Source organism: Ochotona curzoniae, unplaced genomic scaffold (assembly GCF_017591425.1).
Source record: "Ochotona curzoniae isolate NIBS_2020 unplaced genomic scaffold, NIBS_Ocur_1.0 scaffold_1037, whole genome shotgun sequence".
Lineage (NCBI taxonomy): Eukaryota > Metazoa > Chordata > Mammalia > Lagomorpha > Ochotonidae > Ochotona > Ochotona curzoniae.
This window is the reverse complement of record NW_024467083.1, coordinates 19,865,931-20,154,288: the sequence shown is the minus strand read 5'-3', so window position 1 is coordinate 20,154,288 and position 288,358 is coordinate 19,865,931. Positions and strand designations below refer to the sequence as shown.

The 288,358-nt window shown below is 48.6% G+C and overlaps 1 protein-coding gene across 2 annotated transcripts; it reads left to right on the top strand.

The window, feature by feature from the left end:
- Positions 1–75,524: 75,524 nt before the first annotated feature.
- KCND3 (potassium voltage-gated channel subfamily D member 3) lies at positions 75,525–279,890 on the top strand. 2 transcript variants are annotated; one of them, XM_040998493.1, is made up of 8 exons: positions 75,525–75,681; positions 82,115–83,307; positions 267,590–267,752; positions 274,326–274,427; positions 274,774–274,863; positions 276,400–276,456; positions 277,591–277,838; positions 278,683–279,890. In XM_040998493.1, the coding sequence occupies exons 2-8, from the start codon at positions 82,202–82,204 to the stop codon at positions 278,882–278,884; spliced, it is 1,968 nt and encodes a 655-aa protein (XP_040854427.1). In that variant the 5' UTR covers positions 75,525–75,681; positions 82,115–82,201; the 3' UTR covers positions 278,885–279,890. The 2 variants fall into 2 exon arrangements, with proteins under 2 accessions (XP_040854427.1, XP_040854428.1); XM_040998494.1 differs by lacking the exon at positions 276,400–276,456.
- The last annotated feature ends 8,468 nt before the right edge of the window (positions 279,891–288,358 follow it).

The window sequence follows — 288,358 nt, the reverse complement described above, 5'->3', positions numbered from 1 at the left end:
TTTACATATGTCCACCCTGCTGCGTACAGGGAACGGCTGCGTTAAGCCGTAACGACGGCACTCCATGCCACCAGGCAACAAATGGATGTCGGTTCAGCTTTAATTTCTAAGGAATGGCCAAGCCCACGCCACATCCATCAGCAGGAGGCGATTCTGCCGCCTGAACAGCCTTGTTTAATGGCTGCCTCTCTGCTTATCACACCTCGGCCTGATTAAATTGTTATATAAAGAGAAATGTTTTTGCAATAAATATCTGTCGGGAATTTCAATCGGGTTCCAGGGCCACCATTGCTGAGTCACAGTTCTTTTCTTTGCAATTAATGAAGCTTTCATAGGCGCTGGCAGGGGTGGACCTTGGGGAGAGCAGCAGATCGGTTTCAGAAACACAGAGAGGAGGGAAGAATAGAAGAGCCAGGGACGGTGATGCAGCAGGAGTTTACCAGGATGCCTGGGAAGCTGCAGACCAGTCAGAGGTCCCAGAAGTCCTCCAGGTCTTGGCGAGAGGCTGCCACTATGTAGAAAGGGAAAGACAGATCCGAATTGTGTTGGGGGCCCCATTTGGTTCATTCTGTGTCCTGTCCAGCCTTGTCACTACAGCCGCCAAGTCAGACTTTGGACGTACAAGGAGGAGAGGCGCAGTGTCACATGCTTAATGGAGTTCAGTATCCCTCTGGGAGTGTGTCAGTGTTTAGTCCCTGCCAGGACTTCTCCTAGGCACTTTCTGTGCCTCAGCCAATGGCATCCACACAACGGACCAATGAGGGTGGCTGGACAATCTCCCTTGTACATACAAGAGAGATCAGGAAGAAGTGGAACCAGCTGACCAAGTTCACACAGCTGAGAAGGGGGCAAAGTCAGGAACTGCTCCAGGGAACCCTCCTGTGCCTTCAGATGAAACAGTCCCAGCTAGGGCAGTGGTGTACTCCTCAGGGCCCCCCCTGCTCAGCTATGTGCTGGATATGCCATGCAGGACTGGGTGCACAGACATTTGGCTGTGGGTATTTCCTCACAGATGTTTGTGATGCAGTTGAGGCAGGAAGAACATGCATGCAAAAAGGCGGAAGATAAACTTGAAATTTGTGGGGTTTTTAAAAATTAGTTTTTCAGGAATTTATTAATACATTAAATTCACAGGGTCATAGCAAATGCATGATAATTACTACAGCCCAATTCTTATGTTAATATAATATTAATACAAAGAGAACAGATTCAATGTAGTTTATAAAGGCAGTTCTAAGAATATAATACTTACGTCCGTTTCTCTCCACTGTTTCTTCTCCCTCCCTCCCTCCTTCTCTCCCTGCCTTTCTTCCTTTTTTATAATATGTGTTTTCTTTTTTTTTTTTTAAAGTTTTATTTATTTTTTCATTGGAAAGGCGGATATACAGAGAGGAGAGACAGAGAGGAAGATCTTCCGTCCGATGATTCACTCCCCAAGTGAGCCGCAACGGGCCGATACTATGCCAATCCGAAGCCAGGAGTCTCTTCCGGGTCTCCCACACGGGCGCAGGGTCCCAAAGCTTTGGGCCGTCCTCGACTGCTTTCCCAGGCCACAGGCAGGGAGCTGGAAGGGAAGCGGGGCTGCCGGGATTAGAACCGGCACCCATATGGGATCCCGGGCGTGCAAGGCGAGGCCTTAACCACTTGCGCCACCGCGCCGGGCCCTGATAATATGTGTTTTCTATGAACCTTTTGAAGACCCTTAACACAAGCACCTCTGAGATCCAGAAGCAACAAGGTATCATTCTCTCTACCCTAGGCCCTTAATTATTAGCTAAGAAAAGCCTGTGTTCAAATGGAGGCAAGGAAAGATGCTTTGCACCACCTTTTTGATCAGATGGTATGTGTAACCCAGGAGGGGCTTTCAGGGTGTGGTGTGATTAGTCAAGTCCTGAAAACAATAATGGATTTGGATGGGGCATTTAAAAACAGGCAAGAAGCCTGCCGCAGGATCCATGGGGAAGCATCTATGTCTTAGGTCTTCTGGGATGTGATGGCCCTTGCTGGGTGGAGGCGGGTGGCCATCACAGAAGGCTGTGATAGGCCGTCAAGTTGGTACACGTCGTGTTCTGAACATGTGGAATCAAGGCTGAGCATTTTGGCTCAGTACAAATTGCTCTATGGATTCAGAATGGGGAGAGGGAGAAATGAATAAACTTTCCAAGAAACTAATTAGCCCATAGACAGTTCATACTGCTGTTCTCGCCCAGACAGAGAGCGATAATGGACACCTCGTTCTGAAACAGGGCACAAAGTATACCAGTTTAATCATCTTTCTCTGCCTGATAATGAAGCTGTTTCATTTTATTTTTGTTTGTATCATGTCGGACTCCCTAGGCCTAACGAGTAAAGGGATGGCATCTTGCCAGAGACAGATTGAGGGAGGGAGGGATGGAGAGGACAGACAACACCAGTCTCTGACAGCCAGGAGACTTCTCATCGCAACAGTTGCACCTTCATCTTGGCACAGAGTCTGTGGAAAGATGGAGATTGCAGGAAAGCGAGTAAGAAATGAATGTGCACAACCTTCCAAACACGAAGAGCTCAGAGAGGAGAGTACCCTACATAAAATGAGTATGCAAGGAGATGCCTTGTTTTGTCACTGCGTCATGCACTGGGCACTCTGTGCCCTAGGGTGCCCTGACTCAACACCTAAAGCCCTTGTGGATTTGGGGAGGTTACAGTCTGTACTGAAGGACCCTGAGATCCAAAGCTGGAGGTTTGTCCCGCTGTCCTGTCCCATCTTCCCTGCTTCCCTGGCCCTGGAGCCACCATAGCAATGTGTGTTTGCTTAGTGTTGACGTTTTACAGAGCTCATCTCCACGCTCTTCCACTTGTGCTCATCCTTCCAGGCCAGCTGCCTTCCCAGCCTGCCCCTGAAGCTCCCAGGCTTGCAACTTTAGCTTCCTTATAGAGAAAAACCCTTCTCAAAGATTGTTGGGAGGCATTTTATAAGATAAAATTAAGTGTCCAACACACTTTACAGGGATCTATGGTGCATGCTCAAGAGTGACTGGATATGGAGGTAATGACTATCATTATTGCCAAGTACATCTACCTCTCAACCGAATTTCAACTCTTCCTACAGGCTGCCCAGACTGACTTCCCAAACCACTACTGTGGTTGTTAATGCTTCAGTGGTCACAGTCCCTACTGAGCACTTATAAAGTGCAAAGTTACAAACCTGGCATTCAAAATCTTCCTCCCAGGGACAGGTGTTGTGGCACAGCGGATTAAGACATCACAGGGGACACCCACATCCCATACTGGAGTGCTTGAGTCGAGTCCTGCCTCTGATTTCAATGTAGTTTCCTGCTGATGCACCCAAGAGGTAACAGATGGTGGCTCAAATGTTTGGGCCCTTACCATCCATGTAGGAGATCTGGATAGATTTCTGGGTTCCTGGCTTTGACACAGCCTTGTCTCAGATGTGGGCATGTAGGAAGTGAATGAGCAAATGGAAGATCTTTCTCCCTCTTTCTCTATTTGTTTCTCTCTCTCTCTTTGTCACCATCTTTCAGATAGCCAAATTAAAAAACTAATAAATAAATAAACAAATTTGGGGGTGGAGAGTTCTTTTTCCATAGTTTCCAACTTTTCTCACAGACTCATTCTTCACAATACAGGGAGAGGTTATTGTCCATATCATCCTAGTGTTGTACTGTTCTCTTATGCAAGCCTGCCTTTGCATTTACAAGAAAGCAGTAATGTGGTAGATGTCCAATTTATATTGGAAACATTGATAAGAACAATAAAAAAATAATGCTTTTAACTTCACATCTAGTGAGCAATACATTCATACTTCTAAAACATGCTACACCTAATTGGAAGGATCAAGCCTGCAATGGTTGGGCGTTTACCAAGTACCAGTCTCTGCACTAGGACAGACTATGAATCAGAACCTGAAGGACATCAGGCCTCATGGCAGGACTATAAGGAAGTTGATCTGGGGTCAGTGCTTCTTTCTGGTATCTCACATCATTTCCCATGCAGGAAACCAGCTATTAGTCCCAGGGGTTGGCTAGTCCTGTTTGTTCACACAAAACACAGCTGCCAAGACACACACGGCTGCACATGGAAGCTCAAGTGTGCACAGTTAATGTAGCATAAATTACTCCATAGAGACATGTGGATTCCACATGGCCTGCTCTAGCAGGCAGGAGTCCAGCTCCTTGAAGTTTGGAATCTATTCCCCTTCACAGGCCACTGGACAGCATGCAATGAAACACATGGTTACCCTTTGTTTGTCTTGATTCCTTGACCCTCATCCTCACTGCGGCCATTCAGTGAGGGAGTTGCACTCAGCTCTGACCCCTCCCTTTGTCCTCCTTTCTAGTCTCCTGGGCCTGGGTTCTCTCACTCTGTCGTCACCAGTGGTTAGAGCTAAGAGGGATCCTGGTCTCGCTAGTACGCCAGATTCCACCCTGCAGCTCTAGCTCTAGCTCATGCTGGGTTGCTCTTGGGCTCAGAGGACTTGTCCATAATCCACAGGAAAGCTTGACTTTTGACAGAAGGGTCAAGAATGGACAGCAGTAGGTTGGCCCCTACTGCACAGTTCTCTACCCGCTGAGTGATGGCTAGAGGGAGGGCAGAGGGACAGACTGCACCTGGAAATTGTAGGGTTCTGTGGAGTCCTCCCATGCTAGATATTGACCACCATGAAGTAAAGGTGTGATGCTGTTGCCCCAAAAGGCATGGAACCGCAGTTTGGGATGATCTTGGCCTTGACTTATCACCTCTCAGAATTTCTGTTGCTAAAACACTGATGTCACAAGACAGTCGTGAGAAAATATGTTTGAAAACCAAAGTTTGGTACATGGATCTCCTACCCCCAACACTTTTCAATACAGGTAGGCCTTTAACCCACTTGTTACAGTGTCAGTGAGCATGCCTGCATTGAACATCAGAGGGCCTGGGTTCACGACCCAGCTCTGCCTCTGACTTCAACTTCCTGCTAACATGCACCGTGGATAGCAACCCAACACATGAGGTTGGGTCCTTACCACTCATATTGGAGGTCTGCATTGAGGTGCAGTCTCCTTGACTTCAACTTGGCTTGCCCTGGCTTTGTGGGCATTGAAAAATGAGTCAGAAGGTAGGAGTACTCTGTTTCTACCTCTGGGATGACTACTTTACACTACCAATGTGGTCTATAGCATGAATCAGCCACAGCTCATGGAACTAGAGTTGGAGTAACTCAGAACCCACACAACATGATTTTCAGAGGCAGAAAGCTCCTTGTGATCCCTGTGTCACAAGTTGGAAATGGAGGAATAGCATTGTAGCATAGCAGCTTAAACTGTTACCTGCAGTACCAGCATCCCACAGGAGTGCTGGCTCAAGTCCTGGCTGCTCCACTTCAAATCCAGCTCCCAGCCAATGCACATGGGAAGGCAGTAGTGCCTGGTTCTCCCCTGACTATTGCACCCATCTGGGGAGTAAATGAGTAAATGGGAGATAGCTCTCTTTCTCCGTAACCCTATGTTTCAAATAATTAAACAAATACATCTTTAAAACAACAACAAGTAGGAATTAAGAGTAGGGTTTCCTCTGGCCTGAGGATTGCTCTTTAGCTCTTTCTTTTGCAGCTGTATAGGTCTTTGGTAGGGATCACTGAGAACCCCAATCATCCTGAGCTGCATCTCATAACAGGATGCTTGGAACTAGGAAAAGAGCATCTGAGATGCTTGCCACTCACCTTCTGGAGTGAGGATTGAGCCCTCTGAGTCTGCCAAGTGGGCTAGGTAGGACTATTCCAGCAGGATGGCCCAAGTTCCAGCCCTTGCTCTTCAGGAGCCACTGTGGGTAGGACTGGTACTGCCAACTGTCTGCAGGGCCAACTGCAGTCCCTTTTTCCTTTCCAACTTTTGACTGTGGTAGGGAGCAGATATTTCTCTGCTGTGAGGGAACAGCCTGGTGAGTACGGTAAGAAATGGCAACTGACATGCAAGGTCAGAGGGGTAATGGGGGACAATGGAGGCTGGGGTGGCCTGGACAGTGCACTCCACTTGTGGGGGTGAGGTAGCTGTTGCCCAGCTCCCACTCAGGGCTGCTGCCAGGGCTCCAGCACTGGGACATTGTCCATTTTTATAGAACGCGTTGTAAACCCATATTCTCTCTCAAATCTCTGCATTTTAAAATATTGGGTCCATTAGAGCAGACAAACATATTTGGGCCAAAGAAGGCAGATCTGAAACATCTAAGAGATGTATTTGCACTTTTAAGCCTCTGGCTCCCCAGAAACAAAAGCAGAAGAGGAGAAGGCAGGCTATTCAAGCCAAAGGCTCATGGGGGGTAGTTTGGGAATCATGTGTACGCTACGTCTCTTCAGCATGATTGACGTTTAGGGATTAGACAATTTCCTGTTGTGGGGGGGTGGGTGTCCTGCATGATGTAGGATGATTGACAGCATCCCTGGCCTCTGACCACTACTGCCAATTGCATGTCTTCAGATGTGGCCTGAGGTTTGGTGAGGGGTGTAGAGGCCCCAGTGAACCACTCTGAAGAGAGAGAGAGGAGACCAACACCAAGATGCAAACCTACCCAAGATGCTTCTGCAACGATTAGTGGGCGAACGCTTTTAAATGAACAAATTTTAATTTAGACCTAAATCTCTGTTATTGCCTGAGGCACAAGGAAAATTGGTGGCCATTTAAAACTATTAATTGGAACCTGCTGCAAATCAGCGAAGGGTGAAAAGCAGAAAACAGCCAATAATGAACTGGGCTAAAACTAGCAGGGCAGAGGGGCATGGAAGGTGGGGCCACAGCTCATAGCTGGCAGGGCCCAGGGAGCCCAGCCAGGGCACCCAACGGCCATGCTGAGGGAAGAGCTTGGCAGCAGAGGCAGCAACAGCACAGGAGCCCAATGGGAGATGACCGTCCAGGGCTGTGGAGGAAATCCAGTGGCCTGAAGAAGTCCCTGAGAAGCTTGAAGTGGCTCCCAAGGCCAGTGGGTATTCTCTTAACAGAGTGAATGTCCTTGGTGCTATGCTTTATCAAAGCCATTGGAGAGAGTGACTCCACTCTTTCTTCGCTTTAGACCCAGAAAACTAGATGGCTCTTCAGGTTGATGGTTAAGGGTCTCGATTTCTTTAGGGTTAAGCTCTGGCCAAAACATCTGAAGCCTGAGAAACGTGCATGGAAAGCTGAAGATGGAGGTTCTGGGGGAGGTGGTGGGGGCAGAGGCAGGTCTCTGGAGAGCACAGAAAGGAGCAGCAGTGATGACGGGTGGGGCACTGGGGCATCCTGCAGGGTGGTGCAGGAGTTAGAGGCAGACATACGACCAGGGGGAACTTGACCTTAAGTGACTCTTGATAAACCTGGGTTTCTCTTTTAAAACTTGTGTTTATTGTCACCTTATTTTAAAGATAAAGAGACAGAGAAGAGACAGAAGGAGAGAGAGTGCTGCTTCATCCCTCAAATACCACAACAACCAGAGCTGGGCCAAGCTAAAGCCAGGAGTCCAGAACTCACTCTGAATCTTCCATGTGAGTGATAGGAACCCTACGACCTGAGCCATCACCCGCTGCCTCCCAGGGTATGCGTTAGGAGGAAGTTAGAATGGAGAGAAGAGATGGGACTTGAACCTGGGCATTCTACGATAGGGGATGCAGCTGGAGCTAGTCGCTTCTTAACTACTCTCACATACTGGCGCCACAATTCTCTGAGTTTCTTACAGGGCCAGTTGAGGTAGAAAGGATACAAATTAGTTTTCCAGACTGTAAATATTCCTGAAACTGCTGGACACCAAGGGTCTTCCAGGCAGGGGGAAGTATGAGATGGTTTGGTCCCTGGTTGCATTCTGGGGTATCAGTTGCCTACAGTAGAAAAAAGTCATCTTCCGGTTCCCAGGGCAGTCACCAATGGTCCCATTTTATAGATTTAAAAAAATGAGGCAGGGAAAAAGTAGTGATTTGATAAGGCTACCCCACCAGGAAGCTGCAGGCACAGTCTGTGTTGCTTGTCTTAGAGAGCATTGCTATATGCAGAGACACATGAGGCAGTTCAGGATTATCTGGGGGCACAGCGTGGGCTGCACTGAGGTCCCACAGTTGGCTGGGGACACACCAGCAAGAGGACACACACTCTGACTTACCCAGTTCCTGCACTCACCCTAGCCTCTTCAACACACAGCCTGACCTTATTTCCCTCTTGCAAGACGGGCGTGGTCTTCAATAATGCAGGCCCCCACCTAACACAGAAGAGGCCTGTCACCCAAAAATAACTTGAAAAGCAGACAGGGAGGCAGATAAGCATTCAAAATCATTTATTTATAGCTCAGAATACAAAACCATCAAAGAGACTATAGGGAAGCGACAGTCACAGCACCGTTTTGCAGGGGCAGCTGGGGGCTTTGCTCACCCTACAGAGCAGCCTACAAAGTGTGCCTTCTGGATGCAGCCCCTGGCCTGGATGTGTCTGCAGAGAAAGAGAAAGAGGAAGGCAGAATGTGTGAAGAGGGAAAAGAAGGGACAAAAACCAAACCTCCAGCTTGCAGGAAAAATTAAAGAGTTTAGAAAGGGTTCTGTGGGAGACCCCAAGATCCTCATTGTTGGAGGGGTTGACATAGAGGCTGAGACACCCCCCCCCCATTGCTATGTTGATCAAATTCCTACTTGGGCCAGAAGAGTTGGGTGAATCAGTATTTTCTAGCTAGCTGAGTGAGACTAACTGTTGCTGGCTCATGCCCTTTCCTTTGGGGCAAGAGGCACTTGTGGCTCAAGCCCTCTTTCTATCCACTCTTTCCTTCTTACCTGCACCCCTAGAGTCTGGAAGAAAAGTCATCCTACAATCTAGTTCCCACAGTGTGTACTAGACACCTGCTGAGAGTCTACAAGTTTAGAATGTTCCATCCCTGCTCTGCAGTCTTTATAAAAGAGACATCAAAAAAAAAAAAGTGTTGCATAAACAATTATTTCTGAGGAATAAAAAGATGGGAACCTAGAGAATTTCAGACTTGTATAATAGAGCCAGTTCTGCAGAAATTTCAATAATGAAGGTGCTCTTATAGCTTTTACTGTGTATTTTGCTACCAAAAGCAGAAAATAATACACTAGCTGCTGAAAAATGACAATACCAAGCTTAAATGTCACTGAACAGCATATACAGCCAGACCCAAAACAACAAGAGTGTATCCAGACTGTTATAGGTAGTGGTACTGTGGTTTCCAGCCACAGATGATCTGTCCTAAGAGATTTGCAAGACCAGGGGGCCAGCCAGCTGCTGAAATGGAACAGCTGTGCCACTACACACCTCTCACCACCCAACTCTCCCCTCATAAGAAATGATTGTTCAATCCATGTGAACCCAACAGCCGTGTGTAAAGGCACCTGGTAGTCCCTAACCATGTGACATCCAATTCAATTCACGTACAGCTGGAAACTGGGGGGCTCTGAGTTCTAGAAGGGGGAGTAGGTGCATTTTGGCATAGTTCTATGTCACGGACTCCCTGTGCATCTGGTGCTGCTCCAGGAAAACAGCAGGAATAAAAAGAAAGTGACTTTTTCTCAAGGAACTGAAATTTCCTCTGGGAGGAGACATGATTAGTTACTTTTACTCACCTGCAAAGAGAAAATCATTGTTTCAAAATAATTTTAAATACTGAGAAGTTGTAAGTGAAGTATAAGGAACTCTGTATCAGACTCCTGCACCCAGATTCCCTCATTATCACAACTTGACAAATTTGCCTCTACCTCTGCTGATTGTATGCTTATGTGTATCTGAATCCATTGAAACATTCTTTTCTTGAATCGTTTGAAATAGCCACAGACACAATGTCCCATCTCTCCCAAATATCCCACTGTGTAGCGTGTTTGACACAGTGATTAAGCATCACTTGAGACACCTACATTCTGAATGAAATGTCTGTGCTTGAGTCCCAGCCAAACATCTGGCTCCAGCTTCCTACAAAGATGCATCTTGGGAAGATGCTAGTGATGGCCTAAGCACTTGGATCTCTGTGACCCATGTTGGCGACCCAGATTGAATTCCAGGAGTATGACTTTGGATTGGTCAAACCATTGTCAATATAAATATTTAGAAAGTGAACTAACAGGTAAAAGATCTCTTTTCCTTTGTGTTTCTACCTTCCAAATGAAAAATGCAAACAAATGAAAAATCCCAATATGTTTCCTCTAGACAAGGGCCTTCTCCTTGTAATCACAATATAACTCAGAAATCAGTCAACATTGCCACCATCCAATCTATGAGCCTCATTCACCAAAGACTCTTTTGAAGCCTTCAGGTGCAGAATGCCAACAAGGAACAAGCCTTCTCCAGCATGCTCCTGAGCTTAAGTTGTCTGATAGCTCTTCCTAGCAGTCAGGTCATGTTTTCCCAGCAGGAATAGGTAGAAGTCTCATTGTGTTTCTCTCTGCATCACATTGCCTGACTCTCTGGAGTTGTTGTCAAGTTCTCTACCTTAAAATAAGCCTCTCCCTTTGTAACTCATTAAGTCTTACACATAGTGTCAATGTCGTGTCCTCACCTAACTTCTGCCTAGCAGCCTCAGCCTCCCTTGATGACTCCTGTCTAAATAAAACCTGTGATGGTTGTCCAAGGGTGATTTTCTGTTTTCATGATTCTGTCCTTATTTATTTGGCATTGCACTTTAGAAACAGCTTTCTCTTCTCTTTTGTTTATTGCTTTGTTTCTATCATTTTGGACTTAACAGCGTCTACTTTGTTCATTGGGTGGTAACTGTTAGGATCATTATTTGTTTTGATATTCAAATTATCTCAGAGTTAGCTAGTTGAGAGACTCCCTTCAAGGTTGCAGCTGTGTCCTTTTAAAAAAATACATATTTATCTTGGTTGATCTCATAGGGGTTGAGAGAAAAAGGAAGGAGAGATAGAGCAATCTCATCCACTGGTTCCCTCCTCAGATGGCCATAACAACCAGGGCTGGACCAGGCTGAAGCTAGGAACTGGGAACTCAGTTCTTGCTTGGGTAATGCAGGAACCCAGCTATTTGAGCCATCACTGTTGCCTTCCAGGGTATGCATTAGCAGGAAGCTGGAACCAGGAGAACGTGGATTCAAACCCAGGTACTCTGATACGGGAAGAGAGTGCCCCTGGTGGGCAAATGACAACATACCCTATGTCCTTTCGCTGTACCTCCATTATTCTTTGAACATCTCTTTACTTTCTAGCAAAAAAGATGCACCAGGATCACTTAGTACTTTCCCTATCCCAGCCTGAATCTATCATTTCTCTAAGGAATACTAGATCCTTTAACAATGGGTGGTCTTTAGACATCAAGGTTTCAGCACATTGGTACTTGTAGTTTCAATGGTGGTGTTGTTTGACACAGCTGGGAAACGGCCGCGCACATGCGTAAGTAAAAGCACACATGCACACCTATTCACACTATTTAGAAACTATACATTTATGGTGGCTTCTCCAATTTTAATCCAATTCTAACTTTTTTTTCTCTTCTCTTTCCTCTTCATACTCGTTAGTGTATTTACAAAAGAGATGAACTTGATTCTCATTATCCTTATGGATGTCCTAATTATCTCAGTGTATTTCCTCCTTGGCTAAATGTAACACATCTCCCAAACATGCTAGCCCCCTCTTCTACCTGCTATCCATTCCCATCTTGCATCTTTGGGTGCCAGAAGGGTGTTCTCCCAATTTCAACAGGGCTCTCTCTCTCTCTCTCTCCTTTTCTTTTCTCTCCACTCTTACCCCCAGTTACTTGCACCACTGTGAGTTGGGTTTGTTGCCAAATGTTCTACACTGAGGAAAGAGGCACAGGGGGCAGAAGGGAAGAGGAAGTGACTGGCTATGCTTCTAAACTTGCTTAGGACTTGAGCTTGCAGTGCTTTGCAACCATTATTGTTTATAATGTTCTCTTGCCTACATTATGTCACCTAATCACAGTTCATAAATGAGCAAGTGGGAAAATCATATCAAAGATTAAGTGACTTACACAATGTCACACAAATTGGAGACGGCTGAACTCAGATTAAAACTAAGACTAGGATTCATTCCACCATCTCACAGACGAGACTGTTAAACACAGAATGCTTACATTCAAGCCCTGGGGCAGGTGATACTGCTTTATATTTATTTCTTCTTCCACAGTACAGACTGCCTGTGCCATTTATTTGGCTTTTTTTCTCCTCAGTATCATACATCGGCATTTGTGGGTTCTGTGGAATACTGAGCACAGATAATGGGAACAAGCATAAAACATTATGAAAAGGAGGAAGGAAAGCCATTGTGGCAGGAACATTCCAAGAAGACCCTCCTCCATTAGTCACATATTCACCTAATTTCCTCCCCTGGTAAAGGTGACAGGATGTCACTCTCACAACCACATCATTTTGTTGTATAAGACTATGAATTAGCAGACTGGAAGGAGAGCTTCTCCTGTCTCACCTTGAAAGGAAGGAAGGAAGCTACCATGTTTGGAAGCTGTGAGGAGCCATGTGGCGGGAACAGCAGGCTACCTCCAGAGGCTGTGAGCTACAGGGACAGTAGCCAGCAAGAGAATGGGGCTGTAAGACTCAGATCTCGAAGGAACCGAACCTTCTTTGAGGAGTCTGACCTCCAAGAGTAATGCCTCATGAGACTGCGATCCATCGAATCAGTGCCCAGACTTCACACCCTTGGAGACTGAGCTAATCAATACCTGTTTGAGGTGGACTGGTCTATATTCATTTATAATGCAGTAACAGAAAACACACTCATATTTCTTACTGGATGTTAACATGATACAATTATGCCTTTGCTATTTTAATTTATTTATTCCAGAAGCACAGACAGAGAAGGAGAGAACTCCCACGCACTGGCTTATTCGCCAAACGGATGTAACAGTCAGTGTCAGACCAGGAGAAGGCTGCGAGTCAGGAATCAGAAACCCAATTACTTGAGTCATCACCACTTCCTGCAAAGGTCTGCAACAGAGAGACAATGGAATCAAGTGTCAGTGTCAGGCATTGAACCAAGGCACTGTCACGTGGGATGTGGCTATCTGAATCATTAGATCAATTGTTCACTCCCCAATCAAATAATTTATAGTGTCAGTGAAAGGACTACTTGGGCTTCTGTGTGCATTGGTGTGTAACAGTGTTCCCCGTGTATTTGCTAGAAGAGCAACTTACTTAACTAGACGTGTGTCAGTTTCATCAGAGTCGGGGAATCCACCTATTTCACAATGTAATCACTTCATAGAGCTAATTGGTTTCAATCTAAATGTCAGAGAGATAATACAATGTAATAGCAAAGCACAGACTGTAGAACCAGATAAGCTGTGCTCAAATCCTAGCTCAGTCACTTTTATGATTGTGTCCTGGTTTTATACTTTACAGAAAACTACCCTAAAACTTAACACCTTCAAATAACCAACTAATTTACCAATTTATTTGCCTACAACTCTATGGATCAGAATGTGGGTAGGTCCAACTAGGTGATCATTTTACTCTAGAATTAATCACCTGCTATCTAGGCATCTCAGCAATCGTCCACATCACCTCCACCTGCATGTGATGAGATTTGCTTTCTGAAAGAGTGGTGGCCTCCGATGGTTGGAAATCTGTCATGGCGGCTTCCAGCAAGGGATGAGGCAAGAGGTCCAAAGTCAAAGCCACAGGACTCACAAAGCCTGGCCGGAGGGCGATTACACAGCACTTGTACATCTCACCGTATTGATCAGAGCCAGACACAGGATGAGGGTGGGTGTTTATCACCCGTCCTTGGTAAACAATTTGCAGCCATCTTTGATCCACCATGGTTCAGTTGAGTAAGTCATTTTTCCCTTTTCAAGGCACAGCAATGGTATAGTAGTGGTAGCTGCCTCATAAGGCTGGGACAGTTAGATGACTTCATCATTTATTGCTTATTTTGGTGCCTGGAAATGATAGTGAATGTCTAAGTACTTGTTATTGGTTCTAATTTTAAGTAAAAATGTTATTTCCCATGCTGGACAATCAGTTTCTGGAAAGTAGGTACTGTGCTTACTAGATATTTATCCTTGAAATTCATTGCTTGACATAAACTTCAAATGTGTTAGCATAAACCATATGAAATTGACCAGTATGTGGCCATTTTTAACATACACTGATTATCACATGGCTCAATCTCATGGTATTGTTCAATGACTGCTTATTGAGTGAATGGTGAGACTTGATATTGATTTGAAAAATTTTCATAATCAGTCATGTCAACCGTCTCCAGCTTGAATCTCTCTATTGAAAATCAGCATTATACATCCAACTGAAGCCTCTAGGTTTCCCTCTGATGCTTATTAGCACATCAGGATCAATGCCTAAAATGGAACTCTTTTCCAGTGCCCATCCCAGTCTTCCATGTCCCAGCAAGCAGCATTGTTATTAAGGTGAAACTACTGCACAACTGAGCTTTGATTTTTCTCTTTTTTCACATTCAATTCACATTGAAATTTTGCCGATTTCTTTCGGGAGATACCTCAAATCTGTCTGCACCAGTTCCACCCAGGCCCAACGGTTCCACTGGCTCTCATTTCATCTCCCCTTTGATATGTCCTAATTCCATGCTTGTCCCCAGCCTTCTGCACACTGGTCTACACTCAGTGAGCATTCTGAGATTGGCCTAATGATTCAGATATCCACATCCCATGCGAGTCTCCTGCCTTTGGCCTGACTATCCCTGGCTATAACAGGTGTTTGAAAAGTGAGCCAACAGATGAAAGATACCTGCCCAACCCTCAGCCCCAACAGTCATTCTTTTCTCTCTCTCTGTTTTTCAAACAAATATTAAAACTATTAACTAAGTAAATAAACAAAGCTAAAAAAAGGCAAAGACAGACATCTTCTATGCACTAATTTATTCCTCATATGCCCAGAATAGCCAGGATAGGCTAAGGCCTATGTCATGAGCTGGAAACAGCCCTAAACACACACACACACATACACACACAAGAGAACCTCACAAGGATAGTGGAAAAGTAAAATTAAAGTGTGAGTTTGTTTCAGTATGAAGGTAATTTTGAGACCCATGTGCATCTTTTTCATAATATACCCAGAGAATTCAAAAGAAGCTCTTAGTTTCATTTTCCATGGATTTGTTGAAGTACCCATATGTATTCACTTATACACTCACACTTTTTACATTATATTTCTTTTTTAAACGATTTATTTATTATTTTTACTGGAAAGACAGAATTAGAAGGAGAGACAGAGAGAAAACATTCCACTCTCTGGTTGACTCCCAAATGATCACAATGGCTGAAGCTGGGCTGATCCAAAATCAGGAATCTTGAGCTTCATCTGGGTCTCCATGTGGGTGCAGGGACCCAGGGACTTGGGCCATTTTTCTCTGCTTTTCCAGGTGCATTAACAAGAAGCTGAATTAGAAATGGAGCAGCAGGAACTCAACTTGCTGTCTATATGGGCTGCTGGCACTGCAGGCAGATGTTTAACTTACTACACTGTGGTGTCAACCCCTATATATTACCTCAGTCTGGTCATATAATCTGATTTTTGTTCTAAAGCAATTACTATACTGCAGGTAGACGTTGAGGGGAGGGGCAGTGAAAGTACAGCAGTTAGTTCAAAGAAGAGGCTAATGCAATGACCAGAGATTATAGAAGTCTAGACTATGGGGAGGGCACTGCATGAAAAGTCAGCAGAGTTCTGGTTAACCAACTCTCTGGAAAAATGTTTAAGTAAACACAAAAACTCTAATTTGCAACATTTGCCGGTGTCTGGAGAGTAAATAGTCCTGCTAGGGCTGGCTGGCTTCAAATAGTTATGGTTTAACACATAGCATAAATTCCCATGAATAGGAAACAGTCAGCATTTGGCACATTGCTGTGGGAAGTGGTTGAGTGACAGCATACCCTGGATGGCAGAGACAGATTGCTGGCCAATTCAGTGCACGTCATAAAGAAAGAAAAAGGGATCCAGGCTGCCTGTGGGGTCTGGGGCCTGCACCAGCAGAAGAGAACTGCCTTTATTGAGGTAGTGAGGAAGTCAATGAGGCTGGCTTTAGGGATATGCTGTGTTGGAGACGTTGATTGGGCAGACTTCAGGGACAACACTCTTGGGGATGCGGGTGCCTTCCTCCTCTAGGAAGGGCTGCCTGTGCCTGGTCTGTGCACACACACAGCAAAGGCCATGGCGTGACTGGACTACTGGCAGTTTTCAGCTGTGGTTTCTGTCCTCGAACCACCCAGAAGGAGATAGCCAACACTTTGGATCAGTGAGTGCCCAGCATGGGACTAGATGTTATGCAGATACACTCAGGCCCTGCCCTCAAGAAGCCAGCACATGCTTGAGGGCATAAAAGAACAGCAAGAGACAGTCTACAGAAAGGTCTGGGTTTGACAGACGCACCCCTCAAATCTTTTGCACTAGTTGGGAGCAAGGAAAGAGAGAAAGGCTAATACAATCCCTGGAACTCCAATGGAAGCCCCCAGCAGGGAAAGCCTTTGCATGAGAAACGAGGGGAGGGAAGAATCCCAGGCAATGAGGTCCCATCAGAGTAAGGAGCCCAGGACTCATGCTCAGGCTAAGGAAGATGATAATGACAACATTGACTGGACTTCTAAAATTTCCTTGAGTGGTGAATGTCCATGAGTTTCACACATTGAAAGCCATAAATGGCTTCATAAGAACTCTAAGAGGTAGGTCTCCTCACCCCATCTTACAGATGAGAAAACTGAGGTGCCATGGTGCCACAGCAGGTAAGTAATGAAGAGAGGATTCTAAGCTGAAGAGCTTGATTTCATCGCTTTCACTCCAGGGCCTGGGTGGGACCCCAAGTTCAGCTGTGTTGGAACAGCAAAGGTGTTGGGGTGTAGGGAACAGAGGGGCTGGGAGTTAAAGTCTTCCTGACTCTTGTTAAGAACACAAAGTGGCTGTGTCCACCTAGAGGGGAGAAGGCTTCCCAGGCCAATGATGCTAGATCCCTTCTAGAACTATGAGGCTCAGAAGTCAGCCACATTTAAGAAGAAATGGATTTGTTCAGTTTGATTTCCTTGGTTTTGGATAACATATTGAAGGCACTTGGTGCTTAGTATTAACATTGTACATCAACGTCCATCCTATTCTAAACGGTGTGCGCTGTTGTTCAGCTGGTTGCAGACTCTGCATGTGAGACAAGCCGGGTCCTTCCAGAGCCACAGGGAGAGGGGAAACTCGGGGAGAAGGCTTTCCTATATAGCTCTGCATGTCCATGCAGGACAGAGCCCAGGGCCATCTCTCTGTAGGGACACCAAAGAACCTGCTCCCACCTCTGTCATCTAGTGTGGCCATTAGCATTAGCGCTCAAGCCTGTCTTAGATTGATATAATGCATTTGTCTATTTTTGCCTTTATTGCCAAGGCTTCTGAGTCTTATCCAAGAAGTTTTTGCCTATGCCAATGTCTTTTAATGTTTTTCTCCAGTGGTTTGATGATTACAGGTGTTGGGTTCAGATTCATTGTGAGTTGACTTTTGGATAGGTTCAGGTAGGGGTCTTGTTTGATACTCTGTATACAGAGATCAAACTTTCTCGACACCATTTGTTGATTCTCCAGAGAGTAATTCTAACTCATTTGCCATGAATTAATTGGTTGTAGATGTGTGAATTAATTTTTAGAGTTCTATTCTGTCCCATTGGTCTACATGTCCATTCTTGTGCTGGTACCAGGCTGTCCTGATTATAATTGCCCCCTAGAAATATGGCATTGTGATGCTTTCAACTTTATTTTTATTGTTTATTGTCTTATTGTTTTAACTATTTGCAATCTCTTGTGATTCCACACAAATTTTAGGATTATTTTCCAAATCTGAGATCTTTGTTATTTTAATTGGGATCACATTGAATCTCTAAATTACTCTGGTTAGTGTGAATATTTTGATTATATTAATTCTTCCAATCCATGGACATAAAAGATTCTTCCATTTTTGTGTGCCTTCTTCTGTTTTTTTTTCTGTAATATTTTAAAACGCTTATTGTAGAGATACTTCATGCTTAATTAAATTTATCTCAAAGTATTTCAGTGTTTTGTAGCTATTATGAATGGGACTGATCTTACAAATTATTTTTCATCTGTGGCATTCTTGGTGTATATATACAGTGGCTACTGATTTTTCTCTGTGTTGATTTATCCCCTGCAAGTTTGGCAAGCTCTCTTAGGCTTGTTTTAACGTCCTGGTGGAGTCTGTTGGTTCCTGGGCGCACAGGATCATGTTATCTATGAAGAGGGATCACTTGGTTTTCTCTGTTTCCGTTTTGTTCCTTTGTTTTATTTTTCTTGTCAAATAGCTCTGACTAACCCTTCCAGAACCATGCTGAAGAGCAGTGATATTTTTGTCTGGTTCCAGAGCTATATAGAAATGTATTCAGATGTCCCCATTCAATATGATGCTGGCTGTGGATTTTTCAAATATTTCCATGGCTGTGTCACAAAATGTTCCTTGTATCCCCAATTTGTTTAAGTTTTTTTATCATGAGAGGATATTTTATCTTATCAAATGTATTCTCTGCATTTTTTAAAGATTTATTATTCATTTTTATTGGAAAGGCGGATATACAGAGAGGAGGAGAGACAGAGAGGAAGATCTTCCGTCCGATGATTCACTCCCCAAGCAGCTACAATGGCTGGAACTGAGCCAATCCAAAGTTAGGAGCTAGGAGCTTTCTCTGGGTCTCCCACATGGGTGCAGGGTCTTAAAGCTTTGGGCCATCCTCAATTGCTTTCCTGGGCCACAGTCAGGGAGCTGGATGGGAAGTAGGATTGCCGGGATCAGAACTGGCACCCATATGGGATCCTGGCGCATCCAAGGCTAGAACCCTAACCACTATGCTATTGCACCAGGCCCTATTCTCTGCATTTTAAATGTTTTTTAACATGATGTTTCACACTTACTGATTTGTGTATGTTAAGCATTCCCTACATGGCTGGAATAAATCCCACTTGGTCTGGGTGAATGATCTTTCTGATGTGTTGCTGGATTTGATTAGCTAATGTTTTGTTGAGGATTTGTGTTGAGGACCCTGCACCCACATGGGAGACCAGGAAGCAGCTGCTGGCTCCTGGCTCCTGGCTTTGGATCCACTCAGCTCGGGCTGTTACAACCATTTGGGGAGTGAACCAGTTGGGGAGTGGGTGGAAGATCTTTTTCTCTGTCTTCCCTTCTCTGTAAATCTGCCTTTTCAATAATAATAAATTGGGAAAAAAAAACCTTTCTCTGGTTTTGAAATTAAGGTGATGTGCACCTTGCAGAAGTTTTGGATTATTTCCTCCCTTTTAATTGTTTTTGAATGATTTGAGAAGAATTGTGATTAGTTCTTTAAAAGTTGGTGGTGGTTCTCACTCTCTACTCCTTACTCTTTTTCCCTCTCTTTATTGTTCTTTCTTTATTGCCCTTGTGCTTTCCCTCTCAGGCCCACTTCTCTTGTCTGTTTAACTTCCCCCTTGTGGCCACACAAGACTTCCTGATCTTCCCCACGCTATTCTCTCTCGCACAATTTCTGGTTCTGCTTTCCGTGGGCCTGAAACATTTATTATCATTTCTGTTATTCTTTTTCCTGAGTTGCAATTTTGTAGAAAGTACACAAATTCTTAGTGGATTGCTTGGTGCATTATAATACCAGTGTATAACCACAATAACCACCACCTGATCAAAAGGAAAGGTCCTTCAGGCTAGTGGTTGGGGCACCTGCATCCCTTAGTGGAACACTGGGTTCAATTCCCAGTTCATGCTCCTGACTCCACCATCCCACCAATGCAGACCATAGGAGACAGAGGTGATGGCTCAAGGACTTGATTCCCTGCCACACATTTTGGAAGTCCTGGATTAAGTTGCTGTTCTTGGCTGCAGCCTTGGCCCACTCTGTTTGTTGCGGATGGAAGATCTTTGATTCTAAAAAAATGCAGATATAAAAAAATTTTTTTTTCCAATGCTCCCAGAAGACTTCTTTAGTGGAATGAGTAGTCACTGATTGGATTTCTCTATTTTCTTGAATTTCATCTCAAGGGATTCATGCAAGATGCCACCGCTGGCTCACAACCATGGTTTGATGACAGAAGGACCCTTTGGGAAGGAAGGCCAGGGAGAGTCTTATATGTTCTTCCTGGTCCCCTTCTCTGGAAACCCTCAGTGCAGAGAGATTTTGTGTCTGAAATGTTCCTGAGTTCCACATGATATCCCTGGCAAGGTGAGTGCATTTTTGAGCCTCCAGGCATTTGGGTCTGGGTCCTGTTGCGTCAATGCTACATCCCTAAAAAGCCCCACTGCGTTGGGATTCCTGCCCTTGGCAGAGAGCCTCAGCCTCCCTTGGATGTTGGTATGGGAACCACCAAAGAGACCTTCCTATCTTACATCTTTAAAAAGATTTTGCTTTTTCACTTGAAAGGCAGATTTATAGGGAGAAGAAAAAACAGACACACAGAGAAAGATCTTCCATCTGTTGATTTACTCCTCAAGTGGTCGCAATAATCAGAGATGATCTGATTCAAAGCCAGGAACTTCTTCTGGATCTCCCACATGGGAATTGGGGCCCAAGGGCTTGAGCCATCCTCCATGGCTTTCCCAGGCCATAACCAGGGAGCTGGGTCAGAAGCAGAGCAACCATCACTCAAACCAGCACCCATTTGAGATGCTGATGTTTGCAGGTAAAGGATTGGCCTCTGGCTAGCCTTTAGCCCCCTATAGCTCTACCCTGTGCTCCTTTTGCTGCTAGGTTCTATCTCTGTGGCTTTGTTATTACTGTTGCAGGTAGGTCTGTGGAAGCCCAGCTCTCCTGGGCCTTGTCTATTAGCTTCCCACCAGGGCCCACATGGTTATTGTGTAGGTAGGGTACAGGAATACTAGCAATGTTTTATCAGAAATTTCCTGCTTTTCCAGCCTTATAGCCTGGAATTCCTCTCTTCAGGCACATAGGCTGGCTTTCTTGACCCTATGGTATGAGAGTGCTCAGGGCAGGCACCTCGGTGATGGGATATCTCTACACAATTTGCAAAGGATGCTCTTTGATTCCTCTTTCTCCCCTACATCCCGAAACCACAGAAACATCATTAGTGATTGACACCAAATATTTTCTCGTGAGCTGAAGATCCAAGGGCTGCAGAGTGAGAGGTCCTAAGAAAATGGAAAGGAGAGATGGTGTCAGACATGGCGCTGTGCCCAGACTGACAGCCATTCCAGATGCCTTGGTTCTGCTAGGTGGGCTCTCTTCCTTATCTTCCTGCAGACCCTGTGGGGGTGTGACTGTCCTAGAGCACACAGCAGAAGACCACCATGCAGTGGGGAGCTGAGGAAGACACACCACCTGGGGGTTGGTCTATATCAGTGCCTCCTATGTGTCCTCTCCTCTGCCATCTCCCAGTCCAATGAGGGAGGATGATAACACCACCAAAGAGATCCTCCCCTCCGAGAGGGGAGTGCCTGCAGGCCACATGGATGTAAAGGTGTGGTGTGTAGAAAACACAGCACAGGCCAGAGCCTGTGCAGGTGCTCAAGCCCATCAGCTCACATGTGCTGAAGCATGTGCAGAAGCATCTAATAGGAAAGGCCTGAAGGTGAGATTTCATCCTGCCCTCATTGGCATTCAAATCAGCAGCCAGGCTGGCACACCCTAGCATAATCCAGCTATCTCCATCTCCCAGACAGAGCCATCAGGGAAAGCCCCATAGCTAGTAAGCTAGTATCAGAGTTGGCTGCATCAACAGAGTGTGACCCCCTCCTCTGCTCTCTCCAATGACCGCAGATCCCATCGCTCCCCACTGTCAACACCTCGCCCTTCCTGCCTTGCAGAGTCTTTGAGTGTCTCCCAACTTACAGGGCAAGTTGTTGCTCACTCCCACTAGTTCCCAGGACAAACTTATGGGAATGTAAGTTTAGATATCCCAGCACCTTTTGTTACCCTATGGGCAAAAAAATGGTAGACCTAAACCTCCAATCTCCACATCCAAGTCCAGCAATCATTTGTAGGAAGAGGCATCAGAGGTCTTAGTGAACAATCAGAAGTGGGCACCACTCTGAACCCTGACCCCTTAAATGCCAGGGCTCTGCCTCCCCAGGGGCAGGATGAGGATGAGCTCTCAAGACCATGTACCAGGCCAGGGGAACTGCTCTCTGGATACTCCCTTTGACTTCACTGAATGGGATGTGCTAGGTGATTTTCAGAGATTTGTGCAGATCTGTGTGGCTGGGGTTAGGGGCTGAGAAGAAAAGTTTCTCAAGGAAAGTGACCATGATCAAGAGGATGAAGTACTGGCTGTAGGAAGTTGAGAGGGAGTAATGAGAAGAGTGGAAAAGGTGGCGCCAGGGAGGTTTGGGCATTTGATGTGCAATCTCCCCCATGTCTCCCACCCAAACTTCTGGAATTTTACTGGGGAGAGGGGGACATGTAAGGTAAGGCCTAGTGAAAGCAGCTTAGTGTGGGAGCTATGCAGGGATAACAGGTTGGCCCAAAGAAGTCCAGGATGGTGAACATCAGCACATGAGTCTTGACACCAAGTGTGATCCCTGCTGAGGGCCTGTTCCAGCCTCTGCTCTCCGTCCGCTCAGCTCTTAGAAAAGCCACCTGCCTGTGATCTCTCTTAGCATTCAGCAGCATCTGCCACCCTTCTCTGAAGGTTCCAAAATGTCATAAGGCCTGCAGAAGACCCCGGTGGAGGCTCAGAAGTCTTGGTGAGGCACACGAAAAGAGAGGGGCCTAGGATGCCACAGAGTAGAGAGAGGAGGAGGAGGAGGACAGCCCAGAGCTCCTGCTCCAAGCTTGGCTGATTTCTCATCAGCTTTGAAGGAGGGAAGAAGAAAAGAGGATTTTCTCCTCCATCCTTTTTCCAATAAGCGCTAGAACCACTCAGGGCTTGAGTATAATCCTTATTGACTCCATCTGCTGGGGAAAGAGAGGGAGAGAAAGGGGAATTTCATGGAGCCAGGTCCTTAAACCTCCAGTTGCATCAGAGCTGTTGGCCCAAGTCTTCACTCTCCTTTCCCAACTCACCTGAGCTGCAGAAGCTCTATGTTAGGGTCAGGAGCTGAGTAGGCTTCAGGATGAGGCCTGAGAGGGCACTGATTTGGAGAGAAGCCCAGCCCTATGAGTCTTTTCCGTGACTTGGTGGGAGGCCAGTCGTGGGGCTAGTGGAGATGGAAGACTTGAAATAAAGCCCTGGAGCCAAAATAGTCAAACATTCACTGAAAAAGGAAGGCAAAGCTTTGATTATCCCTTCAATCAGGGGCTCTCAATCTACTCTTATGTCTATTCTTAACTCCAGAAGCTTTTGTTTCTGTTTTGTTTCAAAGTCTTGGACAGAATCCAAGAAGTAAACAAGTCTCTGAAGAATACAGATGGGTCTCCAAACTTGCTCAAAGTCACTCACTTATTAGTGTTTCCTTCCACCCCACTACCACACCCACCCCGGTCCAGGGAAGCATGGAGATGGGGTGAAGAGCCCAGCCCTTTTAGCCCAAAGTAGGATATTTTATCTCCTAAGTTTCCGGGGGAATCAACCAAGGCTGTCATCAATGTTGCATCAAACATTGACTTCTCTCCCTGCCTGCTAATGTTCCCTCCCATCTATGTGGACTTTGAGGATCCTCTTCAATACACACCTGCAAGCAATACCACACCTGCATTTGTCCCCTAGCGAGCCCGACTGAAGTTGCAGTAAGTGCAAGGAAGGAAATGAACAAGGCCATATGACAGACAAATACTGCAGAGGGAACAGAGTAGTGATCAGTCTGCCCTAGGAAGGGCAGCTGTGACTTTTGGGTTGACTTCAGAGAAGGAAATGGCCCCATAAATGGCTAGAACAATGCTTTATCCAGATAGAGGAAGCAGCTAAAACTCTGAGGTATTAAAGGGCCCCACACACCTGGTGCTCCTACTTGTGAGAATATAGAAGGAGATATAATGACAAATCTGTGACTTCCCAGGATTAAGCAGGGGCAGAGGAAGGATATCCCAAGTCAAGAAGGCAACACAGAAAAACCCTTGGAGGTTATAATAAGATGAATCCATGGTGGTTGGAAGTTAGGTTCATCTGTTGGGTTGTAAAAACATGAGAGTGGACAGATAGGTTGGGGCTAGAATTCACACCTGCTAATATATGTGCATGTGTGTATTCAGTGTTCCAAGAAGAAAGCAGAAAGTGGAGATGGGATGCAAGTGAATGAGAGGACTTGATAGGAACTAATGAAACAATACAAGGAAAACAAAATGGGCTATAGGAAAGCAATCAATTGGAAAATATTTTTGTAAAACTCAAATGAAGGAGGCCATTGGGACCAAGGGGAGGAGCAAAAATTGAGCACTGTTTTTTTCTGACTGGGTGACTGGTTGTCTGATAGTGGAAAGCAAGAAATGGGAAAGAGCTGAGTTTTTCTCATGAGTACCTAGCCATGTGGGGAATGTTAGAGATTGGTTCTCAATAGAGGAGGAGGCAGGAGAAGCAGATCTTGTGTCCATTCATTCATCGGTGACACATGAGGCTACCAAAACGGGGTGCCGTTCCTGAGTTACTGCAGTGCAAGGTGGGAAGAGTGGAGACTTCATAGCTCCAGTGAAGGAAGACTGATGAATGGTGGCCAAGAGTTACATGGCAAAGCCAGGGGAGGAGAGCCAGAAGAGGGAATCAGGAAGGCTCAACTGAGGCTGCTGTTGAGAGGCAAGTAAAGGACTGGAGCCAGCAAGTAATATGCAATTGGTGACCTTAGCTTGTGTAATTACAAAGCAGTGTGCAGGGAAGAGGGATGGCAGAGACAGACTGCCAATGATTGAGGGTGGAAGGGAAGATAGGGGAAGCAATGGGTATAGTGCTCTTCTGATTTAACATTTACTGATCACCTTCCATATGTTAGGCCCTTTTGGCTCCCAGAAGTGGGCCCATTTACTCCTCACAACAAGTCTGCAAAGGGGGTGGGATTTCATCATCATCATTTTTCCCAGCTGAGGAAACAAGTTCAGAGAGGTTAGAAGACGTGTCAAATATCATTCAGCTCTAATGACATTGGTGGAACTAGACCCAAAACCTATTTCCCAACTCTCAATATTGTGCTATTTTCATTTTATGCTTTTCTACTTAAAAGGAAAGAAAGGAGATAAGTTGGTAGTGTGGGAAGAAAGCAAGGTCCAAGCATAGCATTCTGAATTTTGCATTAATGTGATTATAGGTTCTGGGGGAAATGCCAAAACAGTGGGACTAGAGAGACAGGACTTGTCACTGTTGGGTCTAGAGGTAAATGGAATGCAATCAAATGTGCAGGAACATGCATGGAAAAATTAAGGTCATTGCTTCCATGACTGGAGGATATAGATCAGGAAGGAGGGAGAAAATGGGCAAGCTCATACTCCAAAAGACTGAGGTAAGGGCAAGTTTGGGTTTTATGGTCTTAGCCTTGTTAGTGAGGCAGGAGATGAAGTCACTTGTTGAGCCTTAGTCACAGACAGAAACCTATTCAGAATAATTTAAGTACAAGTGGTAACTCTCATTTCTACTTTTCTTTGTGCCCCAATTTCTTTAGTTTTCTTTGCTTTTCTGCAACTGTTTAGTGCTAAGGCCCAACAGGGATGAATGGGGCTTTCTGGGACCCAATTCCTTGTTTTCAAGATGTATGATCTAATTGGTTCTCAGCTTGTGATAAGGCATCAACACTGGTCTGGTCTGATACAGTCAAGTTCAGGATCTCCTAAACCCAAGAAAAATACTGGGCTCACCAAATCCTTCCTCGTGGGGTCCAATGTCATCGGAACAACAGCCAGGAAGCCCTGAGAGGTCTGCAGAAACAGGAGAACAGTAAATTCCCTTCAGGAATAGGGAGAGGAGCTTTCTCTGGTCCTTACTTAGTTCCAACTTTGGATCCCCACCCTCTCCTGCAATGACCATCAGGGTTGCCCCGGAGGGGCCCCCCCCCCCAAATAAAACAACAACAACAACAACAAATTAGAATAGATAGAGAACAACAAGGAAAGCTTAGAACCAGACAGGAAGCGGTCAGCAGGGACTCACATATACCTTACTAGGTAGGACACGAAAATAAGTTACTCCTCAATGGGGTATTGAAGATTTCTCTTCACACCCCTCCTAAAACTGTTCTGTGCCTCAACTGTTGACATATGCCTTGTTAAAGTTATAAGCCAGTTCGGACTATCCTAAAATCTGCCAAGTTCAGTAAAAAATTACACTTCAATGCAATAAACTGCTAAATACAAAAATAAAAATAGACACGAGACAGCTGAATAGTATCCTATAGCTATTTTAAGGCGGATAGAAGCCAGTTGTATATAAACTAAAGTTGAAATGTCAATAAAGTAGTCACAGGATGTGGTTAAGAACTTGCATTTTCTAACATATCAGTCACTCAATACCATGTCAATTATCTCCATAATGTTGTAAACTGTTGTTGATGTTATGTTATGGTTTTTAATTGGTCGGAATGATATTCTGCCAGCTCTGCTTTTAGACCAGAAATGGTCTCCCCAAGAAACTGTTGAATTGATCTGGACAATAAGATGCTGGATTCTATGCAAGGTACATGATTGCAATGAAAGAAGCATGACTGGATTTGAACTGCAATACTGCAATAAGGTGGAGTAATCCACCATCGGGGGAAGGTACAGGGAGGGGTTGAGGGGACCTCAGAGCCTATGAAATGATGTCATAAAATGAAATGCAATAAAAAAAAGAATTTAATGAAAAAGTGTTTTGAAGAGATGAAATTAACAAAAAAATCAAAATAAAAAATGCTTTGGATTCTAAAAAAAAAAAGATGCTGGGCTCAAGGTAGTAGAGGATGACATGGGAACAAAAACAACAATACAAGGTTAAAAGGACAAAGAATAGGGAAGATGTAAAATTGTCACTGTAGTGTACTCCATGCAAAAGTGTGCTCAGAGCCAGCTGGAGTTGGAAAACAAATTCATAATAGAGTTCAATAATACAAATGTAAAAACTGTTTTTTTATAAGAACTTTCAAAAACCTAGAGTGGAAGTAGAAAAATCTTCACCATTTCACTGCTTCATGGTTAGAAAGGATTCTCCAGGTGATGAGTGGGAAGACCAGATGAGAGCAAAATTAGTGTTAGTGACAGGGTCAGATAGGGAAAGCCTGGACGTGAGCAGACTGGGACATAAAGTACATTTCAGGTCTAATGTGAGGAGAGTATAGAGCCAGTGGGGAGAACAGAAACACAAGGAAAATGGTCCAGTGGATTTCATTTACCCTCTGGATCCCTAAAAAATGCTTACCTGATCTTCAATCTTTCTGGTGACTGTCTAGGCATGAGACCAGTTTGCTGGACTTTCCTCCCATCTTGAGAAGCATAGTTGACACAGGACTTGCAATGAAGGCTTACTTTGGGTCCTGATTATGGTGAGATACAAGAACAGAGAAATAACATCCTTGTTAATATGGGTGACACAGAAATTAACCCTGAGTGGAAGTTCTCCAGCTCATGAGATAGATCCATTAAATGAGAAGGAGAGATTTCCATACTTGGGAAGGCCAAGCCTATACCCTTAATCAGCAGGAAGCACTACAGAAGATATAATGAGTTTGCCCCATCAACAAACCTTAGAATAAGGATTAAAAATCTCTGAAGGGGAAAAAAATGGGACAGCTAGGTAACTAGCTTAAGGTCACAAGTTGGAAGCCACACACACACACCCAACTCTATGTTACTCCCACTTGCCAGTCTATCAATCAAGAGACCCCTCCCCCATGATGTACTTCCTCTCACCAGGGACCTGAGGACAGTGCTACTCCATTTTCCAGTCCCATAAGAGATCCAGCAATGTGGAAGGACTCTCTGTATCTCTCTCTTTCCATGGGCACAAGATGGAGTGTAGAGACATTTTTTTTTTCTCTCATCTTTCCCCTTGTAGCCTTCCCCATCCCTGAACATGGCCCTTGTGTGTCTATGGTATCACTCTGTAGATAAACTTTATAAATTAATAATTAAAAATAAATACCTTCCTTGTTGCTTCACAATGATGCAACACTCTCAGAAGTACAGAGACAATCCATCATCCAAACAACATCTCCCTGTCCTCACCTCAGGAAAGATTGACACTTCATATCCAAAGTCCCTACTGCCTTGGACAAGATTGTCTTCTCCATGAGACCAATGCTGACTTTTCAAGCTGGTCCTTCCAGTGTGTGGGGCTGTTGAGTACAACATGTTGCCTGCTGAGGCTCAGAGAAGAGCAACGCATGGGTTGGGCTTCTCTATCCCACTCTATCCTCCTTTCAGAAACTGGCCTGCCTTGCCACAGGAAGCCTGTGAAACTGGCAGCTCTGGAACCTCATCGCCCAGAGGTTTCAGAGACAGATGTGGATCTTGGTTATCTTGAAATAGACTCACAGATCCCTGAGGGCAGAGGTTGTGTCTGGTAGACTCACCTCTCTACACTTAGCAGCTGTGCAGTGTCCACCTAGAGCTGAAACTGAGGCTGCTAATTTTTCTTCCATTTACTTAGGAAGCAGAGCTGGGCAAGTAACATCCAACGGCTCATTCCCCAGATGCCCACTATAATTGGGACTGGGACAGCCCAAAGTCAGTAGCTTGGAACTCTATCCAGCTCTCTCACATGGATGAAAGGGACCCAGTCACCTTAGCTATCATCACTGCCTTCACAGGGTATGCATTAGCTAGGATCAGGAGCTGAAACTGGTTACTGAATACCCAGGTACAGCAATGAACATCTCAAATGTTATCTAAGTGCCAAGCTAGCTTCTCACCCCTTAATGCTACTTTTGAGCAGATGAATGAAACACAGAATACTGAGTTATGATGCAGTCCGTGGCATGTGTTTCTGGAAGCAGATGAATAGGCTGAGAGACCTTCTGAGGCCTCTACTCAACCCTGTTTTCAAGCTGAGGGATTCTGACCTAGCCTAGAGGTATGTCCCAGAGAGGAGGAACACGTTTATGTCCCCCAAGGACAAACTCCTTGCCACTCATCCAGAGTTATTTTTTCCACCCCAACCCAGAGGATATCTTCCTTAAAGGGATAATTTGCTAGGAAACTCTCTTCTTATGGTTAGGCAAGGGCAATGATCTGCATGAATTGGGGCAAACTGGTCTTGCTTTGGAAACTTTGACCCCTATTAAATCCTAACACTGGCTTTCTCGATTCAGCAATTTTCATGAGCACCTACTAGGCAATAAACACCATTCAGAGTATCAGGAAAACAACTCAAAATTAATAAAGAAGGATCTCTCTTCTCATAGAGTTGTTAGTGAGGTTTTGAAAGTTGACAAGATGAAAAATCACAATGGAACACCAGATACAATAATATATGGGGATTTGTTGGAGTGGTACAGCCATAATTCATTTCAGATGAGGACAGGAAGTATTTAGTTGTAACTAAGCCCCAGGAAAAATTGAGTGTTAGAGGTTCAGAGTCCAATGTTGTTCTTGGGCTTGGATGGGGGCTGCTTCCTTTCCATCTGCAGGCTGGCTCCATTGCCTGCATATTCAATTCCAGCCTTGGTCTCACAAGATCTTCTAATTGTAGAGCCCAACACAGACTGTTTCCGTCCTGGTATCTGACCTTTGGAGTCAAATGCCTACCCCTGCTCACATCGGCCACAGTAAAAGGAGACAAGAACCTATAGATCTAAGGGGCAGTTGGAGGGATAGGCAGCAGATAAAGAGGCAGGGAGGAAAGATTGGCATTTTGCATACATCTTTTCCACTTGATCTTGAATTCAATCTTTAAGAGTGGTGGGACATCCTTTGCTGACATCTGTCCTTTCTTCTGGCCCTGAAAAAATGGACTCTTTTCCCCACCTTTTGGCCTAGGGAATTGCTTCATAACTAAGGGAAGAAATGATGAATACACAAAAGGGGATGACCCCATACTTCATCCTCATTGTCATTCCAATTAACTGCTGAACACATTGTGTTTTATTATAACTTCATAATAATTGTAGTTCTTATTGAATCCATGCATGCAGAAAAGACAAAAATTTCATCACTCTATTAATTTGTGAGGGTTTTCAATGGGATTTATTGAGCAGCAAGTAAATTCCAACCACTTGGCATCAAACGGTGGTTTTTTGCCAACACAGGACTCTGATAAGCATTGGGAAATACAAAACCTGGTATCAAATTTGTTCTCCCTCCTTTTTTTCTCTTCCTGGAAATCTGCCCTGATTTCTTGAGAGGACTGTGTTGCTAACCTCCCTCTTCTCAGAAATGAACTTACAGCCACACTCTCCAAGCATTTACTTATGTACAAGGCCACAAATGGCAGTGTGAATGTTGAGATAGAACTTTTCCATTTACTCAATGTCTTACAGTTTTCCAATATGATTACCAACATGCTCTATCTGCTTGGAAGGTCCAACAAAAAACCCCTGAAAATTGAGATCTATGAGCATCAGGACCTTTGGTGTGTGTACATGTACAAGTGTGTATGTGTGCGTGTATGTTTGTGGGGGAAGATGGCAGTTCACGTGAAGCAAAAACCCAGGCCATGTGGAAGAGATGACTAAACACTCATGGCAATGCCCACAGGAAGTCAAAGCCATAGGTGGCTGCTGCTCAACACTCTGAAAGGGAGGGACAAGGCAAGGGCAGAGGCAAAGGGAGCATCAAACACTTGGCTCAAAGGAAAGCAGATTCAGGAGCTTCAAACCTAACCATTAATCATCCAGAGGGCTAGTGCACAGAGGCAGAAATGAGCTTCCCTTGGCCTGGGAGACAGAGGCAGTCTCAAGAGGTGATATCAGTGACGGATTCAAAGTATCCCAATGCACAATTTTCACATGTGTTGGGAAGACCAGTCCAGCTGCCAAGAGGGCAGCACTGGTGATGTTGACTAGATCATTGGTTTGTTCAGCTGGCACTGAACCCATAGTACTTGTCATATACAGGCAGTGCACAAGTAAGCAACAGTAAATAAATGTACTGTTACTGATTGTGAAACAAATATAAAGGGCAAAAGGGAGACTGTAAGAGAGAGAAGAGACAAAGGAAAGGAGGAGACACGAGAAAGGGGGATGTTTCTACTGAGTGCTGTTGATGCTAGATAGGTTCTGATATTTCATCTGTCAGTGTTTGGAAACCAGCATCTAGTGAGACTCAATGGGCCATCCAGAGTCACTAGGCTAGCATAGGCTTTGGGCAGCTGCTTCGTAAGGGTACCCGCTAGGCATGGAATCCCAGCTGGAGGGAAAAAACAAGAAGAGAGAGTGCAGGAGGACTGTGCAGGCCAGAGCTTTACTGGGTGGAGTTCAGGCCACGTGGACATGGAAGCTCCATGCAGCATGAAGGGCTGCATACGCACATCTAATCTATGTATGTATCTGAGTCAGCACAATAACTAAGACATGACAGTCCAGTAGGGAGAGAATGCTCAGGTACAGAAGGTCATTCACTTCCAAAGGGCAGATTCCCTTGGCAGCATCTGCATGGGACAGTCCTGTGGTCTTTGTGCAAGACTCTTTAGCCACAGCTCACAGCATCTGTGGACTTGCAGCTCTCATGGTACGTCCTTGCTTACATCAGACCTGATGCTGGCTCTGCTTAGAACGCACCTGCAAGTCGGGGTACTGTTCCACATGTGTCGCTCTTTCCATAGGCTTCTAAAGAGTGGTCTGACACTGTTGCTATAATCTGGGGTCGAAGAAGTATCTTTCTGGTTCATTATCTTGCAATTCAAAGATAGAAAAAAAGAAGAAACTCATGCACCTTATAGTAGGTTGGCACCTACTATTATGATGAAAGGGAGAACAGAACTGTCTTCTCTCTTTTAAGTCTGTAAACCAGTCACTCCCAGCCCCAGGTCTCTGCCACAAAGATGACTGGTTCTCCCACAAAGGCTCTCCACATTGTGACCATGTTCACTGTAACTACTGAGATTCTGATGGAAATATTCTGGAAAGATCCAGGGCCATTCATAGATCTGATGGAAACTTGATGACCCTGCTGTAAAGCCAATATGTCACTTATGCAGCAGCCATCAGTCAGATGTGATAACACCAGGTCATCGTTTCTGTCTTGGAAGTCTTTGGACCACTCCCCCAGAACCCTGGGAAACAACCAGAGTGCTACTCCTGGAGCAGAGTCATAATCCATCTGTCTGAAGCACCTTGATCCAAGGCCACCAACTCTGGTGGAAGGAGACTGGTCATTGTCATAGCAACCTGTTGCTCAGGTGTCACTTTGACTAGGCCATGGAGTGTGCACAGTCTTGATGATGCATTATTCTGGTTGTGTCTTGGAGGGTATGTCTGGATGAGAATAGCATCCAAATAGGCAGACTGAGGAAAGCTGGCTACCTCCCCAGTTTGGATGTTTCACAACCAGTAATGGTGCATTTGGTTGCTGCTTACTACAAAAATTCATGAGAAAAACAAAATTGAAAGATAAGTTATTTTGTACAAAATTTGTTTAAAATTTATTTCACAAATTTTTAATATTCACTTTCTGTGAACTTTTTGAAGATCCTTCATATATTATTTCAATAAGCTTTTTTGGAAAAGGTTGCTTCAAATAATCCTCCTGAACATTTTCTGGGAAGGTGCTGCTCTCATTTTGCAAAGCATGACACTGGGGCCTGGAAAGGCTGGGGGCCTTTTTGAAGTCACTCAGCTAGGAATGGCAAAGCCAAATCTGCCATTAAGAACTCTTAGCCTTCAAAACCACATCCCCACACTGCCCTCCTCCCCACCCCAGACAGTGCACAGGAAGGATGATTCCCAACTTCTACTTCCCCTGTATCACCCTCAGACACACAGGTGCACCCAAAGCCAATCCTAGGCCAGAGGAGGAGGTCCAGGGTGATAAGAGTAGGGGAATGGCTTGGTACTCACAAAAAGCAAAAACACAACCCTGTCTCTACAGACACTTCCAGTCTGATGGGGAGGCACACCCACCACAGGAACACAGAACTGTGTATTCAGGGAATAGACACGATGCCAAGCACCAGTCAGACATGGAAGCTGTCAGCCTCGCAGTCCTGGCTGCTCTGGGCTGAGCTATCTGCACAGCCCTCTGGTAAAGAGAGGCCAGACCTGGGGATAGGAATACTTTAACTGCTCTCTGCTTAGAGTGGCTGCAGGTAGCCAATAGGCTCTGCATCTCTCCCATCCAAGTACTAACAAGGCCTGACCCTGCTTAGCTTCTGGGATCAGATGAGATCGGGCGCGTTCAGGGTGGTATGGCCGTAGACAGGCTCTGCATCTCTAACAGCACCTTTGAGTAGACTGACTAGATTCATTGGGCTTTATTAATAAGTGAGCACTTCATGGATCGTAATTAAGCACATGTGCATCTGGTGGCTGTAACAGCTAAAGGTGGGAGGATATGGTTTTGAGAGTCTTGGAAGCATCATTAGGCATGATGACTTTGGTGCTGGGTCCAGCAAGAATCTAATCTCAGGGCCTTTACCAACCAGCCTGCCAAATGCCTGAGCGTCTGAGACCACATCTATTCAGCAGCTGTATCTCAGATCTACTACATGTCCTGCTGTCTCCATGAAGCAGAGTGGGGGTCTCAGGAAGAGAGGAGGAGGTCAGTGATGAAGACAGGAGGGTAAGGCTGACAACTGTGACATTAGTATCCAACTTGCTACTTGAGTCCCAGTTGCTCTGCTTTCCATCCAACTTCCTGCTAATATGTCTGTGGAAGCAGCAAGTGACAGCACAAGTACCTAAATCACTTGTTGTCCATGTGGGAGACCTGGACCAGGTTATTAGACTTGATCTAGCCCACTTCATAGCTGTTGTGAACATTTGGAAAATGAACCACTGGATGGAAAATTATTTTTCTCTGCCTTTCAAATAATGTAAGTAGGAATATTATGAGATTTCTGTAGCATTAGGGACAGAAGCTTGTAGCAATCCCATAAAAGTTCTGCTTCTTAGAAGTTGGCCTTTGGTGCAGCAATTGAGTTACTGCTTGGGACACCCACATCCCATATTGGAGTTCCTTGTTCAAATCCCAGCTCGTGTGCTTCCAATTTAGCTTTCTGCTCATGCTCACCCTGAGATGCAGCAGCCAATGGCTCAAGATCTCAGATCTGTGCCATCCACCTTGTAGATCTGGCTGAAATTCCAGGCTCCTGGTTTTGGCCTAGCCCAGCCCTTGGTGTTGTGGATGTTTGGAAATAATCAAGCAGATAGAATATCTCTGTCTCTCTTTCTCTGTCTGCTTTTCAAATAAAATAAAAATAAATGACCAAATTTCAAAAACTGTAAACCTTTCTCAGTAAAGGCTGACTTTTAAATCAGTGAGTTTCTCCCTGTCTTACCTCCTGCCCATGTCTTACCCACTTTATTTGTCTGTCTCTCTCCACTCTGCTTGGCATTTGGATACCCCAGAGCCAGGGCAGCCTGACCTCCAGAGATGAAAAACCCTGAGTAAGGCAAGAGGTCTCTCTGTAGTAAGGGGCTTCAAGGGCCACACTGGCAGGCGGCCATGGGAGGCAGGAACAGACACGGTTTGGAAGCCAGCCAAAACCCCACACAGGGCACAGCCTGGAGATGGAGAAGACAGGTTGCTCGGCAGAGAGAGGAGCCTGGAACCAAGTGTTTAGACAGGAGGAGGCATATTTAGCTTATGGAAAAACAGAGTGCAGAATGATAAAGTGGATGATGGAAAAAGGGGTCTGAGCAGTGAAATCCTCCCGTGTCGCTCGCAGCCCTGACAGCATGACCGATGCAGAAGATAAACTTTCATCTGGCATTTGCTCAACCCGTCCTGATTTTCCATTTGGTCTCAGAGAAATATCCCAGAATCACTTTATGCCCTTTGGAATTGTAGAATGTTTGACGTGTACCCTCCCCCCTTCTGCCTTACAAACACATTTTCCTCTGTACTCTGCCATGCAGCCTGCCAAATGAGACTAACTTTGGAATAGTCCATTCGTTTGCCATCCCGGGCCTTGTTCGTGCTGCCTCGTCCTCCTGACATGCTCTGCAAAAATCAGTTCGTAGTAACCTCCTTGCAGAAGATGTCAGTGGACTTGACAGTCCCACGTACCAATAGGCAGTGGATTCTGCTTTCCTGGACTGCAATGGGAAGGACCAGCATTGAAGGCCTCATAGATACAAGTCCCAGATCTGGTCTCAGCCTTGGTTTTCTGCTCTGCAAAATGGGAACAATTGATAGCACCTTCCCCATAGAGTGGCGAAGACAGAATGAGATAAGATTTGTGAGAAAGCCTGATCAATCAAGTAGCTCATCTAAGAATCAAGTTAGCACTACGTGTTGTTGAAGACTTGCCTGTGTCTTCCATTGAATGTGAAGTCTCATCTTTTTTCTCTGTGTCTCCCCAGCCCCCAGTACACCAACACGTGCTCATTGTTCTTTAGTTGCATGAAGGAGTAAATGAGTGAGGCAGAAGAAAACTGCATCCTGTTAGCTGGTTATGCCTGTGGTTTCTTTCTGCAGGGTCTCAGGGGCCTGTGCCTGGGCCAGGCAGTTACCCCTGGCAGAGAGAGAAAGTGAGATGAAATGTTTGGGGTGGCACGGAAGTGTATGCCAACCTCAAAGACACATGTGTTTTAATTAGTGTAATTAATGATGGCACCAACTGGCTCATTACCTGATGGAATTAATGGGGCTCATTTGTCTCCCTAAAGCAGCCATTTGGCATGGTGGAAGCTGCCGGGAGACAGAGAGATTTGCCCGATCTCTGCCTTGGGGATGGACTCCCGAGCCTCAGCTGGGATCTGCCTGCGCCCAGACCTCGCTCCTGGATGTCTCCTCTCAGCATTTCCATTCTCAGGGCTTCTGCCTCATTCCCTGCATCAGATGAAGTGATTGCTGCCTAAACATGGACAGAGATTTACAAGAGAGTCGCTGCAAGACCACCATATTTCCCCTAAATCTTCCCTCTTCACCACTCTAGCCTATGACGGAGGCCATGTGAGCCCCGCCATCAGCTTGGGCCTGTTGGAGCTGCATAGCCCTCTGGGAACTCTCAAGGACCTGTCTAAAGAACAGTTAGTCCCCTGGCACTGAGGCATATGTAGGGTTAAGTTGGAAGCCAGACAACTGAGCTCAGTGATGCCAGACTTCACTTGGAGACATATGGGCTGTCTCTTTGCCTCTAAAGTCTCATGTCTCAGTTCCAAGCCCTTCTCCCCTCTGGTTGTAAAGAATTACCTTCTGCAGCCAGCATTTGGATTCTACTTTCCTTATCTTGGAACAGCATCAGAATGCTTGGGCCCATCTCCTTTCAGAGAAGCCCAGAACACACATTCTGGGCGAAAGAAAATATCTTCTGCCTGTGAGCCCTCGGCCCCTGGAGCACGCAGCTGCGTGCAGCCGTTCGTAAGATCCTGAAACTGCTGACCTCCAAGGCAATGTGATGGGCAGATAGGAGCTGAGGCCGCTGTGGGGAGTCAGGCAGAGTCCCATAAATCACCATCCCAGAGCACTCAACAGGGCTCTGCATGTTTGTAGCAGAAAAGGTCGGCCACCCAGAAAGGAATGCCTGCTCCAGATCCAGCTCCACAAGCAATGACGATAAAATAATGGGGTAAGCTTGTTAGCCTGTTCCAGGCCACATTTGCAGCCCCGAATTGTTGTGCTTGTGGCTGGGTCCCTGTGGCTACCATTCTGAATGTGCTCATTGGTTTAGCCTACAAATGTTTGCTTTGTGACACCAGTGTGTGCTTGTTGGGTTGTGCATGTCCCCATTTGAGTCCAGCAGCAGGTCTCTGCTCAGGGTGGATTGTCTCTGAGAAGGTACCTGTGCCCCTGTGCCCTGCATTTTCTATGTTGGAAGCTACTCTTTTCATGTAGTTTTCAGTCTGCATCTTTATATGTGAATGATGAAAATAGTGAGAGCAAAACATCCAAGGGGCCAAGCATCAACCCTCCACTTTCCTCTAGCCAGATCTTAGGACTCAGAACATTGAACATAACTGATTCACACACTCACACTGCCCAGGAGTGTGCCCACACTGTCAAAAGTGGTGGGTGCCAGGAGTGGCATTGTGATATGATGGCAGAAGTAATGGAAGGAAGACTTTTGTGCGTAAGGTGTGTGTGTGTGTGTGTGCATGTGTGTTTACCATGGGCTTGGCAAGGGGATGCTGTGGTACTTACAGCAGAAGTTGTCCTGGTGGACCAGTTAATGCGTGAATACCACCAGCAGCAGAGAGCCTGAAGCCTGGAAGGACCAGAGCAGCACTGGGAGAGGGTATATGTGTGTAAGATCAGGGCTACCACATTGCCTGACTCTACAGCCACCAATTGTTGTGTCTTCTCTGAATCTCCAGAAGGCACCATGCACCCTGAATCCAGCATGAATGATGCCCCTACAATTGTACCACACACAGAGGCTCTGTGTAGGAGGGTACATGCCACGTTTCTTCTCTCCGTGCTGCTGTTGCCAATCCTTGCAACTCAACTAAACCGAAAACCCACCTCCAGCCAGGGATGCCAGCCCATTCCCATTCTGGCTAAAGCTCAGGGACCTGAGGTTCATGCAGAGGAAACAGAAACCCATCCTTAATGGCCTGGCTGCTCAGAGTGTAGGGGCACAGCTCACAGGCAAGGCCTGCTTGCCTGCAAGGCTGCAGTGACTGATAAGAAAAGGGCTCTTGCTGCTTCATGGGTGGGGAAGGGGCGGGAAGAAATCCGATAGAATGGAGGGGTAAGGAAACAAAACAAATAGTAGGAACCTGATTCCTCCCTGCTTCCTTACCAGTACAGTTAGGGTTGGTCCTCAGTAGTCTTCCCCCATGAAACTGTGTTGGGCCAGGGTGGAGGCCTCTCAAGGGCACCATGCCTGCCACCAGCACAGAACTCCTGGGGGAGGGCTGCTGGCTGAGGCCCAGGAGGCCAGGCTGCCCCTGCCAGACCTCTTGCTTTTTCACAGGCAGCAACAGCCCACTCCTGGTTCTCAAGGAAAGCTGTTCTTGCTTGTCATTGTGACTTTAACAGTAGCCTTGGCCTCTGTGCACACGCACCCTCCTGAGTCTTCCAAGGCTCAGACCGCTGCAGAGTTAGGTAAAAGTGACCCAGGGTACTCCCTCCCCTAGAAGACTGGATCTCCAGAAGGAGAATCAGCCTCTTCCCATTATTTAGTGGAGACACTTGCAAATGGTATTATTTTTCCCTAAGTGGTAGAAGTTGAGAGAAGGAAAAGTTGGGAAGCGGCCAGAGGGAAACAGTGAACTTCATTCCAGGAACCTGAGCACATTGTTGGCCTCCTCACAGGTCAGCTGGTAAACCTTGCACCCCCAACGGGTGCTCAACATTGACATCTTTAGCCAGTCCTAGCCCTGAGGCACAGCTCAGAAAGAGTCCACAAGGTTCGGGGGCGTGAGGGACAGGCAAGGGAGACAGTGACGCTTTCAAAGAATGGAAGGCGCTGTTAACATGTCAGTCCAATTATGGTAATGTGCTGGGGTAATTGGCCCTCCAAGGGCGCAGGGGATGCACAAGAGTACAGTAATTGCAGGTTCACTTTGCTCTGCATTCTTTATCCTGCTCTGGTGACTAATTATTAGTATTTAGCAAGTAGATATTGTCATCTTCAAAGCAGGTGCAGCTGTGGCTCAGGCACTGGAGCTGGGGCCAGCAAAAGGTCAGCTTCTGCTTGGGGATAATTAATTTGTCTTTCATGGATCTGAGATGTGTTGTAAGCTTGTCTCTACTTTTTTGTTTCCCAACAAACAAACTGAAGGGAAGGGTGATATATCTTGCAGTTTATTTCTATGCCCTTTTTATTAATCAACAAAGAGGGATACATGACTGAAAGAGGTCATCTGTGAACCCCCCGCCTCTCCAGGGAAACACTCAGACCTTCATCTTTCGCCTCCAAACCACATAAGTAGGGAGACCAAATGCTCTTGGCTTCACTATCAACAGGTGAGCAGCCTCTAGAAGCTCTTGGTAGCCTGTTTGTTTGTTTGTTGCTATTTCGTATCAGACACAAGGACATTATTATTCTAGAATGAATTGGTGCCTTAGAATTCAGGCAGAAATGGGCACAACAGCAGGAGATAGCTGTTGAGTAACCACTGCGTGCCGGATGCCAATTCCATGCCCATAAAGTGCTTACTTTTTCATCTTCTCAACAGCTCTAGGAAGCAACTACTTTTGTAATGTACCCATTTTATTTCTTTTTATAGTAGGCAAACTGAGGCTCAGAGATTTTAAATATGTTGTTTAAAGCTGGGGGAAGAGAATGGATACTCATTCCCCAGGCTGCCAAATAATTAAGAAAGTCCATATACTTGGTATAGTACTGGATTTAGTTCCCTGGCTTGCTGGACCAGCCCCTCACCAACTGCTTCATGGACAATCAAGAGCACAGAAATTCATTTTGTACCAGCAGAGCCTTTTAGTAGACCTCAGGAAGCCTCAAAGGCTTTTATTCAGCAGAACTGGGTTTTATTCGACAGAACAGGGTATGCTATTCGACAGAATTGTAGCGAAGACAAAATTAGAAATCAGAGTAGATGGAGAAAGTAGGAGAGGAACTGATCCCAACCAAAGTCTTGCCTTTTTGTACAGTCTCTTGAACAACCCTGACCCATGAAGCCCTTGCCCTTCCTCTCTCAGCTTCTGGTGCCCTGCTAGAATATTGGCTCAATTAGAGCTCTTACCTGATCTCACGAATAGTAATGGCATACTCCTCTGATCATTTTATGAACAGGTGTCTCTGCATCAGGGACCCAGATGCAGTCAGCGGCAGGACATTGGCCGCAGGTAGCTTTCCTGGTTTTGATTTTGGTGTTTCCTCTAGGATGTAGAAAGGGAATCCTTAACATACTTGAAGTGGAGACTCCTTCTCTCATCATTGGCTTGGCAAAGGACTCCCTGTTTTCATGTCATCTGGGCAAGAGGAGGACGATTTGGGAGAGAAATGTGTGCCAGAAGAGTGTATCAGAGATGCTGGGCAGTTTCTTAGGATCCACCTGAACTCCAACATGAAATTCTGAGCTCATGGTATCATTCAAAGGAGTAATTGGCAAGCTAAGAGGGATGTGAAGGAGAACCTTGCAGGGGATGCCAGAGCAACGGCATCCCTTCTGTGGTTTTGCTGCAGCCTATATATTGATGCAGACAAATGAATTCTCCTCTTTGCAACCTGACCTCCTTCTTATTGTGAAATGATCTCATTTCAAGGCTAACCACAAGAGGTTTGGCTGGGCACCCGGTATGCAGTGTGTCTGACATTTGCAAATCTTCATGCAAAGTGCAAAGTTTTTTAAGACAGTAAATAATCCTGTCCAGCGAAATCTTGAGAAGGTCTGGCCCTAGCCACGGGGTAAAAAGAAAACCAATCACTCTCCCCACCCTCACAGCCATTGTCTGCCGCTCTTTTTGAATACGGAGGCTTAAGTCGCTTTTAATTTTAGATCAGGAACAATCTGATTTGGGGCCAAGGTCTTTTTTCACTGTCCTTCAAAATGTATTAAGCTGTGGTGTTTTTCCACCTCCAGCCTGTTCTGTTTCAGGTTTTTTTTTTTTTTTGAGTGCCAAAAGCGTGAAGCTTCACCAAGAATTCCACCTGCAGCTGGGATGCATGGAGATAGCACTCTGCAGAGAGCATCCCCTCCCACCTCCAGGAAGAAGCCCAATAACCAGGGAGATGGGGCTGTCACCTGTCCAGGGTTGAGAGTACTCATCACCTCCTTGGCCAACCAAGCTCATAGTAAACATTGCTGCCCAGGCACATAAGAGACTAGGTGGTGGACAAAGTTCCCAGAATCTCATGCCATTATTGACCACTTTTTGGACACCTAACCCCTCTGGACCTCTTTTCCTAAACCATTACTATTAAAAAAAAAAGAAGAAGGACAGAAAGGAAGAAAGGAAGGAAGGAAGGAAGGAAGGAAGGAAGGAAGGAAGGAAGAAAGAAAGAAAGAAAGAAAGAAAGAAAGAAAGAAAGAAAGAAAGAAAGAAAGAAAGAAAGAAAGAAAGAAAGAAAGAAAGAACCTGAGGATTAGAGTTGTGGCATAGTGGGTAAAGTCACTACTTGTTGTGATACCAGCATCCCATATGGGTACTGATTTGAGTCCCTGCTGCTCCACTTCTAATTCAGATCCCTTCAAATGGCTTTAGAAACCAGAAGATGGCCAAGGTGTTCAGGACGCTGCACCCATGTGGGAGATCCAGGTGAAACTCCTGGCTCCCGGCTTCAGCCTGGCTTAGTCTTGGCTTTTGAAGTCTTTGGGGAATGAATCAATAGATGAAAGATCTCTCTCTCTCTCTCTCTCTGTCTCTAACTCTTTCAGATAAGTAAATCTTAAATTTAAACAAAGAAGCAAAGGAGTTGGCCTTTTGTAAACCAGGCTGTTGGCAGACCAGGGCTGTCTCCCTCCCAAGATCCTATACCATCAGTGGACGGTGAGTCATGAAGAGATGCCAGGCATGGGGGAAATGCTGATTTAGACTTTGCCTTCAGTTGTGGACAGTACCCTGCTTCTCTCTCAGCCTGCTCTATGAAAGATTAGCTCTGTATTTTGTGGTGTTGGGCTTCTAGCCTGGAACTCTTTCCAGTGTAAACCACACTGGGGCTGAGGCCCAGAGCCTGGCTTTCCCTCAGCTGAGTCCACCTGAGTGTGAACCCTGACATCCAATCAGCGTGGTGGACAGCACGCCTCTGCTTCTGCTCCTTTGGGGCGCCTCTTTATGTGGAGAGTGGATCCACATAGACTCTGGCTCGCTTGCAGTCACCCCCAGTCGCAGTTATTAAGCCAGACTTCCAAGGCACGATCTTGGAGGAGCCCCTGCTCCTCACAGCCTGGACATTGCCTTGGCCTCTCAAGTCATCAGAGTCTTCCAGGAAGCAGAACTGAGTCTGGGACGAGATGCCTAAAGCTTGAGGACATGTGCCGATGCTTTGGCTGGAAGCTGGGGGCTCACCACTAGCACTTTATTTCCCCAGCCTCTCACAGGAGGAAACTGTTGCAGTGAGCAAAGAGAGAGGGAGGAGCTAATAAGGAAGAAAGAAGCAGGAAGAGGGTCATGTCTAACATTATCAGGCCCCCTTGAAAGTTCAGGTTCTGAAGAGCCCAAAGAAAGTAGCAAACTGTGTATGTTTTCCCATAGCCACAGCATTTCTTGGGAATATCTGACAAGGTTGTAATTAAGCAGGCACACCCAGGATGCAGCTAGTGGGGCTGCCAGGGAGCTGGGAAGGACAGCAGCAGCAGCTCCTGAGATGGCCTCTGCCTGCCCATAAAACACAGCCCTGCCTATACCCTTGCCTGGTGCCACAATGCCCATGCTAAGTACACCGGACTCTGCAAGGACAGGAAGGTCTCTTAGGCGCACTAAGGAAACACCCTGAACCCAGCTCAGCTGCTGCATGGGTAGGGGTGGGGTGAGAGTGGGAGTGAGATATGCCCAGGCAGGAGACCTCCTTCCCTAAAGTTCGGCTGGATTGGTTTTGAGCCCATGGAACTGGGTCTTTGGTGGGACCTCGGATCCCTCAGTCTCAGAAAGCTTTTCTCCCATCCCCAGTACATGCCCCATGCCCTGCCCAGGCCTGGCTCTACAGGGACAATGTTGGGAGTGAAGCAAGGTGAAAGTCCTCTGACCAGAAGATCTTCATCGGAGCTGACATGTCATCCCACATGTGGCCCTTCCTCTCTCCCCTTATCAAATTTCGTTAGACTCAACACAGAGCAGCAGAAAGGGCACTAGGACAGAAAAAAAGCAAGGATGGGGATCATTGTTTCCACACTTCCCCCAGTCTGCTGGCTATGATCAAGCAGCTTTTCACAGTGCTGGATCTCTGCTCGTGTTTCTCGGTTCTGCCCTGTCTTCCAAGATCTGATCCCAGATCTTGGTGCTCGACTCACCTCTCATCCATAATCTAGGAGGCGCTTCAAAAAGCTGGTGAGAAGATGAGATACAAAAATAACACTCTTTCTCCCACAAACTGTTTGGGAAATTGATGTATTTTTCAAAAATTGTGCCAGTGGCATGCATTTGTTCTTTCAGAGCTGTGATAGCTCCTCTTTCAGGGTTCAAGCCTGCTCTCACGCTCTCATTGCAGGCTCTGGGAAGAAAGAACCATAGCTGTGCAAGGAAGATCTCCCCTCATGGTGAAGAGAAGCCTTTCCCAGAAAACAAGTCAAACCATGAAAGCATGTGCAATGCCTCTAGTCAGTTGCAATGCCTTTTACTTCCACTAACGTACTGCTGGCCAACACATCACAGAGGCAAACCAATAGAGAGTGAGATAGGAAAGAATCCTCTACTCACTGTTAAACCAGGAAGTGCAGGAACAAAAGGTAAGAATTGTGAACAAATAATGTAATACAATATAAAAATTTCTACTTGGACATCACAGGAGATAGATATTAAGTATGCAAGCAAGTAAATTTGCTCATATAGTAAACTGGAATGAGTACACTGAAGATAATAACGTGAAGACTGAATGAGCAGTCAGAAAAGGTCTCTATGAGATGCTGCTGTTTAAGCTGAACTTGGAAGGTTGAAAAGAAGTGACATACACAGACAATGGCAAAGGGCCTTCCCACAGGTAACAGCAACACATTCAAAGATCCTGAGAAAGCAACAGACCAGCCCCTTTACTAGAGTGTAATAGAGGAGGATAAGACAGTATGAGCTAAGGTTGATGAAGCCTACAGGGGCCAGAGCATGCAAAATCCAACTTGTTCCTGCTTTTCTTCAAATATACCAACTATTGCTCTTCCATTTATTCATTGCTGCTTAACACACACACACCTGAGAAGGATCTTGAAATTGATCAATGCGTTGAAGTCATCTTATATTTCACTAAACAAAAATAAATCAAAATACCCATCAATCTGTGTGGTACAGGAGCTTATGTTGGGCCAGGATTCAAATAGTCTGGAGTATTGATTTAGAGGCTCCTGTCTCAACAAATGATGATGGGAGGAGTCTCCTGGCAAGGAGTCTGTCCCAACACCTTTTGGAGGGATGAAAATGCTGTGCATCTTGATTAGGGGAATATTAAATACAGCAATGCACTTGTCAAGACTCATCATAACGCTAAAGAGTTAAATTGGATATGTTTTACTATATGCAAATTGTACTTAAAGTTAACTTTTAAGGTAACAAATGAAACTAAAGAATAAAGCAAATCCAAAAGAAAACAAAGTAAAAATTTGACACTGGCCTGTCTATGTTTTAATGCTGAAATGGCAGCAAATTAATAAAGAAAGAAGAAAGTAAATCTCCTTATGTAGTCTGGCTACTAAACCACAATTTCCTGTGATCTGGGACCCTCTTAACAGAAACACACCTGGAGGAAGCAGGTGCTCTGTGCCCTGTTCCCTCGGGCCCAGGGCACTCGGCTGTTTGAAGACTCAAGGGTGCTGGTGGTACTTGGGTGGGAGGGTCCAGTGCACTGCAGAGGGCTTGGTGGTTGGGTTTGGTAGAAGTCCAAGGGTACAGATAGCCTGGGAAAAAGTGACAATGGTACCCAGCATTTGGAAATGCATACCAGCAAAGGACACTGACCCAGTAGAGTCTAGGAGAGACAGCAGCTGGGAGTGCTGTCCCAGAGAAGTGCAATGCTATTCACACATGTGCATCACAGATGTTAACTATAAATTTTCTAGTAGCCATGTGCACATGTACAAATTGAAATGAATTCAACTCACTTTCCAAAATACTATCATGTCAGTGTCTAACCAATACAGAAAAGATAGTACCTCCTTTGTCCTGCATCTTTGAAATTCAGCAAGTGTTTTACACTCTGGTGTGTCTCAGTTTGGATTAGCTGCATTGTCAATGCCCAATACCCACACGTGAGCTACTGGCTATCCTCCCAAACAATACTCGACTGTGAGGACAGCTGCACGCAGGTGGCTAAACACATCACATACATACAAGAGTTCTCCCCACCCCACCCCACTCAAGAAAAAGCCAACAACCGGAGGATTTTCAGCCACAGCCAGGAGTGAGGAATGTACAGGGAACTGAGCTGTAGGAAGGCAGGTGCAGGGGACAGCCTGAGAAACAGGAGCCATATCATGAGTGAGAATGGCTGGATAGGCCAAGCAGCTCAGATTACATGTGCATGTTTAAAATTCAAGTGTAATTTTAAATATCCTATTAATTCAGAGTATCATAGGAAAAAAATCAGTTGTATCTTGTTAACATCTTGCCCTTTTGCTCTATTTACCTGTGGTGTGAATGTTAGTTACATTTTGGGACCTCGTTTTCATTCCAGCCACTAAAATTCTCTCTTATTCCATCTTGGATTTTTTTCCCATCCCAACCAAACTAGTGATGCAGAATGTTTTAAAACTCTAAATCTGTTATTTGTATTGTAAATGCAATCAGTATATCAAACAAATGTTCCAAACTACATGCACCCTCCCATTCTAGCCATTCTCCTGCTTATGTGGTGCTGGTGTTAAGTTTCATCTGATTGAGAACCATCAGCAAAATCAGAAAGTAGAATTTCACCACTTCTAAGAAATAGTGAAGCAGTCACAGCCTAGCACTTATCCTCAGCTAACAGAGTGCATGCCATCTCCAAAGCTGGGAAACATGCCAGATATAGAGGATGTGCTCACAAAAGTGTTAGGTCCTAGCCTATGAATGACCTTAGTCATTGAACCATTGAGTTCTACAGGTATGTTTCCTGATTGGCTGCTACAATAGGTAGGTGTTTGGCATGGCATCAAAAACTCCATTCCTATTCCTCAGGGCACTGCCATCCTACCTGGGAAGATAGGTAGGGAACGCCAAACACAAAGAGATGGATTTTGTAGAATGTTAGACGATAGGCAAGGAGCCATGGTTTAGCAGATCAGCTTAAAGGGACAGAGTTCAGAGTAGGGAGTAGGAGGTATAGTCTACACGATGTCCGAGACATTCAGTGGTCAGTAGGAACACATGATTCCAGAGAAGGCTTGAAGGAGGCAAGGGGTGTTATGACACAGAATGGCTGACACAGGCCCTGCAGCTGGGGAGTAGGTCTGAAAGACCCTTTGCATCCTAGTCTACTCAGGCTGCTGGAGCAAAATGCCATATGCTGTGCAGCTGCTAGACAACAGAAATGTGGAACTGACACCCTGGCCTGCAACACAGGCATCCCACATGGGTGACAGTTTGAGTCCCAGTCGTTCTACTTCCAATCCAGCTCTCTGCTAATGTGCCTAGTAATGTAGCAAAAGATGGTCAAAGGCCTTAGGCCCCTTCACCCACGAGGGAGACCAGGCATGAGCTACAGCTTCCCAGTTTCAGCCTCGGCTTCCCCATTGTAGCCATTTGGGGAATGAACTAGGTGAACTAGCGGAAGAGATCGATCTTTCTCTCTAGCACTCCTTCTCTCTCTCTAAAAATATATATATTCTCTATGTGAAAAAAACACATATATATGTATATATGAAAGCAGAAATGTGTTTTGTGTTTCTTACTCCTGGAGGTTGAGAAGTTCAAGATTGAGGTTCCAAAAGTCTCTGGTGAGGGCCTACATCCATCTTCTCACTGTCCCACTGCTGAGGCTCTCTGCTGCCTCTTTGCTAAGCACAGGACCCCATTTATGAGTGCAATACTTCCCCAAATCACACCTGCAATATCATGATACTGGAGATTAGGATTCCACATAGGAATTCTGGGTAGGAAGCAAACATTCCCTCTATGGCAAGAAACAAAGAGAGCACCGAGGGGGAGGATTTGCGGGATGGTGAACAGAAATGAACACTGGAGAATGAGCAAAACCAGAGGAGTGCGATTCAGGCTGGTGTAGATAAATCAGCTCCTCTGGAGCAGGTGTTGCAGCACACTGAGTTAAGCCACTGCTTGAGATGCTCACATCTTATGCCAGAGTGCCCGGGGCTGAGTCTCTCCTCCTGCATACATTTCCCATCCAGCTTCTTGCTAATGCACACCTTGCATGGGCCCCTGTCACCTGCATTTTAGAGTTTTTGGCTTCTGGATTCAACCTGGCGCAGCACAGGTCATTGTGGACATTTAAGGAATGAATCAGTGCTTGGAAAATCTCTCTCTCTTTCTCTCTCTCTCTCCCTCCCTCCCTCTCTTTCTCTCTCTCTCTCTCTCCCTCTCTCTCTCTCTCTCTCCCTTTCTCTCTCTCTCCCTTTCTCCCCCATTTCTCCCTTTCTCCCTCTCTCCTTCTTTCTCTTTTTCCCCTCTCTCCCTCTCCCTCCTGTATTACTTCTAATTTTAAAGACTCGAAGAAACGGCTGTTCCAGAGGCTTAGGACTGAGAAGCAACAAATTCTAATTGCCGTTGTAAACGGAAGCTGTGAACTGTTGTATGGAGAATATGATGGGGTAGGAGAACCAAGACACCAACAGCGATGAGGCTAGTGCAGTAATTCTGTAGGAGCTATGTTGACTTTGCCCACAGAGGTGAGGAGCGGTGTCCCCATCACTTATCCGGTAATCAACTCTCTGCTACTGTATGTTCCTCATGAGACTGACAATCAGGCAGTGATGTCTCCTATTTCTGTAAGAGACCTCCTCAGTGACAAGCATCCACCCATGGGTATCTAATCCAAGCCTGAGCTGCAGCTCTAAGGAAGTGTCATTGAGAACACAATTGGCTGAGCTTACATGGCAAGCAAATATTAAGCAACGTGACCCATAGCTATCATAGAAGTATTCCTGAAGTAGGTGGAAACCTGGGGGAAGAGAGACATAAGAGGTTCCTAGCAGAACAGGAACATGGGAGCAAAGGACACAGTAGTTAGCTATGTGCCATCCCAGCCCAGCAGAAAGATGCTCTCTCCATGTCAGCAAGGAGCCAGGAGCTCAATTGGGAAGCTGAGCAAAAACGGGAAACTTAGGCTCATTTCAAGATCACAAATCTTAAAAAATAGGAATATGGATGAGCTGAAAGAAATCTTTTACTAAAGGTTGAGGGAAAATAATGAAACTTATTTAAAATCCATAGGGTTAATAAAGATTGCATTAGATGACATTTTCAAGTATATGTATGCATTTGTATCTATGCAGAGAGAGTATGATCTTCCATCTGCTGATTCACTCCCCAAATGGTAGCAACAGCCACAGTTGGATAAAGGAGCCAGGATCCAGGAGCTGGGCTCTCCTCTCCTGCTTTCCTAGGCCACAAGCAGGGAAGTTTCTCAAAAACAGAGCTACTGAGATTCAAACTGGTGCTCACAAGGGTTGCTGACATCACAAGCTGCTGTACCGTCATGCTGGATCCTCAGATTTATATTTTAATGTACCCTGTTTTAATTCTTAATGTTATTTTGAGCTTTTTCTTTAAAAAAATGTTAGTTCAGGAAAATAAGAAAAGCGTGTTTATGGTATAGTGAGAAGAGCAGATGTTGATGGCAGGGTCTGGGGCTGTTTGCTTTAACCTGTCATTGATCATTTGTGTGACCCTCAGCAAGTCATTGCCACACTCTGAAAAAGCTTTCTTCTGGCTTTGAAATTGTGTAGGAGTTTAACTGAGTAGTAAATGCCTTCATTAATATCCCCAATGGACTGCTTGGCAGTGAAACTCAAGGTCAAGGGTGAAGGCTAAGTTCTACTTACTCATCAGTACACCTCGATCGCAGGCAGGCAGAGGTCCCTCAAGAGCTGGGTTTGCACACTGGACCCATATTGCAATGAGTGGCTGACTCAGAAAGGCAGGGGTCCAAACATACATCTAGGCTGCCTCTCAGAACCTGAGGCTAGCCTGGCCACGGCCCCTCCTTGGAACAGTGTCCATTCCTCATTTCTCTGTTTGACTATTGTTTGTGGGCATTTCTCATTTCAACTACTGTTTGTGGACATTCCTCATTTCTCTATTCAACTACTGTTGTGTGACACTATGATGAGGTCTCATCATGCTTTTTAAGCTTTAATGGGACACTTAAATTCCATGTTCTCTCAATTGTCAACTGTTCCTCACCCAGCATGTTTATGTGCCAAGCCATGTGCTGTGTGCCAGGGACCCAGCTATGAAGAAAGCCGAAGGCAATCCCTGCCTGGTGACATTCTCAGTCTAATGGGGAAAGTAGGCATCAGACAATCGCAATGAATGATTTATGATAGAATTATGAGCATGCAAAGTGCTGCAAAAAAAAAAAAATAAAAAAGGAGTACCCAGAACTATAGAAGCATTTAACAGAAGAACCTAATTTAGTCCCCTTACTGCGGGAGTGCTATTTAAATGACCCCTCAAATAGGAGCAGCTAGATGAAGAGAGAGGTATTCTGGGTCAAGTGAATGGCTGTGAAAGAGAGGACAGAACTTTTCTCTGGACTTTCCTTCCATCAGACCACCACACTTACCTGAGGCTCCAGGCAGCAGTTGAGACTTGGAGGGATCAGGGGACCCTCCCAATTGTCCACTCATTCATGGTCAGCATGTTCCAATTGTTTGCTGGGATATGACAGCAAGCAAGCAGACCCTGCCTCCCAGATACTGCACAGTGAAAATTTCTGTTCTGGTGGAGAAAGCAGACAAACGTATAAATGAAATGTGATTGCAGTAATTACAGAAGGGAGCAGGGAGCCAGTATAGGGAGTATTACTTCTAGGTGTTGAAGTAGTCCTTTGAGGTGGTCGGTGAGGGACTTAATGAAAGAAACTAAGACTCCTAATAGAACTTAGGGGTCAATTTTGCCTTACTCAGAGAAAGTATGTCCTGTAGTGGGAGCAGCAATTCCATAGACCCTGAGGCAGGACTGTGCCTAGAAAACTGGGGGAAAAGCAAGATCAGTGTATCTAGAACAAGAAATGTAAGGGTGAATGAGAAAATAAAAAAGCAACTGGGGCAGGTTTGGTGTGACCTTGTAGGTAGCTGAAGGCCACAGGTTTTTCTTTGAATGAGGAGTATAAACAGGGTCATGACACAATCACATGTGCATTTTTTAAAATTAATTTTATTTTTATTGCAAAGTCAGATATACAGAGAGGAGACAGAGGGGAAGATCTTCCATCTGATGAGTCACTCCCCAAGTGACCACAACAACTGGTGCTGTGCCGATCTGAAGCCAGGAGGCAGGAATTTCCTCCAGGTCTCCCATCAGGGTGCAGGGTCCCAAGGCTTTAGGCTATCCTTGACTGCTTTCCCAGGCCACAAGCAGGGAGCTGAATAGAAAGTGGAGCTGCCGGGACTAGAACTTGTGCCCATATGAGATCCCGGCGCGTTCAAAGCAAGGACTTTGGCCATTAAGCCACCGTGCTGGGCCCTCACCTATGCATTTTTGAAGGAGGAATCTGACTGGCCATTGAGAATCAGCTGTAGGATTTGGGGAAAGAGTGGATAAGGAAGACCAAGTAAGGGAGTGAGAATGTTGGATGCTTGCCTGTTCTGAAGGAGGAGCCAATATTTGCTGTTGGGGTAGGTTTGGGGTATGAAACAAAGATGATGCCAAATGAGTATCTGGCAAAATGGAAATTCCACTTGCTGAGATGAGAAAGAATGTAAGAGGAGAAGGGACTGGTTTGGGGACATGTTTATCTGGAGATCTCCCACTGGACATCCAATAGAGATGAGAGAGAGAGAAAGTGAGGGTTAGAGGTCTGGAAGGAAGTATAGAAGTCAGGTATTTGGAGCCAGAGGATGAGATGGAATCATCTCCCAGCACTGGGAGGAGCCTGCAGGGATCACTTTTTGTTTTTATAAGCCAAGGGCAAAGCTCCCTTGAGTGAGCCAACCTTTGTCCTGCCCTGCCTTCCTCTCCATGCCAACCTCCTCTTCACCCCCTGCACACAAACATACCTTCATGCTCACTCAATGCAATTTCTGGTCACCTTTAGCCTCTGACAATGGCTAGAAGTGTGTGGAGCATCTTCCCCAGCTGTGCCATAGGAGGGGAAGACTTGGACAGGGTCAGGAAAGATGTCTCCTCAAAGATCAGCACCCTGTGTTGTTATTTTCATTACCCTTTTCTATTGTTGATTCTGTTGATCACAGATAGCACTGCTATGTCCATAGAAGAATTACACGGAAAGAGATTTCCTATATAATTGCATTATGATGTGAGCTTGAAAAAATATTATTTGGTCTTGAATGTCATCAAACTTAAAGAATCTTCATTCCACAAGGATGAGATATCTCATTCATCTCCTGACCTTTGAGGACACCCAGGCCTGTCTCAGGTCTGTTCTATTTCTTGGATTTCAAGGTGCGGATAGATACGAGAGTCCTGGTGACCCTGACCACTTGCCACATAATAGCTCTTGGCTACAGCCATAGCCACCTGCACTCTCACATCATTTTTCCTTTCAACCAAGGTTATCTTGTTATGGATTAAAGGCCAAATGTTCTTGCCTGTTTAGTGATGACTGGCTATGCCACAACCCTTTGATCTATCAGAGCCGACCATCCGTGATGGAGCACCATCCTGGACATCACCTCCTGGCTTGTGTATCAGTACACTCAGGGCCCAGCAGCACACAATGTGAGTATGAGAGGGCCTCCAGCCATTTTGTCCTCAACAATCTTTTCTTTATAAATAGAGCAGTACTCTCAGTGATCAGTAAGACTGACAATAGGAAAGTGACGTGAAAATGGTCTGATTTGCTGACAACTTGAAGATGGCTCAGCAATTAGAGCCAAAGGTGTTGTTCCTAGGGGAAAGCTGGAGAAGGACTGGCAGGCAGCCTGGACCTCCCCTCTGCTTGGAGAAGCTACAAACATCTGCAGTCCAAATGAATCCCCAAGAGATGAAGGGCCCCAACTCAGACAATCAAGTCAGACAGAGTGAAAATGAGCAGCCGAGGAACTCAGATGTTCATGCCAAAGTTCCATTGAAACCCCCATTTTGTATCACCACTATATGATTATAAAGCAAGGGATTTGGGAAGCAAGGAACAGCTGACAGAGGTGTCAATAAGCCAATTTGTGGCTTGTTAGAGTGCTACACTTGTTTATCGGCAGTTAACAAGACAAGACATTGATGTTAACACAGAGGGAGGGGAGTTGCCTGGACCAATAGTATCCCTTTGCTGAAAATTAATTTCAGCCATCTTTTCTTTGTGCCAGGAGTGGTAGAGCTAATTCATTACCAAAGTGTTGAAATGCCACTGAAAATGAGTTAGGGTAATAGGGAAGAGTCATCAGCCGCTGAACAAAATCCCAATTTAGCTTTCTTTTGGTAACCTCTAGTAAATGAGACATCGTGAAATAATATGCTTTATGGAAGGGAACAAAGCAGCAAAGGTTTGTTTAATTTGGAAGATGGGGAGGGGTGCCAGGGGAATGAAAAGCTTTATGCACAGATTTTCAAAAAGCTGTGAAAGCTGCTGTCACCACAAGCAAACTTGCAGTCACTCTGTGCTGATGGAAGCTCCACAGACTGCATTCAGGACCTGTGGGCTGGAAGAACCCAGGGTCTTTGATCCAAATTCTGTGAAATCTCTGGCTTGTTTACAAGGTCTCAGCTCCCTGTAGGGTTTCTGGTTGAGATTGGGTACCGCATTGCTCAGCTCTCTAGCTCACATTCACATTCAGTGGCAATGTGGCCCTATGATGTCAGCATGGTGTGCTTCTTGTTTCTTGCTCCTTGTTGTGGGTTCCTCCAGCTACTTAATTTGTTCAGGGAAATTTCAGATGCAAAAGCTACATCAAGACCTAACCACTAGTGAGGTCAAAATCATTCCTTGGCTCTGAATAAACCCTTTGTCTTCCCTTTCTTCGTAAGCACACAGGGTAACCAGCACAGAGAGATGGGTAGGGATCCCAAGGCCAAGGGGCTGAGGCACTTCCTTCAGAGCATTTCCTATCCTCTCAATCACTCCAGGCTGAGAGGGTTGAGGGAGGAAAATGAAGAGCACCCTCCAAGGGATTGAATGGGATGCTGACATCTTTGGCAATTATGAAGGCTTATGGAATTAGCCCAAGGCCTTCATCCCTCTGCATTCATGCCCTTTGCTTTTGACTTTACAGCTTCTCCCATAATGGCATGGAGTATCTTCGCTCACTCCTTGGCTCTGTCTTCAGCTGTGGGACAGTGGGACAGTTCTGAGGCTGGGTTTCAAGAGGCATTGCATAGTTCTACTGATCCTTAGGTACTGAGTCCATCCCCACTGGTCCCAGAAAAAGGTGAGAAATACAAGCCAAGACCAGCTGACTGACTGCAGGTGTCACACAGACCTGAGCACTAAAAAAATTCTGGTCATTGTTCACTTCTGAGCTCTGGGGGGATCAGTTACAGAGAAATAGCAAATGACAGCCTCATTAAAGCCAGGGAAGATTATTCTCCTTCTTTAGAGAGAAAGAGAAAAAAAGATGGGAACACAAAAACGCCTTTAACAGCTAGGGCTGGGACAGTCAGAAGCTGGAAGATGGAAACTCAATCTGGGTCTCTTGTATGAGTGGCAGAAACCCAGTGACTTTAACCATCACCAACACCTTCCAGAATCTACATTAGTAGAAAGAGTAAGTGAGGAGCAAAGCCAGGAATCAACCCTAGGTACTCCCATATGTGATGCAGGCATCTTAACTGCGAGGTCAGATGCCAGCCTCAGAAAGGACAAGACTGACCTCTACCTGGGGAATTCTTTGTAATTGGGAAGTTAAGGTTTCTCAGTGTGAGCCGCCCTTCCTGGAGTGGACTGACCCTCTGCAGAATTGCGCAGGCCTCCCCTCTCTTCTGCCACTGAGATATCCCTTGGAAGATTTGGCTTCACACACTCTCAAGCCCTACAAGAACCTTCTCCCTTCTCCCTCTGTGGTCTTTGCACCTGAATTCCCCATCTTACCACCACAGGAGACACAAACAGTCAACGCTGTATCTGCTAGGGACTCATCCCAAACAATGATCTGGGAACTTTTCCTAGACTGAGAAAATGGGTCTCTGGGACTACTACTTCCAGAATCTAAGGACAAGAGACGTGAGTTCAAGCCAGCATGTCCATTGGCCCTAGAAGGGTGGTGCATTTTGTCAAAGCCCTCACAATATCCCAAGGTTTTGTATGTGAGTGTTTAGGGATAAATCCCTCAATTATTCACTTTTCTGTTTACGAAAGGCCAGCAGTTCCTAGGTCTCCACTAAGCATGGCTGGCATACAGCACAGAGCTTTTCCTTTTTCCTGCAGTTTATATAAATGCACTCACCCTGGCCAGGCTTCCCGCTGCAAATGTGTGATTAAAGGATTACAAAGGTGATGGAAATAGTAACCACATCTGATTTCAGAACTTTCCCTCAAGGGACCCCAAATGGCTCTGTTATTATTCATGTCTGCAAGGGAAGGCAACCTAGGGGGCACTTAACAAAAATGGGACCCAGGAGGGTCCCCAAAAGGATGCCCCAGGCCACCCAGATCGTCAGCTTCCAGCTTTGATGGAAGGCAGCAAGAGGAAGCTGTCCAAACAGGATTCTGCACACAAGCAGATCAGCCAGACCACCCAGATCAGCCTGGAATTGGTACATTAGCTATTGAGTGTAGGAGTGGGGGCAAGCAACTCTGAGGCAAACCTGGCAGTCATAGGAGGCAGGTTGACAAAACCAGCATGAGAACATGTCATGGGAGCTAAGGTGTTGTCCTAGTTGGGGTGAGGCAGACAGCACCAGGGACCCAGTAGTTGAATAGTACTTAGAAGCAGGCAATTAATGATTCAAGCTGGAGGTTCAAAATGGCCTTAGAGTAGGACCCTGGAGCAAGGCTGGATTCCCAGAGAGGAAGAATCTGGATGAGCAAAGTAGGGTCCAGCCTCTGAGGAGAATCAAGAGGGGGTAAGTGGTCAGAACCTCGAGGTTCCAACCTGATCACAACTTGGCCAAAGGCCAAAGCAGGTCCAGCAGGACTGATTGGCACTAAGTCACTAAAATCACTAGGTAGACTCCCTCGGTGGCCACAGGGGATCTGGCTCCAGCACTAGGGAAAGGGATGCTGTACTTCTGAGATGACAGTGAGGGAGATGGGGGCAGCAGCACAGGGTCATCTCAAATGCAGGCTTCTAGATGTCAACTTGATGCTAGATGGTTCCCACCCAGAGTTCTCCCTTTTATATAAGTCATAGAGTGATGCAGGAATTGGAGCAAGTCCTGGCTCCAGTTCAGACTGTTTCACTGCCTCGTTGAGGCATTCAGGCTGAGTAGCCCACTTTGGCTGTGCCTCAGTTTCCCTGTCTCTCCATCACACCCCTCTTCACATTATTGTTGAGGAATGCATAATTTAGCATGTGAAATCCTATTGGGAAACATGTGACATATAGCATTTATGTGACGTGAATAAAATCTCTCAAAATCAGAAAGGTCTAGTTCTCCTGCTCCTTCCCTTAATTCCCCTCCTGGACAATTCCTTTCCCTCATCTGCAGCTAAGGCTTCAGTGATCGCACAAAGAGGGCTGTGACATGTGGGAACCGGGAGGGAGCATGAATCACTTGGTCAACCATTTTTTAGTAGTAGGCACCACCATACCCCCTGAGCTGTTACCTACACAATGTCACACTGTTAGAGATTGGTTATCCATAAAGCACAGCAGCACTGGGGCAACGGGGAGTTCCATATATGGCAGCCTTTATTGTTGTTGTTCCAATTACACCATGCTTTCAGTGAGCAGTAACTCTGTTACTAAGAATTTTGATAAAAGATTTGGATCGGAAAACAGTTAAGGGTGAAAAGTTAATTCATAATGAATGTTACAAAGCAAAATTTTTAAAAGCTTTATTTATTTGAAGTCAGAATTACAGAGAGACAAGGAGAGAGAAAGAGGAGAGCTTCCATTACACTGGTTCACTCCCCAGATTGCTGTCATGGCAAGGGCTGAGCCAGGAGCTATGTCTCAGTCTCCCATGTGAGTGACAGGGACCTAAACAATTGAATCATCTTCTGCTGCTTCTTTCTAGTCCATCAGCAGGAGCTGAATCAGAAGTAGAGCAGCAATGATAAGTATCAGTGTGCATATACAATGCCGGTGTCAGACAGCAGTTTTGCCTGACACACTACAACACAAGACCCACAAAGCACATTTTGAGATGAGGTAAGGGCACCTTAAATGCTTTCTCTTTCAGAAAAGTAAAGCTGACTGTGGTGTCATTGTATCTGCTTGTGTTTTGTCCTCGCTGGAGTCTTTCCCTTTCTAGGCTACAGGTTTTTGAGAGTAGTGACTGACTTGTCTAGGGTTGAATCAATTATACTTGCTGTTTAATACGTGAAGCTATGGAAGTCTGATAGCTCAGCATATGTATGATGTTTCTTTGATACTCTGGATTTCTTTGGGCCATAGGCCCAATCAATTTTGGACCAAGATTTTAGTTTCCAGTTGTTTTATCTGCAGTCTATGCATCTTTAATCAAGTCATTTACCCTCATTAAGTTCGTTTTGTTATCCTTGCAAAGTGAAAGACGGAGAGAAAGAGAGAGTGTTATCTTTGGAAGGTAATTTTTTGATAACTATCAAATGTCAAAGCAGACAAAGCCTTGGACCCAATGATTCCTCATATTTACTTTTACACACACACACACATCTTATGGGTCTTACCCATGGAACATACATCACAGCTGTATTTGTAAACACTATTGGAAATCATTTTCTTTTAGAAACTAGTGAAATTACCAAATAAATAAATTCCTATAACACTTTTACAAATACCAAAAATGTTGATGTAAGCCTATGTACTAATATAGAATAAGCTCCAAAATAGATTATTGGGAGAAAAATACAAGGTGAACAACAGTGTACAAAGCAACTCCATTTGTGTAAAGAGAGAAGAGAGAGAGTGTGTTTATATTTTGCTTAAAATATCTCAGGACATTTATTGAGGAAACTGGTTGAACCATGTGAAAATGAGAACGTATTTTCAAAGATGTTGAAAAAAGAGAGCGAAGGAAGGAAGGAAGGAAGGAAGGAAAACAGGAGCAAAGGGGAAGGGAAGGGAGAGAAAGGGAGGGGAGAAGAGGAAAGAGGAGGGGAGGGAAAGGGAATGAAAAGAAAGGAAAGTGTCCCACAGTATTGGTCATGAGCACAAAGGATGACATCAATCATGAGATTACATTGCCAGCAGCAGGGCATAGTACTGGTCAAGGACTTGTAGCCCTGAGCCTTAGCTCACTAAGATTCACTTTAAACTTGAATAACATTTTTTTTCCAGTCAAGAGTCTCTTCTGATCACCCACAGCAGCTTCACAGCAGAATCATCCAGTCCCCTTCTGATACAGTGTTTCCATCCTCCACTCCCAGGAATCTCTGCTGAGGAAAAGTCACAGCTCTCTCCAGGGGAGTCCAAAGCCTGGGTCTAGACAGAGCTTCCTATGATAGACTCTGAGGTCAGCTGCCTGTTTCTCTCTGCCCTGTCACACAGTGATGAGCTGACGTGGCTGCACAGCTCTAACACAAATGCAGATTGTAGGGACTGGGACCCCAGGAAGGACCCCAGAAATATTGGCCCTATAGCCATCCTTTGTCACCTTCATCTTCCGGATGTCCCTCTTCCTAAAGTTTTATTGCTTTTTGAGTTACGAGGGAGATCCCAACCTTGGAAGCATGCCTATGAGCTACTGATCAGAACATCAAGTCCAGGTGTGTTTCCAGGAAGCAACCATCAGATCCAACACAAAGGACACTGATTCTACCTCGCTCTCTCATAGATGCCTAAACCACTCCATTAGTATTTATGTGCAAATGTTATCAACATTATGTGCAAATGTTGTCAACTTTCTCTTTAGAGAGACCTTCGCTTTAGCATTTTCTTTGGAAGAAAGTACTTGAAAGCACATTCATTCCCTCAGTAACTGAGGATTTATTCATACCACATTGTCTACCAAATAAGCTGACATACAAGCAAATAAGATTATTGACTTCAAAAAAGTATTCATTTATTTGAGAGATGGTTCCCATCTGCTGCCTCACTCCCTAATTGCCTACAATGGCCAACACTGAGTTGGGGCCAAAGCTGGGGGCTGAGACTCACTCCAGGTCTTCCTGGTGGGTAGTCAGAACCCAGTCATTTGAGGTATCATTGCTACCTCTTAAGTTCGGCCGACCAGGAAGCTGGAGCCAGGAATTGAACACAAGCATGCCTATGGGGAATGTACGAGTTTTAACCAGAGTCTTAATGGCTTGCCTAACTGCCTGCCCCAGCTATCTTCAGTAATACATGTCATAGCAATAGCAATGGTGGCAGGGATGGCTAACAAGTTCTGAGTCTTTGCTGTGTTGATCTTGGCATACATATAAAGTGAATGTTTATAGGAAATCTAAAGCAGATGATGCTATCTTCATTTGTAAAAGGGAAGTGAGGCATGGGAAAGTTAAATACCTAGACCAAGTAGGATGCTAAGCTGGTATGAAAGCTTTTTATCTAGCAGATGGTTTCCAGGAAGAATAATGCCCAGGAATGATGGGCTGGTGTGCTGTCTCCCTGTGGAGTGGAGGGAGGGGAGGTGGTCTGGGATGACATCGCAACTGATCCTCAGGCCCAGGCCCTGTCCTGGAAATGCTGGGAAGAGCTCACGGCTGTGTGAGGATTTGAAGACACAAGAGGAACTAATAAAGCAAAGGGGAGATTATATGAAAACCAGCCAAGGTAACTGGAGTGCCCGGTGAACAGGAAAGCCTGCCTTTGGAAAGGACTTGAGCAAGGCCCCCTGGAATGTGAAGAAAGCAGCTTTTACCAAAATCAACAGGAATCTCAGGGTCTAGGCATCCCAGGGTCCAAATGCTCTGAGAGAAGTGACAACCAGTGACAAGTGAGCAAAGTAGGACATGGTGACCAGAAGATCTGGCTCTAGGAGGACTTAGCCAAACAGGGAGTGAGGCAGGAACTACTTCTGGATCCCGAGTACCATTTCTAAGCTAAGCTCAGCCACTTGGAAAGCACCAAGAACATGTGGCTTGTGGCCTGGCTGAGTATCCCCAAGCCGACAGTCCTGAGTGGTTTAGAGCCAGAATGGAGTGACTTACAGACCAGAGACTCAGTCTAACCCATGGAGCTCAAGCTGGCCAAGGAACACTTCTCTGGCCTCATTCCCTGCTCATGAAATGCAGGATATGCTACCAAGAGGGGAGATGCTGACTTCCTGAAGTGCTCTCTTGGACGTGTTCTTGAGCCCTGGATAATAACTTCATTCACTTTCCAGGTTCCCTGCCAGTTCTCCTTGGCTGAAGCAGAAGCTATGTGCTTGCAAGACACAGTCAACCTCCATCCCTATAAGCCTGATCTTCTAGGAACAGGGCAGCCCAAACAACGGAAGTGTGGAGGGGCTGGGAGTAGGCCAAAGCAGGCCCACCTGCCTGCACCTTGATGCTCAGAACTGAGCTTGTGGCATGCATTAGAGTGGGGTGGGAGGCAAGGAAGAGGAGATGAGCTTTAGCCTATTCTAGAAGAAGATAAAGCCTGGTGTTTTTTTTTAAAATTTTTTCCTTCTCCCTGATTAGCATTTTTATTGCGTCCCCCCTATTTGCTCTGCCTGCTCATAATTAAATACTGCCCATGGTGTCTCGTCTATCTTGGTAATGTTCTCTTGGACACCGATGAATTGGATTTTCTTTATGGACTCGCTCCACCACTAGAAAATAAGGCTCAAGCTCCAGGCATTCCCTGGCAGGCTGGTAAGCCTCAGGAGAGTGGCTAAGGTTGAAGTCAGTAGCCTTCACCCAGCAACATCAGTGTTTTGGCTGAGGTCTTGGCATGAAAACAAAGAAAGTAGATGGCCTGTGAGAGCCCCCACTCACCCCATCCCAAGGAAGAAGAACCAGGACATGAGATGGCTGTCTGGGAATACCATGAGGCTCCAGGGTTGGCAGGGACCCTAACAAGCCTAGGAGAGAAATGGGGAAGTAGGGATGAGAATCTCTCATAGTGAGCCTCTAGATTTCCAGGCAGACCATGAGCCCAGAGCCTTGAGGCCAATCCCAGGTCTTGTGCTTCTATCTGTGTAGCCCACCATCCTCCTACCTGGGGGAGCCATTGGAATGGGCATGCCTCCTCCCATGTTACATCCCCAGGCCAGGCCTCCATCAGTCCAGTTCCCCTCCCTATGTTGTCAGGAACTTCCATGCTACTTCCCATGAGCCACATGCCATTCTGTACCCTTTCACCAAAGATTAGCTATCTCTTCTCATGTCTAACTTGGGTCATGAGAAGGAGCAGAGGAATTTGAATTTCAACTCCTCAAGTCCAGATATAACACAGTCTAGATCAATGATTCACACAGGAAGCTCCTCAGATCAATAGCATCTGCTTGTACCTGGATATTCACCAGACAGGCAAATCCATGGATGCCACCCCAGACCTAGTAAATCTAGCAATCCCAGAGGTGGAGCCCAGAGCTTGGTCCTGTGACTGATGTTCAGGGCTAAGAGCCACTAAACTAACCCATCTACAGACTCAACCTGCAGCATCTTTTCTGAAGTCCACATCCTTTGTGCACTTGCCTTCTCCCAAACACTCCTGCCTTCTAGAAACCCTGGCTATCCTGCCTCTGACCCCTGCTTCCTCTCACACTCCTCACCCCCGTGCCTCTCTCCTGGTTGTATCTTCATTTCTCATCATGTCAGCTGTCTGCTCTAGAGGTGCTGAGGATGCTCAGAATGCAGCTCTCCAACAAGCAGCCTCCTCCAAGCTTCTCGAAGCATGCTTTCTTCTGCCCACCAGCCAGGTAACTATGAGTGCAACAGATGACTCCAACAGGACTCAACCCAGACTGATGACCCAGTTCATTCCCCACCCTGCTCCCAGGTCCAGAGATATCTCAGACCTTTGTGCTTGCTTCACCACTGCCCCACTCCCGTGGTAGGTACTGGAGCTCCTGGACTTTGCTGCTCACAGTACTCTGCTGGGTCTTTCCTTACTGCTACTTCACAGCCCCAGCTCAGTGCCCCACCCCTTTCTTCCACTTCCACCCACACTTTCCACCAAGGCCACACTTTTTTTTTCTAAAGCACGGTACTAACCACAATAGATCCTCATTTCCTACTAACTGAGCTTTCTCTCAACTAACCCTTCTTGCTTTGTTCCTTGCCACTTGACTCATTCAGCATGAGCTCTAGTCACTGGCCCCACCAGCCACTCTCCCATTTCTGTGTCTTTGCTATGCTCTCGTCTTTGCAGAGAAAGTCATTCTTTATCAAGAACTCCTTCCTAGCCTTGGCAATGCTACTCCAAGCACCTGCCTAGCGACATCCCTTCCCTTTCTCCCTGCCTCCCAGCTCTGGACTGTACCACTTATAGGATGCATCTCTTTGTCCTGCTTATTTGTCTTCCCTGCATTGTGAGCATTTCAAAAGACACAGCTGTGTCTCAGTTGTGGTGATAGTAACATCTTCCTAGCCCATAGCATGATTCCTGGCACGTGGTTGAAGCCAGGTGCATTTGATTATTCCATTTAGCTACTACTAAAAAACTGCAACTTGCAAACTTGCCATCACCTACAATCTACCAAACCCTCTTATCTCCTCTCCCAATGATGCAAGCAGAATGGGGGAGATCTGGCAAGGGTTTTTAATAAACTCCACACATCCCTTGGACAGTTCCTGATGTTGGTTTCCACCTTTGTGATTGATGTCAGACTTTCTCCTGCAGCAGGATGGTAAAGAACTGAGCATCATTTATCCCCTAACTCCCACCTACAGATTGTTCATTGCACTGCAAGTCAGCCTTGAGAAGCCCTCTTGCTCTCCACTAAGCTCAGGGGCCCAGAATTTCATGGGTCTCCCCCCAGCTGGAAAAGGAGGAAGAGAACTTTCCACAAGTCCTAAACTGCCAAATTCTGTGCCTGGCTATTGTTCTCTAGACATCTTGGAGCAGCAGCCATGTGGAAATGGGTGATCAGAAAACGTTGACCTGTGGCTCTAGAGCTTGAGTTGCCCCCGGGGTATGTCTACAACCAGAAGCAAGCAACAATGCCAAAAACAGCTCTCAGTGTTTGTTGAATGAATGACACCACAGTGTGAATGTCACATGTCTTCCCAAAGTCATCCCCTGATTGACAGTCCCTGCCTTCCCAGCCTAATTCCAGAGACTCTGCCCAGAAAGAAGCTAAGGAAGCTATGAAGGAGGCAAATAGAATATTTCTCCAAGATTCTCCCTTCTGTGTGCCTCTGAGCAGGACTCCATATCAGGAACAAGAAGGAAGCTTCCCAGGACACCTTCCCTCCTCCTCCTTGCTCTCTGCCCTGGGCCTGTGCCCTGCCAGGCTGCAGGCAGAAAGAGGTAGACAGACCAGCTTAGACACAAGTTTAAGTGATTCAATTACCATAGCAACCAAAACCACCAAATGGAGATGAGGCCGCAGCAGCAGCTATCCAGGCATCCAAGAGAGACACAATCCAGAGGCCAGACTAGGGTGAGTGGGGGAAGGAGGATCCCAGCTCCAAGACCAGGTACTTCCCAGTTCATCTGGAATTTCTGGGACTTGCAAACTGCAACCAGGCACCCATTTCTGCTTCCAGCTAGATAGCAGCTACAGGCCTCTTGCTTTCTGTCCATGGTGGTCAGGGGACTGGCTTGCCTGCTGCCCCTCCCTACAGTGGAAGATTGAAGAGCAGTTAAGTATTGAGAATGTCTGGGTTGAAATCCCAGCCTTCATATGTGATTCGGAGCAATCTGCTGAAATCTCCTGCTTCCATTTTTTCATTCCATAGAGTGCCATAAGAATTAGCAAATGAGAACACACCGAGCTATCACACAGTGTGTGAGACACACAGCAAAAGCCAGGAAGAACTTGCTGTCACTTTCATTGTTGCTGTTGTTTATGTATCATTACATTGACCACTCCACACTATGGTTCCCTCAGATCCTTGCCTATTGTCCTGAGGGGCTGCCATATTGGTTCCTAGTGGTTCAGTCCCCTCCAATTCCAGAAGCCAATCAATTGCAGAGAGCTGCACAGGCCATCTGCCAAACAGCCCAAGGCCTCACTCATGGTTGGCTTTCTTGGGTCCCTCCAGCTGTGGTCATCCTGGAGTCTCAGCAGGGACAGACCCCCAGGTGGACCCCTGGTGCCCATCTGCTCCTCATTCTCCTCTAACAGTGTTAAATCCTGCATGCAAAAGAGCTTAAAGTAGATCCTTCCTCTACAGCAAGGGGTGTACAGTAAAGGTGGATTCCAAGATATCATATATCTGTTCTTGAAGAAGTGAAGGTGGAAGCAGGTGCTACCTCCACGACCCTTGCCAACTATATCTGCAGGCTTTATTTCCCAAGTGGTGCACGAGTGTCAAAGGGCAAAGATGCCACCTCTTCAATAAAGCTATGACCAAGAGAGATGTACTCTGGCTGCCTCCTGGGGATGCACTCATTCGTTCCTCAAGCAGCATGGCAATGGCCTTTTGGGCTAGCAGGTGGGGGACTCCAGAACAAATCTGTACTTTAGGAGTTGACTTGTCTGTAAGGAAAGAGAGGAACATGGCAGAGGGGCTGTTGGCTGGGGAGTGATGGACCCTGTGAGCAGAAAGGCTAAGCACACAGAGGGGCCTAATGTCGGTCTTGGCTAAGAAGGAAGAATACAACTCTGCCCGGTGGAGAACTCAGAGGAAGTACTGCAGGCTGAGGGAACAGCAGGTGCCAATAGGAAGTGTGAAAGGCCCAGTGTATCCGGGGGAAGATGAGAAGTTCGGGGATGCTAAAGCACACAGACACGCGCATGTGCACGTGTGTGTACATGAGCGCAGAGGTGCCTGCTGGGAGATGATAAGGGGGTGGGAAAAAGAATGGCAGAGGATGGGAACCAAGAGTTAATCTCTCCTCTTATCTCGCAAGTGATCAGCAGTTCTGTAAGCCTCTAGATACTGTGGCCTGGTATGCTGGGATTTGTTCGGCTTTATTTTGAAAATTCATTTTCCTATAGCCAAAGGAGTCTCTGAGTTGGTTCAGGTTAAACCCAAATTATTTCTGAAAGTTAGCTTTCCTGTCAGGTCTTCATGTTCTCAGCTGACAGCTTTCTCCAGCCTGACATGAGCAGCTCTGGCAGGAAAGGATCCAAGAGAGACACACATACACAGAGACACAAACAGAGAGAGAGTAAGAGTTAGAGAGAGAGAGAATATTCGGATTTACTTCCTCCTGTGCCTATGCCCCTAGCCAGCTCTGCCTTGTGCTGGCACTGTCAGCTGCCCAGGCATCAGGGCCCAGCCTGGGCCCCTCTGGCACTGCCCTACAGCCAGCCAAGCAGAGCCCTGATCATTTTTGCTTCCAATTTAGTTTTCTATTGCCCCTCTTGTCCATGCCCAGTGCCACTGGCCTGGCAGAGGCCCTCTTCATGTTTTCCCTGGAATACTGTACTAGTCTGCTAATTGGTCCCGCTGCTTCCCATCTGTTCCTCTCCAACCCATTCTCCACACTGCTGGGACAGAGGAGGCTTTCAAATGTAGGCCTGGCTGCACCATGCCTCTGCCTGAAGTCCCTCGGTGATCCCTTGTGCCCTGAGCTTCCTACTGCAGACACAAGCTGAGTTGTGCTAGGCCCCGGTACCTGTGCTCCGCCAGTGGCTGCTCATCCCCTTCCTGCACTTTCTTGCAGATCCAGCCTGGTTGTGGGCTCCTCTGACTGCTCTGGTCACACCATGTGCCTCCTTGCCATGCTGCTCAGGGTACACTCTTGACCCCTCTCTCCAACTGGCAATATCACTGTAGCAGTAGTGCAAGACTCCCCTTTAATCCCACATTCAAAAAGGGACAGTCATCACAGATCTACCTGGTAGCATCATTTTGGGAACCTGAAAGCCTAGCACATGTTTACCTCTAGGCTCTTCTGAGCTCAGATGTAATTATGTGGGCTTGCCTTCAATGCAGAGTATGAGCTTGCTACCTGTCTTTCAATCCCGAACCCCGCCCTAGGAAGCCAGGGTCCATGTATTGCTCAGCACAGCGTTTAGTAAGCATTCAGTAAAGATGTGTACAATGAATGAAGGGGTTGAACAGTAAACACATACTCAACTAGCACTGACTGGAGAACAAGGAACAACAGCTCCCCTGTTTACAAGCAGATGGGGCAAAGGACATAGGCAGGAGGAAGTGCAGCTGCATGCCCTGGCTCAACAGCACCTAAAGTTGGGGCTGGAATTCAAGCCAACAGTATTTCAATAAGGAGGCCTGCAAAGCCAAAGGAATCTTCCCATGTTGGGGGGTAGGTGTATGTGAAACAGCCTATAACTTCCTCCCTCCCCTGTCCTCACCACCATCCCACCACGCAGGCAGACAGTTCTGCTGTAACTCACTAAAGGAGGCTGTTGTCTGTTTCCTTTTTTGTCCACTTTAGAATCCAGAGTAAAGAAAGCAGCCTGCTAACACTGAACATGTATTTGCAAAATTCCTTAGCTAAGAAGTCACCAGTTCACCAGTTTGGGGACTCCAGTCTGTCTGGGTGGGAGGAGCACGCCATGGAGGTACCAGAAAGGTTATTCACTCTCTCATCAACAAAAGACAAGGAGTTGTCTAACTTCCTGAGGCACGAAGGGTTTTTCTTTGTTGCTTTTTTTTTTCCACGCTAAAACTGGCTGTCTCCATTCTTTATGACTCTGAGCATGATTTAGCACATACACTTAAAAAATGGAAGAACAACTTCTTAAATTTGCAGTAAATGTATTGTTCAATAGATTTGATTTACTACTTATGAGCCATGGAAGAGCCGCCATGGCAATTTATTGTGATGTTGTCTTAGGCATTGGAGTCACTGCCTCTATCTGCTCTGATGTCCATAAAAACCATCCAACAGAGGGGAGGGCCCTGAGAACCTCTTGGCAACAAGCATGGGTTGAAATGGCCACACCTTGTCCTGTCCATCAAAAGCAAGGGCAGGGCAAAGCACAGGAACTCAGTAGCACTTGTTTCTAAGGAGCAGAGGCCTCTGGGCCTCCCATTCTGTGAGAGACTGACAGGGTTCCACTTGCCTCCCTTGTGGCCATGCAAAGGAATCAAGTAGATGGAAAATGTGTGTGTGTGTGTGTGTGTGTGTGTGTGTGTGTGTGTGTGTGCGTGCAGAGAGTAGAGGGATTGAAATGCATAAAGTGGAAGAATGCAGCAAGGGTCAGGCTCTCGAGATCAACCTCGCAAATACAATCTCTGCTTTTCACTCTTGCACTGAAATAGCTGCTGTTCCCTAGGAGTGGCTGGGAAGTGTGGCAAATTCTCCAGCAGTTAAAGAACATAAGGGTGGGGAAGATGTGTTTCCAATCTGATCCCTACCTGTAGGTGCCAGTTAAACAGTGGGCAAGAGGGTAGAGTTCCTGTGAAGAAACAGCCTGAGTCAACTCTGAATGGGTAGAAGGAAACCCAGGGTTAAGAGACTGCAACTCTTTCAATATGGCAGGGACACCAGGCTCAAGGGACCCAGGAGGAATCAGTGGAAAGACAGAAGGGAACAGGGATTCCACATGAGACACACTGAGATATGTTTGCTCAATACCCAGGGTTGTGGAGACTTTTAGGATTGCAACCAGGAGGCAACGTGGCTGGGTCTGTGTTTGAGAAAAGACTCTGGTTGCTATTTGGAGAATGGATGGAAGATGTCACCAACTTGATGGACTTGCTATTTCTAGAAAATTCCCTGCCTACTTCCTAGGCAAGGCTGGAAGGCACAGCCCAGGATCTTTTGCCATGCTCTTGGTATCTGATGTTTAGCACTGGCACCAGTGCTAAGGTGGAGATGAGAGGCTGACTCTGCCCTCAAGTGACACAGTCATTCTGTTTGAGAAAATCACAACTAAAGTGTCATCAGTGAGGGCAGGAAGGCCACAAGATTACAGCTAAAGGGCTACTTGAGAATGGCAGGAGCAAAGGCTGACGTTTTGGGTCGAAGAAACGACCTCTATGCCTGTAAAAACTACTCTACTCACTAGACACTCTCACAGCCTCCCTCCTAGGATCTCTGTGGACCCAGGTCTAAGAGGTAGGGTTCAGTAGAGCTTTCTGTTGATTGGCAATGTTCTCTATCTGCATAGTGCAGGGTGGCAACCTTGAACTGCTGAGCTTTTAAAATGCATTCACTGCAATTAAGAAACGGAATTTTAAAAGTTAATTCTAGCTGGGGAAAGACACGCTGGCTCAATCGGCTAATTCTCTACCTCCAAGCACAGACATCCAAGCTGTTGCAGCCATTTGGGGAGTGAACCAGCATATAGAAGACCTTTCTCTCTGTCTCTCCTTCTCTCTATATATCTGCCCTTCCAGTGAAAATAGATAAGTCTTTTGAAAATTAATTGTAGCTCATGTAAGCAGCCCCATATGGGTAGAGGCTAAGTGGGGATATCCTTAAACACAGTTCTAGGAGCATGCAAGAGATTCTCTCACAGCATTCTTCTTTGTTGTACCTGGAGGTATCGTGACCTAGGGGAAGATTCTAATGTTGTCATAGTCAGTCTGAGGTTTTCAATCCCATCTGTGACACTCTATCAGGTAGGGTAGCTTTATACTTTAACACGTCACCTAGATTTCAACAGATTCACATTAAAAAGTTCATCTTTTACTCATTCATGCCACAGTCTCATGATGGCTCAGAAGGATCTCTGCTCCACAAAGCCATTGAGAGACCCGGTACCTTCCTACTTAGTACCTGAGCTTCCTACAAGCCCTTAAATCCTCTTCACTCAATCAGTGGATGGAGAAAGAAAGAGAGCATGCAGGATTGTACTGGATGTGCCTGATGGGACTGGACTACATGAGAAAAATTAAGTTAAAAGAGAATATGCACCTTCCGTGAGTTTTGTTAAGGCTCTTCTTATTACCTTGCCCAGAACATAGTGGCAAGCTCAAACATAACTGTAAGGGAATCTAGGCATTGTGGTTTGTGGAAAACAAGACATTGAACACGTAGTCTAGTACCTAGACATTAGTATTTAGTCTGTCCCAGTTACAGGTGTCTATTAGCTGTGGGACCTGAAGTCTTGGCTTTCTTATCTGTAAAATGGTAGTGAAATAAGAATTGGTGAAAGCTAAACACAGGAATGCATTTGAAGAGTTAAAAGTCCAGTTGAAATTCATGACTATAACTCTTGCTTCTCTTTGTCAGCTTAGCTGACACCTAAAAACTTGCACATGAGGCACAGCTGCTGGGCATTTTATCAGTGCCCCCCTTCTACCCAAGGAACAAGACAGGCTTGTCTAGCCCAGAGACTGCTCCTGGACACAGATGCATGTACTAGTTATGTATTCTTGCATCATGGGAGCGAAGAAGGACTTCCTGCCTGGACAGTTGGCTTTTGGCGGCTATCACAAGGGTGCAATTACGGAAATATTTACAGATGAAATTGTGGGCTACATGGAATTTGCCTCAAAGTTATGGATGGGGAGAATAGGATATAGAAACAGTGTGTTTGGCTGTGGATTGGTCTTGACCAGAGCTAAATGAGAGTTCATAGGGGTATATTATATAATTCTCTCATCTTTCGTAAAGGTTTGAAATTTTCCATAATACAGGCTTTTTTAAGAGCCATGCGGACTCATTTTTAATGAGGATCTTGCAGAGAAGTCCAGAAGCCTCTTACGACCTTGCAGCATGACGACAGTAGCCAGACCGTCTTTGTTTACTTGTTGACTCACCAAAGCAATTAATGATTTTGCAGCTGGGTCTCCCACAGACCTAGCGAGGCAGAAAACACCCAACCCTAGCCTTGAGCTCAGAACTTAAAGACGCACCTGACTAACACAGAAGTGGCCTTGGTGCTTGAGGTTTACATCTGTTAGTCAAAAGGAGGTTGGTATACATAATGGGTACACAAAACCGCCTCCTACAATACTTCTGGTTGACTCTGGCTGCAGAATCCAGAAGTAATCTGCCATTTTGCTTAGGATTGCATCAGTGGGACCAGTTTGATGAGCCAGAAAGAGTCCCTGAGGATTCTTAAGGTTTCTCCATTACCCTGATGAGTACTTACCTGGCAGAAGATGTGTCTCTGGATGGTCACTTACACATTAGTCTAACTTACTTTATCAGTTCTTGTTCGTGAGGAGGGAATAAGGAGAAATGTGTGCCGGATGTTCTAAGCTACAGGAATGGGGTGTCTCAGAATAGAATGAGAAGCCACTGGAAACAGGAGCCTAAAGGCAAATTTCTTTGACTTCCCATGTTCCCTGTGGTCCAGTGTGAACAATAATCTCATAGCAAGAAATCCTCTGATCTGCCTAAACTTCACAAACAAGCCCTGTTTGCAGTTTAAGATATAGAAAAGCTAGATTCAGGCACATGTAGATTCTGCTACCAACATCTTTTGCGATTGTAATGGCTCATGTCATCTGCTTTATCTAACATCATCCTCATGAATCGTCTAAGTTGATGTCATTATTACAATTCACTTTTTAGGGGAGGAGACTGAGTATTAAAGAAGTAAGGTGGCTTCTCCAATGTATACAGATGGCGAATATAAGAGGCAAGATTTGAAGTCATGGCTATTCAAAACCCATTTCCTATCACTAAGCCTCCACTGTCCCCAGATTTTTTCAAGCCTCTTACATGTAGTTTTAGACTTGATGGCCCCTAGTCTTTGGACATGCCAGCTATGCCAGGATTTAGGCTACCTGGAGTTTGGCTAGTTCCCAGGCCAGTTTAAATGGTAAATAGTCACAGTTACAAGCAACCAGGGACATATCCAACTGTGTCCTGGCTGTTCCCAAGGGGGTGATACCTCTGGGGATATGACTGACTTCCTTCCAGAAAGGAGAAAAAAAGAAAATCAAGAGCAGAAAGCTGACCAGGTCCCTGCAGGCAGCATCAACTGAGGATCACTCTGTAGGTCCGAAAAGCCCTTTCTTCTCTCTGCCCTGCCCCGCACTGGGGGAGGGGGCTCTGGGCCTCTTTTCATCTAAGTTCAGCCAAAAATCGAACACCTTTGTCCTTTCTCTCTGTCCTTGTGCTGGTGCTCAAGATCAATCAGGACCTAGAGAGTGACCAGTTGGCAAATGTATCACCTGTTCTCAGATACACACAATCAAGGGGTCACAGGAATGAAGGTTAATATAAATTCATGATGCAAAGGTACTGAACATGTGCAGTGTGCCAAGCACTGAGCTGGGATGCAGATGGGAGTAGGATGTGGTCTTCGTTGTCAACAGCCCACAGGCTGGTGAAGGATTCAATTGCGTAGGCAGCCAATGGCACAGGTCATCAGAATCCCAAACAAGGCAGGCAGAAAGTACTCTGGAAGACAAAGATGGGGACTGTTAGATCTTCTGGGATACAAGGAAGACTTTACTAGTGCTTCCTAAGTGACTTTGGTGCTGGGTGTCTGAGGTTTGCCACTGAATGGAAGTCTGGGAGAAAGACAGAAGTAGATCAGAAGCAGTAGAGGATATTTCCGGAAGGAGGGTTGGCAGGTGCAAAGGCGTGAAGATGGCAAAGGTAACAGAGAAGAGGTCCACGTGCTAGAAAGAAACGTGTAAAGGAGGCAGCAGAAGGCAGGTGAGGGGGGCATGGCCAGAATGGGGTATTCTGGAGGAAACAATCATTTTCAGAAGATCAGTGGCAGAAGGGTGGAGCGCTGAAGCACAGAGACACCTGTGAACAAAGATAGATGCAGTGGATAAAGGTCAGGGAAAATACAGGAAGGGATACTGAACTTCTGGGTGAACTTGACTCCATAGGCTGGCATAAGCTGTCCAAGGGAAAGGGCAGATGGAGAAAACAAGAAGGCCACCTGGAAAGCAGTGGTGCTCAGGTAAAAGGAGCCATCAGAGGTGGCAAAAGTCACCGTACCCAGGAGCTGGCAGAGGACACTTCAAATGGTTTCCAGAGAAATTCCCAAATTTATTTTTGTGTAAAAAGTGTTGAAATCTATGCATATAATAGACCCTCAAAAAGTTCAAGAAAAATACATATTATGAAACAAAAATGATGCATGGATTTCAATCTTTTTGCATCAAGGTAAACATCTTTGAATTCTGTTTCCCATGAACTTTTCAAAGCCTCATCATATCCCAGCCTCTACCCATTCTTTACAAATTGTCTCCAGAAAGATAGGAAGTGATAAGGGAAATGTTTGCCTCCCAGTGCCAGTTTGCCCTTTTCAACCTTTCCTTCTTCTTTCTGCTCCTTCCTTCCCTGGTCTTTCCCACTGTCAGAGGTCCTGCTGCAGAGAAAGCCCTCCCCCAAGATGTGCCTCCTCCAGAATCTGCCTGGGTTGGAGCAGGTGCCAGGCTGGCAGAAAGAAGCTCCACTGTAGCCTAGCAACTCTGATGACTACTTATTTGTCACATCTGGTCCAAGTACACTGACTAATGAGAAGGCCACCCTGGTGTCTACTGACCTTCCAAATGGGGTTAGAACTGCAGAAAGGGAAGATCTCCCTCCCTCCCAAAGAGACCAAATGACTTAGCAATGTTGGGGGTTCCGGCATCAGGGCCACCATTATGGCCAGGCCAAGCTGAACAACCAAGAAGGATACCCAGGAAGTATGTCCTTGACCTTCTAGGACTGAACACACTAAGCCCGAACTCTACAACCAGCCTGTTAGCAGGCAAACACAGTGAAGCACAACACAGCCAGGTCCACGGGGCATCCCCTCTACTCTGCTTTCATGAGAATAAAACAGCAGCAGCTTCCTGTGCTGAGCTGAGAGCTTCAGTCAGCTGTGTAGCCTCTGGAGTTTTCTTCTCCACCAGCCACCTGTTTTCTCATAAATGAGAATGCCGGGTGTATCTACAGTGTAGGCTTACTGGCAGTCACACAAGCAACCCGGTAGAGGGTGGCTCTTCTGTTTCAAGGCCGATGTAGCCTTAGCCGATGTAGCCCGGCTGCCCTGAAGCACAGGGGAGCGTTGCTGTTCTCAGTCCTTCAGACTCCTCCTCCTGTTTGTGGCCTCTTGGGTTCCCATCTTCTTTCCCTATATGGTCACAGACGAAGGTGAAATGAATTCTACTGAGTAGATGTGCATACACCCAGCTGCAGGAATAAGGGCTGAGCAGCAAAGGCAAGGTCAAAGTGAGAAGACAGGGGACCCACAGGAAGATCAGGGAGGCAGAGGGTCACCCTTTCTGAGGGTACCACTGCAGCTCTGCTTTCAGAAAGCCTTGCTTTGTGCGACTGCGTAAACCAGGGAGGCTGGGACTGTATGGACAGTGAGGGCCACAGAATTTACCGTGCCAACATAAAGCTGGAACCAGGAATGTTTCCCATGGGCTTTGGCCCAGAGCCCCCTCCTCCTCTCCATCTTAGAGACCCTTTCTCTGTACATTCACCAGCAGTCTCCCTCTTAAGCAGCTTCTGGAAGCAGCTACCTCTGCCAGGTGAACTTAACTCATTGTGCCTGGCACTTCTACTGTTCCATGCATGACTGTGTACACGTGCGTGTGTATGCTTCCTTTCAGCTCCTGTCTGCAACATTCCTATCTTCAACAACAACCAATGATGACACTGGCCTTCCCAGGTTCTCAGCACTCTTATAAGAGCTGGGTCTATGACAGCTCATTGCATCTTCACAGCAACCAAGAGTATAGACAGTGCTAGTCACTGCCCTTTCAGAGACAAGGCAATCATGGCACAGAGAGGTGAAGTAACTTCCCCAATATCACACGGCTAGTTCATAGCAGAAGCAGCTTCAGACCTACACAGTTCGACCTCAGAGCATGCTTTTCACCCCCAAGATATACCACATCCACATCCACCTCTAAAACTCCTGCTCCGGCCATTGGTACAGGTCACTAAAATAAGATAGTCACCAGCAGTGAAAGTGGGAGACATCATAAGGACGCTGTGAGGTGTGGCTTCCTGGAACAAACCTGCGTGGAGCTACCTTGGGAGACAATTATGCAGCCACAGCAGTCTGACATGTCAGCCAAGAGGCAGCTGTGTTCCCTCCCAGTCCACGGGGATAAGCTCTGCAAATAGCGGCCAGAGCCACGGGACTACAAAAGATTCTTCATGTGTGTACAGCTTGGAGGGGACATACACACAGAGAGAACAGTCATCCATAGGAGCACCTTCTTTAAATAGAAAGATAGCCTGAAATATGCTCAGAGCATGTGGGCACACACCACACACACACACACACACACACACACACACGCAGCCAGGGCCAGTGGAGCAACTGAACAAATGCTTCAGCTATGGGCAGGAAATCTAGTGCCCTGGCAGCTCCTGACTTTCAGTTCCTATTTAAAATGTCTGAATTGGGAGCATCGACAAGCTCCCAAATTAGCTTTTTAAATAGAAGCTGAGAGTTAAAGGAAAAGCGGCCGTGTCATGGGGGAAAAGCAAGCAGAATCCCGGCCAGGCCGAGCCACAAAGCAAAGGTTGGGTGGCGGGGAGGTGCAGACAGGCCCTGCCGGAAAGGCAGAATGGACAGACGAGATCCGTGGGCGGAACCTCTGCTGGGCAGTGGCTCCTTCAACTGTCCGAGACAAGGTGCTGCCTTCTCCTCATCACTTGCTGATATTTTCCAGGTCGCACAGCAGTAGGAAGGGCTGATAAACACAAACCACATTGGCCTACACCAGGAGCCCAGGTGTTTCCTATTTTTCTCTTAGTTCTTCCAGACCAATATGAGAGAATGGTCTTATAGTGACTTCACTGAACAAGAGCCTGGGAAAAACGGGGCAGGGAGAGATGAAGTGGGCAGGAGCAGTCCAAATGCATGTCCTGGCTTCAAGCATGGCATCTATGAGGCCCAAGGAGGCAACAGTAAACCTATTTAGTTGACCCCTCCAGGGGAGAAAAGATTTCCTCAAGTGGCTGTCCTGAAATCTTCAAGCTTTGGGACAGACCCAGGCCTGGAGCTAGCTGTCAAGCTGCAATACAAAGGTGAGAACACACAGGAGTTCAAACTCAGGCAGAAATAAAACACTGGGTTGTAACACTCCCAAGTTAGGCATGAGGCAGAAGGGTGCAAGGGAAGGGGCCTCCTGCCACCTGCCCTTCTCCCAGGGATTGGGGCAACTCAGGCTGTCAATTGTGAGAAAATTAGCTCTTCCCCATTGGGAAGGGAGGAGGGAAGTGGGAAAAGCGCCAGGGCCTTCCCTGAATTCTTCCCCTGTCTGCCAGGGAGTGGCAGTGTTGTTAATCATTATTACTGTATGCAAATCAGTATGCAAATCCCACACAGCTCTGGGACTCCTGGCAAATGCTAATGGGGCCCACGCCCACCTCCTGAAAGGCCAATTGAGCACCTTTCAGACTGATGGGCTGGCAGCGGCTTTGGGGAGACCCACCGGGTAGCAGGTGAGTGTGGACCTCCAAGCTGCCAGGGTTGAGATGACCATACTTCAGCCCGAAAAAGGACTAGGGGCTCTCAGGAGACAGAAGCCCCTTCTGGACTTAGGGCCTTTACCAGCCCCGATGAAGAACCACTCATGTCAGTTCATCCCTGTCAGGCATCGCACTTTGCACTAGCCTGGCGCCTCTGTCTCCTCAGCACATGCCTCTCCACCCAGAACTATGGACCCTTCAAGCCAAGCGTCTGGTCCCTGCCGAGGCACCTCCAGAACGCGGGGGTGGAGGCAGCCGGAGAAACCTGAGCGGCGCAGCCGTCTTTGCCGGGACTGCGCTTTCGGCATGCCGGCGCTGAGGGTGGGAGTGCTGGTCCGACTTGTGGGCGCATGTCCACCTCCTACTCCTATCCCGAATAGAGGCACCGGACACTGGGGGATCTCTGGGCATCAGGCTGGACCCCGCGGCAGGCGGAAGGGGATCGGTTTGGGTACAAGAATTCACTAAGTCCAGATTCTTGGTTTGGGGCTTTGGATACACGTGGTGGAATGGGAAGGCGAATCCCAACCTTTCCGGGGGTGCTCCGGCGCCCGAGGAGGAACGCGGCTCTTCCATGGGCTAAGGGTGGCATACCTCCTCACCCAAGCCCCACTCCCCACCTCTGCAGCTTTGGCACTGGCGGCTTAGAGCCCTGGGTGAACCCGGAACCTTGCAAGGTGGCAGGCTTCACCCCACCAGGTAGCCCGTCTTGGCCTTAAGCAGGTGCTGCTGCTGCCGCGTGGACAGTAGGTGAGAAAGACACCCACCCAGCTAAGGCCACCCCCAAAACGCACGCGCGCACACTCGCCTGCGCTCCCTGCCACCTCTTCCTTGGGTCCCTAGCCACACACGCCCCCGAGCTCACGCGCACGCCGCATACCCCGCTCTTCGCCCAGCCTCCGCCGCCCCCCCCCCCGTCGAGCTCACCTTGCCACGTTCACGCCCGTGCCCACCCTCGCCAGCACACGCGCTCATACCCGCGTCGGGCACACTCCGCCACCTCCAGGCACACCCTAGGATTCCTCCACTCGTCGTGGAGCAGCACCAGGCTCGGCCTTGTCTCCCCCGCCACCGGCCTCCGTTCACACGCGCCCCTACACACACACACAAACCACACACACACACACTCACCACCACCACACACCCGCGCACCCAGTCACTCCCCCTCGCACGCCCTCTCCCCGGGCACCCTCCCGCGGCCAGGCTCCGGGTCCTCCTCCTCTCCTCCTCTGTTGCCGGGCGGCCGGGCGCTCTCCGGCGGGGCCTGGGGCCGCTTGGCCGGCGGGGTTCAGAGGGAGCCGAGGGCGCAGCCTCGCTGCCTCAAGCGGACTCCGCTCTCCGCCCCGCCCGCGCCGCGCCCCCACAGCCTCCTCGGGAGAGGGGCCTGAGGAGAGAGTCCTCGGCCGGCCCAGCTCCTTCCTCTCCGCGCGGCGCCGGCGGTGGCGGCGGCGGGGGCAGGGAGCGAACGAGGGAGCTCGGGAGCCTGCGAGCAGAGTGGCGAGGCGGGGAGGGGACGCGCTGCTGCGCGGGGCTGGAGCGGCGGCGGCGGCGGCGGCGGCGGCGGCGGCGAGGGAGGGAGGGAGGGCCCCACGGACGGACGGACGCACGAACCGACCGAGCGAGGGAGGGCACGAGCAAGACTTCGCCGGTGAGGAGGAGCCGTGCGAGCGGCAGCTGCTGGGCGCTTCCCCGCGCGCCTGGGCGCTCGGCGCCTCCGCAGCTCCCAGCTCGCAGCCGCGGCTCCCTCGCGCGCACGGAGCGTGGGGCCTGGGACTGCCTTCGCCGAAGGTAAGAAGGATACGACCGAGCTTTCTGGAGCCGGCAAGTGAGAGGAGCGCGGCTCCCACGCCTGTTGCTCCAGCTGCCCACGCGGCACCCTCCCACTCCCGCGCCCGGGTGGGTGGGCGCTGGGGCGCCGGAAGGATTGGGGGTGGGGCCGAGGCCGTGGGGTGCAAGCAACCTGCCCGGGGGCGTCGGTTCGCTCCGGCCTGGGGAGCTACCTCCGGGCGACGGCGACGAGGCGCGGAGAGGTTGGTGGGGGTGTGAACCCTTGCCCTCTTTGCATTGGCCTGCCTGGCCTTGGGGGTGCCTGCTCCTGGGTCCCCGGCTCCGTTGCAGGTGGCGGCGGCTGGCTCTGGCCGGGCTCTTAGGGAAAGGATGAGAGAAATGGCTGAGTGAAAGGAAGCCGGGGGCGGTTTGGGGCGCTTCGCAAAGTTCTCCAGCCCGGTGAACCGGCCGTGTGTCTCCCAGAGGCTGGGGTGCCTGCGGTCCTACCCCACACAGCGTGCACGCCTCCGGCTTTGGAGGAAGATTTCCAAGTGACCCCCGTGGCCGTGTTGGCCCTGGGAAGGGGGTCCCAGGACTTAACTTTGCCAGGTGTTCCCACAGCGGGCAGAAGGGGCAGGGCAGAGAAGTTGTCTGGAATCAACTAAATTCCGGCATTTGCTTGGTTGTGGACCTTGGAGGTGCAACGTGGAGGTCCACGATGTTCTCTGCCTTTCACAGGGGGGAGTCCTGATGAAAAGTCAGCAACAGACTGAGGTTCCAGACCCCGGTATCTAAGAGCAGAGAAACGGTGCTGCGTTTCCTAGGAGAGCATGCAGCGTGAACTTTATCAGGGTCCCTCACACAAGGTGCTATTGGTAAAGCAAGCCTGCGTGGCTGCATTGTACGTGAAAGTCCGTGATGGTTTCATGTTTTCCTTCTTTACAGTGATTTCAAGGGAGTCTGGGTGTTTGATGTCGTGGCAAGGGCCCCTGGGCGTGTGTGAATTCCAAGCCAGGCATGTGTACGTTTCCCATGTGGAAGTACTGGTGGCCAGGAGGGGAATTTTCCTTGCCACTTTTGAATACAAGACCCAGCTACTCAGGCGACCTCCAAGAAGACTAGCAGCTTGTACCCTTTTACTGCTAAGGAGTTCGGGAAAGTGCCCAGGCCAACCTAAGAGTGGCAGTGTGGGAGAAGAGGGTGTGTGTGTGTGTGTGTGTGTGTGAAGGCTAGTGTTCGCGGATCCCCACCTTGGTTATTTCTGCTCATTTTATGCCTGCCTGTCCAAGTGAACACAAAAGCCCCCTGGGGCATGAGACACCTCCCTCCTCCAGCCCCAGACCAGCCCCATTCTGGGATAAGGGATGACAGTTGAGCTTGTGGAAAGTAAGTTTCCAGAAACTCTCCCCTGGGGTCTTCCCAGTGGGATATTGGGGAGGTAACATTTTGGCTGCCTTGTGTCCTTGCTCAGGTTAAGTGTCAAAGCCCAGGACAAGCTGCCTGGTCACTACGCCTGTGTTTTGGCTGTCTGCCTCTCCAACAGAAGCTGTTTAATGGGGACAGTTGACTTTCCGCAGCAGAAGCCAAGCATGTTCCCAGTTTCCAGGGTTTTTTCGCCTGTGTCATTTCAGAGCTCACCTGTCTTGCACATCTCCTCCTCAGCTTCCCCCCCCCCCACCGTTGTTCCCTCTGTCAAACTCTTCTGCCAAAAACAAAAATAGCTTCTGATTTTTTCATTTGTAAGGCGTCCACGTCCTAGTAAAACCTTGGCATTTGAGGCATGTGCGGTGCCATTGGCTGGAAATGGGGTCGCACTGTTGTGGCTGGTACAGGAATTCACAGTTAGGCCAGCTCCGGGAGGTGTCAGTGCCTGGCAGAGGCGAGTGCTGTGACAGGAGTCATGGATAAGCCCTACTTGCACCAAGTCAGGCCTGTGTGATGATGTAGTGGGTGTGGTCCCGATGTATCCTGGGGCATGAAACCCCCTTTGAACTCCAGGTGTTCATGCACAGCGATGGGACAGTTGCTTCCTTTGGGGTACATTGTACAAAGGAGACAGGTTCTGAGCCTCTGGAGGCAACCTGGTGCTTGCCTGGCCTTCTTTAAAGAGGTTGTCCTGGATTGATGTGTGAGGTAAAGGCTTGGCTTTGGGACCAGAGAACTTTATGATAAAGAAGATTATTTTGGCTTTCTCCTTGCACTCTAAACAGTTCCTCTGACAGTCCTTTGTAAAGCACTCACAGCCCTTGGAGAGGAGGAGATTGGTTCAGGTTGGGGCGGGGGGAGCAGGGAAGGGTATGGGCTCAGCAGGGGTTAGGTATGATACTGAGTTTGGGGAATCAGGGTGGAGCAGCATGGAAGAATGAGAGGGGAAGGGAGCCCTCCTGTCGGGGTGCAAGGTGCCCATTGAGTTAGCAGTCTCCTGCTCTTTGCCCCTGGCTGTGTGACTCTGGGCTCCATTCTGGGACACTGGCTCAGGAGTCCAAGGTCCACTCATGGAGCCTGGCTCCCTTTTTCTCCAGGGCAGGATAAGCAGGAGTTCTGGGGCTTGCATTGTCCTGGGCTCCAAGTGAGACTGATTACTTGCTTGAGTCTGAAACTCCCCGAACTCCCCATGCTGAGATGAGGCTCAGGCTGCCTCCATGCCCAGAGCAGCCAGCCCAGATACTCCCCACTCTGTAGGGGCAGCTGTCATGACCAGGTCTCCATGAGAAGTGAGTGATAATTTCCATGTCCCGGATCCAGCAAAGTCAGGGATTATTGAAACCACGGGGTCCCTTGTTGCTTTCTCCCTCACTTTACAGATGAGGAGATGAGGGTCCCAAGGGTGACAGTGCCTTGCTTTCACCAGTTCAGGATGGCAAGGCCTTCTAAACCCTTTCCCCAGGCTTCCCTGGGGAAGGTACGGAAGGGGAAACTGCAGCTGGCTCTCTTGGGTCTGGGACATCTGTACTTGGCTATACCGAGATCTAGAAAGCCAGTTGGCAGAGAGACAATCAATGGTAAATCTGAAGCTGCTATATCCATGGAAGGTACCCACTTGGTAGGAAGCTCTCAGAGTCCCCATCTCCTTATCTGTAACCTGCTTGCCAGAATGTACCCCCTCACAGGAATCTTACAGAAATGCATTCAGTGTTGCATGTAAGAGTGCCTAGGACTGTGCTCGAAGGGTTGTCAGTGCTTAATGAACATCAGCTAAGCCCAAGTTGCAATTGCTGGTGACAGATGTTCAACTTGGGAGCTTGTTCTCCCAAGTTCCCTTGCCCCTTAGAAATTCTAGTTAAGTGTGTGCTGGGAGACTATAAGGTCTCTGGGTTCTAAAGAAAGCATAACTAGCTCTAATGGTAAATTCCTTAAAGAAAAGTATAACATGCAAGATGTATTCTAAATGCCATGGACGGCTGGCTCCCGTTCTTTCCCTTGGTTCTTAAAATCAAGAGTTTATCTACACTGTTTTTAATACCCGGAGTAGCGACACTTTCAGATGCTATTGCCATTGTTTTCTCATCTTCCTCAACAGGTTCTTTTATTAGGAAACAGAGGAATCTGTTTTTTATTTTTTTAAAAAGCTGCAAAAGGGGAACACTGAGGCAGAGAGTGACTCTTGAGAAAACTGATCCCAGAGTGTAAAGAGGCAGAAGCAGACTCTTAGAAGGAATTCTCCAGATTCAGATAGGCCTTTGGAGCGATAAAGCTCCCCTTGGACGGCTCCAGAAATCTGTGAGCTTCGATTCCAGATGATGGGATGCAGGTGATGCTCTCAAACCTGGGGTTCCTGTTTGGAGCACTTGCTGGCAAGATACTCTGAACTACCTCTGGGGTCATGAGACAGAAGCTGAGTGTCATGGCCTTTGCTCCTGGAGAGCTTAGAGTGGGGCACAGACAAGCCAGAGAGTGGCTGGTGGCATTCCAGAATCCTCACTGAGAGTGCCTGGGCTTGCACCTTAAGAGATGACTTAAAAGACACTCTGAAGAACATTGTCACATTGCTTCCTGCTGCATGTTCCTCGCCTGCAAAAGCCAGGATGCCAATGGTCTCAATGTCGAGTCTATGGCAACGTTCCACGAAGCCCGCAGCTCCAGGCCCGACACACCGTCAGCCCTCCTTGAGCTGCCTGCTATGGAAAAAGCCCTGCTCGGCCACTTTGGAGCTGTCAGATGGTTATGCTTCAGAAACCCTCATTTTTCCTAATCTACAAAATGGGGCAGGTGTGGCACTCCTCCCCCTAGGGTTGTGGTGAGAGTTGAATGAGATAATCTTTGAGAGACAGTGTCATGCCATGCAGAGTAAGTGTTAGCCAGTATTACTGACTAAAGCATCTGGCCAGAGGAGAGGGTGGCAGGGGCTTCAGCAAAGAAAAAGCCCATAGGAAGAGGCAGTCTCACAGTAGGGAGAGGAAAAGGTATGCCTAGACAGGAAACTCTAGCAGGAAAGATCAAAAGGAAGCACAGGCCCAATAGAAGGAGGAATGGCCCAGAGATAGCCATCCTCAGGGTCATCTGTGAACCAGTCACTGGCCTTGTTTCTGGAGGTCAGGATGAATGCATGGGCTCCTGAGCTGGCATGTTAAACCAGGATCCATTTGTGGATCAAGGAGTTTGGATTTTGTGTTGTAGGCAGTGGGGTGAAGCACAACCTGAATCTCTTTCAAGGAAATTATTCTGAGCAGAAAGGGCTTCAGGCCAGGCAATAAAGAGAAAGTGGGTGGGGGTGAGAGCAGAGGCTAAGAAGGCCAATGAGAAAGAAGCCTGGGTCCTCATGGAGACATGTAGAGTGACTATTGCCTATTCAGCAGCTATTGGGATGGAACAGTGACAAGGGTGATCCGCTGACAGGGCTGAGGTTAGGGATGCTGTGAGCTGAGGATGAAGACCAGCTTTTTGTAAGCAAGTAGCTTCTGTTTAAGCCTGTCTGGTTTCAGAGGTGTCCAGATGGAAAAGTCCAGTGACAGCTCAGGAATGAGAGGAGGCAGAGATCTGGAACCTCTAGGAGAGAAGGAGGGCAGGAAAAGGTGAAGCAGGGTTACAGGGTGAAGTGAAGCTCAAATCCTGTTACAAGTCATTGTGTCATGGGGTGGGAGGAGGGTAAAGGGAAGAAGGGAGGGGAACTCCAAGACTCACCTTACACCTTGTCTATTTAAATCCAGACTCAGACCAGCAGGATTCCAGAGGATCCCAAGTAAATCCTCAGTTTGGATTTATTCTGTGTGATCCATTTAAGATGAGTGGAAAGGAATGTGCCAGCCCCAAACCATTTCCCCTTGCTGCTGTGTGTGTTTCTGTGTTGCCTTATGCCTTCCCACAGATGGTACACATTTGGGGATGGGGATTGCAGAGTCATTTCTCTACCACATTTCAAAAGCTGCATGGGGAAAGGAACTCTGCTCCTCAAAGCCAAGTGCCCTCATTGACCATGGGGAAGGGTGGACGCGGTGTGGGTCAGGGAGCTGAACGGGAAGGGACAAGATCGCCCAGCTCTGGAGGAATTTCCCAGGGTGGAGTTGGGACCAGGTGAGAGAGGCTGATGTGGCCAGAAGTATTGTTGCATGACAAGAGGGAGCTGGGAATGGTGGGCAGACGGAAGCTACAGGCAAGGACTCCAAGGATGGCAGTGAACGCGGCTTGATTTCCATTAGAGGAGGGGGAGACAAAGCATGGGAAGCAAGTGAATCAAGAATCCAAGACCTCCTTCACGGGTGGGAGGAGACCTTTCCAGCCTCATGTTCAGAGCCTGCTTTCCCGCCATGACTCTGACAGGTGCACTTGACCACAGGTTCCTGGGAGCAGGGAGCAGGGGCAAATATCCTCCAGGGACAGCCTTTCCTGTGGGAACTGGGGATGGAGCTTCACAAAGCCCTGAGCTACCCGTGGTCACCTGTCATCTCTGAGAATGTTCCAGACAAGGGCACACTTCTTCCCCTCCAGGGAGAAATGGGAAGAATGTACTCACCTGCTCTCCCTCCTTCACATCCCACTTCCTTCCTGATTACCCTGGTGGATGAAGAGTGAAATAAAAATTAGCATGTTTACCCCACTTTTAAATTCGTTTAATGAGAACTCATTTCCCCTCTCCCAATTTAAATTCGTAATAACGCCATAACCTTTCGGAGTTATGATTACCGGTGTCTCTGCCTGCGAGAAAGGCGCTCCCTCCACATGCTCCTGAGTCCTCTCTGGAACTTGACAATTTGTCAGGCTGTCAGCAACATCTGGCAGTCCCGCCCCACTCCCTTGCCACATGCCAGGTGCCCTCCCCATGTGTGGGGAGGACCCAGAAGAATCGGGCACCTCTCTGTGGTGGTGGTGGTAATTTTGCGAGCTCGGCCCGTACTCACCTTGGGCACTCTCGCTGTGTCCCTTTCACGCAAGACCCCTTGCCTGTGCTATGCAGCTACCCAGGGTGTATCCCCAAGGGACTCACCCCCTTTCTCTGATCTCTCTTCCCTCCCCGCAGGGCTCCCTGGATTGACTCCAAGCTGGTGTGGCCAGCGTCTGAGCACTTGCCAGTGGTGGCAGCGGCAGCTGAAGAGCTGGAGTCAGCATGGCAGCCGGCGTCGCGGCCTGGCTGCCCTTTGCCCGGGCTGCAGCCATCGGGTGGATGCCGGTGGCCAACTGTCCCATGCCCCTGGCCCCAGCTGACAAGAGCAAGCGGCAGGATGAGCTGATCGTGCTCAACGTGAGCGGGCGCCGCTTTCAGACATGGAGGACCACGCTGGAGCGCTACCCAGACACGCTGCTGGGCAGCACGGAGAAGGAGTTCTTCTTCAACGAGGACACTAAGGAGTACTTCTTTGACCGGGACCCCGAGGTCTTCCGCTGTGTGCTCAACTTCTACCGCACTGGCAAGCTGCACTACCCGCGCTATGAGTGCATCTCAGCCTATGACGACGAGCTGGCCTTCTACGGCATCCTGCCGGAGATCATCGGTGACTGCTGCTACGAGGAGTACAAGGACCGCAAGCGGGAGAATGCCGAGCGGCTCATGGACGACAATGACTCAGAGAACAACCAGGAGGCCATGCCCTCACTCAGCTTCCGCCAGACCATGTGGCGCGCCTTCGAGAACCCCCACACCAGCACACTGGCCCTGGTCTTCTACTACGTCACAGGCTTCTTCATTGCCGTCTCAGTCATCACCAATGTGGTAGAGACGGTGCCATGCGGCACGGTGCCCGGTAGCAAGGAGCTGCCATGCGGGGAGCGCTACTCGGTGGCTTTCTTCTGCCTGGACACGGCCTGTGTCATGATCTTCACCGTGGAGTACCTGCTGCGGCTCTTTGCTGCCCCCAGCCGCTACCGCTTTATCCGCAGCGTCATGAGCATCATCGATGTGGTGGCCATCATGCCCTACTACATTGGCCTGGTTATGACCAACAATGAGGACGTATCAGGCGCCTTCGTCACGCTGCGCGTCTTTCGGGTCTTCCGCATCTTCAAGTTCTCCCGCCACTCGCAGGGCCTGCGGATCCTGGGCTACACCCTCAAGAGCTGTGCCTCCGAGCTCGGCTTTCTCCTCTTCTCCCTCACCATGGCCATCATCATCTTTGCCACTGTGATGTTTTATGCTGAGAAGGGCTCCTCCGCCAGCAAGTTCACAAGCATCCCTGCTTCTTTTTGGTACACCATTGTCACCATGACCACACTGGGGTAAGTCAGCCACTGCTTTTGCTACTGCCACTGGAGCTGGACTCCAGGGGACTGTGGTTGAACTGTGGGGAGGAAAAGGAAGGGGAACCTGCATAGGCGATGGCGAGATTGTCGGAGACAGGAACAGTGCAGGAGCCGCTGTTAGGAATTACTAGGTTGTTGTGAATAGAAGTTTTCTCCTGAATGGGAACATGGATTTTATAGAACTTGGACAGTTGTTGACGCTGCTTGTGAGTGTGGTGGTATCCAGGGAGGGAGGTGGCAGTGTGACCACGTGCGTCTCTGTGTCCCAAGATAACCATCGGAGGGAGACAGTGCGACAGGTGGAGGGGAAGAGGACTGTTGGGGTGAAGGGACAGGGCTGTAAGGACCAGGAGAATTACTCTGTGGGGTGCTTCCCTTGTGTCTCCTCCATGGTACACCTGCAAGATGTCTCCTCTTTGGTCTTTTTTTCTCTACTGCCACAGAGGCTCATGGGTTCCACAGTTCTGAACAGGTTCTCTTGGCAAAGCAAGGCCCCTGGCTGGTTGGTTCTCACCGAAGAAGGAGCGGGCTTGCTTTCTCAACCTAAGTTAAGGTGGCTCCAAGACCTGGCCATTGAGATGATCAATCAGTCAGTCTGAGTACCACTGAGTGCCACCTGAGCAGCAGTTGGCAGCAGAGCAGACTACAGGTGCGTGGAAGGATTGTGGGGGACGTGGCCCTAGCCCTCGGTCCAAGATCCCCTCTCCAGACTTAACCGCGTGGCACCAGCATGGAAGGCTTTCCATCAGAGGCAGGGGGCTTGTGAAGGATATTGCCATCTTCTCCCTAACAGGATTAGGGCCCATCAAGGCAGCTTTATGGAGACATAGATTTCCTCGGGCTGGCTGCTTCTTCAGCCCTCAGGAGCCCTGGCGGCTGATGGGAAACCCTCTGCTGTTCATCGGCTGGGCCTGTGTTTGCTTAGGCCAGGAAGCATTACATTGCTGATGGAGAATTCATGAAGCTTTTTATTTGGTCTTTGACAATTTGGTTGGTGGCATCCTCATGATTGGATTTTGCCCTGGCTGAAACCCAGTGCTGGAGATGGTGGCGGTAGTAGTTTTTCTTTCCATGATGCTGTGCTGTGTGCTTATTGGTAATGACTGAGCAGGTGACAGAACCCTTTAAAATGATGACATTTGTCATTCAGCCACAAAGGAGGGGGAGGACAGAGCAAGGAGTGTCCTCATCCATTTCTGAAGGCATCCTCACCCTCCCTCCCACTCCAACACACGGACACACACACTTCAAGTAGCTGCTCATTTAGAGTAGGGGGGCTGCAATTTTGACTCCTCAGTCCCTTCAGGTACTGCTTGGAGGGGCTCACAATGCCAGAGGGACATCTTGGCTGCTGTGGAGGTAAAAGCAGGGCGTACTGATGGGTGTCAGAATTATACTTATCAGCTCAGGGGAGATCAATGGGAACCTCACTGGCCTCCTGCCCATTACTTGTTATTATTGGTAAAATGGCATATGGGTGTTTACCATGTGTCAGGCGACATGCTAAGTACCTTGCATATGCTACCTCTTTAAGTCTTCACAACAGTCCTACAAGGTAAGAAGTCTGTACCCTTTAAATGTGCAGAAATCAAGGCTCAGAGAGGTTAGGCACATTTCTTGTCATTGCACAGCTGATAAGAGGCACAGCCTACTTTCAGCTACCAGGCTGGCTGCCTCTGGTGTCCTTTCTCCTCTCCTTTTGCCACTGCACATGGTCCCATACCTTCAGGAATCCTAATAGAAATCAGACCTTCAGGGTTATTACTTTGTTTTATTATGGCCTTGTGGTTTGATGTCCTACTCTGCTCGTTTTGCTAGTCAAGAAAGCCGCTACCCAGCAAGTACTTCATGCTAGGCACATAGGGTTTTGCAAATAAAACATTTCCGTATGACAGTTCAAGATAACCACTTTTGAAGCAGCTGCTCTTCTATCCAAATTCTGTTTCACTGCTGCTAGCAAAACTGCCCCCTTTCCTTTGGCATTCACCCAAGATGCAAATCTGACATCCAGGTACAGTTGGTCTTGACCTCAAGCCCACCTTGTTGGAGATGGGTGGCAGGCAGGGCTGTGCTGGCAAGTTGAGGCAGTGAGGAAGGAAAGGCAGATTACATTGGGGAGAAGTCCTGCTGCCCCTGACCACAACCAGGAGTCCCCCACTGCACACTAGACCATGAGCAAGTTTGTCAGAGGACCTCTAGGAAGAGGACCAAGTGGGTGAGAAAGTGAATGGCATCTTCCTTCATCTTATGGAAGTACCAGGGAAGCAAGTAGCCTTTCTCTTCCCTCCCGACCTGGCTGGGGTGGCTCAGTGTCAGATCAGGCTACTCTGACTTTGTCCTGAGCTGGCAGTTGGCAACATTAGCAGGCTCGCTGCTTGGCTCTCTGGAGCAGGTGCTTGGAAAAATGCTGCTTAATGGATGGGTCAGCGTAAATGGGGTGCATTCTCCATTTGCTTGGCCTGCTGCTGCTCTTGCTCTCTTCTAGATATGCCCTCTCTTGGGGTTGGATCTAGGGTTTGAGCCTGCAATACTGCTCTCCCCACTCTGCCCCTCCCAGCCCTTGTGTTCTGCCTTAGCTCTAGCTTCTCTGAGGAGAGAAGTGAGTGGCTTTGATTTGGTGTCTGTTTCAGGCATACCCTACAGCACTGTGGGAACCTCTTGTGCTGCAGATCTCAGAGGCCTGACCCTGGAAAATTCTCCCTCTGCCCTGCCTGGGTCCTGTCCTGGCCACACCCCTGGGGCTCATCGGAGACTTGTTTATGCATTTCAGGCAGCCCCGTGTTTTCTCCTACTGCATGCTGGCATTTGAGACACCATTCAGTGGCCTGCATCAGCTCACTGTGGACTCCCACCCCTTTCTCTCTGCAGACCTTCCCTGCCCTGTTCCTTCCCTGAATTCCCATTTCCAGTGCATGGGAGAGGTTGCCCTCCACTCTTTGGCAGAGCAACACTGGCTGGCATGCCAAGAGCCCATGCGCCCTTTTCTTGGCTCTGGCTGCTGTCTCTGCTTTCCTAGCACCTTGTCGATGAGTTACTCAGGTGTCCCCTCTAGCAAGGGATCTCCCAGAGCCAATTATTACCGTTTATTTAATATCTCAAAATACCTTAAGCATGAAAGAATGTGAACAGCCCAACCGCCGGCAGGGCTGCTGGAGGATGGTTTTCCCGAACATTCTCCTATGCTGGTTGGATCCCGTGCTAGCTGCCCAGGTTCCCCAGGTGCCCCATTGACGATTGTGTTCCCAAATGCACCATTCAGGATTAATTCGTGTGCTCATAATTGGTGCTATAAATAAAATAAATCCTCAATTATCTCAGTTAACAAAGGGAAGGGATATCAGAATTTCCAATATTAAATAACACTACCAGAACTAGTTTGGGAAATGTACTCTATGATGCCAATTTCTCAGAGCAGATATTCCCACGTGATTTTGCTTGACTTTGTCCAGCGTCATGGGGGTACCCAACTCAGGGACAAATAGGACCCCAGGCCTGGCTACAAAGTAGATATCCCTTAATGGCTCAGAGAGAGAGAGAGAACTGGGCATGGGAAAGGCAGAGTAGAGGTGGCCGTTTCTGCTGAGAGAGCTGCCCACTGCCATGTTGGGCACAGGATTGTGACCAGCAGACTATCTGTCACCTTGTGCTCTGAGATGAGAATGTGACTGAGTCCCAAAATTACTTTAACAAAAGCAGAATTGATTTTTACTTCTTGCAAAGCATAAAGAAGCAGCCTCCAAGTAATTTACATTTCCTTTTAAAACATAATCCTGGAAGGGCTGGCCTGAGGTTCTAGACCTGCCACAGAATGGGCTTCCCACACATAGCCAGAAGGCCAGTAGTGGAACCAGTCCCCAAACTGGTTGTTGTTAACCCTTCCATTCCCAAAGTCTGATCCGCTGCCTCCAGAGCCCTTCAGTCCTCCTCTGCTACTCCCAGATATCTTGAGCTCAGACACACCATGGCAGACACTGTGTGGTGGCTGGTAGGGTACTTAATGGGAAGCAGTTGGCTTCAGAGCCTTGCCTTTGTTGGCATTTCTTAGCTGACAGTTCATTCCTGCAAGAGGGTGCAGACTCATATGCCTTTATTAGTTCAGCATTTGCCGAGTGCCTATTCTGTGCCCTGCACTCGCCCTCACCTTTTTTCGTAGCCGCTGCTTCCCCTTGCCACTGCCGTAGTTCCTTAACTTCAGCTGTGTACTGGAGCTCCCTGAAGGTAGGTCCCTGTTCCTAAGATCAGCATGTGAGTTGTGACTCATGCCTTACCTAAGACTGGTAGACTATGTCCAGTTGCACAGCATGGCTGGCACCCCGGCTTACCCACCTTTGATGACAGCCAAAAGTCACAACAAATAGCAGACCTGTGGGCCAGGCCCAGGTGAGGAGGAACCCTATCAAAATGGGCTGCAATTCTGTCTTCAGCTTTAGCAAGTTTGGGTACATAGGATTTCTTGCAAGGGGTGTTTGCAGTTAACTTGCCTTTCGGTTACTTGGCCATACTTCCCCACAACCTTCTTCTTCATTCACTAGCTTACTACCAAGTGTCTACAAGGCATTGCAAATACAGGGCTAAAGATAACGCTCTCTGAGCTGTTCTGGTGGTTGGCACCGGACAATAGGCAGATCAGCAAGCAGGTACATCATTATCAGACTGCAGAAAAACAAAACAAGATGTAACAGGTAGAGAGTGATCAGTGAGGAATGGAGCAAGGGACAGTTGCTCTTTTACAGGAAGAGGTCAGGGAGGGCCTCTTGGATAATGCAGAATTAGGGCAGAGTCCTGAAGGAAAGTAAAGAGCTTGGAGGAATAGCATTCTGGCTAGAGGGAACAGGTAATGCAAAGGCTGCTGTTCTGGGAGGAGCAACAGTCCTGGTGATTGAACCCCATGAGCAAGGGTAGAGGAGAACTGGAAGGTCAGGGAGGGAATGGAGGGAGTGGTCCATGTAAAGTCTACACCTGCATCATTGGCCTTTCAACCTGGTACTTGCACTGAGCATTGGACAAGGCATGGAACCTTGAACCCATTGCCATAACGGGAATAGACACTACTCCAGCCCTGTGACACAGGGCTCACAGGGGCTTCTGGGCTGTGGGGAAGGGAAGATAAACTCACACCTGGTGGAATTTCAGTCTTGTGGGTGCTCCCCATCAGGACCCCCACATTGGGTTCATCTTCCCATCCAACTTTTCCAAAGAGAGGTTCGAAATGGTACTCTATTTCACAAATCTCTTCTGGAATCTCTCAAAGTGGATCTCAATCCTTCCCACTCCTACTCCCAACTCTATCTCCCTCTCTTTCTCTCTCACTGGTTTTGTTTGGGTTTTCTTCTTTTAACACACCAGGAAACATTAGTACAATTCTGTCTCAGGAGCAGCAAGTATTCTGCCACACAAGGGTGTAAACAGAAGACAGTTTGGCCCTCTCCTCCCCAGGGAGGGGGGAACCAGCCCTTCAGTCTCACTCACCTGCCACAGAGCTCTGCTCCATACTCCATCTGGCCAAGGAGAGCGGCAGAGTCAGTTGCTCTCTCCACCTATCCCCATCCTGGGGCAGGTAGACCTGTGCACAACTGACCTGCTCCTGGAAGCTGATGTCCTACCTGACACTCCTGTGCAAGTGTTCCTGCTCTCACTGGTGACATCCAAGGCACTTTTGTTCTCCTGAAAAGTCGGGGCCAGATCCCCACCAATTGCACTGGGAAGCAGTACACAAGGTTTACCTCCACCCAACTTCTTCCAGGGAGCTCCCTCAGTGTGTGTAGGAATGTAGAGGGCTGCCCAAAGGCTCAGTGTCATGGGCTCCAGGTTGAGTTCAGCCACCTACCTCTGTCCTGGCAGAGGGCAAAGGGTTTGTCCCCCTAGCTCTGCCCTGCCTCTGCCTGGCTTGATGGGAATGATGGGGGGTTGGCAAGGTGGAGGACTGGGGGAGAAAAGATGGCCCAGGCTTTGCTGACTGTGACTCGATGGAAGACGATTGCATTTAGCTCCTGTAATCATATTCTGGGTGTCAGGACTTGAACAAGTGTCATTAAACGGAATCAGAAAAAATCGTTTTAATATAAGTGCCACCTCACACACAGGCTGGTTGATGGAGAGATGGATGAGGCTGGGGCCTCCTTCTTTGTAATGCGATGCTGTAAAACCCTATCACCTTCATTATTTCCCACCGAGCCGGTGCATCATAATACCCATGAGTGGCAGAACAGCTTGAATTTAATATACAGAAAGTCCAATCAAACAATAAATGGATGGAACTATATAAAGAAATCATTTCCTGGGAGGCTGGCTCCATTCTCTGGGATTCGGCTCCCTGACACATGAAATGTGCATCAATTTCCCCCCATTAATGCAGCTGCCGAATCACCACATGTGAGGTTTGTTTGCTGCAGGAGAGGAAAGGGGAACTTCCCCCCTCCTCCATTATCTGGCTAGCAATGCAAAATTGAAAAGTCTCATTTCCTTCGATTTGCATTCAGTGCCTCCAAGTGACACATCCAGGCAATCTCGAGGGCCAGGAGCAGGAAAGCTTAGCCCACCCTCACCCCTGTTTCCAGAACCTCATCAGTCTCAGCCATACTTTGTCATCTTCTTTCAATGAAACAGGGTCTGGCCACCTGACGGAGTTACCTAGGGGACCAGGGAGTCTCTACCATGGATGGTCACTGGAGTTGAAGAGATCATTCCCTGTGGCCAGACTGCCATGCCACCATGCCTGTGAAGTTGTTATGGTAGTTCCAGAGCCTTGTCCCTGAGGTGTGGGGACCAAATGATTCAGTCAAAACTTGATTTTCTCCCACGAGCAAAGTTGCAAATCTCCCCTTCTATCCCAGTACTCAGCCTGCCCTTGAAGAGGCGATAAATCCAGATACCAGATGATCAGCCAGACAATTAAAAAGGCAAATCAGCTGCTTAAAAATGACACAATATGCATCAAAGGCCTGTGGAGATAATGTTTTACTGCTCCTGGTGTGGGATTGTTTCCTGTGCTGTTTTTCCAGCCATGTAGATAGCTGAGAGTTAACCATAATTACAGGCTTATAGCTGCTGAGAAGTATCATTGGCTGATTTTTACTTCTTTTTGGACACGCATACTTAGACAGAAAAAAAAAAGGAGAATTAAACTGAACACTGCCCAAACGCTGGATAGTATGCATCTTGATTCAGTTCAACAAACATGAAATACCCACAGCGTGTGCAAGAAATGTTACCAGGCAGTGTTGGAACTAAAGAAATAGTGAAGTTATTAGCCTGGTCCCTAAAAAGTTTACAGTGCTGTGAATGAGCTGGGCATGTTCACGAGAGTGTGAGAGAGAATGGAGCATGCACTGAAATAGTCAGGAGGGTCTGGTACAGACTAGATGCTGAGTAAATATTTGTAGATGAATGAATGACAAGGTGACATTTCGACTAGGCCAACAACGGCAAGTTGGATTTTCATATGTGGAAATGAGAAGCCCAAGTAAATGGCACAGGGTGTGATGTTGAGGGAGATTTACTAATATGCTGTATTGTTAGTGTTTAGTGCTTCTAAGGACAAAAATAAACCAAGATAAGCAGGAATAAAACTTTAAAAATTGCTGCCGATGTGGAGGGCCTCATGTGTTAGGCTAAAGAATTTGTTTGGTAGGCATTAGGGGGCCTAATGGCATCACAGCGATTCCTTGATCAAGAAGATTCATTTTGGCATCTTTCTTCTGAGTGAGTGTCAGAAGAGGCTGCTTGTAAACACAGGATGACAAGGCCAGAAAATGGATCCAGGTAGAAGGTAAAGTAGGTCTGACCTAGGATATCTGTGGTAGAAAAGGAGAGCAAAGGCTGAGGTGAAAAGAGAAGCAGGAGGGAGCCTGAAGCACACTGGAATGATCAGCTGCTAGGACAATTGGAGGCGTGGAGTTGGCAAACCCCAGAGGAAGAACAGGTGGGCAGGAGGACAGATGATGCACTTGGCTTTGGACCTGTGGTGTTTATTGTTAACCCTGGGTGGCCTGGAGGTGGCCAGAAGCCAGGTGGCAAGATGACTCCACTGAGAAGCTTCGTGCCACCTGCACACATCCATACTGAAGCTTCCATCCAAGGCCTATGTGAATTCCCTTTTGTACCGTGCTTCTGTTAGAGCTAAAAGGGAAAATTGGTTTTACAAACAAAGTGAGAGGGTGTTTTTTTCTTTTTTCAATCGTCACCTACAATGATAATGCAACAGCTCCTGCTCAGAAAAGCAGAAATTCCTTGGTTTGGCTAAATGTAAGCTGGTGGGAGGGGGAAGATGGGGTCTGAATGATAGCAGATTAATGGCCTTGTCCACCTGGCTGAGAGTGGTGCTGATTCAGTGTGGTGTAACCTCCATGGTCCTCCAGGGCCAACTCCCTAGGAATACAGACATCCAGAGACTTAAAATGTTGTTCCTCTAACCTGCATTTTCTCCTTGGAGCAAAGAGTGAACCCTTGGCATCCCTGGGAGCATGCTTAGATCTGCCACCCCTAGGAGATGCCTGGGACCTTGGTGAGCAATGGGGGAGGGTGATGGTTCAACAATTCAGTGAATGGGCATAGAGCTAAAGCTGGCACTGAAAACAAGACACAGACCTAGTTGGCTGTGAGGGGCTCCAAGAGAGAAAGCAGATGGGGACTGAATGCTTGGAGGCAGGTGTTGGGTTCCCATTTTGCATACGAGAAGATAGACAGCATGCTCAAGCTCCCACATTGTAGTAGCAATTGCTAGATTCATGCTGTGGTCCTCTGGCTACATTGGAGTCTGCTGGCTTTATAAGGAGTCCAGCATAAGACTTACTTATGCTCACAGAGCTGTTTCTGTGCTCTCAGGGGAGTAAGAGGTGTGAATAAGGCATATGAAAATGTGAGAATGGAGTGGAAATGGCAGAGGTCAGAGAAGGCTTCCTAGAGCAAGTGGCATTCTCACTGGCCCTGGAAAGATCATGGTGGAAAAATGAAATGCATCCATTCATTTGATTGCTTACTCAACAACTTGTTCCACTGGAGGCCTAGGGTGTGTCTGTTAGCTGAACAGACAGATGCTCTGAGGTGACATTGTAGTGGGAGTCTCAGACAATAAACAAATGAGTACACACAAAGCAAGTGAGTAGTTGGCATAAAGCTGTGAAAAGAGAGGGGAAGCTGACAGGCAGAGGGGGACAAAGGCTGTTAGTCTGACACGCATGTGGATCCAAGGGCCATAGCCCGAGAACACTAGCCGCTCCTGCTCATCCTGAGCCAGAGCCAGGTATGTGCAGTTGGTTAGCATACCAGAAGGCTGTCTCCAAGCCAGAAGTGAGTGTTTTCAGGGTGGCTCTCCGGGAGAGTAGAGATGCAGCTGTTTGCTCTCTCTGCTAAGGATGGAATGAGCAGAAGTGGGTTCACTTGAGAGATTCCTACCACTGTCTTTAACAACAACCATGGCAATATTACTGCTAGTAATAATAGCTAGTACTGTCAAGCCAGGTACTTTGTTAAATGCCAGTTGTTTTAAAGATTTATTTAAAAACCAGGGTGTCAAAAGAGAGAATCTCTTATCCATTGGTTCACTCTCCAAATGGCCCTGACAATTGGGCCTGGGTCTGGCTGAAGGCAGGAGCCTGGAACTCCATCTGGATCTTCAGTGTGAGTGGTAGGAGCCCAGGGACTTGGGCCATCTTTTGCTGCTTTCCCAAGAACATTAACAAGGAGCTGGGTCAGAGGGCAGAGCAGGATGCCGTCACTGCAGACATCAACTTAACTCACTGTGCCATCATGCTGGCCCCTTCAATATAAATTGTTGATACACACATGAGCCTCATGCTTGCTATACAAAAGAGGTATTGATGATGTTTATAGTTGAGGAGACCAAGGCCTGCTTAGACCCACTGCTGGTGCCTGGAAGTGCTGGGACTCACAGAGCACCGTTCCGGCCAGTGCCTATTCTTTCCCGCGCTATACAGCCAGATTTCCTGGGAGAGGCATCTGGAAGCATGAGTTGTGCTCATTGAGAGTTGGAGGAAACTCCTTCCACAGCCTCTGCCTTGGAGAGAGGAGAGGGAGACCAGGTGCCCTACTCTGCTAACCTGCAATGTCAAAGAGGGGAGACAAGAAACCAAGGAGATGGGCTCTTCTTCATGTGCTGGATAACCAGTGGAGTGGCCAGCATTGTGGCACAGCACAGAGAGCTGCCATCTGCAGTGCCAGCATCCCATAGGGGAGCTTGTGAGTGTTCCAACTTCTCTACTCCCAGCATGGGAAAAGCATCAAAAGATGTCCTCAATGCTTGGAACCCTGCTACCCCCATGAGAGACCCAGGTGAAGTTTCTGGCTTTGATCTGGCCCAGTCCTGACTATTGAAACCATCTGGGAAGTGGACCAGTAGATAGAAGTTCTCTCTTGCTCTGTCTCTCTCTGTCTCCCTTCCTCCCCCTGTCTCTCTATAACTCTGTCTCTTAAAATAAATAAATGTCTTATTCAAAAGACGTAAGTGTAGTTTGTGATCTCCTCCATACCCACCACATCGCAATGGGAGAGAGAGGGGAAATGGTGAATCTGTATACTCCGTGAATCTAACATTGATCACTGCCATAAGTACTTTTGGAAATCTCAAGCCCTCTTCATTGCTGGAGAGATTGCCATCCCAGGTGCCCCTGGGACTAGTGTCCTAGTCTGGGGGGAAATGGCACCTGCCCTAGCCCACAGCCACCATGGAGTTTTAGGGCTGGTCCCCAGTGGAGGATTCTGTGCTCTGTCTCCCAGGCCAGGGTGGTGTTTTTTGTAGGCCCTAAAGTGATGGGGGACGATGCCAGGAGATGGCAGAAGTGGGAGGCAGAAGAGGCTGCCTCCTGAGGCCAGGTGTGGCAGGGCCTGCCTGGATTCCTCTTGAAGGAGTGAAGGTACAGGCCTTTGTGCTCTCCTCTTGCCTATCTCCTGGACCCTCTGTGCTGTGGCCATTGAACTCACTGTACGCCAAGAGGTGAAGGGGACCAGAGCACCCGCATTCAGCCCTAGATGTGCTTTTCTATCTCCAGGAACTGCTGAGCCAGAGCCCCCCACTTCCCCTCTTCCCATGTCAACAAAAGCCTGTCTCAGGCCAGGAAAGGGCATTGTGTTGATTAATAAAACATTTTGCTGCAGCGCAACTGGAACACTCAGGGGCTGGGCAGGCTTAGAGAGAGATGATGAAGCGACCATCATGCCCACTCCTCTGCCCCTTCCCCCACCCTCACACACCATGCTCGACTTTCTGAATATTTCCATGTAAGGTCAGCTTCTCCTTGGAGGCACACGAGCTATCCATTCCCTGCTCCAAGCTGGCTGCCTTATGCCTGGTCTGGCTTATGGGATTGGCTGAATACTTTGCTATACTAGGGGCTTGGCAGGACCAGGGAGGACCACTGGTTTGGGGGTCAGGGAAGGTAGGTGTAGCAGCTGCTTTAGCAGGCTGTATGACTTTGGCCAGGTCATTTCCTCTCCCTGGTCCTCAGTATCCTTAGCTGGATGATGAGGAGTTGGGTTTGATAAGCTCCTGTCACTTAGCAGCACAAGCCTTGTGTCTCTCGCTCTTCCAAGGAAAGGAGGTCATTAGCCCAGTAGCCTGGATACTCCGCAGCCTTGAGAACCAGCCCCTGGATGGTAGGGCACTGGGGACCGTCCCATTCCCATTTCTTGTTCTCCCAAAAGGCAGGAGTGAAAAAGAGTCCTTGGCCAAAGTGGCTGTCAGAAATTCAAGTCCGCAGAGAGTCCTGGGATGTTGTGCTTTGGGTGCCTCCAGAGATCTCCAGGGTACTAGATGGGGAGCCAGGGAAGGGTCAGCAGCCCCAAGCATGCAGGGCTGAGGTACCATAATGAGAGACCTCACGGCACTGTGACTTTAGCTTGCTGGTCACTCCTGGCTGACCCTGGTGAAGGGTAGGCGTAAGATTTTAGTCTTGGGTTGTGTTGTGGTACAGTGTGTTATGCCATTCCCCGCTATGCCAGCATCCCATAAAATTCCAATCCTAGCTGCTTCATTTCTGATCTAGCTCCCTACTAGTGTACCTAAGAAAGCAGCGGGAGATAGTGCAAGTGTTTATGCACCTACATCCACAAGATACCAGGTTAGAGTTCCAAGATCCTGGCTTTGATCTGGCCCAACCATGCTGATCATTTGGACAATTTAGCCCTGTGACTTCTGGGTTTAGTCTGGTTTACTATCTCCCTTTAGGCTGACTTTTTTGGCACTTTCCAGCAGGTGGCCGTAGGCCAGCCTGAGCACATCCCAGGAAAGCGCCTGTCCCCACATTGATATAGTCTACCCCACTGCTGACAAGGCTCAGTGATCACAAACCTCCTCTTTGAATTGCACCCACTTCTCCTTCCATAAGGACTAGGGCTTTGAGAGCCCAGCAGCCTTTGCTAAGAAGTGGCTCTGCAAGGCAGGGATGAAATGCCAGTGACCTCAGGGTCAGGAAGACTCCTAGGTACCTGTTCCAACTCTGACTTGAGGTGACCTAGGCACAGTCTTGGCAGATGGACACCTGCCAGGGATGGAATCACCCCCCAGAGCCCTCTGTCAACCCAGTAAGGGGAGAACGATCAAGAACCTGTGCCATCCTGGGATGTGGGTTCTGCAGGTAAGTGGAGCCCCACCCCTCCTGAAGATGCCACTGGGAGCAAGCTTCTTCTTGCTCTACCTCATCACCCATTTATTTCTCTCCCCTGTTATCCTGTTGGTCTGTAAATGGCCCTTCCTTTCACCAGGCCCATTATTTTTATTACCTGTGCTCCCCACAGGAATGCAGGAGAATCTGTAGATTGCTATTAACATCCACATGGGCAGCCTAGCTTACATTACCTTGAGTTATGTGAATGAAACCAACCATGAAATGATCACAGAGGACTGGGGATAGGGCGGGGCATGTGGGCTCTTTCCGGCTCTGAGTGTCTCACCAGCCAGAGGACCAAAGAATGAGGCCACAGGCTGGTGCCTGCAGAAGATGCACATGAGCGTCTCCTCCTGGGGAATAGACAGCTCCTGCTTACATGGTCATGGGCAGCCCTGCCCCACAGTCAGGGACTCTGGTCCATGCTCCAACTCCTAGTAGAATGCTTGGCACACAGCCGTAATTCAAGGGGCATTGACTGACCCATCACTGCCTCCTTATGTCCTGGCAGTTCACTCTGGACAGAGAAACACCTATGAGCATTTAGGTCCATCACACCCAAGGACAAAACTTCACACAAAACAGAATTGGACAGTGAATCAGGTACAATCTGTATGAATTACATGGCATGGAGATAGGCGGGGATATACCTGAATTTGGGATGTTAACATGTCCAGCCAGGGTGGGATGAAGGGGATCATCAAATCTTTCACAGCTCAAGTTAAAGAAGATACAGGGCTTGTGTAAGTGTGTGAATCACAGGAAGAGACTGGATTGGACAGGGAAGCTGCTGTAGGCATCAGGTGGAAAGACAGAACAGGCACTGTACTCACTGTGTGTGTGTGTGTGTGTGTGTGAGGGAGAGAGAGAGAGAGAGAGAGAGAGAGAGAGAGAGAGAGAGAGAGAGAGAGAGAGAGAGAAGCGACAAAGAGAGCCTATTGACGGAGATGGGTGGTGGGGAGGGGAACATCCTCTTGTCACCTGGGCCATTGTTGATGTTGAAGAACTTGTAGGTACTGTTTCTCTTTTTGCTATGCCTAGTCCCTTTGGTCTTGGGAGACTAGCTTGCTGAGAAGGGACCCTCACATTCCAGCAGCACAGTCCTGACCTAGGACTGGGTCTTCTACACATCAGATGAGACCCTCATCCATCCACTCGTTTTTCCAGAAAGTGATCCAAGTGCCTGGAGAATCCAGACAGAATCACTGAGGAGGGTCTTTGCTGAACCAGAGATGCAGCAGTTCTTTGGTCCACCCTGTTTACACACACAGAGACACATACATAAGCAGACATACACACATCTGCACACACACATATGTACATGTACAGACACACACTCATGTATACTCTTGGGGCAGAGGGAGTAGCAGAGTGCCCAGCTGCAAATGTTGACTTGAGTGGGATATTGTCCATTCCCTAAACTCCCTCAGCAAACATTCCTGGTGTGCTGACCTGTGTGTCCATCCTCTGATGTCAGGGGCAGCTCTCCAGGTGTGGTTTGGAGGCATGCCATCTCTGATGGGGCTCCCTGAAGTTTTAAAGGCTCTGGGAAGTTGAAGGTGGGGGAAGAAGGCTGAAGGAGGCAGTCCTCCTAGTGGCCCAGCGTTCTGGACCCATTGTCCACTGTAGCTTGGCCCACTTCATCATGATGGATCATATTACTTTCTTTTTTCTTTTTAAAGATTTATTTTATTTTTATTGGAAAGGCAGATATACAGAGAGGAGAGTCAGAGAGGAGGATCTTCTGTCCGATGATTCACTCCCCAGGCGGCCACAACGGCTGGAGCTGAGCCAATCCGAAGCCAGCAGCCTCTTCCTGGTCTCCCACGTGGGTGCAGGGTCCCAAAGCTTTGGGCCGTCCTCGACTGCTTTCCCAGGCCACAGGCAGGGAGCTGGATGAGAAGCAGGGCTGCCGGAATTAGAACCGGCGCCCATATGGGATCCCGGGCGTGCAAGGGGAGAACCTTAACCACTGTACCACCGCGCCGGGCCCGGTCATATTACTTTCTTTCACCTGTGGAAGAGTGAGAGCATGTTCTGCTGTCTGTGCTTTTATTGTATTTTTCTTCAAGCAACATAATTTTTGAAGTACACACTTTGGGCTACACAGAGGAGGCCCTCTACATCGGGCCACCCTCTCTGCTTCAGGTTGGATTGTGTTTCCCATTCAAGCTGTGCTTTCCAGTGTGATCTCCTGGTTGTGCTTTTGTCCTTGTTCTGTGGCCAGGCTGCTTAGGGCAAGTGGTCACTGCCCAGGGATTCTGGTACTCTCCAACCCACCAGGCTACCTAGGGAACTGTGGAGTTCTGCATCTCCTCTGCCTTGCCTGCCTGTACTCCATTGTAGTGCATCTGTGTCCTGACCAAAGCTTGGGTAATTCTCCTTTAGCATCATGATTTGGGGCTACCCAGAAGCCATCCCAACTCACCCGTTGCTCCCAGAACCCCAGGCTGGGCCTTCCTCAGTGAAATCTGCCAAGTCAGAGGAGACAGTCAGATCCAGAGCCTGGTATTGGACCCCAGGAAGAGGCTTGGCCCCCCTCACCTTCCTGCCTAACCATGGCTGTCGTCCCTCCCTGTGCTGAATTGTCATAGAGGTATAAACTGGGAGGTGATTTTTAGACCCTGGCTAGTGGGTGGGATGGAGGAGTGGGCTAAGGGATTATTCTCCTCTCCTTTCTTGTGTCTGAACCCCAAGGAAAGAAGAGAGTGAGATGTGTCTGAGAGAAGCTGAGGCTTTGCTTATACAGGAAAACTCAGAAAAAGGGAAGTTCCTCTGTGTGTGGGCATGACAACAGGAGAGATCATCTGGCCGGAGGGTGCTCTGAAACCTCCTTGGCCTCCAGCAGTGTATGGTGGCAGAAAGTTCCTGTTGAGGCTCCACTCCCTACCCACCTCCAGGATCAGCTCTTAGTGCAACAGGAGATGTGCCCTCTCCTCCACAGGAGAACTCTGACACGGGTCCTCTCAGTGCTCCATGTGTACTAACTCAATTTCCCAGCAGCCCCTTCGTGTAGGATTATTCTCCCACTTCTCAGACGAATAGACTGAGGCATGGTGAGGTGACACTACTAGGTGACATCAGCATGCTAGCTCCAAAACCGCTAAACCACGGCACTAGGTGGACACTTCTGTGTTTACTATTCTTTTCTTTAGGACTTGTTTTCTGGCACCTTCTTTGGTTCCCCCTGTGAGGCCCTGACTCCAGTTACCCTTTACTGCATAACAAAGGACTCCAAAAGCCCAAGACATAAAGTGTGAGCATTTATTTATTTCTCGTGGTTCTACTGGCTTGCATGACCTGGGCTGTCAGGGCTGGCTGGGGAGGGCTCTCCAATATGACTTGTGTGGGGTGGCCTCACTCTCACATCAGTGTACAGGCTTGAGATGGCCCCAGGGAAGTACAGGTGGATGATGTGGCTGTCATCCCTCGTCATCCAGCAGGCCAGCCCAGATCCTATAAGCTGTGACAGGCACAAGGCTGCCGAGGAGACTTGGGCAGACCCTAATGTGCAAGGAAATGCTTTTCATGCCTCTGCTTATGTTGCATTTCCTGATGTCCTGATCACTAAAGGAATCACACGACCAACCTGAGATGCAAAAGGTAGATGAATAGATTGCAGCTTTACATAGAAGGAGCCACTGTTTCCCATTGTGTGGGAATACAGTCATGAGGAAAGCCGCAGTTGGATTGTGAAGCCTCCCACAGGCTCTTCCCTATAACCATGTGAATGGAATTTCATGGTAGGAAATAGAGAAGGGTATGTGTGGACAGGATGGGGAGTGCACACAGATCTCAGCTTGGCTTGAAGTCCAAGCGATTTCCAGTAAGGTCCTATGTGTGGGATGGAATGCAGCATGAAGTACCTGTTGGAGTCAAGGTGGAGGAATGCAGTGAATGGGCAGAGAATGGATTTTCTTTTTCAAATATGCAAACTACCTTTTATCTGGAGGCAGCGCAGCCCAGGACAAAGGGGATGAAGCTCCAGGCTTGTTCACAACTGAGACTGCTGTCACAGCCTGTGCAGCACCCCAGGCCTGTCCTCTCACAGGGAACCCCTATTGGGGAGCATGGGTGAGTCAGGGCCCAGCACAGACTCACATCTGTGTTCTGTTTGCTGCTTTTCTGCAGTGTGACCACACGGAAATCCCTCTGGGTACCTCCATTTCTCCTTTGGCAGTGAGCATGCAAGATCATAATGTTATCAAGTGCCTAGACCAGGGCTTGGCATGTGTGAGTGCCCAGTATTAGCCATCCCCAGGCCTTGGCTGAGCTCTGCTGCCCTTGTGTGTGGGCGGCGAGGGCCAGATGACAGAGCCGTCCCTGGTAAATAACTCTTGGCTCACCCAGGCTCACCAGATGGTGTGCCAGCGACTCGGGCCAGGGAAATAGGGGGCAGAAGCTTCATGGGGAACAGAAGTGGGACTGGAGCCGCCTGAGGGCTGGGCTCTGTGTGCATCACTCAGTCAGGCATGTGGAGATCTAGTGGGGACTCTTGTCTTCCACATGGGAAAGCTGAGATGACAGCCCCAGTATCAGCTGGGCAGCAGTAACTGGCAGCCTGGAACCCCCATCGCCTGGCTTCCTGGTGGGTGCACTTCTATTCGTACCAGGAAATCTCTAGATGCCTCCCTCTGGCCCCAATAGAATACCGAATATCCCAGGTCAGCATCCTGCTGGGTCCCCATCCAGCACCCATTTTACATCCTGTTTCATGATGCATACCTTTTGCATACCAGAAAGGACACAGTATTCCTCTTGCAGGTGAGGATGGAGGTGGAGAAGTACGGGGTGTGTGTGCTGGGGTGGGAGCTTGGTAACTTCTGAAAGCTGCCCAGGGGAGGAAGGGGACCTTTATCAAGCAGTCTGTGATCCCTGTACTAAGCATAAGTCAACCTTGGCTTTCAGAACCTAAGGAGATGAAAGGAAGGTCAGTCCCCATCACACTGGTTGCACCCCACTTCGCCTGGAGGTGTCTGAAATGCACAAGGAGGCAAGTGGGTGTCAGAGATGAGTTGGTCAGAGAATTGGACACATTGAACAAAGACCAGTCAACATCATGGGCAGGCAGGACTGATGGGGGTGAGGAGGCTTCAGGAGCGCAATGGCCTTGCTGGTGCTGGTGTTTGCTTTCTAAGGGACAGCTGAGGACATCCGTCATGTAAGTGAGGAGTGCAGGTGCACAGGGGCCTCTGTGTTCAGCCGGAATCCTGGCTGCTGAGCCAAGTAGGAGCAAAGCAGGCAGGGCTGTGGCCACACAGAGAGAGCACACTCCTGAATGGTGCCTCCCCCCTTGGATGGGAGTACGTATGGTCAAGGTTGTCTCTGGTTATGCCCCTCCCCACTGCTCTAGCAGGGCGGCAAGAGGGCAAGACCACCAGAAAGGGAAAGCAGTGTTCAGATGGAATTCATCGCACCCCCAGCACATCCTCCGCTCCTGGTCACCCTCAGGCTCTTTATGAAGGAATCAAACTAGGAAAATAGCCTCTTCTTATCTCTCCTCCATCCCAGGGGACTGAAGTGCATTCCTCTCAATAGGAGAACCCGCTTGAGCAAAGGTGGCTCCATCAAAGTGAGGCAGTGGAACCTCCATCCAGCAGGCCCTCTGTGTTCTCAGTCTGGGTGGTCCACATGAAGTCTGCCCCATACCCCACCTCTGTCCTGAGCTTTCTAAGGTTGTCCTGTATCTCCATTTTACACCTAGCCATTTGCCGGGTTTGTGGTAGAAGCTATGGAGACTGCAAGCTAGGGGTCTCCTGGATATGGTCCCTATTGTGGGGCAGGAGGGAGGAGGAGGGAGAAAGGACCCCCAGTCCTGGCAGATCTTTGGACTTGTACTCCAGAGGGAGACTGAGAGCTGTGAAAAGTCTTCAAGGTGGCTAACCTATTAAAGTTGCCAGGCACTTGGAGGATCAACACTCTTAATAAGAAAGGATCTTTGGTTTGGAGGTATGTCTTTGGGGCTCTGATGCCAAGCCCTGAATAGTTGATAGGGCCTGAAGGACTTGTTTGAGGGTCTGCAGAGAAGCCAGCTGGAATAGTGGAAGAAGATCCCAACAGTGGGCCAGGGAGAGCTTTGGGCCAAGATGGGAAAGTAGGAGTCTGCTAGAGGTGAGAGAGGTTGGTTGCCTGGCCACCCCTCCTGCCCCAAGATGTGGGTCTCTGAGGACAGGACTGTCCACAGGTGTCCTCTGTGCCCCTGCTGTGCATCACCACACCCAGAGCACAGTGCTGTTCCAGACAACACTACAACACTACTCTTTGCTGACCATACCCACTGACTCTTGGGCTGACTGTTGGGGTGAAGATGTAGATTGCCTAGGCTCTGCTGGCCCCAGGACACCGGAATCACTGAGCCAACCTGAAGTGTCTGCAGCTTATTTCACAGATGTCCCTGGATGCTTCCAGCCCCTGTGGCCTTCAAGCATGCAAGGCACCCCTCTGTGTGTGCATGTGGGAGGGGCAAGTGGGGGTGTGAAGTGCTGGAAGGGTGAGCTCTCTGGAGTCCAGAGAGGAATAGCAGGAAGCTAGGGTGCTGGGAATGGAGGGAGGCATGTACCTCGGGGGCAGGGGGCTCTAGGTAGGGTGCTTACACCCTTGGGAATAACTGATGTCCATTCTGATGTTTACAGCTGACTTTTGTTCTGGGAAGAAATTGTGGTCCTTGAGTAATTACAGCTGAGGGATTTTTTGGAGTCTAGAGGAAGCAGGAAAGAATGGGAAGGTCTTCTGGATATGACTCTCCCCCGTCCCCCCCGCAGCCCCAACCCCAGCTGTGTCCCTGCAGCACTCTGTGGCAGTATCAGTGAACACGAAGCACAGTCTGAGCACATGGCCAGAGTGCAGCTCGTGGAATCTCACAAGTCTGCTGCTGGCCGTTGTGCAGCCTGGCTTGCTCTCGGAGTGTGTGTGTGTGTGTGTCTTGTATGGATCTGTCACTGGGTGATAAAATAGAACATGATGAGTGTCATTCTAAAGCAATTACCGGCAAGATGCATAGTGGCAGAGCTGGAGAACACAGCATATGGCCTCCGGCAGCCTCTGTGTGAGAACTAATCGGGAGCTTTGATTCCTACCCCCACCTCACTCCATCCTGTGCCAAACGCCCTGCAAACCAGCTCGGACTTTCTGTAGGGGAAGAAAAGATAGCTCCTTCCCTTTCCCCTTACCCATATCTGCCAGGTGCAGAACCAGGGGCTTTCATGCTATGCTCTCTGCCAGGACAGATGCTGGCCACAGGGGACCTGGCAGCTGCAGAGGGAGGAAGAGCTGGGAAGCCACGGAGCTGCCTGGAGAACAATGAGGAGCAGAGGCCATGGCGATGTGTTTTCATCAACTCAGTTCCTGCTTAGAGTCCGTCGTCTCCTTCCTATGGCTCGCTGCTGCCCCCTCCCCGTCCCCCCGCCCCCTGCACCCGGCAGCTTTTCTGCTTGCTTCAGGTTCATGAAGAGCCATGAAGCTCACAGGGCCTCCACTCTGCTGTTCGTCAGGAACCCACTTCTTTAGTGCTGTCGAAGAGGCCGGAGGCTCTCCTCCCCACTTCAGCTGCAGCCGCCACGAGCCGTATGGGTCTGAGGTGGTTGTCTAGAGATGAAACGTGGGTCCTGTGGGAGTTAGTTCAGGCTGCTCAGGTCAGGTACTTGTTATAGGAAATCCTTTCCTTCTCTCACACTTAGGTGGGAAACACCTCTCTGCTCCACCCCACCTGTGGGTGTGCCTGCTTGTGTCTCTGTCTCAAATAGATTGAGAATGCAGAGGGGCTGCTGGCTGGGGCTGTCACCAAACATGATCCTCAGCAGCCCCGGGGGTTCTTCTTATCCATGCCTCCGGGAGACAGTGCCCCTGTGATGCCTTTAGGTAGGCAATTTGCCCTGTGCAGGATCCGCCCCACCCCTTGTTGGACCTCAGCTGGAAATGTCCTCCCCCCTCCTCCCATCCCACACATGTAGCCCCCTGGGTGTTTTCAACCTTACTTGGTCAAGGACCAGAGAGTAAATGGCTTGGGTTTTGGAGGTCGTAGATTTTCTGCTACAGCTACACAACTCTGCTGTTATGGTGGCACAAAAGCAGCATTGGCCATGGGTCGCAAAATGAGCATGGGAGTATTCCAATTCTGTTTGCAAAAACAGGAGGTGGGTATAGAGCTGGCCCAAGGGTCTTAAGGTCAAAGCCTGACTCCAGGACCTAACCTCCCCAGACCCTAGGGGCCCAAGCCACCTCTTGTTTTCAAAGGAAAACTGAGGACAGCCTTAGGTATATGTGTATGTGTACATTTTTAAAATTTGGAGTCATACCACTGTAGAACAGTGAAAAGAACACTAACGACACTTTCACTGCACTCACAGGATGGAGGAAGAGAATTGAGACCTCAAGGAATGAAGCTGTTGGCTCGGGACTACACTGCAAGTTAGTTAGCGGCAGAGGTGGGATCATGCCAAGCCTGGACACTTCAGGGTAGACCCGTCCTGTCTCCCACTCTGCCTTGTGCCCAGCCCTTCTTGTCCCTGGAATGGACAGAACAATATAGAACCTACCACCAAGATATCACAGAATGGGCAAAGCCACACCAGCTTAGGCTTGTTGAGTGGTGTTAGGGAGCTCTAGGGAACCAGTGTGTGTTTGGGGTGGGGTGTTCTGGAGGATGGCCCCTGCTGTTTTTTGGGAATTGGCCCCTTCCATTGTGACGCTGGGCCCTGTAGGCCCCAGGCCCCTGCCATCATCCTCTCTTGGGCATGGCATTAAGGCCAGCCAAGCAAGATGGTTATGCTTCTGTTAAGGATGAGAAAGAGGGAGAGACACCCTAATGGTGGGCTGGCTTCTTCCCCAGGCTTCTGAACAGGAGCTTCGTTTGTCTTTGCTCTACTGGACTAAGAAGGAGCCGTCCAGGCACAGTTGGCAGAATAGAGATTTTGTCCTCATTGGCAAGAGAGGGAAGACAGTTCAAGTCCTGAGTGAGTTGGCCCAAAAGGAGTAGGCAAGTGCCTGGTGTTCCTAGAGCCAGCTCTGGAGTGGCTTGCAGGGGTAATAGAGGGTTAGGGAAAGGAGCTGAACCCCTGCCTGGTGTTGTACTGCACCTGACCTTGAGATCTGGGAACATGGGCATCTCGGGGAGAGAAAAGTGGGCCTTGAGAGCCCTGGCCAAGCCTGGAAAGGCTCCCGGAGGGTGCTGAGCTCACAGCCCAGACCCTCCAATCAATAGGGCATAGCTATTTTTAGCATCAGCCTGAGAGAAACTTAATTATGATCAAAAGGAGCTATTTAATACCGTGCTTGCCGAAGACGCAACCTCTTGTCAGTGGAAATTAATCAGCGGCTGCTGTGGGCTCCTGCCCCCTCGGGCTCCGGAAGTGGGGAGGTGCCCAGCAGGAGAGCTGATGACGCAGGCACCCTTGGCAGGTGGGCTCCCCAGGGCACCAGGGAGGAGAAGGGCCCAGCCTTCCCCTCCAGTGTGCCCCTGGCTGCTCTGCCCTCTGGCATCCCACCGCTTGCAGTCTGTGTGTCCTGCCTGCTTTCCTGCACTGGTTGGGGTCCCCTGTGCCCCTTGTTAACTAGGTAGCTGGAGGCTTCACTTTGCTCACCTGTAAGTCAGAGAGAGTGACAGCATGTTCCTCACAGGGTGATTATGGGGGGTTACAAGTGCCTTGACGAGGGTGTCTGCAACAAGTTCACAAAAAATGCTTCGTTGTGAGAAAACCAAAAGCACACGTGAGTTTCCAACAGTATTTCTGCCAGAGTAAGCTGGAATCCCCTCAGGCCACCACCACCACTGCTTGTGTGTCTGCTTTGTCTGCCAGCCAGATCTTGGGTTTTTCCAGGGCAGACACGGTGCCCTTCTGCTTTGGTGACACTCTCAGTACCTAGCACTGTGCTGGCCATGAGCAGGATGCAGGCTGTGTACTAAACGTTGGCCCTTCAGTCCCGGGGGTTCAAAAGCTGAACGACCCTGATCCGGTAGTCAACGACTGTTGACACATCAAGTGTCAGGTCATGGGCCAGGCAGATGTTGAAAGTATAAAAGCCGTTACGCATGGGTTGAGCTGTATGCTGAGCTGCTCCCTGCCTGGTGAGAGTGACACGTGTGTAAACAGGCCAGTTACCATGCAGTGTGAGAGCAGTAACCTGAATGTGGCCAAGAGCAGCAGAGACACCGATGAGGGTAGCAGCTGCCCCCAGAGACTTCCTGGAGAAGGAGGTATTTAGGGTATAACTTGAAAGAAAATCATCAGAGTTGAAAACAGGACAGAGTTGGAGGTGACAGGAAGAGGATGCACCGAGAAAGGCCTGGATTTGTGACAAGGACTGGAGGTTTGTGTTTCTGATCCCTCGCTAAAATCTTTGCCAGAACCCAGCAGCCAGCTCTGTCTGAACCGGAGGCACTGGCAGAACTGCGAGTGCGAACCAGGATTGTGGAGGCTTGTGTCACAAGCTACCCTCTGCCCAAGGGCTTTGACTCAAAGGACATGGGCCAGTTCCTGTCCTAGGGAAGCCCACGGAGCGGTCCTGGTTGAGGAGGGTGAGGAGGTAGGAGTTAGGTTAGAAATCTAGAGGAAGTCCTCGCCTCAAACACACCTGGACCCCATATGGGTGCCGGTTCTAATCCCGGCAGCTCCACTTCCCATCCAGCTCCCTGCTTGTGGCCTGGGAAAGAGTCGAGAATGGCCCAATGCTTTTGGCCCCTGCACCCATGTGGGAGACCTGGAGGAGGTTCCTGGCTTCTGGCTCTGGATCAGCGCAGCACCGGCCATTGCGCTCACTCAGGGAGTGAATCATCAGACAGAAGATATTTATATCACTCCTCCTCTCTGTATATCTGACTTTGTAATAAAAATCAATAAATCTTAAAAAAAAAAAGAAATCTAGAGGACAAAGATGGAATTCTGAATGAAGCCTACTGGAACAAAGTCTGAGATCTCCCCGGTTCCCTCCCTGAGAGTTACAGAGAGACTAACACACATAGAGAATCTTCCATCTGCTGCTTCATTCCCAGATGGCTGCAATCGCTGGGACTGGACCAGGCTAAACTCAGGAGCCAGGGGCTTGCTTCAGGTCTCCCATGTGGATGCAGGATCCCAAGGACTTGGTTCATCCTCTGCTGCTTTCCCAGGCCATCAGCAGGGAGCTGGATCAGCAGTGGAGCAGCAGGAACTTGAACCAGTGCCCATATGGGATGCCAGTGCCTCCAGTGTTGTCTTTACCCCAGGCACTGCATGTGGCACCAGCAGCTTCACTTGCTTCTCTCACCGACCTCAGGAATTTCTTTGGGGGAGCCATTTCTGTTGCCCTGGATAAAATCAGTCAAAGTCCTGTGACTTGTCAGGTCACTGTTAGCTAACACAAACAGTTGTAGTTCTTCTGTCTGGGTCGAGAATCACAACTTTAAACTCTACTGTGGGGCAAGATGTCCCTGTTCCCCCAGCTCTGCTGATGCAGATGGTGGGGGTCGGGGCAGTGAGCACAATTGGTTTCTCTCCTTTTCCCCTTCTCTGTCAATCAAGGTCTCCACAAGAAGCAAATGACCCACAAAACCTGGACAGTGAGGGGCAGTTCACACAGGTGCAAGCACAGTTTGGGAGCAGAAAGGATGCCAGGGCCTGCAGGTGCGAGAGCAAGGAGAAATGGCCAGAGCCAAGAGGAGGGAGATGGAGCTGGGCCTCTCTCCAAGAGGAGCTATCATCCTCAGGAGAGGGTCACAGTCCCTACCACCACCCTCCTGGAGGGACAGAGGAAGCACTTCCTCCAAGGTTTGCCAGGCACAGAGTCTTCTATTGGAGGGCAGGAAGCTTGTCTTCAAGGCCAGCAACACAGGTCAGCCTCCCAAGAGGGCTCAGTGCTGGAGGGACCCATCAGGACACCCTCTCCAAGACCCTCCTCCTCTCCTGGGCTCTCAGAAGTGGTAAGAGGGGACAAGGAGAGTGAGGCATGGAAGTTGTCAGTGTCCTGGTAGCTGCTGCTACAGCTGAGCTCCCTGGGCCAGGCAGAGGGGCCGAGCTGACTCTCTTATCCGTTACCCGTAGTTCCTCAGAGGCTCGTCCCGCTGCAGTGCCCTGGATGCCTGCCGCCCTCTGCCGGAGTGGGTGCTCCCCTCCCTTCTCAGTCCTCAGTGTGCAGCAGACTCCACTTGCTTCTGCAGACTGTCCTCTATGCTGGCTCCCCTGCGTAATCCAACTGGGGAGTTCACAGGAAGCAGATCTTTGCCTGAAAAAACTTAAGTTCCCTGAGAAGCCTGTCATGTCACCTCCCTGTTAGGTTATTCAAGCCAGCATCAGCCTCTCAGATGCAGGGGACCTCTCTGGGTTAAGGCTACCTCTCATGCTTGGTTCTTGGCCTGAACTGCGAGAGTCCATTCACTGTGCACAAGTAGCCAGCGTCCTCCAAATCTGGGAGGGATGGGTTCCAGACCCCCTTGAGACTGCAGCTAGTAGTCTGCAGCTACTCAAGTCTCTTAAGTTGAGTGGTGTAGTATTGACATATAACCCATTCTCCCAGATGTATTATATCATCTCTGAGTCACTTCTGACACACACTACAATGTGTTTGCCACTGTAAGCAGCTTTTATCCTGCATGTTAGGGAATAAATGGTGAGACAAAAGTCTGCATGTTCAGCAGAGATGCGTTTTTTTTTTCTGATATTCTTGATCAGTCATGGTCAGTTGAATCCATAGATGCAGAACCTTGGGGTGCAGGGGGATGCCTACAGACCAGCAATTCTCTTCTTACTGGTTTTCAATCATTGACTCTTTGTCAGACTTACTGATGCCACTCAGCACTGATGTACTGCACCTGGATGGTCGCTGTCTGTCTCCCTCCTCTCTCTGGGTTGTGACTATGCAAGGCAGGGAGCTTTGGTGTTGATTCTTGATGGTGCCTTTAGCACCTTGGCCAGTGCCTGGCACTGAGCACAAACTAAGCAAACATGTGTTGAATGAATACATGAGCACCTTGCTCCTCAATGCATGGCTGTTCCCGTGGTGCAGGAGATCAGCACAGATACCCTCCTCAGACCTCCTCATGTGCTTGTCTGAGCCCCTCCTGAGTTGATGTGGTTTTGAGTCCCAAGGAGACGGGACTATCGTCCGCATCATCCAAACAAGTGGATACATGCAAGGTGATCCTGAAAACCAAGGGACAGGAACAGCAGTACAGGAGACTGGGGACTGGGGTCCATCTCGTGTGAGTCCTGCCTGGGCCACCCACTGGCCGTGAACCATGCCTGTGGTTGTGGACAAGGGGCATAGGCAGGATCCAGCATTGTGTCTGGACAGCTGTTGGAACTGTAGGTCTTTACCAAACTGTAATGATTGGGTAGACACAGGCTGTCAACGAGCCATTCTGTCTCCAGGCCAGCAACCTGGTTTCCTTTTTGCTGCTTGTTCTCTGTGCGTCAGAGCCCTCTGCCCCAAGGTCTTGCCATTGTTGCCTTCGAACAGTCGCCAAGAAAACTATCCTGTGTGGCTCCTGCAGCCAATGTCCAGTGCCTGGCTTTCCTCTGCTGCGGCCTGGTTGCTGCCCCCAACCCTCACATGCTTGCTTTAAACTCACCTGCACCCGCGTGTTGTCTCACTCTAAGCTCCTGCCATCCAGCAAGTACTGTGTTCACCATTGCCCAAATACCTCTGTCCCACCAGGCATGATGCTGGAGGTTGGATCTGGAGCAGAGTTCCTGGGGGCTTTTCTGACCTGTGGCACAGACAGACACATGCCTGGGACTCCAGTGCAAGGAGTGCAACGGCTGGGGTGAGCAGAAGGCAGCATTTTGTCAGACAGCAGGTTCCCAGCCCATTAGTGGGTCATGAAATTAACTTAGTGGGTCACGACCAGCATTTACAAACATTAAGTGGAACAGATTGGAAATACCATAAAATGCATTCCATTTATAATAAGGCAAAATGTTCTTTCTTAAAAAGTTGTTTCCATTTCTGTATTGGGGTATGTGTGTGTGTGTGTGTGTGTGTGTGTGTGTGTGTGTGTGTGTGTGTGTGACTTTAAAGTCACAGTAAAAACATTTGGAAACACTGGCACAAGGAATCTGGGAGCACTCACCCTTGGGAGTCAGGAAGAGCTGGGAGGAAGGGATGACATCTAACCAAGACTTGCACTGTTGCCAAAAGTATAGCGACAGAAAGAGAAGTACATTGGTAGCCTGATTAAGGCAGAAGGAAGCAGTCACCTGCCAGGGCAAGGGTGGGGGCAACGGGGATGAGAACAAGCAAAGAAACAAATAAGAGAATATATTTTTCCTACAAGCACTCTAAGTATTTCCTGCATTTTTCTCGGGAGGGGCGCTTTATGTCCTGCCTGGCGTGGCACCTTTCCCTTCCTCCTTACCCTTGTTCCTTCTAAATCTGTTTGTTCTTCCTGCCCAACCTGGCTTCAGACCTGACCTCTAGGGTGCGTCTGGGCTCTGGTTCTCCCTCTGACACCCTCTGAGTGGCCCTGGGGCCGGTGTAAGGCCCTGATTTTCTGTTGTCCCTACCTTTCAGTCAAGTTCTAGAATCCACACTGTGTTTTCACCCACAGCATCTCCTTTGAGACACTCAGTGGCTGTGTCAGGTAGGCAGGGTATGCCATATTATCTTTGTTTTATAGATAGGAAACTGAGGCTTGGGGAGGTTGATCACAGCCCAGGCTCTCCCAGCCCTGAGTGGCAGAGTCAGCACCACCACCATATTTTTCCACTTCTAGCAGAAATGTTGCATTTATGTCATGGTAGTCTCAAGCATGTTAGGCTCCCATTAGCCCTTCTGCCCAGTAGTTAGGTCTTTTGGGAAGGAAGGTTGATTGTTCTATGAGGGCACCTCAGCAAGTTTGGGTATGTTCACATTTAAAGATGTACATATTTGGGTCCAAAAAAAAATGAATTCCATGTCAATGAGGGGTGTTCATAAAGTTCTTAAAAAGCAAAGAAACAAACAAAAAAAACCCCATTATGCATTGACTTCAAAGCTTTTGCACCCAAATAAACTTGATCATTGAATTCCTTTTCCCATGAACTTTCTGAAATTCCCTCATGTTTGGATGTCTCCTACAAGGCTAGACACCCACAAGGATAGTTGCTTGTTGGGATCTTCTGTTCACACTGGAGCATGGTGTGAGACCCCAAAGAAGTTACGCTGTCATGTCAGACTATGAATTCTCTGTTTGTACTTGTTCTCTCTTGCTTCAATGTCTGTTGTTCCTCACAGCTCCTGCTGTGATGAGGAGACCCTTCCTGGACCCCACCCAGTAGGGGCTGGGACTGCAGCAGGCCCATTCCCCAAGGGGTATAACAGGGCAGCGTGGCTGAGGACAGAAAACAAGAAGGCTCCTGACTGATTGGTCAGAGGCTCCCCGTGCTTTTCTGGGGAAGTGGATTATACAGCTGCAGTGAAAACCAGCACCAGCTCTGGGGGAAGAGCAGAGGGATAAAGCCAGATAACCCAAGCGTGTGGATAAGAGAAAAAAATCAGTCTTGTCCATAAGTACAGGCTGGAGTCCTGAGCACCTGCCACCACAGCCCAGGTCTGCTGCCAGCCCAGGCCACCTTGGGAGGCTATCTCTTTGCCCTATGCACCACAGGCTCAGTGGGGAGTTATCTGTTTTTTTGCTAAGCACTGTCTGTGGCTACTTTTCCAGAAACTAGAGCCATTTACAGCTGGGAACCGCATCCTCTGTGGCTAGAGAGCCCCATGTCCAGCAGAAACCTAGTGGTTTGAAACAGATCCTTCTGTAGAGTCAGTGCAAGCCAGCAGGGTGGAAGAAACCCTGCAACAGCTGCACTGCTTGTCCAGCAGGAACAGGCAGGCAGGTTCTTCCCCAGAGCCAGTGGACAGGGCATGCTTTGGCCTTCCTGGAACCCCAAATATCCTAGGACTTTCCTCACCAGGTGTGGATGGAAGGGACCAGTGGAGAGCCCCTCTTGGGGCTGGAGGTCTTGAGCAATAGACAAGAAATCCAGCTGCTTTCTTCCTATGAAGAACATCAGGCACAGTTCTTCGTTCCCTCCTTGCTGTTGACTTCATCTCTCTCTCTCACTCTCTCTCTCTCTCTCTCTCTCTCACTCACTCACACACAAACACACATGCAGAGTCCCCACTGGAGTTGTATCACTGTATCAAACTTGAGTGACAAGAAGGGACAAGCTGTGTGGTGCAGCTGTTTAAGCTGCCACCTGAACTGCCGGAAACCAGTTGGATGCCAGTTCAAGTCTTAGCTGTTCCTCTTCTCATCTAACTCCCTAATAATGTGCCTGGGAAAGCAGTAGAGGAGGACCCAAGTCCTTGATTCCACCCATGAGGAAGACCTGGAAGAAGCTTCTGGCTCCTGGTTTCTGCCTGGCCTAACCCTGACCATTGCAGCCATTTGGAGAGTAAATCAACAAATGTAATACCTCATTCTCTCTCTCTCTCTCTCCACCCCCACCCTATAACTTTATCTTTGCCTTAAATAGTTAAATTTTTAAAAACCTAAATTTTTTTTAAAGAATGACAAAACAAAGCAAAATAATGCCAAATAATGCCAGCAAATAAACAAAACCCAAATGAAATAACAATTATGGTCCCAGCCTCATATTTTGTAGGTCCTAACAACCCTAGTGTCCCAGTTCTATCATTGGCCACACCTCAACTTCCTTCTTAGAAGCCCTAAACAGAGGAAAGGGGGTAACCACATGGCACAGCCCTGTCCTGGGAGCTTCTCTAGTTGGTGGTGGTCCCCACGGGCTATGACCTTATGAGTCTATAGACTGGGGTTTGAGTCCTGGCCTCACAGATTACTGACTGTGTGATTGTGACCATGCCATCGATCATCTCAGAGGCAGGTTCCTTCCTCTGTAAGACGGGAATAGCACAATGATCCCAGGATGGGCATCAGGTACAGAAATGGAGATGGTAAGATGGCAGCTGTGAAGGCATGTTGCTAACTCGCCTTCTACCTGGTCTGTGTCCTTGTCTTGCTTTTCTCTGGCCGGGTAGGACCCTGGCTTTTCTCAGTGCTGTGTTTCCAGCCCCTGGAACGACAGTACCTGGCACATGGTCATCTCTCAATACAGCAAACAAATGAATACATGGGTAGCAAGTTGTCTGGAACATAGGGAGTGGGAAATTTTCCTCACTGCCTTTGGGGAGAGACAAGCCCTACAACCAAAAAGCTGATCACGCAGTGAGTTCCTGAGCCCTCCACTATCCATAGTGACTGTGAGGAAAATGGATTAAACTCTCCAATCAAAGGGCATGGAGGGATTGAATGGATTAAACATATAACAGACCCAACTCTGTGCTGCCTGTAAGAGACACTGCTTCCGGGCCCAGAACGGTGCTGTAATGGCTAAAGTCCTTACCTTGAATGCACTGGGATCCCATATGGGCGCTGATTCTAATCTTGGCCACCCTGCTTCCCATTCAGCTTCTTAATTGTGGCCTGGGAAAGCAGTCGAGCACGGCCCAAAGCCTTGGGACCCTGCACCCAATTGGGAGACCTGGAAGAGGCTCCGGGCTCCTGACTTTGGATCACCTCTGCTCTGGCCATTGCAGTCGTTTGGGGAGTGAATCAACAGATGAAAGATCTTCCTCTCTGTATATTTGACTTTGCAGAGAGAGAGAGAAAGAGGCTGCATCCCCTGAAAAGATGATCGTAGCTCAAGGAAGAGATTGCAGGCACATGCCCTCCTTCCACACTCATTACCAAGCCACTCTCCCAAGGTAATGTGCATCTGCCTGCCTGAGCAACTGCTGCCTCCTCAGCCCTGCCCAGCCAGCACGGGCCCCACACAGCTGAATGTGGAGACAGGAAGTAATCTGGCAGAGTGTGGACAGACCCTTCACAAACACCAAGAACAAGCTGACTTTCTGCATTCTCACTTCTCTGTCTTTCTTAATGCTCTGCCAGTTCTGGATAGCACTGTCAGGAAGGGTGTAGGATGACAAGGAGGGTGTGCTGATCTTAGTGCCCCGAGAAGCTGGTGGGGGGAGCTAGTGGGCCCTGGGACTAGAGGTCTGGCTGCACCCCTACCACATCTTGCAGTGAAGCTACAGGGAGCTGAGACAACACTTGCAATTTCTCATTGACTTACAGATCACACAGGAGATACCCAGCAATGGGTGGGCTGGGAGGTGGTACATGTGTTACTGCCGCCCCTCATCCTGAGCTGGCTTCCTTTCTCTACGAGGTGCCTGTGCGTGCCAGAGAGTGGGGCGCCTGCCCCTTGCTGCTTGCCTCTAAGTACTTCCACAAGCACTTGTGATATACAGGGCACAGGACTGGCACTGGGGACCAGCCCACAGTGGCGAGTCAGAGGCCTGGTGTGTGCCCAGGACAGGTGCCATGGCTCCAAGCTCAGGCCTAACTTTTCTGCCTGGCACACCCTGGACTTCCTGTAAAGGTGATGGCTGCTTTGTACCCTCCTCCCCTCAGAGGAACATTACATTCACTCTGAATGGAGAGGGAACTTTCACTGAGTTCCCTGGATGTGCCAGGCTCTGGGGCAGTGGGCAGGGTTGGCAGAAGAGTGGACACAAAGACCCATGGTCCAACATAATGGTAACAGAGGCCTGCAGGAGGCAGCACATGAGCAGATCCAGGGCAGGGCAGCCATGTGCAGGGCCCCACAGACCACAGGCAGGTGTGTAGGAAGGGCAGCCTGGGACAGGGCCTGCTGAGCTGAATGCCAGAGAGGGCTCAAGGGAGGGTCCTATGGAGCTGCCTTCTCATTGTCCCAATCAGGAGTACCACTTGACTCTTGAATTGTGTCCTAACCATTCATTAATTGCAAATGGAATGATTGGCATGTGCATATGATGCAGTCTGCTGCAGTCTTTGCTGGCTCTAAGCTGTTGCTCACTGGCACCCCACTCTTCCCTAGGCTCCCATTCACCTCCCTTGTGGACCTCTATGAGGGACCAGGGATCCAGGCCTGCTGCCACCTTCCAGGCAATCTCCCCCAGCCACCTGCTCATACACACACACACACACACCTCACGGGGCAGCCTTCCTGATTAGGTTTAATGTAGCTTTCCCCACCTCTTTTGTATTTACATAATAATACGTCTAATAAATACATGTCAAAAAGATGGATGAGGGCCCCTGACTCTCCCTTTTCCTGACAGATTTACTTCTTTATGGAACTTACCAAAGCAGGGGCTTTTCCTGCACTAGTGAGAAGTAATCATGGTGAGGCCCTGGCCAGGGTTAGCTGGGCATGATTGAAAAGCACAGGAAACTGGGAATCAGACTTTTTGAATTTAAGCCTTCACTGTGATAACCCTAGGCAGGTTGATGAGCCTCATCCTCCACCTACTGAGATATGGGTGAATAATTCCTGGCCTGCCCACTTCCCGGGGCAGAGGCATTCATAAGCAAGCTCTGCACACACATCTGCTTTCTGAATGCACCGAGAGCATCTGGAGGACCCCTGGCTGACACGGGTGCCTGTTCCCTTCCAGACTCCACTCTGTACAGTGACAGCCATGGAGCACAAGCAGAAAACATGCTGTGCAAATAAAACCTTGCTTCTGGGAGAGAAAGTAGGCCCGAGATCTGCTCCTGCCTGCCTGTGTTAACTTGGTGCAGTTGCTTGCTCTCTCTGGGCCTCACGATGCTCCCCTGGACAAGGAGGATATTCCATGAGACTGCGTGGGCAGGGGAAGGGACACAGTGCTGCAGCTGGAGCTAATACTCTGTGTGCAGAATGAGCTAAGGATGCAGAGGCAGCCCTGGTGGCTTGGCCCTGTGTGTGGCCCAGGGCCTGCACCTGTGTCGGAGCTCGCGCTGGAGTGTAGCTTTCTCATCTTTCCCTTCTCTGACTGTGTCCAGCCTGACATAGGCGCTCCCCAGGCCCAACACTCAGGTTCATACTGGGGTTCCTGCTCCCCTTGGCCTGCATTTCCCCAGCTTGCCTCCTTCAGAAGCTCCTGTCCCGGACTCTCAAGCACATGCCCATGTAGGCTTTACCCCTGGTGCTTAGACCAGATGTGAGGCCATGGTGCCAGGAAGAATTTTCTATATCGAGGTTGTGAGCAAAGCAGGGAGGTGTTGGCCCCTTTCCTCACCAGCTGACCTGGAGACAGGCATTTCACCAGAGTCAGAGCTTCGTCTCCTCATCTGGGACCTGAAAGTCCTGTCATTCTTTCCTGACTTAGCGTCTCTACTCAACCTGCTGCTGTCTTTCCTTACCAGTGTGTGTCACCTATGTCTTAGCTTAGCCTAAACTTAGAGCTGAGACCACAACTTGGAGCTGTGATCCCAGGTGACAGGAGCGTGCAAAGCAGGAAGGCTGACAGTAATGGGGACCTGTTGAGCTGGGGATGCTGGGTCCTGGGAGGGGCTCAGCTTTGAGGAGCAATGGGGGCTATCTCCAGACTGTCCCAAAGGACACACAGCTTGGCACACCTGACTCCCCTCACCTCTATAGCTGTTCCCTGGGCTTCAGAGGACTCACGCTGGGGATGGATTCAGATACCACACCTCTGCTACACTGCGTGAGAGGGCAAAGGGAACAATACCATGCCCCGCAACAAGCCACACCATTTAATTCACTAATCTCTTTCTTAACTCATTTTACTGAACAACCTACCTCCCCACCACACAAAGCATCAACACTGTCAAGGTATGGATTTGTAGCTATTTGTTCACTGCTCCTCCTTGAATCGCGCTTGGGGACACAGTAGACACTCAGCAAACAAATGTGTGTGGATAGACAGAATTGCAGGTGGAAAGGACAGATGCACTTGGAACTCTTGGTGTGGGATCCAGCTCAAGGTCAGTGTACACTCAGAGTGCGGGCCTGTTTCTGTAGTCCCATTCCCTGGTGTGCCGACTTCCCTTGGCCGGCCAGGTGGCGAAGGGTTAGAGAGATCTTTCTTGTGGACTTGAAGCTCCTGGGGTAGGAAAAGCTGGTGGATTGCGGCAGGCAAAGTGATCTGATGGTTACTGGCAGAGGGTCAGGGCTCCACATGTGTCCAGACCTCTGTCTGCATGACCCCTGATGGGCTGATGGATGGGGTCTGTTGGGTGCAGCCCCGGGGAGCACTTGTCCTTGCTAATTGTGTGTCACAGGAAAGCTGTTCCCAAGTCAGGAACACTTGCTGTCCTTCTGTCACCAACCTGAGGGTTGTTTGCCAGTTGTGGACATGGGGACAGCACGCTTGGAGGTCCTTTAGTGGGGAACCAGGGCTGCAGGGGGAGTCCCCCCCCACCTCCTCCCACCCCCATCAGCGCCCCAAGGTGCTGATAGAGCAGGCCTGCTCCGGCTGCCTGTCATCTGCCGGGGGATGACGATGCCATTTGTTCTGATTCTTGTTGACATTTCATTTCACACACTATTAAATGAACGTCTCCAGAAGGGATGGGAGAGAAGTTGGCTTTCAAGAGAGAAGGAAAGTCAGCCACACCCCTGCCCTGCTACTGGCTGTCCTGGGCCCAGCCCAGCAGTGAGAGGAAACAGAAAATGTCAGGTTTTACGGTGCAGTTTGGGAAGCAGCCTTTTTGTTAACCCTGAAGGTGCAGTGCCCAACCTCAGAGCAGGGCACCCTTTTCTTCAGCCTCTTTGCTTGCCTTTAAAACAAAAAGTGACTTTTCATTTATTTATTTAAAAAACAAAATGACAAAGAGAGAGCACTTCCATTTGTTAATTCACTCCTCGAAAGACCACAGCAGTTGAAATTGAGCCAACCGAGGCCAGGAGTCAAGAATTTCATCCAAGTCTCCCATAAATGCAACAGGGGCCTAAGTATCAGGTCATCATCCACTGTTTTGCTGGGCACATTAGCAGGAAACTGTATCAGAAGAGAAGCATCTGGGACTCGAACTGAAACTGATTGATGTGGTATCCTGGCATCCCAAGCAGTAGCTTAGCTTTCTGTGCCACAAGGTCCAACTTGTCTTTGAGAAATACTTGTTGAGCACCCATTTTGTGCCAGGAGCTGTCGGGGTAGCTGAGGGCAGCAGTGTGGGTGGGGGCCGGGGTGGAGCACATCCCTGCCCAGGTGAGGGAGATGTGAAGTCTTCAGTGACTGCCAGGAGCATCACTGGTTGTGAGAAAGGGGAGATAAAACTTGCACATCTGCCCCCAAGGACTCTGATATCCTCAGAGAGAGCTGTGATGGCACCTCTGCCTGGCTGGCTTCCTGCAGGAGATGGCAAGGTGTGCCCAGTCTGAGAATGAGGGAGAGTCCTGATGGCTTGGTGTGTCAAAAGTTCAGAGAAGGATTATTTTCAAGGCTGTGATGTTTGGCCTGAGACCCAGAGCCAGGCATCATGAATTTTGTTTTTATTCTATTTTTAAAGACTTATTTATTTAAAAGGCAGAGCTACAGAAGAGAAAGGGATGGAGGAGGGAGACAGTTATTTTCCTCTAGGCTGGGCCAGGCCCAACTCAGGAGCCAGGAGCTTCCTCCAGGTCGCCCATGTGGGTGGCAGGGGCCCAAATAATGTGGGCCATTTTCCACTGGCTTTTCCAGTCACATTAGCAGGGAGCTAAATTATAAGTGGAGTAACCAGGATTTGAACCTGAGGCCCTATAGGAGCCCAGCATCACAAGCAGTGTTTTAACACACTGCACCGGCTTGCCTAATCCCAGGCTCAGGGTCTGCCACAAAGCTGAGAGTCATGCTCACAGGGAAGGCTGTGACTGGTCTGGCAGGTCCTGGGGGAGGCCTGCAGAGTGTGTGTGTGTGTGTGTGTGTGTCGGGGTCTAGGGAGGGAGTATCAGCAGCCCCTGTGCTCCATGTCTGCCTGGCCCCCACGATGCCAGCTCTCTCTAGTCCCCGACACTTGTACTCGCTGCTCCTTTCCTGGAGGCACCTGGGGCGGTGGGAGGTCCACACCCTGGAGCCCAACTGCCTACGTCATGTGCCAGGTTTGCAATGAGCAGGACTGCAGTCCAGCAAGTTGCTCGGCCCCTCTGTGCCTCCATTGCTTCTACTGCAAAAATGAGGGAATGGACTCTTAAATGAGTTAATGCCTGTAAAATATTTAGCACAGTTCCTGGCATATACCAAAGTCCTCAGTAAATGTTGGGTATTATTTTTAGCAGTAGTCTTTTCTCCTTTTCTTCTCTATCTCCCTCTCTCTCTCTCTCCCTCTCTCTCTCTCTCTCTCTCTCACACACACACACACATACACACACATTTTGCCTCTTCCTGCCCATTCAGCTCAGGGTACCTTTCCTGGTTCCATGCTGTGTGACTCGCTCTGACCATTACACTGCACTGCATCTGGCCTAACTCTCCCTTTCTTGGTGGAAGTCGGTCACATACATCCTCTCCTGAGGACCCAGTGATGCCTAGTCTCACTTAAGCCAAGGTCCTTACTCTTTATGGGATGTTCCTTCCTAATGCCATTGCCATGTTGCTTCCTTGTTCTGCTCAGTTCCAGCGTCCTCCTGCTGCTCTCCTGGGCTAAGCAGGTTCCTGCCCCAGGGCCCCAGGGCCTTTGCAAATGTTGCTGTTTTCAGGCTTCTGCTCAAGGTTCATTTGGCAAAGAGCTCTTCCTTCAGCACCGATCAGTCTCCCATCCAGACCCCTGCCCTGCGCCCTCTCAGTGGCTCTCCTCCCCTCCTGGCGCCCATCTTCCCCACTATCTGGCTTCCCACCCCTCCAGAAATCCTCCAGGACTCCTGTGTGTTGCTTTCTGGTGCATTTGGACTCCCAGCCTGGCACCCAGGACATGCCTAATAAATATTTATTAAGTGACCAAAAGTGGGTCCCATGTTCTTCTGTGAGCTTGGATAGTGTCTAGCAGGTTACAGGTGTTTCACACATGTTGAATGAGTGGTTGGAAGGACAGATGAATGAATGAATGTTCCCTAGATGCCACTGAAACATGGGCTGATGTAGACCAGTCAGCCTCCCAGTTCTGCTGTCATGGCTGCATAGTGGAGAAGGCTGGTCTGGCTGGTTTCCAACGTTCCTTGCCCTACCAGTCGTCAGAAGGACTGAGTCTGTTTTCATGAGGGCTCAGGTCAGGAAGCCCAAACTGAGCAGTGTGTAATGGCTTCAGGGTGGTGAGCTGAACCATTGGGAAGATAGATTGGGGTTGGATTAAATATGGCTTTCCAAATACAGGCTTAGGACTTCTGCTTCATTTCAAAGGCAGTAGGGAGCCAGTGAAGCTTGTGCATTGGAGGGTGGCATGTGGGACTGGCTGGGCAGAGTGTTAGCTCTGAGTCTAACCCTCCCCTGTTCCAGTCCTCTGCCCACGTGTGTTTGCAGGGCTGCCCAGGGCCTGGAGGAAAGGGCTGATCAAGCTGCTTGCAGGCAGGGGACAAACCCAAGTAGAGAACCCCTCTTCTCCCAGAACCTTCTCCGGGCATTGAGGCCTGGTGGCTGGGAAGCACCGCCAGGCTGTTGCGCCTACTCCTGTCCCTTGGTTGACTGCACAGCTGTCCTCAGCTCCTGCCTCCAGATGTGGACTTAGAGAGAGAACTGGGGCCATGCTGGGACACCCTGTTGACAGCTTTACGGCTTTACATCCTCCTGGTCAGACCAGCCACCTCAGCTGCCTCCAGGGACCCTACTGAACCCATGGCCTGTTGAGCAGAACAGGGAAGTATATGTGTTTCAGGAATCTGGCCCATCTCCAGCAAGGGGGGGGGGGGGGATCACTGTGCTGTTTACAGGAAGGGAATGTCCTGAGCCTCTGGGGACCTAGACTACAGCTCACTCTCTGCCCACTGCACACTTATCTCCTTTTCCTCCTCTTTCCCGAAACTTCTCTGAGAGTGCCCCACTGCATACCCTGGGGAAGTCAGTCCCCTCGCCCCACCCAGCCCTGTCTGTGCCTCCCAGCCATGTGTGCATGCTCACTGTCTGCTGTCTGTCTGATCCATCCCGTCTTGCAGCAGAAGAGCCCTGCCAGCTTTCCCCTCACCCTCCCAGACCCCAGGCTCACCCTATCCAGTCATGTCCTGATGAATTAAAAGAGTCCTAATGCCATTGGTTCATTCACTTGATCAGCAGGCATTTGAGTTTTAGTTATCAGAATGGTGTGAGGTTCTGGTGACATAGCAGGTGAATCAGAGAAGAAGCCCGCAGGGTCCCATTGGGGAGACTGTACCCCTGGTGACATGGACAAAGCTGGAATTCAGGGTGGGGTTAGAATCACCACGATGGGAAGGGAAGGAGAGTAATGGTGGCCCTTGGCAGAGGCTCTACGCTGGTTGGTGCAGGGAGGGCGAATGACATGTCAGCAGGCCACAGGACAGATAAGGCCTTAGGTGGCTGCTCCTTTCCCTTCCCTGCCCAGTGAAGCCACCACATTCCTTGAAGGAGTGGTCAGGGCCAGACTTTATCTGCTGTTTGCCACCCCAGCCTCAGTGCTTGCCTGTCCTCACTTTACATGCCTTGGTGATGTGAGACCAACCCTGTCCACCCTCTTGGGCCTGGCAGACTCTCGTTTCTTCTCCTGTCCACTATCCTCCCACTTATCCTTTATGGTTCAGACCCCTCCTCCAGGAAGCCCACCTGGTCCTCCAGCTCAACCCTATGATCCTGCCTCCCTCTCCTGTTTATCCGTGCAGTGGTCTGATTCCTCTCCCTAGACCCTCACTCCTCCCAGGGGCTGGCATGTGACAGCAACTTGGTGACTGAAATGTTCACCAAGGCTACACTGGGCTTGGCCTCACAGCTCAGCTTCCAGAGTGCACAGCCAGTCTGCAGCCTTGGGCTCCCTGCCTCTCTTCACCGAAGCAGCAGCAATATTACCAAAATACAGGGAGCCTCAACACGTCTATGGGAAGCCTGCATTGTGTTTTAATTCCATTTTACACCAGCCTTTGGAAGTCCTCTTGTACTGTACTGACAGGGGTGATCTGGGCCTACAGGAGAGCAGGTGTATGTGTCGTGTGTGTGCAGTCAGCAGGCTCATGAGTACCACAAAAAGCGCAGTTGATCAAGATAAGATGTTTCCATGTTTTCTGCATGAATTATCCAGCGCAGCCCTGCACTGTGCATTGTGCTATTTTTATAAGCCAGTTTTGCAGAGTTTATTTTCCTTTAGCACATTTGTTGGGATAATTACACAAGGGGCATGTGTGTGAGTGTGTGTGTGTGTGTGTGTGTGTGTGTGTGTGTGTGTGTGTGTGTAATTGAAAAGCAGATTGAGGGTGTTGTGTGCTCCCTGTGGCTTATATCAGGATCTCGATTCCAGCAGGATGCTGTCCCACTGTGGACCTGCAGCCAGGGCTGTTGGCCTCTTGGGCAGTGGCCATCCCGTTCAGGTGCCAAGATGAGATGAGCTGGCACTGTACAGATGCAGCCCAGTTCCTGGCACACATAAGTGCTCGGCATGGATGTGGCAGCCACCATCTCCATCCTTGTTAGTGTTAGTGTTGCTGCCACTGTCATGATTTAATAGTTCATTATTGCTGTCCCCAAGTGTATTGCCAAAATACTAAAGATGTGCATCTCCCGGGGGGAAAGGATTATGCTTCTTTCTCTCTGAGCAATTACAGCCAAATACGGAGAAAATATTACAATCATTTTATTTATGAAGATATCTCTTCACGTAGATGAGTAAAAACAGGCGATGCAATTGTCTGGGAGTCAGGGAAGCAAGTGGTTATATATATATATATATATACAACACACACACACACACACACACAAGCAAAGGGAGGCTGTGAGATGGATTCAAAAAACACACAGCAGTCATGCCAGAGAGCTTGGTGGGGACTGGACTACACCTGCCATGTGGGTCTTGACTAATGTGAGAATCCCTGTTGTAAGGGAGTTAAATGTACAAAGGATCCAGCAACATGGCCCACAGGGATGACATTTAAAAGTGAAGGACTTGGGCCCGGTGCGGTGGCGCAAGTGGTTAAGGTCCTGGCCTTGCACGCCCGGGATCCCATATGGGCGCTGGTTCTATCCCGGCAGCCCTGCTTCCCTTCCAGCTCCCTGCCTGTGGCCAAGGAAGGCAGTTGAGGACGGCCTAAAGCTTTGGGACCCTGAACCCGCGTGGGAGACCTGGAAGAGGCTCCTGGCTTCAGACCGGCATAGCATCGGCCATTGCGCTCACTTGGGGAGTGAATCATTGGATGGAAGATCTTCCTCTCTGTCTCTCTTCTCTGTATATCCGCCTTTCCAATAAACAAATAATAAAAATAAATCTTTAAAAAAAGTGAAGGACTTGCAATCCATGCATACCAGGGGGTCTCCAAAAATCTCCCGAAAACGCGTTATAATGAGGCAAACTATGCCTGGGCACCACCGTCAGGTTACCTTTCCACTCCATTTTCCATAAACTTTGGGAAGTACCCTGGTAATCTTTGTGCATGATGGATTTGGCTTTAAGTCTAGCCACCTGCAGTGATCACTTTGTGCCTCAGCTTATAGTCAAAAAGAGGTGGCATGTACCAGCCATCTGACCTGGGCTAATAAACAATAAGATGATGACCAGCTGGCAGTGACTTGGTGTGAACCCCATGCCATAGTCATTTAAATGCTCTTCCGTGTCCTTCCTTCAGCCACAGGGACATCCTTATGAGACCCCCCTATGAAGGTCAATGCCAAATCTAAGATGCACTATTTTTTTTTATCCTGTACATGTATGTTTTTGAGTAAGTTCAGTGTGTAAGTTAGTCACAAGGAACAATGAGCAACAATCACTAGTAATAAAACTGGACACTTAGAGCAGTTTCTCACACTGGAAATTTTCCTTCACTCTCGCAGCATTCTACTGTACTGCACTCACCTTCTTCTTGTGATGGCTTGAGAGGATACAGTGGTTGCCGAAGTGTGTTGTAGCTCAGGGCTCCTCACCAGCTTCACTTGAACACAAGATATGCTAATGCAGTAAGCCAGGCAGGCACTAAATGTCTCACGGGTGAGTAGTGTATACAGAGAGGATCCAGCCTGACGAATTATTTCTGGAATTTTCCATGTAATATTTTCCAATCACTTTTGACCACAGGTAACGTTGGAAAGTGAACCCTCAGATAAAGGAAGACTGCTGTGTACCTAACAGCTTGCTTAATCATCCCAGCAGTCCCATAATTCAGTGTCTCTATTTTATGGATAAAACAGGGTACAGCAGGCTGGAGCATTTGCCCAGCTGCTAGATCACCAAACCAAGATACAGACCCCATTGCAAAACCTACACATCCTTAGCTGTGGCACTGCCTGCACTGACTATCCACAGGTACAGGGGGACAACCACCCACAGGAGCACACCCACCTCACATGCACACCTCAGGACAGGTTTGTGTCTCTTAATGATAATGACCTTTCCAGAACATGCACAAGCCTGGCAGAGTGGTAGCCTGGGATTAATTTACTAATGTCCTGAAGGCTAACACATTCCCCTGGATTGCCTTGGCCATGTCTGCCCGGGTTTGATGCCCCTTGCGGTGGAGAGTGTCTCTCTTGGTTATCAGCTTCACCTCACTTTATGGCCAGAGTTTGGAAGGATGTGAATCCTTAGGCTGGAATTTTGACAGGAGTTCCCTCATTAAGCCACAGATAGAATGAGCTGGGCTGAGGAATGGGGTCAGGAAGTCTGGAGGATGGATGGGAGTGGGTCCCCTTTGATGGAAGCTGAGCCAGGAAGATACCCCTCCCTCTGATGCTCCTTGCATCACTTCCAGCAGTGGCCCAATTATAGGGCGGAGAAAGGCTGGTTACTAAAGAAGATGGTGTGATTATGTTATGTTATGTTCCCACCAGGACAGAAGATGGCATCCACCTGGGCCACGTGGGCCTGCAGAGTCTCTGAGCACACTTGACTGTTCTCACAGTTGCCCAACCCTGCCTGCCTCTCTGGGCACCAGAGAAGGGGAGTGGTCATGCAGGGGCAGTTCAGGGACTCCCATCATGTTTCCTCTTGGCCAATCCTCACTAGCTATAGTGGGACCAAACAGAACAGCTTGACCCCTCTCCTGAAGCTGGTCCTTCTCCCACTCTGCCCTTTGCCCTTGGACATTGCCAGCTCTCTGCCATAACAGGGGCTGCTATTTCCCAGATAGTTTAGTCCCAGCTGGCTCCCTGGGAACCCGGCGGCTCATGGGCTCAGTGAATAAAATCCCACCGTTGTAATGACCTTCAGATCCGCAGTGAGCCTGCCTCTGTGATGTCGCTGGGTGTTGTGAGTGTCAGCCACACGGAAAGGTGTTTGGATGATGACCCCGTCCAGGGACATGGGTCCGTGAGAGTGCGTGAAAGCCCGAGACTCTCAAGTCTTATGTGCTGCAGACAGTTGCTTCTTGTTAACTGTAGGGAAGTCAGTTGTATGACCTTCCTTGGCTCACTGAACCAATGACAGGCCATTTGACTTTCCCTGACTTAGTTTCCCCCCCCAGTAGTGGGAGTGCCCCCCACCCCATGCCAGGATTGTCTCAGTGGCCAGTGAAGAGAAGCAGAGACGACCATCAGGCATCTAGCACACAGCCACAGTGTACCAGACCTTGTACTGTGCGCTGCACACAAATCCGGTGTATGTGGAGGGGAGGGGAGGGAAGGACTGGTGGCAGGGTGTGGGGAACTTGCAGTTCCTTGTCCTTGAATCTGGTAGAGTTACCAAGGGAGCATTCAAAATGAAGAGCTGTCTAGAGTCATATTGACTTGTTGCTGTGTCCCTGCTGCAGAGTACGTTGACAGCCTGATCCCCATTCTGCAGACAGGGTAGATGGAGGAAGATGGAAGGTTGATGGAGACCCTGCATTGGAAGAACTACAGTCGGCTGTCTGTAGTCCTAGCACAGGGCCCAGCTAAGGACACTGGACAGAGAGACTGGGCTAAACTGGATCACTCACCTCTGTGCTGTATCAGAGTTCTGGGAAAATGAAATTAAAATACGATATGAGTGATTTTTTTTTCTTGCTGCAAAAGCATTTTAAAATTCTGTGCATATGAGGGTCCTTCAGAATATTCATCTAGGGGCTGGTGTGTTGTGGCACAGCAGTGAGGCTACCACTTATAATGCCAGAATCTCATAATGAGCACTGGGTCAAGTCCTGCTTGCTCCACTTCTGATTCAACTCCATGCTAATGTGCCTGCAGCAGAGGATGGCCTGGACCCACATGGGAGGCCTGGGTGGAGTTCCTGGCTCCTGACTTCCATCCCAGCCCAGCCATGGCCATTCTGACCATTTGAAGGAGTGAATCGTAAATGGAAGATCTCTGTATGATTTTTCTTCTCTCTTCGTGACTTTGCCCTTCTAATAAATAAATAAATTTTAAAAATTCAGAGTATACATATAATTTTAAAAAACAGTGCTTGGATGTTAATTTTCACTCAATAAACTCATTATTCCTCTTTTTAAATTTTTTAATTTATTTTTATTGGGAAGGCAGATTTATAGAGAGAAGAGACAGAGGAAGATCTTCCATCTGCTGGTTCACTCCAGCACTCTGCTGGTTCACACCCCAAGTGGCCACAGCAGCCAGAGCTGAGTGAACCCAAAGCCAGGAGCCAGGAACCTCCTCTAGTCTTCCACTTGGATGCTGGGTCCCAAGACTTTGGGCTGTTCTCCACTGCTTCTCCGGGCCACAAGCAGAGAGCTGGATGGAAAGTAGAGTGGCTGGGACACAGACCAGCACCCATATGGAATTCCAGCGCCTGCAAGGTGAGGACTTTAACCACTAGGCTATTGCTCCAAGCCCTCATTATTCCTTTTTTCCACAAAATGTTTTTAAAGATTTTCATTGGGGGCCAGCACTGTTAGCTAGTAAGCTACAGCATCTGCTTGTAGTGCCAGCATCCCATATGGGTGCTAGTTCATGTCTTGGCTGCTCTACTTTTGATCCATATCCGTGCTAATGACCTGGAAAAGTGACAGAGAATGGCTCAAGTCCTTGAGCCCTTGCACCCACTTGGGAGACCCAGAGCAATTCCTGGCTTCTGGCTTTAGATCAGCTCAGCTCCAGCCATTGTGGCCATTTGGGGGAGTGAACCAGCAAATGAAAGATTTTCCTCTCTCTTCTCTCCTTCTCTCTGTTACTCTATCTTAAAGATACTTATTTTTAAAATAATTTTTAATTATTTAAATGGACATTTGAGATTCTGGCATTTCAGGCAGCACCCTAACGGTGCCCCTTCACGAACTTTTCAGAAGTGCCCTTGGACTTGGAGAAAAGGGATCAGAGGAAAAGAGGAAGGACTTGCCAGGTTCCCTAGGCCAGAGAGAGTGAGAGGCACAGCACATGGCTCCTGCTTCTGTAAGGGCCCCCAGGGTGGAAACAGGAGCCCTGGAAACTGAGGTCAGCTCTCTGTGCCACAGTGGCTGGCCTCCCACCCACACCGTTCTGAAAAACAAGTACATTCCTCCGGAGCAGGTGGGGAACGTCCAGCCCTGGGGCTGTGTCAGGTCTAAGAGATCATTTGGTCTGACCCTGCCAAGGCAATTGCAGGCAGGACTCAAAAATCAATAAATCTATAGCTGGGAAATTTTTAAGTTGACAGTTTTGTTTGGCTTACAGATGGTGGAGTAAATATCCAAATGGGCCCTGGCAGGGGGAGTAAGTAGGTGCTCTCCCACTGCCCTAGAGAGATGTGGTAGGAATGGCTAGTAAAAGTCACTAGAGTTCTGTGGCTTTGATCTACAAAGGCTTCCTGGGGAGGAGACTTAAAATCAGGATCAGAAAAATCCATCAGCCTTGCTGAGCCAACCTTGGCCTCCCTGCCTCCTTTCCCACAGGCACCTGCTGTTGACTTAGTCTTGTTCCCTGAATGTTCCTGCAGCCCTGCAGGAGGCCCAGCTCAAGAACAGCCTCCCCTGGCAATTTCAGAGATGCTCTTGTCATTCTGTGCGTGGGTCAGGAGTCAGAGCTCCCACAGGAAGCCCCCTGTAAACCCTAGGGGGAGGTTTTTCTCTTCACTCAGTGGCTGAAGGCCCAGCCCTTGTATACAGACCCTTGTGCCTCCTGTACCTCCCACAGTGAGGGTGGCTCATCCTGATAGCTACAGTTGTTTGTGGGAAAATGAAGGTTACCCAGCTAAGACATGGCTGGGCCCAACAGGAACCCCAGTGCTCTGGGACCCAGGAGCAGCCCTGTACCTCAGTCCCCACACTTTTACAACCTATGACTCTCCAGGCCACCTCTTGGCAAGCCTGCAGACTAAATTACCTTTCCCAGTAGTGCCTCCTCCATCAGTGGCCTCTGGGGGACATTTGGACAACCAGAAGCCCACCATGCTGCAGGACACTGCAGGTAAAATGAGGCGATCACAAAAGACAGACCCTGTATGAACCCACAGGGATGCAGTGCTGGGGGACCTGGATGCCCAGACTCAGGGAGGAATTGGGAGAGTTTATGGTTGATGGGTCCAGAGTTGCCAAGTGGGAAGATGATGGAGGAGGTGTGGAGACAGGTGGTGGTGATGACTGCACTAGTGTGAGTGCTCCCAGGGCCAAAATGATTCAAATGCTAGCATCATGGCATAGCCATTAATACCAGCACCTTCTATCAAAGCACTGGTTGGAGTCCCAGCTGCTCTTCTTCCATTCCAGCTCTCTGCTAATCCATCTGGAGAAGCAGAGGAAGATGGTTCAAGTACTTGGGCCCCTTCACTCATATGAGGTGGATCCAGGTGGAATCCTAAGCTCCTGGCTTCAATCTGGGCCAACCCCAGCCATTGTGGCCATTCAGAGTGAACCTGCAGATAGAAGATGCCCCTCTCTTTCTTCTCTATCATTATACCTTCCAAATAAATTAAATTATAATTTTTTTAAAAATTGATAAAGCAAACAGAACCCCAAATCATGCCCTGAGCAGAAGAAAAGAGGGTAGAGCAGGTTGAGTGTTGTGGCATAGCACGTAAAACCTCTGTCTGTGTTGCTCATTTATGTCCTGGCTGCTCTGCTTTCAATCTGTCTCTCAGACCTGGGAAAGCAGAAGAAGATGGCCAGGACCATTGCCACTCACGTGGGAGAGTTAGAGGAAGTTCCTGGTTCATGTGAACTTGGCCCAACCTCTGCCATTACCGCCAATTGGCAAGTGAGCCAGGAGATGGAAGATCTTTCTGTCTCTGCCTTCCTCTCTCTCTTTCAGAATAAATAAATGCATCTTAAAATAAAAAGAGAAGTGGCCTTTGTAGGAGGCAGAACAGTGTCCCCTGGTGGTGTTCACACCCTGATAGTGGAGCCTGTAATTCTGTTGTCTCCTGTGGCACAAAGGATTGCACAGCAGGTGGTGTTGAGGTTACAGGTGAGATCACCTAAGGAGATGTCCTCACAGGAGGCATAGGGAGGCGGAAGTAGTCTAAGGACCCGGATGTGAAAGGACTGGCCCATGAGTGCCAGCCATGAGGACAGAGGAGGAGCCCCCTGTGGTCTAGGTGAGAGTCACTTCCCACCACTGCCCCAGGGTTTGCAGACATCAAACCCTGGATAGAATCCCAGCCTGGTCCCTGATCAGGGCCTTTGAAGCTCATGAAGGGTGTCCTAGGGCAGAGGGAGGCTTTTGTCCCGTGGGACAGAGGGTCCCTGACCATTCCTGCCCTTGGATCTGGGTCTGTGACATCATCACAGCACTGAGTGCTGGGTGCCTTCATGGCCCTCGCTCTGCAAGCACTAGGGTGTTCCATCCAGTAACTGTGTGAGGCTGTTACTGAGCTCTTCTCTAACAGGTGAGGCAACTAAAGTCCAGAGAGGCTAAGCCACTTGTTCAGGGCCACACAGGCTGCTGCAGTGACATGGCTGGGGAAATAGCAGGCTCCCCCTTCCAGGAGACACCTGTTCCTGGAGGCTGTCTTCCGGAGAGTCTGTCTTCAGGAGGAACTCTGGGGGATTATGGACCTCCACATCCTGTTGGTTTCAGTTGTTTCTGTGGGGTATGGGAGGGTTGCACGGGACATTCTTTGTTAAGGTTCTTCAAGTCAAAGCAACATTACAAGTCCTGCCCGTTTGCCTCTTCCCCCCAACCCTATCCCTGTTTCTCTTTTTACCTCTCTCCCACCTACGTCTTGAAGACCACCAGTCTCTTTTTAAGTTTTTCTGGCTTATCCTTGCATATTCCTTTTGCCCAAGTAAGCAAAACAACTGTATGCTTCCTCCTATGCTTATCTTCATTTTTGTTTTTAGAGATATATTTAAAAGGCAGAGTTACAGAGAGAGAAAGAGAGATCTTCTGCTTGCTGGTTTACTCCTCAAATGGCCACAATGGCCAGGGCTGGGCCAGGCTGAAGCAAAAATCCAGGAGCTCCTTACAGGTTTCCCACATGGATGCAGGGACCCAAGGACTTAGGTCATCCTGTGTGGCTTATCCCAGGTGCATTAGCACAGATCTGGATCGAAATTGGAGCAACTAGGATTCAAACTAGTGCCCATATGGGTCATCGGCTTTAACTCAAATACCACAGTGCCAACCCTGAATGCCTGTCTTCCATGAGAGGATAGGATACTCTTGCACTTAGTCTTTGACCTTCACAGTTTGTGCTGGGATCAGTTGTGTGTGTGTGTGTGTGTGTGTGTGTGTGTGTGTGTGTGTGTGTGTGTGTGTGTGAAGTCAGAGAGATTGATTTTCTGACTTCTGATTCCATTCCGGTTTCTCACATAGGCAACAGGGACCCAGACACTTGAGTTATACTCCATTGCCTTCCAGGTGCATTAGCAGGGAGCTGAATTAGAAGCACAGAGCACCTGACATGCCAGCCATCCCTCAGGTACAGGATGCAGCTTATTGTGCTATACCACGACACTGACCTCTGGCTCAGCTTTCTCTGCTACAAAGACAGGCAGTGGGACCTAGGTGAAGAGCCCACACTAGGGTTTAAAACAGCATGAACTTTTTTTAAAAAAAGATTTATTTATTTTATTGGAAAGTCAGATATACAGAGAGGAGGAGGAGGAGAAACAGAGAGGAAGATCTTCTATCTGATGATTCACTCCCCAAGTGACCGCAACGGTCGATACTATACTGACCCAAAGCCAGGATCCAGGAACTTCTTCCAGGTCTCCCACATGGGTGCAGGGTCCCAAGGCTTTGGGCCATCCTCGACTGCTTTCCCAGGCCACAAGCAGGGAGCTGGATGGGAAGTGGAGCTGCCGGGATTAGAACCGGCGCCCATATGGAATCCTGGCGTGTTCAAGGCGAGGACTTTAGCCGCTAGGCCACTGTGCCGGGCCCAAAACAGCATGAACTTGTAGTGTCAAGACATTTGTCACTGCAGCAGCAAGCTGTGTGTGCTGCAGTAGCGTCTGTCCTCCCAGAGTTTCCACAACTGTCTCATCACATCCTGGCCACTGTTGCAGTGAAGACGAGAGTTGCTGAAAGAGAAACTGGAGCTCAGAGTGGCTTGTAAATTACTCGTGCACTTATATGAGATTCAGCCCACTAAGGCCAAGCTTGCTGCTATCTGTCACATTTCAGTACACTCAGTGATGCCTGAGAAGGCAGTGGGGAGGGTGGAACCCAGCCAGAACTGAGGGCCCTCTGCAAACAGGTGTCCCATGGGCAAAGTGGGCAAGAAGCAGATGCCCCTTACCAGGGCCAGGTGCTGGCTAGCTCCCTGGTTCACTTGCTTAGCCCTGATCTAGTTACCACCTCCTCCACACCCGTTAGGAGGAACCTGCACCTGCCTGTTTAGTAAGAACCTGAATCAATGCTTCCCCATTGCAGGGGCAGGGATACCTGCCCTGGATGGGGCATGGTAAGCACTGAGGGTCTCTGCCTCCACGGGGTGTCTGAATCCAGCAGTCTGTGGAGGTAGGGAGTGGAAGAGGCCTTCCTGAGGGGGGCCCCAAGATTTGTCAACTATGAACCGGAGAAACTTCCATTCATTGTCACCTCAGTTTCCAAGCCAGTTTGCTGTGAGTACAAAATCCAGGCTCGGCATAACTCATTGCTTAAAACTGTAAAACCCACAACAGTGAATTGCATCAGATCCCCTCACTTTGTCCTGCATTCCATCACCTTTTCTAAATCTGCCTTCCTAATTAGCTTTTTCTCCTAACCCAAAATATGATTAAATCTGCATTAAAAATATCTGTGCAGAACAGGATCAGACACACCTGAGCATTTTCTAAATTTAGCAAGAGGACAATAGACTCTAGGTTACTTTCATTGGGGGTGCCAAGGATGGCAGGAATACACTTGGATTTGGATTTCTCTGTCTCCTGCCGTTAGAGTGTGTAGCAGAGGATGGGAGGAGCAGGCAAACAGGGCCCGTTCATAACCACAGTCCCTCCCTACTGAATGAACGATGTACGTCAGGAGAGGAGTGGCTGTATGCTCTGCTCCAGGCACTGAGCTCCACTTGGACAAGTAGCAAGACCCCAAACAGGGGGGTGAGAGAGGCAGTCATGGGACAGCTGCCCCCCGCCCCCGCCCAGAGACTCTCCTCATCAGCTTTCCCTGGCAGGCCCCAGGAATCACTCTCTTTCCATGCTGGGAACTCCGGGGAGCCACACCAGCTCAGAGCTAAGAAGCAGCATGTCGTTGGACAAATGTGAAGGAAAGGAGGAGCTGGTCCACAGCTCACCGTTAGTGCCATTGCTGGAAGTCAGAATGACACTGTTCCACAGAGCTGCTGATGATAATAATAGCCCCAGGAGGCGCTGAGGTGGGCTACCTGCAGTCAGCTGGAATGATGTCCCTGATTGTGCCAATCACCCTCCCTCACTGGGGAACCGAGCAGCTGGGAGTGTTGGCCCAAGGAAAGCACTGGAGCACACTCAACCTGCTGTGCTACTCAGTACTTAGCATCTTCCTGGGAGGTGGAGAAACCCAGCTGAAACCAGAGGAAGTGGCCTGGCTGCCCAAGCACCAGAGGTGGGACACAGGTGGGCAAGCGCCCTGGGGTCAGGCTGGCGGGTGTAAGGGTGCTGCCTTCCTCTCAGGGGTCTCACCTTCCTGCTGAAATTATTACACCAGGTGCTTGCAACTGATTTTCAATTTGCAAAGCAAAACAAATTTGCATTAATCAGAAAGATCCACAGGAAAGACTGTTTAGATTTTACTGCAGCTGTCAGAGCATTTGGATTCCAAGTGTGCAGAAGGCTCAGCTGCCCTAATGCCATCATGGGTTGGTTTATCTCTCCAGGGACGCAGTCACGTCTGCAAGCAGAGACTTCCTCCCTGGTCCCAGGCCACGTGGGAGGTTGGAATGGAGGTCCTGTTACATTCCACAGTGACACTGTTCCAAAGGTGGGCTGTGTGTGGTGTGGTGCCCCATCTACGCATGACTCTCTAGGGGCAAGGATGCCCAAGAGCACCTGTGAGACAGACCCCATTCCACCCTTGAAACTCAGCCTCACAGTGACTTTTTTTTTTTTTTAAGATTTGCTTGTTTTTATTGGAGAGGCAGATCCACAGAGAGAAGGAAACAGAGAAAGATCTTCCATCCTCTGATTCACTCCACAAATGGCAGTAATGGCCAGAACTGAGCTGATCCGAAGCCAGGAGCTTTTTCCAGGTTTCCTACATGGTTGCAGGGTGAATGGCTTTGGGCCATCCTCCAGTGCTTTCTAAGGCCATTAAGAGGGAGTTGGTTGAGACGTTGAGCAGCTGGGACATGAACTGATACCCAAATGGAATCCCAGCATTTGCAAAGGAAGGATTTAGCAAAGTGAGCCAACGTGTTAGACCAAGTGACTTTCTAAGATTTATTTTATTTAGTTGAAAGATAGAGTTATAAGAAGAGAGAGAGATCTTCCATCTGCTGGTTCACTTCCCAGATAGTTGCAATGGCCAGAGATGGACCAAGCTGTAGCCAGGAGCTTCATCTGGGTTCTCCATGTGGGTGGCAGGGGTCCAAGCACTTTCCCAGAAAACTGGATCGAAGTGGAGCAGCCAAAGCTAGAACTGATGCTCATATGCGATAACAGTGTTGCAGGCAGAGGCTTAATTCACTGTGTGTCAGCATAGACCTTTACTACTTTCTTCTTGGCTCACTTTGCAGTGGGGCTCCCTTCCTGTCCCTATATGCTGTGCAGGGTCAAGAAGATAATTCATCTTAACACCTTTTGAGGAGGTGAATTTGTCTACGGACTCATTGCTCATGCCTTCTGATGTTATAGAGGAATAGATGTGGTATCCAGTCCCCCTGCGGTAGCCTCCCATGCTTCCAATGCAGGAAGCCTCAGAGGACTTTATCCTGGTGCGCTTCAGGAGCAGACGGAGGCCCTTTTGCCTGAAGTTTCCCAAGACAGAGCCTCAGTCTGGGACCTTCTGATGCCTGCACGTGCTGTCTCTCTGAGCCACTCTTTTATGTAGCAGACACATGCTGGATTCCTGTGTGCTTGGCACTCTTCTGGTCATTCAGAGGCTGAGCAGAGCCAGGGCTGCTCTCATGCAGCATAGACACCACAGGAGTTGGTGGCCTTGATAGGCAACAAGCAGAAGCTGTACACAGGGTGGTATGACAGGAGGGAGAGAGGAAGAGAGGGAGGGAGGGATGGAAGGAGAGAGGGAAGGAAGGAAGGAAGGAAGGAAGGAAGGAAGGAAGGAAGGAAGGAAGGAAGGAAGGAAGGAAGGAAGGAAGGAAGGAAGGAAGGAAGAAAAGGGGAGATTAAAGAGGAGAGAATCAGATGGAAAAGGGGAGGTGTGAAAACAAGCACCCCGATGTTTGAAGTCCACCCCATGGTTCTCTTCCTCCTCTCTCGGGGGAAGCAGGGACGATGTCCTTTTACCGAGCCAGTGACCACAGGAGCCCTGCTGTTGTTGACTTGAGGACTTGAAGCCCAAAGGGGGGAGTGTGGCTTCCAAACATTGATGATATGCTTTTCTCTATCTGCAAGGCGGCATGCTGAGATCCAGGGCCAGACCCTGGAGGAAATTAGAGTCAGTAGATGGCGGGGGGGGGGGGGGGGGGGGCAACCCTGCCCAGCTCCCTGGCCTGTGTGCCCCTCTCATGACCCCCAGCAGGCACCGCCATCTCTTGGTCCTCCCTTGTTCCCTGCCCTTGGGACAGTCTTAGAAAAGGCTGGTAGCTGACCATGAGAAGCGTCCTGTCACTGGTCCCATGCTCAGAGGTCAGAAAACTGGAGTGCGTAGGGGCACTGTCTTAGAACGGGAACATCCCTGACTCACTGAGATGCTGTGGGCATTTCTTCTCACCGGCCTGCTGAGTCTGACAATGGGGAGGAAGGGGAGGCTAGTTTCCAGCTCCACCTTCTGGTACCTGGAGCTGGCACCAGGGCCAGAAAGCCCCTGGGTATCTCCTAAAAAAACAGCCCTTAGAATCTAGCCTGTTCCCTAATCTAGCCTGTCCACCTGGTTGAGAATGTGCAAAGCTTTGGGATAGGAAGTATGCTAGCTCTGGAGAATCTTTGAGTTCAAGACACTTACATTTGAGTGTCTGCCTGGCAAAGTGAAAGAAATAGGAGGGACCTGTGGCTTGCTAGTGAGCTGACATCCACCAATTCTGTGGTACAAGTTGGCCTGAGTTAGTTAGGTACCCCTGAGTTAGCCCCTGAGTTAGAAACCCCTGTATTTGTGTTTGGTCATCATCAGCTGCGTTGCTTTGGGCTGGTCATTGAACTTCTTTGAGCTTCAGAGACCTTAGCTGGAAAATGGGAAATGATGACAGTTACGACCTCACAGAGTCGTAGGCACAGCAGCTTTGAGCTGGAGGGTTAGCCCGTAAATACTCAGCAAGTGCTTTTCAGAGAAGATCAATGAAGGAGCGAACAGGGTTGCGTATGCAGAGAACAGGAAGAGACCGGGGTATTGCACAGAGAATGCTCCTGAAAGCAGGTCAGCCCCCAAGAATGACCACAAACTGCTGCTCCTGTCTGAGGTGTCCACCCTGCAGAGAGCCACACTGTGGCCTGCTGCAGCCATGAGAGACCAAGGTTAGAGGTGCAGCCTGCTCCTGCGGCGTGGGAGGGAGAGCCATGACTCCTGAAGCATGGGGCTGCACCCAGGTCTCTCTCAGCCCTGACTGTGGCCAGCCTTGCCTCAGTTTCCGTTTTGGAGAACAGGAGAGATAGAATGGATGATTACCTAGCTACCCTGTGGACTTGCCTTGTGCCCATGGAGACAGACACCTGTGAGGCCATGACAAGGTCAGGCTCAAGACTCAGACCTACCTGGCTTGGAACCCCAGACCTGCCAGTTTCCAGCTGAGTGGCTGTGGAGGCAGCACTTAACCACTGCAGCTCACTTGCCCAGGTTTTAATAGTAGGATGATTACAATGTTGCAGTGATATAGTATGTACATATGTATTATATGCCTCACCATGTTTCTGCACATAGTAGCTGTTCAATAAATCGGAGCTCTCCCTCCTGCCTCTGCTCCCACCGCTCTCATTCTCATACACCATCCCAGAGCTGTGTGCCCCACGCTGCTGTCCCCTCCAATTCCAAACTGGGAGCTGCTCTGCCATGGGAGCCGTGGACAGTGGTGATGAATCACTTGTGGATCATTTGGTGTGGAAGTTAAATAAAATTCACTGTGCACATACCCTTGTCCGTCCTTAATGGTATGCATAATTGTTTCAGAGCTGCACAATAATTAGACATAAATGGTAAGCTAGGCATGTAAATGAAAATAATTAGTGTCTGTAATAATTAAGCAAAGAAGGCATTTTTGTGATCGGTGGGGGAAGAGGGAGGCTAATCGAGCTGGAGAAGAGGCTAGAATGAGGGGCAAGGATGCCTTGGCCCTGTGACCTGTGTGGAAACTCCTACCTGATACCACATGGGAGGGCTGCTCCCTTTAGGGCCAGGCAGGTTCCAGTCTGGGGCCTGACGAACCACTTAAGCCAGCCTGTTTCCTACACTGAGCTTGTGGCAGAGTTAGCACCTGGGAGCTTCAGTGTGCTGAGGTGTGGCAGAACTCCTTCCATCCGAAGCTCTCTTTAGCACCTGCAGCAGTGCCTAGCACAACAGGCTTCCAGCATGTACCTGTTGCATGAGTAAATAAGTGGGTAGAAATGCCTCTGACTGTGTTGCTTGTGGCTTAGAAGCAGTGGGAAGATAGGAACGTTCCTCAGGGAGGGAGCTTCCAGGGAGCAGAGGGAGAGCACAGCCCACACTTGGGAGGCTGGGGAATAGAGTCTGTTAGGGGAGCCTAGATTCTAGCACCAGGCGGCTTGGGGCATATAGCTGGGAATCCCACCCTGGCAAGACCACACCTGGGAGCTGGTGACTGCTGAGATCTGGGGGCCGGGGGCGTTTCTCAGTGAAAGACACTGAGCTAAGATGCTGTCTTGGACACCTTCAGAGCAGGTGTTCATAGCCCATTTCACAGATAAGACAACTGAGAGCCCAGGGAGATTCAGTGACCTTCCCGAGTTCACACAGCTTAGAACCCAGATCTGCTCCAACTGCAGACTTCTTCCCTGTGAACCACTAAACTGTGATGTTAGATCTTGGCATCAGCATGGCACAAGGGTTTTCAAAAAGTTTGTGAGCACTTGTGTCACCTTTTAGCACACTTGTCTGTATTTGACAAAGAGAAATATAGGGAGGGAGGCAGGAGGAGAGAAGCTTTTATCCATTGGTTGATTGATCCCCACTACAGAAAGGGTAGAGGGAGAGGTGATCCTGAGTCCCAAGAACTCCACCTGCTTCTCACTGTGGGTGGTGGGAGCCCAGTCACCTGCACCATCATTAGTGCCTCAGATGCAGCCACATGAACCAGAAGCTGGAGCTGAGAATTGCACCAGGTACTGCAGCATGGGATATGGGGCTCTTCCTCGACTCAGTGACCCTCCCCGGCCCTCCACATTCTATTTAAATCCAGTATTTCCATGAACTTTTTGAAGTACCCCATGTTGGTGTCATCTGTTGTTATCCAGGAACATGCCTGGCCCTCCTTCAGATGCCCATGGCCCCAGTTAAGAGGAGGACCCAGGTAAAGGAAGGGTGCTGTGGCTGGGGGTTCTTTTCAAAGGCAGATCTAGCCCTTGCCCTGTTGTGCACGACTCTCCTTGTCTGCACTGGGTGGGTCCTCTCGCTGCTCCCTCACAGCAGAGGTGGGGGTGTGAGGACTTGGCTGGCTAGCTTAAAGCAGAAGCATGCCACCCCAGAAACTGATCAGCTGTGCCAGGACAGAGGCCTTTTTGCGGCTGCTCTTCTACGGCCCATCTTGTGGTAGTGCGTGGCACAGTGTAGGTACACATTCTGGGGCTGCGGAAAGCTGGTGCAGCCCATGCTAGCAAGAGCTTGGGCAGTCCTGGGAGAGAGGGGACTGAAACCCATCAGCCACTTCCTGGCCCAACCTGGGTTCGTGCCAGTCAGCTGAGCCCAGCGGCCATGGAAGCATTTGAGCTGAGGTCTGAAGCAGCCCCTGCCCCCTTGGCTACTGGTCCCTGACTATGGGATGTGGAGATGGGAGCAGCAGAAGCCCTCCATTTTTCAGACACCTGAGCTGGCTCCACTGCCCTCTGCGACCACAGTGCTCCCTTGCAGAGTGAGTCTCCCTGCAGGCTCTAGCTCCCCTCCCAGGCAGTGGGTATGATCAGAAAGGAGAATGCCCTGTCCTGCTCAGGGTCACAGGCAGAAGCAGGATGCTTCCCCCTCAGGGAAATTCAGCAGTCAGGTGCCAGGAAGCCTGTGTCCCTGGGAAGATAGGCCAGGCTGGTGTTTCCTAAGCCTGACAAGTCCTGAAATAGCCCCGGACTGCAGAAGCTCTGACCTCTGCTGCTCATACATTCAGGCCACTCAAGGGCATCCTTACCTTGGGCCTCCAGTGGGGAGGCATTTTCTAGGTGCATGGAGTCTTGAGTTACTCACCGGGAATGGCTGCACCCTACTGGGAAGATCCCAGGGTCCATGCTTCCAGACTGTAGCTTGGTCTTGCTCTTGCTAACAGTCACAGGGGAAAAATAAACAAATAAACAAATAAAACAAACAAACCGAAAACAAAAACTCCAGCAACCAAAGCATGAACTAGAAAAGATTTTGGCCTGACCAGCATGTGTAGGCCTAATGATAGCCCACTCCCTGCCTCTGTTAGCTGAGTGCTCTGCAGGGCCTAATGTTCTGCAGAACCTTCCGTGTTCCCCAAGCGTGGCATTGGCTGCTTTGTTACAGCACTGAGGGCTCATTCTGGTAATTATGGCTGGTGTGCCTGTGACCTGCCCTTCCAGGCTGTGATCTCTCCAGGGGAATGGTGCATGTGTAATCTCTGCTTTGGCTTCTGCATACTCAGTGCACATATGGGGCATGGTGTGTGTTTGTGAAGTGAACGTACACACAGCGTAAGGGAAGGAGCAAAAGGCCAGGCACAGTGCCCTATGGCCAGTGCCCATGGGAGCCATCTGCATGGCTGCTCAAGTGCGAAGAGAAACTCAGTTTGGGTTGTGATGCCAGTCTATGCGTGTGGCATGTTTGAGGCCATCTCACTGCCATGATTTGAAATCCCAGACAGTGTGTTCTGCCAGTTGGTCTAACATCCCCATATCCTCTGCCTACCCACTACACCCACTGATGCCAAGGGCAGCCCTTCTGCCTTCCCATCGCTTTTAGGAGGAGAAGCCAGGAAAGAGGAACCCACCTCCGTAGTGTGGTAGTCCCATGTTTTCTGACTATTTGCATCCTGTGCTCCAAGCTCCCTGCACTTCCACCAATGGAAGAACAAAGAATTTCAGAGGAGAGATTCAGAAATTACCGTGATTTTTTTTTTCTCATGACACAGAAGCATGTACAGCCTCCTTAGCGATGGCACAGAAATAAGCTGCCAAGATGTTGTCCAAGGTGTTACAGCAGCAGAGCTTGGAATCCTGGAGATGGGAGGGAAAGGGCACACACACTGCTGCTCTGTTTCCCAGCTGCCAAGCTTGGATCCCTCGTCCAACCTAAAAACCACTGCCTCTCCAGGCCCTGGCCTGAAAGCCTGCATGTCCCAGTGCCCTGGAGCTCTTTGGAGGTCCTAAGGAAGCCCTTGAGCAAGAGAGGTGGGGCACAGAAAGTAAGAAGAGGATCACCTGGAGGCTCAGCCCTGATTGGTGGAAGCTGGTGGCAGTGACCATGTTGAGTTTAGGAAGCAGACAGGAGCCAAAGTCCGGGCACATGCTGTGAGTTTGGCATGGTTCTAGGCCATCATGTGCCCATACCTTCCTGCTTAGCAGTTCCCCCAAGCCCCCATTTACCATGCTGCTTCTGCAGACCGGGTATGGGCCTGGACAATGTCCTTAAACTCTTGGGAAGGGTAAGCTGTAGGGGACCTTAATGGACATGCGTTTTAACCCTTTCATTTTGCTGGTGAAGACTGGCAGATGTCACACAGTCACCCAGACAATACAGAGTCAGAATGGAACCTTGCTTCCTAACCTATGTCCCAGGGCTCAGTCAATACCTGAAGGATCATCAGACCTGGGAGTATGTTCCTGGCTCATGCTTTAAGACAGAGCTGACTTCAAATTGGAAGTAACACTCAAGAAACACTGGTTGAATGCTACATATGGGTGTCTCATTGCCAGCTCACCACTACCATGCAAAAACAGAGTCTGTCCTCTTCCAGATGAGAAACTGGCTCAGCAAGGTCAGGTAACTTCCTTGAGGGCACACAGCTCCTTCCTGCTGGTTGCACAAGTCAAATCTGGGCCTGGCTCCTGAGCCCAAGTGTGTTTAGCAAGGTCTCAGCATGCTTCCTATATACTAGGCCCTGTTCCAAGCTCTTACATGGATGAATTTAATTAATCTTCCTAACAGTCTGTGAGATAAACGCTGTGATTAGCACCATTTCAAAGGGAAGAACCTAGGCACAGAGAAGATATGTAGGTTTTCTGAAGTCACACAGCCAGCCAGGAACAGAACTGAGATTGGAACGCAGGCTTTCTGATGCAGAAGAGCTCTCTCTGATACTGTCCTACATTCCCTAAGTGAGTGTGAGTTGAATGAATGAGGGCAAGAGCAGGAGTATCTGCTGGTGCATCTTCCTGTTAGCATAGGGCATCTGATGTGGAGGCAGAATCCTCCCTCTGATGACCACAGCCGAGTCACCTGCCTTCACACACAGATGGAAACCCACTGAGCTGGGCTAGACTCTGAGTCTTTGCTTGAGTCAGAAGCAGAAACCCCAAGTCTGCTCCCCTCAGTGTCTTGCTCCCCTCCCCTCAACATCGCTGCCCTGCCTGTGGGTCAGAGTGGCATGATGTCTTCGATATGTGTCTTGGGCAAATTAGGGCTCTCTGGATACACCCTCTGGCCTCCAGACAGTAAACAGAGAGAAATGTCCCCTAGTTAGTGTCTTGACCACCACCTCAAGAACACCCATTACCATAGCCTAGTCTTCATTGCGTTTTTAATGTATTTCACTGCTATCACCACCACCATGATGCCTCATGTCCCTAGGAGCCTAGAGTCCTGATTTATCCAGCACTGTGAAGAGGAGGCCTCTATCAGCTCTAATGCAAGGAGGAAACACCAGCTCTGTACTGAGCAGCAATTCCCACTCTCAGATATTCAGAGAGATCTGGGGCATGACAGTACCAAAAAGGGCCAGCAGTCACTGGGAATGGTTGGGTTGCTCACGTACTAAACCTTCTCCTGCCACTACCTAGCTATGTAACTTTGGACAGGTCCCTCTGCCTCTCTCTGGGCCTCAAAAAAAAAAAAAAGAAAAAAAGAAAAGAGAGGGAGAAATCAGGACCTACCTGACTTCTAACTGAAGATGCACCAGAAGTGGTGAGAAGCCCTTTATTCAGAAAGCTAGACATGAGTTTTAACTGTGCCTATATTGGCTTTGTGGCCTTTGCCAGTTTTTTGCACATAGTTAGGCTTTTAAAAATATTATTGTTTTAAGGACTTATTTAAAAGAGTTAAAGGGAAAGACAGAGACATAGAGAGAAAAAGATCTTTTATCCTGCTTCATTTCTTAGTTGGCCACAACAGCCAGGGATAGGCCAGGCCAAAGCTAGGAGCCAGGAAATTCTTCCTGATCCCCCTTGTGGGTACAGGAGCCCAGGCACTAGAGTCATTTGCTGCTGCTTTTCCCAGGCACATTAGCAGGGAACTGAATCGGCAGTGCAACAGCGCCCAAAAGGGATGTTGGCATTACAGACAGCAGCTTTACTCGCTAGCCCTAACCCTAACGATAATCCTAACCTTAACTGCATTTATTTTGAACCACTGGATCTTTCTCAGAGCCCACACATGGCTGTTTTAAAGGCCAAGTTCCAATAGGAGAAAGAGAGGGAATTGGTGACCAGGTGATGGAATTGTGAGAAGGCAAATGGGAGACAGACTAAGAGATTAGCGGGAAGCCACTCTTCTTAGGACCCCTAACGTGAGAAACGCTCAGCAGAAGCTTCTATCACAGAGGTCTTTCTGGAGGGGGATACCACACATAGCAAAGACGGGGCCTCTCCCTTGTTCCTTCCCTCTGTTCTGCCAGCTGATCAGGAGAACCAGAGCAATGTAGAACAGGAGGGAGAGGTCAGGCACCAATTTGAGGGCCTAGGGGTGCAGGACCCACAGACCCTTTGCCTGAACGGTGACGCTGCTTGTCTTGTGGTGTTGGTATGACACTGTATAACATGTGCAGTCCTGGTCTACTGGATGTTACCTATGCATGGATGATGGCTACTCATTGCTGAGCTCTTCCACCTCTTCCCTTTGAGTAGACACGGGTGTCAGAGTGTATGGTGGCAGGGGCAGTGTGCCGTTCTTCCTAGAGGTAGAAGTTGAATTTCCCAGAACTAAGTGAGAGTAGCCAAGCTTGGGGGAAAGCCTTTGGTTCAACAAGCAGTGCACACCCTGAAGTAAGATGTGGGTTCTGTGCTAGGCTCTGGAGCATGGAACTGCAGGAAATGTGCTGCAGGCAGTGGCAGAACAGTAGTTTTTGCAGCTAAGTGATTTTAAAAACATTTTTGAAATGATTTACACGAATGAGGGTTTTGTCCAAAAGGACCTGCCCCGCCTAGAACCCATGTTTCCCAACTTTCCTGTTCCTGCTCCTTTTTTTTTTTAAACTTCCTTTGTGTGCTATTTATTTCACTTACCATACAATATCAAGTTCCACGGCTTCTCATTTGTGGAAATATATAGTGATGGAGTACTGGGGTCTACCATATCCAGATGTGGGGGTACATGCATTCCTGCTTCCAAACAAAAGATGGAATCCCAATGAAACTGTTGGAAATGTGTAGACAATGGGATGCTGGACTGTCTGACACTGTCTGTACCCATTCCTCCTTCTCCTCACTCCCCTCCATTTAGCAGACGCAGCTCCTAATTCCCCTGACTTAACACACTCTGAGCATCAACAGTGATTCTGGCCCGAGCACTCTGTACGTTCAGCTTCTTCCAGGTATAGTTCATGCTGTCCTCAGTCTAGTGTGTGCTGCCTGGCTGCCTGGCATCCTTGAATTCAGCCAGGAGGAAGCAGGGAAAGGAGACTTGAGGGCGTGAAGAGAGGAGGTTAGGTTTGTCTTCCTCATTTCCTCAGTGCTCTGAGCATTGCTCAGCCCTGGCCCAGCTCTCCTACCCCTCCGCTGCCAACCAGGACTAAGGCAGTCCTCAGCTTGGCCCTGGTGCCTCTGCAGACCTGTTGGTGCCCCCTCTCCCCAGGGCCCCACTTGTAAACGTCCTTCCTACTCAACCTCCACTCCTCTCAGATGAGCTCTGCCAGCCACTTGACCTGCATTCCCTTGCAGAACAAGCTGCCTGGAGTGGGATCCTGAGGTTTGGTGGCTGATGCCTGAGAGCCACAAGGTCATAGAAGAGTGAAAGCCTTCTCAGTTAAACTTCTTCAGCTGTAGCCTTGGGGCTATGATTATGTCTCACCTCCTCCTAGTCACTAGTTTAAACAATGAGAATGAGAAACTAAAATGATAGGAGATAAGATTCTCTCAGTTGTCATTGGTGCTTACAGAGGTTGCCTGAGAAATAAACAAAAGACAAATGCGTGTGAGTAGCTTGGTGGAGTGACTGGCTGGGGGTGGGAAGCCAGTGTGGCAAGGTCAAGGTGGTCCATTCTGCCCGCAAAAAGTGTTGGTTGCTGGACTTGTTGGAGCACAAGCAGGGCTGCTAGGTGACTTGGCCCGGTGAGTGTGGAGACACAAAGCCTGGGGGAGTGGGCTGGAGTAGGAGTGGCTTCATCCCAACCAAGGAACCCAGCAGCCTGGACAGGGCCCATGGCGGGGGGCTCCAGCCTCCCCTCCAGCTCACACTTGGCCTGGGCTGTTCAACAACAAGACACTGTTTCAGAAACAGGCAAAGGAAGGGGAGGAAGCACCCAGCACTAGGAGGCTCGAGCTTTGCCAAGCAAGCTGGTACTGGAATTATTTGCAGTCCATATGCCAATTTGCTTTGTCATTGCCCGACTATTTTTAGAAGCCTCTGGCGTCTCTAGGAAACCAGAATCTGTTGACTGTGTTTCTTCTGCGCGGGGAGTGTGACTATTTCCCAGAGATGCTGTAGGAATGTCGGCCAGTGGGAAGCCAACCTGTGTGCCCCCTCCTAACCCACCAACCCCATCAGGACTCTTGTACAGACAGCACCTATGTGCCTCTCAAGCTCGGCCCTCCCAGGAGTTTTGTCTCAGCCTGGTGAGTGGTTGATCAGGAGTCCAGGATCTGGGTGACCACTTCCAGGTGGATATCAACAGAGCATGGAGGCTTCTAGTTTGACCATAAGCCGAACAGCTCCTCTCATGAAACCCCTGATGCGATCCCTCTTGTGCTTTCTTTCATGCTGCCCAGGACATCAAGTGGGCCTTTGTTCCAGGGACCTGGGGGTAGAGCCATTTGCAGGAATAAGAAAGGAGAGGAAATGCAGTGGACACAACTCAAGCCCCCGGTAGGAGTCTGGCAGCGTCCCTGTCCTCTCTCCATGCAGATTGGCTCCCTGAAGAACAGTGCCTTTCATCCCCAAGCTGCCCAGCCCCTAAGAAGCAGGAGGTACTTGCTTCCAGGAATTCCCAGAACTGACAGTCCAGGCAGATGTCTCGGGAAGGAGCGGACATCAGTTCTGGCTGTGAATTTTTGGGAAGGGGAACTCCAGCGTAGATCCAACTGAAAGAACTGGAAATGTGAGGTTTTGCATTTGTCATTGTGTGATCAGCCCAGCCTGCTTAGGGACATGAGCCCATCTAGAGAGATGCCTCTTTGCGAAGAGACAAAATAACACTCTCAGAATGAAACTCAGACTTTTTACTGTGACCCCCTATGGAACTGCTGTCTCCTCTCCTGTCCCAACCATTCCCCCTTACCCTCTAACCTGCTTTCCAAGCCTGGCACATGCCAATCTGATGGTTGACCACCACTCCTCCTTACTCTAGATCTTCACAGAGCTGCCTCTTCTCATAGCTCAGGTCTCAGGAAAACGCCCCATCCCCGAAGCTGCTACTCACTCCAGCCACACGTCTACCATCAGCATCCCTGGTCCTGTTCCTCTCTTCCTCTTCATCCCTAGTATCTCCCATGACCTGCATTTATCCTGCTCATTTATGTGTATATCCTCTGCTGCCTCCTCTGTCACCCCAATGAAGACAAGGATTCTGTCTTTTCATCTGCTGTGCTCCCTGTACTTACAGTAGTGCCAGCCACTTAGTTGAAGCCTGAGCGTTTTCTTGACCACTCAGTACAAAGGAGCTCCCTGAGCACCAGGACCTTGTACATCTGGTCCAGCAGTGCGCTCCAGTGCCTGGCAGATAGGAGGCACTCAAGCAATTCTTGCTGCCAAAAGGAAGGAACGAGGGAGGAAAGGAGGAAGGAAGAAAGGAAGGGAGTGGGGCGGGAGAAAAATGGGAAAGAAGGAAAGATTGAAGGAAATAAGGAAAGAAGCAGGGAAAGAAAGAAAAAAGGGAGAAGGAGAAAAGGAAGGAAGCCATGTGATCCAAGGGGGCCTGCTCTCGTGCTCTGGGGCTAGCTCAGCATGGCACCAGGTACGTGCAGGTGATGTGACCCTCTGTCTTCAGCCATCTCCAGAACAGCCTCTCTTTATTCCCTTCTCTCGGCTGCCTCTCCCCCACAGTGCCTTCTATGCATACAGCCATTTAAAATGCAAGAGGCATTTTGTTAGGTGGCAAAATCTTGAGGATATAACCCGTACACAGAAAAATCATCTCATGACTCAGAGAAACCTGCTCCAGCATCTCTGGTTGTATTTCTTGGCTCATCATTCCCTGCCTCCAGCCTGGAAAAGCACTTCCTATTATTAGTTCCTTGAAGCAAGCTGCTGTTTTTGTTTTCATGGAATAGGGGAGGGGGGCAGTCAGCCCCCCAGTCTCATTGGTGGCTTCCTTCCCCATACGTCTTGACGGTCTATCATGTATACAAAATATAAGGATCCTTTGAATGCCTTATGGGAAAATGGAAGGAAAAATCAGTGTGTGGAGGTGAGAAATACTTTTGGATCAGCACATGGGTTATACATGATATGTGTGCATTTTCCACAAACGTTTTTGAAGACCTTCTGGGTCTGGGAGCCTGCTGCTCCCCGCAGGCCACCAACCAGTTGGTGCTGAGGAACGTGACTGTTATCTGTATGTCTCTAGCACTTCACACGGTGTCTCAACACCCTCTCTCCCCAAGCCCTACCCCATCCTTCCCTGTTGACCCAATTTTTCTGTAAGTTCCCCAGTCTCTGCCCAACTCAACTCTACACAAACCCCAAACAACAGGTGCTCAGGCTTCCTCATTGAGGTCACACTGCCAAACGCAGCAGGCAGTTCTGGGGTAAACAGTTTGGCTTTCTTGTATATAGTCACCACATCAGAGTTTCAGTCCCTCAGCTTCCCTGTGGGCTGCAGGTAGATTAGAGTTTCTAAGTAAACATTTCCTAAGCACTTACTGTGTGTTGTGATTGCATGTGGATATTTTTGGTTTGCTCTAGTCTTGTCATGGATACAACAGGCTGGAGAGGCAGGGAGGCAAAGTCCATGTACCCATTGTCTTGGTGCCCAGCCCTGCCACTCCACTTGCAGGGTCCGCAGCATTCCAGCCTTCCTGTCAAGGGGCCACCCAGGTTGATCAACACTCAAAGGCTGATGCAGCAGTGGGAGAGCAGCCTGAGTCGTGACTCACCAATTGAAAGCAAGAATGGTGAAGTGGGAGGTGCACTGGTCAAGACTGGTGCTGGTGTTGCACTGGGCTATTTGTCCCTGCCTTGCTTTCCCCATCTTTAGGGTGAAGATTATTCTACCTGCCTTTGCCTTCTCCAAGGTCCTTAAAAAACTAGGTAAGAGTTAAAGTCCCAGAGGTCCTTCTAAGGAGATGTGCACATGTGAGGGCTGTTTTTCCGCTCTTGTGTGAGCATCTGGTGCCTCAGGCATTTTTCCTGCAGTACCTCCTCCATCCAGGCTAGACCCCTATGATGGGTACTAGTTCTGTTCTGTGATCATCTGAATTTATAACAGTATCAAATCATTAACGAGCACTTGTTGGATGCCAGGAACTATTCTAAGCAGTCTGCATACTTTCAGTTTTAAGCCTTACAATGTAATCAATCATTGCAGCTTTCCTAGGATGTGGCTGCTTTTACAGACGCGAGCAGGGAGCTGCAAAGACGGGGTTATTTCTTCATTTCCAATTAGTGTGCTTTGCTATTTCTTTTCCTTACTTTCTGCACTGGCAGGACTTTCAGTACAGTGCTGAAAGAGCTGGTGAATAGAGATGGTGAAAGGAGACATCCTTGCCTTGTTACCCATCCAAGCAGGAACACGTGCAGACTTTGCTGCTATGGATGACAGTAGCCTTAGGTTTTCTGTATATGTTCCCCCCCTCCCCCCGCCCCTCGCCTTGTTTTTTTAACTTGAGGAAGTTTTCTGGGAGGATTTTTTTTTTTAACTCATAAATAGCTGTCACAGTTTGTTAGAAGCTTTTTATTTGTCTGCTGGGATGATCATATGAGCTTTCTTTTTTTAGTCTATTGATGTGATACATTATATGGAAGAGTTTGTATAGAATTGATATTCCTTTTATCAATGGTGCCATCTGTGCTTGAAGTTTTATTGGTGGTGTTTTTTTTTCTTTTAACTAGGTCGTAATTTTTGTGACAGATGTGAGGCTCTGCTCATGACCCTTCTCTTCTCAGCTGAGTTTGTAGTTGATGTCTTTCATGGAATCTCTCCGTTTTCTCTACATTAACTGGCATGAAGCTGTTCATGATCATCTTTGTTATGTTCTCACAGTGGGTGAAGCTGTAGTGACTTCACTGTTCCAAATGTGACATTGATGATTTTGTCCTTTTTTTCTTGACCAATTGACAAGTTTTTCCATTTTATTAATTTTTTTAGTAAAGGAAAATTTGGTTTTATTGAATTTTTCTTGGCTTTTCTGTTTTCTGTGTCATTGATTTCTGCCTTTTCCTTTGTTCTTTCCTTCCACTTTGGTTTAGATCCTCTTGTTTTTGGAGTCTTTTAAGGTAGAAACTTAGGTTATTGGTTTGAGACTTTTATTTCTTTCTGAACTAAACAGTAAAGGCTAAAATTCCTCTGTAAGGTTTGCTTTAGTTACTATAAACCACTAAAGTTTGATAAATTCACCTTTAACCGTTCAAAATATTTTCTAATTTAATTTGTGGCATTTTCTGCTTTAACCTGCAAGTTGTTTAGAAGTACATTATTTAATCCCCTAATATTTGAAGATTTTTCCAGATATCTTTTTGCGTTTTATTTTAATTCTGTTGTTGAGACTTGTATAGCCCAGAAGATGATCCGTCTTGCTCAGTGATGCATAGGCACCTGGTCATTGGGTAGACAGCGCTGACCATGCACATTGGAGCCAGACGGTTGGTGGGCTTGTTATACCCTTAGTGATTTTCCAACTGTGGTTCTTTTTAAGCGTTTTTCCTTTTTTTATAGCAATTTTTGCTTCATGTATTTTAAGGTTCTGTTATTTAGGGTTGCTGTATCTTTTTGATGAGTTGACCTTTTATTATTATAAAATATTCCTCTTGATCCCTGACAATATCCCTTGTTCTAAAGTCTGTTACAATCACTCCAGCTTTGTTTTGATCGGTGTTTCTTGATGTGTGTATTTCCATCTTCTAATTGTGTCTTCCTATTTTAAATATGCATCTTATAGAAAACGTGTAGAAAGTCTTATATTTATTTTGATGTGACAATGTTGGCTTTTTCATTGAAGCTGTTAAGCCAATTATATTTCATGTGATTATTGCTGTGGAAGAGTCTAAGTCTACTATTATTCTAATTTCTAACTTGCCTGTATTCACATTGTTCTTTTCCTTTGTCATTTGTTTGTTTGTTTTGAGAGGCTTTGCCCAGAGTTGGGGAAAGACTTTCCCCATCCACTGTTTTGCATCCCCAATGCCTACAATGATTGGAGCTGGGCCAGACCAGAATCAGGAGATGGGAACCCGTGGAGGTTGGCCCAGGTGAGTGTCGGGTATGCAAACACTGGAGTTATCACCTGCTGCCTCCCACCTTAGGCATCAGCAGGAAGACTATAAATTATATATATTTTTATTTTTTCAGTAATTGCTCAATGGCTTGCAATACACATCTTAGCCTTCAAATAACATTAAACCATTTTATATATGGTATAAAACCTTATCCTATATATTCTATTTTTATCTCTTGTCCTTTGTAATGTTGCTGTCATACATTTTATTTTTACATTTTAGAAGTTCTACAATGCTGTGACATTTCTTATAGTCAACATTTTTTATAAGTCTTCAGATTGAGTAAAAATGTATTTCCCTTTATCCACATGTCTACTGTTTCTAGTGCCTTTCTTTCCTCTGTGCAGTTCCAATGTTCTTTGTAGTCCATCGCCCTTTTTTCTAAAAACTTCAGCATTTCTTGTAGACGATGGAAATGAATTATCTCAGCTTTCATCAGAAGTAGTTTTATTCTAATAGCCTTTGCGCTTTGGAATGGCAGTTTTGCTGGGTATAGAATTATGTCTTGATGCTTTTTCCTTTCAGTGCTGAAAGTTGTCATTGATTTCTGGTTTGCATAGTTTGTGACAACAAGCCTGCATTTCTACTTTGCTCCCCTACATGTCCATGTTCCACTAACTGCTTTTAGCATTTTTCTTCCTAGTAATTTTCAGAACTTTGTCTTAATTTTGTTTATTTACTCTACCAGGAGTTCAGTGAGTTTCTTAGATGTGTGGGTTTATAGGTTTGGCAAAATCTGAACAGCTTTCACCATTTATTCACTTTTTTCTGCCTTGCTTTAGTTTGGGGGAGCCCCGTTAGGTCTGTGATGTTATTTTCACTTTTCTCCTCAGTGTTTTTTTTCTCTCTGTTTCCTTTTGAATATTTTCTATTATTGTTCAAATTCATTGTTTCTTTTATATTCTCATCTGCCATCATTGCTATTTTCATCTCATTGTATTTTTTCCTTTTTAAATGTTTTATTTGAGTCATTTTTATGTCTTTCACTTCTCTCCTCCATATGTTCATGTCTTTTCTACATTCTCGATCATAAACAGTTTATGAGCCATCTCTGTGTTCACTCCTCAGATGGCTATAATGATCAAGGCTAGGACAGGCTAAATCCTGGAGCCTAGAACTTCACCTGTGTGGGTGGCAAGGGCTCCAAGAACTTGGTCCATCTCTGCTGTTTTCCTAGGCAAATTGGCATGTGGTTGGGTTAGAAGTGGAGCAGCTAGGACTGGAAACAGTGCTTATATGGGATGCTGGAATTGTAAGTACTGTCAAACCAGCTGCGCAACACTGGCCCCTGTGGTTTAAAAATTCTTCTATGTGAATTCCATCTTCTCTGCCATTTCTTTTTCTAGGATTTATTTATTTAAAAACCATAGTGGTAGAAAGAGGAGTAGAAACACACACACACACTCCCCACAGATTCCATATATTACTTCATTCCCTAAATGGCCATAAAGACTGACCTATACCAGACCAATGCTAGGAGCCCAGAGCCCTATCCCAGTCTCCCACATGGGACCCAGGCACTAGGGCCATCTTTTACTGCATCCCCCAGTGCATTAACAGGAAACTAGGTCAAAAGCAGAGCACTCTAGACTTGAACAGGTACTCACATAGGATTCCCCCAACACAAGACGCTGCTTCACCCACTACAGAGCAGTATTGGCCCCGGATCATTTTCTATTGATTGATTCTTCTCTTAGTTACTGTGGTTTTTTCCCCCTGTTTTGTTTTGTTTTGTTTTGTTTTCTTATTTGATGCCAGCTGCTTTGAATTTCAGTTTGTTGGAGGTGAGGTGTTCATTCTATCTGCACCTTTTCAAGAGTTTCGGGTTTTTTCTGGAACACAGTTCATTGGGATTAGTTTGGTTCTTTCCAGGCTGGCTTTCAAGATTTCTTGGAGTTCATCTGGAGCCACCCAAAATAAGGTGGCATCTTTCTGAGGACCCTGCCTGATGTTTGCATGTGCACTGTGAAGTCTGTTGGCTCCAGGTGCCTGACACATGAACTCTCTTCAGCTCTGTTTAACCTTAGGCAATCATTTGGCCTCGGATTTGTGGATAGTCTTTTTCCAGCCTTAGAGAGTTTTGTTCCTTGATTATATAAATCAGTATTTAGCTGAACATTAAAAGGGGTCACTTTCAGATATTCAAAACTCTACATTCTGTCTCGAATATTCTAGAGTCCCAATTTTCTTGAACTCTAAGAATTCTGGCCCTGCTTGGGTTCCTCTTCTAAATTAGATCCAGATAGCAAGATGGTAAAGTTGTAGGGGGTCCCTCATTGTTGGAATCCCCTTTCTCAGCTGTCAAAGCCTCATTCTTCCTACTATTGAGTGTGTGAAGATCTTTGTTCCAGATGTCCTGTATGATTTTTCTGATTGTTTAACATAAGAAGGTAAATCCAATCTTTATAATTTTATCATGACCAAAGCATAAGACAGTATGTGCTTTCATTATCCTCATTTTAGAAATGACAAAGTGGGATCTGGTTTTGAGCCCCAAGAAGTTAAATCTCAGCCTACGATTCCAGCATTCCACATGGAGGCCGGTTTGAGTTCCTGCTGCTCTAGCTTCATGTGAATACATCTGGGAAAGCAGAAAAAGATGGCCCTGGTACTTGGGCCCATGCATTCATCTGAGAGATGCTCTGGATTTGATCTGGCCTAACCCCAGCCATTGTGACCATTTGGAGAGTGAAGCAATGGATGAAGGATCTCTGTCTCCTTCCGTCTCTCTCCCTGTCTGTAGCACTGCCTGTTAAATTAAAAAAATAATAATATATGTTTAAAATTACAAAGCTGAGGCACAGAGACATAAGGCACAGAGTCCAGATTTGAGCTCTGTGAGCCGTCTCCACTAAATTGCCAGCTCTTTTGTGTTCATTGCTATAAACAAGTAGTACAGCATAGCCCTTGGTACACGCAAATGGCACCCAATAAATGTTGTTGCGTAAATGAATGAATTAATGATGAATGATGGATTGGTTCATCTAAGACCCAATGGAACTCTTCCCAGGACAGAGGAGGAAGGCACTGAACATTTTTTATACAATACTAGGATGGGTTTAGGATTATGTAATCCCACTTGAGTGGTCCATGCTGGTTAGCAAGTGTGAAGACCACTTGGCCAACTAATGCTTCTTTACTTTCTCCTCCACGCACCTTGCAGACACCCCTGTGTATAAGCAGCAGCTGCTGCTGCTTTCTAATACCAAATCTGCTGTCTGGCTCCCACATTGAAACATATCATTTTAATCATGTACTTTCAAGTCAGGAAGCCAATTTGCATTGCAAAAGTCAAACTCCTTCCCCTGAGTGGCAGCCATGCAAAAGATTTGGCCTCCTTTTTACTGTCGTCAGGGGTGGACATTGTGGGCAGCCTGGAGCTCGTCTTGGTCCTGGTCAGGGCCACATGGAAAGAGAAGGGTCATCTGGCCTAGCACTCCACCCTCACAGCCGCCTGCTCCCACACTGCAGGCTTTGGGATGGTGGATGAAAGGGAGCCAAAATTCTTTCTCAGTGGTTCCCTGATCCAAAGCCATGGTCTAGTACAGATGATGCCAAAGCAATTCATTGGAAATTATACACCCATTTCCTCATCGGCATAATTTTGCATTTTAATTTAATGGCCAAATAAATTCATTTGGATTCTCTTATTGTTTCTCTTCACCTCCTGCTTTTGGTGTATCATCAAGATCTGGAAAAATGATCAATTCTTCTGGTCTGAGTTTCTACAGGGGCAAGAAGCCTCTGCGCAAGAAACCTGTTGTGGTCCTAGTCAAACCCCACCCTGCCTTTTCCTTTGCTCCATACCCCAGGTGATGTGACCCAGGCCATATCCCAGTCAGCTGCAGTTTGTGCCTGGCTGGATTGTGTGGAGATGCAGTTGGATGAGGTGGAGGAGCTTGTCAGGAAGATTTCAAGTGGACAGGTTATCAGGACACCATGCCGATGAATGTCTCCATGGGGACTGAGCTGCTGTCACTATGGATAATTGGATTCCTGCTCCCCAGCAGGACAGGCTCTGGTAACCTTTAGGATTAATTACTCCGGTCAACTTCGGCCGCCTGTTCTGGCCACTGTCTTCTCTGCTTCTGATTGGAAGTTCCCCATGGACTTCATGTCAGGCATTGGGTGTTGGGATAGGAGGCAAACTGGAGCTCTCCAAAGAGTAAGGAAAATATCAAGATCAAACCAAACCCCTTCCTCAGCCAAGTAAAGGAAACCCTTAGCCTACTGTGCTGTGAAGTCACCAGCACCCTCACAGCTATGACTACCTAGCCACTGGCAATGCAAGCCCCAGCACATAGGACCCAAGGGAGGGGGCCAGGCAGCCACGGCAATGACCCTGCCCTTGACAGCACTGAGTGCTGAGATCAGAAGTCATGATTGTGACTGGCATCCACTGAACACTCACACCCACCATATGTAGAAGGTGCTATCACAGCTTGTATCTCATTCAGAATGACACCGAGGCTGAGAAGGGGTTAATACAGAGGGACAGCATAGCTGCTGACCGGGTGGTCCCTCATTGCGTACTGTGTCTGGCTTCACTGACTCCTGTCCTCAGAGGTCTTAACAATAAGACTTTCTACTTCCCGCCCCTGGACTGAGGTGGGTGGGGGAAGGGGTGGGGGAAGGGGGATACGGTGACTGTGGTGACACTGGATTCTGTAATCTTGAACCTGTCTCAGCAAACAAGAGAACTAGCCCCCCACATGTCTTTCGAAGGACTCATGTGACAGTGACAGTCCCAAGGGCCTTTGCCTTTCATGTCGCTGTTGGCTTGTTTGCACTTCCCTGCTCACACTGATCGATAATCCATCTGTCAGCAAAACACGTTGACACTGACAAAGCCTCCCTGTGCTTTGCCCCCTTGGTCCCTCCCACACCCTCCCTGGTTCTGCACAGCCCCTGCAGTTGGCAGTGAGCAAGCGGTGTGTCTTGATGAGACTTTCTTGGAAAGCCTGATTGGCCGCTCACTTGTTTCCGCTGTCACCTCCCCTCCTCCCCCAAAGCTGGCAATGGACGTTGCCATGACAACATAATGGGAAGCAATCACACCTATTGTGGGGCAAGAACGTTGACTTGCATGAAAGAGCATGTGTGGGGCTGGGGAAGAAGAGAGAAACATAGACCTTGTTGTGGACAGAAGGAGAGAAAGTGGATGCGGAACTGGAGAGCCCACCATCTGAATTCTAAACTCCACCTGATGCCTCTGGAAACTTGATCCTTGCCAGCTCACATTATCCTCCTGCTGTCCAAATAGGAAGGAAAACAAAAAGAGAGGCAGAGAGGGGTGCACAACCAGAGCTTTAGACTTCTTCTGAATCAAAACTTAACTTCCTCAGTGAAAAATTCCTGTTGTTCTGGGGTATTTGCATTCTGTGCACATCTTTCCTCCCTCCTCTCCTTTTGCTCCTATGCATTGCAGCAACAGCAGGGCCTCCAAAAGCTAGGGAGGACAGCAGGGGCACTTTCATAATAAACTGGCTGAGGAACCCTAATGTGTTCCCTTTTAAGACACAAGGATATTGAAGCATGTCCAAAAAAAAAAAAACCTTGAGACGTGAACTGATCAGACTGTAAAGTTGTTGGCATGCAGGGGAGAAGCACGGAGGTGAGGTAGATGAGGAGGCACGGGGGGAGGATGCGCGAGAGGGCAGCTCTGACGAACAAGAGTAGAGCCTCAAGTTTCAGTTCTGCTACAACCATGAGTGTAGGTTAGAGTGCTAAAATTAGCCCCTCAGATTCGGCTGCTCTGACACTTAGTAGCTTGCAAGGGTCAATGTGGGCAGATTACCTGATAGCTATTTTTTTCCTCACTCTGGCCTGGAAGACGGTTCAGTGAACCAATCCAGAGCACTCCACAAGTGTTAACATTTAATTTTGCTATGTACCTTGAGCCAATTATTTTCCTCTTTGAGCCTTGATTTGCTTACTGTAAAATGGGAACTATATTTGCCTCACCAGCAGATATTAATGAAGATTAAATAAGTTCACATGCAGGAAAATCTTGCTGTCTTCTGGACATACAGTAGGTATCAAATAAATGTCTGTCATATTGTGATCCATCCCAAGGGGGAGGATGGGAAATGGTGGGTAGTCAGTCCCTGGTTCTTTCTTCCTCAGTCACTGAGTGTTAACTACGGGCAGCTGGACCCTGCAGGGAGACCAACACTACAGAGCATCCTACCTTGAGGTGTTTTCAAGAAAGCTAGGAGGAAAAGAAGAGCACAGATGAAACACATGTGTCTGTGTTGTGCAATATAGGATCCCATCACACTGAGCAGTCCCGAGACCACCAGAAGTGCTCTACACATGGGAACTCAGTACTTAAATGGATGAATTTCAAGACTATGAAGTACTAGGTTAGGCAGTGGGATAGAATCCAGTGAGTCCTGGAATGGCTAAAAAAATAAGTAGAGCATTCAAACAGACTTTATGTATTATGTATTTATTTTTATTTTATGTAACTGAAAAGCAGAGATAAAGAGAGCTTCCATGCACTAGTTCACTCCCCAAATGTAGTGCTGGCCTGGGCCAGACCAAAGCCAGGATTTAGAAACTCGGTCTCTCATGTGAGTGTCAGGATCCTAACCCCTTGAGCCATCATCTGCTGCCTCCCAAGAATGGTGTATTTATAAGAAACTGGAATCGGGAGCAGAGCCAGGACTTGAACCCAGGTGTCCCAGGTGGCTTCTTTCCTGGTACATCAAGCACCCACCCCTCTGGTGTGCTCTTAAAGCCACAAGGTCTTCATGCAGGCTCTGTTGCTTAACCCTGAGTCTTCAGAGGGCAGGAGCCACAGTTTCACTCAGCCACTGCCCCACCTTGAGCTGGCACCTCTTCCCCTTGGCATGTACACTGCATTGTGCACATCAGAGGAATAAAGGACATATACAAGTCATCTATTGATGCACAATGGAGTACCCCCAAAGTATAGAAACTTAAGCATTTCTTATAACACAGTTTCTGAAAGTCAACCATCAAGATGCAGCTCAGTTTGGGTATCTCCCGCACAAGAAGTCTTGTGGGGTTGAAGTCAAAATATCAGCCAGAGCACAGTTGTGCAAAGCCTTGACTCACTGGCCATTGGCTGCTCTCCATGCCTTTCCACGTGGCCTACTTCTTGCCAAAGCAGCTGGTGGTGCATCCCAAGGCCACTGATGTGCACACGTGAGCACACACAAGAGAAAGAGCAAGGAGGAAAAAGAGCCCCCAGTGTGGATGTCTGTCATTTTCTAATCTCAGAAGTGAAATGTCAACATTCCTGTCACATTCTGTGAGTTAGAAGCAAGCCAGCAAGCCCAGCCCACAACATAAGGAGCAGAACACAAGAGAAGCACACCAGGAAGCCCCTGGTACCCTGGGATGAGCATCCTTCTCCCTTTGTTATTTTGCACACACATCAAGAAAGCAGAGGCTGCTGCTCTTCCAGGTCTTAAGGCAGCACCTGGGACCTTGGAGCCTTGCAGAGCACTATGCCAAATGAAATGCGGTAGGACCTCAGTGGGTGGCTGCACCTCAACAGCAGAAGCCCAGGCGGTTAGAGGAGAGCTGAGAGGAGCAAAGCCAGAGACGTCATCAAAGAAGTGAATCCCAAGGCCATCTTGGGAAAGGAACAGCTACAAACTAGAGAGAAAGAAAGTCCCAGTCATCAGTGGGGACACAAGAAGCTGAACTGAGGGGGAAGAAACACACCATGCACGGAGGGTGACACAGAGCAGAGAGGAGTAGGAAATGCTTTGGAAGCACAGTCGTTCCCTTGGGACCCATCTTCATGGCCTTAGCCAGACTGGGTTCAGAAGAAGGTATTGCATGCCTAGGTCCACCTGGAATAAGGAAACCATAAACCATCAGCACTATGACTTAAGGGATGGGTCTGAGCCCAGCACAGAGAGAAGTAGACACAAGGAACAATCTCCTGAGAGTATAGGAGCCAGACCAGAGCATCATTCCAAAATTTTGACTTGGGGCCCAGCGGCGTGGCCTAGCGGCTAAAAGTCCTCGCCTTTGAACGTGCCAGGATCCCATATGGGCGCCGGTTCTAATCCCGGCGGCTCCACTTCCCATCCAGCTCCCTGCTTGTGGCCTGGGAAAGCAGTCAAGGACGGCCCAAAGCTTTGGGATCCTGCACCCATGTGGGATACCCAGAAGAAGTTCCTGGATCCTGGCTTCGGATTGGCATCGCATCGGCTGTTGCATTCACTTGGGGAGTGAATCATCGGACGGAAGATCTTCCTCTCTGTCTCTCCTCCTCTCTGTGTATCTGACTTTCCAATAAATAAATAAAGCTTTTAAAAAAAATTCTGGCTTGGTCTGATAAGAGTTAGGGTTTATTTTGTTTTTAAGTAATACAGTGAGAAGCCAGCACTATGGCCCAGAGGGTTAAGCTGCCGTTCATGATGCCAACATCCCATATAAGTACCAGTTCCAGTCCCAGATGCTCTATTTCCAATTCAGTTCCTTGCTAATGTGCCTGGGAAAACAACAAAACATAGCCCAAATCCTTGGACCCCTGCCACCCAAATGGAAGACCCAGACAGAGTTCTGGGATCTTGTCTTTGATTTGGACCAACCCCAGACACTGGAGCCATTTGGGGAGTAAACCAGCAGTTACAAAATCCATCTCTCTCACTCTGCTTTTCAAATAAGTAAATAAGACTTTAACAAGACATCGCAATAATACAAGTCTATGCCATGTGTCACATGCTGCAGTAAACGACCAGCTGCCAAATGACCAATGCTGACACCACATGGCAGGATATGGTAGAGATCAAAACTTCTCCTAGACAGTTGGGAACAGTGATCATTTCCCAGTGCCTTAGGGCACGGGCGGAGTGCGTGCTGTGCAACACTGGGAATGATGCGTGAATTTTGACATGTGTTCATGGGCATACCTGTGGCCCCCAGTGACTAGGCATTGAATGAAGCCACTGCATGCGTTTTCTGAGCCCCTATGTGCACATTATAGCACAAGATCCATGGGTCTGTCTCGACCCTCTCTCATAGCTTGATAGCTCTTTCTATATCAGACTTACCAGTCTCAGAAAATTAACATATCCTCCCTATCAAACACACCATATATTTGAGGATGTGACTGTCTTGGCTGCTCCTGACTTACAGTGAAGGCCAAGATGCTTGAAGCTCCTGTTGGTGCTCTAGTCAAGGAATGATATCCTACAGCCCACTGTCTTCACAGAGCTGCAGAGGCCCAGGGAGCTGCCTAACACTGGCCATCTAATCCCCAGAGGTTCTGCTGAGAGGGCTCGGGGTAAGGAGTTGTCTCAGTGCTGCTGAGAACCAATGGACCATATGTTCATCCACTAGGGACTGCTGCTGAGAAGTTGTGCCCTGAACTCTGATGACCACTTATTCTGACCTCCTGAAGGCAAATACCCAGGTAGATCTGATGTTGCCAAGCAGTGTTCCAGTGCTGGGAAAACACCGGGCGCTCTTGCCCAGTGCTGGAGCCAGAAGACTTTAGTGTGCCCACTGTGCCCTCTTACTGGGGAGTCCTCCATGGCTCATATTCCAGTGAGAGTCACAGCAGTCCAGAGGCTGGTACACATGGTATTTGAGTTTGTCCCTGCTTCCAGCATTTTCCAGCAGTGTGCCTGCACCAAGCCCTCTCAGGGGCAGCTCTCAACCTCCTGGGGCACTGTGCACAAGATCACGGGTATCCACCTAATCAAAGCGTGCACACATAGATGAAGAAGACCTGGGCCACAGAGAATCACGACCTCAGAAAGCCACTGTGAGAATAAGACCATGCAGTTTCTAAATCAGTCGTTTGGGCTGCTTGGGCATGAAAGGCTCTGATGAGCCGGGACTGATTCATCCATTCTCAGTGTTCTGGGCAGGCACAGAGAAAAGAGCGCGGCGCAAACACGGCGGACTTCCGGCGAAAAGGATGCAGCCTGCCTGCTGCCTTGGCCTCTGCCAGCAGGGCTACCGCCTCCGCAGGCTGCCAGGAGTGGCTAGAGCAAAGGGGACAGGAGCCCTGCCTGACCAGCTGGGCCATGTGTCCTGAGGCTGCCCCTCACAGCCTCGCCTGCTGTGCTATGCAGGTCGCCATGGTGACCTCCTGTCCTCAGTGTGTCAGGGCTCCATGGAAGCCAATCGGAGGCAGGTGCAGATAAGGGTCCCTAAGCAGGGGCGCCTGTCACGCAGCATTGATTCTCCTGCGAGCCCGCAGAAGACAAGGGAGACTGGGAGTGAGTAGGGAGCCGTTTCTATATTTAGCTCCCACACCAGGGACGTCCAGTGGACAGCTTCGAAAGGAGCTGCCTTCCAGCTCCAGGCCTGCAAAGGTTTCACATTCCTCAATTAGGCTTTGAGAGGGTCAGAAGGAAAACTAGAAGACAGCCTGCAAAACTAGGCTGGTTTATGCCAATTCGGAAAACTGCCCCTGAGAGGTTTTACTCTCCCCCAGTCCCTGGAGACAGTGGAGGGAGGTGGCCAGGTTGTTTTGGAAAAGGCAAGTGACATCTAGATACTTCAGTGCTTGGCTGGATCTCTGCAATGCCACCCCCTCCTTTGTTCCTCGGGGCCTAAAGTCATGGCCTTTTTGGGACTGCCACCTTTGTGAGGATTCAGCAGAGACTTGAGCACTGGAAATGGAGGTTAATGACCAGCCAGCCTGGGGATTTTCTCCAAGTGCCCCCGCTCACCACCCTGTCCCCTTCAGAAAACACATGAAAGGCATTCAGCACACCAGGTCTGACAAATTGTTTATTTGCCTGAATTCACCAGGTAATTACATGGCCCTCTTCTTGCTTCTACTGCCCAGGCTGGAGCCCATTCAGCAGCCTGGACTGACTCCCTGAGCCTGGAACACTATGTAGAGAGAAGCCAATGAGAAATGGAGGTGCCTAAGCTCCCAGCTACACAGGCAGCGGAGGAGACTGAAGGACAGGTGTAGAATGGCTTGGGCAGATGATCGTGGCATGAGCTACAAGGGGTCTGGGGGCTGTGACCAAAGGCTGTGGCCTCCCACTCTGTCCCAACCAGGCATGAGGTGGGTGGGGGCACCCAGGTATTCTGTTTTACTTTGAGGAAACCTAAAACACTGAGTGCTTAGACCAAGGCCCAGTTTTACTTGTATGTGGCAATAAATGCAAATGACCCTGCTGTCTCAAACTAGGAACTTGAGGCTCTTCTCTTAGAACCTTCCTGGGTGGCATCACTCAGCCCAAGGAGAGGAACGACCTTTGGACACCTGGGTCACAGCTGGTCACCATGCACCTAACAGATGCCCTCTCCAGGATGCAGGCACATCTAGGAACATCTTCCCCCTACCCATTGCATCTATAGTAAATGTGGCACTACCTTACACACACACACACCCCTATCCAGTCTTCCCTGCCCTAACTCTTATCTGGCCATAAGTAGTAAGTGAATGCCAAGGAAGGTCACAGACAACATCCAGGTGCTGGGACTGGCACCTCCTTGCTGCTGTATCTGGTCTGATGGCCACCAGTCTCTCCAGGAACAGTGAGCCAGGTTAAGTATTTCCTAGTCTGCAGTCTGCAAGGAAAAGTCCCACTTCCCTTTCTGGATATCTCAGTGCTGCCCCAAAACATGAAGGCTTCCTCCTGGCTCTCAGGGTTTTCTTTTAGTGTCCTGCAGCCTGTGCTTGTGTATATATGTGAAACACTAACATGTGCATGTGTATCTGCTCTGTAACCTTACGCCTACACGTCTGTTCCAAAATGCTCATGGAATACCTAGTATGAGCAAGACCTCTGGTGCACTGAGAATGGGCAGGGAGGAGGCTGTAGGAAGATACCAGCTGTGTGATCTAGCAAGCACCTAGTCTTGTCTGGGCACTGTAGTAGGTGGTTAACAGCCAGCATATCTCATTAGTATTGCACAACCACCTCAAGGTACATGCTATTGTTCCCATTTTACAGGTGATAAAACTAAGGATTAGGGAGGAGCACATTGCTGGAAAGTAGCTGACAAAGTTCAACTTTGAATCCAAGGAGTCTCCTGATCCCAGGACTGTGAGCCAACAGCTTTCACACACTGGTGATGGCCAAGCCCATGAGACAGCGCTACATAGCTGTAATGACATCTTTTGTAGTTTGTGGGGAGGGTTACATGGATGCACTGCCTTCCCCCATTTCCTAGGGCACACCAGCTGCCATCATGAATCAGCAAAGAGAAGGCAAGTTGGGAGTTGAGGGTGTGGTGTTGGAGGCTTGTGGTGTCATGTTTCTGTGCCTCCCAGCCACACCACCCTTGCCCCAGGGTGCTCCTAACTGCTGTATGTTGCTGCAAGTCCTGCTGGTTGCTGTTGGGGACAGTTGTCTTACTGAGCTCTTGTCTCTCATGTGCTCCCTCCTTCATTCCTCCAGTCCCTAAAGAGGGCCCCCGAGTCGTGGGACCAGCCATAGGGGTCAGCCTTCCCCTCACCATAGATTTCAGCTCCATACCTATCCCGGGACCCCCTGTTCAGATGCTAGGAACAGAAACCCACCACTCTCCATCCACCTGTGGCCCCTGGATGAGGCTGGAGGGCTCTGAGAGATTCGGAATCTTCAGGCGTTTTTGTGCTTGTGTAACTACAGCCCCAGCCAGAGTCAGGGCCTGTGGGATCCTATTAGTCTGTGTTGCTACCTAATGGAGTGGCTTCGGGCATTCCACTTCCCCAGGCCTTCGTCCAGGCTGCAGAACAAGACTCCATCTTCATTTAGCTAGCTTCTGAGCTCCCTTCCCATCAGTGCCAATGCTCCTGGGTTCCTGTAGGGTGCAAATTTCCCGGGTGGAGGGCCACAGCAGGAGATGCTGCTTTTAGGCCTGGGGTATGGGAAGTTGGGGGCTGGGTCCACTTGTTCTCTGACCTCTAAAGAGGTGCGGGCAGGCTGGAGCTTTGGGACCCTGCCCCTGCCAGAAGAGACAAAACATTTATCCCTGAAGTATCCTGTTTCCTGCCCTGGTGTAGAGGTAGCACCCTGCACTGGCTCAGGCACGGTGGGCCTGAGATGAACAAGGTGTTTTTCAATGAGCTGTTCTCAGATAAGGGAAGGAGCTCTCATGAAAATAAGTCAAGACGATACAGGGCCAAAATAGTGCCTAACCAGGGACCTATTGCTGCACAGCGAGTGTGGCAGTAGTGTTTGTGCAGAAAAAGACGGAGTGTGGCCCCAGACCTTAGAAGGCAGGCTGAGCCTCTGGCTTCAGCAGGAGGGGTTTGAGGCTGCCCCAAGTGATGCTCTCACCTCAGCACCTGGAAAGCAGCTCCTTTGGGGAGGTAGCTGGACTCCACACTGCTGCGTGTCAACAAGATCTCACCAATTCTGGGCGTATTGATGGGCTCAGTATCACCTGGTTAGAATAAGTGGGATGGAATATGACATGTGCCTCTTTGGACTTCAGGAGTAACTATGTGAGTTCTTTGGGGCATGTCATTATTAAGCCTTAATTACCAGATTTTATATTAGCTCTGGGAACCAATCTGGCTGAATGATAAGATTGCACTCCTGGATAATAGCTAACAATAATAACTACCTTATACCGAATGCTTAATAGGAGACATGGCTGTGATAAATGCACTGCTTCCCACATCTCATTTAATCCCAGTCACAATCCTTCTATATTCATTTATTCACCCATCCAGCCAATATTTTTTGAGCTTTCACTGGTTTGCCAAGCACTGGGCATACAGTGGTGCACAAGATAAACACGGTTCTATTTTTCCTGTTGCACAGATGAGGAAATAGACCCAGGGAGACCAAATGACTGGTCTGGGGCATATGCTCTCCTGGGTCAGGGGACGGGTGCTCCCTTCTGCAGCATTAGCATTGCTAGCTTACAGGATGCAGGGTGCTGTGTGGGGATGACCAGGGGCCTCACATACAGGCCTGTTTGACAGGTGAACATATTTGGTCTCCTTTTCCCAACCCCAACCTGATTTGTTTGCACATCTGTAGTTTGAAGGCGAAATGGGATGCATCCTGCATCCTGACACATCAGCAGCACCATTGGGGTTTACAAGGGCAATGTAGGAGGCTATCTCAGCTGTGCCAGGCGAGGTTCCTAAATCCTTCGCCTCGGCCCCACACCTACGCACAGACCTGTTGTGCTCCTGCACATCCCAAGAGGACATTCAAAACAACTTTCCAAGGCCAATTCTGAAGGGCTTGTCAGTCTCCTCAACTCATAGACCTTCTGTGGTTGCCTGGCGGCAGTGTGAAGCCGCGGGAAATGTCGGTGGGATGTGTGGCCATTGTGGATCTCAGTGGATCTGCCTGCAAACACCTGTCCATTCTGTCACCTCCTATGAGAGGCAGAAGGCCTGGGTCACTCTGAGCTCCCCATTCAGGTTCAAGCCTCAGGCCAAAAAGCAGAAGAGGAAAGAAGCTTTTCCCATGGTGATGCTCACAGAGCAGAAGGTACGCGTCACCAAGGATGGAAGGGAGAAGGACTCACATTTGTGGAAGGCTTGCTCTGGAACAGACTTTGGGAACCTTGTGTTCTGTGTGTCAATGAATCTTCCCAAGAACTACTCAGGGTTGCACAGCAGAAATGTCGGTGCTCTGTTGCATTATTTGTTCGGCATTGCCTGTAGTGACAAGCTAGAGACTGACCAGAGCAGTGCCTGGAGAGAGGACTCACAGAGACCCTTGTGGTCACTGCAGGGCTGCAGATCATTGGCTTTTAGGGGTGTAGGGGATAAGAGTGAAGCCCTGAGCTTTGATGCTGGTGGGCTTAGAGAAAAGTTTGGGGAGCACTCCTACCACAGCTATGAAGAGGACCATGCAGGCTATGCCACCTGTCCTTGGCTCCAGAGTGGCATTGATGACTGGGAAAAGAGTAGTTGAGACCATGCTGAGCCCTGGCAAAGCCTGGCCCCTGAATAAGGCAGTGGAGGGGTGCCATGGCAGGCTTCTCTGAAGCCCAGCAACTGAGTCACAGGAGTGCATTCTCTGCCTGCCTCCCTCTAAGCACATGGATTCTTCTGCCCTAGCTTCTTCCTGGAAGCCATGTGGATCCTTCCTCGTCCTCCTCCAGCTCTTGCCCTTGGCCTCTGAGCTCCTGGCCTGTGTTGGCCTGAGGTCTCAGCACTCAGTAAGTCCCACAGGAGAGCACAGTTACGGCTCACCATACCAAGCCTCCAGAGTTCCCATACGGCCAGGGCTCCAGTGACCACTGAGCAGTCCCGGTCCTCAGGGAGCTGACAGGAACAGGCAGCTCCAGCAGTTGTCCAATGGCAGTAAGAAGTTTGTCTTCACTTTCCTCTCAGGCCATCATGAAAACAGCTGGAATGAGTGACACCCTTCCCCTGGCAGCACTCCACAGAGATGAGCTGATTCTAGCCACACAGGCCCCAGAGAGGTGTTACAGCTCCTATCTGATGGCCGAGGAAGCTGAGCCAGATAGGCCTGGGTCGTAGGTAAGGCATGCCGTGGGGAAACAGCCAGGCAGTTCAGCCTCATGGGCTGCTTTTGGAAGGCACCACAAGGACAGATGAGGCTGGCTAGAAAAGAGAACATGTTCTGTGGAGCAAGGGTTGCAGGTAGAGGTTGGAGGCTGGTACTGTCCCAAAGTACTCACTAGTCTGAAGTGTATTTGGAAATGAGGCATATTTTCTTCTTTAGGGTTGGCCTGTATTTATCCGTCCTCTGGCTTCCTTACGGAAATAAAATTCGGGGCCCATTTTTCTGTTTTGCCACCATCCCTTGTGGCATACAAACACGCAAACCCAGAACCCTGCACCCAGCTACCCTTCCCCCACACATGCATGAGCCTGCCTTTCCCACCCCCTGGCCTCCTACACATGGACCACCTGCCTTCAGCTTATCCCTGTACAGTCACAGCTTACACAGGCGTCCCCATGCTCAATTCCCACAGCAGCCTCTGGGGACAGAACTCATGGTATTCCAGATTGTGACTCAGAAAGGATTCCAGGTCTTAAGGCAAGGAGCCCAGATTGGAATCCAAGCACTCTGAAAGCCCATGATGTCCAATGGTAATGGACAAGGATAATTGGAAATGGCTGCCAGGATGCGAGTTGTTATAGCCCCACATTCCATGTAGGAGAAGGCTGCTAGCTCCCGTGTTGGCATGACACTCACAAAGCTTTTGAAACATACTCTCCCTAGCTCATTGCCACCCATCAGCTATTCTCTGGAGAGGATCTCATTTTACAGAGGAGGGAAATAGAGGCAAGCTTTTCTCCCAGACAGCTAGTAGATAACAAAGGAAGGATTGAGCCTGGCTCTAGCAGACCCAGGGTACTTTGTGCAAGTGTACCAATATCAGGCCCCACCTCCTCTTTCTGAGCCTCAGTTCCTTCCTGCCCCCCCTCCCCAACCCCGCTGGATAAAGCAAGAAGAGCCATGCCTGCTCGCTGTCAGCAGCCAGAGAATGTGCACCATGGCGTTGAGGCTGAGGTGCGGGGAAGTCTCTGAGTGAAAGGCCAGGAGCAACAGGCCTGCCTTCCTGGATGATGTCCTGTGTTCTCCCATGACCAGGAAGCAGGGGGACCAGGCTGGAGTGTGGGCCCACACCTGCTTGTGGGAAAGCCGCTGCCTCTCAGTCTGTTCTGGGGCTGGCCACACCTGCTTGCCAGGGCCCACAGTCAGCACTGGCATCCTGGCTGTGGAGTAAAATTACCCTCTTATTTTTATCTGTAGTCCTGAAGTGTTCGCCCGGAGGGGATGGCAGAGCTGCTTCCTGTACTTCCTCCTCCTGGCGCCTCACCAAGCTGTCATCGAAGAAATCTTTCTCCACACTGGCTAGAGCCAGGCAGCAGGAGCCGGGAGGCCCTGACCCCTGGGAGGGGGCACCCTGCATCGCCCACGCAGGGATGTAGCAGCCCCCTGCTGGGGAGGAACTGGCAGCTTCCTGCCCCTCCCGCTGGGCCCCCAGGCCTGTTCCCCACCCAGCCACACCCACGGAGGGTGAGCTTCCTGAGCATATGGAGAAGGGGTTACTGGGCACCCCCTGACTCATCGCACACTGAATAATCGGAGAAGGTGACTGATTTAGGGAACATGCCAGTTTGATATCAGGGCCTGATCACTGGAACGCAGCTCCCTGGGGAAGAGAAAATGAAAAATATGACTAAACTGTCCTCCCACACGGCTGTCATTAAAACAGTGCTCGGTATGTCACAGATATTTTTGCTTCATCTCCAAATAATTTGTTCTTCCAACTTAAAAATTTTTTTAATTTAATTTTTATTACCTCTTCCTCCATCTCCCCATGGGGTGTGCACTTGGCCAAGGGCACTGTAAAATGCATGTTTGCTACTGTTAAAGTCAGGGTAGAAATACTCCCAGGCTGTGCCCTTCCTGCCCTTCCTCCTCTTTCCTCTCCTCCTCCTCCCTCTACTTCCTTCTTCCTCTCTCTCCTTGTCCTTCCTCCTTCTCTCCTCCCCAACCCTGTCTACCTTCTCCTCCTGCTGCTGCTCTGCCTGCAGCTAAGGAGGAGTCAGCACTGTTTGTTTAGGAGAAAGAAATCCTCAAAGAGGTCAGACAAGCGTGGTCAGCCAGAACCCCACTGCTCAGGCCCAGCATCCTGGCCAGCAAAGTGTCTACCCATATCCACTCAGGACCTGGGTGCTTCCTGGTAACCTCTGCCCAGTCCTTGCCAGGACAGCCACCACCAACCACAGCCAGGAGTTTCCCACACACACTGTGTGGCTCTGTCTGGTTTTCTCCTTCCCACCAATCAGTTCTATGGAGTGTAACAGGTGGATGAGGGTGGGACAGAAGCATACAAATGGCACAGCACTGTGATGGAGCTGGAGTGACAGATGCTGCTGGCCAGGGTCCTGACAGAAAGCAGTGTAGAGCAATAAATGACCCTTGGGAGCTGGATGTTCCCCGGGCTAGCTCTGCAGAGAGGAGTGAGCCAGGCACAACAGGACCATGTTTGAGAGCAACTGGGACTGAGTGAGCAAGTGGGGTGATGAAGAGGTGCCAGCAAGTTAACCATAGGACATACAGGCATGGGGAAGGCTTGGGAAACACTTGGGGTGTGATGGAAAAGCAATGGGAGGGCTTGAGGCTGTGGGACAGGGGCGGGGGCGGTAATTTGGTGTGCTTTATTCTTACAAAGATCACTGTGCTGATGTGCGGAGAATTGCTTGTGGGGACAGAGAGGACCCATGGGACCAGTGAGCAGCTAATGACAAATGTCAGGGAAGAGGTGCTCAAACCCCTATCTTCTCTCCTGAGCCTCTGGCTCCTCTGCTCTAGCATGTCCACAGCAGAGCTATGATGCCCATCTCTCGAAGTGCACATTGACTCTCAAGGCAGCCGTAATGCCTGAAACCCGGTTGCCCAAAGACTGAACTCTTAGCCCTACCCTCCAAGCCCACCCCCAGCCTGACCACTTGTTACTTGGCCTACTTTGGTGGGGTGACAGGTGACCTGTCCTAGGCAGCTCTGCTCTGGTCCTCTCTGATGGGGTGAGTGAGGTACAGTCTGGACATCGAGCCTTGCTTTAAATGGAGAGGGACATGTTAGGGACTTCGAGAAGTTTTTCATGTCACTGCCTCAACCTCAACTCTCTCTCTCTCTCTCTCTCTCTCTCTCTCTCTCTCTCTCTCTCACACACACACACACACACACACACACACACACACCTGATTTGTCCTGGCTTGCCTTCACAGCTTGCGCCAGCTCTCAGGTGCCCAAGCCTCCTGCTGTGACTCGCATTCCTCAAGCCCATGCAGCATTATGAGCCCTTAGAGGATATAATTGGCTTCTTTCTCCATCTTCCTGTCCACAGCCAGCTTTCCTAAGAGCCTTCTCTTGACCACATTTGCTCATTTGAGGAGAGAAAAACTTAACCTCCTCCAGAAAGTCTTCTTAAGTTTTAGAGGCTAGTACCTGCTTAAATTCCATACTTCCCTGGAATGTGGTTTTCACAGCATCGTTCTGTCTGCTGCCTTTTGTTGAGTAGCTGGTTTGCTAGAGCATTGCCATCCCATCTCAGCTGAGATGTCTAGTTTTCCTGGTTTCCAGCCTTGGGCGCCTTACCGTACCCACTCAGTCACTTCTCTACCACGTTCTCCCAGCAGTGCTATATTGTGTTCCACTCACATATGTGTTCATGTGTCTATTGTATATTTTTCCCACATGGGTTGGAGTTCCAGAAAGTGAAGCCTAATCTTACTCACAGCCATTCCCCGTGTCCAAAGCAATGCCTGGTGCGTGGCAGGCATGTGGGATGTCCTGTGAGCCAATGGTCCTCAGGCTCTTCCTTTGTATAAGTTGTTGCCAAAGGTGCTGCGGCCCTGTCCCCGAGAATGCTAGTCACCTGTTGAGGGTCCAGGCTCACACCTGGAGCAGCTAGTGCACAGTCTGAGGGGCAATGCCCATCATGTGATGCAGTTAGCACTGGTAGGGGCCTGAACAAAGAGATGGAGAGTTGGGTAGCCAGACTTGGTGGAGGGCATGAGAACCCATGTATGGTCTGGACACCCATCCTCCCTGCCCAGCCCCTGCCTGTGTAGCTCTCCCATCTCAAACACGGTGCTCCACCCATTTGTCCCACTTTGCCATCTCTGATTTGCTTTAATGTCCTTCTCTGGAAAGTATTTCCCTGTCCCACACTCCCCAAGCCTACAAAATTCTGGACTTCTCTCTCTTGTACGATGGACCATTCAACTTTAGAAGAACCCCCCACCCACACACATACATACACATGCAGAAAGAGAGAGAGAGACTGTTAGAGGAGGGTACAGATGGCATCTGATGCATTTCTGGTTCCCCAGACCTTACTGAAGGTCCTGAAACACAGGAGATGTTGGAAAGTGAGTATGGAATAGATGAAGAAGGCAGTTTGTCTTCCCTGATGGCCAGGAAACACCCTAACTACAGATACCAAGCTGTGTGTTGACTTAGCAAACATTTACCCAGCCCCAGCCGTGTACCAGGCACTGTCCTGGCCTCTGGAGATACCACAGTCAATAAGGCAGACAGAAAGCCCTGCTTGGAGGGAACTTACACACTAGTGAGGGACAGGCAAGACAGCAGTTAGCCTGTGACTAATGGGACAGAATGCAATAAAGCAGAGAAAGGGGGCAGGGAGTGCAGGGTGAAATGCTGAACAGGTTGGTCTCCCTGAGGAGGTGGCCTGGGGTGTCCTGAGGCAGATGGAGCATTTGGGCAATGGGTAGCAGTGTCACACAGTGACCTGACTGACATCTCCCTTCTCACTTCTGCACTGTTGGTTTCTCCAGATAAATGGGAAGTTGCCCCTGACATTCAGATGCTCTGTCTTAACACACCTGCTTTCTTACCACCCTCCTGTGCATGAGCCTTCCTGTCCCTTTGCTCCTGTCCATAGCACAATCTCCTCCAAAGAGTAGCCTGATTCTTTACTTTCTCTCTCCCTTTCTTCTCTTTAGCTCTCTTATCATCCCTCACATGGCCCCTGTATCTAGTCCTTGACTAATGCTTAGTAATTTTTTTTATTGGAAAGTCAGATATACAGAGAGGAGGAGAAACAGAGAGGAATATCTTCCGTCCAATGATTCACTCCCCAACTGAGCACAACGGCCGCTGCTATGCCAATCCGAAGCCAGGAGCCAGGAACTTCTTCCAGGTCTCCCAATTGGGTACAGAGTCCCAAGGCTTTGGGCTGTCCTTGACTGCTTTCCCAGGCCACAAGCAGGGAGCTGGATGGGAATTGGAGCTGCCAGGATTAGAACTGGCACCCATATGGGATCCCGGCACATTCAGGGCGAGGACTTTAGCCACTAGGCCACTGTGCTGGGCCCAACGCTTAGTAATTTAATCCTCATAGATCCTATGAATCAGACAGCCCCAAATGAGGAAGAGAAGTGGCGAAAGATTCGATGTCTTGCTAAATGTCGGTCCCTTGGGTAGTAAGTGGCACAGCTGAGATTTGAACCCTACAGGCTGGGGCCTGGGTCTCTGTTCCTAATTACCCTACTGTATGGCCATTCATTGCCACCCTGTTGGACACTGAGGTTTCTGCACGCACTGCTCCCCTGAAATGTATTGTTGTGATTACCCATGAGGCCCGTGTTGCTGGATGCCCCAGACAGGTTCCACGTATCCCCCAGTCCTGTTCTACCTGTTGAATGTCAGAAGCATATAGCCCTGTGCATGGGCCGCTCACTCCTTTAATAAGTGCCCCATTTCCTTCTCCAGACCCCAGACAACTCACTGTCATGGTCCTCTAACCACTCCTTATCATTCCCACTGATAGCTCTTTTTCCCCACATCCCCACTCTTTGGGTGCAAAGGGCCCTGGATTGGTTCTTGTCTCCTTTCTTTCCTCCAACACGTGGCCTAAACTGCAAGTGCTTAGAGAGTTCAGTGCAGTGCTGGTGTAAGACAGGATGGGGCTTGGCGCAGCAGCCTAGCAGCTAAAGTCCTTGCCTTGCACGTATTGGAATCCCATATGGCCGCCAGTTCTAAATCTGGCAGCCCTGCTTCCCATCCAGCTCTCTGCTTATGGCCTGGGAAAATAGTCGAGGACAACCCAAAACCTTGGGACCCTGCACCCAATTGGGAGACCTGGAAGTGGCACCTGACTCCTGGCTTCAGATCGGCTCAGCTCTGGCCATTGCAGCCTCTAGGGGAGTGAATCATCAGATGGAAGATCTTCCTCTCTGTCTCTTCTCATCTCTGTGTATCTGACTTTCTAATAGAAAAAAAAAATTTTAAACAAAGATAAAAAACTTAGGATAGCACCCTCACTACTGTGCAAGAGCCAAGTGAAGGCATTCAAGTAAGTGGGAGGCAATGAGTGCAGGGCCTCTTCTCCTCCCTGTTTGGGCAGGTCAGGGTCCATCAGATGGTGCATGGAGCAGATCCACCAGTCCCCTGCCTGGCCGGAGCAGGCCTTGCTTGTGGTGGGGATGGCTGTGGTCTATGGCCTGATTCAGAGAAGAGCAGCTGCAGCTACACAGTGCCATGCACTCCAGGCCTGCAGCTGTGTCCCCTGCAATTACCCAAATAGACTCCTCACGTGGTGATCAACACACAGTCCCACTCTGCGTGGATCCCAAGGCTAAACTGACCTCTGTTTGCCTCCCACTTCCCCGGCAGGCACAGCAAGACTGCTGCCAGTGCCAACAGGAGGCTGAGCCATGAGGGGGGCTCTGGTTTGGGGGGCTTCCATCCTCCTGCCAGCCCCTGCTCATCAGCCCCCCAGGGCTTCCCTTTGATTTGTCTCCGCTTTCTTTCTGTTTCTCTGCTATAATTGCAACCCCTTCTGCCTGACTACTCTGGCTGCTTTCCTTGGCTTCTCCCTTACTTAGTATCCACATCAAAGTCCCACCCTGCTGCCTGCTCACCTGCAGCTAGGATTCTGTGCTGAATGTTGGCCTGTGCTCCAAGCAGAACCTGCTCACAGCCTTTGTCCACCTGGCTCCCCTGCCCTTTGTACCCAGGGTGACTGGCCCACTAAGCCACCTTGTCCTCAGCCCATAGTGCCACTTGGCCTGGAGGCCCAGGACCTGGGGATTTCCTGGTTTTTCCTAGGACCAGTTGTGCCTTTGGAGCCAAAACATGAAATTATTCTTCAAGACTTCTTGCTGGCTTTCTGGATCTCCCACACGAATAGTACCTGGGCACTGGCCCTCTCCTTCCTAGCTCCTTCCCCAGAGCATGAATTCCCCCTTCCTGGATGCCAGGAAGAATTTCCAAAAGGACCCATTCAGCTGTGCACAACTTACCATCTTCCCCTCTTACAGCAGTGTGCCACAAGGCCTCATAGACGTGGCTTATCTGCCACCCTTCGGCCTGTGTAAGCTGGCATTTCCTTTAGCCAACCAATGCAAGCCCACCCTCACTGTTGCATGGTGGAAGACTCAGGGGACATTTGTCAGGTCCTTTGCCATGGGGAGTTTGTTCCATGAGGAAGCCTGGTTCAGTGTTGGACTGTGACTGAGCACAACCCTGCTGGGCCCCTATGAGGTGAGGAGCACTGTTTATGTTTATGTCCTCTCTCCTCAGCCCCTCCATCCCTCTCCCGTCTGACCATCAATTCATTCCCTCACCTTTGCCATGCTCCCAACTCTGAGTCCTTGCCTTCCCGTTCCCGCCTGTGTGTGTGTGTGTGTGTGTGTGTGTGTGTGTGTGTGTGATCTATTGATTTTTACTTGGAAGTCAGAATTACAGAGAGAAAGAGATCTTCCATCCACTGGGCCACGCCCCTCTTCCATCCACTGGGCCACGCCCCCAATGGCCAAAATGGCCAGAGCTAGGTTGGTCCGAAGCTAAGAACCAGAACTCCTGGGAATCCCACGTGGATGCAAGGGCTTGGGTTGTAGTATCATCTTCTGCTTGCTTTCCTAGGCCATTAGCAAAGATCTGGATCCAAAATGGAGCAGGACAAGAACGAGCATCCATATGGGATTAGCCTGCCACACAACTGCACTACCCCACCCCTCCTCTCAGGGTTCTTGACTCTTCATTGAGATTATGCCCATGGTAAAGATTTGTGTATTGTAGAGTATGGCACAGCAATGCCCCTGGATAAGACTAGATCCTGGATACTATTTTATTTTCCTGTGCACACAGGTAATAGGCTTAGTGGCAGTGAACATGTGGATTGGGGTCACAGTTACCCACCTTGGCTGGTTGTATCACTCAAGGCACAGTAACCTCACCTCTCTGAATCTGGGTTTTTTTCCTTTTTGCTAAAACGACAGTGAAGGAAGTATTTGTGTCAGGGAGTTGTGATAAGCTGGGGAGATAATACAAGAAAAGTGTTCATCATAGGGCCTGATACTTGATAAGTGCTCTGTGAGTGTTGTTATTTTATTATTATCTCACAAGGAATCCTTTGCATGGGCCTGAGCTTAAAGTAGCCTCTGAGTAAATTGAAGAGGGCATAGCTCTGCAGTTGGGGCTACACAAAAAGCCCTAACCCCCATCACACAGCACAACCCTTCACATGTCTGAAGACAGCTTTCATGTCCCTTCCAAATCTCTTCCCGGTTTCAGGCTCTGTAGTTTCCATTACCTATTGTTATACTTTTTCATGGTTTCTAGGCCCTCTGCCATCTAGGTCACTGTCTTCAGTACACACTTGTCAATGCTTTTCTAAAAATATAGCAGATGAAAAAGTGAAGGCAAGGCTGTGAATTGGGTCTGACCTGTCCAGAGTGTACAAGGATGCTGCCCTTGCACTGCAGATTGCCAACAGTCCGGTCTGACTAACGTGTGTGATGTGACTGTTGAATGCTTGGTGTGGTGGCCTGTGAAGGACCGAAAACCCTTACCTGATTGTCACATAAACTTCTCAAGCTTACCAAATAGGTTTTTTTTTCAAACAGATAGATGGATGTGTATTGAGTCAGTTGCATTGTATTCATTTTGACCACTACTGTAAGTTCACAAGTTTTAAAATTTGTGTTGATTTTATTTATTTGAGGGGCAAAGAGACAGAGAATGTCCGTCTGCTTGTTTTGATTGAGTCAGTCCTGAAATGCCTACAACCTTCGGGGTTGGATCAAATCAAAGCTAGTAGGTGGGAACTCCATCCAGGATTCCCATCTGAGCCACCAACTGCTGCCTCCCAAGATGCACATGAACAGGAGGCAACAGTCAGCAGTAGAGCTGAGATTGGAACAGGGCATTCTGGGAAGGGATGCAGGCATCCCAGTAAGCAACATGACGGCTGAGCTAAATGCCCTCCTCTGAGACCAATTTTTAATCTTTTTGTTTGAGTAGATAATGCATATACATATCATAACTTTTTAAAATATAGCAGAGCTAGCTGAAAATTCCCACGTTGTTGTCCTCATCTGTCCACCCTTCTTTCCCCCTATGGTTTCTTATATGTCCTTCTAGAGTTTTTTCATACAAGTATAAGCAAATATCAACCTGACCTCTTGTATTTCATTTACAAAAATGGTAGCATACATAGTAGATATAATACACTCCGCTCTGGAACTCGTCTTTTTTCCATCAATGTTGGAGATCCTTTTGAGTCTTCAGTCTTTGATCCAATATGGTCTACCAGTCTTGTGACATTTGTACATAGGGTAAGCATGTCATCAGTGTTTCTATCCAAGTTGTAATTTAAAAAAATGTATTTACTTTTATTTAAAAATCAGAATTACAGAGAGAGAAGGAAAGTCAGAGGTGTTCTGTCTGCTGGTTTACTCCTCAAATGGCTACAATGGTCAGAACTGAACCAATCAGAAACCAAGAACCAGAAGCTTCTTCTGAGTCTTGCACCTCGGCCCAGGGGACCAGGGACTTTAGCCATCTTCTGCTGCTTTCCCAGGCCATAAAACAGGGATCTGAATTAGAAGTGAAGCTGCTGGGACTCCAGCTGCCACCCATATGGGTTGCCAGAGCAGCATGCTGGGGAATAGCCTGATAGACCACCGCACTGGCCCCTATCCTGGTTGTTAATAGGACTGTACAGTGCCTGGAGGCCTGTGGCCAGGGATATGGCCCAGGCTGTTATCCATCCCCACACCTATACCATTGTGCCCTGTGTTCTACCAGTTACTGGTACAACTGACCAGGCTGATTCTCAGCACACCTTTTCTCTTCTGAGGCACAAGGATAATGCCCACATCCATCAAACATGTCCCTAAAGAATGAGGCAGTTGATGCTTTTGGATTTGTCAGTCTAGTAGGGTAGTTCTCAACTAAGGAAGATATGTTCCCCAGGGGACATTTGGCAGTATCTGAAGATATTTCTGGTTGTCACATCCGAACAAATGTGGGGGATGCTACTGTCAGGCCAGGATGCTGATCACTTAGCAATGTATAGGAAAGGCTCCCCCACCCCCACCAACACACACATACGTGCGCACATGCATGCACAAGAACTTCAAAGGACAGCCAGGCCCAGTGTCACCTGGTCTCAGAAAATTCATGCTGGTACTTCATAATCACCACTTTTTTTTTTAATTATTATTTTTTTTTTTATTGGAAAGGCGGATATACAGAGAGGAGAGACAGAGAGGAAGATCTTCTGTCCGATGATTCACTCCCCAAGTGAGCGCAACGGCCAATGCTATGCCGGTCTGAAGCCAGGAGCCTCTTCCGGGTCTCCCACGCGGGTGCAGGGTCCCAAAGGCTTTGGGCCATCCTCGACTGCTTTCCCAGGCCACAGGCAGGGAGCTGGAAGGGAAGGCGGGGCTGCCGGGATTAGAACCGGCACCCATATGGGACCCCAGGCGTGCAAGGCGAGGACCCTAACCACTTGCGCCACCCGCGCTGAGCCCCGTAATCACCACTTTTCAAAAGCTAACGCCAACGAGTGATTTGTCAGCAAGAATGAATCCCCTGATTTAATTAAAACACTAGACTCTCTGGCCTCGTGCAGAGTACTCCAATATTCCTGTCCTAGGGAGAAAGTCCCTGTAGGGAGGCTTTGTGGAGAGTGGTTAGGGTGGAGGCTTTCTTTCTGGAATTTTCTCCCTTTTATCAGGACTACTCCCACCCCGGTAGTGACTTCACTTCTGACCCTCACAAGCCCTACCCCAGCCAGGAATACCAGGGAGAAACATTACTAATAAGAAAACAAGTAGCTCTCCTTCCCTCTTTCAGTCTGTCCATTTCCCTCTGAGGAAGGCGTCAGTGTCCCCAGTGCAGCACCTCAAAAATTTTGACAAACAGAAAAGCAGAGCAACTTCCAACACCTTTAGATGACAGAGTCAAAGAGAATTAAGCTAAAATTTAAAGAAGAAGCCACTATGGTCTAGCAGAACTCAGATCCCCAGGGTCTCCACCGAGACTTGGTGTCCAGTGTCTCTATCCGCACTAGGTTCATGCTCACTCCAAAGTGCTATCAGGGTCTTTTTCATTCAGGGATAAATGAAGCATGATCCAAAAGGCATCCTGTGAAATGGGCAAAATGTGAACCTGGGGAGAGCTCTGTATCGGAATCTCACAAAGATGTTGAGATGCGTTAACCAGATACAATTCTCAGCGCTTCAAACAAGCATTTCTCATCGGTAAGAATGGCGATGGTAATACTTACCTCCTGATCACAGAAACAAATGAATAGGAGTCTACAGTGCCTCATGCATGTCATAAGAGGTCAATACTTTAATATCCTTGTGCAGATATTGGAACCACAGAATGTGATAAGCATTAAACAAAGGCTGCAGCAGAGGACTGTGGATACATAAAGGAGGGGTCATTGGGCATTCTGAAGAACGATGGCCTTGACCATCTGGAGATGTGGCTTTGGGTGCTTCCATGTCACGCAGTGGCTATATGAACACAGACACTTTGCTTCCTTTCTCTGTATCTCTGTTTCCTTATCTATGAAATGGAGATAACATGGCCTGCCTCAACAGCAGTGAATATTAAATAAATGCTTGTGGAATCTGTGGTTGAATGCCAAAGAAGCTTCTTGAAATAGATGGCCTATGAGCTGAGTCCTGAAGACTGAGGAGGGTGTTCACAGGGGCCAAAAGGAAAGAGAGGAGCTCTCCAGTGAAACAAGAGCAAAGCTGGGGTGATGATTGTCTCTAAGACCTCCCCAGGAAGCTTGGGATAGAAGCCGGTGTAGCAGAAGGACCTTGGTCACCTTATCTAATGTTTCTAAGCCTCTGTAGCAAGTTACCTGAAAGTGATGTGAATATCCAATAAAGTCGCATAGAAAGGATTAATTTGGAGCCAGCCGTATTGATGTAAACAGTAAAGCCACTGCTGCAACACCAGGATCCCATATGGGTGCCACTTTGATTTCCTGCTGCTTCATTTGCAGACCTATTCCTGTTAATGGCCTGGGAAAGGCAACAGCAGATGGCTCAAGTGTTTGAGCCCCTGCCATGCATATGGGAGACCTGGAGGAAGCTACTGGCTGCTGACTTTGGCTGGCCATTGCAGTCACCTGGGGAATGAACCAGCAGAGGGAAGACACACTCATTCTCTCTGCCTCCCTCACTCTCTCCCTCCCTTCCTCCCTCTATCTCTCTCTTTCTCTGTCTGTAACTCTTTCAAATAAATAAATAAATAACATTAGCTCCGTGCTTGGTGCATGCAAAAGCTTAGAGGGCAATGTTGTGCCTGTGGTTTGGGGCTGGACACTCCACTGAATTGGTTGTCCAAGGCCTTATATGCCAGACCAAGGTAGAAGACAGTTGTTTGGGCAATCGGACACCAGTGCCAGCTTTTGAGAAGAGTGACTTATCCAAATTGTTCTGAGCTAACTCCTGGCAGCAGCAGAAAGTAGGCTATGAAACAGGACACTGAGAGCCAGGGAGATCAGTTGGCCCATTTCTTCCTTTGGAAGTCTGAAGTAGGCCCCCAAGATTCTTCAAGTCCCCTCACCTTGGTTGACCTGGGCCAAGGTCCTGGGGTGGCAGTGAAAAGTTCCAGGCCCCCTCCTTGCTGGACTGTCTTATCCCATCCTCACTCAGCCTCTCCATGACAGCTGCAGCTCCCACCCCCAGGCCCTGTTTGGAGCAGTGATTAATACAGGTTTAAAATAATCTTTGTCTTCTCCCTTTGTCCGCCCCCAGCAAAGCCCAGCTCTCCTCCCATCCCCGCCCCGCCCCCCCATGGCCACACCCCAGGAAGCAGCCTCAGGACAACTTTAGTCAGGACCGCCTTCAGTCACCCACACAGCCACCAGGAGTTGCACCCTGGGCCAGAGCAGACTAGCAAAGCTTCCCTTCCAGGCCCCTTTCTGGAGCCTCAGCTCCATCACTGCCTCAAGGACTCTGATCACCAGAGGACTGGAGGCAGTGGCTGTGGATACCTTTCCCCCGACCAGCCCTGGGCCCAGCAAGAGCCAGACCCCTGAGGGACACCCAGACCAGGTGCAGGAGGCCTGCCTTGACCCAGGATGTGCTATAGTTCCGTTCTTCTTATGTCCCATGCCCAGGCTCTCCATTGGTCCTTGTTTTCTTTTTCTGCATCCAGAAAATCATTTCCACGTCCTCATTCTTATTCATGAATTGGAAGCATGGAACTATCATCCCACAAAACAGCCAAAGGAAACCAAGGCTGAGAGATGTTGAGTGGCCTCTGTAAAAGAGAGAGCAGAAACTGAGTGATGGGAACCAGCTCCCAAGCCAGCAGGCAGCCAGTCCTATAGTGGCTACTTGCCTGCCCCCCTCCCTGTCTGGTGGTCTCGGACTAGGCTTTCTAAGGGTGCCAGGACACTATGGCATGCCCTGCTCTCTTCCTGTGCCAGAAATAAGCCCCATACCATGAGACAGTTAGCCCCATAGTCACAATGTGACTCTGAGCCCCACAGGGGACCTTTGTTAGGCTCCAGCCAGCCAAAAAGGATGTGAGAAGGAAAGAACGAGAAGACCATACCGCAGATAATGAGTTGGAATGGCAGGCCATGGGGCATTATGCTTAAGACTAAAAGAAGGGTATATGTTATCTTGCAAGGGTTAAGCCTCTGCTTGGGATGCTCACATTCTCTTTGGGAGTACCTGGAATCAAGTTCCAACCTTTGCTTTTGATCCAAATTCCTGATGACGGACACCCTGGGAGGCAGAAAGTGATGGGTCAGGTTCTTGGGTTCCTGACACCCATGTGGGAAATCCTAGTGGAGTTCTAGACTCCTGGCCCAGCCATGGCTGATGGGGGTATTTGAGGAGCAAACCAGTGATGGAAGTTTCTCTCTCTCCACCTTTCAAATAATTATATGAACTTTTAAAAAGAGGAAAACCTGTTTTTGAACAATTGAATTCTGGGCCCAGCACACTGGTTCAATTGGCTAAATCGTCTCCTTGCAAGCACTGGGATCCCATTTGGGAACTGGTTCATATCCCAGCTGCTTCACTTCCCATCTAGCTCCCTGCTTGTGGCCTGAAAAAGCAGTGCAAGAGGACCCAAGTCCTTGGGACCCTGCACCTGTGTGGGGGACTCAGAAGAGGCTCTTGGTTCTGTCTTTGGATCAGCTCAGCTCCAGCCACTGTGTTCACTTTGGACATGAACCATTAGGTGAAGGGTCTTTCTGTCTGTCTCCTTCTCTCTGTGGGATCTGCCTTTCCAATAAAAATGAGTAAATCTCAAAAGAAAGAGAGAGATAGAAGTTAAATTTTTCAAAACAAAGAGTATGCAAAGCTAGTCTGCCTTCCTCATTTTATAGAGCTATGTCATGTACCTCTCTTGTTACAGAGATATCTTGTTTTCCTCCCTTATGTTAGAGAGAGGAAAACTGAGGCCCAGAAAAGGGAAGGAAGTGCTCAGAGCCACATAGCTGCAGAGGGATGGCTTAACCACCAGGACCTGCGGTTTACCCCATGGACTGTCACTATGTCCATGCTGTGCACCCATCATCACTGCAACTTCTCCCTCCTGGCGACATTGGTGGTGACATAGCAGCAGGAGAATTTGTAGCTGGAGGCAGAGGACATTAGGGAAGAAAGCAGTCATGTGCCAGGTGATGGGGGGGTGGTAACCCAGAATTAAACCTGAGAGACCAGGTGAGCTTGCAAAGCCCGGCATGGGCAGCTGGCGGGGATTTGTGCCAGCAGGCCGTGGCCAGGTGCTCACTTGGCTGCTGGGCTGAGCTGTGCCTCTGAGAGCACCGAGGCACATTTTCTGCACTGTGTCTGGTGGGAGAGATGCTGAACTCACGCCGTGCTCAGGCGGAGCCGACAAGTGCCGAGTAAATCCTGAATTGCTTGCTTGGGATTGAAAAAAAAAAAGAACTGGAGGTGGGGAGACATGTCACTTTGGGTAGGAAGAGAGACAGGAGTGTGTTTGATGGCCTGGATGGAGTCAGGCTAAATATTTAATGTTCTTGACAGAGACTTGGAGGGGGCCGTCCCTTTCTCTAAACAGTGACACGCAAAGCTCCTGGGCTGGGAGACAGAGGAGACGGCAGCTGAAGCCCAGGAGTCGCTTCCAGCTGCTTCTTGGAGGGATGGCAGGGAACAAAGAAGGCCGTATTGGGGATGGTGGTGGGGGATGTGGGAGCAAAGGCCCAGGAAAACCGAGGCTGGGAGCCCAGGGGCTGGGGCTGAGTGCTCCCTTTATTAAAAACAAAAAAGAGTAACGGTTCATTCTTTACATTTAGAATAAAAACCTGTTGTAATTACCTAGCAGTGGGAAAGCAATTTCCAAGCAGCTTTATTGTTCTGCTCCCCAACCCAATGTGTGGCGAAGCATCCGCCAGGGACTGGCAGGAGAAGGCTCACCACAGTAGCTATGATATTTAAATGTTTCCACAGCAGAAATTTCAATAAGGTTTCAATGAGCCATAAGTTGATTTCTCTCTGGATTATTTTTTTCCTCCTCCTCCTTTATTACCGAAAGACATTGTGCTCCTAAGCCGTACTTATATGGCACTCATAAAGGAGTCCCAGCAGGAAATTTCAGAACTTTATGTGTTGGCATGCAGAGTGCCTCTCTCCAAATCCAGGTCCCATGGACTGTGGTACCTCCAACCAGCCAAGACATTCACTAAGTTACCTGAGGCCCCCAGGGATCTCACCCCGCATCCCCGGGATTCCAAGATGTGGGTCCCTCCTCCGCTGGCTAAGTTCTTCTTGGCCCCCACATACTCCATTGTCTCTCCTGCAGTACAGTTCACCAGCTTACAAACCAGTGAGAGGAGATAACTCAGTTCCCAGTACCTGGCAACCAATACCCCAGATCTCAAGTATCCCTACTGGCTGTCATTTTGGTCTAGAATGCTGTTGGTGTCTTGTGTCAAAAATCAGAATGCTCAGCATCTCCTTATATTGTTATGACTACACAATTCTTAAAATGCTAGGCAAGTTCTAACCTTAGAGGGGGATGCAAAGGATAAAATAGCTCTAATAATAGCTAAAATATGCATACTACAACCACAGCTGCTATGTCAACAGACTCAACCAAAACTGTGGATAAAAAAAAAAAAGGTTACACCTGTACTGAACTTCTCATTGCTCCCTAAACAATACAGCAGAGTAACTATTTACATAGCATTTACATTGCATCAGGGACTGTAGGTAACCTGGAGTTGATTTAAGATGTATGGGAGGATGTGCATAGATTATGTGCAAATACCACACCATCACAAGTAAGGAACTCAACCAATCCCTAGCAAACAGTCTCCTGTCTGATTCCTGTCAGTTCCTTGCAGGTACTCATCTGTATTTTTCCCATCCAATCCTAGATGGTAAATGTTAAAGCTAGAACCCAGACACCATTACTCAGCCTCCCTGTCCACTGCATCATCTGATGCCCCTGGAGTAACCTGCTCATCCTCAAGTGTGCCTTGCAGAAACCAGCTCTCCTTAGCATCCCAGTGTTTAAAATGTGGACAAGTCCACATTAGGATGAATGACTGGAGTAACTTATAGTGATCCCTTTCTTAGGTATCCTGAGTAACTGTATAGACTACATGTTCAGATGTCAGTGCCCAGCTTCTTGAAGACAGGAAACCAGTAGATCCAGCCTCCGTTTCTTCTCACAGACTCTCCTTGCATCTGACGCTCAAGGGAGAGTCTCTGTGCAAGGCTGAGATAAAACATGTCCCACCTTTCCCAGCATATGGTTCTTTTCAGTCCCATAGCACATGGCGAGCTGGGGAAGAATTAACATGACTTCAAGCTTGGAAAAGCATGTCGTATCTAGGAGTGTTTGGCTAAAGAACTGCTTCAGTGCTGAGCTTCCTGCTCTAGGCTGCTCCTTGGAGGCTGTTTGAGTCATGCCTGGAAGGCAAGAATACGAGTGTGCCCACCCCTCAGAAACCCAGCCCTCTAAACTCCCAGCTGTATTCCCACCAATGAATGTGGATGGTGCTTGCATCAGTCAGTTCCCCAGAGACATGGAACCAACAGGAAGTGTTTGTGTAAAACAAAAACAGATGCATGACGAGGAATTGGCTCACATGATTAAGGAGGCTGAAAAGTCCCCAGATCTGTAGCCGGAGACCCGGAAGAGCAGAGGAAGCCAAAGACTCAAGACCCAAGGGGAGCTCAAGTTTGAGTCTGAGACCTAAGGCCAGTAAAGAGCTGTATTCCAACTCAAAACTGGCAGACAGGAAGAACTGCCTCTTCTTTGCTGGTCTTGCCCAGGGGCCCCAGCTGAATTGACAAGGACCATCCACATCCACAAGGACCATCTGCCTGACTCCCTCTGCCGGTACAAACTGTGGCGTTGTCCAGAACTTTCACAGACATACCCAAAGCAGTGCTGGGTATCCTGTGGCCCTGCCAGGTTGACACCTAAAATTAGTCATTGCAGTGCCTTGCATAGGTGTGTAGATCACTCTGTTTTCTCTGCCCCTCACCTCCCCTTCCTCCCACTGCTGTTCTGAGAAGCAGGAATTTAGGGAGAATGCTGGGAGCATCCCATTAGCTCCACTAATGAGGTTGCCCTTCCCCTTGGCCTCACATCTGTCAGCATCAGCTGCCAGCTGTGCCAGTTAAAGCACCAACACATAACGGGGGTGGGGCATTGCTCTCCAATCCTTACCCCAAATTTCCCTTCTGCACAATCCATACCACCAGAGGAAAGGAGCAGAAAATCTAAGAATGGAGAGCCAGGTTCCTGCCTGGGTGCTGCCTGCCTTGGGCTCCAGCTCCAGCCACCCTGAATTGGAGGGAGGCTGGGGCAGGAGAGTCTCCACATCTCCCCTCTGCCCAGCAACTGGGCCCGAGCTGACTAGATGCCAGTGTCTCATTAGGCATAACAAGGCCATATTGTGGCTGGCAGGAGGGAAGTGCATTTCACACTCTGGAAAATGGGAATCAGCGGAGAAACAGGAAGAGGTCTCCTGTACTTGCTTCACTGCCTGCTAATCTTGAACTTGGCAGTGATAACAAGCCAGCGGTGAAAAGTATAGACTCCCCTTGCCAGTGTCCCAAGGCCAGGCAGCACCGAAGGCAGGAATTGGGGGAGGGTGGTTCAGCGGGGTTGGGGAGAGGGGAGGGGAGTTTTGGCTTTTATCCCTAACACACGCCATTCCCCCATCTACCAGCTCTGTGACCTTGGCCATGTCACTTCACCTTTCTGTTATTGCAGCTTCCACATTTGGGAAAATGAGAATGGCAACAGACCAACTCCATAGGGTTGTTTCCGTGAGCATCGGGTGGATTAATATGTATGAAATGTTTTAAAAAAGCCTGGCACATGAAGGGTCCCAGTAAATATTGGCTTAATTGTTGCCCATCAGCCTCCTGCTTTTTCTTGCTTCCTGGTATGTGGAAATTTTGCTCTCTGCTGGTAGAATAACAACTGCGGCTTGAAGGCCCAAAGTTGGCTGCCTCAAGCAACCAAATGCTGTGTGCTCTGGGCTGAGCTCACTTCTAGAGGAAGGTCAAGGACTCTGCCCTCTGCCCTTCTCTCTCTCTCTCTCTCTCTCTCACACACACACATACACACACACACACACACACACATACACACACAGAAGACTGATGACTGGCCACCATGCTTATTGAGTTTGAGGACAGTACAAAACACCTTCTCCATTTCTTATTCCTCTCTTCTAGATGGAGCAAAGACTGTGCCTGCACCATCCTTGTGACTCCCTGTCCCCTCCACAACCATCTCAGCCCTGCAGCTCTGGCACCTGCATGGTCCCCTTTGCTCCTCCCTCACTGGTTCAGACAAGGTCAGAAGTGGATTATCCTCTACTCTCCTCCCAGCAACAGCTCAGTGCGTCTTCTCCCTGTCTCCCCCAGCCCCACCCTCCTCAAGTGTGTTCACTGTAGGCACACATACGCTGACAGTGTTGAGGAAAGTGGCTGGATGAAGTTTTGAGCATTTGCGGTCACTGGTAAGTGTAAGATATGGAGAAAGCACCTCCCAGTCTGTCTTAGGTCACTGGCATTCCAAACAAGGACATTTCACAAGTGTCTGACACTTGGGTTGCTCCATATGAATTGCCTGAATAAATGAGTATTTGTGATTTCTTGAAAACAGAATCATGTGCCCTGCATCCCCATGAGCATTTAGTGTAGTGCCTAATAGACATTTTCCTTAATGTGTTTGAATAAACAAGTGGATGAATAATACAGCTTTGAGACAGGATTCCTATCAGTCTGTCTAGATTTGAAAACTTCCTATCTAGATATGGAAAAAGAGAAGGTTGGCCTGTGAGCATCTGAATGGAGAGGAAGGACCAGGGACATGGTGTGGTTATCTTTAAGGAACATCCCACTTCATACCTTTCTAGACAGGAACCAGCTCTGGCTTCTCTTTTCCTCTTATCTCTACAAATTTCCTTTGCCTTTTCTGTCTTGGGAAGTTGCAGGGCAGAAGGGGAAGAGCAAAATCTGCCTGCTGCCCCACCCTGAGGTTGTCTGAAAATAGTAACTCATTCCATAAACTACTCGTCTTTGGTCTCTGAATAAATCCTGAGAGTGATTGGGAGCAGATTGAACCTGCCTGGCTCTGTTTTGATCAGGCTGGAGTTAAAAATCCACTCACAATTCCCGGGCTGCCACCAGCTCACGTCAGAGTAGGCAGCCTGGAAGTAGAGGTGCCAAGATGCGGGGGTACTGCGTCATGGGAACAAACATTTGCCAACAGAGGACCCAGCAAGTGGATCAGCCGCACACAGGACCAGGCCCAGAAAAAACCCCTAGTAGTGTGGGTTCTTCATAGACTCTGAGTAAAGGTATGCCTTTGGGTCGCCTGCAACCTCTGCCCACCCAAATACATGGTGCTTGTCTTATGTTGGCTCTATATGGTATTTGGAACTAGACAACAGCTGAAAAGGACTCATTTATAGGCATGGGAACTGAGGCAGGGGCCATGATGCAACCTGTGTTTGGAGGAAGAGGCCCAGGTGCTATATGAATCTGACTGTTATAAACTGTTTCTCTAGGAGGAAACAGGCCTTTGGGGCTGGGTTTCCCTGCCAGGCTGAAAGTGAATCCCCCAAGTCTGCGTGTTCCTGATTATGCCACCTTCTCTGGTGCCTGCTTCCTGAGCAGAGGAGACTGATTTCAAACTCACCAGCTCTGTTCTCTGCTGCTCCTCTGAACATCCATCAGCCACAATTTCATGTTGAATGGGACTGTGAGGAACTTCAAGGCCAAGATTATTACATTTTGTACATTACACTTCTGCCAGAGAGCTAAAAATACCTTCCTGGTGGTTGCTAAGTGCAGGTCTAATGGTTTTCCTTAGAGGAAAGGACGGAATTCTAGTTTCTCTGCATCTGGAGGCCCTGTGTCCGGGGAACTAAAGACAGGAAAATCACTGGAGCTGATTGTGGAGCGTCCCTGAGGGTGGAGAAGCTAATGGATAACCTCAGTGTGAGGGAGAACCTCCAGGGACATGTGTCCTTGGAGGCCCTGGACTCCCTTAGAAGGAAGGCAGAAGGGCTTTCCACTGCTGCGGAGAATTCGCAGGGACCATCATCAGGCTTCCTGCTTTGCTCAGTTTTCATTCCTGGAAAGACCAGCCCCTACAGTCAGACCTCCACCCTAGGGAGTGAAATAGCTTCAGAGAAATTAGTGGTTTGGGGGCGTACCTCTACCTTTCTAGAGACCTGAAAACCGAGGTAGGCTGGCAAATCAGAACAGGTTGACCCAGTACATCACTGTCGCAATAGTGCCCTCTCCCCTTCCCTCTATCTGAAAACAAAAACATCGGATTTATTATCCAATCAAGTCATCAGAAATCACCAACCCAGCAAGCAGGCCTGCTCTTCCTGCTGGGTCCTCATGAGGGGACCCACACATGCCAGCCACTGCCCTGTCTCAGTACAGTCTCACGCCTCTCCTTTGCAAATGCGTCCAGTCCCAGGTCACCCCAGTCCACATTGCCCCCGCCCCCTGGAACCTGAGTGTCTCCTCGGGACACTTGATCCGTTTCCTGGAGGCTGTTGCCATGGTTTCATGTCTGATTACCTTGGACATTGACATTCATGTGAGTTTGCCTTCCCTGGCACAGGCTGATCAGCAAGCCCTGGGAGGTAGGTGAAGTTGAGGATGGGTGGCAGGGCACACCAGCCTGGAGCAAGATGAGTGAAGCTGTGAAGCGTCAGCAGCAAGACCCTGGGGGTTGATTTGGCTCTGTTGTGCCCATGGGACTGTCAGTGAATTCCAGGCAGAGCTGTGTACTCAGAAGGAAAGCACATGTGTCATTGCTAGGGTAGGGAAGGTGGAGGGAGCTGGTGTGCTCTTGCTCATTTTGATCAGCGCCACACTGATGAGCTCACTTCCTTGCTTAGACAGTAATAACAAAGTTCATCTTAAACCCGTGTTCCTGGAAAAAGAAAAAGAAGAAAGTAGCAAAACAAATCTTTGTGGCTAAGAAGCGTAAGATCAGACTTGACTCCTTCAGCTTGGCCCCAGAAAGCTGTCCACTGTCATCAGCAGGTGCTCCTGCCTCCTTGTAGACCACTGGCACATTAAAGAATGAATGAGAGGCTGCCAAGGCAGTTGCAAAAAAAATCCTCCAGAAGTGTCTCCAACACAGCGGTGGCTGAGTCCCAAGGGGACTGTTGTTGAAAAAGCCACACATTTGAATGTGTGTGTTCTCCCATGTCTGTTAAAGCAGTCTCCTGGGCTGTAGCTATTCCCTTTGGGTCCAGCTAACCAGGCAGGAAGGGGGGCAGCGGGCTCGTGGGTGGGGGCGGGAGAAGGGGGAAGCAGTAGGATGATTAATTCAAAACAATAAACAATCAAAATCTCACTGTTGTTTGACTGCAAGTGTGTGGTGGGAAATATGGATATTGTACATATCTTACAGCGTGTTCGCCTTCCTAATTATGCTTTGCCTCAGCCAGTATGGAAATGAACTACCTGTCTGTTGGTGCACACCAATTAATGGTTGGGTCAGGCTACTTGGAAGCTTTGTGAGCAGGTGGAGCAAAGTGGGGGGAAATCTCCCGGGAATGAGCGTTTCCAGACAACTCCTCCAATGTGCAGTCCACCTGAGCCTAATCTAGTGTTGCCTGCAGACTCATTAGCCACCTAGGACTCACACCCACCCCTGGCCCAGGCAGCTCCGTCCTCCTCTGCTTGTGCCAGATTATTTCGTGAGTCTCAAGTACCGGAGGCTGCCAAGCAGGCAGCTTTGCATCCCTAGCAAGGGGGCTGGCTAATCTGTATTCGCATATTAACCATACTTCCCAGTGAATTTCAATAACTTGGAAATGGGCATTTAGCAGCCGGGAGGGAGAAGGCATGGCAAGTGCTCAAAACAAGTCTATAATAAGCATCTGCTTGAGAGAGACCCTCTCCAGCCAGATGCCCAGGGCCTGACAGGGCCTGACAGGGCCCCAGGCTGGGACTGCAGCTGCACATTAAACACACTTAGCCCAGCTTCCCGGGGAAGAGTGAGCTGCATTTCCATCCCCACAGAACAGATCTGGCCAAAGCACGCCCTCTCTTCCTCAGAAATAGAATTTCCAAGCCAAGCTTCCTTCTGTCTCTCATCCCTAGCCGTCCCCCTAATAGGCCTCCTGATTTAAGACCCTCTCCTTCCAAAGTCTTCATTGAGACATTCTCACCACCTGCCATGGAATGTGTGTGTCATGCCACATGCTGCACCTTACAGGACTTATTCACCTGTTGCTAGGCATGCAGACCTCCAGAGAGCCTGTGCTGTCTGGCCTGGCCAGATCTGTCTCCAAAAAGGCTGGGTTTCCTCTGGTCACAATGTCATTACTGTTTGTATCACCACTGCTTCCCTCTCCCACCACACACACACACACACACACTGTACTGCACACCTCCTGCGAGGTGGTAGAAACCTTTCAGGGCCACACAGCCTGGAGCTGTTCAGCAGGGACCTGCGTCAGAGGGCAGATGGCCCAGGCCATGTCTGGATCCACATTCTCAGTTGAAGCTCCACAGCATATGGGGGAGATCAAAAAAGCATCATCCAGAGGCTGGTGGAGAAACTAGTCTTCAGGTTGGGAGGCCTAGGAAAGTCTTCCAGTCTACATCATCAGAAGGCTGTAGAATCTAGAGTTGAGAGCTGACAAAAGTTAGCGTTGGGGTGCATGCAAAGCTGAAGCTGACCAAGTAAGGATTGAGCCTGTATTTGTTGTGTTAAGGATTGATGAGGGAAAATGATCCACTTGCTCCCTGAAGCTAGGAGCCATCTGCCTCTGTAAGACTGGTAAGAATTCTTACCAGGAATGGCCAGACCAGTGTGAAGAGCCCAAAGTGGGGAGTGGGACTGCCAATAATTCCTCTCCCTGGATCTCCTTTCTAAGAACACCGGTTCAGAACTCCATCAGTAGGTAGTAGATTTCTTGTCTGGCGTGAGGATTCTGATTGCCCATTGTCTCTCACTGTAACCTCCTTTACTCCCCCAAAATGTTACATCTCTATTGTAAAAACAAACAGACAAACAAAAAACCCTTTCTCCACACTCCGCCCCCCCCCCAAAAAAAAACAGCAGCTGCAGCACCCCCCAGCCCTATCCTGTCTCTGTTGGTATCTTTGCGAAGAAACCCATGCCAGCTTTGTGCAACAACACAGCACAGAGTATTCAGAACAAGAAGATTCTCAGGTCACATAAAGCTAGAAAACAAATGATTTTTCATACACCAAAGCCCATTTCTTCAGTGTATTTCTTCAGGATTTCTCAGCCATTGGTCAATCAACCTGGGTGTGTTCCTCAAGGGGGAAATGACAGAATGACAGGTGTGCTTAAACCCAGAGACCTGTCATGTGGCCTGTCTGCTTCTTACAGGACCAGAGTTCTGCTGGACACACGTTAGAAATCTGCAGTCTTTCTGTACTCTGGATTTTCCTCAGTGCCTTGGGTTCCTTTTCTGTAAACATGGGGATAATAGTAAGACTTGCCTCTACAGGTCAGTGTGACTGGGTCAAATGAATTTGTACATGCTTAGCACCTAGGGTGTGTTCAGCACCTCGTAGGCAGCAAATACAAAGTTTTCCTGCTATCTTTATGATTATTTCTGACAATGCTTAATTGAGCTCTGGCCTTCAAGCATCTAATGAGCTAGCAGTTTCACAGCATTGCCATGCCCCGAGTTCTATAGTCCCTTGTCCTTCCTCCTCCCCAAGCAGCATTCAGAGTTCCTTCTCCCTGCGTCCTAGGACTTTAGCTTCTCTCCTTGGACTTCTGTCCACCTGCTCCCGCCTGTCATCTTTCTGCCTCTTTCTGATTCATGTATGTTTTGCTCAAGAACCATTCTCCAATTCCTTTTTGCCCTTCCTCAATGCTTCCTCCTTTACAAATCAAGTCCAAGTTCAGTTTTACCTGCTAACTTGAGTGGAGGCAGATCACACCCATGCTACTCTTGCATTGCCAGTTTCTCTCCTAAGCTCCAGGCTGCCCTTCCTTGCCAGCTGTGTGCTGGACACCTCTTCGTTCCTTACAACCCCTCCAACTCCACTTGGCTTGAGCAGAACTCCCAGTGTCTCCCTGCAGCTTTGTTCTTCCCTTCAGGCTCCCTGCTTTCCTTAGTGGCACAGCTCTTCCCTCCTTTTCACCCAGTCTTGATTCCTCCCTGCCTTTTGTCAGGTTCAGCTCAGGGGAGGAGGGAGGCAGTTATCATCCGGCTCCAACCCCATGTTTTTTTTTGTTTGTTTTTTTATCTGCCTCTTCCATGATTCGCCCCTTCGTTACCCTTTCATGGCCTTGCTCATTATTAAGGATTTCTCTACACTACAAGTATTTTCCACTGTGCTTCTGGAACATTCTTCCAAAGATAGTTCTCCTTGTTCCACAACCTGCTTGAAAACATGACTACATACAGGACAAAGCTGCCTGGCAAGGCTGCTGTTGGTCCAGTCTTGGTCAGTAGTGTCTTTCTACTTTCGCCCCCCACTTCTTCTCTGCACCCATCCTTCACTACAGGCCCCCCAAATTTCTCAGTGTATCCCATGGATGCCTCTGGGTCCTCCTGCCCCCATCGTTTCAATGTCTGCCTCCTTCATGGAGTCACTGAATTGCCCCAGCTGAGGGATGCCTTTTCCTCAGCTTATCTCCCATGAGACATGCAGGAATGTGTATCTCTGGGGTCCCACATCTGACACATCTCTGCCCAATTCCCTGTCTCCATACCACATACACTTCTTACCAGACAGTGTCTGTTAAATACACAAATAAATTCCTAAACTGATGATTGCATACAGAGACAGGTGGTTGGAGGGAGGCCACCTGTTTCTTCCTGTGTCTTTTTCTTCTTTCACTGTGTGCAGCATCCTTTAAAGAGACCCTGCAACCTCCTTCTCCTTGGTTTGAATGGCTGCCACTCCAAACACTAGGTTTGATGCTCCCTGGCTTGCTTGCTAAGGGATCCTACTGAGAGCTCTCCATGCACAGCCCACCTCTCAGTACCCTTGATGCTCATGTCTTCAAACTAGGACTCGCATCAGCTGAACTGCTAATTAAGGCCCCAAGCCCTTATTGTCCCCCAGTAATTTCCCTCGTGTCGTGGGGATCATCTGTCCTCTTAATTGAGGCTCGAACTGTCCCTGTGGCAGAGTGACTCTGGCACCCAGTATCAGCATGATGACAGTTAAGGTCAGACTGGCACTTGATGTCCACCGTGCCCAGGGCCTCTCCCTGGAGATTTCCATAGCAAAAGACACTCACCCGTCAACACCTACAAATGGTCTGCTCGGATGTTATAAAATATGTGTTTGTGAGAAATTAACTCAGTGTCTGGGATTCATGTTTGGGGGTGAGACGCCTGAAATACTGAATTCACACAGCCACAGAGAGGTAAGCCAGACACTAGGGGTGAAGACCATGGCATACACAGCAGCTCCCTGATAGCAAGAAGCCACCTGAGTGAGACATGCAGATGAGGAGATTTGAACAGGAAGGAGGCTGCACAGCTAAGGGTGCAGGGTGGGAAAGCGGGTAGAGAATGCAAAAGAGCAGAAAGGGAAAGCTGGGAATGCCTTGACAGAGGAAAGGACCAGCGTCGGTCTCCATGTTGGCAGGGAATGGAGGGTGAGGTCCTCAGAACCCAGAGCTCTGAGAAGCTGGGGCTCAGACCTGGGGTGGAACACTGACACCCAGCTGTTGCCAGCACTCGTGGGAACATGCATGCCCAGGTGGAGCCAGGAGTCACAGCCAGAGCCACACTGCCAGCAACAGGAGAGCGGTCCCCTTCTCTTGCCTGTTGCTTGGCAGTCTCTTCCCAAAGCCTGCTAGAAAGCCAGTTCTCAAGGGCATCCCCAAGTCCCAGCTCAGAAGAGAGAACAGAAAATGGTTGAATACGATGTGCAACATCATATCGTCTGTTAAAAATCTTGTTAAAATCAAAACAAATTTAAAGATATCGGGAACTGTAACAGGGGTACATGTTTGGCTCAGTCGCTTGCTGGTGATGGAACTGTAAGAGATATCTTACCTTCTCATGCTTCTTTCTTACTTTCTCATCCTTCAAGGGTCCTTGTGAGACCTGAATAAGGCAGCACAGTGCTCTGTATGTTCTACCAGTGTGTGTCTCAGTGTCTTACCTTTCCATCCCACTCCCCCCACCAAAAAAAAGCCGCATGGCTGTTCCTGATATTTATTTGATATAAACATTTATTTGACTGTGTGTAGTATGGCTACTTTCAGTTTTTGGAAGGCAGTTGCACACACACGTGCAAAAGTACAGACTATCAAATGTGTGTCCCACTCCCGGATCCACCAATCACTGGCTATGTATCAGCCTTTGCAAGTTCCAATTTTTCTCACCTGCAAAACCAAGCTAATGATACTCCTTGCAGTGCTGCAAGATGATGTGATGCACTTGATAAGCAGGGTCTGGGCCCACTGGGGCTCAGGGTCTGGGTTCCCTGGGTTGCTTTGGCACCTCTCCTCCTTCCTAACTAAGCAGTAGGTGGCTTAGAACCTTGAATTGTGACTACTGTGGGGCTTCCCCTGTTCGCTGACCCGCTGGGCCAGTGTTAATGCTAATGAGCCCTGGCAGGGATCATAACACAGACTATGGATAGGGACAAGTGAGGTCTCTGTAGTCACATTGAGTTGAGCACAACTTGAGCTCTGGCCCCAGCTCTGCCGGCTGCATTCACTTTTCCTCTTACATTCCAGTCTATAAACAGAGACCTCACAAGAAGAGTATATATGTATGCTAGGATGGGGTGACGTGGCCACGGTCCCAACTCCTTTGAGATCCACAGGGTGAAGTGATGCTGGGACAGAAGGAGCCCAGACCCGCTGGTGACACATTTGGAATGAGAGCCAGGCAAAAACTCATGTCCAGGGTTCCTGAGGGCCGTGGGGACTGGGGAGCAGATGTCTGGGAGCTCGCTATTCATCTCATTTTAACAAAGTATGTGCTTTCACTGGCCTAAAGTCTCAAGTCTCAAACAGCAGATGTTTTTGAGAGGAAACATTCTGACAAGGAGAGGGGGAAGGGAAAGATGGACTTTGATTTCAGGCAGGTGTTGTTGCGGTCCCTGTGGTAGGATAGATAGCAAGCCAGAAGCACAGCACTGAGCTCAAGGCTGCAGGCTGGGACCCAGGTTTGCATGCCACCCCACTGTTTACTGTTCATGTGAGAAGCTATAAAGAAGGGATGAGCCTTCAGAGGGTTGTTGTGGGGTCTAGAAACCGCAGAGGCATAAAGCACTGCGGCAATAGTAAGTGCTTAATAAACATCGGCTGCTTAAATATCAGTGGCCCCCAGTCATATGTTGGCAGTGAAAAACAGAGCAAATGGAGACTCTAAGATGGACTGTGTCAATCAGGGGATTCTTCAGCGACTTCATCGTTCTTGGAATGGCGAGATTAGCAGCAATTCATAACTGTTGAACTATCAAAACCACTTGAGCAAGACCCTTGGAGCATGCCCCACATCAGGGACCTGGCATGGGTGGGAGACTGGGTAGGGCTTCTTCCTTGATCTCCCCTTTTACCCCAGATACATGAAAAAGCAATGTGGAAATAATAGTCTTACCCACTTTCCTGTAGCCCTTGAACCTTTGTGCCCTAATTAACTATGTAAAGATTGTCAAAAATTAAAAAAAGATAATAAAAAGAAAAAAAGGTACATAAATACAAGGTAGTATGATTAAAAAATAAAATAAAACATAATAAAATAAAATAAATATTGGTGGCGACCACATTCAAAGTGCTTGATGTGCTTTGTGCCCTGCTCAGTGCTTCATAGACCTCACTTCATTGAACCCTTTCAGTGGTCCAGCGAGGTCAAAATGAGGTGCTGTGGCTTGGAGCAGCTTCCTTGAACTCACCCAGCCTGTGTGTGTTGAGGACTGGGTGACACCGTGACCTGCTCTCTTAACTACTAAAGCAATATTACACTGTACACAGCATAGGGTGGGGGACCTTCCCTGTACCTAATGCGATTTCTCCAAAGCTCCCTGCTCCCATTCACCTAGGTCAAGGTGCCTGCCACACCTTAACTGGAAGTGTTTGTTATGGGCCCAGTGTGATAATCTAGTGGCTAAGCCCTCAGGCTTGCATATGCCAGGATCCCATATGAACATCATTTCATGTCTGGCTGCTCCACTTCCCATCCAGCAACCTGCTTGTGGCCTACGAAGGCAGCAGAGGATGGCCCAAAGCTTGGGACCTGTACCCATGTGGGAGACCTGGAAGAAGCACTTAGCTCCTGGCTTTGGATTGGCTCAGTTCTGGCCATTGCAGCCACTTGGGGAGTGAACCAGCAGACAGAAGATCTTTCTATCTCTCCTTTCTGTAAAGCTGCCTTTGCAATAGAAATCAATAAATCTTAAAAAAAAAAAAAAGAAGAAGAAGAAGAAGAAGTAATATGTGTTACCCTGGGAGAGGGAAATTAAGTCTCTTGAATAAGCACTTTAGCAAGTTCTGCTTTGTTGTATGGGCAGCCCAGCCCCTCCACCACCACCACCACCACAGGGCCCTAGCAGTGAGAAGTACTACCAACAGGTTCCTAAGGCAAGTTTTATCCCTTCCAGCCTGGTGATCTCACCCCAGTCAGACCCTGGGATGCCCTGCCTGCCAAAAAATATCCAAAATATGTTCATCTTAACAATCTAGCCATTTTCAATAAATCCTAATCAAGCCTTCTGGCTCCTAGAAAGGCTGTGTTGTGTCAACACCTGTCTGATGAGCACCTGCCTGAGGCCGGTCTTGGGCCTTAACTGCCTTGATGTCCTACCCAGGGCTGTGCTTCACAGATGCAGGGTGAAGTGTGCACTGACAGTGACCCTGGGCTGCGGACCTCTGACGGGCCAGCCCTTGTTAGTTTCTATCACCTCATTAACTGCACTTGTTCTGTTGCTACACATAAAGGAACAGAGGCACAGAAAAGTTGGTTAGTTTGGCCAAAGTCACTTAGGTGGCTGAGTAGCAAAGCCAGGACTTTAAAGCAATACCATTTTTAACATTAACATGTGTAGGATTCTTTCCATTGCATACATTGAAAAGATTGCAGTGCCCTTCCAAGGACTCCCTTGGAAGGCTGAATATTTAATCTAGTGGTGCTGGCATTGCTGAAGGGTTGTGGGATGCCTCTCCGAAAATGGCCATTAACAGCAGTTCAGGAATCAGATAGGAAAGTCAACCTTAACACATTACAGTCATACCTTGTTTTTGACCCAAAATAGCACTGCTCAGCTTCTCAGCTCTGTGTGTTTGTGTGTTTGAAGAAACAAACCCAATCAGAGAGACAAGGACAGAGAAAAAAAGGCCGTGTCCACTCAGTTGTTCTGAAAGCCTATAAGTGCTTTAAAAGGTCTGTTTAAAAATTTAAAACTGAAAAAAAAGATGTCAAGAATGTTTCAGTTTAAAAGGAGTTTGTGCTCATGAAGTGGGGAATTTTCACAACTGAAAATATGTAAATACATGTCTTTATAGAAACACCAAAAAAGGAGTCCCAAACTGTTTTTAAGTAATAGCACCATGACTGGAGTAGAAGAGAGTAATTAGAATCTTTGCAAGGAAGGAGTCTCTTACAGAGACAGTACGTCTGGTTCTTTTAGAGCTACTAATATATAGTAACTCCTCAAATTCTACGGGACCATATGTCCCCTGCTAACACAGATGTACGTTGTTCTCTGGGCCACAGTCCTGATGAGATCTACACTGGCTCCTTCCCTCTCTGGCCATGACCCCTCTATCAACATGTCCATGTAGGCAGGGACCAACTCTCTCCCCTCTTCCCTGACTTTAAAAGACCTTCATTAAGTACTTTCAGTCAGTACTTGTCTCCTACAATGGTTTGGTTTGAGCAATGCAGGAAAGAGCTATATCTGGTTCTTGATTATTACGTGGAAACTACTGCATGATTAAATAGGATAATATGTGTGAAAGCAAGTATCAGTATCAGGCATACAACAGATATGCAATAGCTCTGTCACAGAACCTAGTGAATGTAACAAATTGAAGTCATAATGTGGGGGTTGGCACTATGACATAGCAGGTAATGACAGCATCACAAATGGGCATCAGTTTAAGTACTGGCTGTTTCGCCTCTGGTGGAGCTTCCTGCTAATGCGCCTGAGAAAACAGTGTAAGATGCACCCATTGTGAAAGACACAGATGAAGCTCCTGGATCCTAGCCCTGGCTGTTGTGGCCACGTAGGAAGTAAATTGTAGATGGAAGAGCTTGCTGTCTCCCTCCTCCCTGTTTCTCTCCCCTTCCCTTTCTTTCCCTCTCTCTCTGTAACTCTGACTTTCAAAAACAAGTTGTAGTGTGCCTCACCCTCCTTAGCCTGAGTAGGGGCTTGGAGTTCAGCACCATGGCCAAGGACACCTTCAGGTCAACTGAAGATTGGGTTGTTGAATTTCTGGCTGTTCCTGGTACTTGGCTGCTCCCATCACCATTGCTACATATCTGTTTCCTGATTGTTTCCTGTTTCTTGTGTCTCTCCCGATGTGTGAGCATTCTCTCTGTTGCTCTGGGACTATATTTATGTCTATGTCTTTCCCTTTTATCTTCCCACCATATACACAAGCGCACACACACACACACACACACACACACACACACACCTGCTATCCTTTATGCCCTGCAAAGTCCTAATGTGCCTTTCCATGAGGTCAAGTCTGGGAAGAGCACAGTTTAAGAAGCTGCTTTATTTTGCTGAGTCAGCATCTCCTATGGTCCAAGAACTGTCCTAGCAGAGGCAAAGGATAATTATGACCTGGAAGAGAATGAAGAGAGTTGGGAAATATTTTCAAGCTACATAAAAGGAAGGCTGGGTTCAGAAAGTTCTCCATTTGCTTGTCTTTGGTTCAGGTGCTCCCTGCAGCCTTTGAAGAACCAGAGAACTGGATCTCAGCATAATTAACAGAATTTGCATTTTACTGACAACTTTTAAAATTTAATTTGAGAGGTCAGCATGGTGACAGAGTAGGCTAATCCTCATCCTGCAGGGCCAGCATCACATTGGGCAACAATTCATGTCCCACTTGCTCCACTTCACATCCAGCTCCCTGCTGATGTCCTAAGAAAGCAGTGGAGAATGGCACAAGCTTTGGGAAACCTGACAGAAGCTCCTGACCCAGCTCTGGCCATTGCAGCCAATCAAGGAGCAAACCAACAGATGAAAGATTTCTCTGTGTGTGTGTGTGTGTGTGTGCATGTGTGTGTGTGTAATTCTTCTAAGTCAAAAAAAAAAAACAAAACAAAAAGAAAAACATCTTTTTGAAAGATGAATTTGAGTCATTCACACCCACCCAGAGTAACTGTAGAGCAGAAAGTAGCCTTGAGAACCCCCTCAAGGAGGCCCCCAAAACCTGTGTCCCAGGCTTGGTGGAAGGGTCCTTTCTTGGCTATTACCAGCAATGCCATGTGGGCTGAGGTAAAGTGTGTCTTCTCGATGTCCTGGGCCCCTCCTGCTCTACACTGCTGTGCATCATCACCCAAGGCCAGTCCCACAGTGTCCCCTGTTCTCTCATCCCTGGACCCACCCTTGATTACATTCACCATCGTAGTCAGCCCCACCCTCCCAGCCTCTCTCCGACCAGTCCACTCCTCTGTGCCTGACACTGAGGTTCATCCTTCATCTTTCCTGCCCTAGTTTTTCTCCATTGCTTCAGACAATCCCCCTGCATCCTGTCTCATTCCCCTTCCAGGACAGACTCCATTTCCAGTTTCCAAAACACACTTGGTTCTCTACCCAGCTTAAAACCCTTGAGTGCCTCCTCGTTGCTGCAGCACCAATGCAGTGAGTTTGCAGAGGTCCTTGGAAAAGGCCACAGGGCAAAAGCAGCCTCACTGCCCTCTGCTTGTCCTTGCAACCTTCCCAGAGCAAACAAATGACTATTTTTGAAAGCATGATGATATTTAATGCCTCTGCACGGCTGCTTCTCCTTGGAATACCTTCCTCTCCCTCATGGCCTCCCAATAGACTTTCATCCCTCCTTCAAGACTTAGATTCAGTGTCTCCTCCTAAGTGAACACCTTCTGCTTCCCCAAACTTTGTCTTGTAACCTCACCTTAGTAATTGTTGGTGTTCTCATCTCCCGCGTTCAACCCATGAGTTGCATTTCTCTTTCTCTGTATCATTAACAAGCAGGATAACTAGTATGTCTGACACAGAATGAGTGAAACTATCTGCTGAAAAGAATGAACTTTCATTGGGCAGTTTGGATGTCCTTGAGCATATCACATAACTTGAAAATGTCTTTGACTGCAAAATGAGAATAATACCATCCACTTCGCAGGATTGTTGTATAGATTTTATGAAATAAAATGTCCAGAGCCCTTGTCCTGCCCAGCCCATTATAAAAACTCAGTAAATCTGTTCCCCTCATCTTGTCTCCTGTCTATAATTAGTTTGGGTCTATTGTAATCCAAATGTGAAACAGCCAAAGAGAAATCCCAAAGTCACAGACAAAGGGCCTCGATGACAATGGCACCTGTTGCTCATCTGGTCAGAATAGAATGGTTCTCTCTCTCTCCAACCTGACATCACCCAAGATTGGTCAGCCAGCCCCCTGGTGAGTGTTTAATAGAGATTAACTGAGGTCTGGTAATGGTTGAGTATGAGTACTGATAGCATGCCAGGCATTCATCCAAATGCTTTCCCTCTAATAGCTCATTCAGTTTCACACTCACTGTACAATTAAACTGCTATTGTTCCCAATGTGCAGATGAGAAAACTGAAACAAGAGAGGTAAGGCATGGGGTTAGAAAGCACTAGAGTAAGGAAGGATTGGAACTCAAGTAATAACTACTACAAAGCAGTATTTCAAAGAGTTCACAAAAAAGTTGAATTAAAAAATAAGTTTATGGGCCCAGCACAGTGGCCTAGTGGCTAAAGTCCTCAACCTGCACATCCAGGATCCCATATGGGCATTGGTTTGTGTCCCAGAAGCTCTACTTCACATCCAGCTCCCTGCTTGTGGCCTGGGAAAGCAGTCGAGGACGGCCCAAAGCTTTGGGACCCTGCACCCTCATGGGAAACCCGGAAGAGGCTCCAGGCTCCTGGCTTTGGATCTGCTCAGCTCTGGCCATTGTGGCCACTTGGGTTGTGAATCAGCCAAAAATAAGTTTTTTGATGCAAAATATTTTTAAATCCATGCATGGGGAGTTGGTATGCATTTTCTATGAATGTTTTGAAGACCTCTTATATACATAAAGATTGTTTGTACCAAAATAAAGTTATCTTGTAATTAATTCCATTTCCCAGGAATTTTTTGAAGTACCCTGGTATGAATGGGATAGTAGAGGCTCTACCCTGACCTCTCACACACTTCTGTCCTGTTTTGATTGAAAGTAGTATGGGGAGACTTGTTCTTTTGGGTCATTCCTTCTGCAGGCATGGGGAGTCTCAGGCACAATGCAAGCCCTCAGAGGAGTTCAAATAAAGTGGCAGAGCAGTGCAGTCAAGACGAATTTCTTGAGCCTGCTGAGGCTGCCGGAGGCGGCGCACTGATGGATGGCATGAGGAAGAATTTCTCAGTTGCCGTCTAATCTGTGCTGGGGAAATAAATTGCTCTTGTCACTGGTGTCTGCCCTGGCCCTGCAGGCCCCTCTCCCCTGCAGAGCGCTGCCTGCCTCCCTACCCAGTACCGCAGCACCAGCCTCAGGGTCATGGGGAAGGCGAGGACAAGGAAGGGGCCAGAGGCCACTCTGTCCCACTCCCAGTGCCCTCTCCACTCCGTGCCAACACCCAGTCACTAGCTCCAAGCGGAGTCCTACAGCTGGCTAAGGCAAGTCTTGGGTCTCTGGTTCCCTTTACCTGCAGGTAGAGAAGGCTTTGATCGGGATCACAAAAACTTGCTTATTCCAAGTCCCTGGGACTGGGCTGGGTCAGAGAGAGTGAGGAAAGGGAGCTGTCCAACCAACATCTGGAAGAACCCCCAAATCTGAGCACCCAGAACCTCTAGGGGACCTAATCTCTGAGCCTAGGGGCAGCACCCATCTTCACCGAGGCCTAAAGGAGACTCAGGTTCCTAGGGGTGCGCCAGGGAACCTCACCTCACATAGCCTCCCCTGGGAAACTCGCTCTTTCTCTTTGTGAAGGCTCTCCCCCACAGTTATCAGTGTACCTACCACACCCCTGGACCAACCTGATGCTTGTTCTTTTCTTTTTTAGAGTTATTTATTTTTATTTGAAAGGCAGAATTACAAAGAAAAAAGGAGAGATCAAGAGAGAAAAGATCTTCCACTCACTGGTTCACTCCTCCAAGTGGCTACAACTACCGGAGCTGAACCAATCAAAGCTAAGAGCCAGGAGCTTCTTCCAGGTCTCCCACATGGGTGTATGGGTCAAAGAACTTGGGCAATCTTCCTCAGCTTTCTCAGGACATTAACAGGGAGATGGAACAGAAATGGAGCAGCCAGGCAGGAACTGGGGCCTGTGTGGGCTGCAGGCACCTCAGGCACAAGCTTAATCTGCTATGGCATGGGACTGGCCCAACTCCACTGCCTTTTCTGCCCATTGGCCCTTAACTAGTCAGTTATATGTAATCCTGTAAAAGAGGAACAGGCACCAACTCAAAGTTTTCTCTCTCTATGTATGGAAGGAACTGCTGACATTTGGTCAATCCAGGAGGGCTTCATAGAAGAGGAAATATGTCAGGAACTCCCTGAATGAGAGAGGAGAGCAAGCCCATCACGGCACAAGGACAGAGCAGGGTCACCTCCCTGCTGAGGCAGACACAAGCAGGAATTCATCCCGCCAGTGAAACCAAAACTGTCACTATGATTTCACAGCTGCAGCTCAGGGCTGGATCAGGCTGAGGAGGCAACGGGGGTGTAGGTCACACATTAGCAGCGTGGATAGGGATAAATCCCAAATGAGGCCAGTTGGGGGTGGGGAGGAGACCCAGAGCAGTGGCCATGCTGCATGTTCCTCTCTTGTGCCCTGGACACCTGTCTTAGAGGGGGCTTGGCATGACCTCAGTGTCTTAATGCCAGGGGGAGCCATCAGGGCACAGTCTTGGGCAGCCACCTAACCAGCATCCATGAAGCTCCTAAACTGTTAAAGTAAAACCTGGGACTACATTCTAGTGGTTAAAGGACTTCTTCTGGAGACCCTTGTTGCCTTCTCCGGTGAATGGAATTCCCAGGAGTAGTAGGTGCCTGCAACAAAACAGGGTCCTGAAACCAAATAGATGCTCAGAGAGTTAGGTGAGCCCCTGGATACATCCAAACAGCCCACATGCTGTCATCTGCAGGATGGCCTGGCTATGCATCCAGTGCTGTCCGGGAGACCGTAGATGCACACCCAGCACCCTGACACTATCAGGAGATGGGAGCTGCTAATGACAAAAAAAAGTGACTGCATTGATAAAGTGCTCAGGGCAGGAAAAGCCAGAGCCTTGTTTCACCCACACCAGGCCTTGAACCACACTGGGGAGTTTTGCCATCATTTTTGAAGTACTAGGAACTAAGGAATGTTTTAAAGTTGGAGAAAGACATGATCATGCTTGGGTTTATGTGAAGAGTCGCTCTGCCTGCCATGGGACAACCAGGACCACACCTGAGGAGCCTGGAGGAAAATGGACCAGAGAGAGGGCCTCTGTACTCACTGGTGGTCCCACACAAGACTATATTGAGCAAGGGATGCTTGAGCAGAGTGTATACCAGCCAGCAAGAGGAACAGCACATGCATGAGTCCTGAGCTAGGAGTGTTTTCATGTGATAGGACTAGGAAGGTGTGTCTGGAGTAGGGTCCCAAAAGGAAGGACAGAGCAAGTCCAGAGCTGAGAGGCAGTGTGGGGCCAGGTCTGGGGAATAGTATCCATCACCCTGCTAGCCCAAAGGAAATGGCTCACAGAGCCAATCTATTCCTCAAGTATGGAAGAGTGGTGCTGAGGCCCCGCAGGGCTTCTAGGGGCCCAAGAAAATGTTCCAAGATTTTTAAATCAGAAGGAACAGTGGATATAAGATGAGCATATAATGCATCTCACCTGGATAAGAAAGAACTCTAAAGACTCATCTCTAAGTTTTTGTGGTTGAAAAGCACCACAAAATTCTCTTCCCAACCTCTGAGAAAGCATAATGCAACTTCAGAAATAGAACAGCTGGTCACCCTCCACGGAGACTTTAAAAAAAAAAAAAATTTTTTTTTTTTTTGGAAAGTCAGCTATAGAAAGCGGAGAAGAGACAGAGATGGAGATCTTTTGTCCACTGATTGACTTCCCAATTGGCCACAACGGCTGGAGCTGAGTTGATCCAAAGCCAGGAGCTCAAAGCCTCTTCCAGCTCTCCCATGCAGGTACAGTTGGGCCGTACTCAACTGCTTTCCCAGGCCACAAGCAGGGAGCTGGATGGGAAGCAGGGCCACTGGGATTAGAACTGGTGGCCATATAGGATCCCAGCACATGCAAGGTGAGGACGTTAGCTGCTAGGCTACTATGCCGGGTCCCATTGAGACCTTTTGAAGGGCTTTGTCCCGGGCTTGATCGGACTTACTGCCCCATTTTACAGGAAAGAAAACTGAGATGACAGTCCGTGGGAAATGGTGGCCAATTGGTCTAGAATGGCAAGGGAGAAGGGCTTAGATGGAGTTGAAAACATTGGCCTTGGTGTGCTGTGGGTTTCTTGAGCACAGAAGGCCGTAGTGGCTGCCAGAGACCTTTGGATTTTCTGCTCACTATTGGGGGCAGGCAGATGTGTGAAGTCACCATTTGTAGAGCTGTGGAACATGGCACCAGTGACCCCCGGCAAATGTCATTTCTAGGACAGAGCATCTCCCGGTACCTCCTGAACAGGTGTAGCAAGCAATGCCTAAAACAGCCCCAGGAGAAGTGCTTGTGTGACAGCACGTGATTATCAGTATGAATGGGACAAAACTTGCATTGTTCATTCAGTCACATATCCAGTCGTTTTGTGCCCTCTGCTTGAGGGTCTTGTGTTCTGGTAGGAGGGACAGGCAATGAGGAATGAAATTATGCATGTCAGCATTCATATGTGCCACGGAGAGAATCATTGAGTCATAGCCAGGGGGAAGAGGTGCCTCTTCAGAAAGGGTAATCCCAGGGCTCAGTGCCATAACCTACTGACTAAAGTCCAGGCCTTGCATGCGCCAGGATACAATATGGACACCGGTTCTAATCCCAGTGGCTCCGCTTCCCATCCAGCTCCCTGCATGTGGCCTGGGAAAGCAGCGGAGGATGGCCCAAAGCCTTGGCACCCTGCACCCTCATGGGAGACCCGGAAGAGGCTCCTGACTTCAGATCGGCTCAGTTCTGGCCGTTGCGGGTAGTTGGGGATTGAACCAGCAGGTGGAAGATGCTTCTCTCTGTCTCTACTTCTCTCTGTAGATCTGACTTTCCAATAATAAATAAATAAATCTTTTTAAAAAGGAAGAAGAAGAAAGAGAAAGTCAAATGCTAGGAACTGGTGCTGTGGCATATCAGATAAAGCTGCTACATGTTGAACTAGCATCCCTTTTGGGTACCAGTTCCAGTCTCAGCTGCTCCATTTGTTTTTTTGCTTTTGTTTTTATTTCAGACATTACTTGATTTTTTAAACTTCTTTAATATTATTATTATCATTTTATGATACTGTTTCCTTGGACCTGGCATTTCCCTTGCCCCCTCCCCAAATCCCCTTCCCAACCACTGAGTTCCCATATAATTATTACTATACTATAGTTCTTCATAAACAGTCATATGTCCATCATTGCAGGTATGGATAATGACAGAGAGTCCAGCATCCTATTTTCAAGATATAGTTAGCAGTTTCATTGGGAGTTCATTTTGATCCTCATATCTGGACATGATAGTCTCCATTACACAGTTACTGTACATCCCCTTAAATGAAAAGCCACAATACAAAATCACCAACAGGAAGAAAAAAGAAATTGAAATGTCGTAAAATTAAATAGCATACTACTGAATGACTAACTAAATGTCGCTGAGGAAATGAAAGTCAAGAACCTTCTTGAAGAAAATGGCGTTACTGTATAATCTGTGAGTCAGTGAAGAATTTAATGAGAAAGAATTTTGAAGAGATGAAACTAAAAAAAATCAAAATCTATGAAATATAGTTTCCACTGATCTTTGCTAGTGAGATATGTCTCCTGTAGGCAACAAATTGCTGGGTTTTATTTTTTTAATCCAGTCTAATACTCTATGACATTTGATTGATTGAGCTCAAGCCATTTGCATTCAGGGTTAATATGAATGGGTGGTAATTTGGTCCTGTCATTTTAGCAATGGGTTGTTCATTGATTTAGTCTTCTGTTGTTATTTTACTAGCATGTTCTTCACATTTGCCTTTGATTTTGGTGGGCACTTTTCCTTTTCTCTGTCAAGAGAACATCTTTAAGTATGATTTGTAGCACAGGTTTAGAAGAGGCACATTCTTTCAAATTTTCTTTACTGTGAAAGAATTTTATTTCATTTTCAAAGACAAAGGAAAGTTTTGCTGGGTACGTCATCCTGGGCCAATAATTTTTTGCTTTTAGGATCTGGAATATGTTGTTCCATTCTCTTCTTGCCTGTAGAGTTTCCTGTGAGAGGTCTCCTGTGAGTTCAATTGACATTCCCTTATATGTCAGATGATTTTGTTTCACATTCACATTTAAGGATCTGAAGAGAGCTTGATTATCATGTGTCTTGGTGAAGATCACTTTTGGTCAAGCCTGTTGGGAGTTCTGTGCCCCTCCTGGATGATGTTCCCAATTCTTTCTTCGAATTAGGGAAATTTTTCCTTATTATTTCATTAAATACATTTGTAAACCCAGCTTCTCTTTCTACACCTTCTGCGACTCCCATTACTCTTGTATTTGGCCTTTTAATAGTGTTTTTCCATTCTTGAATACTTTTATTGGCCTGATCCAGCTCTGATTTCAGACTTTGTTTGTTTCCCCCGGCAGCAGAAAATATCTTCTAATTTTGAGATTCTTCAGTCTCCTTCATTCTATTTTGGAGATTCTCCACTGTACTTTAAGTTTGTTCCACTGTATTCTTCATTTCTAATATATCAGCTTTCATTTGATTCATTTCCAGTGTGCCATATTCCTTAAGTTCCTTGAATGCCTGCTTTATGTGCTTCTCGTTGTTAATAAGAAGTTTTATAATAAGTGCTTTGAGTTCTGTATCCCCCATTTTCCCGATGTCTTCCTCAGTGAGTTTTGACATTGGCAAAGGCTTTTGCTCCTTTGCAGGAGAGTCTTCAGTAATATTGTGCCTTTGTCTCTTCTTTTGTTCTTGGCCATTGTACTTCTGGTTAGCAGATTTTTCTCCTTGGGGCAGGTTTCTGAGCCTTGTCATCCACAGGCCCACGATTCAGTTTTGCTTATTGCAGTTGGTATGCCGATCTTTGTTTGCAGCCACTTGTGCCACTCCTTCCAGCGAGTTCCAGATCTAAGTTATTTATGTTAGATTTCCACCGTGGTCTCCGTAGCCCCAGCTCCTGGCTCACCATTCTCCACCTCCTGTGATACCATGCTGAGGGTGCACCATTGTCTGTACAACCTTTCTCCCACTTTCAGCTCAAGTAGTTCTGGGATTAGAGAGACACTAGATTGTTGTCCCTTCCCACCTTGCTGCTGGTGGAGTTCCGGCTGCCAGTGCAGTTCAGATCACCACTTGCTGAATGCTGCTGGGGGTATTGGTCACTGCAACACCATACCATTGTGTCTGCTGCTTTCTCATGTCTGTCCGTCTCCAGGTGCCCCTCTGCTGTTGTTCTGTCCTCTCCTGTTTGCTGGATTGCTGGAGTGTGCCCTCTCTGCTTCATCCTGGCTAATGATTCTCCATCTGTTTAAACATGTCCTTACCCTATTCCACCATCTTGATTCCCTTTTTCAGCTGCTCCATTTCTAACCCAGCGTCCTGCCAAAATGCCTAGGAAGTAGCAAAGGACAGCCTAACTGCTTGGGCCCCTGACCCACATGAAAGACTCAGAAGAAGCTCCTGGTCCAGCTCCCAGTTCCAGCCATTTGCAAACATTTGGGGGATGAGCCAGCAGAAGAAAGATCTCTCTTTCTCCCTCTCTCTCTCTTTAACTCTGCCTTTCAAATAAATAAATAAGTCTTTAAAAAAAGAAGAGAGGGAAGGAGGGCAGACAAACCTCCTCTAAGGAGCCTGTGAGTAGGTAGGTTCAGCTATAGCCACAGGGAAAGTGCTCCGCCAAGGAAGGGGCCTTGCTTAGAAATGCCCACAGCAGGAATAGGGAGGAGGTAGCTGGAGCTCCCTGAAGCCTCAGCCCTAGCAGCTGTCAGAGACAGAGACTTGCACCCAGCCTGCTCTTTCCAAGAGGAGAGCCGACTCCTCCCACCCCTGCCCCCAAAGCCAGGAGCAGAGGAGGCTAATGGCTTACCCTGACATTCCCCCCCATCAGCCCACTCTACCTAGGTCTGCCAAATCGACCTTGTTCATCTAGTGAGCCACAGCTCTGTGGCTCTGAAACATGAGACTGCAGACTCCTTCAAAGCCAGGGATGCACCAAGTGCTTGCAAACCATGAGACCCTCTTGATGATTTGCAAATGAGGTGTCCCCAGAAACTGGGAGGAGAAAGAGCAAGCTATGGGAGGGGGAGTGGCTGCTGAGTGCCCCCAGGGAAAGACACAAAGCCAGGAAGGGCCTCTCCTCTCTTCCTGCCCTGCTCGGCTGCTTACTGGGCAATCAGGGAAGCTTGAGCCCCTCCTTCCACCTTCTCTTGTCTCCCCAGTCCAGTCTCAAGGCTCTTCCTGCCCCCTTGGCACCCAGCAGTGTAGTCCGTTGGGCATGGAGCCAGTGACAGAGGCAAAAATGCCACATACTGTGATGAGTCAGTGCTGGCAAGTGGGAGCTGGCCCCAGCCTGGGCAGAGGCTAGAGGTCCACTAGGGAGATGGAGCAGGAAGCAGACAAGAAGCCTAAGATAGGAGAGAAGTTGTGGTGATCAGGCAAGTACAGGTGACTGCATGCCTTCTGTGCCAGTATCTCACTCTCATTATCCCCGGTAATCCTCACAGTAGCTCCCTAGTGCTAGAATGTGGGTTGAGGGAGTTCAATATTACCAATATCGCTCTAGAACTCTGAATCCAAAAGGGTGCATGACTTCACCCAGGTCAGACACATGAGGCAGGGATTCAGGGCTCCTGAAACTAAGTTGAACCTTTTCCTTGCACTTGTACAAGCATCTACCCACACCCGTGCCCTCTTAGCCACCTATGGCTGCCCTCCCTTGATTTTCTTATCTGCTCTGATGCAGGTGCAACACACAGAAGTGTTCCCCTCCACTGGACTAGCAACAAAGCAGCACCCTTACACACACACACACACACACACACACACACACACACACACACACACACACAGTGAGAGAGGCACACACACCTGACTCCGATGTCTGAAAGCCCCCAGCTACAGCAAAGAGGAGGTGTACTTGCAGCCCACTGGATCTTCCCGATGTGTCAATCTTCTCAGAGTACCTTGAAAACACATCCCCAGCTAGGATGTCAGATTTTTTTTTATAAAGATTATTTATTTTAAAACAAAGTTATACAGGTGGAGGGAGAGGAATACAGGGAGAGAATCTTCCATCCACCAGTTTACTCCCCCAAATTATTGCAATGACCAAGGCAGGCGAGGCTGAAGCCAGGAGCCTGAAACTCTATCTGGGTCTCTCACTTGGGTAGCAGGGAACCATGAGCCTGGACCATCCTCTGATGCTTTCACAGGTGCAATCGCAGGGAGCTGGATCAGAAGTGCAGCAGCTGGGACTCCAGCTGGACGCCAACATCAGGATGTCAATTTTTTTTGAAAGGCAGATATATAGAGAGGAGGAGAGACAGAGAAGGAGATCTTCCATCTGATGGTTCACTCCCCAAGTGGTCGCAACAGCTGGAGTTGTGCCAATCTGAAGCCAGGAGCCTCTTCCGGGTCTCCCACATATGGGTACAGGGTCCCAAGGCGTTGGGCCATCCTCGACTGCTTTCCCAGGCCACAAGCAGGGAGCTGGATGGGAAGTGGAGCTGCCAGGATTAGAACCAGTGTCCAAATGGGATCCTGGCATATTCAAGGTGAGAACTTTAACCGCTAGGCTATCATGCCGGGCCCAGGATGTCAAATCTAACAAAGAAAAATGCACTGTGATAAATATCACTAATCTGAAAATCTAAAATTCTAAATGTTCTGAAGATTTTTGAGCCTTGGCCTGGTACTCAACACATTTCGGATTTGGGATTTTTAGATTAGGGAGTACTTCTTTTTTGATAACATCTAATATAACATCTGAAACCCTCCGACTCCTACACATTCAGAAAAGAGATCTCTTGTGTGTCTCAAGTATTCACTTACCCTAAAGCATAGTCACTTGTATCTAAATTTCTAATTGAACTGTGCATCCTGTGCTCCCTCTGGAGGTGCTCACATACAGCCAGCTGCCTGGGGCCTGCGCTGTGCAGTGGACTTGAGTAAGATAGCTTCCCCAGCTGTGACTGCCCTTGGCTAAAGGCCATCCCTTAGGTGGGACCATCAGGGGCCTTGGGCTCTAACAGGCCTTCAGTGCCTTTCCAGGTTCACTGAGGCTTCAAACAATGCATTATACAACAGGTATTGAAATTGGGCCTTCTGTCAGTTGCTGTTCTGAGCTCTGTAATTTAGAGAGGGTGCAGAGAGTCCCCTCTCTCATAGCCATCACGTTTGGAGCAAAGGGCACATGTCAACCACTTGAGAAGCTGTTTCATGTAATCCTCACAAAAAAAAAAAAGAAAGGTAATGTTTTCTAAACGAAGAAACTGAGGTTCATTGCTTATTTATTCAGTGCTTTCAATCTTACTTATTTTGTTTTTTTTTTTTTAATATATTTTTTTATTTTGACAATCCTTACAAATTTAATTGGGGTAAAAAAGGTTCAAGGCCTAAAGGGGGATATAGAGGAAGAAGCCCCACCCAGTTTCCCACCCACCCTAAGTCCCGGGTGTGGGGCATGCTCTGAGATACTCGATCAAGTGGTTCCAATAGTTCACCATTCATGGGGCGCTGCCAGTCTCGCCACTCCAAGCACGATGTGGTCGTTGAAGAGTCCATTGATTGACACAGTCCCTTCTAGAGTCTCCATTTGCCCAGTGTTTTGCTGCCAACAGATAGCTGAGGTTGTTGCTTGACTTGTTCTGTCTTTCCTTGGTTAGGACTCTGAGTCCAGTGTCTCGAATGGGGAGATCCTCGAAGAAATTTTGAGGTATTCCCAGTCCAGATTCCTGCATGTTCTAGTAGCATAGGGCCCGGCACAGTCTGCTGCCCCGATCAGCTGGTGGTTGCAGTTGCTGGGTCGGTTCTGTCTCCACCCGTGTCCTCTTGCAGTCCCGCCTGGTTCCGCCCTGGACGCACTTGTCCCTCGCATGTACCAGTAGGAGTTGCAGCCCAGTCAGGGCGGCCCACAGCAACCCCAACCAGGCCCACCCCCTACCCTGGCTTGCCAGTATGTATGGCATACTAGCCCAGTCTGACCCAAATACCCTTCTGTTCATATACTTGCCAACAGGTGTTACAACCTACTTCCATCCAACCATCTCCTCCTACCGTCCCTAACGGATATTGTTGGGTGTCTGTCTAGCCACCCCAGCCCCTGTCCTAGCTCCCATGCCCTCCCGTGGAAGGTGATGACCCACGAGGGAGGAGCCCACTATTTCCCTCCCAGGTCGCTCCCATTCCAGTTGTGCCCTCTCCAGTTGGCCCTGTGGTTCAACTCAACGTGTCTAACCCTTTGTACCAGCTTCCGCCAGCTGGTGCTAAACTAAGCCCCAACAACCCTCACCAACTCTGATTGTAGCTTGCACCAGTGGGAATAGTCAGCCCAGCCTGGTTTTCACCCAATCTGGTCCACATGAGGTGCACAGGTGCTGTGTCCCTGCCTGGTCTGGTCTACCCCCTACCCAGCTCTCGCTCCTCAGTGTAATTTGCTGTTCAGCTAGGGAACCTCCCCTTATTCCCCTGTCAGCTCTGCCTCCTCCTTTCCTGGTTCTCACGTGTATTGGTTGGGTATCATTTTGTTTTAACAGTAGACACAGAGAGAGCTCCCATCTACTGGTTCACTCCCCTATTTGGAAGAGATCGCCATAGCTGTGACTTGTCCAGGCCAAAGCTGGGAAAGCTAGAACTCAATCTAGTATCCCTTGTGGGTGGCAGGGACCCAAGTCCTTGAGCCCTCACTTGCTACCTCCCACGATTTGCATTAGCAGAAGGCTGGATTTGCAAATGGAGCTGAGATTTGAACGCAGGAGGTCTGATACAGAAATCCAGCATCCCAAGTGGTATCTTAACCACCATGCAAAAGGTCAGCCTCTGTGCAACAAATACTGACTATTTGGTGGGTGCCAAGTACTGCCCTCAATATTGGAAGCAGAACAGTGAACAAAGCCAAGAAGCATCCCTGCCTACATGACGCTTACATTCAGGTAGCAAGCCGGGGCGGGGGATGCGAATAAAATAAGACAATAAGATGGACAGTGCAGGAAAGGTGATGAGTGCCAAAAGGAACAGAAAACAAAGAAAGACACGGGCATTGGGTCAGCCACGGGTGGTTGTGATTCAAATTGGGGTGGTCAGAGAGGGCCCTGGCAAGGTGGCTTTGGGCAAAGAAACAGAAGGACAAAGAGCATAGCATAGAGCTTCAACCCTAAACTGCTCCGATTGCAGTTGCTACACATTTCTGCCCACCGACCCTGAGAGAGGCTGGTCTCTCTGCCTACCCTTTTCATGTTCATGATTTCACTTCATCCCCATGTCCAGACATGGAAGATGAATGATACAAAAAAAAAAAAAAAGACTCAAGGACTTGGCCGGAAGTGGAACCCAAACTTGGTGGGAGCCATCTGGGTCAGACCCCTCTCTGGGGGACAGGGTCTCGTACAGCCTGATGAGCTTCCTGAGCTTCAGTTTCTCCGTTGGGGGAGTGGGTTCCTAGGCATTACCTTCCCCATGGCATCGCTATGAGGAAGGATAGATAGCACAGATGAAGTGCCAGGCTTGTGATTGCTCTTAGTCTAAGAATAATGCCCTCTTTAACCACTTGGAGGGATGAGGTTAAGCAACACAGTGCTCTGGGCTTGTGGAGAGAGGGGAGCAGCAGGATCAGCAGGAAATAGAGGAAACCTGGGCAGAAGGAAGCAGCACAAACAGACTCAGCTAGGCAAGGCCACCTGCAGAATGCGTAGCTGTTGCTTAGGCCTACAGGCCGTGACTCAGTGATGGTAATTACACGGGTGTGGGGTTATGACTTGAGCAATTGCATTTTTCTTTGGGAGGCGCTGGCTCATTTTTTATGCATGCACAGAAACTAATTGCATCCCGGGGAAGGCTCTCGCCTGTTGGTCTGGAGGTGCGCCACCATATGCTCGGTGTGTGCATAATTAACCCAGCGCAGCTGCACTCCCCTCTGTGTGGATTATGGATTCCATTTCAGCTTTGCTTGCAGGCGAGAGTCCCACAATTCATATTTATTAAAATGATTACTCCCTTCAATGTGGTGCTGGGGCCTGAGCCCAGCACTGGACTAGAAGCCTCCCTGAGCCAGCTTCTCCAGACGATGACACCCGTTGCTGAACAAGCTCAGAAAGGACCTCAGCCAGCAGGACCTCTTGCTGAGCAGACTCCCCTGGAGGGCTTTGGGCTGCCCTGGAGGTGCTGAGGCTGTTTTCCTGGCATCTGCAATTTGTCCCTAAACTCGTTCTCCTGTCCAGGCACCCCACCACCACCTTCACATCAATCTTTTCCCTGCCAGCTTTTCTTCCAATCATTAGCCTCCTCGCTGGAAGAGGGCATTCAGCACATGGAATAGGGGTTTGGCCATAGCAGGTCCATGGTTAATATGGATCAAGGAGTGATTACAATGCCAAGAGGACAGGGGAGTGCTCCACAGTGAGTGCTCCCAGGACTGTGACTCACCTATTCCATGACCACCCCAGACAACTGGTTGTCCAGGCAGCTGTGGAAGTTAATGGGTCAGGTCTTCCTGGGAACTTATGGTCAGGGACAAATGGAGGCCACAGGGAGCTGAACCAAGGAGCTGGCCATCCTCATTGGCTTCCCTAGCACTTCCCAGTGGCTCTGGAAAGACTCTTCCATGAGAAGCTAGGACCGTGTCAGTCTCAGGTCCCCATGGAGCCATGAGCCACTCCCAGACCCATAGCCACAGCCTTCATCATGGCAGATTCACTCCACACAGAGGCACTAAACACCTAATCGTGTTGGGTACTCTACTAGATGCTGGGATGAGGGATGCAAAAAATGTTGAGAAACTGAGTGCAGCTGAGCTTAGGGACATCTCGTGTCCTTCTTGTCTCCCTGAGCTGAGCATCAGGGTGGCATGTAGAAGAGAGACAGTCCTTACACCCAAGGAGCCTGCCTTCTAAGTGGGAAGACTTATATTATACTCACTGACTCATAAGCATTTATGGAGCATTCACTGTATGCCAGGCATTGTTCTGGTCTCAGATGATACAAAATTGATTGGCCAGAGTCACTAGAGGAGAGGCAGACGGAATGCATTGCACATCAATGGGATAGGTCCAGCACAAGAAGACGTTCAGGGACTTGTGTGGCTTTGGGGAGTAGCAGGCCAAGAAAGATTTGCTAGGGACTGTTGTGTCCAGAATGGGATGTGAAAGACAATCGAGATAAAGCATGGTGGGGTAAGGATCACAAGATCAGTGGGCCTGAGTATAATGACATAAGATCTGGCCACACAAGCACTTGGTAATAATACAAAGGAGACAGGCATTAAGGTGCCAGTAACTGTAATGGAAAATGCAGCCTGCACGGAGTCACCCTATGTGTTACCAAGACGCAGCTCAGTCCTGATCACTGCAGTGCAAACCATGCAGGCATAGGAAGATACAGCTGGCACTTTTTTTGTCCCCACCAATGTTGCAGGTCAGTCCCCAACCCTGGAGCTCAGAATATCCTGATAGAAGTGGCTGCATTTTCCATTAGCTGAAGATGGTCACCTGGTGGAGTGACGGCCGAGTGCATAGGCCCTGTGAGAATCACCAGAGGTCCCCCGCCCCAGCACATGGCTCCTTGCCTAACTCCCGGAGGTTTCTGAAGGTCTGCAGGCTAGAGCTCCTCAGAGTGACCATGGCTCATTGGCAGTGTGCCCTCATCTTAATGACTCTTCCTTCTATAAGGAGAGGGGTTGACGCTGATGGCTCAGCTGCCTGGGATCCCCAGGTGAGGCTGCAGCCTCCCTCCCTCCCAGGCTTCCTTGGGGAGCACTCCGGGCAGGGAGTGGTGCTGTCTGGCAGCCTGTTTAGTCACTGATGATGCTATTCTTAGCATTCAGGCAATTTGGTCTTCTCTAATCAGGGAACAGGCCAACCATCAGAGGAGGCCCAGAGATTTGAAATTTTATGCATGGCCTGTTAGGACTGGGTGAGGAAAGTGCACACACTGGAGCAGGGGCTGTTTGGGGGAGAATCAGCTGTCCTCCAGTTCTGCAGGGAAGAAGCCTGGCATGAATAGACACTCCAACACAGCAGGCAGGAACACAGGCAGGGCCATGGTGCCTGGCACAAGGGGCTCTTGGGTGGTTCTCCCTTGCATGAAGGGGACCTCCCCTGGGGTCTTCAGAATGGCAAAAGCCAAACCAGGCGGAAGACCTGGTGCAAGAAGATATGGAGTAGGCTGCAGGTCCGGTCACGGATCCTATGACAGGGAGGCTGCAGCACAAGATGGCAAATTGGGTTCCTAAAGAAACAGACAGAAGAACCAACAAAGGAGCCCTGCACCGAAGGAAATCAGAGGAGCCGATGAGCAAGACAACTATAAGGCAGGCAGGCTCAGTGGCATTGTGCCTGTGTCAGAAAAGGAGCCCTGCTTTGCCAGCACCTTCACAGCCATGCAACATTGGCCTTGCACCTGAGCTTCCCCATAGTTGCCGTAAAACCCCTATTCCCAGAACAGGGTTGCTCCCAGAGGTTGGCCCAGCCCACCCCTACAGAGAGCATTGCCCATAGGAGCAGCAGAGGCTCAAGGACACTGGGCCAGGAACTGAAGCCACAGGTGTTCCTTGCAAAGGAGCTGGGGTTTCTTAAGCCATCCAGGAGTAGAAGGCCCTCCGCCCCCAGCAACGGGGACAGATGGAAGATAGGCTGGGCTGGAGGCCCTGAGCCAGGTCCTCTGAGCACAGCACCTTGGCAGCCGCTGGGGTGCTAGGTCTTGGTGCTGTGGCACAGCAGCGACTCCGCAGGCTGCTGCCTCTGCCTTGTTCTCACCAGGGACAAGGGAAACAAAAGAAGAATTGCGGGTGACACGATCACAAGCGCCCACTTGGAGGGGTTTGCCTGTCTAGACAGCATTCGGGTTCAATCAATACCACACCGGTCTCCAGGGCTGCCTGAGTCTGGCCAGGCATAGACAAGTATGCTGCCTGTAATCCCATGCCCCTGTCTGAAGGGGGTGGGGGCAAGAGCTGTAGCGAGCAAGCAGCAGCTATAGGCAGGGTAGGAGGAAGGCAAGGAGGTCAGATCAACCACAAACCAGAAAATGGAGGAGGAGAGGAACAGGGGTAAGAGGCATTGCAACCCCCATGCCACCCTTTCACCACCCACGTCTCACAAGCAGCAAGAGAGGTAAAGTTATTTATACCAGATCTCAGTCTCAAGGCTGAGCAAGGGCATAGCCAGCCCACACCAGTTCATGTCACGGACTCCCTGAACCCAGCCAGCCATGATAGCACAGCCCTCCTGCAAGGGCACTGTGCCGCAGGTGAGCCTGGGCTTGCAGCTGTACTAACTGAAAAGCACCTTGGGGCAGAGAGCAGCACCCAGAGGAGGGCAAAGAGGGAGTTAGGCATCAGGCAGAGCCCAGCTGAGGCCCCACAGCCCTTAACCCTGCTCTCCAGAGTAGATGAGATATTATGGAGACCCCCACCCACAATCACACTCCTCCAAGGATGCTTAAGGACCCCAGGGTCAGCACCCTGACCCTGTCCAGAGCTAACGGCACAGACTGTACTATGAACCCCAGAACACCGTCCTTGCCCTGGGACTGCCTCAGTCTGTGTCTGGGAGACTGAATCCCCAGAGCACTGTTGAGTGTACAGCTCAAGCCAGGCCTGTGCACCAGGCACAGCTGTTATCTGTACCCCTGAACGCAGGCTGCAGCAGGTACTCAGGAGCCCTGGGCCGCACTGGGAGGGTGGGAAGTGATAGGAAGTGGAGTTGCTACTTCAGCCCCCTGTGTGCCGTTTCCTCCCAGGCAGCTTGATGAGTGGTCTGGGGAGGGAGGGGATCTGGCCATGTGCAGGAGGACCCCAGCAACAAGGGCAAATGTCAGGAGCTTCTCCTTGCCTCACTTTACCTCCAACTTTCTCCTTCTGCCTCTGGGCCCTGCAGGCAAGGGGGGAAACTGGGGTATTCAGTTCTCTCGCCCTCCCTCCCCAACCGCTGTGTGCAAACAATTAAGCCCAGGATGGCCATTAACTAGTGCTGAAGGGCCTGTATTGATTAAGGATAATTATATTTACTCTTTAGCAGTGTGAGGCCTGGTAGGAATATTTTGGTTAATTTGCTGCTGCTTAGCTTCTCCAGTGGGGACTGATATGCTGATCCCCCAGACCACCCCCTCCACACACATACATATACAAACCTACACTTGTGCACACAGGTACTCAAGTGTATACATACATAGACATACATGCATGTACATACGCACACATGTGCAAGTCTACTTGCCTGCACATAAATACACATACGTGCACACACAGATACATACACACACGTGCACATGTATACGCCTTCATTGTTCAAAATAACCTTAGTACTTGTCTGAGGCCGTGGTCTCCGGGGTGCCCATCCTGCCACTTTTATTCCAGAAAAGAGCATGGAAATGGCTGAAGGAGGTTTATTTTCTTTCTGCTATTTTTATCTTGGATGAAAGGCATGGGGAGCCCAACTCGCAGCAACACACACATATTCACGTGTTTTTCCTCCCTCCTCCCCAGTAAATTTATCTTTAAAAATCGGGATTCCAGGAGATAGAACAATGCAGAGCTGTCTCTGAGCTGGGTTTCTGTGTTGCCAAACCTAGCCCAGAGAGGAGACACCAGGTGTCCTCCCTCCCTTTGCCTGCAGGGTGACCTGCCCACATCTCAGTTTCCCTGGCCATGCCCCATCTCATTGGCATCCCTCAGGAGCAAGGCTTCTTCAGCTGTCAGGCTTGTAAGTACCTGACTTTGTTCTAGAAACATTCCCCAGGAGTGGGCCAGGCACTGGGCTTGGGCTCGAGATGGCGAGACAGAGGAGACCACCTCTGCCCTCCTTGGGTTAGAGAGGGCACTCAGTAGGAAGACTTCAGGACATCGGGTGTCCAGACCCAGAGAGTGGCTTCTGTAAGGCTGGGTTGTCCCTAGTTGTAAAGGAAGGATGCCAGTCATAACAGTAATAACTACTCAGAACTGCCGTGGCCAGGAGGATGTGAGACGGTGTATGTGATGAGCCCAGGGGCATGACATGTGACACATGCTCAGCAAATTACAACAGAGAACTAGGCTGCCTTTGTATGGGCTGTGTCCTCATGGAGCCCTCGCAGGAACTGGGATAGGCAGCAGAGGCACACAGAGGCTGGGTCCTGTCTTCCGGGCAGGCCCGTCCTCAGCCGATTTTCAATGCCAGACAGTCTTGACCCTACTGCCCATTGCTCTTCTATCTCTCCCCAGGTAACACTAGCTGCAGCAGTTGTTAAGGGTAGCATCAGTATATACAAGAATGGTGCCTTACTGGGCAAGCGACATTCAGAAAGGAACTCCTGGAGAACCTCCTGTTCAGGGCCCAGAGAAGAAACAAGGCCATATGTCAGGACTGCAGAGGAGAGTTCAGTCTACATGGATGCCAGTTAGCGTGACCCTGCCTCCCAGTTTGCCTGGGCCTGTACTGGTTTATTCCCACAGCTCAGCTTCATTATAAAGAGTGCCTATTGGCACTTGGTCAATCCCAATTAGAGTGATATCTTGTATAATAACTGTGGTCCACAGCTTCTGATAGGTAACAAGGAGAGGCAAGGAGTGAAGCTGCAGAGGTGAAAACCAACCTTGTTAACACAATAAGGGCTCCAATTTGGCCCCGAAGGCTATAGGAGTCCTTGGAGGAATGGCTAAGGAAGAAACTAAAGCAGGGGTGCAGGACATGATACTGAAGGCACATGAAGGCAGGAGAATCCACAGTACTTGGCAGCTGCAGCTAAGTAGGGAGGAACAATGGCTCTTGTGTTGCATTTGCTAGAGTCAAATTCCAGGCCCTGTTAGCCCCATGACCTTGGAAGATTGTTTCATCTCACTGGGTCTTGCTTTCTTTGTCTCTGCCTAAGGTCTAACATCACAGGGCTGCTGCAACAGTCCTGTAGGGCAAACACACTGATGGTTGGAGCAGTAAGGGTTGGAGGATGGCACCTGGGTTTCAGGCTCAGTAACTGGAGGACAAGGAGGAGATCCAGGATGGATGGAACTTGAGATGTACTGCATTACTGGTGTCTGAAGCAAGTGGGAATTCTGGGAGGGCAGTTGGACATGACTATCATCTAAGGAAATTTTTGCTCAAAACTGCAACACTGGCATCATCTGCCGGGCACTTGGATGAGGAGCACTCTCCTGGATGCTGTAGGTGGAGAAGAGGAGCCGGGAGGCATCCAAAGCCTGATCACACAGGCAGCAAAAAGGCCGAGAAAGAATTCTACCCCAGACACTGGAAGAGTAGTGAATTCTACACATGCCAGAAGCTGGACAGAGGTTGTGGTCTTCTAGCACTGGGGAGCACCTGATGGGTTTAATGGCAGAGGCCCTCAGGGAGCTTGATGGGTGGCTCTCAGCATTGTACGTAGAGCTAGGTCCTGGAGGAAGAAGCAGGAGGTGAAAAGACACAGCGCAACCCACCAGGATTAACTCTGACCAAGGAGGGAGGGCTAAGGATGAACGGGGCGGACCAGCTGGCTGCGTGTCTGGCACAGGGAGACAGGTGGCCACCCTTTTCTCCAGAGGCCAGCTCTTCAGGAACAGGAATGAGAGGGGCTAACATGAAAGAAAACCATCTAGAGAACAGAAGCCATGTGTCCCATGGGATAGCGAGGGACCTCACATGGATACTGCTGCCAGGGTGGCCCACATAGGCCTTGTGGTCAATAGACACAGTGGCAGGGCTTGGTGTAGAGCAAGATTAAGTGCTGTGGTTTTGATCAGGAACAGAAAGCTGATAAATGGCAGAGGCCAAAAAGAAGAGCAGAGGACTAGCATCCAGGAAGCAGGATGCATTTTAAAGTTTGACAACTGAAGAGTAGTGGTGTTGTGCTGTTGGTCATCAACAAGGGACCTCACCACCACATACACCTAGGGAAGGCCTGCAGGGACCCCAGGAACTCAGAGACAGAGTCTGGGTCCAGTTGCCTTCTCATTTCCTCTCCCTTCTGGTATGTATGACATGTGTAACAGGTTGTTTTAGCGAGTTGAGTGACTTAGGAGCAGGGCAAGCCTTGCTCCCAAGCTGAGAGACACCTGCATCTGTGCTGTCTGCTCTGGACATGGCCCTGCACTGTCCAAGGGATGCCTCTCCTGCCTCTCAAGCCTCTGCCCAGTCAAGACCCCGTTCATCCTCAGAGCAAGGGGAAGAAGTCACGTGTGTCATTCCACAGATTCCAGGAAAGTTGAGCAGGAAAGTTGCCCACCCACCTAGACCCCACTTCATGCCAACATCAAATGAATGGCTGGACCATGTGCCAATCCTTGGGTTATTGTTACTTCTGCATGGCACTTCTCCATGCAGCCAAAGGAGCAGTGGCAGTGCAGGGTAAGGGGATCACTTGTCTGATGCTATGGGCCCAGGTTCCTGCCACCACAGCCACGGTTTCTCCATCAGGCTTAGTTTACCCTCGGACTGTCCCCTCTGATTTTGCAACCTGGTGCCTAGAGGCACTACCAGAAAATCTGAAATTCAGGCAGAAGAGGGCTCTCTGGGTGCCCCAGGGGCATAATGAAACAGCTTGTCCACCCAGGCAGGGAACATAGCAGCTCCTCTGTCCCCAGGGGCCACCCGGACTCTCTGTCCCCTCTCCATCCCCTCCCCAAGGAGCAGCAGCAGACACCCTTTATTTTTAGCTCCCTCGTGGGAGCCCCTGAGTCCTGCCCCACTTTCTGGAACCAGAGCTTGGGGCTCACACCATCTGGCCCTGGTGGAGGGGCTGAGCAGGCCTTGCAATCTCTGCCACTCATGATGGAAACCAAGGGAAAGCTGTGCTCTCACATCCACCATTACAGACTGGGGAATCCCTGTGGTGGGGCCCCTGTTGGGTTGGAATCTGGGAGAATGACATGTCTGTCTAGGACTCCAGCAGCCTTGCTGTGGGAGCCCCAAATTCCAAGGACTCTTGAGACTCTGTGGCCTCTTCCAGGAGCCCAGCTAGCATGTCTTCGGAGCTCAGCTCCAGCTTGCTCTAGGACAGATGACAAATGCGTCATGCAGAGGGGGAAGAACAATGAAAACAAATGAACAGACTCCCAGTGGAGCTCAGCCCAGACTGTGTAATAGAGAGCATGACGCATTCGTCCGTTGTTCGTACACTCATTGGGAACACATGCCTGTACATGTGCAAAAACTGGACATACGTATTCTTGTTCTCATAACTGACCACAGGGACTGCCACAGTACACAGACCCAAGGCAGAGTGGGTAGGGAGGGGGAGCTAGGATGTGAGGATTTCTCCTTTGTGACAGAAGTTCCACATTTGCTGTTTCTTTGGCTGTGCCTCTTGGCTTATGTTGACTGCTGCATGTTCTCAGTTCATACCCACATCTGGACTGGGAGGCTACCTGCCGTACAGACATTGTCTTCCTGATGCCCTTCACCGTGACATTCAGTGGCTGTTCCATGGAGCCCCCGAGGGCCACTGTCCAGGGTGAAGCCTCTCCTTGTACTCAGTTTTCCACTTCTGGGGATATGTAGAGTCCTTTTAGCTTCCTGCTGGGGGAGCACCTGGGCTGCACAGAAGATCACTTGGACAGTGAGGGCCTTGTAGGGAGAGGAGGTGGAGTCCAGACACCTGGGGCCTATGTGGAGTCCAGTGCTGATCCATCATCCCCTTGTCATTGCTGCCAGCATCCCTGTGAGTCCCACGTCCCCTGTGACTGACCAGCATGTCAGGAGCAGTCCTGAATTCAGAACACCTGGGCCTCTTCCTGGCTGCCATGTGGGACCCAGATGCCCATATGGCTGCTCAGGTGCTTTGCTTCCTAGCTGCCAGACAATGTTTCTCCCTCTCTCTCCTCTCTAGGATATTCCCATACTGCAAAGACTTAGTGCACCAGCCAAGGTAGGGGCTGAGAGTCAGGAACTGTTGGAAATTGCGCATCCAGGCGAAGAATTCTCCAGGGACCCCAGGACTACTACTGCCAGGGTGCCTTGGGCATAGCCTCCTGCAACCTGACTACTTAGGACATACTTCTAAGCTCTTTCCCCTTTCAAATAAGCAGACCCTCAACATACCATATTTAAGTGAAAGTTTAAACAGAAGAGGTAAAATGCCTATCTAAGGCCAAGACCTGAGAGGAAGACAGGAGCGACAGAGGCGAAGGTCGGAGGCTGATAGGAGCATGTCCGTAGGTGGTGGCCTCATTTGACAATTAGCACTTTTCTCTATGTATGCTTGTTTCATTTGTTTTTTACACCAACCCTTTCAGATGACTATTAGGACCCTTGTTAGGAACTTGAAGACACCTCTGGGAATTCACTGTGCTCAAAGTTGTGCAGACTGGGGTCAAGCACTGTCATTCTAGAGGCAGGTAAACTTTTCCAGAAGAGGGGTCCTGGGAGCCTCAGGAAATAGCCAGTGAGGATCAAGGACAGACGGAGTCGGGAAGCAAGCTGCCTTGTCACCTCCAGGTCCTCCTGCCTGCCGGGTAGGACTCAGTCATGGAGTACACACAAGGGAAGCTCTCTCTGCACAAAGTCTTCTCAAAGAAGACTTTGAGAGCAGAAGGGGTGTTGGAGTGTGCGCGCACGTGCGCATATGTATGTGTGTCTATAGTTGTACATCCAAGAGGCAGTTTAGGTGAGAGGATCAGAGGGGGAGAACGCCACAGACTGCAAGCCAGCTGGCTGAGGATGATGTCCCCACAGCACGAGACGGCGAGGGCTAGTGATGGGCCTCTGACTAATTAGATGACTGCAAATATCATTCTGCTAAAAGCAGAAGAGCTGATAAATTTTTTACTTGACCCACTAATAAGTTCAGCTCTTAAAAGGTAGATCCGACAAATAGAGATTGAGTCTGGACTTCACCAAGAGGCACCAGCCAAAAGGAGTCTTGGCCCGCCCTAGTGTTCGTCCCTCCAGAGGAAAGCACTTGTCTGCTCAGTGTGCTGAGTCCCCTCTGCCTGGAGCAGGGCCTGGCCCACCGCAGTAGCTGACTCACTTGTGCAGTGCACACATGGAAAGGGAAGGGGAGCCTGAGGAGATGGGCATGTCACCAGAGCATGATTTCCAGCCAGGGAGGGGAACATGATGGGTTTACAGATGCAAACCTGAAGATTTCTAAGATGCAGAAGTCTGGAGAATGCAAAGGAACTCCAGCCCAGTTCCATAGATGGAACGAGCCAACAGGAAAACTGGTGTAGGCAGGTCAGGGAGATCATAAAAATGAAATGTCTACATATAGTCACACACCTTCCCTGCCTGGAAATAAAGAGAGACAACAAAAGCAATAATAAAGTTTTGCGTGGGTGGGGAGTGACCAGTTTGATGATGTGGTAAAAATGAGGCACCCTTTTTCAAGTGATGGCTGGGGAGAGTACACATCTGTACTATGATTTGTATATGATTTTAGGAGGGCTTGAAGACTTTGAGTTAAGAAGATCTGATATAAAGGAACCAGTGAAGGTGCACTTGACACTTCTTGGAAGAGATGCAGGGTCATGTCAGAAGATGAGTGGAGGCCCCGAAACAGAAGAGGGGTAGCAGAGGACCCCTCGTTCTGCAAGAATTGTCTGGAGGGCTGAACCCAACATTTGCATCCCTCCAAAAATCCTGTGTTAAAACCTAATCTCCCAGCACTGCAACGCTGAGAGGCAGGAAGGGAGTCAGGTACGAGGACTGAGCGTGAAGATGCCATGAGTGAAGCACAGCTCTCACCAGACGGCAAGCCTGCTGAGTCTTCCATTCATCGCTTTCTAACCTCCAGAGCTGTGAATAGCAAATGTCAGTTGTGTAGGCACCACTCAGTTGCAGGTGTTCTGTAAAAAGCGACCCAGATAAGCATAGACCCCCCCGGATAAGCTATCTTTAAAAACAAACAAAAAAAACCCCAAAAACTGAAACTTTCAGATTTGGAATCAGACTCACTTGGTTTGAATCTCAACATTGTCCCCTTGGACCAGGTCTGGCACCTTGTCAAGCCTCAGTTTCCGTATCTGTAAAATGGGGGTACCATTCTGCCTAAAAAAAATGAAATCAGGCCTTATGCATTGAGTGCTCGGCCTGGTGCGGGACACATTCGGTTCAGTACCTATCAGGCATCATCAGCACCGTTCTCCTAATTCTCCTTTTCTATCGAACCCTTAAATAAAGGTTAGCTCTTAGTGGTTTTGTTATTTTTAAAATAATGTCCAAAGCAAGAAAATGAACCAAGTTAAGGACTGTTCCCTAGGGAAAAGGATATAATGTTAGCCTTATTCAAAAGGAAAATCTGATGAAAAGCAATTAGGAGGACTGGGGCAAGAGTGGAATACTGCATATCCAGACCCATGACTTTGGAGAAGAATGGAGAAAGCAGAGCCCCCTGCCTGTTAGGCCATCATCTTCTTTGCCATAGCAAGCACATGCTGGTTAACGTGTCAGAAGGCATGCATCTGTGACCTGCCGATGAGGTCAGGATGACTGCAGATTGGAGGCTTGAAAATATTTGCAGGTGCAATGGCTGGAACATGGCTGGTGACCATTGAGAAGTCACATGGGGCCGAGGAGACATCTAAAGGTTATAAATGGTTTTTCTCTAAAAAGACACAATTCTAGACTTTCTGAGGGTGTCAGTCCAATGTCATGCTAACAAGATATTTTTCTGAAAAGATAGGATGGTAAATAGACTGATGTGCTTAGAAAAGAAAGGGATGGGCAGGAGCCAGCAGGGGTTCACAGGAAGTAAATCACACACAATTCAAGTGATTTTGTTTTCTTAATAGGCTGTTTTTCCAAAACAAGGGCATACAATTAGTATACAGCTTGATTCAGGAAAGCACTTAATGAAGTCATCCTTTATTCCATGGTGGGTAACATGGAGAAATGTGATCTGGACCACACTGAAATTCTGATTTGCTGAAACTCCCTCCGACTATCAGTTGTTCTCTTTGTCAAGGGGATCTCTTTAGAAGTGGTGTCAGCTGTGGTGTCTCTGCAGCCTTGACTGTTCAGTATTCACATTGTGAGTGACACAGTTAGAAGCAGAAGGCATGCTTATGGATACCCCTGCCCAGGAAAGCTAAGTTACCAGATGAATACAGCATCCACACTGGAGCAGCCTCCGGCACCTGCCGTGATGGACTGACACTGAGTGTGTGGGAATGGGGGTGTGGGTGAATCTCCAATAGCTTATGTAGATGACCCCAAAGCCCCATTCCTTCCCTGCAAACTGCACCATTGCACCCAGGGATTCCCTTTTAAAAGGGACAGTGTAGAAAGGGAGGGAAAACATAACTTGAACTTGGCGATGAGAAGCCTGATACCTACTGCCCCTGCCAGTGTTAGTGTTAGTGCTCCATGTTAGTGTTCCTATTAATGAGCTATGACAACAGTTTGTTCCTTCAATAGGATACAAAAGTAGCACCCCTATGGTTTTTCAGCCTAAAATTCAGTCTCCTTATGAGAAAAACTCCAGCTGAGTGACATTCTACAAAATATCTGGCCAGTACTCTTCTAAACTGTCAACATCATCAAAATAAGGAAAGTCTGAAGAAACTGTCACAGTACAGAGGGACCTAAAGAGATGTGACAAGCAAATGTTACATAGTCCCCTAGCCAGGGCCCTAAGTGAAGACTAAGGAAATTTGAAGCCAGCTCAGTGGTATATCTGGCTAATCTTCCACCTGTGGTGTCAACATCCCCTATGGGTGCCAGTTCATGTCCCAACTGCTCCATTTTCCATCTAGCTCAGTGTTAATGTCCTGGGAAAACAGGGGAAGATGCTCAAGTCTTTGGGCCCCTGTACCCACGTAAGAGACCAAAAAGAAGTTCCTGGCTCCTGGCTTTAAATCAGCTTAGCTCCGATCATTGCAGTCATTTGGGGAGTGAACCAACAGATGGAAGATCTCTGTTTCTCCTTCTCTTTGTAAATATTATACACACACACACTAAGGAACCCAGAATGTAATGTGGTCTTTATGTTTAAGATTAGCTAATTTATTTGAAATAAAAAGAGAGCCACAGAGAGAGAGAGAGAAAGGAAGAAAGAAAGGAAGAAAGAAAGAAAGAGAAAGAAAGAATGAGAGAAAGATAGATAGATAGATAGATAGATAGATAGATAGATAGATAGATAGATAGATAGATAGATAGATTTTATTGGATTACTCCCCAAATGGTTGCAACAGCCAAGGCTAAGCCAGAGCAGAGTCTAAAGCCTGGAACTCCATCCAGGTCTTTCACATGGATGCAGGTACCCAAGAACTTGGTTCTTTTCCTGCTACTTTCCCAGGCACACTAGCAGGAAGCTGGATTGGAAGTGGAGCAGCCAGGACTCAGCACCCATATGAGATGCCAGCTTTGCATGTGGTGGTTTAACCTACTGTGCCACAACACCAGCCCCCAGTATGGACTTTTAGTGTCACATGTGAAATTAACTGTGAAAACAATGTACAGTACTATAAATGCAAAATGTTAGTAAGAGGGAAACTGGTTGTAGACTCTGTGGGGATTCTCTACTGTCCTCACAATATTTCTGCAAATATAAAGCTATTTTAAAACAAACGGTTCTTTATTGCTGTAGTAGATAGAAGTGTAAACTCCTGCTTTGAACATAAAAATGACTTATTGTATGTTTCTCAGGGGACATCTAAATTCAGCAGAGCTTATGGGAAAGGCTTTTTACTGACCACAGTCTCTGTACACAGTACTGCTTATGAGAGAGCCCATGCGATCCCACACTGTGCGAGAGTTCAGACCATGGAATTCGGTAGGCCTCTGGCCCACCTGAGGGGTCTCAGCTCTGGAGTCAGGGCTGCTCCCTGCTCACTTGCTCAGTCCAGTCAGAGCACAGCCCCTTCCTGGCTCACTTTCCTCATCTGCAGGTGAAGCTGCTGTTAATGAGCACCTCACAAAGCACTGGATGAAGCAAGGCCCCGGGACCTGATGACTGCTCAGCTAAGAGGGGCCAGACTGTGGGATGATTGGAACAGGGTGGGCTTGCTACCTTGTTTCTTGGAGTGAACCTCATTTCAAAAGGATACTTGGGATCCCAGAGAATGGCATGAGATGGGAGATGGATAAAGACTGCAAGCTGTTGATCTTGAAGAAAAGCGTGGACCAGAGGAACTCTTAGAAAGCAAAGGCCAGCAGGTGGAACTGACTTGGTCTTAGTTGGTCCCTGAGCTGCCTGGATCTTTGCTTCCTTATCTTCAAAATACAGAGAAGAGGGGGCCAACATTGTGTCACAACAGGTTAAGCCATTGTCTGCAGCATCAGCATCTCATGTGGGTGCTGGTTTGAATCCCAGCTGCTTCACTTCTACTGTGTCTGGGAAAGCGGTAGAGGATGGCCCAAGTGCTCTAGTCCCTACACCCATGTAAGAGACACAGAAGAAGCTCTTGGCTTCAGCCTGGCCCCTGTGACCATTTTGGAATTGAGCTAGCATATGAAGACCTCTCTCTCTCTCTCTTTCTAACTCTCTTTCAAATAAATATATTTAAAGACAGATAAGATCAGCTTTTGGTCAATTTTACAGAGTAGTGGATAAAATGAGTTGGTCAACGCAGGGATGTACTGAGAGAAAAGCATCTGTGATTAACAAACATGTGTTGTTGTAAACTTGTCTGAGCTGCAGCTGTCCCCCCATGGGATGGAGGAAGGGACCAGAGACTGCTGCTGAAATTGTCTAAAGCCTACCGAGCTATCAGGAGCAAGCCAAGAACGCAAGCTTCTCTTCTGGGATGGCATTCGGCATCATGAGCTCTGAGGGAAGTGGAAACCATGCAGCAGAGAATGCACAGGCCTTGGAATAAGAGGCGGGATCTTGAGGACTTCACCCAACTTCAGCAAGCCTCAGTTTACCCATCTGTAAAATGGAGATGATAATGCCCACCTCAGAGGGTTGCTGGGACCTTATGCAAGAAAGGGCAGGCATGCAGTAAGCACTTAGTGGTGCCTGCTGTTTGTGGTCGGCCCTCTAGAGGGCAGTTGTGGGAAAGTGGCAGTGCTCTCAGTCTCCAGGCCAGTGGAATGTGTTGGATGAGATTGTTGCCACCCTTGAAAGTTAAAGGCAGTCAGAGAAGAAACTGCTCACAAAACTCCAACCCAGAATGCCCGGCAGAGGCAACCCAGGGTGCCATCAATGAGTTCAAGTGACTAGGATTCAGACTGAGGTCCAGAAATGTCCTAGAACACTTTTAATTGAGCTCTTAGAAGAGGTCAAATCAGAGCCCAGAGGAAAGCATACTGTTAAGACAGGGAATGAGGCTGAGAGGAAAACTAGGGAGCCATTCATTGGCGAACTTGCCAGTGGTGTGGAACTGGCAGTGGTGTGGAAGGAGAATTTGGGGAGCCCCAAGAAGGCGAGGCACCCACATCGGCAGTGCTCAGACCTGGGGGGAGCACAGCGACAAGGACGAGGCAGAAGGAGCACCGTGAGCTGGTCCCTCAGGACTCAAGCTGGCTCATCAGGCATTTCCAATGACAAACCACTCTTGCCCAGCAGCCACTCATGTGTACAGCAACATCCTTTGAAACATAAAGCTGCACAGTGTGCTCCAATCTCCGGACTCCAGGGATGCCTTTGAGAAAAACGCATAAGCAATGTGTGTTCAGAGAAAATGTACAGAGTCTGGAGGTACCACAGATAGTGACAGATGGATCCTGATTTACATAAAGTGACATGGACGCTGATCTTCTGAATATTTGTTAGTAGATCAGCAACAGCTAAAATGGATCTTCTCTCAACCATTGCCAAGCAGCATAGGTTCCCAGCAGGGGCTGCTGAGAGCTAAACCTCTGTAGGTTGGGTGGGTTCCTTCCAAGACCTGCTGCCAGCATGGCCTCCATCCATAAAGACTGCTTGGGAGGATGATCAGTTTGAAGTTCCTCTGGGAAACAACTCTGAGCTTATCCCTTGAGTGGACTGGGAAATTTCTAGGCCACAGGGATCCAGGCTTCTGCCCTACCCTCCAAGTTGGTCTGGAATAATTGGATGCAGATAAGTTGGTTCATCTGAGCTCAGACTGAAGCATAAAGAAGCATGCCCACAGGTGAGCACCCTCGCTGTTGAGGAGCCTGGTCCTCTGGGAAGATTGAAGAGAGACCTGCTCTTTGTCTTCAGCTACCTGCAGGATTGTCATATGAAAGAAGTGGCAAGCTTCCTCTGAATGCCCTCAGCAGACAGAGTTAAGTCAGGTTTGCAAGTTAGAGAAGGGGAGATTTGGACTCAATCTGGGGAATGCTTTCTCATAGTTGGAAAACCAGATAGTCCGATTGCATGAAAAAATAATCAATTCTTCATTATTGAAAGGGTTTAAAGATAGCATGATCTCCTGTTTAGATTAGCAGGAAGGGGTTCATGAAAGGTTGGATCAGAAGATCCCTAAATTCCTTTGCAAGCTTTAGATTCTATCAGAGCGTTTCAAAGCATTCATGGGAAAATGGAGTCAAAGGTATTGCAAGCTTTCCACAAACTTTTTGAAGCACCTCAAATGTGTCTATGGACTCAGTAATTAGAGAGAGCAGAGACTGAGGAGTATGGCTATCCAAGACCTGAGATTAATATGTAGTATGGGGAGAAAATGCACAGTTTAGTAAGACTTGGGTTTTGGTTTTCACCTTTCCTGCATTTTCTTGTATGCTTTTTTATACAAAGGGCAGTAATAGATCTGAACTGCAGGACCAGACTCGGTTTCTACTTTTGGTGTTTACAGACACCTGCACCCTATGAGGTAACTCCCTCCTCCACGTTCCAGCAGACATCAGCTACTATCATTCCTTGCACCTTATCTTATTATTTAGCTGTGATGTTATTACACAAAAGGGAGAGAATCAGATACAAATACCCATTCTCCTTCACAGGCCAACCCTGATCTGACTGCATCTGGGATTAGGCACATCTGAGTGACCATCTCTGATAACTCAGACTGCTGCTTCCAAATCCACCTTCTAAAAATGCCTCAACAGCCACCTGGTGAATGATCTTCCTGCTAATTCAGTGTTGCATGCCCTGGGCCTTCCATCCAGACACTGGACAAAAAAAAAATTCCCCTGGGCCTAGCACAGTAGCCTAGTGGCTAGAGTCCTTGCCTTGCACACAAGGTGATCCATATGGGCACCAGTTTGTTTTCCAGTTGCCCCATTTGCCTTCCAGTTCCCTGCTTGTGCCCTGGGAAAGCAGTAGAGGACAGCACAATGCCTTAGGACCCTGAACCCATGTGGGAGACCTGGAAGAGGCTCCTGGCTTCGGATCAGTTCAGTTCTGGCCATTGCAGGAGTGACCGAGCAGATTGAAGAGCTTTCTCTCTGTCTCTCCTTCTCTCTGTAAATCTGACTTTCAAATAAAAATAAAATAAACCTTTTTGACAAATCCCCTGCTGAAAATAGCTTAGGTCATTTCCACTTTTTGTTATGCTTTCTTTACTCTTTCCTTTTCAGTCTGCTTATATTGCTTTGTTCTTTCTAAAGGTTTCTAAAGGTAACCACCACCACCCACCACTCCATCTTCCCTGCATGTGCACCCTTTATCAGCTATCTATTTGGGGAGACACCTTCATATCAATAAATTTATAAGGGGTATGATATTGAGAAAGTCTATTTCAGATTTGCTGTTCTTTGTAAATAGGCAACAGAAGGCAAGGTAATTGTGCCAGAAACTAGCACCACCATCGTCTGGACAACATCCTCCTCAATTTGTTCTTTTTCTTGTCCCACAAATTCTGGCAGGCTTGCTGCTCACACCTTGACCTGCCTGAATTTCTTATTTTGATCATGACTTCTAAGGAACTCAAGACTTGTTACCAGCTTTCAGTATAATTTCAAGCAAGTCACCTTTTCTTTCTGGGCCTCTGGCTTCTTGTCATTGAGTCTTTGCCCCTATGGGCTACATTGGGAAAGGCCATTCATTAAGGATATATTTGATGCTGACAAAAACAGGTACAAGGGTTCCAGGCTGCTCACAAGCAAAGGAAAGGTCTACACTAATCATCCCAGGGTCCAAAAGGTTCCCAGCACCTGTCAAGATCCAAGTGTAAACGAGGTTTCATAATTGGGCCCTTAGCATCTCCAGCAAGTGTGCTTGACACCTCTGCCGAACAGTGGATGGATCAGGCATTGCTGTCAAAGAGTCTGTGCTAAGCACAAAGGTGTCAAAAGAGGCTAAAAGCAAAGCCACCAGTTCTCAATCTCCATAAAAACAAGTTAATGCAGATGCTCGGCTGTCACCAGGAATCAAGCACCAAGGCTAGTTTGCCCACACTGCCAACAAATGATCCTCCTGCTTTTCTGACTCTGCCCCTTTTGTCTCCCACTAGCACCCTGAAATGTTAATTGCCTCCTGAGCCTGAGGTGTAATGTCTGCTTGCTGGTGGTGAGCTGGAGGAGGGAGGAGAGATGCTCCCGGAGAAATACTAAAGCCCATCCACCGCCTCAGCAGCCATGGGGAATAGAGTAGCTGATTTTAGTTAGAGATACCTTCGTGAGAAGATTTAGCAAAGCCATATTTATTCCATTATGATTTCAGTCCCTCCAGCCTCATTATCCCTAGCATCACATATATATATATATTTTTTTTACTCTGCCACTACTTTTTGTTGGGGGAGCGGGGGCTACACAGACACTCTAAATTGAAGCTCAGGGTTTCAACTGAAAGTGATTTCAAGTAAAAGCAGAATCTGAGGCCTTCTCTAGGGTTGCCCTTCTCAGCACCGTGCTGTGGGATTGGACACCTTTTTTCAGAAAATAGGGAGTGAGAAAATGGAGAAGTCTATGGGTAAATATTATGAAAGTGATGACTGGAGGATTACATTCATGTTTTTAAGATGCCTTTGGTTGCCAAAACCCTGCTTGGGAGCTTTTGTGGAACTTATCCTCCAGAAAAAGAATAAGAGAAGAATTGCCAGGTTTGGTCTACAGTGTCACTCAGTGTGCCAGGACCACGTGAAAGTATGAAGCCATTAATTCTGCCTCTTTGTGTCTGTGTGCTCGCACATCCTGGGGGCAGCATGGTCTTTGAAAGAGGCCTTGGCATAAACTTCTTGATCGTGAGTCTGGGAGGATTCCATATGCCAGTGTCTGTGCCCAGGACTCCCTGCACACAGGCTGAGTAAAGGGAGGCCTGTGGAAAAAGCTGTTGGTTAGGGCCCTGTGGAGGGATTGCTCCAACTGGAGTTGTGAAGAGAGCAGTTCATCCTCTATAACCATGCCTGGAGCTCTGTCCAGCTCTGTCTGTGTTCATTGTTCTGGAGATGCAAAGGATGCAGGAAGCAGCCTAATTCCTGTACCCCAGGAGGTTGCAATCTGTGGGAAAGAAGATCTACAGGCCCAGTCACCTTGTGTTGTGGCTGCAGAGGTCTCCAGAGAAAGTGGTAAAGTACATATCCACGGATCCCCTAAACCAGCATCTCTAGGGTACGGAGTAGACTTGGAGAACCTGTATGTCTCATGGGGCACCCAGCTGTTTCTCACTAAGCAAGCCCAGTACAGATCTGTAGATCCACATTCAGGACTGTTTGGATTTAGGAAATCAGAGGGGACTTCCTGGCAGAGGTGGATCTGGGCTGTGCCTTGAAGGGAAAATGGAATGAAGGGATGGGAAGAAGTGAGTAGAGAAAGCACAGGATGACAAAAAGGACAGGGGAGAAAGCAATCAGGGCATTTAGGGGGAGGAATTAGAGCTTGTGGGAGGAAGGTACTTATCTCCTTCAGTTTCCTTCCTCCAGGAGGAGGAAGTGGAGAGTCAGCTGACCAGTGTCAGAGGAAGTGAGCATCAAATGCTTGAGGCCAGCAGGGGAGCTGACTGCAGCAATCCACCACCCTCTCCCTTCAGCCCTATTTAATTTTTAGACTCATGGAAATCATGCTTACTTAATAGAAAAGAAAAAAAAGAATGTGCAGTTGACATTCTGGTCTCAAAAAAGTTGCTGAGGACTCCAGTGGACTTTTATTTATGTGAAAGAAACACAAGGGGTCTTCAGAAAGTTTATGGAAAATGCACTTTGTCCCCAGATTATCTTTTCCTGTGACAAAACTAGGTGTACATTTCAAAAACTTTTTGCACCAAAATAAAGTTCATATTTGCATTCCATTTTCCAGAAATTCCTGGTGGGTTAAAAATGCATATTAATCCATTTTGAAACAGCAAATTCACTTCATGTTAACATAAATTTTACAAAAATGGCAGTATTTCCAACATTTTAAAAAACTTAGAAGAATGACACTGTTCTACACTTTTGCAAATCTCTTGAAAGCCCAATTACATCAAAGCAGCTGGAATCCCCCAACTGCAGGTGCATTTAGTGTGTGGTTGTGGCATCACTGAAAGATGTGATGGGAAACCTAGCCTTTCACAATAGGGCTAGACTGTGGTGGGCATCAAGTGGATTTAAGGAAGCTCCCCTCTGCAGGCTGTGCAAGCCTGCACAGGGTTGGCCCTGAATGCCTCCTTAAATTGTGCGTTCATTTTTGAGACCACATTCAAACATAACATGTAGTGATAGGCTCATTCTGTTGTGAAACCTGAACCTCACTTGTGTGCTTTCCATACCTGCCCTGGGATTTTAAAATCCTTGGTCGGTTTTGAGGCTTACGTGTCATGGTGACACAAAGTGGGGCTCAATAAGCGATGATTAGGCCAGGAGGCTTCCATCCTTGTGCATAGATGTGGCTGAGTGGTATGGATGTGGGTCTACTCAGCCACAACCCAAACGAAATTTGCTATCTCCCCTGACACTGAAGATGATTCCTCATCTTAGTTAATGGTCCCAACAATCACATCACCACCAGAGCTGATAAACTCAAATCTATACCAGATCATTCTCATGGGGTTCCTGACTAGCGGGCCCCAGCAAGCACCAAGGGGATAAGGCAACAGTAGCGTTCCTCAGCGCAAAGCATCAGAGACAGTTGAATCGAGCAAGTCTTTTTTATTGTAAAGCAAGCACAAACTTATATAGACTAAGAAAGGGGGAAGCAGAAGGGTGTCTCCTGAGAGTCCTCCTACCCAAAAATGACACTGTCATTGGCTAGAAGGAATGTTTATCTCTCAGAACCCTCCAATCAGTAGTAGCAGGTCACATACAACATGCTGCCAGGTATGCCACAGGTCAAACTCACCACATGTGGCTTTGGGTCAGCTGAAGGTCCCGCACATCAGGTATGGCTGGCAGGCAATGTGGGACCGCACCTGTTTCTTTGAGTTGCTTACCAAGGAAGTCCCAGCACCGTTCATTCAAGGACAGAGAAGAGAGACTGGGGTGCAGCACACTGCTCTCACCTATATGACCAGTGTTCAGCTCAGGTTGAGGTCTCGATGAGCCAAGACACACACTGCTGCAGACACAGTGTGCCGAGTGCCTGTGACCTCCCTCAGAGGCCAAGCAGGCAGATATCCAGGGGCGCTCTCTCAGATATTGTTCTCAGCCCCTCTGCCTGAGACTTTACAGTCCTCCCCACACTCCCTCCTGTGTCCTCTATAGCTCTAAACTGCTGCACTCCCAGCCCTGTTTTCTGTGTTTGGGAAGTCCATTGGCACCACCCCACCACCACTCTCACTGGAAACACATCCACTTGGAGAATTCCTAAACATCCCCTTTCACTCCAGGTCTTCCCTGACCCCACCCCAACCACGCACACCCTCATACCGTGGGACACAATGGGTCCTTGTGCCCTTTAGATTCCGGCCTGCATCTCTGTGTGTGACTCTATCCAGCACCCTCTCTGGCCTAGTTGCTCATGTGACTTTCTCCCTGACTGTCCCGGTTTCTGTGCTGGTTCTGGGACGAATTCAAAGATGTCACACAAATGTGTTTCATGACACAAAGAAAAAGCCAGGAATGGGAATAGGAATTGCAGCCAGTGCTTTACCCAGTATCAGTGTCAAGGAGTGTCCAGTCTACAGATGGCTGTGAACATCTTAAAACTGAAGGACAGTTGGGATGATGTCTTTGTCTTTGTCTTATTGGTTCAAGGTAGGAACCCAAAAAGTGGCTGGTGTGGCCAGAGCGTATGAGCAAGGAGGACAGGGAGCTGCATGTTTAGGGAGTTAGGCAGTGAGCTGTCTGGTGTATGGGTGGCCTCTCTCCACACTCCCGCACATCAGGAGTTGTGGTTTGAGTGTGCCTTTCCCTCCTGCCTCCCCCCCAAAAAAACTCATGTGTTGCAAGCTCAATCCCCCAATTTATATGCTGATAATGTTTGGAAGCAGGGTCACTAGGCAGTTATTAGGGTTGGATGAGGTCACAAGGGTACCCCCAGGGCAGCAAGGGCCCACCCAGGCTGGCACACCTGCTCTGTCTCATCACATGATGCCATCACTGATAGGTTACAACAAGCCCTAGCCAGGGGAGGTCCCTCGGTCCTAGACCTCTCAGCATGCACAACTACAAGAAATAAATGTCTTTATAAATTGTCAAGTCTATTGTTTCCTTTTTTGCTGCCCTGAAATGCTCTAGGACCCCAGGCTTGCAACCCGTGACCTGACCCAGAGCTCACCAGAAGTAACAGTACAGACATTTCCTGCACAAGAAAGGCCTCGCCCTGGGAACTGCTGAGCCTTCTTGAGTAATACATCTCAGAGCCCTCCAGCCATACGTGCCTGACAAGGCACTACTGACCACACCTGTGGCACATGGATGACATTTGCTGTTGGCGGGGGACAGGGAAGGAACTGGCCAGCCAGGCAGGAGGTTTGTATTGGTGACTTATACAAGGTGTAGCTGAAAAGCCCAAGTGCACTCTTTGTCTATTCAAACAGGAGTAAGAAGCTGAAAAGGCAGAGACAACCCCATAAAGTGAAACAGTTATTCTGAGACAACCAGAGGGAGATGAGAGTAAAGGCTGGGCCCTATCTTTGTGCACAATACCCCAGGAAAATTGCGTGAATACCAAGCTCTGTGAGGGGAAAACCCTCATCAGTTCTCATTGCCAGGACTGGGTACAGCCCTAGCCCAGTGCAAGTAGATGGAGTTGTGGTCACCAGGACAGTTTTCCTCCAACCCAGGGCCTACTGCTTGAGCCAAGAAGTGAGCCTCAGGCTCCCAAATGCTGCTCCCAGGAGCCTCTGGGCAGAAAGAAGCTGCCTGCCCCTCCTCTGGAATCCTTAGCAGGCATTGAAGCTTTCATTAATGGGAAGGAAATACAATAGAGCAGCTCTGAGCCTGCAAATATGACTTCTTACTTATTCTGTAGTCCAAGAGTGCTGGATCTCCTGAAGCCCCTCATTTCTTCTTCCTCTGCTGCCACCCCTGCATGTGCCAGAGCTGGATCAACAGAGGAGCCTAAAATGAAGCCAGTATACAGATATGGGAATCATGCAGGCACTGACAATAAGGACTGTGTGACATCTCTAAGCTTCTGTCATAAGATGAGTGCATTAGAAGGGTGTCATAGGATTCATAGGATTGTTACAAGGCTTGCATGAGATAATGCATGTGAAGTCCTTGGTTCATGCTTGGCACAGACTTAGTGAGTCATCAGTTACCATGCAAGCCATCAGTTGCCATTGCAATTATTATCTGTCCCTTCCCCTCCCTGGACTCAGGCATCCCAGTGCTTAATTTGTAGTATAGGCAGATATGAAAATTTTGTCCATTTTGTCCTTTCAGTGTCCTGGGGTCCCTGGCAACAGCTCTGGCCCCTGTGAAATCTGAGCTCTTGCCATGTGAACCCTCTGAGAGCTTCCAGGACCAAATGCTGAATCAAATGAATGTGGGGCATGTGAAGTAGGGCCAAGAGGGAGCTCACTTCCACCAGGCCCACAGGTCAGCACCTACTGCTTCCTTATGCTCACTTACCCCTTTCTGCCTTGGTTTTTACTCACCAGCAAAGTCCAGCTGTTACGTGAACACACACGCCCATTCCATGAGCAGCACACACTTTGTGTGCAAACTTCCCAGTGCATCAGTAAGCCACGGTGTGCTTTGGTTTTCTTTCTGAAAACTGGGACTAATTCTGGTACCAGTCTCGTGAGATCATGAGTTTAATCCCTGTGATTCATGGGAAATACTTGGGAGAATGACTAGTGTATTTTAAGTGACCTGAAGGCAAAAACTATTGTTGCCATAGCTACCACCTATGCTACACATTCTTAATATTTTAAACATATATTTTGTTTTTATTGGGAAGGCAGATTTACGGAGTGAAAGAGAGACAGAGACAAAGATGTTCCGCTCACTGATTCACTCCTCAAATGGCCACAACAGCCAGAGCTGAGCCAATCTGAAACTAGGAGCCAGGAGCTTCTTTTGAGTCTCCCATGTGGGTACAAGGACCCAAGGCCTTGAGCCATCCTCCACTGCTTTGCCAGGCCATAAGCAAGGAACTGGATCAGAAGTGGAGCATCCAGGATACCAACCAACATCCATAGGGGATGCTAGCATCACAGGAGGCATCTTTTCCAGCTATGCCATAGCGTTGGCCCCAGCTGCCATCATTATTACAGAAAGTTCATGTGATCCATGTGCATGGCTCTTGCTCTGAGATGCTATTATTCTATAAAGACCCTGAATGAACTCCTCAAGCCTCAGGAACCTTGCAGAAACTATGAACTCCTTGACTTATAAATCACCTGCAGGCAGTCTTCTGACCCCAACAGCAGGGGACACTGTGTGCAAATGCAGAGGAAGAACATAGGAACAAGGGCACACACATCCTAGACTTGGCAGGACATGCTGAAGCCGGCATTGCAGTATGGGAGGTAAGGCTGCTGCCTGCATCCTGTGTAAGGGCCGGTTCTAATCCAGACTGCTTCACTTCTGGTCCAGTTCCTTACTAATGCACCTGTGAAAGCAGCAGCAGATGACCCAAGTTCCTGGGCCCTTGTACCCATGTTGGAGACCCAGAGGAAGTTCCTGACTCCTGACTTTAGCCTGCCCCAGCCCTAACCATTGTGATCATCTGGGAAGTAAGCCAGAAGACAGAAAACATCTCTCACTCTCTTTCTCTCTTTCTCCCTCTCTCCCAGTGTGTGTGGGGGTGGAGTGTTTAACTCTACCTTTGAAATAAATGAATAAATTTCTTTGAAGTTATTATGATCCCATAACATAGCTTATGAGGAATGACTGGTTCTAAAAATGAAATTACAACAATGAAAATCATGCATAATCCCAATGAGGAAGAGAAAGGGGAATCTGAAGTGATCATTGTGGCTACCTGGGAAAGCTCCAGTAAGCCCAGATTTTAAAAATTAAACTGCGAGGCATATATTTGCAACTAATAATAGATAAATGGTTGATAGCTTTAACATATAAAGAGGATGCAATCGATAATAAAACCCCTATGACATGGCAGAAAAGTTAACCAAGCATGTGATAAACAGGTGACTACAGTAACAAGAAAGCTTACTTTCTGACTTAAGGATATCTTCAGTCTTACTAGTAACCAGGGTGAAAATTCAAAACAACCAGATCGCTATGTTTGCCTTGTAAATTAGCAGCAAAGTTTTCAATTTTCATTTCTAATGAGTACTGGATACTGTCAAGGGTACAGCAGCCTAGTCCCGTTCAAACCCTGCAGAAGGGATATGGCACCCACGAGAGTCACTTCCCAACTCCCTTCTAAGGAAGCAGTGCGTGTTCTGAAATGCTGTTATTCATCATACCACTTGTAGAAGCAAAAATTAGAGACACTGTGCAGAATGATGCTTATGGCGATTTCATGGTAGTGTGGGGAAAAGCGGGAGGCAAAATTGTACAGATAATATGCTAACAGTTATGACTTTTAAAAAGAGTAAGGCTAGAAGAAGAAAAAAATAAGACTAATGATGGTGCTTTGGGGTTGCAGAACTCCCAAAGATTTGCTTAGTTCCTTCTGTTTGGTGTTTATAGATTTTTTTTTTGCAGTGAGTACGCATTACTTTTATTATGGAAAAAGTAAGCTTTATTTATCTCAGAGTATTAGAGGAGCCTGCCTTATGGCTCTGCAGATTGTCCCTGCTTGTAAAGCTGGCCTCTCCTGTCAGAGTGCAACAGATCCCAACTGCTCTGCTCCCAATCCAGATTCTTACTAATGCACCTGGGGAAACACTCTTTGGGCTTCTGCAACTCTGTGGTCATTGTCAACCTTTAGGTGGGTCTGACTTGCAAGCCCTGTCCTGAGCAGCATGAGGGACCTATGCCATGCTCTCCCCAAGGACGTGAACAGGGCAAGGATGGAAGTGCTGCCTTGGAAGCAGGTGCAGAGGCCACAGTCAAGTAAGAGCCCGAACTCCAGGCCTAACTGTGATGGGGACTCAGTGTTCCCCTGCGTAGTCCGCTGTTTCCAAAGTATGAACCTGGGGCCAACAAAGGCCTCAAAAGGACTCCAAATGAGGCAATTTAGGAAGCGTTAGGATATGGAATATTTTTTTCATTTTTATTTCAATGTTTCCAGTGATGCAAAAGGAATGTCTTCGTTTGGTGTTAAAGTTTCAGAACCTCTCCAATCCTTGTGGATCTCCCTCTGATTAAAGAGGAGTGAGTCGTGGGCCTCCTGCTGAGGGTTGTTTGTGCCTTCATAGCCAGAATTTCCCCCTCCATGTCCCTGCCATGAATTCACCCCCTCTGCTTCTGCCCTAGCTGTAAGATAGCTCAGAGACCTTATGCAAGTCCCAAAACCTCACTGAGCAGCTGACCACACCATTTTGCCTAGCTCTGGAGTTGCAACAAGGACCAGAAGATGGAGACCTACAGAAGCACAGTGCAGGGCATGATACCCCTGCGAGGAACTGTGGTGCCCACCCTCTGGTTCTCACTTGCTTTCCCTATCAAAAAGGCTGTTCTATTGGGAAAGGGTAAAGCTAAAAGAGCAGGTGAGTATCCAGGCTTCTCCAAGTCCTCTCTCCAGCCCCACCTCAAACCCAGGACTATTTAAATGGGTCACATCTGAGGATGCCTGTATGGACCTCAACAACAGCCCAGCCTTTGACAAGGCTCCTTGTCCAGATCAGAAGAGACACTAGACCTTAGGGGGAGGTCTCAGAGTGTGACACCTGCAACCAAGGACACACCAGCTGTCCCAGGTGCCACCTGGCCTCACTGCTTAGACGCAGGACACCATCCAGGGACAGCTGCGCTGCCAATCAATGGTAAGATCACTGGCCTCTCAGGGCCTCCAGCACCCAGCTCTAAAACATTGACTCTTTTGGGTCTGGTGCAGTCGTCTAGCAGCTAAAGTCCTCGCCTTGAGCGCGCTGGGATCTCATATGGGCGCTGGTTCATATCCCGGCACCCCGCTTCCCATCCAGCTCCCTGCTTGTGGCCTGGGAAAGCAGTCGAGGACGGCCCAAAGCCTTGGGATCCTGTACATACATGGGAGACCCGGAAGAGGTTCCTGGCTTCAGATCGGCTCAGCTCCAGCCATTGAAGCCTCTTGGGGAGTGAATCAACAGTTTGAAGATCTTCCTCTCTGTGTCTCGTCTCTGTATATCTGACTTTCCAATAAAAATAAATCTTTAAAAACTTGAATCTTCCCTCCCTCCACCACCCCATGACCTTGGAGAATGCACATCCCCATTCCACTCTGCAGGCAGGACCTGCCAAGCAGCTTCCATGTGAACAGAAAGTCTGACACCCTGATGGCTCTAAATGACAGACTTTCCTTCCCTCACCATCCCAGAGGCTGGAAGTCCAAGATCGTGGTGCTGGCAGACTCAGCTCCTTTGGGGAGGTCATGGAGGAGGATCCATTCCCTGCCTCTCTCCTGCCTTCTGGTGGCTGCCAGCAGTCATTGACGTTCCATGACCCACAGGTGCATCCTTCTGGGCTCTGCCTTGTCTTCATGTGGCCATTCTTCTGGTGTCAGCGTTCAATTTTTTATTTTTTAAGATTTGAAAGCTACAGAAAGAGACTAAGATTTTATATCCACTGGTTCACAGGTATCCCTTACCTTCACAAGGACCCAAACACTTGTGCCATTCTATACTGCTTTCCCAGGTGCATTAGCAGGGAGCTGAGTTGGAGGCAGAGTAGTGCCCAAATGATATGCCAGCACAACAGGTGGCACTTAACCCATTGCTCCACTGCCAGCCCCCAGCCTTTTCTTACAAGGACAACAGACATTGGATTAGAGCCCACTCACTCTCTTCCAGGTTGCCCATATCTTAACCTGATTACATCCACCGAGACTGTTTCACATAAGGTCACATCAGCGGAGTTTCAGAATTCCAGCAATTCAACCCACAGAGCTCCCAAACCTACAAATGGAAAGAATGGGTAGTAAAGGGGAAAGAGCAGGGGAAAAGTTTCTGCTACCCAGAGTTTGTCTTATAAGCTGTCAGAACTTCAGGGTGATTAGTTGTAAAATGGAGCAACAAGGTATAATATATATATATATAAGACAAAAGACACATAGCAGCCACTGGGCAACTAAGTATTAATACTGTTGTTGCTGTTGTTGTGTTGCCAGCATTATTATCTAAATGATGAGGCACAAGAAAAAGGTGTACCTCCGAGATGTGCTAGCCAAGTACTCCACAGTGAGACCATGTCAGACTGCAGGAAACGAGATTGGCTTCAAGAAAGAGATGTCCTTGGAGAGAGGGCCAGGATGTGGACAGGTAGAATCATCAAAGCAATGAGTTTCAGGAACCTAAAGGGCCTGGAGGTGGGAAGGACACTGGAGGTGCTGAGAAGAGCTCATACTCTGCTTGGCTGAAGCGCTAGGAAGAGAGTACAGATTAATCCTGCTGTGTGGAGTTGCAAAGGAGCCTTCGGAGCACATTTGCACTTTATTCACAGGCAATGAGGGAACAGATGAATGTGTATTAGAAGGAGGGATGCCATTAGCCTGCATTTGGGGAAAATAATCTGGTTGCTGTGTGTGGGATCAAACAGTCCAGGGGCCAGGAAACAGGGAGAGCAGAGGCTGAAGCCCGAACCCAGCCTCACTGGGGGCCAGAGCTCTTACAGTCCTCCCTGGAGACTGCAGGTGAACCTCAGGGTGGTGCCTTGGGACTCAAGCATGGCTAGGCTGGTCGCCTTAAATAAGTTATGCGTGCTATGTGATTATGGTCACTTCATTATAGGACAGGGTAGGCCTGTGACAGGTGCTGGCAGACACTCAAAACTCTCCCTTGGATAACACTTTAAAAAAAAGAATTATGTGTTTATTTGAAATGCAGAATTATAGAGGGGGAGAGAAAGAGCTCTTCCATCTGCTGGTTCCCTCCCCAGCTGAAAACCAGGAGCTTCTAGTTCTCTCACATGGGTGCAGGAGCCCATACCCTTGAGCCATCTTCCACAGCTTTCCCAGGCCATTAGCTGAAAATTGAATCAGAAGTGGAACAGCTGGGACTCAAACAAGTGCCCAGATGGGATGCCAGGGCCATGGACAGTGGCCTTACCTTCTATGCCACTGTACCAGCCCCCAGTAACTAATACTTTTTAGCTTAAGGAGGCACCAGCATGGCCTATATGCTGCTTTCCCAAGGCATCTTGGGGGGAGTGGAGTCACAGAGTGGGAGTCTTCTTTTCAAACCTCTAACTAAGGTCTGCTCCCCTCCCTGCCCCTCGGGGGACAAGGAGCATCCAGGTCTCTTAGGGAGGCTAGTGTGCGGTCAGGGGCCGCTGTGAGCTGTGAGCAGTCTTAATTGTTCCACATTAACTTAACTTTCACCTCGCTCTTACTTTAGAATTCTGTGAATATTTATGAGTGAGCTCTTGCTTAATGAGGAGGGGAACAGAGGCATTAATGAGCTTTCTCTCCCGATTGGGTTGGGGACTGCCGATTTCCTGTCTCTGATCTGAATTCCAGCTGTGCGGTTCCTTTTCTCCTCCTGGCTCCTCCAGGGTGAAGTGGCCACAGTAACCTTTGCTGCTATATGCCCATACAAAAGTCAACACTGCGTAACCGTTCAGGCTCGGGAGACAGAGAGAAGCAGTGAAGCCGAGTCCCTCTTGCTTCCCTTGGGTCTTTGCAGGAAAGAGTGCAGGCTGTGGACCTGAGCTTCCTCAAGGTCCTATATGCCCAGAGTGGGGCAGTGCTGATGCTTGTGGCCCTGCTGCTGGATCCAGGGCAAGCTTTGAGCAGCCAAGACCCAATTCTGAACTTCTGACCCACAGAAAAGTGAGAGATGGGTCCTTGGCCCCACCAGCCCAGGGCTTTGAGTAATAACAGAATGCTAGGTGGACAAGATGCAGGCATCACCCGCATTCTGGGAGTTGAGATGACAGCAGCAATCCCCCCCGATCCCGCTTTCCCATTGCCCTGACCCTATTCACGTCAGATCATCCCCAACCACTATGATCCCCAGCCCAAATCAGCGACTTTAGAAAAGTAAGACAGTTACCTAACTGACAAATCAATAAGAAAACAACAGAGGAGGCTCTCAGAAGGGTGAAAGTCCTTCCCTGATAAGACATGAGGCCTTTCTCTCCAGTCTCCCGCCAGCCTGCAGCCCCAGGGATGCTCCATCTGACTCCCATCTGCTTTCTACTTCTGGCCTGCCTGGCGCTAGTCACATTGCTCTCCGCTGTGCATTTGGCCAGAGCCACTGGGAATTCATTCCTAAGGACTCCAGCTGGCCAAGAGGGACCAGGACCACAGGCACAGCCTCTTCTGCCTCCCTTCTGCTACCCTTCTCCCACCCCACCTGGAGGCTGCCCTCACCCATGTCTTCTACTTCATCTTTGGCTGCAGCTTCACCAGCCCATGCGAGAAGTTCAGGAGACCCAGCCCTGGACCCTGGCTACCAAAACAGATCTTTTATAATGTGTGTGTGTGTGTGTGTGTGTGTGTGTGTGTGTGTGTGTGTGTCTAAAGGAACAGCTCACACCTGTTGTTAGGCTAAACCATCAGCCCCAGTCCAGTTAGCAGATACAGAAGTACCAACAACAAAGAACAAAGGAGTAATCTCAAGGTATAAAGTCATGCTAATGACAGCCTTCTAGAAGCACACATCACTATGTGTGACAATGAGGGGACAGGATGGGCAGGGGGAGGCTGTTTTGTGCATTCTTGATGACTGACCATTGCTATTGTAGGTTGGCTGGAGGAAAGTGCTACATTCTGTCTCCATGTACTCAGCCTTCTGTCATTGCAGTGACAGTTATGATCTGCTGCCAAATTTTTCATCAAGTTTGGTTTAACAGTATGGCCGTTAAAACTATATGAATATTGAGTTACATATTGATTGACTTAGAAGGCAGAGAGAGGTCGCTCGTTCCCTGCTTCATTCCCCAAATGCCCTCAGTAGCCAGGGCTGGGCCAGGCTGCAGCCAGGAGCTCAGACTTTAGTCTGGGTCTCCCATGTGAGTAGCAAAGATCTCTAACCCTGAGTCATCACGAGCTGCTTTCAGGAGTGTGCAGCAACTAGCAGCGGGGGATCAGAGGCAGAGCTAGGACTCAAACCCAGAGATCCCAGTGTGGAAAGTGGGCATCCTAACAGCATCTAAACTGCTGTGACCAATTGGCACAGTCTTTGTTGAAAAAATACAGGTGGAGCAGGAGTTTTGCCTAGAGGTTTAGATCCTCATGTTTCATCTAAGAGTGCTTGGGTTCGTTACCTGGCTCCAGTTCAGGAGTACATCGTAGCTCGCAGCTTTATCGACCCTGTCTCATCCATTGTAGGTGGATGACTGGTGGAAGTCAGTCTCTCTCTCCCCTTCTCCCTCTCAAATTAAAAACAAATCCAAAAAGAGCCAGGAAATCATACAGAAAATCATCACTCAAACCCAACTACAATTGCCAGAGTGCTGTTGTGTTTGTCTTAAGTCGTTTTCTTCTGCATAAGCTAATAAAGCTAACCTTCTGGAGGAGGCAGGGAAATATCCTGTGCTATTTGAAATAAAACTTACCCAGGGAAAGGGGCTGGTCTCAGCCTTCAGGGAGCTGGGTGGGTACCCAGAGGACAAGACTCGGTCCCCTGGATGTAGCCTTGTACCACATCCCCATAGGCTCAGGCCACCCTGGGAAGTGAGACAAGGCTGTCCCTTTCCTGAACCTTGCCTGCCCTTCCCTAGAGAGAGAGCAAGCTGTCCCTCTCCAGCCAGGAGGAGGGGATGCCAAACCCAGTTCTGCTCGTTGCTTTGTGTTCTTTGTAATAAAGGGACAGAGGTGGCCAGGCATGTTGTGAGGACTTGGACAGGGAAGATGCAGAATCCCGTGCCCTAGCAGTGCAACTGAGGGCTGGGCCCAGGTGGACATCATGTTGGCAGCTGGGCATGTGCCCCCTGTGGTAGCAGGACATCTAGGAAATGGCAGGGATGTGTGAGGCAGCTTATGTTCGCATTGGTTCTCTGGCAATAACTTTTAGGCTCCTGAAGCAGATCTTTATCCCAGCAATTGCGGTTTCTCTAGTAATAAGGTTTCTGCTTTAAGCATTTGTTAAAACCAGATTAATCTGAGTGATAAGGAAATAAGAAGATGACAGAGGCACCTCAATTACTCCTCACTCAGCTAATCCAGCTGCAGCATGTATCCAGCCGGTGCCCACTGTGTGCATGACTGCAGCATCCCCATAGCGCAGCCCACTCTCATGCGCGTGGAACTCCACAGTGATGTTCAGCCATGCTTTGTTCTCTTGTCACTCCATCACAAGGGAGGTGGATCTGCAGGGTTTTCCCAGACATCTCCAGCAGGGGTGCCCCCGCCCCAATTTCTCCCCAAGGTTGAGTTGGCTGCTGCCTCCCTTAGGGAGCTACCTATGCTGCTTCCTCAGCAAGGGTATTATATGTCAGGCTTCTGCACCAGTCTGCAGTTTCTTTGGATAAACCCCACGTCTCATTGTCCATCTTTGCATGCCCGTGGGCCACCCCCATGACTGACACCATCCTATGTGAACAATCTGATGGCTATGTATCTGTCTGCAATATAGGCTCCTGTGTGCCTGGGGACCTAACTTCAGCAGCCCAACATAGCACAGGTGATGGGTGCCTGGATTCTAGTAGGGCATAGTCAGTGACAACTGATCCCATTCAGCACCCATGACCCAGCTGGGAAGACAGAGCAGAGTCTGTCCACCTTGTGTGCACGAGATGAGCCCCTGGGTCCTACGGTGGCTGAGCAAGGATAAGATAGCTGGATCCTGGAGCTGCTGCCTCTGTTCCTCCAAGGTCCTTTGCTGTGTCATAATTTCTGCATTGGCAGTGACATGTTGAGAGCCTGGAGGGCCTAATCTAGCTGATCCCATAGGCCTTGTTGAGGGGCAAAAGACGTGGCTTTGGCTCCAGTGCTTGGCCTCCTCGTTTCCATGGCTCCTTTCTGACTCTTCATTTATCTTAAAAAAAAAAAAATACATAATTTCCAAAAAGGAAATTAGCTTGTGTTGTATGTTAATTTGAGGGACTGGAGTCTAAAGGAGCTGATACTTTGAACTGCTGGTTTCTGGTCATTGTTATGGTCTAAAGGGTCATCTTGGAGACTCCCTGGGAATTCATTTGAGCTCCCCCTACCATATACACATTCACATATACACACCCTTAGGGGAACCTGTGCCTGCTGGATCACAGTTAGCTCCTGCTACCAGGGTTTTGTGTAATTGAGGTGGTGGCAAAGGACAGTGGTTAGAGCCCCATAAGCTGAGATTCCTTCATTTGCATGAATTTGTCATTCCTTCCACCACCTTCCTTTGTTCCTTCACCTTGCATCTGGGCTAGCTGCCCCTAATAAACCACTACTAAATGGCAGACCCCACTTTTATGTTGGTCAGGGCCAGTTTAATGACATAGTTAACTAATCCTCTGCCTATGCTGCCAGCATCCTTTGAAGGTATCTTTTCATGTACTGGCTGCTCCACTTCAGATCCAGCTCCCTGATAACGTGCCTGGGAAAGCAGCAGGAGTGAGAGGCAGAGCTTCTGGGAAATATCTTTCTGAATGTTCCCAGACCTGAACAAGAGGGATAGAACTAAACTTGGGTGTGTAGCAGGGACTTTCACGGGGGCTCCTGGCCTTCTTGTGTCTGGAACCTAAAGTGTGTGGGATAAAGCTTTTGCTCAGATCCTGTGTGAACTACGACCAGGTTTAAGCCCTGGTCCTACTGCTGACAAGCTGTGTGAAATTGTTGAGCAAAGTGAGCTCTAGTTTCACTGTGAAATGGAGATGACTAAATAAGTGACTTCATTGGAGCTGTGGGCAGATGGAATATCACAGGTCCAAGTGAAAAAAGTGCTTCAGGCAGTGCTGGGCATGTAATAGGTATTCATGCAATGTGCACAACCCTTATATTCACCTGCCCCACTAAGTGCAGGGGACTTCATCATTCTGTGTGTCTCCTAATGCCTGGTCTAGGGTGTGCCACTGGGAAAAGGGGCAAAAAAAACAACTATATACCTTCCCCTTAGGAGAACGAAAGCCGGCTCCTCCAACATGACCAATGGAGCCAAAGAAGAAGCAGGACTTGTGAGAGTCAGGAAACAGACCCCTACATTCACAGCATTCACTGCTGATCACTGAACCTTACCAGGTATCATGTCCAGCACCCTGCGAGCATGCCCCCATTCCCTTCTCCCTGTACACCTAAGGTGCAGGATTAATGTCATCCCTAGCTGTCAGATTAGGAAACTAGAAGTCAAAGACGCTGTTCTGCACAGCATAACACTGCAAGCAGTAGAGCCAGGACCACCCTTGCCTGTTTCTAATCACCACCCCACCCTGCCTTCAAGACTTGGAATCACTTAAGAACTCAGCCAAGGAAGCAGGCAGGTAGAAAATAAGAAAAAACAGTATCTGAGCCAAAATTCTCTAGGCTCTAAACTCTCAAAGAAAAATGCTAATGTTACTCACCTATTCCCAATGAGTAACATCTCTCCAGGGGAAGTTTAAAATAGAACTTTAGTCATACCTTAATAGAGCCAGTAGAATTTTTTTAATTATTAAGGCTTCATCTAATGCAGTCAAGTCTGACTCTGGGCCCTAATGGAGACAGCAGAGGCACAGGCAATAACTGTCCTAAGAGCAGATTATCCTAAGGGAACTCAGAGAGTACTGGTCACCCAGGGACCCACTAACGCACACTCACCCCATATTGACTCACATTCCCAATCCTGAACCAGTACCTGACTGCAGGAAGAAAGCACACTCACCAATGACAGAGTTCATTCATTTATCTTATTTCCCTATTCACGCATTGTCGGAGTCTACTAGATTTGGAAAGCAAGCATTAAAAACGTATTCACTTTACAAATTTGTTTGATTTCTAGAAAATGTGTAGATTCCTTAATATTCCTATTTCACTTGGCTTTTACTGTAGCACTGTCCATGGAGCCCATGTGAATAAGCAAATACCAAGCCCGAGACCTGACATTTTGTTCCCCACCCCCCCTAAAAAGCACAAACCTACTCTGCTTCCTTTCACAGATAAACACAAAAGTCACCAACGTTACTGAGCAAGTGAGACAGAGAAGGTGAAATGCTGAAAAGCACAGGTCAGGACCCCCTCCAAGTCACACTGGCCATCTCCTCTCCCCTGACTCAACAGCAGATGAGATGAATGCTTGATGTGGTGTTGGGAAAATACGACAGCAGCTGGTGTGGTTGGCTGGCAGAGGTGAGAAGGAGCACACATCCACATCCTGAGACCAATTATTTCAGCTCCCACCCTCTGTTACTGGCTTGCCTCTGTCTGCAGCTGCCACAGCATTTCACAGCAAAGACCCCAATTTGCTGGACCTCAGAAAGACAGCTTGCTCTTTGCACTTACACACATTTAAGAAAAATATCTAAACAGACTCTGAAAAAGATACGGCCAAGTTTTACACTTCTCTTGGACTCCTTAGTGAAGTGTTCCTTTGCCTTTCTTGTTATTAAAGCCCTGGGCTGACAACCACAAACCCTCTCCTGGATTCCTTGGGGCTCACCCTGCTCCCCCCCCTACACAGTGGTATCTTTGAGAAACACTGAATCTGCTGCTGTTAGCTCCGGGGGTGGGGGATGGAAAGAGGCATTTGCCACCCCCTCTGAGCTGAGCTAATTGGTTGTAGGATCTCACTGAGCAGAGAAGAAATCCTTCTCTAATACCTGCTGTCTCTCCAGCCAAGATGGGAGCTTGAAGATAGGGGCAGGATGCATTAGCCCCTGTTCACCCAGCCTTTGTCTGCCACCTATGGGCACACTGGGTGGGTAGAGCACAGAGCAATACCTCTTCCTTTGACCCAGATATCCTAAGGTAGGGCAACCAGGAGCTGTGCTCCCAAGATGCCCTGTCCCCATATCAGGGACCTGCCCCCTTCAGACAGGCAATAACCCATTCTACAGGACCAAGAATTGGAAGAGACTTAAAGGTCACTGAGTCAGGGCACCTAATCCAGGCCCAAATCAGAAGCAGGGAAATAAAAGCCAGATGAGGAAAAGAGACACAGCCACTCGTCCAGCTTATGCAAGGCGAGCTGCTCTCACACACTGGCCACCCTGATCATCTCCTGCTCAGAGATCATGGGCAGAAGGGGCAGACAAGAGCCAGAAGCAGTCATTCATCTTTGATCTCAGTAATATCCTGTTCATACCAAATGATGCTGGACCAGGAAGTGGCTTCTAGCTAGAAATTTTTCAGTGCTGCCTTTGGGACCCCAGAGAGGGCTTTGAGAATCTAGGTGACTAGTCCAGATTCTAGTCAGGGACAGAAGGAGCCCTGAGCAGATTGGGCACAGCTGGCAGCTGTTAAGGGTGCCTGTGGTCCCTTGGAGCCAATACTCATCCCCAGGACAGGTTGGGGACCCTGTGTTGTTCATGTTTGAGTCCCCAGTGTCTGTTACACAAGCATCCATCCATCCATTCATGTTGTTTTCATCTTTGAGCAAATGAGGTATTTCATGCACATGCATGCACACGAGTGCACAGAACACAAAGGAAATATGTCACTTTCCCCAAGTCTGGAAAAATAATTGTCTGCAGTTGAAACAAAACCAGGGTAGCTGGGACATTGGGTTCTGTAGTCCCCTCAGGCTCTTACTAATCAAACACAATGACCGACCTGTGTTTCTCTTTGTGACCAGCACAAAAGTTACCTCCCTGATCCCAGCCTCCACCGCCTGCCCTGTTTAGCTCCTGCATCAACTTTCCTTGAACCCAATCCAGCTGCCAAGCTTCCAAAGTTCCTCTTTTCTCTTTTTCTCTCCCAGAGCCAGTTCTATTTCTTCTCACCATGCAAAACCATTCATAGGCCCTGGTTCAGGCCAGGGATCTGAAATGATTCAGCCTTGGGGTAGAGGATGCAATTGTTCTAGATCTCTCTAACTCTCTTGCTCCAGTGCTTACAAATGAAGAGCAGAGCAGGAGGCATCCCTAACGAGCCCTCCTGTGTTTGTTTCTCAAGTCCTCGACCAGCCAGGAGTTTTAGGTCATTGACAGTCCGCTCTGTAGTACTGCTGATTTTGTTGGGCATGGTAAGGGCAGACTCAAACCACTCCCACTGCCAGATTTGCTTTTCAGAATCTGCAGGTTGAACTAAGATGACCAGCTCTGACAAACGAGCACAACCTAATTCAGCCAGACACAAACACTGTTGACCCTGAGCCCAAGAGCATTTAGTGATGCCATTGGCTCCTGCCGTCGTTGACTAGAGGTCAAGATTAGGAAGCAGACTATTTTGGAATTCAACCAACCTCTTTTTCTTTTGAATGATTAAAACCTTTGTATTTATACATCATCAGGGCCAGAGGAGGAATGGGTTTGTGAACCAGAAAACATCTGATCAAGAGTGACTTTAGCCATTACACTCATTGCTCTTAGGAAATAAATTAGTTTTTGTCTGTATAATAAAATAGCTGCAGAGATGCTGAGAAAATTCAGAGTAATAGGATGATGAGTATCAGGCCAAATGAATCCAAAAGGGCTTTCTGAGAGGAAAAAAAACACTTTTAAAATGTGAAAGAGAAAAAAGAATGGAAATAACATTTATTGAGTTCCTACATCCAGTCATTCTATAAGACATGTGTGCTTTCTTGGTTCTTGTATTTCTGTGTGCTACACTCTGAATTGTTCCTTTTAAGTTGCAATACATTGATTTTCTCTTCAGCTATGTTTAACTCACATTTAAATCCATCCATTGAGCACCTCATTTTGGTTGTGTTTTGTAGGTCTAGAATACATGAATTGTTTCAGAAATTTCTAGGTCGCTATTTAGTTTTTAGTCCCCAACAAAATTTTCAAGCTTGGCTTTTATTACTTTGAATTATACATTTTATTGTCTGTTCTGATATTCCAATATTTATATTCTTGTGGATCTCTGTCTTCAAACAACTCATTCAGAGTGTCTTCTTTGCTGTTATCTTTGACTCTGTTGTACTCAAGAGATTTAAAAATAATTTGAAGGAATCATCTGTGGCTTAGATGGGATTCCCTCTTCCAGAAAGGACTTCATTTTGAAAAAGATTTTGTTTATTTAATTGAAAATCAGAGTTGCAGAGAGAGAAAGAGAAAGAGGTAGAGCCAGAAAAAGAAAAATATTCCATCTGCTGGTTTATTCCCTAAATAGCAACAACAGCAAGGGCTGGGCCAGGCTGAAGCTAGAAGCCAGAAGCCAAAAGCTCCTTCCAGGTCTCCCACATGAGTATCAGGAACCCAAGCACTTAGCCATCTTCTGCTGTTTTTCCCAGGTGCATTAGCGGGAACCTGGATGGAAAACAGAGCAACCAGGACTCAAAAAGGCACTCAGATGATTCCACACAGGCAGCACTTAATCCTCTGGACTACAGTGCCTGTCCCTAGACAGGGCTTTACTTTGCTTCTGCCAGACACCTAAGAATACTACCTGTCCAGGATATTCTTCACCAAAATTTCTTCTTTTGTAATATTTATTTATTTGTATTGGAAAAAGCAGATATATAGAGAGGAGGAGAGACAGAGAGGAAGATCCTCCATCTGATGATTCACTCCCCAAGTGGCCTCAACGGTTGGAGCAGAGCCAATCCAAAGCCAGGAGCCAGGAGCTTTTGCCAGGTCTCCCACCTGGGTGCAGGATCCCAAACTTTTGGGCTGTCCTCGACTGCCTTCCCAGGCAATAGACAGGGAGCTGGATGGGAAGCAGGACCGCCGATATTAGAACCGGTGCCCATATGGGATGCTGGCATGTTGAAGGCAAGGACTTTAACCACTACACTATAGTGCCGGGCCCAATCCAAATTTCTTAATGCAAATTCAAGGCTTGTTCATCAGTTCTCTGGAACTGAAACCCAGTAGGATCCAGCTTTGAGTAGAATGGGGGCTATTTATTCAGTCCTCTCATCTGGAAGAAAACTGAGAAATCTGCAAACCTCAAAGCTTGATTTTTTGTTACTGCTACTTCTAAGTAAAAAAATATTTTAAGGCCAGCACCGGTGTTGAATACTGGACATAACTCTGATTTTTACTGCTGGAGAGATTATGGCCCTATGATTCCTTATTGCTTTGTTAGCTCTTTGATGATTTTCATACAAAGTCTATTGTATTTCACCCAGCTTTATAAATTGTCCTCAGCAGAAGGTTTATTCAGTTTGCTTCACATCCCGTTATTGAAACTGAATGTCTCTTGTTTTCTTGATAGTAACCATGTGAAGTATGTAGATGTGGATATTTCCATTTTACAAATGAGAAAAAGAGCATTTGAAATTGTACTCAAGTGGTCCTCTAAGGTGAAAACCTGAGATCTGAACCAAGATTAGTCTTATAGCATGGGCATTTGGTGCAGTTAGGAGACTGCCTGGGACGCCAATATCCCATGTCAAAGTTCCTTGGTTGGTTAAGTCCCACGTCTGCTTCCATTCTCAGTTTCCTACTAATGCATATCCCCGGAGGCAGCAAATGGTGGTTCAAGTACTTGGGTCTCTGCCATCCACGTGGGAGACCAGGACTGGGTCCCAACTTCAGCTTGGCCCAGTTGTGTAATCGTGGGCAGATAGACAGTGAACCACTGGGTGGCATATTAATCTCTCTCTTCCTTTCAATTAACTGTTTTTTTGGAAGAGATTTCTTCTGAGTTCAAAGCTCGTGGTTTTTTCACCAGACCATGCCTGAGGATAGAACGGGAGAGAAGGAAAGCTGTTGAAAGCATCCACAAAGGGCCTGTGTTGAGCAGCAGAGCTGGGCCATGAGAGCTGTGAGTGTATGCAGGCACAAGAGCAGAAGATGCTCCTCAGGTGGAAATGGCTATGTAAGTACGCTCACTGTCGAGAGAGATGTGCCCCTGCTTGAGTGACCTTGTTCCTGGGAAGACAAACATCACCTTAAGTGGGGAGCCCAACTTAGAGCAGTGATGCATTTTGGAGGGTCACTTGGTGAGAGGGCCTCAAAGCGAGGCCAACAGAGTTGAAGAATCAGTGTGATACAGACTGTGCACACTCCTCTCCACCCTTCCTGCTCCCTGTCCTCTCCCCACCACCAGGAAGTGACCCAGGCCCTTCCTGAACCACTCTCCATCCATGAAAGCATCAACAAATTCTACAATCACTCTCCAACCCTAGCCATGTGCTATCTCTTCATAGTGGCAGCAGAGGCTTTTCCCTGGAGCCCAGCAAACAGCAGACCCCAGCCCTCCTTATCCTGGCTCCTGGCTTCAGATCTGCTCAGCTCCGGCCATTGCGGTCACTTGGGAAGTGAATCATCAGATGGAGGATCTTCCTCTCTGTCTCTTCTCCTCTCTGAATATCTGAATGTGCATTGAAAATAAATAAATTTTTTTAAAAAACAATATAAGGTCTCTGCTGAGCCAAGTTCTTGATTGACTATTGCCCTCCAGGAATTTCCTTTGAGGCCTAGTAATATTCCTAAGATTCATTTCCATACCATCCCCAGAGGAAGCTCTGTTGAATGCAGAGTATGTGTTATTCATTCTGACCATGAATGAGCCCAGGAACCAGAAGACAGAAAGGGCAGCTGGGGTTGGGGTACAGTCAGGGTTAGGGTGAGGACAAGAGGTAAGGCAGGCACAGGGGCCTGCCCAGGTTGAGGTGGTAGATACCTCCAGCAAGCCCAGGAAGAGTTCCTCAAGGGCTCCAGCCAGCTGACATCAGCCAGCTGACAGGGAGGAGATAAATGCATTCTCTTCCTGCGTGTGTGTGTGTGTGTGTGTGTGTGTGTGTGTGTGTTTTAACTTCTTTTCTTTGTTGGGGTTGGTGCTGCGCTGAGATTAATGGTTGATGGAGTCATTTTAAAAGTGCTCTTTGACAAAGCTCAGGCAAATAAATAAGCCCTGCCTGTCAGCTTCAGCTGCCCTTTCCTCCATGCCCCCACTTCTGCTTTGTCACCAAGAGGTCTTCTGCCTTCCATTACATCTGCCCATGCCTCTGCAGCAGGCGGGTGTTGGGGTGGGGTCTCCCCAGGCCTCACCTGTCTCATCAGTTCCTTGCGCATGCAGGGACAGGGAGGAGCCTGGGAAAGGGAGTAGTGCCTTTTGGGACACCAGGTCACTTGCACTTGTCTGACCTAGGTGTGACCCTCCTTTCTCACAAGAAGAGGGTGGTCAAGAGCCAAAGCTGTGGACCCAGACCACCCAAGTTGAGTCCAACTCTACTGTTCATTAACTGTGAGATTTGGGGTCGTTACTACTTACTTTCTCATAGCCATGGTTTCCCAATCTGCAAAATGGTGATAATCTTAGAATCTGTGTCCTGGGGCTGCTGGAGAGATTAAATAAAATATTACTCACTAAATACTTGGATCAACACCTGCTTTGTACTAAGCAACCACTTGAGGTAGCAACTCCTGTTGTTTCCCTCCCCAGGGATTAAGCACCCCGGAACATTACCCCTACTGGGAGCGGTAGTTGTACGGAGGACGTCCTCAAGTTTGTGGTAAAGTGACTAAAGAGAAGTCTAAGGGTTGGCATTGTGGTGTAGTGAGTGAAGGTACCATCTGTCATGCTGGCAATCCCATATGGGCGTTGGTTTGAATCCTGGCTGCTCTACTCCATCCAACTCCCTACTAATGCACCTGGGAATGCAAAGGAAGATGGCTCAAATGCTTGGGTCCCTGCCACCTACACGGAGACCTGGAAGGAGCTCTTATATTCAGGTTTAGACCTAGCCCAGAGCTGGCCTTCTCATCCATCTAAAGAGTAAATCAGCAGATGGAAGATTCAGTGTGTGTGTGTGTGTGTGTGTGTGTGTGTGTGTGTGTGTGTGTGTGTGTAAAACCCTGACTTTCAAATAAATAAATAAATCTTAAAAATAAAAAGGCAAGTCTATTTGGGTGCAAAATAAATTGAAATCTGCGGTAGTTTTCATCATAATACACATTTTCCATGGATTTTTTTGTAGACCTCTTGTTTCCTATGAATGTTGCTGGTAGGGATACTCAAAGCCCCATGGAGCCTTGTAATTGGCCCCAGCATGCTCCCTTTCTTGCACACTGCAGCCACTGCTTCACCAGGACACAGAAGGTTAATTGAAGGGCAAGAGGCAGAATTGTTAGGAGAAGTTTCTGTATAGCGTATGTATGTGAATGTGTGTGAATATGTGTATATGTGTGTTCATACCTGGACATAGGGCAGGCTGGAAGTTGGGCCTCTGCTAGCACCATAATCACCTCCAATGCTACCTGCCTCCTGCCTCCTTCACTGGAATCCACATTAAATTTAATATTGACCAGCATAGAGCATGATGTCAGGCCTAAAAGAAGGCTCTGGTTGTGAAGCAAATGAGAAAGTTGTGACCATGACCTTGGCAGAAGCCAGGGAGGATCTGGGAATCCAATACAGGACCATGCGTGTTGTGATGAAGGCATTGGTCCTTCAAGGAGAGCAGGTGGGCAGCATCCAGCAAGTATTCCTAGGTGGCCAGATTTATTTTTTAAGACTTTGAAGCATGACTTTAGCTGATAAGAGAAGCCCCACATAAATGCAGTTGTAAAAGTTGATAGGGCTTCTGGAGGGCTGTTTACATCTTTTAAAAATGAGCAATGGCTTCAGGCATCTGAAAAATTAGAGGTGTTGGGGCCAGCACCATGGCTGAACAGGCTAGTCCTCCACCTTCAAGTGCTGGCTTCCCATATGGGCGCCGGTTCTAATCCCAGCAGCCCTACTTCCCATCCAGCTCTATGCTGTGGCCTGGGAAAGCAGTCAAGGACGGCCCACAAGCCCTTGGGACCCTGCACCCACGCGGGAGACCTAGCAGAAGCTCCCGACCACTGGCCTCGGATCAGCTCAGCTCTGGCCATTGCAGCCATTTGGGGAGTAAGCCAGTGGATGGAAGATCTTTCTGTCTCCTTCTCTCTGTAATTCTGCCTTTCCAATAAGAAAATAAATAAATCCCTTTTAAAAAGAGAAAGTTGTTAATTCTGGTGGTGTTTTTTTTGTTTGTTTGTTTGTTTTTTATTGTGGAACATCTCAAGCATGCGTAACAGTACAGAGGATGGTAACTGCTCCCTGGCTTCAATGCATTGTTTTTTCTTTCTTGCCTTATCTTTTTTCTTGGGGTGTTTTTAAAAGATTTATTTGTTTATTTGAAATTTAGAGTTACAGAAAGGTAAAGAGAGAGAGAGATTCCATCCAACTGCTTTATTCCCCAGATAGCCACACAGCCTAGGGCTGGGACAAGCCGAAATTAGAAGTCGGGGAAAAGGAGCTCAAGCATTTGGGCCATCTCCCACTGCCTTTCCCAAGCTGTGAGCAGGGAGCCGGATGAGAAGCAGAGTACTTGGGGCTCAAACCAGCACCTATATGGTATTCTGAGGTTGTGCTCGCTTCGGCAGCACGTATGCTAAAATGGTATGCTGACTTCACAGGCGACAGCTTAACTTGCTACACCAAAGCACCACCTCCTTCCTGGAGCATCTTCAAGCAAATTCCAGAGTTGTATCATTTCACCTATGAAATGGAACCAGTGATTTTTAAGCTTTCTTCCGTCTCAGATCTGGCATAAATGAACACATGGTAAAGCATGACAAAGGAGTCTCTCAGACACTTGGGAGGAAGGTTGTGTCCATTTGTGGGCATGGTGTGTGTGAGGGCTTTTGCCCACACACAGGCATACATAGAGCTGCCTCAAGGTGCTCCTCTGGTCACCCCAAAACTGTGCTCCGGGCTCCTCCCAACAGGAGGAGTCCAGGGAGTGCAGATGCTTGGAGATTTGGCTCTGTGCCCCGCAGCCCCACAGCCTAGCTGGTCATCCAGGTCTTCAGATCCTGAGGTCCACCTTTCTGCTGGCCCCACCCTGTACTCAGCCTGCCAGAGAGGGTAAGAGAAGAAGGAGGCATGAACCCAGCACCCGCAGTGCAGCCCTAGAGGAGCCAGCCTCACAGCTCACAAGGACCTTATGCAGACGCCACCCAGCCCTGTGAGACAGAGGCTGGGACAGCCTTGTGTTCACACGAGGTCTCTTAGCAGGCGGTAGGAGAGCAAGGACTGTAGCACCAGCACAGGGCTGTCTGCCTGCAACCTGCACGCAGGGAGTGCATCAGGAAGGTAAGAGCAGAGGTCCCTGATGATTCAGAGATGCACATGGCTTATTGAAGAGGAGGTTACTGGTTCTCCAAGACAAGTACAGGGGCAGGGCTGGAGCAGTAGAAAGGAGAGGGGCAGGGAGCCAGATCAGATTCAAGAAAAGCCATTGGAGGAGCCTGGTGTCCCTGTGTGTGAAGAGCGAAGAGAGACACCTGGTGGCCACCCACAGGGTCAAGTGGGCAAATTGCTGAGATGCTCCTCTCATTGCTCCTCTCATGCCTCCCATCTCTCATTGGTTCTGCCCTCATTCCAGCCACAGCTATGGAAGACAGAATTGGGGTGGGAGGGCAACAGAGGGCAGACTGGACCTCAGAGATGTTCACAAGGTGAACCACAGGCTCAGCCCAGCTTTGCCCTCTACTTCCTATCACCTTCCTGGACTTGGATGTTTCCCCTCCTTAGGAGTGACCTGGGGGTCTGACCATAGCCGCTTGTGGAGCTCTCCCTCTTGAGGCACCTACCCACTCTGGCACACCAAAGGCTTGTTGTGGCTCTCACTCAGTGGTATCATGGCCAAGGCAACTCCTCCTGTTCTGAGCAGGCCTTGTTGGCCCAGGGTGACAGGAGGCTGAGAAGCTGGCCCCGAGAGGAGGGTTGTTGGGTGCATATGGAGCAAGAGCGGCAGATGGCACAGGCCTGCAGGCAATGTCTCTGAGGGAGCAGTGTGGGTTGATCAGACATGTGTGCTGCTACTCGGGGCTCTTTCTTGTAAACTCCCAACATCCTAGTCTGAGACCGGGGAAAAATTGCACAAGGACCACATTTCCCAAAGAACATGCCTGTCGAGAATGTGGCTAGAGCTTGGAAAGCACCCATGTAGCTCCCATCCCTGGAGCCCCATGGGATGCTCCAGGCCAGGACAGATACCCTCACCATATTTCATGGGATCTGACGCCAAGGCTGGGTGACTTTACAGCCCCAACGGTCTCAACCTCTCCACCTTGGCCTTCCAGAGTACAGGGGTCTTTACAAACCACACTCTAAACAAGCACATCCGGAGGACAGGGAACAACCCACTGAGTGTTTCAAAGGTGTTACTATCAATAAGCAAAGCCCACTTTTCACTTGAATAATCTTCGCATTGACAAGAGACCAGTGGTGACCTTGGGTCTTTCTCCTTCCCTGGTTTTTGTCAGCAGGTAGCAAGATGTTTTCACCTTGTCTTGTTGTCTTGCTGTCTGCTTACTCTCTCTGATCCTCATATCCGTGTATCTTCCTGAGAGCTGTGGAAGCTACAGGGAAAGTGTCAGGGTAACTACTAAGCTCCTCTTGGCTTCCAGATGTGGTTGCAGAGGTCATCTCTTTAGATGACCAGGCACCCTTCTGCCCTGCTGTGAGTCATGATTGGTAGAGACAGGTGCAAGGATATTGTGGACCAAATGGCGACATTTGGATCCTCAAAGATCAGGTGGGGAGAGGAAGCTGAAACTAGGAAGGATAACCAGTTGGTTTGCAACCTTATGCTCAATCATAATTTATTTTTGCATTTGAATGTTTTACATCTAGAAAGTCCATTTGGTTTACATCTGCTGGTGTTTCCTATTGCTTTCACTTCTTGGTGAGTCCATCCTTTATGTGTAGCAAATGTTTCCTACCTAACTGTTCTATCAGTGCTGGCATCTGTGGTTCTTAGCAGCACAGCTAAATCTCTTGTCTTCTCTGCCAACTCTCATTCTTGATTGCTTGTTTCCTTGTGGTTTATTTCTTTTTCTCTTTGTCTGTGGCTATCCAAAGGCCTAGGTTAAAGATGTGTCCTTCTTATAGGATGTAAATTTGGCTTGCAGATGACCCAGGTAGTAACTCTTGACTTGGGACTACTTCTGCAGACTTCTAGAGCCTGAAGTTAGAATTTGTGCTCTTCAGTGTCAGCCCAGGGTTCAGCTTTGCAAATCAAATCACTAAGCTGTTATTGGGTGATGCCTGCAAGCCACCCAGCTGCCCTCTTTGCCTCCTGCTCACACGTCCCTTGTGATTTGTTACTTATTTTGTTAGGAATAGAGTAGATTTGCTGAACCCACCCATCATCAGAATTGTTATTCAAGATGTAGATAATTTGATAGCAGAAGAGCCCTTTACAGATCGAATCTCAGCAGCTCATTGATAAGCTGTTCACGGTCCATTCTCTCAGTGCCTATCACATGTCAAATATGGATATAAGAAGGAAGGCTACAGGCTCTGCTCCCCCTGAAACTTGCAGTCAGTCCTGAAGGAGTCAATTCTGAGGTCAGTCCATTCGATGAAATACACACCAAAAGGTTGCTTCACCTCTCAGCCACTTGTGAACGGTAGTTGAGTCCCTACTGTGTAACACATGATGTTTCGGACACCAGGGGCCCAGAGACAATTGGCCTCATCCCTAGCTTACTCTTTTCTGACTGGGGAGAAGGTACATTTGGGAAGGTATGGCAAGGCTTACAGGAGTAAGAACTGCAGTGGAGATGGAAACAAGGGAGTGAGCAATGGTCCTCCTGGGGCATCGGGCAGAGCCCAGGAAGGTGACATTTCCTTGAAGGGTGTCTGGAAAGATAAGTAAGGATCAACCTGCAGAGAAAAGGGGCAGGCCGTTCCCAGCAGCTAAGAGCCTGGGAAAGAACTGGAGTCCTGCAGGAGCCCAGTGCATCTGGGACACAGACTGAGTACAATGTGTCAGCAGCACGCACGGCAAAAGGGGAGGACAGGAACTTGGCTGGCATGCATAGAGGCTGCTCCATTTCCCAAGTGTGACTGCCATCCCAGGATCTTCCCTACCTCCACCTTGCTGAGTGGTACATGTCTGGACCTTCCATCCCAGCCCCACTGCCACTGCCTTGCTTATGGCCTCTTTGTTTCTCTCCTGGACTGTTGCAGTAGCCTACTATCTAGCTTCCCTGCCTTTACCTCCTCCCCATCCAGTCCATCCTCCACACTATCTTCAGGGTCATCTTTAAAGACAGGTGATTCTGGGCCTGGCGTGATGGCGCAGTGGTTAAGGTCCTCACCTTGCATGCCCGGGATCCCATATGGGCACCGGTTCTAATCCCAGCAGCTCCACTTCCCATCCAGCTCCCTGCCTGTGGCCTGGGAAAGCAGTCGAGGACGGCCCAAAGCTTTGGGACCCTGCACCCATGTGGGAGACCAGGAAGAGGCTCCTTGTGCTCACTTGGGGAGTGAATCATCAGATGGAAGATCTTCCTCTCTGTCTCTCCTCTCTGTATATCAGCCTTTCCAATAAAAATAAAATAAATCTTAAAAAGAAAAGGCAGGTGATCCTGTCTTTCTCCTGGTTGGAATTCGTCACTGGTGCCCCATTGACTTCAGGATAAAGCCCAGATTCCTGCAATGATGCAGAAGAGCTTTGCTGGGACCACCCCACAGCTGCATTTCCCACTTGCTCCATTCACTAATTTTCCAGTTCACCCGCACCTAGGGAATTCTTGGTCTCCACCTTGTGGTTTAATGCAGAGACCCCTCCTTTGTGCTCATGCAGGGGGCTCTGTATGTACTTTACTTGTGGCAGTTAACATTGTGACACCGGACTTTCATCATGAGTGCCTTCTCTGACTTTCCTATGATGTCATAAGCTCCTTGAGGACAAAGAACATGTCCGTCTATTCAGCTTTATATCCCCACCATCCAGCACAGTGGTGTACATAAGGCACATGTTTAGCAGATGTTTGATAAATTGATCCATGCAGAGCGATGGAATGAAACTGTAGGCTGGTGCAGGGGTGTGTGTGTGTGTGTGTATCTGTCTGTGTTTGTGTTTGCTAAATATGGTGGGCAGGGCATCTCTCTGGACAAGCAAGCAGGCTATCCCTATAGTGTCTGACCTGGTCTGAGTTGCTAATGTAGTTACAGTGACTTGTGTGAGGCTGGTAGCTGCTGCGCCTCTCCTCTGACATTCTGAGTCTGCACATCAGTGACCTGTGCAGAAAGGAAGGGTCTGAACAGTGGTTCCCCAAGGTCACCTAGAACGCAATCCCTCTTGATCTGTAGCCTCAGACATCTGGGGGCCCAGCCATCTGTGTGGTGACAAGCTTTCCAGATATTCTGTTGCATGCTCATGGTAGAGAACCACTGATTGAGAAGCTTTGTCACTCAGCACAACTACCGTTGAGATAGCAAGACAAGGAGGTGGTTACCACAAACCAAGAGTGGTGAAGAGCTATTGGCCAGCAGCCTGCGGCTCAGGCCAGCCATGACCCAGCATGGGGCTGCTGACATGGCAATGGCCTGGGAGGGCCTCACACCCCCTTCACCCAGGGCTGTGCTAGCACAGCTGAGAAGCACCCTGTCAATCCTGAGGGGGCCCCACCAGGGTTCTGGGCCCATGTTTCTCTACTGCCTGAGCAGTGTCTTTCAGCTCATCCTGCTGCATGGAGTGTGGTCAGGAAAGGTGTTCAGCAAGCCAGGCATGGAGTCATGTATGGATGAGTGGGTAATCCCAAGCCTGCTCTTCAACCTTTCTGAACTTCTGTGTCAAAAATGGGGCTCTCAGTACCTCATCACATGGTTGTAAAGATTGAACAGCCCATGGTAATACTTTACACAAATGATCTATTCCTGAATCATCTCTGTGACTATCCCTACATGGCCTTCTCTCTGAGCCCCGCCTTTCCTCTCCTGGTCCACCCCAGGTGGAGCCTTTAGAGGAACTCCAGGGTTCCCAAATGGTAGCCCATCATCTGGACTCCCAGGGATTTGCTAGGACTGGGGTAAGCCCAGGAGAGGATCTGAGCAGGTGTATGTGGAGGAGAAGGTGGAATGAATTTCTTCAATTTCCCACCTTTGAGGACAGCAGTAGAGCACTGCAGTTGCCTGTGGAATGACAATGAACAGGTAGCTTCTGCATTTTCTGTAGTGCTTTCCAGTGGGGCTGCTACCTACCCTGCTGGCTCCTTGGGGACCATAACTTGAGGTTACAGTAACTGGCATCTTTGCACAGGGACTTTGGAATCAGAGACTTGGTCCATATTCCAGTTCTGCAATGGGCAAGTCAAGTGGCCTGGGGCATATGACTTAGCTACTCTGCCTGTTTTCTCCCCTCTACAATATGGGAGGTGCACTTCTTGGGAGGTGCAAAGGCAATAATGAATGTATGGTCCAACACTAGGCGGGTGCTTTTAAAGGTAATGGCAGTGTTGCTCCATGACAGGAGACTGGGACACCCAAAGCAGCTGCCCTGGTGTTGATCATGGGATGGTACAGCAGCCCAGGTTCTTTCAGGGTGATCCACCAAAGTGCTTTGTCCTTGCATAGGGTAGAGACCATGAAGACCTAAGTCCCTGGAACTCATTACACTGGTTGTCTGCTTACTCTGACCCCACCCTTTAGGACAGCTTCCAGTTCCCAATACCATGTCCTATCCCCAAATCCAGGGCCTACAGGAGACCAAGTTCAAGGACATCTCAGCTGTGGGTAGATGTGGCAGCGAGGCTGATGAGTCCTCCTTTGTAGAGACTCACTGAGATCTTGTGTTGCTGGCTGAGCTCCTGGCCGGTGCCCAAGTGGGCAGTGCCCTAATTTCCAGTACAGAACAGGACCCATCCCACCCCCAAGACCGGCAGCTTGCTCCTGCTTGAGAGGCAGACAGCGTCGGATGAGGAGCTTGGCTTGCATTTATCTCGTGACACCTGGAGGAGGAAATAAAGGCAGCAATTAATTGTACAAGGCGGGAGGTTTGTGCAGCTTAAGTTTAGATAAAAAAAGTTTAATTATCCCTAAGCCCTAATACAAATTAATTAGCCTTCCATATTAGGAGGGTAAGCTCCCCAGCTCCTGAACAGCCTAGACATCACTGTGGATTACCGAGGGTGCGCTGAGTGAGGGAGGGAGGAGGAGGAGTCCGCAGCTCCTGAGCTCTGCCTGCCCAGGGCCCACAGCTACATCAGGTGGCATGGGGTGAGTCCTGAGTCTCGACAGGGGGCACCTTAGCTCCCCTCCAGGAGGGACTCTCTGTACCCTATTATCCCCACCCATAAAGCCAGCATGGGGCAGGAATGAATATCCTTATGCACAAAGGGAAAAAGACAAAAAAGAAATAAGCTGTAAATCAAAAATTCTTTTTTCTGGGCTATGACCTTCTATTTTTCTTTTCTTAGCCCTCTCTTCAAAGTCCCACAAAGTAGAAGCCATTAGGCCTTTGAGAATCCCGGTTGCTCCCTTATGTCCATGATCCTGACCAGGTGGGCCTCAGTAGGTCCTCAAGGGTCTCCTCCCACCCAAGGCAGTGGTTCCCGCCAGAACTAGTCACTTGTCTAATGAGGGCTGGCTCTATGGCAGGAGTGTTGCCCCACACAACCCTGCAAGGCAGGCTTTACTCATTAACTCCAACATGCAACCAACATTTCTGGACGTGCGTTGGGCAAGGGATGGCATGTTCTGATCTGCATTTTAAGACTATGTGTCTGTGAATTCCAGGGGAACAACGTGCACATGAAAAGTCTAGGAGAGAGAGAGGCTTTTGCATAAGCCGAGCCTGGACACCGTGGTGTTATGATCCAACCAGAGTTTATTCATGAAGCACTCAGAAAGATTTCCCTATGTTGCCAGGTAGAGCGTTTTGACAAACAGGCATTCATTTCATCCCTCACCACAGCCCTGTGAAGCAGGCACTATTATTTCATCTGTGTCAAGAAACCAAGGACAGAGAAGGACAGCAAGTAGCCAAGAGGTGGCAGTGCCAGGATCCAAGTAGTGGTCCAGAGCCCAGGGTCCCCGCTCATGACTATTGAACTGCACTGTTGCCTGGGAGGTTCCCCAGGGTGTTCCTTCAGGCCCATCCTCTCCCCAAACTTTCCCCTCACTGCATACACACACTCACCAGGCAAAGCAGGATGTGAGAGACAGAGTACAGGCCATGAGAAGCAAACCAACTGGGGCTGTTACCCAGTTGTTCTCCTTCAGTAGTTGAGTGGCCTCGAACAAGTGTCTGTCCCTTCTGGACTTCAGCTCCCGTTCCCTAAGGTGGGTTGGCCCAGCCTAATGGCATGGGTTTTCATTACCTACACTGAGAGGGCTGAGGTTTCCATCACAGGCTCCAGCACCCTGGTCCCTTCTAGCTCTGGGTGCCCTTTCCCCTATTCCTGAAGCCAAACATCACTGTCCCCTTGACTGTTTCCTTTGAGTTTCTAGATAACTCACAGCCTCCTTCCCGACATGAACCAGTTCATCAATATTCCATAGAACATTCAGTGTCCAACCTTTTTTTTTTTAAGATTTATTTATTTTTATTGGAAAATCAGATCTACAGAGAGCAGAGACAGGGAGAAAGATCCTCCATCCACTAGTTCACTCCCCAAGCAGCCGCAATGACCAGAACTGAGCCAATCCGAAGCCGGGAGCCAGGAGTGAAGAGCCTCTTCCAGGTCTCCCATGCAGATGTAGGGTCCAAGGCCATGGGCCATCCTCTTCTGCTCTCCCAGGCCATAGGCATGGAGCTGGATGGGAAGCAGGGGTGCCAGGATTAGAATCAGTGCCCATATGGGATTCCAGTGCATGCAAGGTGAGGTCTTGTCTCTAGGCTACCATGCTAGGCCCAGTATCCAACTTTGAGATAGCAGCTCACAGTGGTCTGCATCAGAGAATGGAGGGTAACTACCCACTCCTTTTTTCTGAACTCTCCTCCTAGCAACCCAACTTAAAACAGCACTATTGAGCCTGGCACAGTAGCCTGGGTGGTTAAAGTCCTTACCTCACCAGATCCCATATAGGCACCAGTTCTAATCCTGGCATCTGTCTTTTCATCCAGCTCCCTGCGTGTGGCCTAGGAAAGCAGTCGAGGATGGCCCCAAGCTTTGGGACCCTGCACCCATGTGGGAGACCTGAAAGAGGCTTCTGGCTCCTGGCTTAGGATTGGCTCAGTTCCAACTGTTGTAGCCACTTGGAGAGTGAATCATCCAACAGAAAATCTTCCTCTGTGTCTCCTCCTCTCTGTATATCTGACTATCCAATAAAAATAAATCTCAAAAAAAAAAAGCACTATGATTTTAACAGCTATGCAGTAGCCACTTCAGAAGTTAGAGTCCCTAGTGATTCTGAACACAGACTTTTAAGCCAGGTCTCTCCCATTGATTATTTGGGTCAAAATCAATCAGGTTGGTTCCCCCATGATTATAACCTGTAAAAATCCTGTTGACTCACGAAGACCCAGTTCATCACTACGTTGTCATTTGGAACTTTGAAGAACTTACTTCAAAATAAAAAGCAATAGTAGCTTCCTCATCCTGATCCTCACCGAATCCACGTGGAAGAAGATTAAACAAAAACACTTAGTTGTTAAGAAGCAGGGGGAAAGAAACAGCTCAGCCACAAGAAAACCAAAGGAGAGGCTGGCTGCAGCAACAGAACAAGAACTGCGTGTCCACCAACCTCCCTCCACCTCTCTTCTTTCTCTGGGTCAGATTTCTTTCATCGCCCCATAACAGAACACAGGCTACCAACTTTCCAGGCCTTTACCTGGTGTCACTTCATCTCCTCTGAAGCAGACTTATTTATTTGAAAGACAGAGTTAGAAACTAAAAGAGAGAGAGAAGTTACAAAGAGAGAGCTTCCATTCCCTGATTCACCCCACAAATGGCCACAACAGCTAGTGTCAGGCCAAAACTAAGGAGGCAGGAGCTTCATTCAGGTCTCCATGGGGAGGCAGGGAGCACTGGGCCCTTCTCTGCTGTTTTCCTAGGCTATTAACAGGGAACTGGATCAGATGTGGAGCAGCCAGGATTCTCACTGATGGCCACATGGGATGCAGGCGTACAGGCAGTGACGTAAACCTCTGTGCCAAAATGCTAGCCCCCAGGTGTTGCATTTTGAACTGGGACAAGTGGGAGTAGAGACGGAAGAAGGGTTTGTAAGAGTATGGCAGCTCCCTCGGGCAGTTGTTGTTGTACTGGTTTGGCGGGGAGCAGTTATGGCTCTGAGATGGGTAGGCATCAGCCGGTGAATTGCCTGGTGTCCCACACATGGGTAACTTAGAGATTTTAGTTAGTCTGACACTGAGCTGTTTCTTCTGAATGACCTCATCAGTTAGCAACATGCCTGGGGGTAGAAACCTTATTTTATAGGAAATAGAAGCTTAGGTTAAATAAATTACCTAAGGTCACTTAGCTGGTCATAGGTGATGTGGGGCTGGGGTTCAAACCCAGGTGTGATGCCAGTCTCCCCACTCAATTATGAGGCCACACTACCTCCCTCTGGCTTTATAAAACTTACTGAAAAATTCAGAAATACCTCACTGGAGACTTTAATTGAGATCCAGTCTTCATTGACTTACTTCATCATAAAGGAGACCCTTCTGACGTGAAACCCAGGAGCTCCCTTTGCTAACATAATCTTTTAGGCGTACCAGGAGACGGGAGATGACCATTTAGCCTCTGCCTGCCCCAGTGTGCTATTTTCTGCAGCCTGTCCATGGAGATGAAGAACTGGGACAAGACCACATTCTGTGAGAAACCATGATGTAATAGATCGTAGCAGTCTTCTGAGCTACTGGCCCAGTCAACCCTGCTCTCAGGACCAGAAATAGGATTAACTTGGCAACGTGACAGAGTAAGCCAACGCAGCTCATTTTCCAGGTGTTCCCAAGCTGTCCACTTAGTAATTGGCTCTCAAATACAGCTAGAAATTCTATGGTAAAATTGGCAGGTTCCAAACCTGGCTGTCTGTAGTCTTTGGACCTTCTTGCCCTTTCTTTCAAAATATCCACAAACGATCTTCGGCCACTGGCAGTTTCTTCACAATCCCCAACCCAGGGCTCTACAGCCCCACCTTCACATTCCTTCTGTGTCCAGAGTAGGATCCACGTGCACCTGCCTGGGACCCAGCCGGGCACCTGCTTACTCTCCCCTCCCCTAGGTGAAGCTGCAATCCTACCATTAGATGTTGCCATGGCCTCTCCAGGAGGCAGCGTCTTCTCCTGTGTGGAGAGAGTGGAGCTGCCGCTCTGCTTTCTGTCCCCATTCACTTGCAGACCCTCTTGGTTCTTCAAATGGACAAAGTAACCCTTCTGTTGGCCTTCACCATCTTGCTGACACAGTTCTTCCCTACCCCAGCCATATTTCATTTCTGTCACAGCTGTGTGCCTACTAGTCACCATTCAGTCACATCACTAATGATCCCAGCCAACATGACAGGGCTCAGAGGCTGCCCCCACCAACCTTGCCCCCATCATTGATTGTTTGAACTTGGGATGACTCATTGTGTCCTCAGAGATTCCTATCATCAGAAACAATGTTTTTCAGAATGCCAAAAGTAGCTACATTTAGTGCTTCTTGCTGTGTATGTCACAATTACGACATAGGTCTGGTTACGACATAGGTCTGGGTCATAGGATTGTGACATGGGCTATCAGTGTCTCTGTTTTATAGACAAGGAATACTAAGACCCAAATAGCACTCCTCCAAGATCACACAACTATTTTCTAGTGAGATTGAGTGGTTCTTGAACCTTGATTACCTACTCCTAGAATCCAAATTGTCACCCAGGAGTCTCATGGCACAGGAGACAGATCTTGCCACAGAGACCTAGACAACACTCTTGAAGGTCTTAATGTTTGTGCACTTCAGAGACAGCTAGAGCCAGAACTGGGACTCTGCACATTTAAGGAGAAGGAAGACAGTTCTCAAAACAGGGGTCTGGGGGCCGTCATGTGGCACACAGTGAAGATGCTGCTTGGAATACCTGCATCCAGTTTCAGAGCACTGAGGGCAAGTCCCAGCTCCATTCCTGACTCCAGCTTCCTGCCAGTGTGCACCTTGTCAGGGAGCAGTACTGGCTCCCTCCCACCCACATAAGAACTCAGATTCAGCTTGACTTCTGGCCTCCTAGCTTTGGTCTGGCTAAGCCCTCCATGTTGTGGGTTTTAAGGGGCGTGAACCAGTGAATGGAAGATTGGTCTGTCTCTGCCTGGTATCTCTGTCTCTCTGCCTTTCAAATAATTACAACAATTTTTAAAACCTGGAGCTTATGTCATAGGGTGTTGAGACACTCCCATAGATCATTCATTTATTCATCTGTCAGTGTTTAAGGAGCAAAACTTCCTGTTTCCAAAGCACCTCGTCCTCTGTGAAAACCAGGATGCCTGGACCCTCCATTGACAACTGACTTTGAGACTCTTAACTCCAGCAGCAGCCCTTCCTGGTCACCCAGAGCCTGTTGCTGCAGCAGCTACCCAGAAGCCACAGGGGCAGGGGAAATGCTGCTGTTGGCCTTGGCCAAGGGATTCTCACCACTCTTGGCTTAAGAAGGTCTTTAAATTATCTCAGTAAAGAGGAGGCTAAACACTCGACTGCTGGAGAAAGTGCTTTATTGATTGGAGGAGAGAGCGCCTTCTGGCTTGCATGCCCAGGCCTAAACAGAAGCCTGGCCATGCCAGTCCTGGGAGGGGGCAGCTACCAGTGCGTGAAGTACCCGAGAGAGGAGCCACAGCATCATTGCATGGTATGCAGCCTATCTGGCTGAGTGTCACAGCTGTGGTCTCCTCTGAGTCAATGCGATGAATGGCAAAGAGCAAAGACCATTATTCCAGGTCAGAAGGCAAGCTCAGCCATCTCACATCTCCAAGCCTCTGTCCAGTGGAGGACAAGATGGGAGGGAATCTGTAAAGTGCCTGGCAAATTCTAATGCCCCATATGGCCAGAAGGTGGGGTTATTTGTTGTTATGTTATTTGTATTATCATAAATGAGGTCCTGTGACTCCTTTGCCCTCAATTCATCCTGGTCCCTCTCTGTATGTGGACAGAACCTGTATCCATCATCACAGGCACGCCACACACTGTGTGGGCTGATCCCTGCCTGCCGCCTTGGTCTCCTCTGACATGATTCTCCCCCCTCTCACCACACTCCTTCCTGCTGGCCCATGGACACCCCCTGAGATGGACGGAGCTCCTTTCCCCCACCCCCCACCTCCCACCCAGATCTCTGTGCTTTTGATCCCACTGCTGGCATGCTTGCCTCCAGGTGTGGTGTGGCTGAGCCCTTTACCTTCCTTCAGGTCACAGAGTAAACGGTTGCTCCTCACAGAACCCTCTCCTGCCTGTGTTCCTGCCACCTGATACCACACCTATCTATCTCTTCACAGAAACAACTCTAAGCTGTGGGTGTTTTATGTAGTCACAAACTTGTTGATGGTTTTGCTCTGGAGGAGGTTGAATCCATCATTATAAGGATTCTGGCTCCTTTGTTTACTGTATCACAGTCTCTGGCATGTCAAACAGGTTTCAAACAGCTGATGGCTGGCTGGTTGGCTGGTTGGATGGATGGATGGATGGATGGATGGATGGATGGATGGATGGATGGATGAGTACATGAATGCACAGATAAATAAGTAGATGGTATATGGGTGGGTGGGTGAATGAATGGATGAATGGACGGATTGGTGAGCAAATGGTGAATGAGTAGTTAGGTATGTTAGTGGATAGATGGATGGGTAAGTGGGCTGATGTATGGATGGATGGACTGGATGATTTGAAGTGGATGGATAGTTGGATGAATGGATGGGCAGATGAATGGAGAGATAGCTAAACAAATGAGTGGATGGTGGGTGGGTATAAGGAGGGGAGGAATAAAGGCAGGAGGGGTAAGTGACTGTCTCCTAAATGTCCCCTCTCTCCCTCATCCCATCTCTCTCTCTCAGGTATGGAGACATGGTGCCTAAGACCATTGCAGGGAAGATCTTCGGCTCCATCTGCTCCCTGAGTGGCGTCCTGGTCATTGCCCTGCCAGTCCCTGTAATTGTTTCCAACTTCAGCCGGATTTACCACCAGAATCAGAGAGCTGACAAACGCAGGGCACAAAAGGTGAGCCGCCCACTCAGGGATGGTGGGCCAGCAGGGGATGCAGGGTAAGGAGTGGAGGGGCTGCTCAGGGGCAGGCCTGGATCTTGGCCACATGCAACTGGGGCACACAGCCAGGCAGCCAGGCCTTAGTCCCTCAGAGGCTCCATGTGCAGATAGCCTCTAGCTGTGGAAGATGAGGCAGCTTCATGTCCCTTCCTCCTTACCAGTGGCCTGAATTCTGCACCCCCTCCCAAGCTACACAAAGCCACACACCCTCCTTTATTTGTAAGCTGCTCTTCGGGTTTGTCTGTGCCAACTACCTTGATCCCTGGCTTCACATCTGGTCCCTCAGCCATGGCCACTCAACAGACCCCTGGACTCCTTTTTGTACCATCCAAAAGCTCAACAGGAAGCAAAATCTGTTTAAAATCCTATGACAACCCCTACAAAACCTAGTGACAAAAACAAATAAATGTGCTAAGGGGGAAGAAAAAGGAGTTCTGTGAAAGGAGAACATGCAAAGGCTTTCGATACTAGGGAAAGGTGACGTGCGAGCTGTTGGAACCTGCTGAGTGTCACAAGACAAAGGCCCAGCACCCAGCCCCCTCTGCCCTAAGAGGCTGGGTCAGGCTGCAATGCGCCCATAGGGGCAGAGCATCTGAAAGATGTAGTGTTCAGAAGGAAGTCCCTCGACCCAGGGGCCCTCAGCCCTCTCTCTGGAACATCTCATCAACTCAGCCAGCTGATCATATAGGGCATGGTTTGCAAAGGTTCTGGGATAGTGACATTGACCGGTTCTCCTATGAGCATCTCCTATCTGCTCTGAGCGGGAGCTTTTCATTTTTCTTCTGATGCAGGCCGAGATATGGCATCCCTGTAGCAGCAGCCCAGCCTCCAGGGAGGTGTGGCTAGCACCAGGCAGAGAGAAAGTTCAGTGGGCTGTGGAAGCTTAGGATTTGGTCTCCTGATTTTGTTCTCACATTCATTCCAGTAACAGTCGCTGAGCACCTGCCGTGAAGCAGGTCCTCTGCGTGACAGCTGCACTGTTTCCTTGTTACAGGGTCCCTGCTACTGGCTTCCCGGTTGCAGGAACACCCCAGGTAGCAGGGCTTGGTTCTGGATCAAAGGCATCCAGATTTTCAAAATGGATGTGCGAGTGCTCAGGAGGTGAGAGCCAGATACAAAATGTGCACGGATTCTTTCGTAAAACTCTACAGCACACCTGAGGCTCTGTGGTCCACAGGCATGGTCCAGATGGAAAATGTTTCTTAAGTTCTTCTTAAGGAAGAAGGAGGAAATGCATCTGTAGTGAACAGGTACAGGCTTTCCTTTTAGTCATTAGTCCCTAAATAGTACCGCATCCAACTATGTACATAGCAATTACATGGCACTGGGTGTTCTAAGTAATCCAGGGATGGTTAAAGCATGCTGGAAGATTGTGTAGGCTCCATGCAAATACTATGGCACTATATGCAAGAGATGTTAGCATATATGTCTTGAGGCTCCTCACAGAGTCCTGAGTCCCCATAGATCCTTGGGGAAGGCTGTAAATTGCCCATAATAGCATGTAATTCTGGACTATGTCCAGTTGTTTCCACCTTGAGTATATCTCCTGTTGTGTGCCCTGGTGGCCACCTCTTCCCCCTGCCTGTGCTGAGCCAGGTGTGTGCTGATCACACTCATCTGGCCTCTATCCAGCACCTAGCTCCTCTGCCTTCATCCAGAGACCCAGCATCCCACCCCGACTCATTGCCAGGCACGCCAGAAACAAGGAAGGCTTGTGTCACTGAGATCAAGTCATCAAACAAATGTGAACAAAGTCCAAGTCAGTCGTGCTGTCCTAGGTAAAGGGGCAGAAGATGCTGGGGTCTCCTTCCAGTACCACCAGCCTGAGCCCTGAGGGTGCAGATCCTACAGCATACGCACATACCTCCTGCCAAAGGGGACGTGGTTGACACTGGTCTTGACAGACTGTGAGAGTCCAAGGAACCCCCGGGCTGGCCTGTGGCTGAGCCCACACCTATACGAGCCACCCCAGCAGCACTCCAGGCAGCACCAGCCACTCCTTTGCTTCCCCTTCACACCTTCGCCTTCCCCGCTCCTTATGGCATCTCCACTGCTTTTTTGCCCCTACAAAGAATGTGACAGTGGACATCTCCTCCAAGCTCAGCCTATGTGACTAACATCTAGGAGCCACTCTGTGTATTCCTCCATCTCAGCTGCTAAAGATCAGCCTCCCTTCTGGCTCTCTCTCTCACACATCAGCGTCAGTATTTATAGGGTGACCACCTGGCCTGGGTGCTGTTTCTCCTCAGTTGTTGCTCCATCTCCTTCGTCTTGGGCTTTCTGTAAAGGGGGAAAGTGCTGCTGCCTGTTTGTAACACAAGGCGTGCCACCCTGAGCCCAGGGCACTGAGCGGGTGTGGAAAGTTGTGATGAGATGGAGGAAATTGGGGGAAACTCATGAGGTTTGGCCACATGGCCCACATTGTGAGCTGCAGTAGCCCCTGTGGTAAGCTCCAGCCCACCTGCCTTGAGTGTTGAGGCTTACGGGGCAGTTAAGGTCAGCATCATCTTCCATCATGACTGGCTGGAAGGTGATTGTGCCAGAGCCTGTATCCTCCAAGCTAAGTGAACAGGAAATTGGGAGGGGAAATGGCAGAGTGGACAGAGAGAGGGGACCATCTGGAATGGGCATTTGGTCCATGTCTCCAGTTCTGATGCTTGGCCATATTCTTTTTCATGGAACACTTCATTGAGATCATCATAGATTTGCATGTAGTTGTAAGAAAGAAAACAGAGAAATCTCTTATATTCCATGCTAACATTTTACAGAACTGTATAGTACAATATCACAGCTAAGATAGGAGCATGGCTGCAATCCACCCTTCATATTCACATTGCCCTTCATCTGTTTCTCATTTATAAGACTTCAACATTGGATTCCTATAGCACCTGGTCTGTGGGGATCGGCTCTCTTCTCTTCATGTAACTCCTGGAGGGCCATATGAAGGGCCGTGTGACTCAGTGGGCCATCTGTGCCCCTTCCCGAGCTCTGTTCCACCATATGGAAGTGCCACTGAGTTTATTTGCCTGATGAACATCTGGGAAGATCCCATGCTGGGGTTATCACAGATCAAGCTGCTGTGAAAATTTGTGGCAGGTCTTTCTATAAACATAAGTTTGATGTTTCTGGGAGCAATGCCTTAGAGGACAATTGCCCAGGATCCCTTTCCCTTTCTCCCTCTTTCTTTTCCATCTGCCTCTCCCAGGACAAGAGACACAGATATTCGTGTCCAGCAGCCAGACCTCTAGGAATTGTTCAGTGGTGAGAGGCTCTGGGACTTGGAAGAATTATGGTCCTAGGCACAGACAACACTTAAAACACGCCAGAGTCCTTCTCCAACCTGGGAATCTCCACAGCTTCCTAGGCTTGGCTCCTCAAGTTTAAAATCTTGGCAGCAGAAGTTGGAGCTCAGGAGTGGGAGAAAGGCTACAGAAGTAGCGTTTGTGCTGACAGTGGGAGATCTCAGCCAGTCTGTTGCCTTGCCCTGGAGAAGTCCTGTCTGCCACAGCCTCCTTTGTTTGCCTTTGAAGTGGCCCATATGGCTTCTGAGCTATCTTTTTTTAACCTTCCTGTTTTCCTTATGGCTATGGAAGAGAGTGGGTGAAGTTGATCAATCCACACAATGAACTGGGCCCATTATAATTGCTTTAGAATCATGGACTTCTAACCAACTCTATCTGGTTGTCTTCCTCATCTGTTACAAGCTTTAGTTGAACCCGCTCAGTTCAAAGTTCTGCCTTGTGTACTGGAGCTAAGAACATGCAGAGGACACAGGCCCTGGTTCTCAGGAGCTTGAAGACAAGCCACAGAAACCCCATCAAATTTAATATGCCAAGTTTGGGTCTGTAAACACACTGCAAGCCTCTTTATCCTGTGTGAGGAATGATTAAATGATCTGATGCATTTGATATGACATTCTGTTGCTTTAATAGAGCCCAGGGTAAGATAAGATTAGAAAGAAGTGCCATAAAGGAGAACAGGAGACTCTTTCATCTCTGGAAAGTAATGAAGACAGACCCCAGATATGAAAAAGGTCTGGCTGTAAGTGGTGCAATCATATTATATAAGGCTCTAATGAGCTTGACACAATTGGATTTCCATATGCACCTCTCCACACTGAGCGCTCACTCAAAACATAACAGCCACATCCTCAAATGGTGAGGAACCTGCTTGAATAGAAACATCTAGCCAGTGGGGAGGGTTAGAGCAGGATTGCCAGGGAGGAGAATTGTCCTGAACCATAAAAGAATTCTGTCAACTCAGGGAGGACAATTGTTGGAGCTGACATGCCAGCCTTTCCCTCCCAGGTTAGCCTTTTCATCCTCTCCTTCCTCAGACTTACAGAAATCGGGGAGCAACTTCAATTGTCCCTTTGAGGAAATATTGGCCAATGGCAACTTTCCCAGGAAACAGCAAGTATTGTATGGCCTTTGTACCTGCTACAGACAGCCCAGAGCCCTGAATGGGAAGCCTCCTTTTAGCGGATGAGCCAGCCCAGTAGGACACCTGCAGAGAGGACAAGTCTTAGAAATTGCCACCTCCTCCAAGGGACTCTTCACCCACACACAGTCTGTTGCTGAAGTTGCCTGAGGGCCTGGGCAGGGGCAGAAGGAGGGACCACTGATATACATATATCAGTGGATGGAAGACCTTCTACTCTGTCTCTCTTCCTCTCTATATATCTGAATTTCCAATAAAAAAAAAAGTGTTTTTTTTAAAAATTGATCCTTTTTTTTTATTGGAAAGGCATATTTACCGAGAGAGAGGCAGAGAGAAAGATCTTCCGTCCACCAGTTCACTCCCCAAATGAATACAATGGTTAGGGCTGAGCTGATCCGAAGCCAGGAGCTTCTTCCAGGTCTTCTACATGGGTGCAGGGTCCTTGGGACTTGGGCCATCCTTCACTGCTTTCCCAGGCTATAAGCAGGAAGCTGAATGGGAAGTGGAATAGCTAGGACACAAACTGGCTCCCATATGGACTCTCAAGCATTTGCAAGGGGAGGATTAGCCAACTGAGCCATTGTGCCAGGCCCAAGAGGAGGGGTATATTTTAAATTTTATTTATTTATTTAAAAAGCGGAATTACAGAGGGTGTGGAGAGGTAAAGAGTGGTATCTTCCACTGCTGGTTCACTCACCAAATGGCTGTAACAGCCAGGGCTGTGCCAATCCAAAGCCAAGAGCCAGGAGCTTCGTGTGGAGTCCCCATGTGGGTTTAGGGGCCTAAGGACTTAGGTCATCTTGGCTGCTTTTCCAGGCACGTTACCAGGGAGCTAGATCAGAAGTGGAGAAGCCCAGGACTCAAACTTGGAGTCACAGGGGGCAGCTTCGCTTGCTGTGCCACAACACCAACCCCAATTTGATGGAAGTTTAGAAGTTTGTAGGAAAATTACATTATGGGTGGGGGGAATTGCCTGAATTTCAATTTTTCCATAAATGTCTTATAATTCTGTTGGCCATTGGAGTGGCGAGATCAGTAGCAATACCAAACTATTGAACTATCAAAACCACTTGAGCAGGACCCTCGGAGCATGCCCCACATCCAGGACCTTGGGATGGTTGGGAGGCTGGGTGTGACTTCTCCCCTTATCTCTCCCCTTCCCCCGTATAGGAAAAACAAAGTGATAACAATGGTCTCACCCACTGTTCTCTAGCCCTTGACCCTTCACACCCTAATCAAATACGTAAAAATTATCAAAAATAAAATGTAAATAACAATAATAATAATAATAAATTACCATGGAGCTTTTCTCTTTTTTTAATAATTTTTCAAATTACTTTCCTATGTAAAATTTCCAGTGCTTGAATCATTAAGTGCTAAGCCAGAACCAGAATGCAGAGAAGGAAGTAACAGGTGGCTAGGGGCACATACACAAATTCAACTTGCTTTTCTCATGACTGCTACTCTGAGACCTCCTTCCTGCAGGGAACTTGCTGGACCCTTAGGGAGAATCAGAGCAGTGACTGCTAAGCTCCTTTGAGCGTGTGTGATTGACTTAGTGATTAGAAACTACAGGAGACTAGCACGCGGCAAGGCACACAGTTCAGTGCTGGAGTACATGAGGTGATGGGCACGCAGCTCAGTGCTGGAGGACCTGACGCAACAGGACACACAGCTCAGTGCTGGAGGACCTGATGAAGCAGGACACACAACCTAACATTGGAGTACCTGACACAACAGGGCACACAGCTCCAGTGCCAAAGTACCTGACAAGACGGGCACACAGCTCAGTGCTGTAGATCCTGAAGTCCTGCGGAGGAAAGGCCTCAGATAATGGCTATGTTTCCTGCAGGGGTGATTCCCTGCTGGAAATGCCTCCAAATCTCAGCCACATCCAGGCTGCGTAAAGCCACTCTGCAGCATCACCGATCCGGCCCTAGGGTCGGTGACCAGAGCAGCATGAAGCCAGGAAGAGACAGCCCTGGGACTCCAGCCTCCCCAGGGCTGCCCACTCTTTGGGCTTGACCAGCCTCGCTGTCTTTCTGTATCCCAGACTCTCACTCTCATATCATCTCTTGTCCATCACAGAAAGCCCGCCTTGCCAGGATTCGTGTGGCCAAAACGGGCAGCTCCAATGCCTACCTGCACAGCAAGCGCAACGGGCTCCTCAATGAGGCCCTGGAACTCACGGTAGGTGCCTAGAGGACCTGGGCTGGGGACCAGCAGAGTGACAGGATGCAGGGTTGAGGGGCTGCTTCTCTCCCACTCCAGAACCACAGTCTGAGCCCTGAGCGGGACATGTGTCCAAACTTACCCCAGGGAGCAGCACCCTGCCACCACCACCCTCATACCTCTCCCTGGGACAGTCACCATGACCTCTACACTAGCTCTAGACCAGGGCCCAGCATGTTCTACACTCACCCTCATGCTTGGTTCCCCCAGGTGTTTCTGGTGCCCTTCCATCTGCTGTGGAGAAATGAAAGGGCAACAGAGGAGTGGGGCCGAGAGCTTCCCACTCATTTCTTCTTTCCCATAGGGCACCCCTGAAGAGGAGCATGTGGGCAAGACCACCTCACTCATTGAGAGCCAGCATCATCATCTGCTGCACTGCCTGGAGAAAACCACTGTGAGTCCCAGCCCATGGTATAACCATCCCCTTTGTCATCCCTGACCCCAACCCCATCCTAAAGCTGGACTCAGGGCATCACCCTGGGCCAGGAGACAAAGTGTGTGCCTTTGAGTTCCCACAGGGGTCTGAAGACTCTCCGTCAATCCTGGGTGAATGATCCTAAGAAGCAGGGTAAGGGAGGGGAAGAGAGGTCTCCATCCTGAGGCAGCCCTCCCCCACACACTCAAACCAGTCCCCACAGCCCACCTGTTGATTACCAAGGGTCAGGGTAATCTTGTCTACTTTTTTGGTACTGATGGGCATCACCTGGCTTCAACCAGGGTTAAGTCTGTGGAGGGAGGCAGAGCAGAGCTTGGGTTTGGGGACCCACCTTTCCCTTCCCTGACCTTGGGTTAGGCGGATGTAATCCATGGATCACCATGCTCGCTCCCTGCTCCTGGGGCAGGAGCCAGTGCCTAAAGGAGGCAGGGCATAGGTTTCTCTAGGCAGGACTTGCCAGCACCACAGCCTCCATGATGCTGAAAGTCCCAGGAGTTGAGTTCTGCAAGACTGACTGTTAAAGTGTGGGTTAGGGGACCCCATGCAGCTGGAATGTGGAATGATGCTCGTGCCTCAACAGCAGGCTGGAAAGAAGGGCAGTGGGGTCAGCCCTGGACCCTGGGTAAGAAGCACCAGGAGCAGCATTGAGGAGGAAGAAATCAAGGCAGACAAGCTTGAAGAAGTCAGAGGGAAATCTCCACCTGCTCCTCTCTGAAACTTCCCTCTCCCGAGAACCTGCAGGCAGGGCATGCCACACTTAAGGAGGCAATCTCTGGTTCTGTTTTGAACGTTCCATATTCTGGCCTCCCTAAATGTGGGGGGTGGGGAGGGAGGCAGTGTTAGGTGATCCTGAATCTGCTACAGGTGCAGACACCATAGCATCTAAGCTGGGGAAAAACTTTCAAAACAGAACCGTCCTGGCTTTCCTGGACTGGTCATCCAGAAATGCACCTGCATCCCTAAAGAGCTCTCAAAGGGTCTGAGCTCACCAAGGGGTCAGGCCTCGCCCCACTGCCCTCTCCAAGTTGCATGTGCTGGTGTGATGTGTACACTGAAAAGATATGAGTGAAAACGTCTGGGTTGGAGGGTTGGAATGTTGACTTGGGAGAAATGACATTTTTGGAGCTGAGAGGTGGAATGCTGGCATTGAAGGGGTGGAATGCTGAACTGGGGAAGAATGTTGGTTCCTGGGGTGGAACTTTGGGATTGGAATTCTGGAATGCTGGATCTTAGGGAAGGAATGTCAGATGGGAGGGACAGAAGACCAGAATGTTGTGATGGAAGGACTGAATGTCGGGTCTGAGCAGGCTCCTGTGGGAGCCAAGGGATGGAATGTTGGGGCAAAGGCAGCAAAATGTTGGGGTGGAGACATGGAATGTTGGGCTCAAAGGGTGGAATGCTGGGATTGAGAGACTGAATGTCAAAACTGGCTTGGGAATGCTGGAATGTACAGTCAATGGTGTTTTTATCTTCTGTTGGCATGTTGTCCTGTAGGGGTTGTCCTATCTTGTGGATGATCCCCTGTTATCTGTACGAACCTCCACCATCAAGGTATCACTTTTTAAAAATTCAATTGCTGTTTTACCCTCTGATCCTTCTGAGTCTGTGGATGCTCCTCTTTTGATCCCTGCTCGGGTTCTCTGCATGTGCTGTTGGTTCTTCCGGGGCCTGTCCTACCTCCACTGCCATCCAGTGCCAGCTCAGGCTGCCTGCTCCTTGAGCTGAGCTACCCTCTTTTGACTTTCCCAGGGGCTTGGAAGGTTGTGGGACACAACACAAATGTTGGTACTCTCTGGCCACATGCCATTGCTATCAGTGCCACCTCTTCAGCGCCCAGGGGACTCCTGGTTATGGCTGTCAGGGCTGGTCTCTCTCTCTCTCTCTCTCTCTGAATTCTATTCTCAAGCTTCTTCAGCTTTCTCCTCACTCTGGCAGCTTTGACCAAACAACCATTGTTTTCGTTTTCCTGGGCTCAGCTGCACCCCATTCCAATGTCTAGTGTCCAGTGTCCAGTGTCAGGATACTATTAGCATACCTCCTTCCCATGCGCAGGCTTGACTTAGGGCATATCCCTGTGTCCCCAGGCATGTTAAAGATCTGTGTTCCATAATCAGGTGAGAACAAGACAATACTTAGAGCATATCCCTTAGAGTTGGAGCCCATCTACTTGCAAGAGCAGTGCTTTCCCAGTTCCATGATTAAGCCAGCACCTTGAAAAGCTTGTGTTGTACCCTTAAGCTTCATAAGAATCCTGCCCATTAAACCCAGAAAAACCACCTAACATCCTCACCGCCCATAATCAGTGACTCCTTATCTACTGCCCCTGATGATTCTGGTAAGAAGTCCACAGAAGTCTTTGCTTTCAGCTCTGACAAATGCCCATGTCCTCGGTGTGCCCTCAGCTCCAAGTAGCAGATGGGGTGGAGGTCACACCACAGCTTACCGACCGCAGTCTGCACCCTGCGCTCTAATGCCGGGGCTGCCCATAGGATTCTTCCTTTCCTCTTTGGATGCCTGTGGGACATAACCCACCCCACCTTCACCCCCGGCCCCCCATGAGTGCTTATCTGTGATTAAGGCAGTGGGGAGCCCTTCCTGCAAGGCCCAGAACAGAGGCAGGCAACCACCCAGAGAACCACTCCTGCTCTCTTCTTTGCCTACCTGTCCTCCTTCTGCCTCCCACAGAACCACGAGTTTATTGATGAGCAGATGTTTGAGCAGAACTGCATGGAGAGCTCAATGCAGAACTACCCGTCCACAAGAAGCCCCTCGCTGTCCAGCCACACAGGCCTCACCACCACCTGCTGTTCCCGTCGTAGTAAGAAGACCACACACCTGCCCAATTCTAACCTGCCAGCCACTCGCCTGCGCAGCATGCAAGAGCTCAGCACGATCCACATCCAGGGCAGTGAGCAGCCATCCCTCACAACCAGGTGAGCGCACTGCAGCCATGCCCCAAGGCCTGTGTGGGCCCAGCTACAGACTTAAAACTCTCTTGGCTGTGGGAAAATCTGAGGAGCCTCTAGCTGCCCGCCCCCCGCCCCCACTTATCTAAGGCACGAGTCTCGACCTCTGCCTTCCCTACCCCACCTTCTACTCATCCTTGCAAATTAACCCAAAGGCCCTTTATGGGCTGTTGGAGGATACAATAGCAGGTTTAGGTTAAAAGTAGTATATATCAGAAGGAAAATCTCCCAAGATGTCTTTCCCTGGTACAAAGAACGGATCAATCAATTTCTTAAGAAACTAATTTTCCACAATTGCATCAACGCTTGACTTATCCTGGGCCAATTTGGAATCAGATCAATTTTACCTTCCCTTTCTATCTATGTTTAGGCTTACCCCCTGCTACCTCTAAATGAGTTGCAGACAATCTGGGAAGGCAAATGTCAAATGCCACACAGTAACCACAGGGGAGAAAGTGTATACTCTGAATCGCAAGGCCCAATAATGTGTAAGGTCACTTCAAAAAGTTCATGGGGAAAAAGTAGAATTAACAGACAACACAAGTGTTTATAAAGTCAAAAAAAGCAATAAATAAGATATTAGAAGGCAATGCACATTGCCTATGAACTGTCTGAAGACCTGGTGACTGTGCCTTTGTAGTTGTTAGTAGACTAGGAATAATCATTAGAATGCATAATTATGTGCTGATTAACAAAAGCAAGAAGAGGGCCTCCACATCTCCTGGTTCTATCATCAAGAACAGCAGGGATGGGGCAGCTTTGGGATGCTTTCCCGCAGGATCCATCACCAACTCACTCTTCTCTACTCCAGTCGCTCCAGCCTTAATTTGAAAGCAGATGACGGACTGAGACCAAACTGCAAAACAGCTCAGATCACCACAGCCATCATCAGCATCCCTACGCCCCCCGCGATAACCCCAGAAGGGGAAAGTCGGCCGCCCCCCACCAGCCCTGGCCCCACCACGAACATTCCTTCCATAGCCAGCAATGTTGTCAAGGTCTCCGCCTTGTAAAGCCACTGGACAGAAGGCCACAGCGAGGAGCAGGGAGTGAAGGGGGCTAGCAGGTGGGTGGGTGGCCACTGAGACCACTCCCTCCCCCTTTCTCCACTCTTTCTGCCTGCCCCCACTCCACCCCTTAAGCACTGAGACTTGTGCCTGGAAGGAAGAAGCAGCAGCCAAGGGGCAGCCAAGTTCCTGCTGCGGGCATGGGCACAGCCCTGTGGCACTGTACTTCACTGGGGCCAGAGGGCAGGAGGGAAGGTGGGGGTAGGGGTGGGTTAGTTTGGGGTATAGGCTGCGTGCCAGGATGGGGCCTGGAGGGGAAAGGCTCATACCAAATAGCAATCTTTTGAGGAGACCCCAGTGAGACAAATACAAGGCTTGGGGGGACAGCATGGAGGCCAAGCTGTCACACGCAAAACAGGAAGAAAATATAACACTGTGTATTCAAGCACCTTTTTCAAGGCTCTTAATGGATAATATTTATTCATGGGAAAAGGTGGAAAACAAAAACACCAACAGCTTTTTGTGAAATGTTTTTCTCCATGGACCCAACACCTTTGAACCAAAACAATGCATTTTGTGAGGAGTTTTTTTTTTTTTTTCCTCTCCTTTTATAGCAAAAGCGTGTAAGCTAAGCTGAGGACAGTTCTTGCTGAGTTCTCTCTCCATTTCCCCCAGTAGGGTGAGGTCAGCTGAGCCTGGGCCCTCACTGCCCAGCTGACCTGCACGGAGCTGTCAGGTGACCACACAGCAACTTACGCACCCTGTCCGTCCCTGTTCCCTCTGTCTCTGTACCTCCTTGTTGACCCCAGCTGTTTCTTTCTGCCCAGCCACCTCTCTCTCTTTCTCTTTTCTCTCTCTCTCTCTAACTTTCCCCCATGGCCTCCTGATCCAGAGACCTGCTAACAAAGCTTCCTCCAGCACTGGCAGGTCCCTCAGACATGGGCCTGGGAGCTACGTTTGTGTGGATGCAACTGCAGAAAAGGATAAAACAAAACGGGGGTGAGGAAAGGGGCTTCCCTTGTGCTTGGAACCACTGGTAATTATAGATTTCACCCGAATGACTGGACTTATCTTATTGGCATCTTGAAGAAGGAAAATGGCCAATGCCTGAGAAAGCAGTCAGCTGAGGCATGTGCCAGCGAAGAGAACAGGAGAACCCAGGCGTGCAGGCGCACTTGGCTCCCCAGTAACTTGCCAGGTCCCCTTCCCTCAGGACTTGCCATCAAGTGCATCCAAAGCTCTGCCCAAAGGCCCAGGAGCACTTTCCTGCAGAGAGAGCAATGGTACAGAACCAAGAGCCCTCTGACTACTGCATGCTGGGGGCCACTGCCATGCAGACACCACCCAAGTCTGTGTGCCCCATCAAAGATGCTCCCAGAGCATCTGAGCAAGATGGAGACCTTAGCTGACTTCCACCTGGCCCAGAAGATTTCTTGAGGTTTGCAGTCTTCGGGCCTGATCGCTGAAGATGCCGGAAGTTGGGGAGAAGGGCCGTTCCCTCTATGTGAGTGAGGGAGTAGAGATGAATTCCTGACGATTTGAGCAGCACTTCTGTTCAAGTGGTTTGCACCCTGGTGGGGCTGGGAGCAGTGTTTCTGGAACCCTCCCAACCAACCATTGTCACTGCTTATAGCAGAGCAGATGGACCTCAGGGTTAGTGACAAACTCTTTCGTGCCCTCCCAGCTACTCCCACCTTGACTCCATTGCAAGTCTCTGTAGCCAGGGCTCTAAGTTCCGTATGCTCATCAAGAGCTTTTTATTCATTCCAAAGCTTAGTGGTTAGTCGAATTGCAGGCCAAGAATGCCTGTGCCCACCGCAGACACCTACAATGAGGCCCACTAGCTAAGAATGCACCCTCAGTGGGCTTTCTGCGGACCCCAGCTCTGCCTAGCCTAGAGGCAGACAAAAAGTTTGGAGGTGGCACCATCAGGCCAGGGCAGAGGAGAAGAAGTTTTCTTTCTATCTTCTTGTGCTTATCCTCAGTGACCGCTGCTGGCTGAGGCTGCTCTCTCGTCTGACCTCCAGGATCCCCTCCCGCCACCTTCAACAGCAGAGTGGGGTGGGTTTTGCCCTCTGAGCTTACTATGGCATACCAAAATGGAGACGCTTTACCATACAAGAGCAGAGAAGCACATTCCTATCCGTGCAGCCAATCTAAACATGCCCGCAAGTTTAGTTCTTAGATCCATTCACTCCATGCACATGCCATCAGGGAAGGCAAGGCATGGGACTGGGTTCTATTCAGAGGGCAGGCAAAGGACCAGGAAATATCTTTCCTCTCAAGAGGATGGGCAGTGGAGTCAAGTCAGGAATGGCTAATCATCTGAGCTATACATCCTAAGAACTAAAGCATAAAGAAGCTGTAAGAACATGGTTGCAAACCCATTGCAGATTGCGTTGCTTAATTGGAAAACGAGTTTTCACAGGGTTGGAGACCTGATACAACCAAGCAGCTGTTTGAGAGTGTACCGAGGGAGCTTGTGAGTGGTTCCTACAAAAATAAATGTTAAAAGTCACATCCCAAGATGATTACCCATTTTTTTAGGGACCCTCATGAAATAAATGTCTTGTGTTCCTTCACAAACCCAAGTCCACATCATGCCAGGACCTAAATGACTGTTAGACCATCCTTCATCTTCATACCCTAATAACTTTAGCTGAGAATAAAGGATCCAGCTCACACTTGGTCCAATAGGCATCAACCCAGAGGAGAATGGCTCAGCAGCACACAGCCAAACACTGATAAAGGGGATTTGTAGGATTTGTAAGTAAACCCAAGGTCTGTGGGTGCTGAGTTTAAGACTATTGGCCAAATACTAAAGAATTACAATACCAGGATTTTCTAGGGGCCGATATTTGTCTGGTGCAATGACTCTTGAGCTTGATGGTATATGAACCACTTCAGCATAACAGAGGTTCCCCAAACCACTTATCCCATTTAGTCCCACTCAGGACTAGTGGGGAGTAAATAGCAAACAAACAAGAACCCAGAATGTTTGCATTCAACTGTGAGATGAATGACAGTTTAGGAAGTGTACTGGTGCATACATACCAGTCCTAGAAGAGGTTAAATAATATCTCATTGATCTCACATTCAAGAAAGCTGAGACCCAGAGAAATGACCTGTCCAAGGTCAGGCTGTTGTTTAATAGCAGGGCTGATAACCAGAATACAAGCCCTTTCTGTTAGTCTAGTTCTTTTTCTGCCCCACCCACTGCCTTTTAGAGCCTAATACATTAGAGAAGATCCATCAAAGAACTCATAGTCAGAGACAACGGGATGTGAATGTCAATTCTCCTTGGACACACCCTTGGGAATCACATGGCAGTGCCATCAACCATATGTCAGAAGGCATCGCTCCCTGGGTAGAACCAGCCGTGGACCATCAGTTATGTCAGAACTAGTTGAACAAGGGAATAGTCAAGTTTTCTCTGATGCTGACTGTTGACTATTCTCAGTGAAGAGAAGGCGAGGGCAAGGGCATTTCAAAGCAAACCCATTATCGCCTCTCTGATCCTTCCTGCAGTCTGCGGCTGTAGGAGGTGAGATCACTGATTCTTCAGTAAGGAAATGAGTGGCCTAGCCAATTCACGTGGCAAGCTAGCGATAGAACAGTGAAATCCCGGATGTAATTCATCTTGCTCCGGGATTTTCTCTCTCCGCATCATGTTATGTTACTCTGGGACTGTCTTAGTGCATCTTTAAAGTCTGGAGGAGACAGCACTCCGTTCGGAACAACCCTGAAGAGGCAGGACCTGCAGAAGCAGACTCTGTCCTACCGCTTTCCTTCATCCTGTCTTTTCCTAACTAGTATCAAGCTCAGGACTAATTGCCTAGAATCCCTTCCAAAAGACCAACAGAAAACCAAGTTATTTTGAATGCCAGCTGAAGCCATTACAGTCACACAGAATTTAATAAAGTGGACAGTTACCATTGATCCATGACAAAGTCAACACTGACATTTGGATACAAGGAGGACCTTATCATCCAGCTTTCAAAGTCTGGTTTCTACTATTTGGGATTAGGTCATGTTAGAATGTAGACAAGGAAAAAAAGTGTATAGTGAAACATGATGTATCTGGAATTTTGTCTTTTTTTTTTAATTCTGCAGAAGTAGTAGTTGAAATTGAGCTAACACTAGATTTTGAAGTTATCCGTGGGTTCTGATCATCCAAGCTCTTCACTTCAATTACCAGGTTAAGGCTGAAGGATTCCAATGCTGTTCATTTAAGACAGTATATTTCCCTCCCATACTAGTTGGAGTGATAACCCTGATAAATAGGAACTTGATGGACTTTTACTTTCCCCTTCTGTTCTCTTAATGAAATCTCATTATTTGAAAAAGCTTTAGTGACTAGATGAAGGAAAAACATGATTGTGATCTGGGCCCCTTGGAGCCCTAGCAGCATCATGAAGAGTGGCAACCGAGAATGGAAGAGCTTGACGGGGTTCCTTTTGGGTCTTGTTTTCAGAATGTTCTGTGTTTTTTCTCATCAAGTGTGGGAATGATGTTTATCTTAGCCGGTTACTTGCCTGCACTGGTTGATGTCATGCTAACCAGTGTGGGGTACTGACCTAAGTCCCAGGGGTGGGCAGGGAGTACTTGGACCAATGGACTATTTTACAAACCTGGGAGGTGGGAGGGATGGTATATTTTTGATAATCAGACATTCCAGTATGTTTTCCTTAGAGATCACACCCTCCCCCCAATTAATGTTACCGTGAAAAACATTTAAGTGTGTTCTTTTCTATTTTCGTATGATAAATGGGCTTTAAAGGCTTACCAACATCACAATGGCAAAGAAGAAATATTCTGTACAAAACTGCAGGAAGATAAATGTGAAAACTTTCTATGGAAAAAAAAAACAATTCTTGAGTTTCCTGTTGTCTTCTTTTGAAACTGTAGTGCATATGTTAAAACATGTATATCATTTACAGTATTGAGTCGTGTGCCACTGCTGTACCCGATGTATCCAATCTGGATTAAACAGATTACGTGCCACAAACTCTAAAGTGACTATGAATGTTCTTTAGTGCCAGTTCTTCCCTCCAAAGGTACCACTATACATTGGAATTTGAACGAAGCCGCTTTCTACCCTGCTGGAGTCGAGCTGTGAACGTTAGCGGAGTACTTAAAGGTCCGATCATCCCATGCTCTTTTCTGTGACCCCTTTTCCCCAATCCTTACCGAAGTCTGCAACTGTACTTCTAGATGCTCCCTAGTTGGCAAACATGTAAAAGCTAAGTGTGCGATTCCATTTGTCAGTAGTGTTTTTTTGTTTCTTTGTTTTAGGCCAACCCAGTACTACAGAAAGAAAATCTGCTTGTATCTATCAGGACAAGTTCTGCTGAGGCATTTAAGTTGCATTTAAACCAAAAGGAAAACTCAAAAGTAAATGCTGCCTGCAGTCTGGCCCGAAGCTTAGACAGCAGAAAATGGTTGCTCACATCTTTATCCCCCACTAGGTGTCACTAGAGACCCACAGCTTCAATAATCTGGTGGAAAGCAACTGGAAGCTAGGTGCCTGTTGAGCAATTAAAAACCATCAAGTGGGACGTATTCACTTGTTCACATAGGTAATATTAAAATTCCGTCAAAGTGAGGATAACCTCATGATGGATTCCCAATATCCAGAACCAACTAGAACTGTGAATATTAAAAATATAACCTTATTTTTAGAGACTAACAAATATTTATATTATTTAAGGGGAGGGAAAGAAACCCTAAAATTTCAACTATCATTAATTACAAACACTGTAATTCAAGCTCAACTATTTGTAATATTCAGGGATTGAGTTTACCTTTAAACCATATGTTTCTAAAAGGTTGGTGAATGTTACTGCTTCAACTGCTCTAGAAACTACTTTTAATTAAAGGAATTAATATTGATGTTCTAAATCAGAATTGTACAAGGAAAGATCTGTATGTTAATACCACAAATCTAATCCAAGTTAAAGCTTAATATAAATATTGATAGTGTATTGTTTTAAAGCATTTGGAAATTCATTTAATCAATATATCCTAGGCTTCAACTAAATTACCTAGATTTATAAAGCCTCTCTATATTAAATCTGATTATTCTTTTGCTTAATTAGAGGATATTTCTTCTCCAGTATGAGTCATGTGGTAATTGCATCTTGGAAGTGGAAAATCCTTGTAGTGCAGACTCCGTTTCGCTGATGAGAACACCGGGCCGTGAGTACCAGGTCAGAATGCCCCTGAAGTAGGGGCGGGGGCCTGTGCAATGGTTAGAATGCCACCTGGAACACACACACCCCACATCAGAGTGCCTGGCTGGAGTCTCGGCTAGCTCCTCTCCTGCTCCAGCTTTATTCCATTGTGTAACCTGAGAAGCAGCAGGCCATGGTGGGTGAAGCTTGTGGGTCCCTGTCACCGAAGCAGGAGACCCAGATGTTGTCCCGGGGCCCTGGTCCAGGCTGGCCCAGTCCTGGCTGTTGGGTGCAGTTGAGGAGTGATTTGGCAGATAGAAAATCTGCCTCTTCTTTCCTGGCTTTCAAATTAAATTTTAGATAGGAAAAAATATTTCAGTAGAGTCTAAACCAGGACAGGTATTCTTTTTACTGTACCAGAGCATTTGATCTTTTTCAGAACTATCTATAGTTCCTAACAAGATTTTGTGGACACTCTGACAACTGCAAATAAAAAAAAATCTCTTCCACATGAAAAGCTAAATCACAAATAGCACATCCACCACTGTCACCACCTCTCTTACTTGGGAATTGAACAGTTAAAACTTCCCTGATAAATGGTAATGGAACTGAAGTAGTTAGCTTTTCCTTATGTTATACATTTGCTCATCTCCAGCTTATTTTTCTATAGAGAAAAAAAGCAAACCTGAAGAGAAAACCCAATTAATTTTAAGAATACTGGGTAACCTCATCTCTAATTAAGACATGATGGTGCCCTAATTAAAGTCTTCTAGCAATGACAAACTGTGAACCTAACTGTGTGTTAGGGAAAAGGCTAGAAAAAGAAAGAAGAACGATCTTATTTAAATGTGCAATTAAAATCTCTGCTGAAGGAAATACTGGACCCAATTATGAATTTGCTATTGACAGTGTTCACTCATTTAAACAATGCATAGGGAGTATTAATATTTTTGAGGGCATTTCAAAGAGCTCATAAAACATGGAATTAAACATTTGGGTGCAATTTTGAAGTCCTGGCATAGTTTTTTTGTTTTTGTTTTTGTTTTTTTTTATGTAATACACATTTTAACTCTCTCAGGATCTTCCAATTTTTGTGCACCAAAATAAGCTTATTTCATTTTCCATGAACTTTGGAAGTACCTTCCTAGAAGTAAAGCTTACCATTGACCGAATGATACGAGTTACATAAAAGCTTGGTATCGTTTCATTGCGTGGACAGTAAATCACCATGGCTGCAGGTGTTCGCTGATGCCCTGGGGAAAGTGTGGCTACTACCTAAACAAGTAGATAAAGAATGTTCCTTCTCATCTCTACACATTAAGGGGCCTTTCACCAAAAATCCAGTTTGCCACAGCACCCCTGGCATGCGCGGGAGGCCAGGTCTGGGCAGGGGCCTGATTGAGGTTCTTGGAGTCACGTGGCACATGTAAGAACCGGGTCTGGGGACCAACACAGTAAGGGCTCTTAGTAATCAGCCAGATGGATCCACTCCACCCAACCACATGGGTTTCTGATCTGGCCTTGGAGCTCATGCTGTGGGACTGGGCCGCCTTGTTGCTCACTCCAGGTAAGAAAAACAAATGTACCGGAATGCACATGAGACAGGACAAGCCTCCCTGATTCAACAGAGGACTTTGAGTGCCTCCCCAAAAGATGGAAAGAAGAGCAGGCAGAACAATGTCAAATTCTCCACCAAGCACTCATACCTGGTGCGACAAAGCCAACACCATCTCAGAACAACCAAGATGACTTAAGCAACAACCTCAGGACATTCTTTTCCCTATTAGGGTCCCTGGAACAAAATGTGAGGGCTATCTCTGTGTCCTGGCACTAATGTGACCTGGCAGCCGGGAGTGGTACAACATGCACTCGCCTCCACACCCTGCTGTGGTCAGAGGTGGGAGGGCAGGGCCTTTTCCCTCATCCATCTTCCCCCACCCCATCCCTTCCCATCCCAACAAACCCACCCAGAGATCTACCTGGATCTGCAACCCTCTCACCTATGTAACAAACATTTAAAAATCCAGTTACAGAAAAAAGTTTGGAAACTAAAAGCTTAATCATAAAAGGAATTCCAGAGAACAAAGCAAATACAGAACTTGCAATTGCTTTTTTCAAAATTTCAATGTATATAGGATACACCATCTCAAAAAAATGAGCTTCCCTTTGATGTTAACAATAAAAACTGGGAAAAACTTCTACAAAATGCAAATTACGACATAATGTGGGAAGAACCTGAACATAATGAATTCCAGCTCCTACCAAACAACCTTCCATCAGACTAAGTCAGGCCTTAACTTGGGCTTGCTAGATGGGCTTCAGAAGGTCTGAAACCCCGACTACCTTCAAAATTGTGTTAACTAAAAATTGGCTAGGATCACGCTGTAACTTTCATCAGATTCTTAGAACGCTCCAGGAAACAACGAAGATGAAGACTGCTACTCTACCTGAGCAATATAAATGTCACCCCTAGCTATTAATAGTTTTTATAATCTCATAGACAAGTCATTCAAGATTGATGTGTAGCTGTTTGTTTTTACCAGAAACATATTTACTAGAAGTAACTTCAAATCAAATACCCTTTGGGACAATCTAAAGCAGTATTTATGCCTTCCTGCCTCAACCTGAAAGGAATACAGAGTCTCTCATCTGTCATGCTACAATTTTCTATAAAAATATGCCTCAGGGCCCGGCGCGGTGGCGCAAGTGGTTAAAGGTCCTCGCCTTGCACGCCCGGGATCCCATATGGGCGCCGGTTCTAATCCCGGCAGCCCCGCTTCCCTTCCAGCTCCCTGCCTGTGGCCTGGGAAAGCAGTCGAGGACAGCCCAAAGCTTTGGGACCCTGCACCCGCGTGGGAGACCCAGAAGAGGCTCCTGGCTTCGGATCGGCATAGTATCGGCCCGTTGCGCTCACTTGGGGAATGAATCATCGGACGGAAGATCTTCCTCTCTGTCTCTCCTCTCTGTATATCCACCTTTCCAATGAAAAAATAATAAAAATAAATCTTAAAAAAAAAAAAAAGCCTCAGGGGTCCGGCAGCGTGGCATAGCGGCTAAAGTCCTCGCCTTGAACACACCAGGATCCCATATGGGCGCTGGTTCTAATCCCGGCAGCTCCACCTCCCATCCAGCTCCCTGCTTGTGGCCTGGGAAAGCAGTCGAGGATGGCCCAAAGCCTTAGGATCCTGCACCTGAGTAGGAGACCCGGAAGAGGTTCCTGGTTTCCAGCTTCGGATCGGCGCAGCACCGGACATTGAGGTCACTTGGGGAGTGAATCATTGGATGGAAGATCTTCCTGTCTCTCCTC

What these genes read in the sequence shown, in the direction of transcription:
- KCND3 (XM_040998493.1), top strand. Translation starts at nt 82,202, where the DNA reads ATGGCAGCCGGCGTCGCGGCCTGGCTGCCCTTTGCCCGGGCTGCAGCC. An exon ending in GTCACCATGACCACACTGGG is followed by an intron (nt 83,308 to 267,589) that starts GTAAGTCAGCCA and finishes TCTCTCTCTCAG; the next exon opens with GTATGGAGACATGGTGCCTA. An exon ending in ATGAGGCCCTGGAACTCACG is followed by an intron (nt 274,428 to 274,773) that starts GTAGGTGCCTAG and finishes TCTTTCCCATAG; the next exon opens with GGCACCCCTGAAGAGGAGCA.